General features: G+C 33.8%; 1 protein-coding gene across 1 annotated transcript; it reads right to left on the reverse strand.

Annotated features, from left to right (window-relative positions):
• Positions 1 to 33,829: 33,829 nt before the first annotated feature.
• LOC128990767 (inhibin beta chain-like) lies at positions 33,830 to 206,163 on the reverse strand. Its single transcript, XM_054413333.1, has 4 exons — positions 205,964 to 206,163; positions 153,283 to 153,603; positions 36,219 to 36,430; positions 33,830 to 35,722 (listed from the first exon to the last, which is right to left on the reverse strand). Exons 1-4 carry the CDS (start codon positions 206,148 to 206,150, stop codon positions 35,123 to 35,125), a joined length of 1,320 nt encoding a protein of 439 aa, XP_054269308.1. The 5' UTR covers positions 206,151 to 206,163; the 3' UTR covers positions 33,830 to 35,122.
• Positions 206,164 to 253,844: the final 47,681 nt, after the last annotated feature.

The raw sequence follows: 253,844 nt of genomic DNA on the forward strand, positions 1-253,844 counted from the left end.
TCTTTTTTACTCATGGTCGAATAAATGCCATCCTTCACTTGAGCTTACGTTTCATAATTATAGTTATATCAGATCAAGGGGCTTTAAACTCAGAGCAATAATTATTGCTAGTTGAGTTGCTGTATTGAACTAAACTTATAATTAGACCAATAAGATTATCTCGGCTCAATAGATTCGAACTATATAGAAGCTTGTTTGTATATGGTTTAATTTCGCTTCAAATTAATTAAAAAGGTAATAATCATGGCTACTAGGATGTACTCGTAATTTAATTTAAACCACTTGTGATACAATAAACTGTAAAATTACTTTTTATTGAAAAAAACAGCATATAATTAAGATAATATAATTTTAGGGTAACATGTCTCCTTGAACGTGAGGTGTTTGATCACTATAACTTACGAGAAAACGTATTAATAGGTTTTGACCTGAATTTGACATGGAATGCGAAAGTTTTTTACGTAATTTGACATAACATCACTTTAGTGTTAATAGCTGTAACCGCACTTTACAAACTTCTTTATTTATGTTATGTGAGACATACAACGGTGAGAATATGGTTGTATGTAAAAGGTGTTGCAATGATTAAGTAGGACATTTGACGCTCTTTTTATTGGTATAAGTTATAATGAAGTTCGTGTATTGGTTTGATTTCTATGCTCGTTTTAAAGCTACAGGTAATTTTAAAATTATGGGTGGGGTTGGAAATTTTTTGTTCTAAAGTTTTTGTTCCTTTTAGTAAGTATAATAACTGGTAAAAATTAACGAACTTGGTAGAAACTCACCCCTGTATTGCATTGTATACTTCATGTACTTCATGTACAAACGAATAAGAAATATTATTGAAGTTGTTTCATTCAAGAACGGCTCAAGTTTGTTTAGTACAATACACAAGACTATATAGTACAACTGTTTTTATAACAAAAGAGAATTGAAAAACGAGAAATAAAGTGGAAAAGAATTAAAAAACCATGTATCAAGTTAAAAACGTGGTTGCGTTTAAAAGTTAAAAAAACATCAAATCAAATCTTTATTCATAACAGTATTTATTGTACAGAGTCAAATCTTATAACTAATATAAGTAAAATATGATAAAAGTTACGTATACCAGAAAACAATTGTGTTGTATAACATAAAAAATAGAAAATAAAAAGAACATTTTTTTTAATTTCTTAAATTTAAAAATTCATGTAGGGAAAAATAAAATAATTGCTAACATACATTTTCAAAGACTAAACTTATCTTCGAAACTAATCTTAGGTTAATTATAAAGGAATTTATTGCCAATTAAACTAGTTTTATTTATTTTTTAATGCAATCTATGTGGTTGTAAAAATCTCTTATTTCTTGAGTTGTATCAGTGTGAGTTTTGACTTAAATTTTATTGGTTGGAGTTTTTACATGCAAAATTAATTCAAATATAAAAAGATCGTAAATAGTCAAAATGCCTAATTTAGAAAAATATGGTTTTGTTGATTGTCTTCTTTAAATTGTTGATAACTCTTGGCGATTTCTTCTGTTATTAAAAGTTTGTTCAATGGTTTGTCCCTCCACATTTTACTATGGCGAATGCCATATGCGAAAAGGCCACAGATAGATCAAGTTTTTAGAATGTCAATAATACATACCCGAGTTGTCACAGACCAAAATTGAAACTTGTCTCAATTATTGAAGTATATCTCAATATCGCCCAATACATGATCAACTTGCTTTTTCCCGACTTAAATTTTCGTTTAATATTAATCCAAGGAATTCAGTTTGACAATTTTGAGCCATACTAACATCCTAACATCCTAACATCTGGCTTGTTTAGAACTCAATTTAAAAAAATGGATTTATTCAAGTTGATCAAAAGATTTTCACTTTTTAAAATTTATTGATTTAAAAGAATTCAGAACAATTTAAGTTATTTTTCTTCTCAAGACTACCCTGTAACTAGGAAACGTGTATCAACAGCAAACAAGCATACAGAAGCCCCTGCATTTATAGCTCCTGGGAATCTCCTCATTTCACAAAGAAATGACAGAGGGTCTAGGACACATAGCTGAGGAAACAAGTATTTTGTTATTTCGTAATTTTAGTAAAAGTTTTAGCGAATCTCCCCTCGGTCCCGGGTTCTTTTTCGTTTTGAGGTCCCTAGAGGCCAAAAACACCATCCGTCCAAATTCATATATATATATGAGCAGTTAGCGCGATAACTCGAGCAAAAATCATCCGATTTTGATGAAATATTGTACAAACGTGTACACTTACGTTTATTCGAATGAGTTCTCGAACCAGCATGATCGGACCATGGGAACGGGGTTTTATGGGGTAAAAATAGGTTTCTCCTATTTTCACCCTAAAAGCTTAAAATTTAGCAATTTCTTTCCAAACCATTTTGTAGAGCTTAAAAAACAAATCATTTAGTATATTGAAGTGTTATTATGCACCTAATGGTTACGGAGAAAATTCCAAAAATTTTCGAATACAGTAAGTAAACTGTTGTAGTTTGCTTGTTTATGAGCATATTTTGATCAAATTTGGAAAATGCATCAATTTCATACTAAAATATACAAATTTTACAAAAAAAAAACACCTTTTTACCCTTTTTTACATCGAAGCGCTGTCATGCGCCTAATAGTTACGGAGAAAATTCCAAAAATTGTAAATTTAAAATTCCCATGTTGTTCTTATGGAGTATAAGAAAACTTGTTGTAGTTAGCCTGTTTATGAATATATTTTTATCAAATTTGGAAAACGCATTTGTTTCATACTAAACTATTTAAGATTTTACTAAAAACACTTTTTTACCCTCCCTGTCACAGCAAACCTAAGTAATAGTTAAACTAATGTTATTTAAATAGGGAGTAAATGCGACATTTTTAAGGAGACATTTTAGTGTAAATCCAATCAGGCAAATGGAAATTCGCTTAGTCTGCAGGTTTGCTGCGGCGGGGGTATTGAATATAATTATTGTATTTTTGATTTAGATGGTTGAGTTCATGTTGCATTTCACCACATAGTTGTCAAACCTTTAAATAAGAAGTAAACTACCTGTGCTCCTTATTGTTATCATTTAAACCAGAAAGAACATCAAGCCGCTTGTATTAGTCACACTATAGAATGCCCTGAAAAATTCAAGGATGATCCCAATTACCTTTTCATCTTTGTTGATTGAGTTTTATTAACTCTATCATTTTATATCTTGTTTCAAAGAGACCCCTCCTCCACCAGTTGAGGAAGAGTTTCTCCTACTCGACACTACGAGACATATTGCAGATGTGCTCACAGAAGACAGTTAATTTATGTTTTTTCCCTAAATTTTAATGTTTTGGTTTTTCTTTAAAAAATTAAGAATGGAAAAAGTTATATGAACAGGTACTAAATTACTTGAATCCTTTAAAGTATTATGTTTGCAAAATAACTTTTTAACATTTATATCATGACCCACAAAGCTTAGATCAATAGGGGCTTGATCCTTAGATAATAGTGGGTAAGAGTTGAGGTTTGGGTGTAGAATCCTTTTTATCCTTTCCTAATCTTAGCTGAAATATCTCGAATGATTACTTAATGTCTACAGTACATTATGTAAAAGAGATGGAATATAGTTTTATATTTCATAATTTCACGGCCTAATGGCTAGAAATAGTTGTAATATTGTTTAGTAAGAATATGGATAGTTTTAGTATGACAAGGGAATCTCAGGCCTGTAATTTTCAGCCTAATAGAGTATCAGCTTTTCCTAAGATCGTAAGTCCAGTAAATGTATACAAATTTCTCAAAAGTATCCTGTGTGAGGTGAGGGAGGCACAGCCATAAATTACCTTACCTCATTCTAACACTCATAAATAATTATTTGCACCATACAAATGGAATATTGAATCCTCCTAAAATATGTTACTTTTACAACGACAAAATTGAACCTTGTTTTATCTTTGTAAAAATATAATTTTAATTGCTTATTAATTGAGTATTAAATTTAATAAATTTACGAATTTAGAGATTTTAATGAATTTAATGATGATTGAAGTGTCTAATTGAATCGATAACCACTAACCTCTTAACATGTATTTACCGTCCTGGGATCTTTATTCAATAAACCCGCATTAATTATTGTAGATTCTCCTAGATTAAAACCAGGTTGCTTATTTTCAAACAACAGATTTGATTCTAAACTGTGTAAAAGTTGATTGTATAAAACCTTGTCCAAAATCTCCGAGAATACTTGGTTATAGTGCCTTGACCACGTAGATAAGGTTTGATGATACAGTACGTTTGGACTGATGCACAGATGACATACATACAAGAGTATTACAAAACTATAATGTGGGTAACCTTAAACATAATAGTTATATCTCTGATCACGATATCATGGGTATGGTTGCATGCGCTGACTTGACTAAAACTAGGCGATAGCTGTGTGAGGGAGGGAAATAGGTAAAGTTTGATAGCATACCCGACTAAAACTTGATGCATTTTCTCATTTACGTTATAAATATTAGGCTAACTCCAGTCTTCATATGCGTGAACATTGAATCAATCAATTATATAATCTAAATAAATTTTGACAATTGTTCTACTGTATTAAGTAGTAAATTAATATAGAGTGAAAATCAGTCTTCTTAATGACGAAAAAAGTTAAAACTTATTTAATGAAATTACAACACTACTTTAGTTCGGTATTGAAGTAAAAAGACTATAAAATCTACCATGTATGTAAATATAGGAGTGGAGCGAAGTGAAGCTCTTCGGGATCAAATTCAATGCAAACCTTCTAACACATAAACTCAATAACGGCTGAACATATTTTAGCCAAACTTACCATGGTTGTTTTGTCAAATGTTTGGATGGTTAAGACGTAACCGATTAAAATTTTTAATAATGCCTATATAATTTAAAAGTAACTCAACGTTTTTAAATTTTACACTAAGGGTTTCCATGATGGTTACAAAACAACGACGTAAATGTAAACAAAACAAAGAATCATAGCATATGTTAAAATCAAGCCACGACCTAAACACAGTACTAAAGAAATAATCGGATGATGACCACTGATAAAATAATACAGATAAAGTCTTAAGTTTAAATTTAAGTCGAAATCTGGGAACAACCACTGATCGAATATGTAAAGTCATAGATAAAAAGTACTCCCTTAGTTTACATTAAAATGTTAAATGGTTTCATTAAAGCTAAAAACAAAAAAAATCCAAAAAGTAAATTAGAAAATACAACAAAATCTGGCATTTATCAAATTCAGTGTAACAGTTGTGAGATTAAGTATGTTGGACCAGGTTGGACAAACAAAAAGAAATATTAAAACTAGATTCAAAGAACACACTTCTCACATAACACACAACAGACCTGAAAAATCAGCAATAGCAAAACATTGCTTAGAAACGGACCACACAATATCAATCAATAATACTAAATTACTAAAACATATAACAAAATCCAATGAACTAAATGCATGGGAATCATTATTTATAAATAAAATGGACAATTTGGTAAATAATGATAACGGTCCAATTCAAAATGTTACATTACTACATTTTAAATTTACAAAGTTATAAGTAAATTCTACTTTATATTTCATTTTTATACATATATTTTTGTAATTTTAGCTAAATGTACTTAACAGAATAGTTTTTATTTTTAACTACCCATATGTTACATTCTTTAAAATTTATAATTGTATTTTTTTAAACACAAACATAACCATGAGGCGAAAGGCCTCATGAAATTAAAAATTCAGAAATATTGGTGAAGTTGTTATTTCAAATTAATATTGTATTAATTGTTATTGTGTTTGCAACGACTTCTGGTATATTATTTTCCAAGAAGGATAAAGTAATTTTAGCGTTTTCGTTATATAAGAAAATATCTAATTCGCATAAGCGTGTCATATTAGGGAAAATTTAAAAATGCACTCTCAAAAACTACCTGACATTTGTAGAAAATGAAGACGAGCTGATAACTGATCAGTTTAATTAATTAATGAAATAGTTATATTTTGTATCATATCTAAAAGCATTTGATTTATTTATTGCTTTATAAAAAAACATAAAACGTGATCACTTCGTTCAGATGGCTTTCACTGCTGTGAAAGAAATCCTAGTATACAGGGTGTTTCCAAATTATCTGGTCATATTTTGTGGTCTTGTTCCTTGGGCTAAGACAAACATAAAATGCCATATAAGTATAGCAGCTAGTGGAATTTTATAAAAACATGACTGGTATGTTGGGAAGAATGACTGTAGAAGAATGAATATTATTGCAACTGGACTACAATCTCTACTCGGCTGTCTAGTTATATTATTGCTGTTTCAAGAGTCAAGGATTAATAATATGCAATACAACGCGGATGCTGATTTATATTACCTATGTGTTTCTCGCCCACTAGAAGCAATACTAATTTCCCTACAGACAAGGTACAAATATTGTGCATCGTATTCTGAACTTTGATTGGGCTTCTAGGAACTTTGTATTATAAGCATCGCTACAGCGGAATTTATTGAAAAAGTGACAATTATGTTTAAGCAATGAGTAATATATTAGCACATCTACTTTAAACATCTAAATATGAAATCTATCTTTTCAATTTTGATTAATAGAACTAAATTGTAGAATTTAAGAAACAAACATACTTTTTAAAACTCATGTTTTAGTCAATATCACGAATAGTGTGTTTATGTTTGTGTTAACGAACTATATTTAATGCGAGTTAGTCTAAAAAAGACGAAACTGAAATAGCATTATGGTGTTTCTTTAACTAGAATAAAAAACCTTGAATAGTTTAAATGATTTACCACTACGATACAGAGGTTTATTAAACAACAAAGCTATGGATGTATCCTTTAAGTTATTCTACTTTCAAATTCCAAAGTAAGTTGCGAACTAGTCTTTTGACTTTCAAAACCTCAATAAGATTTAAATGTTGCAATTTTGAACTACTACCGTTATTTGCAATCCAATGTCTGTTGGACACATCGATATATTATATCGATGGTTGGACATAATGGCAAAAGCCAGACGAGCCGCCGACATTTTACCACCAACCCTCTCACATTTTAAGCCAGATATTAAACTATCCAACCTCATTTTAAAGTCATACTTCTTTAAACCCCTTTGATGATTGTTCCCTAGTGCGAATTTCAAATTAAACTTTGCCAATTAATGAAAAACTCCACTGGGGACGAATATTAGACAAAGAAACTGCGGCAAGTTTCTAGTCATGCAGGTGTTCAGTCGTAGAGCTATTAAACTTTGCCTATTTCCTTTGCCCTCAGCACAACTAAGGCTTGTCATATAGGTCACATGCAAGTCTTAACCATCCCGCCACAGCAAACCTGCAGACTACGTGAATTCGCACTCGCCTGATAGAATTTTCATTAGAATATTTCCTTGGACATCGTAGGAATTAATATCTATTTAAATAACATAAGGTTTAACTAGTTTGCTGCTCCAAGGAAGGAAATTAAATGTGTTTTAGCAAAATGTTAATAACTTATTAGTTTGAAATCAACTGTTGACTAATTTTATGCAAATGAAATAAATACATTTGATTATTAAATTTGATAAAAATATACTCATAAACAAGCAAACCCTAAACGTTTACCGTGTTCTACATATAATAAAAATGTAAATTTTAAGCTTTTAATTTCTATATATGTAGGCCTATATATAACTAGCAGTTACCCGGCGTGCGTTGAGCTAAAAACTATTATTTTAAATGGTAATTTGCTCCTTACGATAAATAATAAAAATGTATACCAAAAACAAAAATATAATATTTATTTTACTTAATTATAAGTGGATAAAAAATGTTTTTAGTTTTTTTTTCATTATTAGTATAAATATTATAAGTTTTTAGGCGTACGTACCACCACGTAAGCACGCAACATACAGCTGTCCGTGTGAAAAGCATGCATTTTCTAAATTTAAACCAGCGATAGACAGGGATTGACCAAGTACCTCATAATGGTGATTGCGAAAGCAAGACACAAAGGAAATTGTAGTAGCTTGAATTTAAAGGGTAGTTCGGGTCAAATCATCGGTATTTTTGGGATTAAGACTATTTCTACTTTAAACTTTCCACTGATGATTGTTGCTTCGATCAAGTTTGGTGTCATTTTCAATCGTAAGTCTGGTTCCGATGCACAGTTTGGATGGATTTAAGTTTCGCATTAGTATTATTGGAGTCCCTTCTTTTAATTACAGTAATGTGTTGGGTTGATAACCAATTGGGAAGCATTTGAATACCTGAGATAATACCAACTGGCTCAGTTACTGAGATGGGGTTATGATTGATTTACTGTCACTATTATGTTTTTTCTATGTTATTTTAAGCATCGTTCGTAGACAATTTCCATAACGTAGGATTTGGTGTGAAGTTATACACAGTTTTAGTATTATGAATCCAACCGTATAAGAATAACCCCCTTGCGTCAACTTGCTCATCTTACAACTGTCACAAATGGAGAGGGTTCTTTAGCACAAACACAGACCATAAATATCCAACTCCCCCACTGTTGACAGTTCCTCTTTGTTTGTTGTCCCTTAAATATTTGTAATATTTGTATTTGATACGTTTACCTACAGCTCTTGTCAAATCAACCAAACTTATAGAGATTGTTTTGTAAAGGAAGAAAAAACACTTTAAAACATATAATAAAAATAAAGTACAAAGTATACGATGGTGTAAAGTTGACCAATATTGCTTTCCACGTAAAATATTTATATTTTAGGTATTTTCAAAATAGTAACTTGGAAGATAAAATATAGTAGTTTGTATTTGTCTCCTATTTAGTGATTGACTCTGATTCACCGATCCACTGATCCAAAAGGTTGGCATTTAATAATGGGTGTGGCGGAAAAGCAAAACTGCTCTTTCATTGGAATTTGATTTGAGTTGCAAGAAATCTTGTCTAAACCATACATAACAATATTTTATTTAGAGAGTATATCGATCTTTGAAGCTGTTATGTACATATAGGGCCATAATGATTTAAAAGCCCAAGATAAGCGTGTTTAAGAATGCCTGAGTTCTTATGGTTCGTAGTTTTTGAGATACAGTGATCAGTGAGTGGCATTTGACTTTTATAAGTACCTATAAATATCGGTATACATGGTACGATAATGATTAAGAAGCCCAAGATAGAAGCGTGTTTAAGACAAGTTTTATTTACCCATTTACCGATCACAATGGTCACAACAAGACTACAATATTGTTGTAAGGATGGAGCTGGGGTGAGCCGAGCCCCGCATATAAATCTACCGACCCTCCTTGTGATGTTTCAATCAGATACAGTTTGAGTGGGGAAGCAGTCCAAAAGTCATGAGGATTTACTATTCCACGTTCATAGTCATACTATATGAATACTAAGTACCAGTCAAAACTACATGTAATTAGTTAAAAAATATCTGTAACCACGTGTGTGACCTGTGGCAGTTATTTGGGATAAAATAGTTTTGGAATATAATAACAAAACATTTTAAACACGATATGAAAATGTAATAATAGTACTAATTGTTTGCAGAAAAATCTACTTCAAAATCCACAGCAGTAGCTTTTATTATACGGCATTTAAGTTCCGGAAAAGGACTGGTAACGGACTAGGTAATGGTTCTAGACTTCAAGCTATAAACATTTTTCACAAATTCAATTCAAATACCACAAATTCAAGATACAAAATTATCACTGGGACAAGTGAACGTTACGATATCCTGACCAAATACAAATACTTCAGAAACCACATTGGCTTTCAAAATTCAACGAAATAAATTCCCGTTGTCATTGGCATTTTGTATGACAATTAACAAAGCTCAAGGACATTAACCAATGTTTATTCGTGAATAACTTTAAGTCACAATTAGCAGGTAATGAAAGATATACTGGAATGAAGTCAAACACCGGGAAATACCTTCAGGCGGCAACTTTACAACAACAATAGTATATTGAATGGTTACAACCATGATTGTAAGAAAATGTGTGAACCATCCTTAACATGCTTAGATCAAAGGGATATCTTATATGATAAACTAAAATAGAAACAGACAAACGTTGCTGTTTGGGGAGAGAGAAGCTGTAGCGAAGTTGGCGCGTTACCCAGGCTACAGTCAGCGCCACATCTTAGAACGTCCTATTACTCTGTCTAGTGCACATTTAATGGCCGATATTAGCCAGAACATAAGTTAACAGTTCACTCGATTCCTCCTTATTCTTATTGCATCCCAGATCTTTGTGATAGATTAGGCGTAATAGCAATGAGATTTGGAGCGCCTTCTGCAAAACTAAAAAACATTTGTAGTCCAATGTTTATTATTATTTTGAATGTTATTATTTACTAACTTAGCACGGTCAATTTTACTCTTGATTGCGTTTTCAATTTCTTTTGTGTTTTAGAGTCTAATATTGTTTTTGTGTAAATGAGTAAACGATGGTTAATTTTGACACTTTATTGGATAACAGTAACAATCGTCGCCTTCTTATAAATCAAAAACGTATTCCGTTAGTATAAATTCTGAAATCTTCATCTATTATAACGCTTGCAATGGTCTAAAATTAAACTGTCGACAACCCACTACATATGAGCATTTGTCTAAATACACGTGTAATTGTCTAAATACACGTGTATTTGTCTCACTACACGTGTATTTGTCTCACTACACGTGTCTTTGTCTCACTACACGTGTCTTTGTCTCACTACACGTGTCTTTGTCTCACTACACGTGTATTTGTCTCACTACACGTATATTTGTCACACTACACGTGTATTTGTCTCACTACACGTGTCTTTGTCTCACTACACGTATATTTGTCTCACAACACGTGTATTTGTCTCACTACACGTGTCTTTGTCTCACTACACGTATATTTGTCTCACTACACGTGTATTTGTCTCACTACACGTGTCTTTGTCTCACTACACGTGTATTTGTCTCACTACACGTGTATTTGTCTCAGTACACGTGTCTTTGTCTCACTACACGTATATTTGTCTCACTACACGTGTATTTGTCTCACTACACGTGTCTTTGTCTCACTACACGTGTATTTGTCTCACTACACGTGTCTTTGTCTCACTACACGTATATTTGTCTCACAACACGTGTATTTGTCTCACTACACGTGTCTTTGTCTCACTACACGTATATTTGTCTCACTACACGTGTATTTGTCTCACTACACGTGTCTTTGTCTCAATACACGTGTATTTGTCTCACTACACGTGTATTTGTCTCAGTACACGTGTGTTTGTCTCACTACACGTGTGTTTGTCTCACTACACGTGTATTTGTCAAGGCACGCATGTTTTATCCGTGTTTGTCCACCGCATGTTTTGTTGTTCATCTCTAACGCACATCACGCATACACCTTTGTTTTGTTGATTTAATTTAAGATTTAAGTTTGTCACGTCCTATAGATTTAGGAGGACTTGTTTTGCATTTCCGTCAACACAATGACCAGGAAAACTCTCATTTAATCTTCTTGTTATTGTCAGTGCCTCTAGAGGCGTGATTTTATTTTAAAGTAGGTATTAAAAAAGTTGCAGGTGTTTTAAAATTATGTTTACGGTCACTTTTATGACGAGAGGGCCCCTTGGACAAATTGCTCAATTTTAGGGTTCAAATCTGAGGCAAAACTAATAATGCAATAATATCTTCATTTCTGTGGTGTTGCCTTCCGGAGTACTCAACGATTACTTATCTAGAGGTTAAATACCTTGTTGCCAACGTAATCCTTGGTAGTCTTAAATGGCTACAGGTTACGACACTCTTATGGGGTCATAACCACATGTATGTATGTGCACACATGTATGTGCTGTATGACATTATGTCATACAACCCCGTCTAGGCTTGGCAATGACACCAAAAGTGTGTCGAAACCCGTAGCCATTAAGACTACCAAGGATTACGTTGGCAACAAGAACATATAGATTAGATATGCAAAATCCTTTTACATTTCAAATATTGTATTTGTTTCACAGTTATTATGTGAACAAAACACTTTACAATTAATTGAATTTGTTGCTTTTAGATCTCCAACATGAAGAGTTGCCCACCAGACAATTTACCTACCTTAATCAGTTTACAGGTTATAGAAAAGTAGACTATTTAAAATCTACTAGTGTACATGTTGCTCGAAATCGAGCAATTTCAAATAAGTACATGAGGTGAGGAGTTACAAATAAACAAATTACTTGTTTAAAAACTAATAACAAATTTCCAAAATGAGGGTGTAGGCTACTTTAAACTCTACAGAACAGAGTTAGGCAAAAACTGGCAGATCTCTGAAATAGAGTTATTTATCATAGACATACTCATATGCCAAATCCTTAAAATAAAAATTCAATAATTAGTAACTTATGGAGTATGTATTATCTATGCTTATATCATTAAACACAAACCAACATCCAAAACTATACACATTTTTAATACAACATAGATAATTTACACATTGACTGTTTACAATTAACAACATGTGTTCTTCTTCAGGCATTTGACAGTTCTGGTTGTTTACATTTAAATGTCAAAGCAAATGTAATATTTAATTTCTGACAACAGCTGGAGTTTCAAAACAATATTTGTTTCCCATGTTAATCTTATGGAGAAATACGAAACTTTAAAGGGCCCCAGGGAATCACTCTCTAATTATTTACCTAAAAAGAAAGTTTCCTGCACAACTTCACGTTACGCTCTTTCCAATGACACCAAAAACATGTCAATCGGTTCAGTAGTTTCGGAGGAGTAATTGTGACAAAAATCATGCTTGCGTATTAAATATGTATAGATTTCATAAACAAACATTTTTACTCAGAAGTTGCTCAAAGGCTATATTCTGAAAAAACACCAGGACATTTTTAGAGAACTTCAATACTCCTTTTATGCTATCTTACAACAACTCCTTTTACTTGTTCGGCACAACTGAGACAGAAGTAATGCATGAAATTATGGGATTAAAATCTAATTCATCATTTTACTAGGACGTAAACTGCTGCTACGTTTTACTAGGACGAACTAGGACGTAAATTCAATACAATATTCCATCCTGATAAAAACCTACCTTCTATGTCAGCTACACGACTTTTTACTATTCACACTTCTTATCAGGTCTTGACTACAAAATAGAGTTTAGATGAACAAACTATCATGCAGACTTCCTTTCAAGATTCCCTATTGAAAAATATTCAAATGCCAGCATGGACCTGACTGATGTTTTCTATATGAACTAAATTGCAACGATCAACCTAAACCATAACCTAATTGCTCAAGAAACTAAAAGGATGAAAACATGCAACACTTGCTACTAGCTTTGGAAACTGGAAAATCTATGGAGCACTACGGTTATCATAACGGTGAGCTATGTATACATGATGGTTGTATCATGAAAGTCTGGAGGGTGATGATTCCTAGATCTTTGCAAAAACATGTCCTCGAAGAACTACATTTTGGTCATATGGGAATGGTAAAAACCAATGCCTTAGAACGAAGCTTTTGCTACTGGAAAGGTTTAGACAAAGATGTAGAAGATAGTATTTCAAAATACAGATGGTTCAGGGAAAACGAAATTTACCGACAAAAAAATTAACCATCCATGGGAGCCAGCAAGTGAACCATGGGAGCGGGTCCACATAGATTTTGCTGGGCCAACGGAAACTACTTTCTGTTGGTAGTATACGCATGCAGCAAGTGGGTTGAAGTCATACCTACGAAGAGTATTTATTACATCTTCATGGACAATCAGATAGCTGCGTAAAATATTCACCACCTTTGGACTACCAAGTGTTATAGTCTCTGATAATGGTCGTGTTCAGCTCTTCTGAATTTTGTAACTTTTTGAAGAAATGTGGAACTTTGCACAAAATTACAGCTCCTTAGTCCTTACCATCCTTCTTCGAACGGCCAAGTCGAACGCTTCGAACAAACGATAAATATACTGTGTAGAATTTTGTGAAATAAATGCTTTAGTCAGTTTGTCAACGTAAGTGTAAACATGATGAGTATCGTAATGGTTACTATAAAATCCAACCAATGTTTAATTTGAAAAACCTCACCTCAGATCTTTGAAATCTCGTGGGGCAGAGCCCAAGGTAATTATCGAAGTGGAAATAGTCTTTGGAGTGCATCCCATTAGTAGTCTACATCTACTACTACAACCATGAGTGAGTGGAATGCGTTACTTAAACACACTCGATACGAAATCAATATCTATATATATAGATTTTGAATTCAATGTTTGTTAATTTTAAGACGAAATTTCACATGCATAGCGGTTAGCATGTGGAAAACCTAAAAGAAAAATTTAAGTTAGGTGTGTTATTAGTCTAGTATTGTGAGTGGGATTGACAAAAGTATAGAGAGGAAGTAATAAATGTAACGTACCTTTGAAGGTACTTTCCTGAAAGAGAACATTCATGATTATCGACGATTTTTTCGATTAATTGATGTTTTATTTTCTTATTTTTTATTTTATCTGATTAATAGATTTTAATAAATTGAAACATAGGCTATTAGCTGAAAACTACGATAAATATTGTTCAGTATCAACAAACAATTCAGTAATTTCAGTGACAAAATGAATGAAATGTAACTGTTCCAAACTAACCTTACCTAACCAAACTTGCTGTAACATTTCTTTCCACACATACCGTTTATGTTATTAAACGAAATTTTGGAATGTTACAGCAAGTTTGGTTAGGTTAGTTTAGTTTAGAACAGTCATATTCAATATATATATATAAATATATTTTGCCTAAGTAATTAGCTTAATTTGTAATTTAGAGACATTTTTGTTATAGTCTACTACTTATCTTTTACAACATAAAGTGTTGATTCCTAATGTATGTTTTTAAAACAATTAAATACCTAGGCCTAAAATTAAATTAAAGAATCTTTGTTAAAGAAAAGACCTATTTCTTTTATCGAAGAAAAAACTACTTCACTACTTGAACCATACTGATCACCGATATATCAATTTAAGTTTATTAGTAACTTATCGATGTAAAAAAATATCGACAAATCGAAAAAGACCATCGAGAGTGTAAAGAGTGTTCCATTTTACAGGAAAGTCCCCAATTGAATAAAGGACTACGTTTAAACATCTCATCAAATGAGGAAATCCAAGATGCAAGAAGTAAATGTAATAATGAGGTAATTATGGCTGTGTTAAAATTTTTTTATTATTAAGTATTCTACCTTTGGATAAGGATCATCGTAAGCTATAATGTCAAGTGGTAGACTCAGGAACTAACTTTGCACTTACAAAACCACGAAACTGCATCGCAAATCAGTGTAACTACAAACGTGATTGTGCTCTAAATTTCTGGGAACAACGTTTCAAATAATTAAAGGTGTGGAAGTTTCTAACGTAGTTACCAAAAGCGTAATTGAAGAGCTGTTAGTCGGGGCAGAAAAGTGGACAAGGGTTTAGAACTATTTTGCGGCTCTAGTCGACCTACATAACTACTCACTTTTGTACATTCTAGCCACCCTGTCTGGTTAGAACTAGATCCTTCAATGAGTCCTAAATTGGACAGCTTGAGTTACAAGAGCTTCTTGGGGTTTTTCTACGGCAATAATTAAGATAAATTAAAAATGTTATACTTTTAGCGAATTTCCCATATATGGAATAAGCTATTATCGTAGGTTTCATGGCAAGACCTGGACCTAGGACCGATTTACTTTTTCGTTTTGAGTTCCCCAGAGGTCAAAAACATCATCTGTTCTAATTCATATATGTATGTGTGTGTGTGTCCGTTAGCACGACAAATCGAGCAAAAATTATCCGATTTTGATGAAATTTGGTATAAACGGGTAAATCTACATTTATTCAAATGAGTTCGCGAACCAGTATGATCGGACCATCGGAACGGAGTTTTATGGGGTAAAAATAATTAATCAAATTTTTGACCAATAAAACAAAAAGGTTTGCAATTTCTTTCTAAACCATTTTGTAGAGCTTAAAAAGAAAATAAATTTGTATATTGAAGCGCTGTTTACGGCAAACGGTCACGGACAAAATTAAAAAAGTGTAATTTAAAATTGCCATGTTATTTTTATGGAGAAAATGAAAACTTGCGTAACTGTTGTTAGCTTACTTGTTTATGGATATATGTTGATAAAATTTGGCAAATTTATTTATTTCATCCTATGCTATTGACGTATGGTCAAAAAAACTTTTTACCTTCCTAGTAGCAGCAAACCTAAGCACTCGTTAAATCTAGTGTTATTTAAATTGGGAATATATATGCCTTATTTATGGAAATATTTTATTAAAAATGTAATCAGACAAGCTGAAATTCGCTTAGTCTGCAGGTTTGCCGCGGCGGGGGTATTATCGATATTCTATAGCTATAACTGAACATACAGGGTGGCTGAAAAGTAACTTGCGCCCCCATAGACTATGTAGGTAACAAAGTAACAAAGTAACAAAAGTAACAAAATTACCCCCACTTAACTTTTCAACCATTTGATATATTTGAAATCGGTTTGCGGCAACCATCTTAGATATGAGGGGCTACAATAATTATGATCAATTTTGAAAATTTTGCCCTTAGGGGTAGTGGGGGTTGGGGGTAGCTCAAAATTTTCAAATGACAAGTATAGTCGAGTTTGGTATCATTTTACAGGTCTTGACGAAACATAACAAATAACATAAAGAAAACAAAATCGGCTCACTAATAACAAAATGGCGCCCTAAAACGTTTCAAATCCAAATTACCATGAGGGTGGCAAAAAATTAACTATAACTTTAAATTAACTTCCTCTTTAACTTTTTAACTATTTGAGATATTTGAAATCGGTTTGCGGAAACTTGTTTGGATATGAAGCGCTACAATAATTATGGTCAGTTTTGAAAATTTTGATTTTAAGGGTAGCGGGGGTAAGGGGTAGCTCAGAATTTTCAAATAGCAAGTATAGTCGAGTTTGGTATCATTTTACAGGTCTTGACGAAACATAACAACTAACAAAGAAAAAAGAAATCGGACCATTAATAACAAAATGGCAGCTAAAAATGATTGAGACAATGGTTATTTAAAGTAATTTTGAACTGCCATTTTGTTAATAATGGTCTGATTTCTATTTTCTTTATGTTAATTGTTATGTTTTGTCAAGACCTACAAAATGATACCAAACTCGACTATACTTGCTATTTGAAAATTTTGAGCTACCCCCTACCCCCGCTACCCCTAAGGGCAAAATTTTAAAAAATGACCATAATTATTGTAGCCCTTCATATCCAAACAAGTTGCCGCAAACCGATTTCAAATATCTCAAATAGTAACAAAGTTAAAGAGGGTGCAAGTTAATTTTTTTGCCACCCTCATGGTTATTTGGATTTGAAACGTTTTAGGGCGCCATTTTGTTATTAGTGAGCCGATTTTGGTTTTTGATATCATTTATTTGTAAAGAAAAAAAAGAAAAAAAGAAAAGGGTTTCCCCTTTCTACTACTTTTATATATTTAAATATTGTATTTAAATATATTTACTCCTTGCAATGCTCTTTAATGAATTCTTTACAAATGTTGGTTGCCCCTAGGTTGGAAGAACTCTAGAAAATAAAAATATCAGACAGAGCTTTTGGCAGTGGAAGCTTGATGTTATAAAAAATATGTGTGGGCCCTGCAAAATATAAATATTCCCCAAAGGTCCTTAGGGGACGCCCTTGGTACTGTTATGGTTCTTCCAAAAATGTAATACCTTTAATGAGAGCAATTTACCAGTCTTAATTCTACACTGAATTTACTTGCTCACTACTACACTAGTGTTTAGTGTTGCACTTAAAAGGTGAATCTTTTGTAGTGGCTTATGATTTACTGAATTACCTTTTGTTTACCAATTAGATACTATTGCATATACTGAATTACCAAGGTTATTGAGAACTAAAAAGTGAGTAACAATTTGATTTATTAAGCAGTATTTAAGATTTACAATGATTTCGGTTTGACAATTTCTGATTGTGTGATGTAATATAAAATATGACCGTGAGTGATACAATCAGACTGAATTGTTTTGTTTGAGAACGTTGAATGGATTTATCAAAGGGGAATATTTGGCGCGGTTTCACACCGATCTCGAAGGTGTCAACGGAGGAGTGGTTTTTAATTTAATTTGAGATGACCAGTGCCAAGCAAGTCCTGTTCGTTGGCCAACGATGTAAATATGAAGGTCGATTCTCGAAGGTCAACTGATTAAACAGTATTGCGTTTAATCGTAATAATATTTACTGGAACGTCGCTTATTGTTTTATGGCTAATTTGGCACTTTGGCGGTTCATCTATATGCAAACTGGCACAGCCTCCTATAACACTTCCGGATTCAGCCGAACCAGCTACCTAATCCCTCCTTTGATATTAATTGATTCCCCCAAATTTAAATACTGGTTGTGACACTCTTTGACGAATATTGTACCTTTAATAATGACTCTGTGCAAAATTCAAATACTATATAAAATATTACAAAGCAACTCTGAATTACCCTATAAAAACATTTTCATCTATTTATTCTTAATGCTATTGTATTACCAAAGTTTAATAAATAAAGAGGATTGTTACAATATGAATGGATATGAAAATCTGCGAATTGGGATCGAACCGGGGAACATGTGCTTATTCTACATGAATTAACAAAACAAGACAGGAAAATTTACAAAGTATGCGACTCACTGAAATTTAAATATATAACAAATAAATAACACAAATTACTTACAGTTTGGACGTTCACAAATATAACTCAAACAAAGGGATCAGGATGAGGAAATGTAACTAGTCGGTATTCTACAAGACGCGATCAATTGAAACTCGGGTGAACGTTTGAGAAATTTTCAAATGGCGGACCGCGTTTGGCCGGTAACGAACTTTTGCACTTTTTGACAACAACACAAATTCTAATTTCCGATCGCGAGGCAATTATATCCCTTAGGGATATAGGCTGAACGACTTTAAGGACATTTGAGATTGCCCGACCAAACGCGACGAGATGAATTTAATTTGCACAAACGAAAGTTTTACCGAACTAGTTACGTTGAGATTTGGAGAGGAACTGGGACTGCTGGAAGCAAATGACCATCCGACTAGACCTTATCCCCTCTACTCCTTTAGTGCGTGGTGCATTCTGGTCTATACTGATCTATTGTTCAAAACAGCTGACTGTTCTTCGCGTTAACTTGTATTGATTTGTTGCCTTTTGCAACAAAATCGGTACACTTTATGTCAATGTTCATGTTTCTTCAAGACCTGTAAAATGATACTAAACTCGACTATACTTGTCATTTGAAAATTTTGAGATACCCCCTACCCCCACTACCCCTAAGGGCAAAATTTTCAAAATTGACCATAATTATTGTAGCCCTTCATATCTAAGAAGGTTGCCGCAAACCGATTTCAAATATCTAAAATGGTTGAAAAGTTAAGTGGGGGTGCAAGTTACTTTTCAGCCACCCTGTATATGGCAATACGTATTTGAAAGATAAAACAGTCAGTACATTTGCCATGTAAAGCAAAGCTTCTGCCCTAAACGGAGCCAGTAAACTAGCGACAGTGTCAGTGTTAGTACCAGACTTACTATTAAGACTCGTATTACGTTAGGAAAGTCCGGCGAGGGGCGGGTCACTGGCGAATATAATATGTATCATGCCGTTGGAACCGTTCCACTGAACCACAGAGACAATATTTAAACTAAAATATTCCTAGAGATGAAGTTGCAGAGACCCCCCTCTCACTTACCACTACTTCACTGTACAACGAGTGCCTTGTACAACTCGTTATGTTAACTGGAAGATTCTCGATTTTACTATGGACATTGAACAGTGAAAATATACTTCTCATACAATTAAAACCCGAAGAATGGATTGAACCCACTCCATTTTAGATGTATCTCTCATGTATCCCTAATCTAAAGACAATTTAAAAGTTAGTCTCGCCCGGTTCAGGTAGAGGCAGCTAAATTTGCTATATTTACTTTAGTTTTAAGTTACTTTAAAGCTAATATTTGTAATTTAACAAATAATGCGAACTCTTGACATATATTTAAATGAGATTAATAGAGAAAATGTCTTTGGATTATACTCTGCGCCAAAGCTGGTGGCGGCTGAGAGATTAGGACGGCCAGGTAGGACTATATAGGTTGGACCTGCTCACCGACCGGTATCTAAGTTACTGTAGTCAATGCTAGTAGGTAAAATTTGTTATGCCTCATTTGTTCTGGGTAGCCTATAAAATCTAGTGCAGGGCGATAAAGTCTGATTTAGTTTTGAATTTGAAGACGAATTTAAATATTACAAATTGACTAGTCGTTACCCACGATCTTCACCTCGTTTGACTTCATAAGTATTAATAAAACTATTTATTGGTTAAGTTAAGCTGAAATAAACAAAACAGAATACAGTAATACAAACAAATAATCACACCTGATTTTAATAAAGTTATAAATTGTAAGAATAATAAACAAATACAGTAAGTACAGCTGAGGTATTTTTTTTACATTAGGTACATGGAAAGTTCCCTTTAGAAAGGAATTACGACTTTGAAGGGCAATTTATGAAATAATGGATAGTTTTGGGCAAGGTTTCTTGTCGTGACGAATGTTTTAAGTATATGGTTTATGGGGGTGTGACTTTTAGTTTTCTAAAAAGTTCTTTGGGATTTATATATGGATTCCATTTTAAATGTGTCATAATAGAATAGACCACAAATCAAGAAAATAGATTAGTAATTATAATATCTCTTATATATAATTAAGAGTCTTATATATAATTATAACTAAGCACCTCGTGCTTAGTGTCCCGTTACATCACAGAATTTAGATTTAACTAAATTTGGATTCCTCAATGCTTGAAATATTACATTTTTCTTCTATAAGCATGTCTATGTTGACCTAATTAAAAGCTATTGATTCGGATTTATCTTTCCAAATTGCAGCAAATAGGTTAGCATTCCCTGTCACATATAAATCTATGAGATCAATTAATTTACAAAGGTATTCTTGAGCAAGTCTTGAAGCATTGTTGTAGTGGGTTTCACACATATTTCAACATTTAGTTTGCTAACAAGCATATGTCATGATTCTTTGTTATTTCCAGGACAGAAAATGTAAATACAACAGTATTCTAGTTTAATGTACGACTACACCCGAAGATGGAGTAATCTCCGAAACGGCAGTAGTGTCATAACCAATAAGGTTTGCGAAGACAGTAAGTATATTTATCAAACAAATGATTTATCAACATCCAGTTCAATGGAATCCCCAAGCAGTAAAGTGTCTAACTACTACTCTCAGGGTGACTCAACCGATACCAGACATACTGTGTGCCCTAGTTGAGGAGTATTGGATTTATATAGGGCCTTTAGATAGAATTATGTGTTCTGTAGTAAAACAAATGGCAATGATAATCACATTAAACTTCGTTGGTTTGTCCACCTTTAACAATACTCAACTAGGACTATGACAAATATTTCTATCCTTTTCTTACAATACCACAACATTCCTTAAAATTAAATTGTTATTTTGACGATAGCACAAACTGTATACCCAATAATAGTGTTCAGGTATAACTTAAATCAGTTTTACATGCTGAACAATAATTATAAGGTAACTAGTATAGGGACTTAATTCCCTAAAAAGCTGAAATTTAAAACAAATTATTGTAATATTTAAACAAACTCAAAATCAAATTATCTATGTATCAGGATATCCATGTACACCATATCTTTTGTGTTAAAACAGTCTCGTTGTTTGCTTTTGTTTATGCTATTAAAAAAAAAAATAATTTGAATCATTCAAGAGGTTTAACTTTGCCAAAGTCAGCATAATTTTTTTTGAGTAAATGGTGGTTTACTTAATACTAATAATTTTTCTTTGAAATGGCGACCATACAAAGTAGGTATTTTAAGCCAAGTATGATGAGATGAGTGTAGGATGAGTGGTGCAATCTTGTAGTCTTGTTAGTGACTAAGGCCGGAATATTCCTTAGACACAGCTGTTAATTAATAGCCCATACAGCCAATGGTAAACCTAAAGCGACCTACAGTTTTATAGTGGAACCAAACTCATTTTTGCCTTGTCATTACGAATCGGTCTAATTATCAGGATAGTAGTGGTACTCGCTTTGGTATTGTTGTTAATGATAATAAAATAAACAGTATCAGCAATTTGACACGTATTTTCACTTTAGCTTGTCGACAACCTTTAACAAGCTTTTTTGGGTAAGCTGTAGGAGTATGATATTTTAAAGGGAAATCACAAAGCTTTAATTACCTTTTGGGCAGTAATTTTTATAGCATTGGGGGATTTTGAATAATTTTAAAGGAATTAACATACTAATTTGAATCAAAACCGGGTTTTTTAAAAAAAAACTTAGGTAGCCTAACTAATTGTTTACAGTCTGAGTTAACACAAACGTACTAATATCAAGTTAAGTAATACAGTTCAATTTCATTTCTAAATTAAATGGTAGTAGCGAAACCATTTTTTTAGCCATTTTCAAAGAACAGACAATGTCTTTTTTTCATACTGACCCCGTTATTATAGATAAAACGTGTTGGTTAGTCTATAGTGTTATGCAGTGACCACTAATTTTTCAAACCACAAAATAATGCAAATATTTTTGTTTCAATCAAATTAATACAACCAGCTGTTCACCCCTGATGGGATATCTTAAAAACGCTTCTTATTGCACATCTAGAGCCTAATTAGAATCTCCGCCAATTCCTGAGTTCTTATGGTTCGTAGGTTTTGATATAAACTAATCAGTGAGTCAGTGAATGGTATTTGACTTTTATAAGTAAAGATATAAGTTAATCTTTTACTGACATAAATAAACGTGTAATAAAATTTCTAAACATATAAAGTACTTTATGTTTTAGCAAATTTCCCTATAGGGAAGTAGCTATTACCTTAGGTGGCACGGTAAGACCTAGGCCCGGGACCGATTTACTTCTTCATTTTGATGTCCCCAGAGGCCAAATACACCAATAGTTCAAATTGGCATGCGTGTGTGTGTGTGTCCCTGAACGCTATAACGTGAGTAATCTTTGCCCGATTTTGATTAAATTTGTTTCAAAGGTGTAAGGCGGGATAAACTTGAATGAGTTCGTGAGCCAGCATGAACGGACCATGGGAACGGTGTTTTATGGGGTAAAAATTGGGTTTTCTCATTTTTGACCCTCAAAAACTCAACTTCAATTTTCAATTTATCATAGACCTCATTAAAGAGCTTAAATAAACAAATAATTTAATTTATCAAAGTGTTTTTGTACGGTTATTGGTAACGGAGAAAATTAAAAAAATTGTTAATTTAAAACTCTTGTGTTATTTTTATGGAGAATATTGAAAATGTTGTAGTTTTCTTGTTTATTGATACACTTTTATCAAACTTTCGCTTAGTTGGCAGGTTTGCTGCGGCGGGGGTATTTTAATATCGCATCAAGTTGCGTTGCAGTAAACAGTCAAACTCGTGTATCTAAACTTTTTGATCTACTATATGAGGAAGGGGCGCACATGAAAAGAGCCCAAAAACTCAGGCAGACGCTTGAAAAGCGCCCGGGCCTCAAAGGTCCCTCCCAGGACGGTGCGAAAAGAGCCCGGGCTCTTCCTAGAACTTTCACAACGAGTCTTCAAAGAAGAAAGAACCAAAAACACAGTTGAAATACATGAATTTATTTACAATATTAAAAGATACACTGTTAAAAGATAGACTTTATTAAAATGTACATTATTAAAAGATATTTACATTACTGAAAAATATAGTCTGTTAACCTAACCTATCCTAACCTAACCTAACTTAACCTAACCTAACCCAACCAAACACAACACTATTTCAGAACACGAGTCAGCGTCCTCCTCCTCCGGTACATGTGGAGACCCGGGCTCTTTCCATGCTTAAGATTAGTGAACCTTTTTGGGGATTAAAATTTCGGGCTCTTTTCATGTGCTCCGTGACGAAGACATGGCTGGGTCTAATCCCAAACAAAGGACTTTGGCAGGTAGAATCGTAGAATGTACAGTCAGGTCCAAAAACAAGAGACTTAGCTTAAGACAAAGTGTCCAGGGACCCTATTTTTGGAAAGGTTGAGTGTTAAGTCACTCACTTTCCAATCGTTTCGTATTTTTCAAACGACTTATCCATCCAAAACTACTCACCACCAATTGAGCTGTTGAGTAGAAGGCTGACTGTACTTTCTCCTTCCTCTCTTGGCAAGGGCGCGCTGATTTCAAGCACGAATCCTCAAAACGTGGTGAAATTGAGCATTGCACTGAAGCGGCATTACTGGGTTCCCTCAGGGCTAGAGATATACATATATATATGTATATACATATATATATATACATATATATATATATACATGTATATTTCTAGCCCTGGGGTTCCCTAATCCATTGGTGATTTCGAGCACTTGGTCTTCCTAGAACTTTAAGGATGATTAAACAGGGGAAGACGAGAAAAACCTTCAAATCAAACTACCACATTTATTTCCTGGCCTTGTGGCCTACACCTTTGACAAAAGTTAACAAACTAATTTCTGAGTCCCTCAGTTGTTTCATTTTCACACAAATAAACTTTTGCCGTACTAGGGTGTCCATCCTTTGCTTAGACCTTCTTTCCTTTACACGGGAAAGGTAATGTAGAAAGTTTTTTAGTAAAATACTAATAGCTTGAAATAACCAATTTTCCAAATGTGTTGAAATATACAGGGTGAAAAAAAGTCTGGAAACGGTTTAATATATTTTTAACTAAATTCGTTAGAAAATTCAAACCTTTTACATCAACTTATATGTATGAAAACTACTTTTTGCAATCATTGCCATTATTTGACCTTTCCCCGGGGGTCGGCCCACGAGGAGTAGGTACATAATCTTTAATGTAAGCATAGAATGATATGCACATTATTTTAAAGGTCTGGTCAAGTGGGGTTCATTGCCGGAAACCGCGTCAAAAAAGGTTCATCTGTTACAAAATGGCGGCAGTTCAAAGTTGTTGCGGAATATACCTGCAGAGGCCTTAGTATTGGTAAATACTCATAGTCAACATTAGCAGGGAAATCTGAAACCCGGTTAAATTTGTTTTGAAGATTGATACTATTATTCTATGAGCTAGTTGACTTTAAATACAGTTTAAGCTCTCAAACTAATCTATCTATATATATAATACGCTAAGCCGATTTTTGTGAACAGAACTCCTCCCTCAATTTTGGACCGATTTTGATGATTAAAGTGTCAAAAGTATTGCCCTGATCTGTAGTTTTGCAAAGTGTTTTTATTTATTTTTATATCTTTATTAGTTTGGGCAGGATCTCCCATCAAAGTTCAGTTTTCTCCCATAAGATTAACATGGGGGAATCTAAATATAGACTGGAAACTTTGTATCCACTACTTTGAGAAAACGGCAGGGCGTAGAAACTTGGTAGAGGTGTCCAAAGAAAGGTCTTGGTCTGTGGATGAGTTATCAAAAGAAAAACGAGGTAAATTCGCTTAGGGCTGTGCCCCAGAAGCCTTTAAAAATCCCTCCACAGATTTGTTTACATTTTGGTCATGTGGATAATATTTTTTAATAAAACAGCTGTTAATTTTAAAATTGTATTTTAAACAACACACATTTATTGGGAGTTACCATAGACAAAAAGAATTGTCTATGGAGTTACTGAATTGTCCAAAAGAAGTATTTGCAATGTTATTTTCTGATTTTAAAATTGATTTTCTTCTGTATCATGTCATGTGCTCCAATATAAAGTTCCATTAAGAAATCAGTGGAAATCCTTTTATCACAATAACTCTTACAATTATTTCTTATTGAACTATCTTATATCTATTTTACGGGTTTATGTCTGCCTTTTTGACACCTTTTCCCTATATTTTATAACATTTTTCTAGACGGATCATCATAGGTTTATGAGATTATTGTCATACTGTACATGCTTTCAATCATTGGAAATATCTTCGATTGTGTTAGACAATACAAAATAGTACAAGTACAGAAGGGCACGGTGCCAATTTGAGCCGTGTCCATATTTAAAAAAAATAATAGTGGTTTACAGCAACTGGATAAAACATTTTACAATATTTATGTAGAAATATGTGCATGATTTAGAAAGTCATTAAGATGGAAAACTACAATATACTGCAGACTTTTCAGAGAGGTTACTTCGATTACAGGTAACAACCAATTTACATTATTTTTTTCTTTATCAAAATGCCACATTACTATGTCATTCGTATTATTTTTTTCCAATGAAGCTGCACAACCATATAAATGAGGAGGTCCCTAACAGTTCAAGAATAAAAGCCTAACTGACTAACTGACATCCCCCATGTCAAGGAACTAGAGGGTTATTCATTGGCACAGAAGAACGATACGAACTGACGCGACGTGACGAAGGAAAAATCAAACTTACACTGTAACGGATATACCTCTCTTTAAAGTTAGAACATGTCTTCCGAACAAACAGATTTATTTTTCAAATAAAATCATAGATTAATCTGCATTACACTGATGAAATTACAGAAGTGTTTAAGTACAAAGATCCACCAATACGATTTTAATACTATTTTAAGGTTCTTCCAAAGGAAGAGATACCAGATAGCATACTAAAAACTCCGATTACGTACAGTATGGAAAATATTTTATTTATTGAATGTTCAACCATATTTGGTAACTAATGCAATTAACATCAATATCATTATTGTTTTAACACTTATTAATCTTTAAACAATGCTAAATGCTCAAAATATGTACAATTTCACTCAATTTATCGCAGTTAGATGGATTAGCGTAAGCCTTGAAAATAACCGTCGATTTCGACGGGTTTCACCTAGTTTAAAATATTATCTCAAAGTCGAAAGATTTGCAGTTTTAAAAGTTCCTAATCAAACCATGCATTAATTTATGATCAGCTTTCTTTTGTTTTAAAATAAACTGAATAGTAGTATAACGCCTTTTGTAATTTTTAGTTTTTGAATTCAGAATTAGTATTCATACTTTGAAATTTTGAAAGTGGTGGTATAGAGGAGGGATTTAGAGGTAGGGAGGAGGGGGGGGGGTGCGTAAAACGTCAGCCTACTGGCGACTAGACCCTTAATAAGGCCCTGACAATGTCCAAATATGTCAATAGTGCAATTTTCTAAAATTTTAAGGGGACATTTAAGTGAAATGTAATCAGGGAAATAGAAATTCATTTAGTTTGCAGTAGTTTGCAGGTTTGCTGCGACGGGGTTATTTAATGTTATTACTCTTTCCGCAAAAATATATCTTTCTCGTAAAACTCAGGATAACAGCGTAGGTTTACTACGGCAATGGTTATAGAATCCAACTGATTTAATCAATGACAGATAGATACCCTTCCAGACCTGGAGGTTCCATGCTCAAAATCACTACCGTACTTAGCGATCCCATTACTGCCGCTTCAGTGCTTGCTCGAAATCAGTGCGGGCCATGTCATACCTGCAGGTACACTGTCGAGAGTGTAGGAGTTTTGCCAACGGGTATCAGGTAGAAAGGGTCCCCATCCATGAATTCCACATACTGCGGAGTTTTGCCAACGGTTGTGGGTTGAGCGAGAGCGATTACACGTGACCGTGAGAGTGGCTTCCGCTAGGGGTGGACAAACCAGGCAGGATGCTGACTGTATTCAAAGTAATGGAGTTATGCACATCTGACTGTGAAAGGAAATGCATTGAATTTACCTAACCTAACCTAACCTAACCTAACCCACTGCGACAAGCGCATAACTTCCAAGCGTAGACAACCCTGACAATCGCTCTCCCTCCCTCCGTCACACTCTTTCTCCCACCACCACCGTTGGAAAATCTCCGCACCAAGAGGTGGCCGAAGGCATCCCCCCCCATCTACCTGACACCCGTTGGCAAAACTCCGGTTCCCCACTGTCGACCCGAATTAGTACGGCTCATTGATTTTCGTAGATGTCATGAACTTGGACATGACGACGATCTCGGTGGAGACCGGCTATGGAGTAGTTGGTGCAATTCAGGAATACCCGACTACCTGACTCAGGTAGGCGCAATTAATGCCCGCCGTGGGAAGACAACCACTCACGACATATTGGCAAAGAGGAAAGACACAATTAATATTATGCGACTACTGACTACTGCGAGAAGTGGTGGGATATCGATGTGTTGGTAGAGAGCCAAGAGTTGATGACGCCACCCTGACGGGTCTAACCAGGTCAGCGGCCAACCCCATCCCCCACCCCATCCACCACCACATCCCCCCACCCACACTACGTCGCGGCGCGCGGCGCATGAATGACTTACCTAGCTAAGGTGAAGCATGAATGGCATAAAGTAAACCAGGAAATAAAATACTGTTCAAAATGTGAAGCTACCCCACACGTGGGACATTGCGTTTTAGTATGGGAAAACTAAGTGGCAAACCCTCATTTTCGCCCCTAGGTACGAAATATACTAATAAGTAAGTAAGCGAACATCCGATTTTCGTCCATAGGGATGTAAAAACACTATCGGTCCCCAAAACGATGACAGCTGGCAAAGCCAGCAATACGTTGCTTTCGGCCTCCAATAAACGTTTGTAAAACAGCTAAAAATATCGGGGTGTGGTGAAATAGTTTATTTCGTACCTAGGGCTGAAAGTGAGGTTTTGCCGGGTCGAGGTAGTTTTTAAGTTCGAGACGAGCCGAGAACTTAAAACGATCGAGAGCTGCAAAACCATTTCGGTCCGTGGTACGAACGCTATTTTTCACCACACTATACCCTATTACCACTATTCACCACAATAATATAATGCACACTGATAGTGAACACAACTTTAACAACTACAACTTTTAGGTTATGTGAAGAAATAATTTGAGGAATCAGCACAAATAATAATAAATAGTTGCTAAGCAGCGGTGACAATCTATTATATTATTAAAGTGATACAATCAAATTTTATGTAAATGGTTAAGGCCATTTATCAAATAAAAATACATATAGGCATATGTTATATCAAAATGAAGCTTAGAGTGTGTAGATTTGCCGAAAAGTATTGATATGGACGAATTCCCTAAGGGCTCTGCCCCACGGGCTGATTTCCAAAGGGCTACGCCTTGCATGTTTTGGAAGTTAACGTTATTCGATTAATTAAGTGAACAACAGCTGACCAATGCAATTGACAATATAGTTGGTTTGTTTACATGTTTGTTTACTTATTTTATTATTTACTTTTATGTTCTTAAAAAAGGTGCCGTGAATGGTCAGTGAAGCTATTTTTAACTGTTTGATACAAGTGAGTGATTAAAGGTGTTCGAAACACGATGAATATGAGATTAACAAACCATAGGTCGTCATTTCATTGAAAAGTATTAAAGACGTAGACGTTGTGAAAGAGAGCGGTGAGTTCAGGTACAACCGTACCCACCTCGGCCACCTTAGGACGTAAGGTATGAGTTCCACTGCTTTTAACATCCTTTCAAATGACAATTTCTCGAACTTGGGCCCTTTAAATGAAAAGTCAAATTTGTAAATTAATTTAATGGTGGCTTCTGCACACCCGTGAATTCGCGGGTAGAACCTCTTGTAAACAATTATTATTATATTGCAATGATACTGATTGTGTATTTAATATGCATTTATGTTTTAAGAAAGTATGCGGGCAGCTGATTTTGCGGCCCTAGGGATGTCAAAACCTGCTCGGTCCCCAAACGACGATGACAGCTGGCATGGCCAGCAAAACGTAACTTTCAGCTACCAATTAACGTATGTAAAACAGCTAAATACATCATAGTGTGGTGAAAAATGCATTTCTCACGATCACCCGATTATTTAACGAGAGGTGATCTTTTGCGTAACAGCTCCTAAACAATTGTCACAAACTTCACGTTTGCCTATCTATATCTATAAAAGAGGAACTATGTATGTATGTATGTATGTGTGTGTGTGTGCGTGTGTGTGTATACGTTATGGACTCCGAAACCGCTCAACAGATTGTAATGAAACTTTCAGGCATTATTAAGCATCTTTCAAGGATGGTTCGAGTGAAGTTTGGTGCAGATCTGTCAAAAGGGCTCTGCCCCAGAGGGTTTTAAGTGGGCCAATGTCAGACTTTTTGATCTACAATGTTTACAAATAAATATAATTTAAAATCAGATGTTTACTTTCACCAACTGTTTTGTAGGTTTGAATAATCACAACATTCTGTATTAGCAATATTACTTAACAACGTTTAAATTCTCCAATGTTAAATATTAAAAAAAACCTTTATCAAAGTATTATAAACAATAAAAGGGATGACTTTTTTTTTAAATTATGACAACAGCTAATTTGCAACCAAAAGGTGAGTGAGCGTAGCGAACGAACATTAACCTGGAGGCGAGTAAGCGTAGCGAACGAGCTAACCTGAAAACAAGTGAGCGCAGCGAACGATTCCCAACCTGAAGGTGAGTGAGCGTAGCGAACGAACTTCAACCACGACGTGATTGAGCCATGCGAATACTTATGAAGTTAAGCGGGGCAAAGCCCGCGGGTACAGCTAGTTAAATATATAGATATAGTTTACGTATTAGAGAGAGAAATGCCTTTAGGTAAACGGGGTCCATAAAACGAAAACTAAAATAAGGGTCATACGGGACAAATAGATCTAACTGTTGTGGAGTTGAAAAATGATAGAACTGTTGGAAGAAATAAAGTTAATAAAAAAAAAACTGTTAAAATAAATTCTGTGTTCAATCATGTCTGTTTTTTCCGTTTAATCCGTGCCATACTCATGTCACAGAAAAGGTTATACAAAACCAATGTCATCAACACATTGCCTACGACTGTTTCTTAAAGTTAAGATATTAAAATTAAAAAGATGCACTTAACAGGATTTATTGTTTTACTTAACAACAGGAGTAACGGCCATGAGGTTCAAGGATTGGAAGAAAAATTGGAGTGGTGCAATTGTTGGTTGGTAAAATGAGTCGTTGCATCACTCTCAGTAGCAATGAGAGGTTATTTAAACGAAAATATAACCTCTCTTAGAAGTGATGAGTAGTGATTGTTAGTAATTTAAAAACGGTCATAGTTAAAGTAGTGTACGCAACTCGTAAATGTTTTAAAGGCATTCGCCAAGGCTCGTAATTAAAATTACTACTCATGCGGTTAACACTATCTTTTCGCGATCGATGCGTAAACTACTACATACAACGCGGAGTGCGGACTCCTCTTGTCTTAGGTAATTTAATGTTACTGTTTTCCTAGAAGCGCAGCGGAATGCCATGTTAATCACTTTTCCGCTCTCCGCCCTCCGCTCTCCACGCTCCTCTTCCGCGTCTAGGAAAACCTGGCTTAAATACTATAAATATACTCCTCTGAAGACGCAATACGCTATCGGCGTGCCTACAATCACATAAACATGCCTGATTCAGCTCAACGCACAGATAACCAACTTAAATTAGCAATACTCACCAAATTGACGTCTTGCATGGAAATAGATACTGCACAAGGAAATAAAATAACACCAATTCAGTCTTCATGATCATAGGAATTTAATTTTTTTTACTATTTTTGACAAATATTTCTTAGTACAAATGAAGGTCCTTCTAGGAAGTACTTAATCCGGTCGAAAGAAAGAGAATGCTGTCATTATACGATGGAATATCTGTTACTGACTGGGATGGTCGGCTTAGTGTCCACTTTGAGGTTGAAGGTAGGCAGTGATCTTTCGTAGTCAGTAAGCTACCTATGTAGGGTATTATACTGATCGTTAGTTTAGGTTAGGCCAAGACGCATTGACATGTGCTGCAAACTTTATTGGTCCAAGTCAACTGTTTGGACTTTACACAATGTGAAAGTAAAATTATTCGACCAGGCTATAAAAGTAAAGCCTCCGAATTAAAGGAAAACTATATATTGCTCATAAATATTGTTTTAAAAGAACAATAGTCCCTCAGTCTTAAACCACGCTACTCCTGTACAAATCTTTACTATATAACAATTGCCTATTCACAACCCTTCTAAAATAGTTGAGCTTAAAACTACGATTCGTTTATACATATATTCATTTTTCCCATTTCCTCGTATCGAAAACAATCTGATTGGCTATTTTTAATTGGACTAAAATATTAAGGAATTTCTTTAGATTTATTTTAAAAGATTTTACGTATTGCAGAGTGACACAGTTTACATGGCGATTCTATCATAAGTCTGTGCAATTAGTCTAGTAGATAAGTAGAATTTATTTATACATTCGGGAATGTGGAAGCTTCGCGTTAGTTCAATCTTAGACTAATCTCTTCCACCTCGGTAATCACAATAGTGTAACAATAAAAATAACAAAACTACATAATTACTATACAATTAAATCTACAATAAATCAAGTATAAAATAACTCTACAAAATGCTATACAAATCATACACAGTAAACGGAATGAAAATAATCACAGGCTTCTCAGCAAGGTGAAACAACTGTAAAATATGTAACACGATATCATTAATGTTACAAAACTGTAAAAGTTCAAATCAACCAGGAATGTAGGCATATCCCCTTTAATTATTATTGAATTCGGTACTCTCAATGCACCCGATAAACATTTAAGAGCGCAAAATAGTCAAAACACATTTATCACTATTACCCTTACAAAAATTATCTTAAATAATATAAATACCATGGCTGGATCTCGTTTTCAAAGCAAATACATCATTTAGGTTTAAACGCCGGCTAACAAATTAATAATGTACACTTTGCAGTACCGAATTACGATTCATGATAAATTCAAAAAATTTCATTATAAATGCTACAAACTGCTATGTTTACAAACAATGTTTTATCACTTATTTACACAATTCAATCGTTAAACATAAACAGAACACAAATTTCTCTGCACGTTATTTGCAGTCATACGTTTATTTGTTTGACATCACTTCGATTAGCTTTCTAATGCTCAAACTTGTCGATTGCTGGGTACATTATCACACATTTGCAGAGTTGATAGATTGTGGATGTATTAGTGCTACCCACTCCAAATGAGTATTTGTTACTGTGTTTAAGTCATATAAAAATAAGATAAAACAGATTGACCCGTTCCTAGAACAACTCAGCCCTGTCCGCAACTGGTCACAATACTCCGTGCCTAGATTAGTCAAATATAACTAAAACTACATAATTCTCTTTTACTTAAATATTAATTTATGTTTATTAATAAACGGGCTGAACACTGTGGTTTAGTTTATTGGTCCTTTAAGGTTGTAAAAACAGAGATAGAAATATTTGGAAAATAAATACGAACCAATAACGAATTAAGTTTTAGATTTAAAATACGAAAATGGAAATATAATAGGCCATTGTGAAAACTGAACAGCTTACGGACTAGCTGTACGGCAATAACAAAACATGTTACCAACTACATACAGTACAATTAAATATTTGGATACTGCACGTCAATAAATAAGTTTTTCATTAGTGTTCAGACCAAGTGGGTACAATAATGTCTCTTCCACTTGTCCACTGGATCCTGAACACAAATGAAGACTGAAGCGGGTTGTACAAATACATTACGTTGAGATGCATGTCTGATACACTAATCTTACGAGGAGACAACTTTCATTACAAATAATTAGGTTTGTGCTTCAGATTTCGAGAGAAACCAGAGACAAGAATCGTGTCATCAAAAGCTTCCAGGAGAAATAACAAGATTTCTAAACAAGATGTTTCATACAAGGAAATCTTTCAGGAAAAGTAAAAATTTTCAAAGTTGGAGAAACTTCCAGAAATAGTTCTTTATAATCAAAAGTACACTATTTGCGCTTTGAAACAATTGAGGCTTGAAAAAAACTTGCATAGCCAATAACACGATTCGTATTTCAAACTATGAATAGTATCAAAGGCTCGTATCGGTCTTCCACCAAGTTATCAACAGGAAATATATATGGAATTTATGAAACGAAACGTTTTAGAGATCCTTTGGAACTAACACAATTCATGCATCTGGAATGTCTTTGAATGATTTGAAGCACGAAAAGTAAAATGATTCGTGTTTCAGACAACTCTTGGATGCAGGAGTGGGATTCACACATGACACTCCACTGGGCTAGGGAATGCTACAGTGATATCGCCTATTGTACACCGGTGTAACAGAAACAAGCAACTGACTAGTCTACAATATACATAGCATCCTCTCCAGGTAACTGTACAATGTTCCAGACCTGCTGCCTCTAGAAAGATGTGAGTGATACGTTAGTTACTGTAAACAAAACAATTTAGACTCTACGTTTAAGTTTACCAGGAAATTTATTCGATCTAATATTTCAAAATTCGGTCTATGTGTTTACTAAGGACGAAAAAAATCCTGTTAAGTATCTAAGGCTGGAAGATTAGCTGCTCATGAATTTAATTTTCGGTAGATGTTGTTTTTAGTTTGGCACACTTAAGTGATTTGTATTTTGGCCAAGCCAAAGAAATGGAAAAAAAGGTTTAAACCCGAAATTTAAGATATGTTTTAAACAGTCTTGGCCTCTTTATACATATTCAAACTCAATTTTTGAAACAAAAGTTTCCTGAATTTTTTTGTATATTGTTTTGTTTTTTGATGTTTGAACATTTTTTTTAGTCAGTATTTAGGTGTACACTTATAATTTCTACTATAGAATTAACGTTGTAACAATAGTATTGGGGTCCTCGCAGCCAATGTGAAAAATTAGAGGACGGGCTAACACTCACAGTAGCTACTTATCCTAGACATATCGTCGTGTGGAACTACAGTATCACAAGGTATAGCTACTAGACACGAATGATATGAGTAAAGAACGATTGCTAATTTATAAACATCTCGACCCTGAAAGCGCGCTCACGAACATCTTTCTTTTACAAGTTTACACCTCCTACTGATTTATAATAAAATAGAGTATTATTTACACGATCGATTATCGTTACTACATCAGTCGTTATTCGCTATAACGTCTACAATATACAAGTTAAAACCCTTGGTCACTAGGTCGTCGGAGCGCGCACATCGTCCACTCTCGATATAAGAATATAAAAATTTCTTGTATAAGAAGGCAACCACAAATCTTAACAATCAGATCACAGTTCACAGTGTACAGCGATACTGGTAAGAGAACATGACGAAAAATACAAGGGGGAAGTTAACAAACTAAAAAGGTACCGGTAAATTCGATTCAGTTCAAATTGGTTGAAAGTCTCTACGCGGCCGATCGCTTATGGACAACCACACTCGTCCACCACCATCTTGGGAAGGTCCCTCTTAATGATGGTCATGTCGGGACCGAAATATATGAGCGACATGGAGGAGAACTTGAGTGGCGCACAGCAAGGTTGCATGCCGTTCAGCCGGTCCATCTTGCGGTACTCCTCTATGACGTGAGCGTGATGGCTGGCGATCATGTCGGGGGTTCGGACCCCTCCACCACCGCAGTCTCCGCGACAGTAGTTGGCGAAGTATCCACTAGGAGCGATGATCCAATCATCCCAGCCGAGCTCGCGGAAACTCACATAGAACCTCTCCTTGCAGCAGAGTGTGTTGTTACCCTGACAGTCGATGGCTCGCCGCCGCACTCTCCGCGTAGCGATACTCTCCGTGTGGACGACGAGGTAAGGTCTGTCCGACGACGCCCCTTGGAACAACACCGCCTCAACTAGGTTGGTACACCCGGAGCAGTCGACCAGCAGCCTCAGTCTCTGCTGGGAGGCGGCGTCGTACCACTGACGTACTGTGGAGGTCAGCTCGAACCTCTGCCAGCCTAGAGACGACAGAGTGACGGGCAGTGACGCCGACATCTCCGTGTGTTCGTCAAACTCCTGCGAACAAACGGCACACCTTGTATTAGAAACAATTGAAGTATCAAATCATAATTTATACTTCTAATACTCATCCATAGCATATATTACTGTACCTAAGTATCTGTTAGTGTATTATCTATTAGTTGATTATGTATTAGCATGTCATAAACTTTAAGCTTGTTGCTTTTATCTTAACGGAAATGCCAAAACGGAAGACCCATCTTCATTAACCAAAAGCTGGTCATCAAAAAACTGAAGCCGTTTCTAGTTCTGGAATTTCAGCGTGGAGCTGTAGCTCATAAATAAAATTAAAGTGCACAAAGATAAACTGACTCCAAGACCCCACGACGTAGAGAAAAGGATGAATAATGCTATCTTCCACATTCTCTTCTACATTCTAGGCTATTGTACACATCTGAACCAAAGTAAACTTTGCAATCATGACACAACCAGGATGCCTAGGTTTCTGTAATCCTTAAAGACATTTGATTCTTTCATCCTGAACCTGCCGTACCTTGCCGCTAAGGTAGGACGCGTTCCTCAGTCGGCTAGGTGCCACTCGGAAGATCCAGAGCGTCATGTTTAGAGCCCTGGCGTAGCCCTCGGAGTGGACTGGGCGGACTTTGACCCAGAGGGTGGCGGATTTGACCTTGAGCACGGACCCCTCGGCTTCTTGGGTCCGCGGGTGGGGGAACTCTAGCAGAGTCTGACCGTTCAACATGTGGCCTGAAATCAGAAGAACTTTGGTCAGTTGTTGAAACTATGCATTCATGTCCTTATAAAAAACAAAGTTGACGTTACATTTTTTCAACTTGTCCAGTCTTTCTTTAGGTTAGAGACTGCAGAAAAAATTGACCGTCAGAAACGTTTTACTGAGAAGAAAGAAATGATCTTAATTGTAACCTATAATTAAATGTAATTATTATCTTAACACGGTTGAGTATTCACGTCTGTCTTACACTCTCCCCTACGTAAAAGTTGATAAACTTTGAGAGGCTGCTATTTCAAAACTAATCATCCTTTTTCAGTCGGGTTTGAGGCAATGTGTTTCTCTAATAAACACCTTTACTTCCTCCACAGGTCGTCCCTCGAAAGCGAAAAAAATACCGTTTCAATGACCGAAAAGTCAGTAACTACATCGAGGACGTAGTTATAGAGTTTCATTGTTCTGCGTTAACGATTAAGAAAAATATTAACGTGTTACCAGACCTTTGAAAATCCCGGTATATTATATTAATAGTAGTAGTGTTCTAAAAAGTTGGCATATCTTATAGATTTGACTGTTAATACAACCAATGCTTATAGTAATGATGACTTTTATACACTAGTTTAATAGTTATATTTATAAATATATAAATAACACCCTATAGTATATCATACATGAACATAAGACATGATATTGTTAAGCGCAATATGCAACACATTAGTAAACATTTGGAATAGAAGCGATGCATTCAAACCTGAAACAACCAAACATTAAAACATCTTATATACAAATACAGGATTAGTTTTAAAATTGACTCAGGAAATATTATCAAGTAATGTATGAGGTCAATTTAAATAAATTAACTATTAAATATAGAAATAATCTTGGATTCTATAAAACAAAGTCGTAGATTATTTAAATTAATATTTGTTGGCAATTCTGTACAATAAAATCCGCCTGTCAAATAATCTATATAAAATAACTACAAACTAATAAAAACTAAAAAAAGTAGAAGAAAATACTTCTTAGAGCAGAATAAAGATTAATTGTTTATGAAGATAGTGGAAATATGACTATTTTAGTTTATTTGAATACAACATGTGTGCATATACAGCCAGTGAAAAATTTAAACAAACTATTTTAATATGGTAATAACAACGATCAAAAAGTTTTGAATATGCAGTAGACGTAGCTCTGTTGTTAAATAGTATAAGCTAATTTCAGAATCCTACGACCACTAATATAACATGGACAGTTTGATGATCAGTGAGGTAAGGCCCTTGATGATTTAATGATTTGACTTTGATTGATTTACAACGATTTTATGTATGATTTTATTTTGATTTTTATTATCAGAATTTTATCAAAATGTAATCAATTATGTGATGTGGTGTGATGAATGTGTCATAGTGCTTAAAACAAATACGATTTTGTTTTCAAACAGTAATTATAAATACCTATTAATTGTGTTTTTTTTATTGGTATTTTTTTGAAAATCAATCTCGTAAACAATTTTTAAAATTTATGATCAAATAAACTAACCAACTCAAGATGGGGTAGAGCATATAATAGAATTTGCAACACTATTTGAACTCAAGTCAATTTTATTCAAATCCTTAATGATTGGGTTTTTAAGTTCTTTTACAAGCTTGGAACTGGAGATTACATGGTAAGTTATTTTAATATAGGCATACAACAAAGAACAACACATGATGATTTGTTTACATAGAGATACAGATTATTAATACAATTTATCTTAGGCAGCTTATACAGGGTGACTGAAAAGTAACTTACACTCCCCTTTAACTTTTCAAATATTTAGGATGTTTGAAATCTGTTTTCGGCCTTTTTATATTTATGAAGAAGGGCTACAATAATTATGGTCAATTTTGAAAAAATTTTCCATAGGGGTAGTGGGGGTAGGGATTAGCTCAAAATGTTAAAATAACAAGTATAGTTGAGTTTGGTATCATTTTACAGGTCTTGAAGAAAAATAACAATTGACATAAATAAAACCAAAATCGGCCCACTAATAACAAAATGGTGCCCTAAAACTTTCAAATCCAAATAACCATGAGGGTGGCTGACAATTAATTTGCACCCCCTTTAACTTTTTAACTATTTGAGATATTTGACATCGGTTTGCAGCAACTTGTTTGGATATGGAGGGCTACAATAATTATGGTCAGTTTAAAAAATTTTGCGCTTAGGGGTAGCGGGGGTCGGGGGTAGCTCAAAATTTTCAAATAGCAAGTATAGACGAGTTTGGTATCATTTTAAAGGTCTTAACAAAACAAAACAATTAACACAAAGAAAAAATAAATCGGATGATCAATAACAAAATTGCTTTTGATAACCATCGTTTTAATCATTTTTAGCTGACATTTTGTTATTAACGGTCCGATTTATTTTTTCTTTATGTTAATTGTTTTTTTTCGTTAAGACCTTTAAAATGATACCAAAGTCGACTATACTTGCTATTTGAAAATTTTGATCCACCCCCTACTCCCGCTACCTAAGGGCTAAAATTTGAAAATTGACCATAATCACTCAAATAAGTCAAATAAGTTGCTGCAAACCGATTTAAAATATCTCAAATAGTAAAAAAGTTAAAGGGGGTGCAAGTTAATTTTCAGTCATCCTCGTGGTTATTTGGATTAGAACCGTTTTAGGGTGCCATTTTATTATTAGTGGGCCGATTTTGGTTTTCTTTATGTCAATTGATATGTTTTGTCAATATCCGTAAAATGATAGCAAACTTGACTTTACTTGTCATTTGAAAATTTTGAGCTACCCCCACTGCTTAGGGCAAAATTTTCAAAATTGAACGTAATTATTGTAGCCCCTCATATCTAAAAAGGTTGCCGCAAACGGATTTCAAATATCTCAAATGGTTGAAAAGTTAAGGGGGGTGTAAGTTACTTTTCAGTTAAGTAAATTAAACTTAGCTGTATACCAGGGAATACTAAACCAATAGAACTAATAGGAAACCAGCTTCCATAACATTAATCCAACGAAGATATGGAGCCATTAGATTGTGCAGGGCTTTATCTCTTGCGCTGAAACATCTTATATTTAAAATATGATAAGATTAATATCACAACACCACACAAGAAAAATAACACATCCATTGTACTCTGCTAAAGGCTATGACTATCTATACAACTACTAGACTCTCCATTCTCACTTTAAAATTGTACCCAGTACTAGAATAAAAATGAAGATGGTTGAATTCAGCCTCCAAAAAATTAAGCTGCTTTCGAGAAGTGAACATGTTGCCTGATAGGTACCTTATACTATACTGTAACATAATTTAAACTATAAAATATCACAGTATAAAACATTAATATACCTATGCACACTCTGAGCTAGTCAATGTAGCACGACATAAGATATTAACATGAAAACAAATACTGTTTTTAATATAGTATAAATTCACATAAAACCCTGAGGAGTACCTATATTTACACACTCTGGTTTCATCAAATGCTTTAGTAAAAATAATATAAGCGTTTTGTTAGATTATTTTTAAATACAACAACTTGTTTAAATATACATAAACCTGTGATTTATTCTAATTTAACCTACAGCTTCTAGAACTGAATGTGCCCCCCGCCATTTGGAACAATTAGTATGTAATATTAGATAGAACAATTGTATCTTCTTTTTGGTCCCCTTTGGAAAAATATTATTGTAGACGTAGAAATAAAATTAGCAATTAAATGACTTACAAAGGTTATTCCATTCAGTTATAAGTTTAATTTCATTATTATTCTGGGAACAATAAAATTATTTCGTATTTATACTCAAATAATTATTCAAAGTATTGCGACTTCAATACAAGTTTTGACTTAAAAAGTTATACTAAAAATAATAAAAAACGAAACAGTAAACATAAATCGTGTACATCAAAATGAACTTGCCTTCCAGTAAACACCAAAGATGACAATCGTTATATTTAAGGTTAAAAGTATCGATATATGCTAACGTTTTAACCTTGGAAAATGAGGTATTTTAAGTGCTATTTATTTAGAAAACGATGAAAATCTAGGTAAAGAATATTATATCTTAATATTCTTATTTTATTATAAACTGGGTAAAAGAGTGGTTAAATGCTCTTAATTCCAATGCTTAAAGTACAAAAAATGCCGATTTGATAGTGAGATGGATATAAATCATATATACATACATTTTATTCATATATATGATCTTAGACCGAGTTTTATTTTAAATATTAATTAATGTTTCGTATAATTAATTGTTTGATAAAACAATACAAAGTTTAATCACATCAGAGTTTGAACTGCTATCTAAAAAATGTAAAACTATTCCGTCAAACCAAAAGAAAACATCTCAGTACGTCACTAGTAATAATTGACAAGAAGGAGTTTTTAAATGGTTCAAAAACACAACATAAACTTAAGCACCACAATTCAGCAAAATAAAAAAGGAAATCACAGACGTTCTTTACAGGTCAAAATAGTTATTTTTCCTTTTTTTTATGTATGCGACTTCAATGTTGTTGAACCTCATTAAAATATTTTAAAAATAAAAAGTTTTTTAATGTTAATCATACACACCATGCAAGTGTTAAATAAATTATAAATTGCCACCGAATCAATAAATTCAATAAAGCCACCGAGTATATATCTTATAATAGGAAGTAACATACTTCCTTAACAACGTGAAATATTAAAACGAAAGCAGAACTCATTGTTGTTGAACAACTTCATTGTGAGTTTCTATTTTCCATTGAAGGTGGCGGAGCTAACAAGTCAAGTGAACTATTACACGGACACCGCCGTTTGACCCACATTTAGAGTTTTCCGCACCTCCACAGGCTTAATGATTTTGACAGCTATTCTCGTCTCGTTGCACCGACCACCAAATACATTTACTGCGAGTTTGAATTTGCCGGAAATTTGTATAATGTACATTGATTTTCAACGTAAAAATCATATTTTGATTTGGTTAGTTTAACGAAAAAGTTTGATTGCGAAATAGTTATTTGTGCAACTAGTGAGAAAAGTGAGCAATTGACTCACTCGAGAGAAATCCTTACTCACGAGCCGTAGGCGAGTGAGGAATGGTTTCTCGAGTGAGGCAATTGTACTTTGAACTCGAGTTGCACATTATACTTTTCTTACAGTTACCATAAAACAAATAAATTGGTGAAGAAACATAACCTATTTTTACACAGAAGTGAACTTTTAATATAACATTTAACGTGAAGTGACAAATACAACAGTACAACAGCTGACCAGCTGATTTACAGCCAGTGCTGCCAACGTATTTCGCGCGCATACGACGTTGCCTGCATGCTACGCGCTCACTATTTCGTGCCTTCACGTTGCAAATCTGGAGTGAGACAAAGTAATTAGAGTGAGACAATGTTAACATTGCCTCACTGATGAGCGAATTGGCCACTTTGCTTTCTCAAATCAGTGAGAGAACATGTACATTGTTAGGTAACTGTAGGAAAAGTTAGTTAAATGGTGACAATTTACGAATATTCAATAAACATATTTCTAGTTGATGAATTACATATACAGATCGTAAGACGAATCGCAATTCAAATTCAGTACGTGGTCCTCAGAGGAATATACAGTACATTGCAAAGAATAATGTAATAAAATATAACGGAAACCTTTGCAAGTTCAAAATTTTGGCTTTATTTACATCGTATGGTCATCAGGAAAAGACAAAGAGAACTATTGATAATGTAAAAGTTGTTAGCAATTACACGATCTGAAGGTGTAATATTAATTTAATGTTGTTACTCGGTTCCAGCACTCAAGGTATGCTTTGCAGAGTGCTTTTTGTACACAATTGACGTAATATTTTTGTTTCTGAACTATATATTTATTTGATTTGAATGCCGATGAGAAGTTCTCAAATTTTTTGGAGTAAAAGGACACCATTTTGCCCCGAATGTGTGACTAGGGAATAGTACCCCATCTTCAGAGATCTACCTTAAGTCTCTTTAGAACAACTTAGACAGTGCACAAGTGAAGACGCCTCTTTAAGTGCAACATTAGATTATTGTACCTTTGCAACTACATATTATCACAGACATCAGTGAGGTCTAAATTTTCCATACATAGCCATGCTGAGTGTTGAGTGTTTAGTCAAGTGGTTAGTGCACAAGTCAAGTGACTTTTCACAGGCAGGTTGAGTTAAGCTATCTTTTCTATTCTGTTACGTCATTCTAATCTCAAACATGACGTTGTTGACTGTTGAATGTTAAGTTAGTCAAGTGGTTAGTGCACAAGTCAAGTGACTTTTCACAGACAGGTTGAGTTAAGTTATCTTTCCTATTCTGTTACGTCACTGTAGCCTCAAACATGACATTGTTGAGTGTGTAGCTGAGTTAGTCAAGTGGTTAGTGCACAAGTCATGTGACTTTTCACAGACAGGTTGAGTTAAGTTATCTTTCCTATTCTGTTACGTCATTCTAACCTTAAACATGACGTTTTTGACTGTTGAATGATAAGCAAGTCAAGTGGTTAGTGCACAGGTCGAGTGACTTTTCACAGACAGGTTGAGTTAAGCTATCTTTCCTATTCTGTTACGTCATTCCAACCTCAGTCATGACGTTGATGACTGTTGAATGTTGAGCTAGTCAAGTGGTTATGTACATGTTAAGTGACTTTTCACAGACAGGTTGAGTTAAGCTATCTTTCCTATTCTGTTACGTCACTGCAACCTCAAACATGACGTTGTTGAGTGTGTAGCTGAGTTAGTCAAGTAGTTGGTGCACAAGTCAAGCGACTTTTCACAGACAGGTTGTGTTAAGCTATCTTCCCTATTCTGTTACGTCACTATAATCTCAAACATGACGTTGTTGAGTGTGTAGCTGAGTTAGTCAAGTAGTTGGTGCACAAGTCAAGCGACTTTTCACAGACAGGTTGAGTTAAGCTATCTTTCCTATTCTGTTACGTCACTATAGTTGTTGAGTGTGTAGATGAGTTAGTCAAGTGGTTGGTGCACAAGTCAAGTGACTTTTCACAGACAGTTTGAGTTAAGCTATCTTTCCTATTCTGTTACGTCACTATAGTTGTTGAGTGTGTAGCTGAGTTAGTCAAGTAGTTGGTGCAAAAGTCAAGTGACTTTTCACAGACAGGTTGAGTTAAGCTATCTTTCCTATTCTGTTACGTCACTATAGTTGTTGAGTGTGTAGCTGAGTTAGTCAAGTAGTTGGTGCACAAGTCAAGTGACTTTTCACAGACAGGTTGAGTTAAGCTATCTTTCCTATTCTGTTACGTCACTATAGTTGTTGAGTGTGTAGCTGAGTTAGTCAAGTAGTTGGTGCAAAAGTCAAGTGACTTTTCACAAAAAGGTTGAGTTAAGTTATCTTTCCTATTCTGTTACGTCACTATAGTTGTTGAGTGTGTAGCTGAGTTAGTCAAGTAGTTGGTGCAAAAGTCAAGTGACTTTTCACAAAAAGGTTGAGTTAAGTTATCTTTCCTATTCTGTTACGTCACTATAGTTGTTGAGTGTGTAGCTGAGTTAGTCAAGTAGTTGGTGCAAAAGTCGAGTGACTTTTCACAAAAAGGTTGAGTTAAGCTATCTTTCCTATTCTGTTACGTCACTCTAGCTGTTGAGTGTGTAGCTGAGTTAGTCAAGTAGTTGGTGCACAAGCCAAGTGACTTTTCACAGACAGGTTGAGTTAAGCTATCTTTCCTATTCTGTTACGTCACTCTAGTTGTTGAGTGTGTAGCTGAGTTAGTCAAGTAGTTGGTGCACAAGTCAAGTGACTTTTCACAGACAGGTTGAGTTAAGCTATCTTTCCTATTCTGTTACGTCACTCTAGTAGTTGAGTGTGTAGCTGAGTTAGTCAAGTTGGTGCACAAGTCAAGTGACTTTTCACAGACAGGTTGAGTTAAGCTATCTTTCCTATTCTGTTACGTCACTCTAGTTGTTGAGTGTGTAGCTGAGTTAGTCGAGTAGTTGGTGCACAAGTCAAGTGACTTTTCACAGACAGGTTGAGTTAAGCTATCTTTCCTATTCTGTTACGTCACTCTAGTAGTTGAGTGTGTAGCTGAGTTAGTCAAGTTGGTGCACAAGTCAAGTGACTTTTCACAGACAGGTTGAGTTAAGCTATCTTTCCTATTCTGTTACGTCACTCTAGTTGTTGAGTGTGTAGCTGAGTTAGTCGAGTAGTTAGTGCACAAGTCAAGTGACTTTTCACAGACAGGTTGAGTTAAGCTATCTTCGCTATTCTGTTGCGTTACTCTAATCTCAAACATGATGCTGTTGAGTGTGTAGCTGAGTTAGTCGAGTAGTCGGTGCACAAGTCAAGTGACTTTTCACAGACAGGTTGAGTTAAGCTATCTTTCCTATTCTGTTACGTCACTCTAGTCGTTGAGTGTGTAGCTGAGTTAGTCAAGTAGTTAGTGCACAAGTCAAGTGACTTTTCACAGACAGGTTGAGTTAAGCTAACTTTCCTATTCTGTTACGTCACTCTAGTTGTTGAGTGTGTAGCTGAGTTAGTCAAGTAGTTAGTGCACAAGTCAAGTGACTTTTCACAGACAGGTTGAGTTAAGTTATCTTTCCTATTCTGTTACGTCACTCTAGTTGTTGAGTGTGTAGCTGAGTTAGTCAAGTAGTCGGTGCACAAGTCAAGTGACTTTTCACAGACAGGTTGAGTTAAGCTATCTTCCCTATTCTGTTACGTCACTCTAGTTGTTGCGTGTGTAGCTGAGTTAGTCAAGTAGTTGGTGCACAAGTCAAGTGACTTTTCCACATACAGGGTGTAATTGACTTGACTCAAGGGTGGATTATCGACCTCCCCTGAACTCTCCGCTGTTGACCCAATAACTGCTGGGCCTTGACCTACCCCAGCCAAACCTTCCTTGCCGAAATAAGATTTCATTCTAACCTTTATTTCCCACATTTGATAAGACATTAAACTCTATTAAATGACATTAAATGCCAATAGAATATCTCAAATAAGTAATGTATTTTGTGGATAGGTCAGAAACATCACGAATCAGAATTATCTGGTGTACCTGTTGGTCGAAATGGAGCAATTGTCAAATATTATAAAATTTATTTCAAAACAAATAAAAGTAATAATTTTCGATGAGTTCAAGAGACTCAACTGAAAGCTTATGTAACTAATGGAAGTACTTACGCAATTCATTACAGTTTGATATAGTCAAAATTACTTGTAAATATATTTATCATATACAATATTTTTATTTCGTTTATAAAAATTAATATGAATATTAAAGTGTTGTTTTCAACAATGTTATCATAAATCTTCGAAATTCGTACATGTAAACCAAACGTCAGAAGTTATCAATCAATAATACAATTAGTTAATACGAACTAATACAACATAGATACATAGGTTATGAAATATATTTTGGGGTTTCAGAATTTTTGCTTCGTCCTTATTTGTTTGTTAACTATGTAAATTAACTTTTTCTTAAAAACAGCATAGGCAAAACAAATAAAAGCTTGGTTTGAAGGTGTCTCAGTTATGGAATTATTCATAATGCAAAGGCAACCAACATGTTTAGGGCTACTTGGCAACCCATAAGGCCAATGTTAAAATTTTACATTTTCAAATGAGTTTTGTAGTGAAATATGAATTTTGCTGAGGTAGTGGCTGTCGTCAATCACGTTTTTAGGCCAAAAATAATTATTTAAAACATTTGAAGGAAATCGTTGAAGTCATTTTCGAGATCTTTGTGCAAGCAAACATACAAACAAACATTGCTCTTATAAGAGTATAGGACAGATCAGTAATTTTGTTTATAAACTTAGATGTTATAGCTGATTTTCTGTTTAGAATTTTCTTGTTGTTTCATTTTATCAATGTTAACTGGAATTATGTTCTACAATTTATCGAAGGTTTTTCAAACTCTTATTTGAATCCATGGTTTAATGATCCTACATAACTTTATTTATGCTCCTCAAGAGAAAGGCCTACAATTAGGCTTTCAGAGAATAATTTGTTATTAAAAAAAAAAAAATACTAATTTGTTAATAAAAGATTTGATGTATAGTTAAAATCACTTATAATGAAACATACCAACAGCAACAATGTAATAGTTTGATGAGACTTAATTCGAATAAAATTAATTAATATCGTCAAATACTGGTCACTCATGACATAAAAACAGAAAATAGTATAATCATGAACAGTACCAACAATTTACAAACCATATAAGCTACATTTAAAGACCGGATAACTTATTTAAATTCAAAAAGTATAATTTTTTTCTAAATCATTGAATCCGAATGACACTAAAATTAACCATTTTAATTTGATTGTTTACCATCCAAGTTAAGCTCGAATATTAATTTAATCGATTTAGCTCATAGTTTGTCCTCGCTTGTCCAGATAGCAACAGATATGTTTATTCGTGTAATTGACTCAATTTAAGCTTCAAACAGAGGACGGTCGTGTTCTGTTTGTCACGAAATACGTATTAATGCGACAACATGACAAATACGTCATCGGTATGTGGTGACTGCGTATACTTGTTTATTCCCCCTGTCCCGCAGGTACTGCTCGTATTCCATCAGTTTTGTTGGTACACATAAAATATACATAATATTCATATTCCTATACGAAATAGAATTGAATTAATTTGGATTGTAGCAGTAGTTTAATTAATTTTCACAAGTATATGGTCTATATATTTTTCAACGGTTATAAAATGACAAATGCAGTTAATATATATTTTTAATGAGTATTATTAATGATTTAATAATCAATATTAAACTTTAAGAATACTGATTATTATATTGAACAAGCTACAACGTTTGAGGCCTAATTGAACTATTTTACATAACAATTTATTTGACTAACTATGTTGTGTTTTTTATGTTAATAAACTTGTGAAAGAATCAATTCAGGTAGGTAAGAGTTATAATAGCAAACAGGGAAAATGTTAACTAACCATTCAACGTGTTAATTGTACGAGTAACTTATGATGTTAATTGTAGAAATTAAAGGTAGTACATAGTGAAAAATTGAATATTTCATTTTGAATATATCATAATTTTTGTTCTTTTCCATTTCATACAGGCAATTATATTCTAGTGACATCAAAAGACGAAAACACAAGATGTAATAAACAATTTTTGACCGAATTGAGGTTTGTAAAAAGTTGTGAAATGGCTTACTGATATTCTCAGTTATATCATTATCTATATTATGTGTTTACAAAGTAAAAAAATATTTAATTTAATTTATAAACCGCGATGGGTTGTCGATATTGGCTGTACGAGTGGATACACAGCGCAGCGCCTTGATGCGGCAAAATACAAGGAGTAGCTGGATTGCGTTTGTAAATATGAAGGAACTGTGTAAGCGTTACAACCTGTATTAACGGCCTTCGTTTGTAGATAAAAACGGTTCAGATTGAAGCTTGAGTAAAAGCTATACTTTGATCTGTTCAACTATTTAATACGATTAACTAGAACGACAGGCTTTTTTAAGTACAATTTATCTTTAAGCTGAAAGTAGTTCTGCTTTAATATTGTTTTAGTGAAACTAGTTCATTTATGGCGTTGCCAACTCGATCTAAACGACCAATTTTATTTTAATTCAAACATAATATACGACATCGCAATAGAAATACTGGAGAGGGGAGGGCAGAGACAATGAAACAGGCGAGTGATAAGAAAATGCGTGTGATACCTGACCAGCTGAGTTTCCTACAGTCTAGACGCAACTTCCACATCATCAACACCAGGTTGCTCGTCGTTTTATTTTATCGGCCGTATGTGTGTGTGCGCTATGTTTGTTCGTATGTGTAAGTGTAAAAAACTGTTATCTGACGACCTTCATATGAAGTAATCATCCTTGTACGCACCTAATGATGAACTCTTAGAAGTTTGATACTAGTTGTGGAATACAACAATTGGATTGCCAGAAAAAGGTATTTAAACCACTATCATTAGTTATTATTCGCAATCCGGAGGCTACTCACACCACAATGGATCATTAAATGAGTTGGGAGGGTGACATGAACGGCTCAAGACGACTAAAGAGTATCCTTCAACAAATACAATGAAGAAAGTACATTTTATGGTACCAAAACTAGTTGGGTGAGCTTAGGAAAGCTTTCGCACGAAAAGAAGAGTCCGCATTACGTGATCCTCGCCAATTTCCAGACTTCTAACCATGAATCTGAATGAAATCTATATGAAGAACATGCTGACAAAGCTTACCAATATTGCACAGAACCCCGGTGATAAACACTTGAATTGAGGAAAATGTGAAGATCCTTTAATGTGGGGCAAGGCTGAAATATTAAGCAATACTGCTTTGGTAGGTTCCCTAAATGTGAAAAGGAGAAACTCGGAATGATTATAGATAACTGAATTTAATTGCGATTAAAACTGGCCAAAGAAAAATTAAGAATGAGGTAATATTAATTCCTCGGATATGTGATTTGAAAAGATGCCAAAGAAGCAGAAGAGTATGTTGGTTGTGATAGTTGACTTGATCTTGGAACTGCACCCCACGTACCTACAACAGAACATTATCTTCTGTAATATTTATCAACGGAATTTGCAAATAGGTCAAACATGTAACAGAGGAATTACTAAAACCCCATATAAAAACAGAATACAGTTGAAAACAACACTTTCATAGCTTAAGGAGGACAAAAAGTGTTGTTAAATCATTGTATAATACTTTGTAGCTTTATTTTACCCTTGCATTACATGTAAGCTATTATGTGTTAATTTATTAAGATATCGAATTTTCATTAACAGTTCAGAGACATAAAAAACCTTAATACTTTAAAATTAGTGGTTATTATGTGTAAAGTCCTTTGCTACAAAATTGATGGTTGACTGTGTGTTTTAAGAGCCATACAGTATATTTTACTAACATGAATGGCAAAGTTTGTATTCTATGTAATTTATCACAATGGAACGAATTTATTAAGATGTAATTATTGCAGCTGTTTAAAATTAATATTTTTACAAAGGAATAGGTGAGATTTTAGGAAGTTTCATTTGATACATTTTAAAGTTCTATGATCTTATTGCAATAAAGGCAATAAGTAACATTTAAAATATTGATTAATAACATTGGGATTTGATGTATTTAATAATAAAATAATAGCAAAAAATGACAGTTAAGCTCATGGACATAGTAACATACATTAAAGTTAAAACATATAATATGGTTAATATATTTGATGCACTCAGAAAGTATATAGTACATTACATAATCTTAATAATAAATATAATAATTACAAAACATATAAATCACAATAGAAAATAATTTAAATAAATATAAACAGAGTAATGCTTCTTGTAGAACCTGTAACAAAACAAAACATTAAAACTGTTTACATTAAAATCACAATACACCACAACACTTAGGTTGACTTATAATATCAAAACATCCTGAATAATGGAATATTACTTTTGACTAGATCATGTTTTCTAGCTTATTCCAAAGGTTTTCTACGTTTGATCTGGCTTGATCCTACATAGAGGCTCAATACTGTTTATACTAATTTCTTGGTAAATAAATCTATTTACTGCATTAAAACACAAAATATAAAAGTAAATATTAAACATAGGATTTTTTTCGAAAATGTGTAATACGTTAAGTATTACTATTATATTAGTTTGTATTATACAGGGTGGGGCAGGGAAGTATCCCTAATTTTAAAGGTCAATTAAAAGACAACAAAAAATGTTAGAACCAAACTTTTTATTGAGATTAAAAGGTTACATCTGGGAGTTTATTTTAATATAACTTTACTTGGTTTTAAACAGCATATCCTGCAAGTGGTGTCCATAATCCTAAATGCATTGCTGTATTCTGGTTCTGGAGTTCATAATAACTTTGTGAAGCATGTGTTGTGGAAAGAGGCAACATTCAAAGTGAATTGCATCCTTCAAGGCATCTAGGGTCTTCCCTTGAACTACCCTAGGCTTAGCATCACTCCAATAGAGCACATTATGCTTATTTACCCGCTCCAGGAATATGGAAGTGTGCCTCGTCACTAAACCAATCCCGAGCAGCATGAGGTAGTCCCGCAATTAAGATTTCACATGCCTGCATTCGTCGTTGCCAGTCCCGTTGTGTGAGTTCATGAGCAACTACCCTCTTGTATAGATGGAGGTGTAGGTCCTCATGGAGAATACGAGGCACAGTACGATTAGACAACGCCAGCGCGGATGCATGCTTACAAGCAGAACTTTGAGGAGACTGCAAAATCGATCTTCTGACAAGGTCAATGTTTTCAGGACTCCGGACGGTTCTTTGAGCTCCAAATATCCTTCGCAATACACCACCACATACACGAAAGTAATTCACCCACACCAATTTGTAACAGCTTTGTGACAGGCCACCCGATAACCCGACAGCCAATCGTAGTTGCACAGCAACAATAGACTGATTTTTGAAAAAAAAAATACATCTCGAGTGCAAAAGCACATTGCTCACTCGAACAAGCCATATCTACTACTGATAGTGATATCTTTAGAAATTCCCAAAACAAAAGCTTAATTTGAGCCTAACCCCATTCCTCCAGCACGCCCCCACTACTCACAGTGCCATCTTAAAAGTAGGGATATTTCCCTGCCCCACCCTGTACTATGTAATTAATTGGTATATATTTATAAGCTCACTTTTTTAGACTGTGGAGAATCACTTATAAATATATCAAAAAGACTAGTCTGAGTTTGCTTGAAAAATTGGTTTAATGCTGGTGCAGTTTTGTGATAAATAACAAATATAATTTTACTGAGGATGTGATTTATTTTGTATGTGATTAATAACGTAACATGTGTAGGCCTAACAGTAGATTGGCATCGTACTGGACCAGTCGTTGATCATGATTATTGTAATAAAACGAGTCCCCAGTGCACACATTGCACGTTATAATATTTTTTTTTACTCGTCTCTGAGGCATAAGAAATAATGCAAATCAATTTTACCTTAGATTACTTTAAAGCTGAAAAAATTTCACATTTAAGACAACCATTGTGATATAAAAATAGTATGTGAGTTTGTTCAAGACAAATACAAATAATTTACAAAACATAAACTATCTAGATTACAGCTTTATACCATAAAGATAGATTTACCTCAATCATGATATAATATTCCATGTATCCATACCGGGTGATTCAAAATGTAGCCGGGGGGGGGGGGGGGGATTAATCAGGATATACTGGAGGTGATGGTACATTGGTGGGAATTCGGGTAATCGGAGGGAATAAACAGGGTAACGCTAATATGTTAGGAATAGCTGTTTCTGGACTAAACTAAGTTTTAGCGTGCTGAATCTGCTACCAATAAAATTAGGAAGATTGCTGGGGACCAGAGGGACGGAGACCTTTCACCCAGATCAGAACACTTGCCTAGCCAGCTTTGATTTGCACTAATTTGACTAACTATTTAACTGTAGACCTATCGTCACAACAATGAATAGCCTGGTTTCAACGTTTTATAACTTTTATACTATTAAACTTACCGCTATGAAACACAGATCAAATTAAAAAGCAACTCAAAGAGTTTATGTCTTCCAAAGAGACATTATTTAACAAAATCAATCCAGTAAAACTGTAGATTTAATTGTTCAAAGTTTAAAAGTAATCTCCAACTTTTTTCACCACTAACAATTTGAGGTTTCTTAACGTTTTTGGGAATAGCTTTTAAATGGTAAGGAAATCGACCAAAGTGGAAGGAAATATTCCGAAAGAGAATAAAGTTTCCTACAATTTACTATTATGCATTTCTTGAAAATACTCAGTAAAGGCAGCCAAAAATTGCCAGAATGAAACAAAAATTGAAAAATCCCCGTTTTTATGTCTATTCTCTACATTGAAAAAGGAAATTTTTATTTTTATTTTGAGGCAATTTTCGGCTGCTTTTAAGGAGTATTTTCAAACTCATAAGGATAACGGTACAATATCGAAGGATTACTCTCTTCTTCAACCGATGTTTAAAGTTTTCCTTTGTATTCAGCTGTAAAAAATACTAAAAGAAAAATTAAAAAGTAATAATTAAAAGAAAATTAAATGAAGTACAGGTAATCAAAAATTACTTATTATAACCTACGTGGATCAATGACTTTTTTATAAATAAAATAATAAGTTACAAAAGTTTCCAACTAAACGGAACCACTACGCCCGTACACATTTTTTAAATAGACACTTATATTATTTAACGATAACTCATTCATTGAGGAAAAAAATTAGTGTAATAGATATTTTTGTAGTGTGATGATTCTTTATAGGGACATATCAGTAGGCCTTATGTTGCGCTATCTGACCACAGAAGATTCTCTTTGGATATATATACAACGAATCAATATCTTAAATTGAAATTTTGCAAATATTAAAATTTTCGATAAATTTATTTAATTAGGCTTTGTTGGTCTACATGTTTGAAACAAATCACTTCACTGCTGTTCTTCATTCTCATTATTGTAATTCTTGACTCTTGAAGATGATGTTTTGTTCTTGTTAACATATGTTTCTATTTCTTCTTTGCGTTTGTATACAGTATATTATAAAAGTGTATTGGGGTTGATTATATATCATTGAATATTGATTGGGCCTTAACTTATGTATATAAGCAATAAATTATGTTGTTTTTATAATGGTGAGAGATCTATACTATTATAAAGAAGAGGTGTTGACTATGTGTGTGTGTTTGTATGAGATAAACTGAAACATTGCTAAACTGCCTGGCTCAAATTTGACAAATTCAACTCCGAGGATACATACAACTATTCATGCTTCGATATTGGCCTAGGACCCTGCCCCATGGGTTTTCAAAGTTCTTAGGTGAGAGTTTTAAAAGTAAATATTGATTGGTATCTATGCAACAAAGAGCAAAAACTCATAATGTTTAAATGTTAACATGCAGAACTGTCAACTGCACTTTATTTCACAATTCCACACAGTTGGTAATTTTTTATCAGAATTTATTTTACAATCTGTTCATAAGAATATGAGAACAACAAGTAAAATATTTAACAAAACAATGGCAGGAAGCAAGCGCCTGTTCATCAAGTGAAATATGTAGCTCAGGTCCAACGCATGAACAACACTGTTTAGTCTGGTAATACACTGACTATTGTCCAGCAGAGTAACAGCAAGACTGTTCGGATGATATCCTAATTTGTCTTGGTACTTTTTGTTATGGTCTGCAATTTATTTTTCCACTGATTTAATTTTGAAGTCATTTCTAGTTGTGGTGTTGGATACGAACAAGGCTGAACCAACAATTTTTTTTCAGTGTCTTAGCCTGAAATCGTTGAAGAATTTCGATGTTGGATTTCCTCGAGGTCCCCCAAAGTTGAATACTGTATGTCCAAATTGGTTTGATCATAGGTTTATATGGTATAATTTTGTTAGCCAATGATAATTTTGAATTCGTATTTAGTAGCCTATTGAGTTTACGAATTTGTAATTCCATTTGCTGTCTCTTGCACCAGAAATGAGATTTCCAATTAAAGTTTTTGTCAAGAGTTAGACATAAATCAAATTTAATACTGAAATGTTATTTCATATGGAATAAGTCATTCATAAAATAAATTATTGAGTGGAGCAAGCGAAGTGAGCAAAGCTCTTTGAAGTCGGACCTTATGAAAAATACGTAATCAGATAAACCAATAACGACTGAACATATTAAAGCCAAACTTACCAGGGTTATTTCGACAAACAGCGAACATGTTGTTAACAAACAAATTTCAATTTGATCATACATGTACAAATCCAAACTAATCTAAAATTTTTGACATTGGTCTTATTAGTCCATGAGCCAAACCTAAAAATGACCTTATTGGTACCACCTTGGGTGGCAAATGCAGACCCAGTTTTTCTTTTATAGTTTTATGTTTGGATCAAGAATATATGTGATAGCGATGTATAAGTAGGCCTAGTAGCTTTATGTAAAAAAGTAGGTTTTTATATAACAAAATAACATTTTTTCTCAAAAAATTGAATTTTGTCTCATTTTATGTTTGTAAGAAGGTACCAGTCAAGGTGGCACGTGCTATCATTTTTTTTCTTGTATAGTTTTGTGTTTAGATTAAGTATATATGTGATAGCAATGCATAAGTAGTAGCTTTATGTAAAAAATAGGTTTTTATATTTTATAAATGATTTTTTTCTGATTGAAATTTTCTGATAAATTTTTAAAAAGGTCCCAGTCAAGGTGGCGGTGCCAACCATTTCCTTATATAGTTTTATGTGTAGATCAAGAATATATGTGATAGTAATGCATAAGTAGCAGCTTTATGTAAAAAAGTAGGGTTTTATATAACAAAATATATTTTTTTCTCAAAAAATTAAATTTTGTCTCATATATTTGTAAGAAGGAACCGATCAAGGTGGCAGGTGCTATCAATGTTTTTCTTGTATAGTTTCATGTGTAGATCAAGAATATATGTGATAACAATGCAATGTAGTAACTTTATGGAAAAAATAGGTTCTATAAAATAAGAATTTAATTTTTCATCATAAATTTGTAAAAAGGTACCATTCAAGAGGGCACGTGCTATCAATGTTTTTTATCGAGTTTTGTATGTATATCATAGATTTACATTATAGCATTATCTATATACTAGCTTTTTCGTAAAAAATAATTTTTAATTTGAAAATATCAAACTTTTTGTTTGAACAACATGTTTTTGGCAATAATATGAGACAAAATTCAATTTTTTGGGAAAAAAGGCAATTTTGTTGTATAAAAACATACTCTTTTTACATAAGGGTTCTACTTATGCATTGCTATGACATATATTCTTGATCTACACATAAAACTATACAAGAAAAACATTGATAGCACGTGCCACCACCTTGACTGGGATCTTTAAACAAATTTATCAGAAAACTTCAATTTTAGAGAAAACACCGATTTTAAAAATAAAGCTACTACTTATGCATTGCTATCACAAATATTCTTAATATACATAAGAATATTAGATTGTTAATATCTAGAACGACCCCTATATGAACCCTAAGCACGTTATAATTAGGGATTATTATGTATTTTTAATATCGGGTTTGCAATATTATACGAGAAACCTTATCCACTCAAATGATTTCTTTTTGATTTATAATATAAAAAAAAATTGGATTGGCTGCTGAATTTGTTGGGAATTACCAAGTTGGGTTCTTTAGCTGTACTGCTGTAGATATGGAAATTTTCGATGCAATTACGTTTGTGACTTTTAGTGCCAATATTTAATATTTCTAAACTGTTTAAGTCAAAATAATCATATATGTAAGAACCAAATATATTTTTATTATATTTTCACGCAATCTGCCACACTCAAGAATATATTTATTTGTATTTTGACAACTTTACAATTAAGATCAAATTTTGAAAATAGGTAGAGATTTGATCCTTTCATACGAAGCGTGTTGTTTTAAAATTAATATTTGGTTGGTTGTGCTTATATATAAAAGTTAATACATTTTGGATAATTCTGGAAACGAGACATGAATAAGCTAGTCAACTACTAAGATTTTCTGTTGTTGGTCAGATAACTTTTGTTTGTGGCAAAGTTGTAGATAATTAAATATATTTCACTATTTGTATTTAACTTTTTTACATCGTGCTTTGTTTTGTCAAAATTTTTGTTTGGACAGAGCGGCAAATCCTATACTATATAAATACAGTGATTTCCTAGGATTGTCCAGAGGTCCAGTTACATCTACAATAAGTGAATTAATACCTAGGTTTGTGTAGAAATCATCTTTTAACAAAGGTGTGGAAATAATTGTCTGGGCCTGTACAGAAGTACAGTTACGAACAATACATAGGCCTATTAGCCTAGACTGCTTGGTCTGTACAAAAGTCCAGTTATAACTAAACTTAGCCTACCTGTGATACGATATTCCTTCTATTACCCCGCAACTATAAGAATTGTTACAGCCAATAGATTTGCATGATGACATTTTTATGTTAACATTAGGTTAGTAATTGTCTACAATCCAATAGGTTGTAACTAACACAGTGCAGGCTCAACAACACAAATTGAATGCCGTAGCCTAATACAGACACGTCTTTTATAATTGGATTTAATCATTTTGTTGTAGTTTATTATGAATGTATATTATTTACTCATGTTGTAATTTATATGCTTAGACCTTAACCAGATCTTATCAACATCTTAACTAGATCCTTAAGCAGATCTTTAACCAGCCTTAACCAGATATTTATTTCAAAAGTTTATGTTGTGATACATCAATGTAATCTTTGGACTTCTGCAGGCATATATAATGGTAGCATAGGAACTTTAGCTGTTATTATATACAAATTTACCGAGACAGAAAATTACCTAGAAGATTTCCCTATTTGCACTTTAGTACAATTTAAAAAATAAATTTGACTTATATTGTACAACGGGTTGTTTGTTGCCTAACCCCCAGTAACTGCTTCTTTTAAATTGAATGGCGTAAAATGCTCTAAAAGGCAAATTTTGGTACATCGTAGTAAGTATTGTAGACCAGGCTGTGGTGGACCTAGGAAAGTCAGATTTGTTTACTTACGTCAAGAGTTAGAACCATCATGGGCTTGCTGATGATTGAGACGTTTTCTATATAGAGAGTCAAAAGCATAAATTAGTAATCCTATCCTACTAATATTATAAATGGGAAAGTATGGACGTTTGTGTGTACCTCTGAAGTTCTATCACGTAAAAAGAAAAAAAGATGGTAAAAAATGGTTTTTTTTTTTAAATATTAATGGTTTTTATTACACAGTCAATATTCCCACTAGAGTAACTGAAACAGGTGAATCAGCTATTGATAATTTTATCAATAACATAGATTACAAAAGTTATAAAGTAGAATGTTTTATCACTGCCTTATCTGATCACGATGGGCAACTTTTCAAGTGTTTAATACCTAAAGTTACTAGTTGTAAGAATTCAAAACTAACTATGGAGGGTAGAAAATATAGCCAGGAAAGTATGAAAATGTTTCTTGATGATCTTTCAAACGAAGATTGGTACCTGCTCAGTGTAAAATTTATTGAAAAATAAAATGTGTATAAGATATAAAATCCAAGTTGAGGCAGGTACAATATTCGGTTCCTCAAGGATCGGTTATTGGGCACATCCTATTCATATGTTATCTGGGAGGTATGCAGGAACATACAGGGTGTTTGGTAGTCAGTGTCAAATATTTTAAGGCATTGTTAAGCACCCAAATTGCGATAAAAATACGCAATTTGGATAGTTATATCTCACTCCTTTTTCACAGTCATTTTTAGATTTTTCAAAATTTCTTGACATTGCCTAATAAAATCTCATATTTCTCAACTTTTAACCTACATAATAATATTTTTAATTGCAGTTTTAGAATCCTCATTAAATTTATTGAAGTGATACAATAAATTTTTTTGTAAATGGTTACGGTCATTTACCAAATAAAAATATAGGCATATGGCACATCAAAATGAAGCTTAGAGTGTGTAGATTTGCCGAAAAGTATTGATATGGACGAATTTTCTAAGGGCTCTCTCTGCCCCACAGGCTGATTTCCAATGGGCTACGCCTGGCATGCTTCCAATGTTTAAATGATTGAATTTAATTTAGTTAATGAAACAGCTGGTCAGTGCAATGAACAGGTGTTTGTTTATTTACTCGAAAAAGATGTTTGGGACGCTTTATGTAGATTGAGGAGGGTTATGTTTTATTTTAAATTGAGGTTGTATACGTTTTGTGAGGTATTTCTCAAAGTTTCATTTTTTAATTTATATAGTAAGCTACATGTGAAGAGGCTTGACTAAAATTGAAGAATTCTGGTAAAACATGTCATTCATGAAGCATCAATTTGAAGCAATTGGTGTTATTGCTACACTAAGGTATGTTGTCAAATACTTATGGTTCTATTAACATCAAAAGCAGGGGTTTGAAAGTAAGTATGTTTACACCTTTAAATCAGTTTATATTTTTAAACCAAATCATAGAGTTGCTGTATTTTAAAACGCACATCAGCACCACTTTAATAATTCTCTAGGTCACATTTTCTCCCCGTTGCAAAGCACGGGTATAGCAGCTTGTATTTATCGAATGTATTACTCGACCATAATTCATACATTTGATTTATTTTAGAATTCTTACTTAAATTTAAGATGTATTTCACATAATATAATTATATAATCCTAAATATTTTGGTCCAATAACCTTCAGTGAAATACCGGCTTTCATTTAAGCTATTAGTTATTTAAATGGGACGAGTTTTAAGCAAACGCAAGGGGAACAACCGACTTAAAATTATTTGCATATGTTTTTCGACGATAAAAAATTGCTCCAGTATTCTTTATGTTTTTTATATGTTTTAAACTCAATATAAAGTATAGGCTTGAATTTGAGATATTAATTGTTCGAATCAGTTAAGTTCAAGATACTGTATTACTCTAAAAAAATCATAAATTTAATTTATCTCTGGAATATGATATTTATTTCAAGGCTGCAGAGCGTCATATTGTGTCGTCTACATATTAACTGTAGTTCATATTCAAAAGAATTTTTTTAAGATTTTGCCAGCTGTTTCAACTAAACAAGTTGGTTTTATGATAATAAAAAAGTTACAAGGTTTACCAACAAGGTGCAGCACAGTTTTAATTTTTTTAGCATTTACGACCAACTGATTTAAACTAAGCAGAATCAAAAAACTGTGATACACAATGAGAACTGTAAAAACAGGATTGTTTACAGTTATGTTAATGTTTTTAATTGGATAAATAATTTGGAATATTGTGAGAGTGTTTGATAACTTACTTTCTTATTTCAGTGGTAGAACATTATGGCTATGGTTATGGTTCCATAACCGTGTTTTTGCCAATTGCAAACACAGAGCAAAAGTATAACTGCAATAAGCATTTCATACTTATACGCCAACCCCTTACGAAGAACAGGTCCTCTACTAGTCCTACTAATATTATAAATGAGAAAGTTTGGATGTATGGATGTATGGATGTATGGATGTATGTTTGTGACAAGTGAACGCGAAAAATACTGGTCGGATTGGGCTGAAATTTGGCATGATGATAGCTCACATTCCCGATTAACATATAGGCATATTCTTATTTCCAAAATCCTTTTGGGCTCCGCCCCAGCGGCTCTGGAGTTTCCCATGTTAACCTTATGAGAAATGCAATTATTGAATCTTAACAGCTGTTTCAATTAAACAAGTTGGTTCTGTTCTATGATGTTCAACAGCATTAAAGTTACAAGGATTACCAACAGGGTGCAGCACTATTATTTCTTTTACATTTATGACAACAGCTAATTTGCAACCAAAAGGTGAGTGAGCGTAGCGAACGAACTTCATCCTGGAGGCGAGTTAGGGTATCGAACGAGCTAATGAAGGCAAGTGAGCGCAGCGAACGAGCTCCATCTAAAGGTGAGTGAGCGTAGCGAACGAACTTCAACCAGGACGTGATTGAGCCATGCGAACGAGATCATCTTGAAAATTAAGAAGTTAAAGTGGGCAAAGCCCGCGGGTTACAGCTAGTATTACATAAATATAAATACACACAGAATAAAACCCATAATCTCATAAAATATTGTAAATTTCCTATTCTAAAGTTTCATTTTTAGTTCTAGCTGTTACCACTTGCTAAAAAAAGCAAAATAGAAATTAGGTTTCGTAAAACAATTAATACAGGATGAAATTCAAGCAAACATCCGCACTCACCCGACTCCCAACAGACTTTGATAAAAAAAAAAAAAAATAATAATACAATCATAACAGCTCTGCTGACCATATGTTGTGTTTAAATTTTTGCTCTTGTCAAAACAAACTGTTCTGTCTATTAATCTTTGCGACATGAAGACAAATGCTTTTAAATACATCAGAGAACGTTATTTCACAAAACGTTAGATAGCCCATCCAACACTTTTCAATGAAGCTATGAAAAACTAAACTGAAGGCCTTCTATCGGTGAATTTGGTTTAAGGGTATCACAATAAGTGGAAGGAGATGGAAAATATAATTTTGGTAAAAAAAAACACTACCATTTTGTTCCAGAGAGTGTGTAGTCAAAGCTCTTGGTAGAAAGGCAGTCAATTTTAAAATGAAGAAGTTCTCCTTTAGTTTGACTTCATCAGTCCCGTATTTTTATTTAGCTTGGGTCCTTAATAGCTGTTACCGTACGGAAAATAAATGCAAACGGTTACGTTAGTCCGTAGTGACGTTACAACTTCCGCTGGTTAATAATAAAACCTAAAAGTATGTCGGGCGAAGCTAGGCACGGGTATAGTGGCTAGTAAATGCATATTTTAAGTATATTCCCCAAATAGGGAATAAGGGGTTACCGTAGGTATTACGAGACGACCTAGACCTAAGATGGATTTAATTTTTCGTTTTTATGTCCCAAGGCCAAAATTACGATCCGCCCAAAATCATATATTGGCGTTAACACGATAACTTAAGTAAAAATTATCCGATTTTGATTAAATTCGTCACAACCATTTAAACATAGCTACATTAATTATTGTTAGTTATATTAACCATATCAATTATGTACAATAAGTCAGCTCATACTCTCTTCACATTGGCTGGTGTGCGACCAGTTTCATGGCTTCCACCAATCTTATTGAGCGAAGCTCACTTTCCCTCACTTTGTAACTTATTTGTAAGAGCATCAGAATGTAATGGCTTGACCAATTGAAATGAAACTTGGCCAACAGCTAAAGAATACTGAGCACAATGTTTTGGTAAAACATATTTGCAAATTTCCTTCTGGATTTTATTTTACGGGTCACGTAATTTTAATGTAAGTTGAAAGAAAAATTATATTGACAAATGGGTTTATCTCGTTTCATTTAAATAAGATAAACATATGTTAATTGTTTGTACATTTTTTGTTTACATTTTAATGTTTACTTTCATCCTAGGTTAAAGTTTGAATGTAACAGTTTATCAATGGAAGTAACAGTTTTGCTACTTCCAAATACTTCTTGGAAGTATTTGTTTTGAGCATGCCTCAAAGGCCACGTCGTAATATTGGTCGTCGCACCAATACTGCAAATATTGTAAGAGAGTGGCGTCGTGAACAAGAAGAACCAGATGAAGCAGTGGCGGAAGAAGCTGATAATGATAGGCAGTTAGCTAATCAATTCCAACATGAATTAGATGCACAGAAATTTTACACTTGAACTAACTGTCATTGCCAACAACTAACAGCTTCAAACCAATCACCGATTTGTTCGCCTTGTCGTTCAAATGCAAATAAATTCATGGCGTTATCGGTCAAACAAACGGCGAATCTGTTGAAAGGGAACATATTGTAGGTTGTTAGCTGCTTTAGCCATATTGTTAATCTTTAAATAATGCTTCGCTCATTTATGCGTCTAAAGCGTAACGGCAGACCACCCTAGTTTTTATGTTGATGCATTTCTTCTAAATAATAATAATCAGTTATCAACCGTTAACCAACTCGGAACAGCCCCGTTTCGATCAATATTGAAATGCTTCCTAAACAGTTTCTGTGTTTTAATTCAATTATTATTATTTTTAAAGATTTTCCACAGCAAAAGCACGGTGTTCAGGATCCCCAAAACGCCAGGTTTAATAAAATTGTATAGTTCAATTTTGTTTATGATCACAGCTGTTCACTGATTGTTACAATATTTAACATCTAGTAGCTAAAATAAGTTTTATATTAACTATTATAGTTATTTGTGCAACTAGTGAGAAAAGTGAGCAATTGACTCACTCGAGAGAAATCCTTACTCACGAGCCGTAGAAGAGTGAGGAATGGTTTCTCGAGTGAGGCAATTGTACTTTGAACTCGAGTTGCACATTATACTTTTCCTACAGTTACCATAAAACAAATAAATTGGTGAAGAAACATAACCTATTTTTACACAGAAGTGAACTTTTAATATAACATTGAATGTGAAGTGACAAATACAACAGTACAACAGCTGACCAGCTGATTTACAGCCAGTGCTGCCAACGTATTTCGCGCGCATACGACGTTGCCTGCACGCGCTCACTATTTCGTGCATTCACGTTGCAAATCTGGATTGAGACAAAGTAATTAGAGTGAGACAATGTTAACATTGTCTCACTGATGAGCGAATTGGCCACTTTGCTTTCTCAAATCAGTGAGAGAATATGTACATTGTTAGGTAACTGTAGGAAAAATTTATTGTTCTCATTGCCTCAACCTGTGTTTTGATCAAATTTAGAAAATTTGTATTATTGACATAAAAACACACGTTATGGCAAGTGAAGGACTGTAGCATCCCTTAAGCATTCACTGTAGCAGCAAACTTAAGCACTCACTAAATTTGATCATTTTATGGGAATATTTTTTAAATATACAACCAAATTAATGGGCAATCCCCCATTAATCTGCATCTGATTAATCTGTACGTTTTGCTGTATTTATCTTTTATTATTTAGAAAGATTTATTGTACAGAAATCTTTCCTTAACCATGATTAGTTTGGCTGGGTAGCTGAGAAGTTATAGTGCCCACCTAACAATCAAAAGGTCACCGGTTCGATCCTGAGAAAAGCCTGTAGCTTTTTACAAGCGTCTACAGCCTGACTGATTACCTTATTGCAAACTAAAAAAACTGGCCACTAAAACAGAAGAACCTTCCTGGTTGATGACTGAGGCCTGTCGTCTGCTGCATCATAGAATAAACAGACGGAATCCCAATACCTCAAATTTCATGTATGCTTTTATAAAGGGATAATTCTAAGAGATAGGATTTTATAGAAAATATGGTTTTGGAATTGAGATGTTTTTCTCAGCCATGAGATGTTAGGGGTCCGTCAGGCCTAACGCTGGGTTTTCCTAGGCGCGGAAGCGGATAGTGGAGAGAGGAACGCGGAGGGCGGAAAAGAGATTAACATGGTGTTCCGCTCCGCTTCTAGGAAAACAGTAACATTAAATTACCTTAAGACAAGTGGAGTCCGCTCTCCGCGTTCCTCTCTCCGCTCTCCACTTCCGCGCCTAGGAAAACCCGGCTTAACCTAACTTTCGGGATGATTAATTTATGGCTGAACATTAAAAAATCATTAATCATTGAGAACCAAATGTAAAAATTGAGTACACATAAAACACTAAACGTGCAAAATAGAAATTACGATAGGATAAAAGTATAGTGATAGATTCTTATAAAGTTTAATACAAATTATATTTATTGATATAAATTGTTTGTTAATTTATACAGTAAATTGATGATAGACCTTTCGAGAATAATATTTGCAAAATACTTAAAAAAAATTTATATAACAGCAAAAAGTCAACAATATAGTTTTGCCATTGCCATTATTACCCAAATGACTATTATGGTTATGTTTCTTGACTTCTTTTTGAGATAGACAGTGAAGTTGTGCTTGTAACTATTCACAGCAGTGTGTTTACTACACTGTCCACAGCAGAAACCAAAGTCATTTCGATCCTTTTTTTTAATTTTCTACCAGACACATCATTAATACAACTAATTCAGACACAAGAAATTCAGAACTTCTATTTAAAAACAGACCAAGAAAAAAATACTAAAGAAAGATAAGCTAGGTCTAATCAAACAGCTAAGTGAACTGTTACATTTAATTCTACCTTAACCACTTACTTAAAGCCTGGTTTACACGGGTAGAGTTGTGGGTAGAGTAGAGTTTCTAGTAGAGTAACTCTACCCGTGTAAACACTCACTAGAGCCTAATAGCTAGTATGCGGTAGTAGTAGATAGTAGGTGGTAGAGTAGAGTTACTAGCAACATTTCGTATAGTAGCTCTACTCTACTTCCCCCCAATAGCAAAATTGTCACTCTCCTGCACACTATACTTGTGTAAATGTGATGTGTCAGTCCGTCGGTAGTAGAGCAGATTTTCTAGTTGAGTGACACTGGTTTTGAACACTCATTTTGGGAATGGAGGAGGAACACACAGTTCACAAACTATCATCAACACTCTACTATGTGTGAACATTCGCTTGCTTAAAATCGGTAGAGTGGACAAGAAAGTAGCTCTACTATAAACTCTACACTACCCACAACTATACCCGCTTAAACCAGGCTTAAGGCGGTTTTACAGGTTTTAAAGGTAATAAAATAGGTAATAAATAATAAAATGTCATAATTAATTAGAATGCGCAAATTTGGGCTAAAAAAAAACAACTGAGTAAAAAATAGCAGCCATTGAAAGATTGGTAGTTCAAGAAATCTTTAAACGGCTAGCATTTTTGTCTTGGTTGTCCGTTTGAGTTAAAATTTGCGGCGTTGTGTTGTAATAGTAATTGCATTTAACTATATTTCAAAACAACCTAAGCTTGTGTTGGAGATTGTCTTCTGACTCCTAGTGTCAAAGTTCTCCTAAAGGGGGTAGCTAGCGTATCACTGAATAATGTGTTAAAATAATTAAATGTCCAGTAACGTTGTGCCAAGATGGCTCCATCTTGATTATTTCTTATACATTTAACCGTACCGGGGCATTTTCCCAACCTGTATGTATACGTACTTGATAAATATAAAGTTTCGTCTAAAACCTTGTTTTAGCGAATTTCCCATATAGGGAATAAGCTATTACCGTAGTACTCATAGTAAGACCTGGACCCGGGACCGATTTGTTTTTTCGTTTTGAGGTCCCTAGAGGCCAAAAACACCATCCGTTCAAATTCATATACAGTAGACTCTTGATAATTCGAAATTGGTGGGCCAAGCATATAAATTTGAATTATCAAGAGTTTTGAATTATCAAGAGTTTGATTTATCGGGGGAAAAATTTAAACCATTCGAATTACAGAGAGTTAATTTGTTTAATACATACAAAGGTACAGCACGTTTCAATAAAACATCATACCGTATTTTAGTACACTTTTAAACAATCAACGGCTTATTTTTCAGTTACTGTAGTTGCAAAGAAATCTGTTATTTAGCGCTATATATTTCGCCAATAGCTGAACTATCAGCTGTCGACAACGACGTTTGTGCTCAAGGAGATGTCGCGCAATCTAGAGATCGGATTGCCAAATTAGAACAACAAGTCAGCGAACTAACTCAGACTACTGCTCTAACTAAACAAACATCAAAACGTCCAACACTAGCCTACCATGGGAACAGGATGTACTGTACTGTATAATTCTTGTTATAACACGAAGAGATCACTTCGAATTATAGAGTGTTTTGCCGACTAAACTTCGAATTACTGCGTGACTTTGATTTATAGAGTGTTTTTTCGACGAAACTTCGAATTACAGCATTACTTCGAATTATAGAGTGTTAACCGACAAAACTTCAAATTACTGAGTTACTTCGAATTATAGAGTGTTTTTCCGACGAAACTTCGAATTACTGCGTGTTACAAATTGACCTGCCCTCTATTTGGACTTTGAAATACCGAGTGTATCAAAATGCATGGTAAAAATTTGAAATATTGAGAGATTCTCTAGGGACTGAGCCTTCATTTTGAATTATCGAAAGTTTTGAATTATCAAGTGTTTGAATTACCAAGAGTGGACTGTATATATAAATTATATTTATTTACAAACAAACAATATAAACAACAGTTAAGTGTTTAGTATATTTTGAAGTTTGAAAATGGACTAATGTCCGAAACATGTCACTTCTTTTTATAAAATATAATATTCAGGGTGCTCAGTTGTACTTATTCACTTAAATATTTAATATATCAGCAGCCCTATTACGTGAACACCTAAATCAAAAAAAATATATATATATATATATATATATATATATATATATATATATATATATATATATATATATATATACTAGCTGACCCGGCGAACTTCGTATCGCCTAAGTTATAGGTTTCCCCTAAGACAGACCGATGGAAAGAACAACATGTTGTATGTGTATTATCGCTCAATCACGTCCTGGTTGAAGTTCGTTCGCTACGCTCACTCACCTTTGGGTTGGAGCTCGTTCGCTACGCTCACTCACCTTTAGGTTGGAGCTCGTTCGCTGCGCTCACTTGCCTTCAGGTTAGCTCGTTCGCTACGCTAACTCGCCTCCAGGTTGAAGTTCGTTCGCTACGCTCACTCACCTTTGGGTTGGAGCTCGTTCGCTACGTTCACTCACCTTTAGGTTGGAGCTCGTTCGCTGCGCTCACTTGCCTTCAGGTTAGCTCGTTCGCTACGCTAACTCGCCTCCAGGTTGAAGTTCGTTCGCTACGCTCACTCACCTTTTGGTTGCAAATTAGCTGTTGTCATAAATGTAAAAGAAATAATAGTGCTGCACCCTGTTGGTAATCCTTGTAACTTTAATGCTATTGAACATCATAGAACAGAACCAACTTGTTTAATTGAAACAGCTGTTAAGATTCATTAATTCCATTTCTCATAAGGTTAACATGGGAAACTCCAGAGCCACTGGGGCGGAGCCCTTTTAAGAATTTCGAAACGGGAAATAGTTTACGTCCGATTCGCATACCTACAGAATTTACACACCAAATTTCATAACGATCGGTGAAGTCGTTCCGGAGGAGTTTGCAGACAAACACTGTGACACGAGAATTTTATATATTAGAAGATATATATGTCCGTTAGCGCGATAACTCGAGCAAAAATGATCCGATTTTGATGAAATTTGGTACAAACGTGTAAACCTACGTTTATTCGAACGAGTTCGCGAACCAGTATGATCGGACCACGGGAACAGGGGTTTATGGGGGCTTTTATGGGGTAAAAATGGGTTTTTCCAATTTTTGACCCAAAAAACATAAAATTTTGCAATTTCTTTCCAAACTATTTTGTAGAACTTAAAAAAACAAATAATTTAGTATATTGAAGCGTTATAGTGCGCCTAATGGTTACGGAGAAAATTCAAAAAAATTGTTAATTTAAAATTCCCATGTTATTCTTATGGAGAATAAGTAAACTGTTGTAGTTTGCTTGTTTATTAACATATTTTGCCCAAATTCGGAAAATGTTTTAATTTCTTACTAACTATTAACATTTTACATAAAAAACACTTTTACCCTCCCTGTTGCAGCAAACCTAAGTATGTGTTAAACTGATTCTATTTAAATAGGGAATAAATGTGATATTTTTAAGGAGACATTTTAGTGTAAATCCAATCAGGCAAATGGAAATTCGCTTAGTCTGCAGGTTTGCTGCGGCGGGGGTAGCAGCAACCCTAGGTACTCACTAAAACTTATGTTATTTAAATAGATTTAATTGAAAATCAATTCAGACAAATGGAAATTCGCTTAGTCGGCAGGTTTGCTGCGGCGGGGGTATTTAGTTACTCTTATATCACGGATACTAGGATATTATATGTATGAAATGAATCATGAAAAAATTAATCAGATGGTTAATTTTAACGAGTTTCCCTATAGGGAAGTAGCTATTACCATAGGTGGCACGGTAAAACCTAGGCCCGGGACCGATTTACTTTTTCATTTCGATGTTTCAAGAGGCCAAGAACACATTTCGTCCAAAATTTTATATAGAGATTTATATAAATCTATATACATATTCCGTAAACGCGATAACTTTGGTTTAAAATTTGGTTAATAAGTGTGGTTAATAGGTAAGGTGGGATAAACTTGAATGAGTTCGCGAACCAGCATGATCGGACCATGGGAACGGGGCTTTAATAACTTCTGGGAATTGAATATGAACAAGGTAAACAACCCAGTAACGATTTATTTTCGTTTTGCTAACTACATTATTCCCCGAATAGGGTTTGTTTGGTAAGGCTGACCCTTGTATAATATCACGTTACGACCATACGTTGTGAGAGGTGCGATTTTCTACTGACCCCTGATAACAGGAATTATTGTATTAATTGTACTCAACAACAACTAAAAAGTGTATGCTACTATATTTGAGTTTAGTGTATTTTATGAAACTAGGTGAAACCCGTCGAAATCGACGGTTAGGGGCCTCCTCGTTTATATGGTCGTGTGGCTTCATTGGCAACAAATAATGCAAATGAATTAGCAATGTGGCATTTCCAAAGAGAAAAACATACTGTAAATTGGCTGTTACGTAAATATTGACCTTTACATGCATTGTTAATCAACGTTATAAAAGATAATGTGATCTAGTTTAAAAGGAATATGACCTTTCTGTCATGACAGTAGCTGCTTAAATAGTATTTACTCTTACAGCCAAAATATCGTGTCACTTTCTATAATGTTACCAACCCAGTGGGCCATGGTCCGTAATATAGGCCACTGCAAATAATTTGTCAAGATAGGTACCATTTAGACAAGGTTTTTGTGTTTGGATGTTATTAGACACGACAAGAGCACACTGAACTTCTTCTGCAGATGAATAAATAACCTGATGGAGAAATATAAGCCGATTCATAAATGTCACAATGCGAGTTAAAAGAGCATTTTGTAACTATATGAGGAAGTTACATAGTATTTTTTAGGCTGCTGCTCAGTGCATTTTAAGAATATATTTTTTGAGATAAATTAAATTGTTTTTGTTGCTGAGTAGCGCTAGTAAACATACACAACCCTTTTTTGTTAGCTTAATAACATTCAAAGGCTTTCTAAGAGTTCAAGAAAATAACATTGCAAATACTTCCTTTGGACATTTAAAAATTAACAGCTGTTTCATTAAAAATTATTATCCACATGGCCAAAATGTAAACAAATCTGTAGAGGGATCTTTAAAGGCTTCTGGGGCAGAGCCCTAAGGGAATTTACTTCGTTTTTCTTTTGATAACTCATCTACAAACCAAGACCTTTCTTTTGACACCCCTACCAAGTTTCTACGCCCAGCCGTTCTCTCTTATGGGAGAACATCCAACTTTGATGGAAGATCCTGCCCAAACTAATAAAGATATTAAAAAACGAAAAATACTTTGCAAAACTAAAGATCAAGGCAATTCTTTTGACACTTTAATCATCAAAATCGGTCCAAAAATGAGGGAGGAGTTCTGTTCACAAAAATCGGCTTAGCGTATTATATATATAGAATAGATGTTGATAATTTAGGTATACCTCTTTTCAGCTACTTACAATCCTTGGGGCAGTCCGATGAAGGTCCGGAATCATAATAACAAAACAGGAGCATGCAACTATGTATGCGACCGACTGCATAATCGAGGTGGCACGACAAGGACAAATTACGGTTAAAAGTGTGAGATAAACTAGCACTAACGGATGACCAGGTATTATATCTAGATTGTCTTAAAGCTGTCCATTCAACCATAAGCCTTCACTAGTTTAGTAATATTTTAAGTTCTGTTAGGTATTTAGGTACTTCAGAAGATATGCGAACGAGGTTTAAAAGACTAAGTATAGATTAAGGAAGATATGTACCAGGGTACATGACCCGCTTAAAAGTCAAAACCACGGCACAGCTTAGGGAAAATAGCAAAGTTTGCGAACCCTGATTGTGTAATAGTTTTAGACAGTTTATTGGCGACGTATCACGTGACACCTATATATACGTTATATATACGTATATATATACGTATGTATACGTTGGCTCTATCAGATCACTTGGAGGGTTAATGTTGTGATGTAAATCAAAGTAGTCAATTAAGTCCCTCGTTTAGTAGTTACTGACAGTTTACAGTTTAATAACCATACATTCGAGTGAGGAGGACCGTGTATCTATTGTATTTATGAAAAAAATAATACCTTTTTTCATTTAATTTCCTTATATACTAATTACATATTTTTAAATAAATATATTTTACAATAAAAATAATTGCTTTATTTTTTTAATTAACGTAACCAAATTTGAAGTAACTAAACTGTCCTTAAACCTTTAGTTGGCACAGTAAATTATATGCATTCGAAACTGGGACTTTTCTTATATAGATTGAAATGCTTGTGAATTGTATAGTTTAAATATAATGTTCACAGGAGTTAAACTTAAAATATGATAACCTAACCTTACCTAACCTAACCTCTAAGTGCTGTTACATAACCAAGAATGAATAATAAACTATTAGTACAGTACTGAAAATAAAATAAACTATATTTTTAAAAATACTTAAGTTACCAATATCATTGTGGTCAACATGAACAAACATCAATAATTTAGATTATTAATTTATGTATTATAGATATTAAATTATTTTTTGGGGGATTCCTCACAATTAACGACGAATAGAGCTACTGAATAACCAAACTGAATTGCGTTTAATACTGAACTAGTTAACCACCCAGCACCACGGGAATATTGTCAGCAATAAAAGGCATAATAATTAACAAATACTGTCCATCTTTATATTTTATTTAGGGGCTGCTTGATTTTTTTTAATGAAATACGACTGATAGTTGGCATGTATAAACTATTTATGTTAAATCAAACCGATATAGTTTAACCTAATGAATGTTTTACATGAAGTACCGGGGGACCAAGCTTTGCTCAGTTTGATCAGACACATTTTATCATTTACAAAATTAATTTGTTACAAAAAATGTAATAGCTGAAATAATATCAATCGTTTCATAGATCATAGAATTTAGATTATTTACAGTACCGTGACTTGAGTAATCACATTTAATTTTAATACTAACCACTGACATAACTGTACACTTATCCAGGGTGTCACAAAAAAGTGTAATGGGCTATACAGGACCTAATTCAACATGCAAAAATAAGTAAAAAATGAAGAATATTTTTTTTTTATTTCGGCTTAGCTTAGCCGTAATCCGCCATTTTGTTTTTGGGGAAAATATTTATTATTTCAAAATCCCTTTGAGATATTTTTACGAAACTTGGCGAAATTGTTTACATTAAAGTAAGTAACATTTATAAAAACATTTATTTTTTTAACAATCAAATTTCAAAATGGCGGCCATTTGAATATCTTAATGCCAAGTTTCATGAAAATCGGTACCTAAATCAAAATTTTGCAAGACACAAAATATTTAGTATTTGTTATGACAAATCCAACAAAACAAAAATGAATAAAATCGGTTCATAAATAAAAAAGCTGTGTTTATTTTAGTAATTTAGACTGAAATTATTAAAATTAAACTTTTTACGTAATAACTTATGCAACGTAGTCCGGCAAATTTACGCATTATCCTCTTTAATTTGAGACATAAATCTTGTAGATCGGTCCAGTAATGACTGAGAAACCAGACTTACAACTGTCTATTAAATATATAGATATGAATTAAACTAAAATATTTTAAATTTTGCCAGACTTGGAATTCGTATACTTGTTAAATGATTATCTTGTATGGAACCAACTGGTAAAAATATCTTCCTATATAAATAAATATAATATCGGACCTCATATGTACTGTTGTTAAAATTTAAATGTGAAATTGTACAATCCTTAATACAAAAACCAAGGATGAGGAAATTAGTAGGTTATACAGAAGTATAGGAATTTCTAAAATATCCTAAAAGTAAGTAGTGATACCAGACCTACAATGATTAAGAGGATTTATAAAAAAAAACCACAAAAACACCAGACAATTTTAGTTTAACATCCTTGATACATATTAGATCTTATTTGTAAATACACCCTTAAAATGTTTTCATTAACATCAAAAAATCTCAACAACAACATTTTTCAAAAAGGTTTATCTTATCAGGACCTATCTTTGTTTAGAATTATACTAAAAAATCATTTATCATTTTAAAATGTTAGCCATTTAAAATATTTGATGTCAAATGTCACGGAAACCGTTAACTTTACTAAAACATTGCACGAGACAACAAAGTTAGTAAATTTTATGTAGTTTTTAATGATACCTTATTAAATAATGGATAAATAACAGAGAAATGTCTTCTTTTCCAAATGCATGACCTCTCTTCTCCATTTAAACATTGCTAATACCTTTTACATTGTTTAAATATCTTTACAATAATCTGTTATACGTAAATCAGGTGTTTTAAAACATAACAGCTGATTCAATCATTTGTTTTTGTTAGTTATAAGTATAACTTGTTGTTTGTTTTAAGTAACATTAATTGTTCTTTAAATAAATTTAAAAAAACGTTTATAATGTTAACTTTTTTTTGTAATTATTAAATACAATTGGATAATACCTTATGGTACTTCTTTATCTACAAGAGGCCTCCTTTACTTACAACAAGGAATTATTTGGGATATGGCAGTGAATCTATCCACAAGTGTGACGTCATGGATCCTGCAGCATGGCCTGTTTCTCAAGTGGGGCCTTGGTTGGCCTTGGATAGTCGAGATTGATACGGAATGAAAGATTCGATCTCTGTGACACATGCATTGTTAGAGGTAGTAATTTTATGCAAACTTTTTTAACCCAGCGAGATACAAAATATTGTTTCTTATTAAAAATATTGAGCTTGGAATTCAGAAATAGTAGTGCATTATTCGTCCAGTTGCTTTGTACTTAATTTTCCAGCTTTCATGCTGGTTAGCAAAAATCATAGCTTTGAAATGGCTTAACAAATAATTCAACTCCATACAATAACAATACATTTCAAATCTGGACAATGTGATTTCTTTCAAAGTTTAAAACTACAAAACATTAGGTACTTTTACATTTACTTTTACTTTTACAAACGCTGGTTAAAACCATAGGTACTTTATTGTAAATTTCGTTCCATTTTTACAAATAATTAACACTTAAAACGTTATACTGTGATAACATAATTATTGTTTTTTGGGCTATTATAAACAGATTAGTCGGCCTTAGTCACTAACAAGACTAAAAGATCGCGCCACTCATCCTACACTCATCTTCATTCATACTTGACTTAAAATACCTACTTTGTATGGTCGCCATTTCATTGAAAAGTATTAAAGTATTTATTTTTATTTTCTAGATAGCAATAGGAAACTGTAGCCAGATTTGTGGGAACTAAATATTACATTACCCCAAAGCAATATAGGTTTATATTCCAATAAAGTTTAATGAATAGTTAACTATTACAATGTGTGATATTGCATTGTGTTTGTGAGTATGGTTTACATTATAATATCGCATTAGACTTTCTGTATGAAACAATAAAGTGCTATTATCTAAAGTCCTAACAGTTCGAAGTTTGAAAGTCTACACCAGCAATAAAAAGACTAATAAATTTTACAGTTGCTATTTAAAGTGGTATTAATAAAAAATGTTCAAACAATGGAACCAGCTTCCTTATGAAAAACATGTACTAGAGTTATTTTACTGACCATTTAATGCCATTAAAAGAATATCCAAGGCAAACTGTATAGCCTTACATGCGTGTTACATTGCCATTTTGTTAAAATTTTCCAGGCCTAATGCTTGACGCTCAAATAATGTGCAACAACTTACGGTTTTACTGCCTCAATCATTGGAACCTGAAACAAATTACATATTTAAGGATATTATATATTTATTAATAAATACTAGTTGCTCCACCCGTGCTTCGAAACGGGGTTACAATTCAGGATACACCCATCATTAAGCTCGATTGTACTAAACAAATCTCTGTGATTTGCATATTTATTTTGTAGTTATGTAGCAGAATCAAAACTAATAACTATTGCAATGTAAACATACAAATATATGATTAAAATCTTAATTTAACCTAAGGACAAAAGTAAACGAATGATTATAAGTTATATTAAAAAATGTAATTGCAACATCTAACCATCTATATTAATTCTATAAAAATCGGATGGTGTCTGTGTAAATGTGTATTACTCAATATCTAAAATACCCCGCCTTAGCAAACCTAAGCTATTACTAACCAAGCGAATTTCCACTTGCTTGAATTGATTTTAAATTAAATGCATTTTATTACATTAGGTTTTATGAGTACCTAGGCTTGCTGCTACAGGAAAGGTAAACAAGTGGGGTTTTTTATAAAATATTAATAACTTAGTATAAAACAAATAAATTTACCAAGTTTGATCAAAATATATCCGTAAGCAAGCAAACTACAACATTTTACAATATTCTACATAAGAATTACATGGGAATTTTTAAATAACAATTTTTAAATTTTCTCCGTAACCAATAATTGTACAAAAACACTTTGATATACTAAATTATTAGTTTTTTAAGCTCTTTAAAAAGGTCTAGAGAGAAATAAGGAAATTTTGTGTTTAAAGGGTCAACAATTAGAAAAACCAATTTTTACCCCCATTGAACCCCCAACCCCCCCATAAAACCCCGTTCCCATAGTACATATACAAAACAACATAGTACATAGCATATACAAAATTTAACGAATGGTGTTTTTGGCCTCTGGGGACATCAAAATGAAAAAGTAAATCGGTCCCGGGCCAAGGTCTTATCATGCCAACTACAGTAATAGCTACTTCCCTATAGGGAAATTCGCTAAAAACTATAAGACCGACAGGACTTAAACGTTACAAAATTAAAGCTACCATTACAAGAATCGTAATAGGACAATTCAAAGTTCAACACCGACCGTAGGCTTCGCCCCTTTGGCTTTAAAAACACTGAGGCGAGGATTTTAAAAAGTATTTATCAATTGGTCTCAAAGTTTACTGTGACGCTCATAGTTTGGTCTGTTTGCTATGATACAGCATTGATTTGTAATATTTAACCCAATACACTAGTACCCTGTGGTGAGATGGGCCTGAACTTCATTTAAATATTTTCTTGTCTTTATTTGTTTACATTAGATGGAAGTCTACTCTGTATAGTCAATGACAAAAGTGAACTTTATATTTCTAATGAAACTTTAATTTAATTTTAATTTTCAATGGTGTGTTTGCATCTCTGTGTATTAAAATGAACCATATTACTCTATTAAGGAAAATAAAACTAGTTGTTGTTCAAATTTATTTGATATCAATATCATGTTCTTCAAACCACTCCAGCAAAACACAAACCTAACTCATATGAAGTCAATCAGGGGTTTTTTACAATAAAATCAAAAGCTATCTTTTATAATACATAAAAGAACAAAGACAATTAAACTATTAATAATGCGAAAAAGTACGAATCTTACATTATCACTTATGACCTTTTTAGTCTCCATAGTATGCATTGGAGTAAAAAGGAAATACTAATGTACTTAATTACATAGTTTGAGATTTTGCTAGATACCCACAAAACTGATTAAACATATGACCCAATTTAAACTTCCTATAATTAGACCTTCATAGAAGAGTGACTGAAAACTGATGAGAAAGATTTGTTTAACCTACTTCAGATAAAAGTTGGATAAAATATCACAAAGATATCCAGACTTTGAAATAGTCTCATGATAGGACTCATGTTGTTAAAGTAGCAACAATAAATAAATTATATCCCTTGATTGATGCTCAACAAACGGACACTTTGATTGCTCTATGATCTGCCATCTGTATTATTGGTTACAAATACTCATTTATAAACTCGTTAATGTTATCAAATTTTACGTTTTACGAATAGTTGATGAAAAAAATGTTTTCTATTATTAAGTGATATTTTCGTTTACATACTGCTGGTTTCCTATGTTAAAATATGTTCCGCTAATTTCTTCTTTACTTAAATTCAACTATCTTAGGTATTAACATAGACGAGCTGTTGGCCCGTCCTACGTACGGGAATCGAGTAGTCCATTAAAACTGTATATAGTTATATCAATATTTATATTCCCAATTCAAGCATAGTTTAAGCAGTTCATAATGTATTGTAAAGAAAAATCTGGCAAGATGAATTAAAACATGTGATCATTGTTATTTCCCAACCTTTCTTTAAAAATTTTGGTAAGAAATATTTTCATAAGGTTTCTTTTGAAAGCTCTTGAGCTTCGATTCGAATACAGCAATGGTTATAGAATCTTACTTATTTCCTATAATCAATGACAAAATCACAGAGTAAATAAACTAACCTAGTTCAATAGAATTAGTGCAGTAAAAATAAGAGAAAAATTCCATAAACCTAAAAAAAAATTAGCACAACCGGGGAATTTGGTACAGATGTTGGGTGTACCTTCCTTTTGAACATACTAAAAGTCCCCTAAAATTGAAGCTGTGCTACGGCCGCCATATTGGAAAATGGCGGCATATTTCTGTATTTTTCGCTATAGTGACTTTATTATTAGAGATACAGAAAAAAGCTAAGTGTAAAAAATGTAGGTCATCTAAAAATACACATTTTTTGTGTTTACCATCTTTCTATAAACCCAACAGTTTTTGAGTTATTTGTTATTAAGTATATTAAGTTTTTTCTATTTATCAAAAATAGGCGAAACACATGGAAATTGACCGTTACTTTCAAGGATTATGATAATTTATCCCATTTAGTTAAATAGTGTGATACTATAAAATCTTAAAATTTAAGCTTATTTTATGAGTAAAACAACTCTGCCACAGCAAACCTGCAGACTCAGCAAATTTCCATTTGATTGGATGTTTTATTAATTGTATTTAAATAAAATTAGATTCAACAGGTACCTAGGTTTGCTGCTACAGGTCAGTTATTATAGTGTGTTTTTTTTTTTAGTAAAATATCAATTACTTAGTATAAAATAATTAATTTTCCAAGTTTGACCATAATCTATATATATAAAAGGCAAAGCCCTCACTGACTCACTCACTCAATCATCACTAATTATCCCACTTCCCATGTACCTAGGAAGCTGAAATTCGGTACACCGATTCTTTGGGCATTAAATAGGAAAACTAAGTAGTTTTTATTCTGATTGGGCTTTCGGGCTCCACCCCAGTGGCTCTGGAGTTTCCCATGTTAACCTTATGATTTTCCATATTTAAAAGGAATTAATGAATCTTAACAGCTGTTTCAATTAAACAAGTTGGTTCTGTTCTATGATGTTCAATAGCATTTAAGTTACAAGGAATACCAACAAGGTGCAGCACTATTTTTTTTTATTTATGACAATAGCTAATTTGCAACCAAAAGGTGAGTGAGCGTAGCGAACGAACTTCAACCTGGAGGCGAGTTAGCGTAGCGAACGAGCTAACCTGAAGGCAAGTGAGCGCAGCGAATGAGCTCCAACAGGTGAGTGAGCGTAGCGAAAGAACTTCAACCAGGACGTGATTGAGCCATGCAAACGAGCTCACTTATGAAGTTAAACGGGGCAAAGCCCGCGGGTACAGCTAGTAAATCTATAAACAAACAAACTGCAACAGTTAACTAATTCATAATAATAGCATGGTAGCTTAAGATTTACAATTTACAAATTTTAATATACAAATTTTGGTTGTGTTTACTAAAAATATGGCAATTATTCGTCACGATTCGAATACTAACCGAAGGGGTTTTCAAAAGGAGATGAAGCAAGTAATTTAAGTACTGTAATATTAATTCGTACCAAGTATCGGAAATATTGTATGCAGTGAGGAAATCAACCATATTTTGTAAACTACGCAATAGTCATATTAATATTTTATACTCGTTTTTACCCATTTAATAAATTAACATTTTAATATTTTGACGGCACTACCACTATCACTCTAATATCAACTAAGTGGGATGAATAATTGTCGTAAACCTTGAAAGTAACCGTCGATTGCGATGGGTTTCACCGATTTTTGATAAATAAAACTATACCATACTTAAATAAATACTATACCATACTTAATTAGTCACCAACATGAACTAGACACGAAAAACACCCTTCCAAATTTATAATGGGATGTCTTAGTTAGTGTGGTGGTGCCATTAAAATACTAAAATGTTAGCTATTAAATGGGGAAAAAATTAAGATAAAATATTAATGTGACTATTGCGTACATTACAAAATATGGTAGATTACCTTACTGCATACAATATTTTCGGTGCTTGGTACGAATTAATATTACTTAAATAACAGGCTCCGTCTCCTTTTGAAAACCCATTTAGTTAATATTCTAATCGTGACGAATAATCGCCATCTTTTTAGTAAACACAACCAAAATTTGTATATTCAAATTTGTTTATTGTAAATTTAAAACTCGCATGCTATTCTTATGAATTAGTTAACTGTTGCAGTTTGCTTGTTTATAGATTTATTGTGATCAAACTCGGAAAATTAGTTATTTTATAGTAAGGTATTGATAATTTACTTAAAAAAAAACACACTATGATAACCTACCTGTGGCAGCAAACCTAGGTACCTGTTGAACCTAATTTTATTTATATACATTTTTTAATAAAACATCCAATCAAATGGAAATTTGCTGAGTCTGCAGGTTTGCTGTGGCGGAGTTGTTTTACTCATAAAATAAGCTTACAATTTTAGATTTTATAGTATCACACTATTTAACTAAATAGGATAAATTATCATAATCCTTGAAAGTAACGGTCAATTTCCATGTGTTTCACCTATTTTTGATAAATAGAAAAAACTAAATATACTTAATAACAAATAACTCAAAAACTGTTGGGTTTAGAGAAAGATGGTAAATACAAAAAATGTGTATTTTTAGATGACCTACATTTTTTACACTTAGCTTTTTCCTGTATCTCTAATAATAAAGTCACTATTTTGAAAAATACAGAAATATGCCGCCATTTTCCAATATGGCGGCCGTAGCACAGCTTCAATTTTAGGGGACTTTTAGTATGTTCAAAAGGAAGGTACACCCAACATTTGTACCAAATTCCCTGGTTGTGCTAATTTTTTTTGGGTCAAAACATATTTATACTGTACTAAATATGGAATATTTTTATATTCAACCAGCTGTTAGTTCTAACAAATTATATTGCACTAAAACAAACTAAAGATTTTAAAGACTACTAAAAAAAATTAGATTATATGTAGTACAGTATTTTACAATTTATGTTTAAATAATCTGTCATCCTCTTACCGAATAAATGAACGTATCAATGATTATAGCAATACACATAGTATAAATAAGCCAACACTTCGTATGTAATTTTATTTTTATCCAAATGCTGAATATATGCTGCAAAGCTAAACTAGTCTAGAATATTTACGTCGGCTGCTAGACTTTTTAAAAATTCAAACTTAATTTTAAAAACTGGAACCCTAAACTAAAATTATGGCTTCGACATTCCCTAGTTCTCAAAATTATCTTTCTTTCAACACAAAAATCATGAAAATCCGTCAAGTGTTTGATACATAATCGTGAAATAAAAAAACCCTGTCACGTTTTAATATTATAGATAAACCCCTCTCCCACACTCCCTTAATAGATTTCTCATGCTTATAGAACAGCTGAAGACAATGTTATTGTTAGTTCTGTACGTTGCACTGTGTTATGTAGAGGTTGTGTTTAGTTTACAATGTGTTTCTTGTTATTTCAGTAATTTAAAACCTCCTTTAATCAAATAAAACGATAAAATCATAAACAATAACTGGACTCCTACTTATATAACCAAACAGTAAAGAAAAAAATCATGAAAATAACCCTAAAATAATAGAATCAAAATTTCTTCTACACTAGTGATCAGTGTCGACGAACATGAACTAGACACGAAAACGAGCTTCAAAATTTACAATGGGATGAGAAGTCTACTTGTATTAATCCTTGTATTTAAACCGATGCAGGATTGATGACAATTACAACAACCATTGCCACATACACCAAGACAATATATATTTATAGAGAGAGTATGTTCCCGGTTTCCTGCAAAGCGTCAAGGTTACGAAAAGTATTATACGTGACCCGCATGCTAGTTTGAGAAAGGGAGGCAGAATATCAAGTCGCTTTTAATCTAAAACTGGGTTTGCGGCCTAACCTACTCTGCGTTGCCAAGAGTTTCAATGGAGCGAAATAAAAATTGGCCCTGGAAAATATTGTTGACCCTGGTCCAAAGATTTAGAATTCGTTAACATATAAATATAACCTTTTTCAATTCTGTTATTTTATCCACTCTCTTTTGTACGCTGTTAGGTTACAAACACCCTAGCATTTATTTTATCCTACTGATACATTATCTCTTATTTTTATGTGGACTTTGCATTCAAAATATTTTAGTTGTTGCTACGCATATATTTATAACATTACTAAACAAATAGGTTTTATATTAACTAAATATAGAAAAAACAAATCTCCACTATTATCATGGTTTATATATATAATTTGATTAAAACTAATTTAAGTTTCCTTTTAAAGGAAGTATTTATTAGGAACAATATTTTACTGATCCTTTGTTCAATTCAGCTAAAACAATCATCGGTTTTGTATTGTATATCATTTCTTACTTATAATCTTTCATTTAATAAATGGGTTTTTACACTCTATTTGGGGTTTCATTAAAAGCCAAACAGATGACTAAATCTAAATCCGTTCTTTCTAAATTTCTATCCACGATTAATCAGTAACTTAATTATTTGCGATATAGCAAATTTTTCTTTTGGATCATAGAGATCATATATGTATTGGAACGCAGACATTTTTTTGAGAAATGCAGTCAGAAGTTTGCTCTATGAGCATGATTAACTAAAGAGACGTTGATTTAAATAAACCAATCAATAAAATCAACTACAACAATGAATCTTAGCCGATACGTAGATATTACGTTCAATATTCGTGTGTCAAGTAAGTACCTATAGTTAGCTTTGTGTAGTGTTATAGTATAGTAAGTACCTAGTGTCGTAAGTGTCTACATTTACTTCAGAGGGGTTTCTATTGAAGAAGTATAGATACATTATTCAGTAGATATTAGGTACTACCTTAATTTTCGCTCCAGCGTCAAATTCATAGTTTACGTAGCGTTGTTGTTAACTTAGCTAGTTTGTGGTGTTTTATTAGACGATTATTCCACTTAAAGTTCGGTGAATTTAGTAATTATATGATCTTCCTTAAGGCAAGATCCTACTTTAGTGGTAGTAGCAGAAAAACTGTTTTTTAACATAACGTTATTTACAGTATACGTTATTAGAAATGGGAAAAAGGTAAATTTCAGTTTTTAATAGTCATTATAGGATAAATGTTTAGCAAACAACCTGGAAATTCGTAAAGAGTATGAGTTTAATGCAACGAGATTATTTTTTATTCAGAGCCTTTCTATTATAATTATGATGGAGGTAATGTTAATAGAACCCTTAAATTTGCCATAAGTCGTGAAACCTAAATGTACAACTACTCCGGCCCTTTGTCATGGGCTATAGGACACCAACTCATACTGTAGTATGATTAGGCAAGGCTAGATAGCTTGAGAAAATATACTACAGAGGCAGGACACGGCTGCGGAAAAAAATGATTTGATAGGTTATTCATAGGATTGGTTATGTTGCATTATGTTTTGACTTTGTTAGGGTTTGGGAAAGTGTGGTTATTAGTTGAAGTATGTACTTTTTATTGTAATAAAATTAGAAATTTCCCACAAACAGTGGTAGGAAAATTGTTTTTTATAATCTTTAAAGTTTTAATTTTATAACTGCGATTTCGATGTGTTAATGATCAAGCCTGATAAATTTTAGTTACATTATTTAGCAACAATACTGAGCTATATATTACAATACAGTTTACTTTTTTCGTTACCTCTTTTTCAAAGTGTGTTGGATGTAATCAGTTTTATGGCCACTTTTAATGATTTTGCTACGTAACGATATACAAGGCATTTCATCCATTTCGTTCCTACCCTTAATTGGTTTGAACAACGCGACCTGGGGGTTCAGCCCCGCTTTTAATTTTTAGACCTACGTGGGTTTTTATCGCAACGTATCGTGACCAAACTCAATAATTGTAAGAGCCTTGCATAGATGTTATGTTATCCCTTTATGGCTTCGCTTCACCTTTTAGCGAATTTCCCATATAGGGAATAAGCTATTACCATAGGTCTCACGGTAAGACCTAGACCCATGACCATTTACTTTTTCGTTTTGAGGTACCCAGAGGCCAAAACATTATCCGTTCAAATTCATATATATATGTGATATGTGTTAGCGCGATAACTTGAGCAAAAGTTATCCGATTTTGATTAAACGTCCGATTTTGACGTTTATACGAACGAGTCCGCGAACCAGCATAATCGGACCATGGGAACAGGGGGGTCTTATGGGGTAAAAATTGGGTTTACCATTTTCCACACAAAAAAACGGTTACGGAGAAAACTGAAAAAAGTGTATATAAAAATCTTATGTTATTCTTACGGAGAAATGAAAACTGTTGTAGTTTACTTGTTTATGGTTATATAATAAAATTTCGCAAATTTATTTATTTAATCCTATACTAATTGACGTATGGTCAAAACACACTTTTTACCTTCCCCGTAGCAGCAAACCAAAGCACTTGTAATGTTATTTTAGGGAATAAATATGTCTTATTTATGGAAATATTTTAGTAAAAATTTAATCAGACAGTTTGAAATTCGCTTAGTCTGCAGGTCTGCTGCGGCGGGGGCATTCTAGGTGCTGTTCTCATGAGATTTATTATTCATCAGTCGCGGTGGAAAGGACACTGCTCTCGGTTGTAGGGCAAGGTCGCAGAGGTTAAAGGTCACGTATTCTACTCTCAGGCGCAATTAATAATGTGCACTCCCACCCCTTGCCTCCGACCCGTCTCGACAATCAATTGTTAACACAGTCCATTCTACTTTCTCTGCCCCACTTTCAGTTTTAACTAGGAGTTTAAAATAGTTCTTTTTCCAGACAGTTCTGCGAGAGAAGAAAACTTTGAACGACACTTGACTTTTTTACTGAAGCAAACTTTTAGGATATTATTAAATATATGACATAATCACGTTTCTGATTGATCTAATCTGATTGATTTAACTTTAAATTAGCCTTAATAAAATACTAGCATACAAACGTAGGCCTGTGTATTATTTAAATTGATTTAACAGCATGAATATCGAAATTGAAATTTACATCTCACTTTTATCTATGAAATTTATATCCTATGATGCTAGTTTGCAATCATGGTCTTACAAATTTTCGTGCTTACTAAGTTTTAGTAACCTAATGGCAGAAAGTAGGCCTAAGTGTCAGATTGCTGATACAGTTAGGGCTGGTATTGGTTTAGAGGTTAGAGTGTGATAACTGGACCCCTCGTTTGTTGATCCGGTACCATTTTAAGATGCATCTCCAACTATCTGGATACATCTCAGACGACGAAAGAACTGTCTCTACTTATATTATGAAATAGCTGTTTACTTTCCACACATTATATGAAGAAAGCATTGTTTTTGTAAAAGGTTTGGAATTTGAATTTAGGTGTACATTCTTTCTGGGAAAAAGTGGGTTTCAAAGTGAGCAGAGTGAAGTGAGATGTGAATGTGAGTGTGTGCGATCGTGTACAGAACTACATACACATGTGGACCGATTTTTATTGAATCTGGTATGTAAATACTGAACTAATCCATGGAATCTCCAAGTATTTTTAATTTCTAGTTTTATTGTTTTAAACATTTACTCAAAAAAATATTTCATAAAGGGAAATCTCATACCCTTTATTGCCATATAAAGTGTGTTTATATTTCTTATTACTTTGAACCTACCCTATGAATATAAACATGAACATTGATGAGATGATTTTGTTTTGGAATTATAAGATTGGTCAAGCCGGGATGTCAGCTTGATTTTGATGTCATTCCACAGGGACTGACGTGTGTGCGGCAGGCCTGTTTAATTTAATCGTTGTATTTCCGTTAAAAATTTAAAATGTTGTTCGTTTTGACAGTTTTGACTATGAAGACGCTACTTCAACTGAGTATTCCACGTATGATGGCATTATAACGCCAACACGGCCGCAACGCATGTTACAATAGAATTACATGTAACCCCCAAGATTATAGTGCAAACGTATTTGCAGCTATTGTTATTTGTCCCTATAAAATATCATAGTTAATCCCACCTCTTGTCCATGGTAAGTGTTATTGTTGTTCATAAGGTAAAGGGAGAAAGTAAGTGTCAGATTGCTAATACAGTTTATGTTTCCCTATTGCGGATAGTTTGTTTTAAGTATTTATTTTTATTTTTAATTAGCCCTTGGTTGTTTGGCAATAAAATTTCCTGTTTTAACTTTCTGCGAAAATTGTTTGCTACCATATTATGAGGTTATAATGCATTTGAGGCGTTACTGCAACAGTGTGAAACCTTTTGGTTATAGTTTTGAAAAACTATACAAAACCTTGTGATTAATTATAATTAATTACCTGATCGTTATAATATACTATTTGCATGAAGTAAGCCTTATAGTGTAGCAAGACATATCTTAGGAATTCATACAGCAGATTAAGCCATTCATACACTATAAATAATATGAGAAGTTTCATATTTGTAGAATGCGGCAGTTTGAAAAAAAAAACATTATTTAACCTCATAAACGCAATCTTGTAAAGCAAACACGAACGAAAGTGTTAAGTTGTTAACAAGAGCGAAAGTAGTTCTTGCGCGACAAAGAAATAATGAAATGAGATAGAGTCGGGAACCTTCAATGGACCGCTCGTCTGTTTGCGTTTAATTTGGATTAAGCGCTCGATTTAAATTATTAGGGAAAGCGAGGAACCTACCACTTTATTACAAGGTATCAATTAAGTATATTTTTAGATTTTAATATCCATTTTACTTTATGGAGAAATAAAGTTGGCGGATATCTGATTAACAAAGGGATTTTGGAAAACAATTATTCTTGATTTTCTCTTTATTTTGACTCAAGGAATCACTACGTAAATTATGTCCACCCTTTTTTGAACATGCTGTATATAAAATACCCCCGCCGCAGCAAACCTGCCGACTAAGCGAATTTCCATTTGTCTGAATTGATTTTCAGTTAAATATATTTTAATAACATTAGGTTTAACGAGTACCTAGGTTTGCTGCTACAAGGAAACTAATAAAGTGTGTTTTTGAGTAAAATATTTATAGCTTAGTACAAAATAAATAAATTTGCCAAGTTTGATCAAAATATATTCATAAACAAGCAAACTACAACATTTGACAATATTCTCCATAAGAATAACATGGGAATTTTAAATTTACAATTTTTTTAATTTTCTCCGTTACCAATCATCGAACAAAAATACTTTTATATACCAAATTATTTGTTTTTTTAAGCTCTTTAAAAAGGTCTAAAGATAAATTGGGAAATTTTGTGTTTTGAGGGTCAAAAGTGAGAAAAACCAATTTTTACCCCATAAAACCCCCCGTAAAGCCCCGTTCCCATGGTCCAATTGTGCTGGTTCGCGAACTCATTCAAGTTTATCCCGCTTTACACCTTTAAACCAAATTTCATCAAAATCGGACAAAAATTACTCAAGTTATCGCGTTCACGGACGTATATATATATATATATATTATTTTCTTGCATTTTTAGGGCTACTAATATAATAAAATTAAAACATATATAACAAAGTACCCTTTTCGTAATTATTTTATTTTTCATGACGACATGTTTCGGAACTAAGTCCATTGTCAAGTCATTTTTACCATAACCTCATTCTTTAAACTAACAAAATTAAAAATATAATCATATGTAAAAATAATAAAATATGTTAACTAAATCTTAATACATTTTGGTATTAATTTTTTCATTATACTATATGAATGTTTTTCTTTCTTTCCTTAGTTTTTCAATTTTATCGTAGATAGGTTGGTTTAATTTTGGAATCATTGTGTTGAGTATATTGTTGGGGTCCTTTTTGTTGTGTATATAAATATTTAGCTCTTCTTTTACATTAAGTTTCTCACGTTCTTTTTCAAATTCTAAAATTGTTAGATTTTCTTTCATGTTTTTATAACTGTGGTCTGTGTTCATTATATGGTCGGCGAAGTTCGACTTCATTGATGTTTGATTTTTTGATTTCAATGCTTGTAGATGTTCCTTGAATCTTGTTTTAAAACGTCGAGATGTTTGACCTATATAATAATTGCTACAGTCACTACAGTTTATCTTATAGATTCCTGATTTGTTGTACTTTTCGTCTTCATTATCTTCTGTGTGTTTGATTTTTTTATTGATTAATTGGAATATATTGTTCTTAGTTCTGTAACTTACCCTTATATCCGAATTTTTAAATGTATTTCTTACTGCTTTAGTCATATATTTGTTATAAGGTATACATATATATTTCTTTTTCTCTTCATTTTCCGTTGTTTTATTTTGCTTTTGTATTTTGTTTTTCAATTTCTTCTTTATCATATTGTCTATCATTTTTGCCCTGTAGCCATTTTTCTCTGCTAAGTATTTAATGGTATTTTTCTCTTTTTTGAAATTTTCTTTATTCAAGGGAATATTAATAAGTCTGTGGATAAGTGAATGGAAAGTAGCGATTTTATGACTCCAAGGATGATTAGAATAGTATGGAATAATGATGTCTGTGGTCGTAGGTTTTCTAAATATGTTAAATGTATGTCTGTTGTTATTTTTTGAGATTGTAATATCTAGAAAATTTATTTGTTCTTTTTGAATCTCTCCTGTAAATTGTATTTTTGGAGATATGTTATTAATATATTTTAGTAGATTATTAGCTTCATTTTCATTTCCTTTGAATAAACAAATTATATCGTCTACATATCTGTACCAGTATTGGATTTTATCTTTAAATGGGTTACAATCATTCATTATTTTGGTAGTTTCCATTTCTTTCATGAATATATCTGCCATTATTCCAGATAGAGGGGAACCCATTGGTACACCATCTTCTTGCAAATAGAAAGAGGAATTGTAGCTGAAATAGTTTTGTTTCAGTGTCAATTGTGTAAGCTGAATAATATCTTCAATTTCTTTTTTGTTTAATATGTTTTTCTCAATTAGTTCTTTTCTTAGAATATTTAATGTTTCCTTTGTTGGGATATTTGTGTACATGTTACAAACATCAAATGAGATCAGTAAAGAGTCCTCTGGAATGTCTATATCTTTTATTCTTTCAATGAAATCGTAAGTATTTTTAATATTATACCCATTATCCATATTGATACTATTTTTTATTTTGTTGTCCAAAAATTTTGATAGTTTATAGGAAGGAGCATTTTGAAAATTTACTACAGGTCGGATAGGTATATTAGTTTTGTGTGTTTTTGGTTGTCCTCTTAGTATTGGGGCTTTTGAGTTATTTGATTTCAGCATGTTTTGTTCTAGTTTCGTTAGACTTTTACATTTCATTATTTTACTATTAATTGTTTTTGAATATTCAATGGTTGGATCTTTGGTTAGGACTTTAAATTTGTTATCTTTCAAAAAAGTGTCTACTTTTGTTTCATAATCATTTCTGTTGATTATTACAACAGCATTACTTTTATCCGCTTTTGTTATCATTGAATTATCATCTTTTAATTTATTAGAAATAGATTTGATAAGATGTAAGTCTTTATTGGTTTCTTTTAGTGTATTTGGGTTAGTTATATTCTTTTTAGTTTTGTTTAATTCGTGTGTAAAACTAAATCTGATTGGATCTCTGATTTGCGTATCTGTTTTTCTTATGGCTACCTCCATATCAATTAGATCATTTTCTATGCTTTTGTTCTTATGATCTAAAGAAAGATTACATTTTAAAGACTTACCTAATAAATTAGTTTCTTCTTGTGTAAATTGAATGTTAGTGAGGTTTTGAACTGCATTGTTGAATTGGTTATCATGAATAAGGTTGATTTTTTTAAATTTACCTTTTTGAAGTTCAATAAGTTTATTGATCTTTTTCTTCTGTATTTCTTTTTTACTATCTATTAATGGTTTGATCCATTCTGATATGTAGTGATTCATTTCATCAATGCTTTCTTCATGGAACAAATTCTTAGCTTCTTCGTAAGATAATTTAATTGATTCATTAACTTGATGAAGTTTTGAATATAAGTAATTAATCTCTTCCTTAACCCATATTTTTCTTGCTGTTTCCAATGTTTTTCTTGCAGCTTGAGTGTTTGATTTGGTTTTCAATTGAACGTAATTTGGAATTATATTTTCGGAAATACAAATTTTGTTAAATGTGATGTCTTCTTTCAATTTTTCAGATTTGAGTTTGAGGTATTTAATGGTATGAATTATCTTTTGGTTGTTAGCCATTTCATTATTATTTTCTTGCATTTTTAGGGCTACTAATATAATAAAATTAAAACATATATAACAAAGTACCCTTTTCGTAATTATTTTATTTTTCATGACGACATGTTTCGGAACTAAGTCCATTGTCAAGTCATTTTTACCATAACCTCATTCTTTAAACTAACAAAATTAAAAATATAATCATATGTAAAAATAATAAAATATGTTAACTAAATCTTAATACATTTTGGTATTAATTTTTTCATTATACTATATGAATGTTTTTCTTTCTTTCCTTAGTTTTTCAATTTTATCGTAGATAGGTTGGTTTAATTTTGGAATCATTGTGTTGAGTATATTGTTGGGGTCCTTTTTGTTGTGTATATAAATATTTAGCTCTTCTTTTACATTAAGTTTCTCACGTTCTTTTTCAAATTCTAAAATTGTTAGATTTTCTTTCATGTTTTTATAACTGTGGTCTGTGTTCTGTGTTACATATATAAAAATTTGAACGAATAGTGTTTTTGGCCTCTGGGGACATCAAAATGAAAAAGAAAATCGGTCCCGGGTCTAGGTCTTACCGTGCCACCTACGGTAATAGCTACTTCCCTATAGGGAAATTCGCTAACAAAGTCGTGTTAGTTACACCACTTCTAACTAAAGCTGGTCCGATTTTAAATTTTAGTTTCGTTGGATTCGTCTTTGTCTCGATTAACAAATAGACATATTAAATTATGTATTTAATCTTAGGGCCTAGCCCCACTGACCTGAAAAGTTTGTTTGTTAAGCTTAATGAGCTATTAGAAGAATGTAAATAAACAAATATATTAATTAAAGTCAGCTGTAAATACTTTGACAGTTCAAAGAGCAGAGGTTAAGAGGTACAGGTTCTGCTTCAAAAAATTCTTAAGTTTTATAAGGATCGTTACAATGTATAAAAATGTTTTGTAATTATTTTAGTACCGGGATCTATTTGTTAACCAATTTGAACTGATTAACACGACATGTTTTGATTATAATTTTATCTAGATGGTTGTTTTTAAAACTAAATGAATACATTATTTTTATTTTAAAACATTTCGGTGACTATTATTTGTTTTAATTCAATTTACAAACAAAATTTTAATTATACTACAAATTTTTCCAAGTAACCCATAATTATATTTTCTTCTACTGTATTATTTACTTAGAATAGCCTACTAAAAATACTTGAAGTCTACTCTTTGTATGCTATTATAAAATCTAAAGCCGTTTTAACTGTATTTCCTAGTGGTTTCGATTGAGTGCCCTGGGGGTGAAATACTTCACATAAGTTGCACGTCACGTTACCGTAGTTTTTTTTCACATTTAGAGAAAAGGTGTTGTTGGTAAATATTTATAATTAATTTATAAATATTATAATTTATAATTTATAATTTATAATTTTTATTATTTTTATTTATAATTTATAATTAAATATTTATAACTACATTCCTACTCAATGTTTAGCGTGTAAATTAATACTCAAACTCAAATATTTTTTTGACAGTTGCTACAAACTTCATAATAGCGTCGAAAAAACTCCTCTTAAACAAATCAAAACAATATTTTCTTATGGATAAAATATAAAAACAAAAGATCATTGTTTTCTTAAAAAGTCTTCAACACTGTAATATCGGCGTGACAAAAGAAGACTCTTAACCCCTTTGCCAAATTCGTCCACACTATTTATCATCGTCAGGTTAGTGGGCAGTGCACTGAACAGTTGTATGCAATTTACTTCAATTAAATATTTATAACTACATTCCTACTCAATGTTTAGCGTGTAAATTAATACTCAAACTCAAATATTTTTTTGACAGTTGCTACAAACTTCATAATAGCGTCGAAAAAACTCCTCTTAAACAAATCAAAACAATATTTTCTTATGGATAAAATATAAAAACAAAAGATCATTGTTTTCTTAAAATGTCTTCAACACTGTAATATCGGCGTGACAAAAGAAGACTCTTAACCCCTTTGCCAAATTCGTCCACACTATTTATCATCGTCAGGTTAGTGGGCAGTGCACTGAACAGTTGAATGCTATTGTAAAATAAATGATTTAAAAAAAGTTTTATGTTTCGGAATGTCTAAATCGGACCGGCATCTCAAACCATAGGAGGTAGGGTGAGGCAGATTAAAAAAAGTCAATATTTTTCTTAACAAATGCAAGTCAGTTTAAGATATAGATTGACGGAAAAGTACGAATTTTCTAGTTAACAAAAAGTGTTTTACATAAAAATTTACTCTCTTAAACTTCTTAACTTCTTAAAAACTGTTATAATACAATAAAATATAAATACAATGAACTAAGGAACGAGTAAAAATAAGAACTGGTATGTATTATACGTTGTTGATTTCTTATTACACTTTTATTTTTATTACTCACTATTATTATTCTTATTATTATAATTTGTGTAGTACTATAATAATGATTAATAAAATATGTGCTCTGATTTACGGTAATAGGAGTTGGATTTCTTAAAATATGTAATACAAATTTTCCGTTATTTTATTTTTTCTTACTGTGATATTTATATATTTGACTGTAAGTAATGATTTACCAGCTTATAACACTGGTAACACTTTAGCTTTTAATGGGTGCCAGCTAGTATAGAAATGTTTTAAAACAAGTTTTTCAAATGTTTTAAAACAAGTTTTTCAACTGTTTTAAAACAAGTTTTTCAACTATTTTAAAACAAGTTTTTCAACTGTTTTATTAAGTTTTTCAAATGTTTTAAAACAAGTTTTTCGACTGTTTTAAAACAAGTTTTTCAACTGTTTTAAAACAAGTTGTTCAACTGTTTAAAAACAAGTTTTTCAACTTTTTAAAACAAGTTTTTCAACTGTTTTAAAACAAGTTTTTCAACTGTTTTAACACAAGTTTGCAACTGTTCTGAACAAGTTTACAACTGGTTTAAAACAACTGGAAATGTGTAATGTGAACTATGAAATGTGAAATGTGAAATGTGAAATGTGAAATGTGAAATGTGAAATGTGAAATGTGAAATGTGAAATATGAAATGTGAAATGTAAAATGAAAATGAAAATGAATATGAAAATGAAAATGAAATAAAAATAAAAATGAAAATGAAAATGAAAATTAAATTGAAAATGAAAATGAACTATTTGAATACAAGTTAACAACCGTTTTAAAATAAGTTTACAACTTTTTGAAACAATTTTACAACTGTTTTTATATAAGTTTACAACTGTTTTGAAACAAGTTTTTCAATTGTATTAAAACAAGTTTTTCAACTGTTTTAAAACAAGTTTTTCAACTGTTTTAAATCAAGTTTTACAATTGTTTTAAAACAAGTTGTTCAACTGTTTTAAAACAAGTTTTTCAACTGTTTTAAAACAAGTTTTTCAACTGTTTTAAAACAAGTTTTTTAACTGTTTTAAAACAAGTTTTTCAACTGTTTTAAAACAAGTTTTTCAACTGTTTTAAAACTAGTTTTTCAACTGTTTTAAAACAAGTTTTTCAACTGTTTTAAAACAAGTTTTTCAACTGTTTTAAAACAAGTTTTTCAACTGTTTTAAAACAAGTTTTTCAACTGTTTTAAAACAAGTTTTTAACCTTTTTTAAAACTAGTTTTTCAACTGTTTTAAAACAAGTTTTACAACTGTTTTGAAACAACTGGAATTGTGTAATGTGAAATGTGAAATGTGAAATGTAAAATGTAAAATGTGAAATGTGAAATATGAAATGTGAAATGTGAAATGTGAAATGTAAAATGAAAATGAAAATGAAAATGAAAATGAAAATGAAAATGAAAATGAAAATGAATATGAAAATGAAAATGAAATTAAAATAAAAATGAAAATGAAAATGAAAATTAAATTGAAAATGAAAATAAACTATTTGAATACAAGTTAACAACCGTTTTAAAATAAGTTTACAACTTTTTGAAACAATTTTACAACTGTTTTTATATAAGTTTACAACTGTTTTGAAACAAGTTTTTCCAATTGTTTTAAAACAAGTTTTTCAACTGTTTTAAAACAAGTTTTTCGACTGTTTTAAATCAAGTTTTACAATTGTTTTAAAACAAGTTTTTCAACTGTTTTAAAACAAGTTTTTCAACTGTTTTAAAAACAAGTTTTTCAACTGTTTTAAAACAAGTTTTTCAACTGTTTTAAAACTAGTTTTTCAACTGTTTTAAACAAGTTTTACAACTGTTTTGAAACAACTGGAATTGTGTAATGTGAAATGTGAAATGTGAAATGTGAAATGTGAAATGTGAAATGTGAAATGTGAAATGTGAAATGTAAAATGTAAAATGTAAAATGTGAAATGTGAAATGTGAAATGTGAAATGTGAAATGTAAAATGAAAATGAAAATGAAAATGAAAATGAATATGAAAATTAAAATGAAATTAAAATAAAAATGAAAATGAAAATGAAAATTAAATTGAAAATGAAAATGAACTATTTGAATACAAGTTAACAACCGTTTTAAAATAAGTTTACAACTTTTTGAAACAATTTTACAACTGTTTTTATATAAGTTTACAACTGTTTTGAAACAAGTTTTTCAATTGTTTTAAAACAAGTTTTTCAACTGTTTTAAAACAAGTTTTTCAACTGTTTTAAATCAAGTTTTACAATTGTTTTAAAACAAGTTGTTCAACTGTTTTAAAACAAGTTTTTCAACTGTTTTAAAACAAGTTTTTCAACTGTTTTAAAACAAGTTTTTTAACTGTTTTAAAACAAGTTTTTCAACTGTTTTAAAACAAGTTTTTCAACTGTTTTAAAACTAGTTTTTCAACTGTTTTAAAACAAGTTTTTCAACTGTTTTAAAACAAGTTTTTCAACTGTTTTAAAACAAGTTTTTAACCTTTTTTAAAACTAGTTTTTCAACTGTTTTAAAACAAGTTTTACAACTGTTTTGAAACAACTGGAATTGTGTAATGTGAAATGTGAAATGTGAAATGTAAAATGTAAAATGTGAAATATGAAATGTGAAATGTGAAATGTGAAATGTAAAATGAAAATGAAAATGAAAATGAAAATGAAAATGAATATGAAAATGAAAATGAAATTAAAATAAAAATGAAAATGAAAATGGAAATTAAATTGAAAATGAAAATGAACTATTTGAATACAAGTTAACAACCGTTGTAAAATAAGTTTACAACTTTTTGAAACAATTTTACAACTGTTTTTATATAAGTTTACAACTGTTTTGAAACAAGTTTTTCAATTGTTTTAAAACAAGTTTTTCGACTGTTTTAAATCAAGTTTTACAATTGTTTTAAAACAAGTTGTTCAACTGTTTTAAAACAAGTTTTTCAACTGTTTTAAAACAAGTTTTTCAACTGTTTTAAAACAAGTTTTTTAACTGTTTTAAAGCAAGTTTTTCAACTGTTTTAAAAACAAGTTTTTCAACTGTTTTAAAACTAGTTTTTCGATTGTTTTAAAACAAGTTTTACAACTGTTTTGAAACAACTGGAATTGTGTAATGTGAAATGTGAAATGTGAAATGTGAAATGTGAAATGTGAAATGTGAAATGTGAAATGTGAAATGTGAAATGTGAAATGTGAAATGAAATGAAAATGAAAATGAAAATGAAAATGAAAATGAAAATGAAAATGAAAATGAAAATGAAAATGAAAATGAAAATGAAAATGAAAATGAAAATGAAGATGAAGATGAAGATGAAGATGAAGATGAAGATGAAGATGAAGATGAAGATGAAGATGAAGATGAAGATGAAGATGAAGATGAAGATGAAGATGAAGATGAAGATGAAAATGAAAATGAAAATGAAAATGAAAATGAAAATGAAAATGAAAATGAAAATGAAAATGAAAATGAAAATGAAAATGAAAATGAAAATGAAAATGAAAATGAAAATGAAAATGAAAATGAAAATGAAAATGAAAATGAAAATGAAAATGAAAATGAAAATGAAAATGAAAATGAAAATGAAAATGAAAATGAAAATGAAAATGAAAATGAAAATGAAAATGAAAATGAAAATGAAAATGAAAATGAAAATGAAAATGAAAATGAAAATGAAAATGAAAATGAAAATGAAAATGAAAATGAAAATGAAAATGAAAATGAAAATGAAAATGAAAATGAAAATGAAAATGAAAATGAAAATGAAAATGAAAATGAAAATGAAAATGAAAATGAAAATGAAAATGAAAATGAAAATGAAAATGAAAATGAAAATGAAAATGAAAATGAAAATGAAAATGAAAATGAAAATGAAAATGAAAATGAAAATGAAAATGAAAATGAAAATGAAAATGAAAATGAAAATGAAAATGAAAATGAAAATGAAAATGAAAATGAAAATGAAAATGAAAATGAAAATGAAAATGAAATGAAAATGAAATGAAAATAAAAATGAAAATGAAAATGAAAATGAACTATTTTATTACAAGTTTACAACCGTTTTAAATAAGTTTACAATTTTTTGAAACAATTTTACAACTGTTTTTATATAAGTTTACAACTGTTTTAAAACAAGTTTTTCAACTGTTTTAAAACAAGTTTTTCAACTGTTTTAAAACAAGTTTTTCAACTGTTTTAAAACAAGTTTTTTCAACTGTTTAAAACAAGTTTTTCAACTGTTTTAAAACAAGTTTTTTAACTGTTTTAAAACAGGTTTTTCAACTGTTTTAAAACAAGTTTTTCAACTGTTTTAAAACAAGTTTTTCAACTGTTTTAAAACAAGTTTTTCAACTGTTTTAAAACAAGTTTTTCAACTGTTTTAAAACAAGTTTTTAACCTTTTTTAAAACTAGTTTTTCAACTGTTTTAAAACAAGTTTTTCAACTGTTTTAAAACAAGTTTTTCAACTGTTTTAAAACAAGTTTTTCAACTGTTTTAAAACAAGTTTTTCAACTGTTTTAAAACAAGTTTTTCAACTGTTTTAAAACAAGTTTTTTTAACTATTTAAAAAAAATGTTTTTCAACTGTTTTAATGCAAGTTTTTCAACAGTTTTAAAACAAGTTTTTTAACTGTTTTAAAACATGTAACAACACACTTATAACAGCTTATAACACCCATTATAACACTATACCAGCTTGGCAACCCATAAGGCCCATGTTAAATATTTTTTAATTTAAATTAATTTTTTGAGCTTATTTTAAAACGTATTTTAATTTCTAAAGGAATTCTGCACACCTACAGGAAAGTATCTTTCTAACGGTAAGTGTAGATTTTCCTTGCGTTTCACATGAGCCGAGAAAAAAGGTTGAAAAGAAACATGCTTCCCTATTAAAGATATATTTTTTCATGTTAAACACATATTACAACGTGGATTATTTAATTATGCAATTATTTTTGTACCTGCAATATTTGCCACTAAAGTAAATAAATAAAACAAACAAACACGCAAACTTTCACATTTATATTATTAGTATGAAGTATGATATCAATCTATATATTAATTTGAAACTGTTTTTCTTTGTGACAGCTATTTTGAGAGAACGGCTGGATGTAGAAACTCGTTAGGGGTCTCTAAAGAAAGGCCTTGGTCTGTAGATGAGCCATCATTAGAGAAACGTGGTAAATTCCCTTGGGGCTCTGCCCCAGTGGCCTTTAAATTCCCATCCCATGTTATTCTTATGGAGGAAAAACTGTCTTTTTTGTCACAGCTAATTACAGAGAACGGCTGGGCGTAGAAACTTGGTAGTGGTCTCTAAAGAAAGGTCCTAGTCTGTAGATGAGTTATCAAAAGAGAAACAAGGTAAATTCCCTTGGGGCTCTGCCCCAGAGGCCTTTAAAGTTCCCTCTTCAGATTTGTTTACATTACGACCATATGCATACATTTACACTACTTTTTAATGAAACAATATTTAAATTGTGATGTACTAAATTTGTCAAAATGAAGTATTTGCAATGGTTTTTTTCGGATTTAAAAATCGATTTTCTTCTGAGTCGTGCCATGTTTTGCAATATAATGTTCTATTACCAAATCAGTGGAAAATCCAAATATCACAGTAACTCTTAAAATTATTTCTTATGGAGTTAACTTATATCTATTGTATGGGTTGGTTTCTGCCTTTTTTACCACTTCTTGGAGATTGCACGTAGACGATATTCTTTGGCCTATTGCATCTGTAGTAGACGATACTTGGTTGGTGTAACTTTTCAAAATACAATGGAAAAAATGCGAGAAATCCTGGACAATTTGATATACTAAAAATAAAACTGAATTAACACTGTGCTACATTTCTTGAGCAATAATTGAAATAGCCGATTTGCAAACAATGGAAACAGGAAAGTCATAGAACACAACCAAGTACAGTAGAAGAAATAGAAATAATGTTTTTTTTTCATTTATAATCGTTGTTATAGACAACCTAATGCGGCTATGAGTTGGGAAAATTTGTAGAAAACACTAAAAAACAAGGTTAGCTTTTGAAAAAAGATATGAAAAAAGATAAGATATTTACAACAAATTTTGATTATATCTAACTGTTGTGTACATCTTGAGTATTTCCATAATCTTTGAGTCGACTCTTATAAAGTCATCGGAAATTAGTACTGTTATTCGTTTTAAAATAACGCCTGTAATGCTTTGCAATTGCTCGAATTCGAGCAACAGGTACACTAGTTAAAATTTAATTTGGATGATGTAGGGGCCGAATACGGCTACCTCCTACTTATTTCAGATAGCCATTTTAGAAATAGGAGTGGGATATAGGGGTTGTCCATGAACCCTTGCTATACAATAAATAAAAAGCAATCACGTTTATAAAATATGATACGGTTACGTTTAGATATGTGTATTTGGATTATAGTAATCTCGTATATTGGGTTCAACTATGACTCATGAGAGACTTATAAGATATCTAAAATGCCAAAGAGAGGAATCAAATCTAGTGATACTGCTCTACTTTGATCCAGCCCTTGAGCTTCTCTAAGGGTTTAGAGAAGGCAATTCCTTGAAATTCAAGCAAACTTCATTACGATGCAGCATATATTTTCAAGAAGCATAACAGCTATGTCAGTTGCCTAATTAACAAATATTTAAAAATGCGATATCCTTATTCATAACTTTCCTTTTATCTATTCGTAAATCTCGAATAAATGTTTATCGATTACCAAACCTTAACACCATTTGAAAGTGGTGTTGAGTGTCCGTAAGGTGATCGCGGTCGTACAAATTAGTTGCTGTCACACGTACAAGATTCTGGTCGTCGGGGGACGGGTGGGGGCAACCACAAGACGTCAGGCCTGTAACTCTATACGCCCTTGCGGAGCGGCGCCGATAGATACATCCTTGAACATTCCTATACACTGCAACATTATAGCACTCAAGGTCGTAGATCTTGAACATTCTTTCGTGTTGAAATATGTAAACCTTCGAAACAAATTTGTGTTGAACATCCCTCTTTATTGCATCATTCTAGCGCTCAACGTCGAAGGGGGTCATTTACCATTGTGAGGTTTACGTTTAAGGGTTCATGACCAAAAATACTTCAATTTTCCTGTACGCTGCGAAATTCTATCCATCATTGGAGAGGTTGAAAAAAATTCACAATTACAGTACTTATATGGGAGGCATTTAGAAATTAGAACAGATCATGAGGCACTTCTGGGTCTTTTCACTGTGGATAAACAAACACCAAACACACTGTCACCTCGAATGATTCGCTGGAGTATCCTTTTAAATGGATATGACTTTGATCTTGTATACAAACCGGGGATTTCTATTCCGAATGCTGATGGTTTGAGTCGTGTTCCATATTCCTCCAATGTTGTTGATCAAGAGATGAATGAAGTCTTGAATGATGTGCTATACATTGAATACGATGAGGTTAAAAAAATTACCGCTAATATAATGGTAAAAGAAACAGAAAAGGATTCATTTATGTCAAAAGTACCATAAGATTGGACTCAGCATGGTTGGTCAACTCATAACTGAGATTTCAACCTTACGCCTTTCATTTCTCGTTAAAACTCTATTTCTCAATACAAACAATGCTTACTTTGGGGAACTAGGATGATCATTCCATCCACTCTCAGGCAACAAGCTCTGAAGCTTCTACACATGGGACATGAGGGCATTGTTTGAACAAAGGCGTTGGCACGAAGCTATTTCTGGTGGCTAAAACTTGATCAAGACATTGAAAACATGGTGAGTTCTTGTCAAGCATGTCAACAAAGTCGTCACAACTCTCCAAGAGCAACAGTTCTTTCCTGGGAGAAAACGAAACAACCCTGGTCTCGTCTCCACATAGATTTCGCTGGGTTTTTCCAAAACAAGTTGTTTTTGATTGTTGTTGATTTTTTCAGTAAATGGTTAGAAGTAGTTTTGGTGCCTTCTTCAGATTCAAGATCGACTATAAAGGTTCTCAGAAGCCTTTTTGGAACACATGGTGTTCCAGACACAATAGTATCTGATAACGGGTCGGCTTTCACTTCACAAGAATTTCGATCATTTAATTAAAGCAATGGCATCCGCAACGTGGTGGTTACACCCATCATCGAATGGTCAGGCAAATACTTCAAGGAGATTGGAAAAAATGATTGGCACAGTTCCTAATATCATGTCATATAACGCCAAATTGTTCAACTAATATTTCACCGAGTGAACTGCTGTTCGGAAGGCGTATTACAACCATCTTAGACAGAATTTAGAAAATAGTAAAAATCAAAACCGGGGAGAACTCATCCCAAAATAGCCTTTAGCTGATCAATAAATCTAACACATCTCACGCGTTATTAATTCATGGTTTAATCGATACTTCAGTCTATGACTATAGTAAAACTGAACTCGAAGTAATCGTAAAGATAAGCAATAGAATATCACAATCACTCAATTTATTTTCAGTCAGTAACGAGTCTATCTGGCGTATGTTGTTGTAACTAATCGACCAGGCGATTGCGTGGCGCGGGATCAAAGAAATTGTTAAAATGATTGACATTAAAATGTTCGTGTCACGTAGGGAATGCAATGGGGGGGGGGGATAATGTCAGGTGAAGAAAGCCAGAGATTGGGTCTGCACACGCAACTGCATCTAGGGGTGTTTTAGTTAAACAATAAATCTTGATAAAAGCATGACCAAGACAAGTAATGACCACGATGCAAATCAGCGATCCGTTCTATGTTTAATGTATGACAACGGGTGAAAAAACACAACTGTGCCACCATTGGTAGCTCAGAAACTATAAATAGAGAATATGATCATCAACTATTTTTTACAACAGAAAAAAGTGAGAATTCCACTCTCATTGATATTTCTCATGAAACAACGTGAATTTATGATTGTTTTTTTTTATAGAAATGCGGTTTAATATCTTTTTATCTTTGCATTCTTTCCCTAAATCTACTCGTTCAGGAGTAACCTACAGCGTGTTATACCTAAGAACAAATGCCTTGCTGTGTACGTTCAGCATCATGTAGCTCATAAACGAGTAGGTTTGGAGAGGAAACGCAAAGAATAAATAGGTCTTCAAATGTTATATAAGTTACTTTCTAAAAACCATTAGCATAAATCCAGAATGTTCTACTTTTAAAGTTAGCAGTCATATTGGAAAATGAAGACATTTTTGAAACAATGTAATCAATATGTTTAATGTTTTTCTATCTTTTTTTTAGAATGTATATACAATTTTAAGACTTATTTGTGCTTTGCATTTCCTTTCAAACCTTACTCATTTATGAGCTAAAGTATGCAGAATCTACAAAGCAAAACAATCTTTCTTAGGTATAACATGCTTTAACTCCTGAGCAAGTAACTTTAGAGGGAAAGTGTCGATAAAAAATATTTTCATTACATGTCCATTCGAAAATAATCATGTTCCATAATAAAATTTGAAGTTAGACGCCATTCTGCAATATGGTAGCCATAAAAAAATGTATCTTTCAAGTGTACTGATGTAAGTAAAATGTTCATTAAATTTAAATTATTTTAATTTACAGGATATATAATGTATATCAAATGCATTTGATCAATGGTTTATTTGTTATACAAAATTACACTTTACCTTGTTGGCAGAACTGGAAAACAGCTGTGAATTAACTCAATCTAGTCTGTATTGTTCTGATTGTTTATTAGTTGGCTGATTCCTATTATGAAATGTACAAACTCGTGAAATAGTAAGTTGAAAACCTTTTAATTATGCGAAAACTGATTTATATGCTTTATGTTGTAAATAATATAGTTTGCCATAGAGAACGAACAAATTATATTGGTTTAAACATAATTCTTGATTTTATCTATGATTGTTTGTATGTAATCATTTAGTTGTCTGTCAGCTAATAGCCTTGTAATTTTCATATATTAAAGACTCAACTTTCATGTCTAATTTGGATGTAAAAATGTTCTCACAACGTTTTAAACATTTTAAAATCATATTTTAAAATCACATTTAATTAATCATGTTTGCTTCAATTAAACGTAAAAATAGTATTACTTTAGGGTACCTGTTATTATTTTTTTGTAATTGTTGCAGACGAGTTCAAGCATTAGGCCTTATTGGAACAAGTGATCGTCTATATCAATTGGGAATAAAGCCTATTCAAGCCAGTCACTGTCTTTTGGAGTATTACCAAGTAAGGCTATTGCCATATCTTATTTTATTGATGTAGCAAAGTACATGTTTACAGCTAAGGAAGGTTAAAAGGGCCTTTGATTTAGAAGAATCAATTATAATTTGTTATTAACATGAATTGGAATAATTTGTTCAGCATCCCACCATCTGAGGGAAAACACCATATGACAGGCTATTATATCAATCAGCATCTTAGCTGTCAGTGAAGTGTTGAAGAATAATAATCTAAATCAAATCTTTCCTATCTACTATCCGGTAATTGGCCTATTCAGGAGTACTGGGTAGAGTACAGAAGGAATACAAATAAAAAGATTTCAAAATACTGTAAAACTTGTCGGGTGACTACGGAAGTGATGTGCACTCTACCATTTTGTCATCAAAATACTCATTCACGGAATATTGGAAAATAAAGCTTTGATTTGATTTGATTAAGCCTTTTGAAGAAGCCCATCTCGTACAATCCTGGTTTCCCCCCGAAGACTGTTGATCTCTGGCGGGAGCTTGTAACACTTCCAAGAAAAAGGAGGGAAACGACGCGGAATCTAAGAATATCAATTTTGCTTCTGCTGCGTGTATTATAGCTATGAAATCCTCCTCTGGTCTTAAGTAGCTCAATGTGTGACCTGACATGTACCAAGGGAGGATATACTGCCCAATAACACAGTATGCACTTAGCCTTCTAAAGATTGGCTTACAATATCCCAAAGGAGTACTAGATGTTATGGCTCTCAAGGCAGATTTTTGTACCCTAAATACTTCATCACACCCTGAAAGATTGTCCCAGAGAAGTAGGCCATAGGCTAGGTGACTATGGAACAGTCCGTGGTAGATAGTTATAAGGAATGCTTCACTTAAGCTACTCGTCAATCTTCGCAACAGAAGTTACTGGTTATACTTTGACAATACACTTGTATCTGAAGCAACACATTTTTTTCGTAGCACTTGCAACACTTAGAGATTGTACTTTATTTGCTACAGAGGATAAAATGTTCTTATTTCACAGTTTATAATTATGTTTATTCAAGAGTACGGGGACACCTTCAACTGTTCTCTTAGCTGTTCCCTTAGCTGTTCCCGTAGCTTTTCTCTTAGCTGTTCCCTTAGCTGTTCCCGTAGCTTTTCTTTTAGCTGTTCCCTTAGCTGTTTCCGTAGCTTTTCTCTTAACTTTTCTCTTAGCTGTTCCCTTAGCTGTTCCCTTAGCTGTTTCCGTAGCTTTTCTTTTAGCTGTTCCCTTAGCTGTTTCCGTAGCTTTTCTTTTAGCTGTTCCCTTAGCTGTTTCCGTAGCTTTTCTCTTAACTTTTCTCTTAGCTGTTCCCTTAGCTGTTCCCTTAGCTGTTCCCGTAGCTTTTCTTTTAGCTGTTCCCTTAGCTGTTTCCGTAGCTTTTCTCTTAACTTTTCTCTTAGCTGTTCTCTTAGCTGTTCCCTTAGCTGTTTCCGTAGCTTTTCTCTTAACTTTTCTCTTAGCTGTTTCCGTAGCTTTTCTCTTAGCTTTTCTCTTAGCTGTTCCCTTAGCTGTTCCCGTAGCTTTTCTTTTAGCTGTTCCCTTAGCTGTTTCCGTAGCTTTTCTCTTAACTTTTCTCTTAGCTGTTCCCTTAGCTGTTCCCGTAGCTTTTATATTAGCTGTTCCCTTAGCTTTTACCTTAGCTGTTCCTTGAGCTGTCCCTTAAGTTGGTCCCCCACTCTTTTGGTATCCCCATTGTTTTTTACCTACTAGGACACTTACCGATAAACAAATAAAATATTTCAAAAGGTTCAATTAAAAATATCACCATATTTGTTACTACTTTAAGTTACTACACCATGTTTGGGTTATCCTAGGGCTCTCATTTGCTGACAACCGATGCCGACCTCCGGAGCATTCCTTAGAGCCTACCTCAGAGCCTACCACAGAGCCTACCTCAGAGCCTACCTCAGAACCTACCTCAGAGCCTTCCTCAGAGCCTACCTCAGAGCCTACATCAGAGCCTACCTCAGAGCCTACCTCAGAGCCTACCTCAGAGCCTACCTCAGAGCCTACCTCAGAGCCTATCTCAGAGCCTACCTCAGAGCCTACCTCAGAGCCTACCTCAGAGCCTACCTCAGAGCCTACCTCAGAGCCTACCTAGAGCCTACCTCAGAGCCTATCTCAGAGCCTACCTCAGAGCCTACCTCGGATCATACCTCGGAGTCTACCTCGGAGCCTAACTTGGAGCCTACCTTTGAGCCTACCTTCCAATAAGTCCTACTTTAATTAGCCTAATTTCACCACAACCATGCTCTCCATTTCGACGATTTAACTGAATACCGTCAGTATTTTACACTGGTAACAACAATAATTATTAGTGACATAGCGCTACCGGTATATAATTATTTTGGATCTATCTGCACCTTTTGCGTGACCGACAACAATTAGCGACAAGTCAACAATCACAATTGTCTGTTGTAAAGGCTTCGCGACTTTATCGTCATAAGTGAGGATCGAACTCGCCTATGGTTGTGTGTCTTCAAGCTTCATAACGAACTATTGAACTACAGGTTGAAGTACCTGGATAATAGTTAAGGTTGTAAATTATTGTTGAGTATATTAGTGTATCTATTTATGTTGTATGATCTTGTACTGAAGCAGTAATAAAAATATTAAGTGCAACGTGGCTTAGAAAAGCACAGTTATTCTATGTATGATTCCCATGACCTAAACATTGAGTGTTTCGAAAAAGAAAGAACATTAAGTTGAAAATAATAGTAAAAATCATGAATATAGTTGTCGTGTTTGATAATATTGTTGTTAAAATACAGACTTGTGGTTAAAACATATTTATTTACTTTTACAACCTTTTAAAAACTAGAGGTTATTGCGATTTTTACGAAGCTTGGGAGTGTAGATGTTATCGGCCTTGTCCTAAGTTCTGGTAGTTAAACACATATAAATTTTCCTAATCTAGGTGTCAATCAAGACAAAAATTATATGTGTATTATTGACTGTAATGACCAAGGATTCACCTTACCGTAAAAATGAGTCCGATGGATGTATTCGCGTGACTATTCATTTATTAGACAAAAGAAAATGCATCTCTTAAAACTGCAGTCTAATTTTGTCACCCCTTCTTTTGTAAACACTACACCCACAATGCTAGGGAGCACTAATGGCTTCTACTCCCTAAGGAAATTCGCTAAAATGTAAAACCATCAACAACAGATTACTGAATAACCTAGATCGCGTATTGTTGCACACCTGTTATACGCAACAAATGCATTGCAGTTGATACATGTGCCCGCATCAACCAATCCCGCAATTTTACCTAGCTACCTCCTGTTTTAATAAAAACCCTTTTACTCTTATTGAAACCCGCGGCTTGGTTCATACGCAACTTTCGCATATAGGCCAGCACCAGTGATGGCGAAGTTTAAAAAATCATTTGATAACAAAGTGCAATAAGGAAATCTAGCTCAAAATCCCGTTACGTATAATACGCATGGATAAACTAGAGAGGATTAGAATACGATTAGTTTCTGCTAAAGTAAACGTAATACATTTAATAAGTTTCCTAAGAAAAATTAGTACGTCAATGTTTTCCGTCATTATGTATGATCGGCTCTTTTTAGTAAAATATTGTTCTAACCACCATTGGGTTTTAGTGATCTTAAATATCTGGTATTGCTTTTAAGTTTATAATTAATAGTTATTTTTATCTTTTCAAGAAGTTCAGGGACATTAAAAAGTTAGGAAAGTGGGTAAAGCACAAAACTTCTGGGTTACTATGTGTTTATCCCACCAACTTTTAACTGGTAGTTTAAAATTGACTTAAGGATGAGTTGGAGACAACGAATAAAAAATACCCCCACGGCATTAAACCTACAGACTAAGCGAATTTCAATTTACCTAACTGGAGTTCTAATAAAATATTCCCTTTCTATTGTCAGATTGATTTCTTACTAGCAGAGTATCCGTCTTTCGTACGGGGTTGAAATTTAAGTATAAAATTTGTATTGCAGTTATACTTAAGCTTTGCTTTTTCAATAGAGGAGGACACAGTTTGATAACATTTGGTTCATTAAATTCACGGTATGCTATAGTATAACTCATCCAGCATACCACTGAACGTAATCAATAGAAAACAAATTATCAAACATTTGCACAATATGACAAATTATTCATTAAGTTCAAAATAAAAACATAACTCCTACTTTGGCAGTTCTCATTGCGTATCACCACTTTTTGTTGCTGCTTCGATCGAATTAGCTGTTGTCATAAATAAAAATAAACTGTATCAGCAATCTGACACACACTTTCTCCCATAAGCTTGTCAACAATCTTTATCATGGGTAAGCGGTGGGAGTGTAAGTAAGTAAGTAAGTAAGTGTGTGTGAGTAAGGGGGTGTTGTGACACATCATTTTGAATTACTTGTTTAAGCTTAACTCAATGCCACAATCCATTTTCTGTTATAAAAATTTCTTTATGAAATACTGTATTTTTTAAAATGTCAATATTTAAAAATCAAAATATGAAAATGAAAAACAGATCGTGGAATTGATTTCAGCTTAAAAAAGTAATTCGAATTGATGGGTCACAACACCCCCTTTATATTTAAAATAATTTATCACATTTCAAAATGGTGGATCCAAGATGGTGGCCGAAAAATTACATCCGTCATAGCCAAGTGAAAATAGGTCAAAAATGACTGGTGGTGTATACTTATCTTTATCCAGCACTCTTTTGAGATTATGGTCTTAGTTTGTAAATGCACAATGTTAAAACTGGGCTGAAAATAAAGCTATAAAAAGCCCTCATAACTTTGGAATGGATCGAGAGGTTTTAAAACCGGTTTGTAGCATTGTAATCATGGTAAAAATCTAGTTGGAAATAATGGGTCACAACCCCACCTTTACCTTTGAAAAAATATTTTGCATCCAATATGGCGAATCCAAGATGGCGGTCGGAAATGACCACCTTGTCAAAATGAAGTAATTCCTACCCAACAATGTTTGGAAGTGGTCTGGGATTGATATTTGAAAAAATGTAGAAAAAAGTGGCCGGGGGGGGGGACAATTAGGCCCAAAACTCACCCTGTATACATAGTATATGGAGAAAGTATTCTTTTCGTCAGCATTTTCGAGTTTGCGTTTTGAGTGGTTATTAATATGTTAATATGGAGATGTTTGCACCATATGATTTCTTAACACCACATGGTTTCTGTTATTGTTTTGAAATGCTTATGTTTATATTTTCATTCAGTGATGATAATAGTTTAATCAGTTATGAATCTTCTTATGTATTTTATACTATAATTTAAGGACGTGATATTTATATCCATTTTGAGTCCCTCTGAACCCAAAAAGTGGTTTTCTAAGTTATGTCTACCCGTGTGTGTAGGTGCCGTTAGCGCAATGACTCGAGCAAACATTATCAGATTTTTATTAAATTTAGCATAACCGTGTCAACCTACGTTTATTCTAACGAATTCGCGAACCATGGGGACGGGGTTTTATGGGGTAGAAATAGTGAATTCTCATATTTGAACCTTTGGACATAGAACAAAAGATGTAGAATTAATTTTGTATGGTTATTGTTATTGTTAGTATTGTAGTAGCCCAGAAGTCCAGTGGTAGATGTCTCAGAGTGCGGTATATCCTCAGACAGATCGATGTGCTTGGCTCCAGACTGTCCTCTCGTACTTCTCCCCCACACATCATACTACAGATGTATTAGCTCAGTATTATAGTAATCCAGAGGTCCAGTGGTAGATGTCTCAGGGTGCGGTACATCATCAGACAGATCGATGTGCTTGGCTCCAGACTGTCCTCTCGTACTTCTCCCCCACACATCATACTACAGATGTATTAGCTCAGTATTATAGTAATCCAGAGGTCCAGTGGTAGATGTCTCAGAGTGCGGTACATCCTCCGACTGTCCTCTCGTACTTCTACCGCACACACCATACTACAGATGTATCATCTCAGTATTGTAGTAGCCCAGAGGTCCAGTGGTAGATGTCTCAGGGTGCGGTACATCCTCCGACTGTCCTCTCGTACTTCTACCGCACACACCATACTACAGATGTATCATCTCAGTATTGTAGTAGCCCAGAGGTCCAGTGGTAGATGTCTCAAGGTGCGGTACATCATCAGACAGTTCGATGTACTTGGCTCCAGACTGTCATTTCGTACTTCTACCCCACACACCATACTACAGATGTATCAGGTCAGTATTGTAGTAACCCAGAGGTCCAGTGGTAGATGTCTCAGGGTGCGGTACATCATCAGACAGATCGATGTGCTTGGCTCCAGACTGTCCTCTCGTACTTCTACCCCATACACCATACTACAGATGTATCAGCTCAGTATTGTAGTAATCCAGAGGTCCAGTGGTAGATGTCTCAGAGTGCGGTACATCATCAGACAGATCGATGTGCTTGGCTCCAGACTGTCCTCTCGTACTTCTACCCCATACACCATACTACAGATGTATCAGCTCAGTATTGTAGTAATCCAGAGGTCCAGTGGTAGATGTCTCAGGGTGCGGTACATCATCAGACAGTTCGATGTGCTTGGCTCCAGACTGTCCTCTCGTACTTCTACCGCACACATCATACTACACATGTATCAGGTCAGTATTGTAGTAGCCCAGAGGTCCAGTGGTAGATGTCTCAGGGTGCGGTACATCATCAGACAGATCGATGTGCTTGGCTCCAGACTGTCCTCTCGTACTTCTACCCCATACACCATACTACAGATGTATCAGCTCAGTATTGTAGTAATCCAGAGGTCCAGTGGTAGATGTCTCAGAGTGCGGTACATCATCAGACAGATCGATGTACTTGGCTCCAGACTGTCATTTCGTACTTCTACCCCACACACCATACTACACATGTATCAGGTCAGTATTGTAGTAGCCCAGAGGTCCAGTGGTAGATGTCTCAGAGTGCGGTACATCATCAGACAGTTCGATGTACTTGGCTCCAGACTGTCATTTCGTACTTCTACCCCACACACCATACTACACATGTATCAGGTCAGTATTGTAGTAGCCCAGAGGTCCAGTGGTAGATGTCTCAGAGTGCGGTACATCATCAGACAGATCGATGTGCTTGGCTCCAGACTGTCCTCTCGTACTTCTACCCCATACACCATACTACAGATGTATCAGCTCAGTATTGTAGTAATCCAGAGGTCCAGTGGTAGATGTCTCAGGGTGCGGTACATCATCAGACAGTTCGATGTGCTTGGCTCCAGACTGTCCTCTCCTACTTCTACCGCACACATCATACTACACATGTATCAGGTCAGTATTGTAGTAGCCCAGAGGTCCAGTGGTAGATGTCTCAAGGTGCGGTACATCATCAGACAGTTCGATGTGCTTGGCTCCAGACTGTCCTCTCGTACTTCTACCCCACACATCATACTACAGATGTATTAGCTCAGTATTGTAGTAGCCCAGAGGTCCAGTGGTAGATGTCTCAAGGTGCGGTACATCATCAGACAGATCGATGTGCTTGGCTCCAGACTGTCCTCTCGTACTTCTACCCCACACATCATACTACAGATGTATTAGCTCAGTATTGTAGTAGCCCAGAGGTCCAGTGGTAGATGTCTCAAGGTGCGGTACATCATCAGACAGTTCGATGTACTTGGCTCCAGACTGTCATTTCGTACTTCTACCCCACACACCATACTACAGATGTATCAGGTCAGTATTGTAGTAACCCAGAGGTCCAGTGGTAGATGTCTCAAGGTGCGGTACATCATCAGACAGTTCGATGTGCTTGGCTCCAGACTGTCCTCTCGTACTTCTACCCCACACACCATACTACAGATGTATCAGGTCAGTATTGTAGTAATCCAGAGGTCCAGTGGTAGATGTCTCAGGGTGCGGTACATCATCAGACAGATCGATGTGCTTGGCTCCAGACTGTCCTCTCGTACTTCTACCCCACACACCAAAATCAAATCAAATCAAACATACTTTATTTCCAAAAATAATACTGAATATAAATTATAGCATAACTTCCCGTGGACAGACATCCTACTTGCTATTGCATAGATAAAAATACCTAATTAAATATAAAAATACATATAAACTTAAAAATAACAACAAAGAATGTAAGGTCTCAGAGAAGCCATGTTAAACATATACATTAAGGAAATAAGCCTACATGGGCTGGAAGCCTGTGCGTAGGCAATACTACACCATACTACAGATGTATCAGCTCAGTATTGTAGTAATCCAGAGGTCCAGTGGTAGATGTCTCAGGGTGCGGTACATCATCAGACAGTTCGATGTGCTTGGCTCCAGACTGTCCTCTCGTACTTCTACCCCACACACCATACTACAGATGTATCAGCTCAGTATTGTAGTAGCCCAGAGGTGCAGTGGTAGATGTCTCAGGGTGCGGTACATCCTCAGACAGATCGATGTGCTTGGCTCCAGACTGTCCTCTCGTACTTCTACCCCACACACCACACTACAGATGTATTAGCTCAGTATTGTAGTAGCCCAGAGATCCAGTGGTAGATGTCTCAGAGTGCGGTACATCATCAGACAGATCGATGTGCTTGGCTCCAGACTGTCCTCTCGTACTTCTACCCCACACACCATACTACAGATGTATCAGCTCAGTATTGTAGTAATCCAGAGGTCCAGTGGTAGATGTCTCAGGGTGCGGTACATCCTCAGACTGTCCTCTCGTACTTCTACCGCACACACCATACTACAGATGTATCAGGTCAGTATTGTAGTAGCCCAGAGGTCCAGTGGTAGATGTCTCAGGGTGCGGTACATCCTCAGACTGTCCTCTCGTACTTCTACCGCACACACCATACTACAGATGTATTAGCTCAGTATTGTAGTAATCCAGAGGTCCAGTGGTAGATGTCTCAGGGTGCGGTACATCCTCAGACTGTCCTCTCGTACTTCTACCCCACACACCATACTACAGATGTATCAGCTCAGTATTGTAGTAGCCCAGAGGTCCAGTCGTAGATGTCTCAAAGTGCGGTACATCCTCAGACTGTCCTCTCGTACTTCTACCGCACACACCATACTACAGATGTATCAGCTCAGTATTGTAGTAGCCCAGAGGTCCAGTGGTAGATGTCTCAGGGTGCGGTACATCCTCAGACTGTCCTCTCGTACTTCTACCGCACACATCATACTACAGATGTATTAGCTCAGTATTATAGTAGCCCAGAGGTCCAGTGATAGATGTCTCAGGGTGCGGTACATCCTCCGACTGTCCTCTCGTACTTCTACCGCACACATCATACTACAGATGTATTAGCTCAGTATTATAGTAGCCCAGAGGTCCAGTGATAGATGTCTCAGGGTGCGGTACATCCTCCGACTGTCCTCTCGTACTTCTACCGCACACATCATACTACAGATGTATTAGCTCAGTATTATAGTAGCCCAGAGGTCCAGTGATAGATGTCTCAGGGTGCGGTACATCCTCCGACTGTCCTCTCGTACTTCTACCGCACACATCATACTACAGATGTATTAGCTCAGTATTATAGTAGCCCAGAGGTCCAGTGATAGATGTCTCAGGGTGCGGTACATCCTCAGACTGTCCTCTCGTACTTCTACCGCACACATAATACTACAGATGTATTAGCTCAGTATTATAGTAGCCCAGAGGTCCAGTGATAGATGTCTCAGGGTGCGGTACATCCTCCGACTGTCCTCTCGTACTTCTACCGCACACATCATACTACAGATATATTAGCTCAGTATTGTAGTAGCCCAGAGGTCCAGTGATAGATGTCTCAGGGTGCGGTACATCCTCAGACTGTCCTCTCGTACTTCTACCGCACACATCATACTACAGATGTATTAGCTCAGTATTATAGTAGCCCAGAGGTCCAGTGGTAGATGTCTCAGGGTGCGGTACATCATCAGACAGATCGATGTGCTTAGCTCCAGACTGTCCTCTCGTACTTCTACCCTACACATCATACTACAGATGTATTAGCTCAGTATTGTAGTAGCCCAGAGGTCCAGTGGTAGATGTCTCAGGGTGCGGTACGTCATCAGACAGATCGATGTGCTTAGCTCCAGACTGTCCTCTCGTACTTCTACCCCACACATCATACTACAGATGTATTAGCTCAGTATTATAGTAGCCCAGAGGTCCAGTGATAGATGTCTCAGGGTGCGGTACATCCTCCGACTGTCCTCTCGTACTTCTACCGCACACATCATACTACAGATGTATTAGCTCAGTATTATAGTAGCCCAGAGGTCCAGTGGTAGATGTCTCAGGGTGCGGTACATCCTCAGACAGATCGATGTGCTTGGCTCCAGACTGTCCTCTCGTCGCTCTCCCCCACACACCACACTACAGACGTCTACAACGTGCCCGAGTTTTACTTTTAGTTTTGTCATCAATTTCTTTCCCCACTTCAATGAAATTTAACGTAAACTTTACTAACTTAACTTTTACGTAAACTTTTATCTAAGACATTCTTAAAATAGTCCTAATTTGTTTGAAGAAACTAATTGAAGAATTTTTGTTAAGTAATTTATTAACTCAGCGTTTTATTGCACGACGTGTACTCTGTATATTAGGTCTAACAGTTTGTCTTAATTAGGGTTATAGTAGGTTAAAATTATAATACTCAGATTTTTTAAGTGTGTATAAAATGAAATGTAAGTTAAGTTATGGTTTCTGTATAACAATTATATTATGAACTTAATACGCTTTTGAATGAATGGAAATTCAAGAAGAGTTACACATTTTAAATGTTTTTTGTCTCAGAAATTTTCCTAACTATTTTTAGGATGGTGTTGACGTAGAAATAAATATTATTTAAAATTACTCGTAGGTTTTTAGTAAATAATTTTAAGGGGTGACTGGGAAGATTTGGGTTTTGAATATTTTTGAATCTGTTTCCTTACCATAATTTAAACGAACCGCCTGTTCTTCAATTTATAGATATAAGAGGGGAGTTAGAAATAACAATTATAACTTGGTGTACTTACAATGTAGTTGTCTGCTTGAAACATCGAACGGAGCAAGACTATTATTCCAATAATTTTACAAAATCAATACTACGTCTTTTTTTGTAAATGGGATGTCTCCTGGGATGTCTGTACAGAACAGTATAAGGAATTATCTATTACCGTGGGAGGCAGGGTAATACAACCGGTCCCAAAAGGTCAAAACACAATGTATTTAAACCTTTACATCTATATATATAAAAGGCAAAGCCCTCACTGACTGACTGACTGACTCACTCACTCATCACTAATTCTCTTACTTCCCATTTACCTAGGAGGCTGAAATTTGGTACACTGATTCTTCAGACATTAAATAGGAAAACTAAGTTTTTTTATCCTGATCGGACTCTCGGGCTCTGCCCCAGTGGCTCTGGAGTTTCCCATGTTAACATTATGAGTACTCATATTTCAATGGAATTAATGAATCTTAACAGCTGTTTCAATTAAACAAGTTGGTTCTGTTCTATGATATTCAATAGCATTAAAGTTACAAGGATTACCAACAGGGTGCAGTACTATTATTTTTTTAATTTATGACAACGGCTAAATTGCAACCAAAAGGTGAGTGAGCGCAGCGAACGAACTTCAACCTGGAGGCGAGTTAGCGTAGCGAACGAGCTAACCTGAAGGCAAGTGAGCGCAGAGAACGAGCTCCAACCTAAAGGTGAGTGAGCGTAGCGAACGAACTTTAACCTGGACGTGATTGAGCCATGCGAACGAGCTCACTTATGAAGTTAAACGGGGCAAAGCCCGCGGGTACAGCTAGTATGTATCTATATAAATAAAATTAGAGTTTTGTCTGTACATTGCTCAGAATCATACATTTTTAGGTTATTTTTACGTTTTATACATTAAAGAAGCCGAAACAAGTCTCATCTAAATTTCTGTCTGTCTGTCTGACACACTCAAGATGGCATTTTACGCAATCTTCTCCAGGATAACGAGAGTACCTATCAAGACCCAATTCATTTTAATGTATTCACTGGATTGGCGAGAGTGTCTTTGGCCATTAAAATATGGTCTCACTACTTTGTAATTAAAATTACGGCCGTTCAAAAATGCAGTTTTGTGCGATTTTTGTCAAGTTTTCTTCCAATTTGTATCACATAATCATCTATGAAACAACGAACAGCTGTTCGGATCAAGATTATTTTTTCTAGCTGTCACTGAAATGTTTACAAATATTGTTTACAAACACCACAACCATTTCCGATCACGTTTTGAAGGCAAATCCCATCCAAGTGAGATTAAAAACGTTTTTATTACATAAAGGATTTAATTAATCGCAAGTGGAATAATATAGTGTAACCGTAAATTAAATAACTAGGCATCATCCAGGTCAGGAACCAGAAATATGTGTATAAAATTGTTTTGGAGTTTTGATAACCAGAAAGAAGACATTGAATCAAGATTGAATCAGTGTTGTATACAGCTGGGAAACTTAAATTTACTAATGACCGTCGCCAATAGCTTAGAAACAATGTTCCACTCATTGACGGCTCTTCAATGGCGGTTGTGTAAAGTGTAAGGCAAAAAATTACAACTGCAGTGGGTGATTGTAACAGAGGTTTACGGATGATGCTGAACTCGATTTTCCAATGTGTCACTTTCTGTTCCTACCATTGACTATATAAAATCAATAGTTCCTACTCACCGTGTGATGCAATCGCTGGACCATACAGCCAATAGGCCCATAGCCCTTCTCTTGGGTACGTGTGGTACGTATGCTTACCCAATTATTTATAACAACCCTTTCGACAACGATCCTTGATACCGGTACTTTTTCATAGAATACACGACCTACCTAGGTACTTAAGAAATAAAATTATAAACGTCCAAAAACCCAACGTTGTGTGATTTTTGTCACATTTCCTTATAATGTTAATATATATACCAGCAACCATTGTTTAGAGAATACGTAGGCTAATCTATTAAATAACAGCAAGTTATGTTGTATAAGGTTTTTTTTTCAAACTGACACCGATAAGTTTACATTAAGAGTTGTGTACAAATAAAGCAATTAATGGGAAATAACTTTGATTGCCGATAAATTTTTACGAGAAAATCCAAAACCAAGAGATCAATAACCTTGATTAACGCATATAATTGGTCGGCTGTACTACAGTTCTTAACTGTAAACGTTGGTTTTTGGTACGGTACTGGTTCTTTTCCTTTTAACCTTTAGTAGCAGCAAGAATCATTTTTACGTACCAACACATCACAGTAATTTACAAATTAGTTATCGTTGGTGTTGCACCTTATTTATTACAGGCGTAGGCCTATTCAATTTAATTGATGTCTTAACTGTATAATTTTTGCTTTTTCTGTCTGGATTCCAAAATGTTATGCTAAGAAAACTATAACGCATTTTAGTAAAACATTTATTCAGCAAACCATCATGAATTGTTCAAACACTTTGAACGTTGTTTATGTATCAATAGTTCGTGGCCTATTTTGGTAATTTTTATTACAAATTACCAATCTAAATCGTCTATAGTAGGCCTACTGTACTTCATTTCATATAGCAAACCGATTCAGATAGCATTTCGACAGAATTTCGAGTCATCTCCGGTCCAAGCAAATATAAATTGTTATGATCAAATTTTATGGCATTAACAAAGATTTCAAGTACTAATTTTATATGTACTTTTTTATGCTTAAAGCGTAGCAGATTCTGTTTGTGTGTATGTCTGTTGGTAACGCATTAATGTCCTTGTTTCTCAATGTTTCACGGAAAGGACAAGAGTGCCTTGATAATGAAAATGTCAACCCGAATAAAGTGTTAAATTAACAGGTTGAGGTAGTACCTTAAATACTTTTAACCATTATGTTATAGTCCTTTAAATTCTGAACAAAATTGTACAAATCCCATTTCCGTATATTTACTCTCACCACTTACACATGATAAAGGTTGTTGACAAACTTATGGGAGAAAGTATGTGTCAGAATGCTGATACCGTTTATTTAGTTTAATCATTGGATATAACATATGGACCAACAAGATCCGGGTGACATTTAATTGCGAAGCATTAGTTTTGGCTTGAAACTGTCAGATACTGTATTTGCGAAGGAATAGTTTTGTCAGCATATCTGAAAGTATGCAAACCAACTGCTGTGCTTTATATAAGAAGGTTTTAACTGACTATGATAAGATCCCCGTGCGTAGAACGGGCACACAGCTAGTATATTTATATACAAACAAATAATAGAAACTATTGTGTTTATGCACAGCCACCTCTAATACAGTATTAGAGGTGGCTGTGGTTTATGCCTACCACATTTATAATTGACACAATAGGTAAAAAATATAGGTACCCTTTTAATTGAAATGAGGATACTTGAGTTGAATTGAGCGGAGCGAAGCTCGTTGGGATAGACTTAGAATGCAAACCTTCTAACACAATAACTAAATAACGGTTGAAAATTTTTAACAAAACTTAACTTAAAAAACGTAACTTTTAATAATGCCCATATCATTTAAATTTTAAAAGTAACTCAAAGTTTTTAAGTTTTAAAATTGGCCTTATGGGTTGCCATTTGCCATTAAGGCTACAAAATAACGATATAAATGTAAACAACACAAAGAATCATAGCATATGTTAAAAATCAAGCCACGACCTATACACATTACAAAGTAAAGAATATTATCTTGTGTTATTGGAAATAAAAAAAAACTAAATGATTCTGCAGTTTTAAATAACTAGGTATTCTCAAATCAATATTTTTTTAAATCTAAATAGGCTATTATGAACATGCTTACTTATTATTTTTATTGAAAGTAGCAAAAAAAATGTTTATGTTTATTTAGGTTATTATCAACAAAACATGTGGTCTACCACTGAGTTTAAACAACGCGTTCTACTTCCCAACCTATTTTAAAATTTGAAAGATTTCTCATGGTGGCAACTATTTGTGCAATTCTTTCAAAGGGAGCAAGCATTTAAAAAGTTAAAAACAAAATGTTTTAAGTATAGTGTGCGGTGTGATTAATTGTAAGAGAGGTAAATCGAGGGTTTCGTGCTGTTCAAAAGAGGTAAAAAGATACTACAGTATTTTGTTTTCCCTAAACTGAATGAATACATCGAAGTAACCTCTCTAAAACCCTGCAGTAAATGAAATTTGCCAACTTAAATAATTAATGACTTTCTAAATAATACACATATTATTTCTACATAAAAATCATTAAAAAGTTTAATTCAGTTGCTCTAAACCGCTATTAATTTAACAAAATATGGACTCGGCTCGTACGGGCAACGTGCCCTTCTGCACATGTATTATTAGACAATTGGACATTTTCCCAATAATTGAAAACGTTATAACAATAATCTCATGAACCTATGATGATCTTTCTTGAATAATATGATAAAATATAGACAAACGTGGTCAAAAAGGCAGACACAAACCCGTACAATATAGGTATAGATATAAGATAATTCACTAAGAAATAATTTTAAGATGTACTGTGGTATTAAGATTGTCCACTGATTTCGTAATGGAACGTTATATTGCAAAACATGACATAATGCAGAAGAAAATATATTTAAAAATCAGAATATAGCATTGTAAACACTTCTTTTTGATTAATTCAGCAACTCCCTATCATTGTATACAATTAAGTACCAACAGCTGTTTCATTAAAAAGTAGTGAAAACTTATCCATATGGCCATAATGTAAAAAAATCTTGGGAGGGAACTTTAAAGGTCACTGGGGCAGAGCCCTAAGGGAAATTACTTTGTTTTTCTTTTGATTGCTCAGACTAGGACTGTTCTTTAGAAACCTCTACCAAGCTTCTATGCCCCATCGAGCCCAGCCGTTCTCTCAAATTAGTCTACACAATGTTTCCAATTAAATAAATAGAGTCATCCATGTTAACCTTATGGGAGAAAACCCAACTTTGATGGAAGATCCTGCCCAAACTAATAAAGAAAAAAAATGAACACATATTTAAGTTTGAAAACACTTTGACTAATGGTCTTGAATAAGGATCAGCTGTTCTGTAGCTTTGAGGAGCTAGTGTGTTAATGGAGTTCATTAAATAAATGAGATAATGGTTTTGAGTTTGAATTGCTTCTTTTGTTATTGGTTAGAGCTCAATTTCTTTTATCATTCGTACGTAGGCATCGGAAATTTAGGAATGTATTTTTCAGGTATGAAACGGGTCTTACGAGTACTAGTAGACTTGCAGCGTTTAGCAAAACGGTTTCCGAGGCAATTTAAGTCGTATACTACTTTGGTCATATCATTTTTACTCTAAAAACAGGGAAACTGTATATTGTATAACTTTTCCCACAGCAGCAAGACCTCTATCGAATGTTAGTTGTCTGGCGTCCGATCTGACTTTGGACATGGCCAGTTAGCCTCTTTTTTAACGCAGAAGCCGTTGTTCTAAAGTTAGTAGTCCACCGGAACCTCTTCTTCATGTTGATCTAATTTGAAGAATGCATGGAACTGCCGCTGAGTTTTAATGATTTGTTAATACGACTCAACAATAGCGTGAGGCAATGGAACCTCATTCGAATGTCAACAAATTTAAAGATTGACAGCAACCTGATAGCAAGATTTTGCAGAGGTTAATCAATTAGCACAGAAGTACAGGATAGACTGACAGGTTAACCGACCGTAATTAACAGGGTTTCAGTCTAGAACACATGCCTACACCCAGTATGATGGCCGACGTGGTAAGGGGAGATATCGAAATTGCACAGTATGAGATTAGACCCCCAGTAAGAATGTAACTGCTTTCTGGACAAGACAAACTCAAATTTTTATCAAATAAAAAAAATCTGCCTGATTATTGATGAAATGTCTATATTGTTTACAACCAATGATGGCAATTCACTGATAAGATCCAAATACGAGCTGAAGGTTTTATTAAGGATATGAAACCAGTTATCAGTAAATTATCTCCCTCTACCAGAACCCTTAATTTCATATCATCTCCTTTTCCCGTATGGTGAAATAAGCAACATGAACAACGCTCATGAACAAATAATTCAATTCAGCAAAACCTTTATGACCTGTTGCAGATGAAAGAACCGGAAATAGTGTACTCAACGAATTCATTAATGCCATTTCGTATAGTAGTTTGCTGAATTGGTGTGAAGCTTTAGGAAGAACCGTCAATTTCGACGGGTTTCACATAGTATTATTTGTAACCTAAGAGTGAAAAACAAATGGTGTTAAGCCATATTACTCTTTATTTTAAGTCAGTGACACTCACTAGGTGTGTATTCAAAAAAGTAATATGAACCATAAAAAGCTACGTATTTTCAAGATAAACATCAGCACACTTAAACGTCATCATAATGAAACGCGCAAACAGATAAGCTTCATATTATACAATATGATATGTCTACTTACACTATTTAAAGTCCATGATAAAACCTTCGGTCTAGAATTCCTGACTCACAATACCAGATGCTATCTCGGACCACCGCATGTGTCGGAGACGGGGCTCACTATTTACATATGTCTTGCAGTTCTGTAGTAATTTATGCTATGCATTTTTATAGTGTAAATTGCGGAAAACAAGGGCACGATCAAGAAGCCCGCCGCGCATGCGCAATCAATATGCATGGCTGCGCGAAACGCCGCGCCAGCGCACTTCATCAAATCATATGGCGCCGAGTTTAAATATCGGTCTCTTATGCAAAATGAAAGCCGCTTTCGGGACTGAGGCGCCGTCGCCCTCGGTAGCCGCTGATTGGCCGAGTTTTGATTTACCTCACGGCTTTTATAAAGACGTACAGGTGGTCTGGCGAGTTTATGGGCCCAGTTATTGATACTTTTTCAATGTTGCGGCTTGTTACCGGGCTCGCAGCATGTTAATGAAACGATTTCTGGTCGTAATGGTTACTAAATAACAAGTAAGGCGTTATATTTCATGTTGCGGCTGTCTGGTCTATCGTGCCTCGTTGAGGACTCATTTAGATCGGACTCGCTGCCGAATCGGTTTTGTATTTTGAACACATCAGAAGAAATAGTAAAACCCTACTACGAAGTTTTAGGATTTGGAAATTGCAAACTCTAGGGTGTTTTAAATCTCAATGATTGAGCGAAGTGAAGCGAAGCTTTTTGGGATCAACTTAAATGCAAACTTTCTAACTAACTCAATAACGGCTGATCATATTTTAGCCAAACTTTTTTTGACAAATATTTGGATTAATTTTTGATAATGCCTATGTAATGTAAAAGTAACTCAAAGTTTTTAAATTTCAACATTAGCCTTATAAGTTGCCATGGTGGTTACAAAATAACGACGTAAATGTAAACAAAACAAAGAATCATGGCATATGTAAAAACCAAGCCACGACCTGTGCCTAAACACAGTACAAAGGATCTACACTAAAAAGTTTCCTTAAAAATATCACATTTATTCTCTATTTAAATAGAATTGGTTTATGTAATGGAAGGGGTCAAATATTGTAAGGAGGAAGTTGGCAATATTGTGTGAGCAGGCTGGGAGTGTTGTTAAACAGTAATATGTTGTGCTGACCTACTGTAGGCCAGTGCATTTTATCAGGGGGGTTAGTTTTGGGTTAGTGGTGAGTGTGGTGCACCCGAGGACAGGGTCCTGTTGGGGGAGCTGGATCCCAAGGCCAAGACAATGTTAAGGGTGTTCAAAATTGGGGTTTCAGTTTATAACTAAATGATTTATACAGTTTCAGTCTACTCTACCTTTTTGTAGTTTTTAGCGAATTTCCCATATAGGGAATAAGCTATTACCGTAGGTCTCATGGTAAGACCTTGACCCGGGACCGATTTACTTTTTCGTTTTGAGGTCCCCAGAGGCCAAAAACACCATCCGTTCAAATTCATATATATATATATATTTATATATGTGTCCGTTAGCGCGATAACTCGAGCAAAATTGACCCGATTTCGATGAAATTTGGTACAAACGTGTAAACCTACATTTATTCGAACGAGTTCGCGAACCAGCATAATCGGACTATGGGATCAGGGGTTTATGGGGGGTTTTATGGGGTAAAAATGGGTTTTTCTCATTTTTGCCCCTAAAAACTTTAAATTTCTAAATTTCTCTCTAGACCATTTTGAAGAGCTTAAAAAAACAAATAATTTAGTATATTGAAGTTTTATTGAATGTTCATTGACTACGGAGAAAATTCAAAAAATTGTAAATTTAAAATTCCCATGTTATTCTTATAAATAATAAACTGTAATAAGCTGTTGTAAATAAACTGTTCTAGTTTGCTTGTTTATGGATATATTTTAAGTAATCAAATTTGGCAATTTGGCTTATTTCATACTAAGCTATCAATATTTCAATTGAAAAAACACATCTCAACATCTTCCCCGTAGCAGCAAACCTAACTACTCACTAAAATTAATGTTATTTAAATAGGATATAAATCTGTAAATTTTTAGGGAATATTTTAGTAGAAATCAAGCCGGGTAAATGGAAATTCGCTTAGTATGCAGGTTTGCTGCGACGGGGGTATTTATATTTGTGTTCATTGTTTTGTTTTAATTATTAATAAAGTTTGGTTTTGTAAGCGAGTGCTGAGTTTCTTTGAGTTACGTCACCCAAAGTAACAGTGGGTATTTCAAGGAGGGAAATACCAACCGATCTTGGTCAGTAACGACGCTCTCACCTCATTCATTAAACACCTATCTTTCACTCAGCTTTGCCTTGACGACACTGTACGATATTGTATAGCTAGGTAGGTGTGTTATACTATATTGTTCAGAAGTAATCCTAGTAATCAGTGGACTATTCTGGACCAAGCTGTCTAAAAAAGCTGCTGATCTTAGCTGTAACAAATCTATCATCCACAATACCACTTATCCTTCTCTCGTGTTGTGTCGGTGTTTAAAGTGCTACAATACAGAGTCAGTGAAGCGTAGATGTAGTACAAGGTATGCGGTATGATGTTACAGGACGCCAGTAGCCTAGAAGGGAAAGAATGCAGCAGTCGATGCATTAGGTTGTATAAGATATATCAACCGCAAGGTGTCCGATGTCTCACTTTTTGTTACTGCAATGCAGCCGTTTGCGCGAAAACCCGAAATATTCAATTACAAGGATGAGGGTTACCGTACGAGGCCGAGGCCTTCTCTGCACTCTAGCGGTTTTCCTTATGCAAAACCTATAAAAAACAGTTTTGCAAAGACGTTTGTTGGTAGCAAAGATCAAAAGAAGTATTTGAAACTTTTAAGATTTTCTAAGTCTAAAAAAACAGTTGATTTGTTCAAACGGTCCCTAAAAAGTGTTGGGAGCAGCAGTATATAATTGCAACTATTGCAGATAATGCAAAGAAGCTTTGCACTTACACACTTATAGGTACTTTGCTTGTACCTATAAATCTGTTTGAAGATATTATCAACTTTTCATCACGCCGGGGACGGTCCATGTGTCCTGAGCCGGGTATATGCTCGTGTCGCCCCTTACGTACCCCCGATTCATGTAATCTGTCAGTTGTTGCATATGTTTATTATAGTTGTGCTATTGGACTGTGTTTATTATATTTAAAACTTGACGACTTTCTTATGAAAATGGGATGCAGGATAAGCAAAACGGTGAGCACTTTTATCACCTCAAACTAGGTGACGAATGTCGAAACCGGAAAATGGATAATTTTACCGCTCGATTGCTTTGAAAATTTAAATTTAGTACATCGAGATACCGATAGTCCATTTCTCTTACTTTTATAATGGAAGACCATAAGAAAAGAACTTATTGTAACACCTAGACGAAATGTCAAGTTTTTAAGAGAGTATAAACGAACATGATTATCAGTAATTTAACCTTTCTTAGTAAATTTATCAGTACACAGTAATACGATCAAATTTAATCTCAACAGTTGAAACGCTTATTGCTAAGGTTATGTTCATTGACCAGAATTGGTTTTAAAACTGAATATTATCAAATGGAGGCCATTAATGTTGGAAACATTATTGTTAGTATTGAAATAAATGCCAAAATTCCTCCTTTTCATCCTCAGAGGGAGTGTAATTTACCCTTTTCGATAAGTTCTAACTCTTGAGACTTATTTTAAAGCTTAACTTTTTTATGAATAAAAGTTACAAAATTATGACCTCCCTCTCAGTTTTTGGTAAATTTATTTCTGATTCCTTCTTTATGTTCCTCTCTTTTCTTGGGATGGCTGGTACTGTCAACACATTGGGGACTTATGCCCATTTAAAATTACTGTATTTAGTAGCAATCTTCAAAATTTAAATAGGACTACTCCTATAATCAAAGATGAAAGGTATAATTTTTTTGTGTAAGCACTAGCTGCTATATCCGAGTTTCGCAACGAGAAGATGTACTATACTGCCTAATCCAAACATTTGTTAAGTTGCTCAAATTTATAAACAGAGAGCCACCAAATCTAAACAAAAATAATTACCTATATTATAGTTGTCCTACTGTTTACATTTAAATATATAACATAATTTTCTTTAATCGATGACATAAATAATCCTACCACATAGTTCTGTGTGTAAAATATTTTATTCAATTTGTTCGGATCAGCTGTCTGAAATTGTGAAATAAGAATTTACCAGTTCTGACTGTTTACATTACAATGTCAACGCAAAGGTAATAGTTATTTGTGCAACTAGTGAGAAAAGTGAGCAATTGACTCACTCGAGAGAAATCCTTACTCACGAGCCGTAGGCGAGTGAGGAATGGTTTCTCGAGTGAGGCAATTGTACTTTGAACTCGAGTTGCACATTATAATTTTCCTACAGTTACCATAAAACAAATAAATTGGTGAAAAAACATAACCTATATTTACACAGAAGTGAACTTTTAATATAACAATAATTAATGTGAAGTGACAAATACAACAGTACAACAGCTGACCAGCTGATTTACAGCCAGTGCTGCCAACGTATTTCGCGCGCATACGACGTTGCCTGCATGTTACGCGCTCACTATTTCGTGCCTTCACGTTGCAAATCTGGAGTGAGACAAAGTAATTAGAGTGAGACAATGTTAACATTGTCTCACTGATGAGCGAATTGGCCACTTTGCTTTCTCATATCAGTGAGAGAACATGTACATTGTTAGGTAACTGTAGGAAAACAAATATTGTGAATTATCTCATGCTTCCATGGAGACCGATTAACATTTACTTTTAAAAACCTCACCTCAAAACTTTGGACAACCAAGGAACGTAGCCCGAGAGGAACTCAGGGAAGTAAATAGGCCTATGACATTCCTAGATGTGTGGACTATCTTTGTGCTTAATTTGGGCTGTATCAGTTTTGTATTTTAGTCGTGGCAGCCGCAAAGACAGACAGACACCACCTCAATTTTATAATAGTATGGATAAAATATTGTATGAACACATTAAATTTTAAACGCTGTGTAAAACCAAAATAAACAAGAGGAGAAAAAGTAACTGTTGTTAATTCAAACTGAAGTGGGTCAATTAATTAATTGGCCTAATTAATTTATCTGTGACTGGACAAATTAAAAGAGGTACAATTCGGAGAAGTACGATTCCGATAACCCGATTCGATTACTCTAAAGCTATCGAGCGTTAAAAGTTTCGATTTTCCAGTTCCGACATTCGTCAACTAGTTTGAGGTGGAAAAGTGTTCACCGAGCAAAACTAGTTCCAGGGATGAAATTAATTTGTTATAACCTAACCTAATCAAACTTGCTTATTATAACAACGTTGAATGAAGGTTAACTAATAGAATCGATATTATGTTAGCCCAGTTAAGAAACTGTACCCCGTCTCCGTTATATTACACCCCGATACACCCCCGTCCACAAATACCCTCCCCCTGAATCACTCTTACGCTCTGAAGAATCAAACAGCACTCATACCTACCTACAGAATAGAACGGCACTCGCTCCGTTTCCCAAAATTTTACTTCAGTGAAAATAAATCTTAGTTGATTCCCTTGAAGAAACTGAAAAAGTAGTTTGTGAATGTAAACAGCAATCATAGTTTGTACATGGTCTGTTGCACATTTTACGCAGACAAGATTTTATCGCTTCAGTTTTAGTACTCCTACAGTCATATAACAACTCAAGTCGCGCCTAAACGAACTATAAAAACCTAAACTTATACGTTTGCTTTACTTGAAATCCGAAACAATAAAATATTTCCAAGCGTTAAAGATAAAATTCTAGCGGGTTTAAACTATAGACGGAAAAGTCTTAACTGTTACAGAGGGGTTTGAGAGGACATAAAATTGTGAACTAGCGTGAAACTAACACTGCAAAGGCTGTAAACGTTGGTCGTTTGGCTTTCTCAATTTTACTGTTTCCACGCGAATCTCAGAACCATGACCTTTACTTCTTGTAATGTACCTTGTGTTTAACTTTAAACTTAAAATTTTATTTAAACTTTTCTTAAATCTCGATTCCACCATAAAACATACTCCCTTAGTAGATTTATCATCCTTTAGAACAGTTGAAGCACAGAATGAAGCCAGTTTTATTGTTAGTTCTGTCCGGTGCACTGCTGAGGTCGTGTTTTGTTTACAATTTGCTTCTTGTTATTTCAGTCATTTAAAACCTCGTTTAACCAAATAAAATTATCTAATCACAAACAATAACTCATCCCAGGTTATATAACCAAACAGTTAAGCCCAAATGATGAAATTAAGCCAAAAATAATTAAAAAGTAAGTTGTTTTTACCCTGAAGAAGCAGGATTTTTTCCGTATTCTGCAAAACGTCGTACTTAATCTCCCGTGTGGTGTGTGTGTGTGAGCGTATGTAACTATCTAAGGTGAGTTAAGTCCACAGTTTTCAGAATAAATGGTCACCGATTCACATTAGTGAATGAAATGAGTCACATGAATGACGTATTTGTGCGCATTCGTAGACATGAATGACGCACTTTAGGCTACCTTGCCTAAAAGCTAGTCATTCAAAAATAGAACTTGCATTACCTACAATGCAATCCTTACATGTAATCAATTCTTCCAATACTTTTAGCGAATATCCGTATATTTAGCTATTACCGTTATAGGTCTCATGGTTAGACCTAGACCCAGGACCGATTTACCTTTTCATTTTGATGTCACCAGAGGTCAAAAACACTATTCCTAAAATGTGTAAATAAAGACGATAGCTTGAGTAATTTCTGTCCAATTCTGAAAACATTTGGTTTGAAGGTGTAAGGCGGGATAAACTTGAATGAGTTCGCAAACCAGTATGATCAAACCATGGAAACAGGGTTTAAGGGGGGTTTTATGAAGTAAAAATCGGGTTTTCTAATTTTTTACCCTTAAAACACCAAATTTATAAATTTTTCTCCAGACCTTTTTAAAGAGCATAAAAAACAAATAATTTAGTATTTGTGTACAAAGTGTTTTTGTATGGTTATTGGATACGGAGAAAAAATTTTAATTTAAAATTCCAATGTTATTCTTGTTGAGAATATTGTAAAATGTTGTAGTTGGCTTGTTTATGGACATATTTTGATCAAACTTGGCAGGTTTATTTATTTTATATTTAGCAATTATTATTTTAATAAAAAACACACTTTATTAGTTTCCTTGTAGCAGCAAACCTAGGTACTCGGTTAACCTGATGCAAATTTAATAGACTAGTTTAAATCAATCCAGCCAAATGGAAATTCGCTTAGTCGGCAGGTTTGCTGCATATACTAATACTAATTACTTTGTAATGGCGACCATACGAATGTAGGTATTTAAAGCGAAGTATGAATGGAGATAACTGTAGGATGATGGGTGCGATCTTGTAGTCGTGTTAGTTACTAAGGCCGACATAACCCTAATATGCCCAAAATAAGCCCCCCCCGTCCAGAAATAATTAAATTTGTATTTTTCTCGTACTTTAGGCATATATTTATTCTAATAAAAAACTCAGCTACTGCATAAAATTAAAGTTGAATTATTTAATGAAGAAAATTGTGTATTTGTGTATGCTCATCAAAGTGGAGTTTGAAACTGCAAGCATCACACAACGCTTTTATTCACCCCAGAAAGTCCAGGAACTTAGACAAAACAGCTAATGAATGTTGAACTGAAAAACACGACGAGCATGTTGTACAAGACTACAACATGAAATTTTGGGCAATAACCTTAATCTAAATCACTCGCGAGACAGAACAAGATCTGCGTCGCCATGCGCGATGCGTATCGCGTAGTACGCTTGCGTGTGGGCGTTCTGGGAAAGTGAGCCTGGCATTTACATACGGAATAATGATGTGTCGGTAATCGCTGGCGCTAGCGCTGGCGGCGAACACTAAACAAACTCAACTGTGGCCTCCAAAGAAGCCATCGATATTGATTTATGCCGGAGTCGGGAATTAAAGTGTGCAAAGTTGATTTACAATTCGGCGCCGCCCTCATAAATCTAGGGTGTCTGAGCCCTAGCGGGGACATGGGTAACTAGCAGGTGACGGACGACTTGGTAACACGGTGGGTGCAAATTTGTCAAGGTTTTAACACGGTGGTAACCTCCATCTGGCGCTTGATGACCTACATCATCATGTGATGTGAAATTTGGGACAGGCTTAAATAACTGGTAACGGACGACATAAGACGTTAGTCACCTACAACTGGTGCCCGGTACAGATATTGTCATGTAAAGTAAGGATTGGGACAGGATGACATGGTAAGACGCTGGTAACCTCCATCTAATTACTCGTGAACAACATCATCGTGTGATATGAAGATGGGGACAGAAACTACTAGTGGACAGATGGCATGGTAACACGGTAGTCACCTTCATCTGGTTACCGGTGCTACGTCATATGATGTCATGTGATCTCAATCGGTAAGTTGGTAAATACTTATCACTGCTTGGTAAATATTTCTTTATAAAAAAACAGTGTATATTTTATTGGGCTGTTGTTTTAGAAGTAAGTTAGAATTAATTGTATAAGGGGTCAGGTCTATAATTTAGTTATAGGCTCTTGGCCTATACTATGAAATCATTTTCAGAGGCTTTTGTTACGGATGGAAATCCCTCACTATTTAAAGTCGGAACTGTATTTACAAAGAAGGGTTCTTCAATAAAATCATTTCACCGCCTTAAATTCTATAGCATTTTGCCCTACAGGTAAATGCATTACATTTAAAATACCTTTAGCCATAATAGTTCAGTGGACTCATCAGCATTTAATTGAACAATTTATGAAAGCTTAATGTTTCACGGAGTTTAAGATTTGGCAAACTCCATTGAACGTACCTGTAATCTATATATTAATACGAAAGCAGTTTTCCTTCACAGACATAACTCGATAACAGCATGACGGATTTTAACGTTTGAGGTGTCAAATTAAAGGTATTTTCACGTAGATGTGCGAATACGTCTCATAAAATACTATAACATTTGTACAGTTAAGGGCTAAAGTTTGATAACGGCAGCGCTATCTGTTGACATTGGATTAAACTCAATCCCCTTTGTTTACAACTTAATATATGGACGTAGTTTGAAATTGTTTTAAGGTTAACCACAGACTGAAGGACTACTTCCAGAGCAAAGCCGAAATTTATTTTTTTATTTTAACATCTATTAACTAAGTCTGGTTCATAAATATAGAGTTTCCTAGCAAGACTTGACAAAATCTTGTTTTAATGGTTGAATGGATTTACCTTACATTATATCCTATTTTACCGAATTATCATGAAGTTATGGTTACAGTTCGGTGTCATAAAGTGCATGTTTAAAAGTGATTATTCACAGTGTAGTTACCTGTTACATTACCATATTATCATGTGATTTACAATGTGTATACAATGTGTATACAATGTGTGTACAATGTGGAGTGTTTTCTGTTGTTTGGTTAACTTTCGTATTTTATTTAAATTTTAAATTTAATGCCACCAGTAAGACTCTGAAGGGAACGCAAACGTGGCCGCTTGCATCAACCTCCAAATGGAACATTATTGGCAGCACCGCCGTGGTGATACATCTAAAATCGAAAAAATGAACGTTAAATGTTTATTGGTTATTAAATGTTATTGTGATGGGTTACATTTTTAGCAAGAAAAGACTGGCTAAGACAGTTAAATTTTTACTCTTTGTTGCCATAATTGAAAGGTTTGTTTTCCTCATTTGCGGAATTCACCATACTTTCAGAAACTTATTAGAAAAAACGTGCCATGGATCTTGAAATTGTAGATCCCTTGTGTGATCCTCTTGTATAAATGAACTTCAGAACTGACCATGGCAAAGGCAGAGTTGAATTCGCGAATTTTATACAAAATATTGCTGTAATTAAGTCTCACAATTATCTCACAATAATTAAGTCTGTTTTTAGATTGGGAGAACCACTGAGTTGGTCTTATAATTAATTAATTCCTCAAGGAAGGGCATGATCCTGAATACGCACAGATGTATAAGTGCCACGTTGGCACTGGAACCTAACAACGAATAAAACTTAATAAAAAAATTCAATAAAAAATTATGCGGAAAATAGGGTCACAGTCCTAACCCATTTACCCAATATTTTAAAACTATTTATAGGGTAAAAATGGCGTTTTTGCTCATTTTCCACCCTCCTTCAAAAACATCATGATTTCACCCAAAACAATATTGAAGAACTATAAAAACCAAATAGGTAAGTAACCTATATTAAAGTGTGTTAAACGGTTATTTGTTATAGCGAAATAAAAAAAAATGTAAATAAAATAATTCCCATGTTATTTTCAAGGAGAATAAGTTAACTGTTATAGTTTGCTTGTTTATTGATATTTGATCATACAAGGTGAATGAGATTTTTTTATACAAAGCTAAAAATATTTTACTATAAACACACTATTTTGTCATCCCTGTAGCAGCAAACCTAGGCTCTTGTTAAAGCTAATATAATTTAAATATATTTATTGAAAATCAAATCAGGCAAATGGAAATTCACTTAGTCTGCAGTGTACTATTTTTAACATAAACGATTTTGACATAAATAGGAGAGCCTAGATAGATCCACAAACCCTCATATCCAAATTGGAAAACCCGTATGGATTTATATTTTCAGACATAAAAGAAAACTAATATTTGAGGACATTTATAATTATCTCAATCATCGTTTAAGCAGCACCAGTCTCCTCGGCTTGGTGATAATCCTCACCCTTACTCGTATCGATAGGTAAAGCCGGGTAAAGCCGTCCAGTGATATTATTATATAATAACTTGAATGGATAGAATCTGTAATATATAATCAAACGAATATTATAAATAATCAAAAGGATAGCCGTCAAAAATTCTTTGTAGACTTATCTAACGAACATTCCCAGCTGCAGACGCAATAAAGGTGTCGTATACTGGGCGAGATTATTAGATTTCTTTCCCAATTTGACGTTTATTGTTGAACACCAATCCAGTACATACGTCCGAACTATAGAGTTATTGCTGATAGGGGGTCTGAATCAGGGTCTGATACCAGTACAGCGCAGACCCACGCTTTTATCTGCCCACTCTACATTTAAAATTAACTCTGATTATCGGTGGGTACACATTCAAGGTTGTTTTACATCTTTATTCAAATGTATTTTCATGTTTACTGAGATTGACTTGATCAACACTCGGTTCCAGATAGGGTGAAGAGTACGGGTGGGAGGGTTTATGAGTATTCGTTACATAATACTGTAGGATGTAAGATTAAGATGCCTCAATCTTATCTATGCCTATACGGTATAGTGTGAGGGAGTTTATATTTTCATACCTTGATAGATGAACCACCGAAACCACTACAGTGTTGTCGCCCAACTGACAGCCATTGGAGATTAACAGGGTCTCCAGTAACCACTAAACCAGCTAGTGTTATTGTATTTAGTTATTAAATGTATACAGGGTTAGGCAAAAGTCTGGAACCCCCCAGTTAACATTTTAACCCGTTGCAGTAGGAAAACCAAACTCGGCACATCTTTACAACATAAGAAATTGCACTTTTTTATCAAAGTTACAACTGTGCCCCAGCCCCCAAAACAGGATATTTTCCACATATCCTGTTGTCCGGCATATTCCTTAGAAACAGCTGTTAGTTAATAGCCCACTAGTAGAACCCCGTCGAAATCGACGGTTAATCTTGAGGTTTTATGTAATTCAGCTAACTGCGATAGATAGAGTAAAGTCATTAAAATCTTAGTTAAATGAAGGGAGGATAAACATAATAATGAGTATGACGATTGTGTTCCCTAAAAACGTGATTGATGAATTCGTTTAACACAATATTTCCTACCTTTTTATCGGCTTTAGGTTGCCCAAAAGGTTTTTTAGGAGTCTTATAATTGTTTGTTCATTAATTTGTTTCATGTCAAAGCCACTTTCACTATATGGGAGAATGAGTTCATATAATTAGTCTATAATGTTACGGAAAGAGTCAATATCTATTACTAACAACTAATCCAATCTGCTTTAGGAAAATCATTCAGATGGTATCCGGATTTATAAGTAAATCTTTATCTTTGGTCATAAAAATACAGAATTTCATCAGCATATTGAATCAGGGTTTTTTGTATTTGATAAAAATATCTGATTCTCTAGAAAGCAGTAAGATTCTTACTTCGATCTAAGCAATTTTAATTCCTTCTCTTGCCACATCGACCCATGTATTTAATCATCCTGTTCTTACTTGATAATTCATTAACTTATGGGATAGTTTCGCCTTGGCTAGATCGATAACATAAAGTTGTGTTTAGATGCGTTGTTACATGTGTACAGCAAAGTAAAAACCCTGTACACATTTTTTTAAATACCTGAATTGACATTAGTTCACCTACTTCACCAAAACCATAGATGAATTATACTCCGTAGTTAGTCTATTCCAAAACTTGAACACAGCTCTCATCCTCAACGTACTCATCTATGACACAATTTTTAACCCGATTGTCGAAAACTTTTATACCAATAAATGAATTTCTGGTGTTCTTTCTTGAATTCAAAAATAAATGGTAATTGAAAGTAGGCAAAACAGGCAAGTGCCAACCTTACAATATATAAGCTAACCCGATAAGGAATAATTATGTTCCTTTAAAATTGATATGTCACACTTATTTCATAATTTAAAATTTTCTAAGAGCAATAAAGCATATATTTTTGATCACAACATTTAAAACGTATCATAAATTCATCATTTTGTTGAAACTATAAAAAAACTTGCCATGCAGTGGAGAATCAATTTAAAATCATAAATAATAATGTAAACATTTAATTTTGACAGTTAAAGTCAGTAGACCTTTGAATACAATTTTAATATTAACAGCTGGTTTATTAAAAGTAGTGTAAAATTATCCATACGAGAGGTCGTCCAGTGGTCGAAACTCGACCAAAGATATGTAATGTAAACTTACTCACTTCTCTATTTTCACCCCACACTGTAAATAAAACATGTGATTGGAGTTTCTTCCATTTGTTTTGATTTTCTGTTTATATTTCGTTGTTATTTCGTCACCAGCATGGCAACGCATAAGATCAATGTTAATTTTTTCAAATTTTTAAACTCATTTTTTGTGCTTATCTTTGAGCCTATTTAAATTTATAAAGGGATTCTGCACACCTACAGGAAAATAGCTTTCTAACGGTATGCGTAGATTTACCCCACGATGCACACGAGCTGAGAAAAAAGGTTTTAAAGAAACATGCTTGCCTATTAATATATAGATAGATGGTCGTAATGTAAACAAAATTTCTGAGTGAACTTTAAAGGCCTCTGGGGCAGAGTCCCAAGGAAATTTACCTCGTTTCTCTGTTGAGGGCTCACCTACAGACCAATACCTTCCTTTAGACACCCCTACCAAGTTTCTACACCCAGCCGTTCTCTCAAATTAACTGTGACAAAAATCCCGTTTTCCTCCATAAGAATAACATGGGATGGGACTTTAAAGGCCACTGGGGCAGAGCCCCTAGGGAATTTACCACGTTTCTCTTTTGATGGCTCATCTACAGACCAAGACCTGTCTTTAGACACCCCTACCGAGTTTCTACGCCCAGCCGTTCTCTCAAAATAGCTATGACAAAGAAAAACAGTTTCAAATTAATATATAGAAGATACCACAGAAAACGTACTACTATAGTTCGGCCGCTTAGAAAGCGACCTCCTCCAGCATTGGTTTAGCATTAGCGCGCAGGTCGTTTTCTAAGCGGCCGAACTATAGTACGTTTTCTGTGCCCATACAGATAATGGCAACGAAGGGACCTACAGTTTATAGTGTAATCCTAACCAAATTTCTGCCTTGGTATTAGCAAATTGGTCTAATTATCAGGATAGTATTGCGGATAGTCGTAGTACTCGATAGTGCGGACGTTAATCCACACCAAGGACTATCGCATCCACAGTGTATGCCTATAAATTAATATCCACAACTCGTGACCTCCTTATAGCTGGATTACAGGACGACGCCACCTTCCCAGTCTAAAATGTATAAAAAGAAGGGCCATTCAATTCGGTCTCAATAAGTCACCCCCTAACCGCTACACTGTTAAGGGGGGTAAAACAATATTTTTGATGTAAAAATTTACGGAAAATGTGTTAATAATCAGGGTAAAGTGGCCCACAAACAGAATATTTCTATCTATTTAGGTTTAAAAATATACAGTTTTGTTTCTATAAGCAATTTACACACTGTATAAAATCTCGTTTTAGTGTAAAATATAGTAATATATTTAGCGTGCTGTACATTTACATGAATTGACAACAATATTTATTAGGGCATTATGATGCTCTTAGCAGATATTATCTCAGATTTTAGTGCTAAAGTAAAGGGTTTAGTCACCTATTAATCCCTGAAATAAATAGGGGGTTTACACAACTTTCCTGATCACGCAAACAGACGTTGACGCCGAAAAATAATGTCTACAATCGTATCCAACTCGATAATTGATCAATTTTGATGTTAAATTTTTACCGAAAGTGCACCATTTGATTTGACCTGATCTGGAGGTATCACTCTTTACTTGCCACATAAGACGTGGTCATAAGTAGTCAGGCTACTAGATTGTATTGTAAATAATGGAGGTAGACTAAGCAGAGAGAGAAAGAGAGAGTGATGAAACAAGGTATGTAAGAGAGGGAGAAGGATCTGAGATGAATAAATAATGATGTGTAGAGCAGCGAGCCGATCAAAGCTGTAGTTCCTTACAGTTTCACTTACACTGAAACGTTACGTGGTTAAAGCCGGTACCCATCAAAATACCAAACAGATCAATAATACCCCCGCCACAGCAAACCTGCCGACTAAGCGAATTTCCATTTTGTCTGAATTGATTTTCAGTTAAATATATTTTAATAACATTAGGTTTAACGAGTACCTAGGTTTGCTGCTACAAGGAAACTAATATAATGTGTTTTTGAGTAAAATATTGATAGCTTAGTACAAAATAAATAAATTTGCCAAGTTCGGTCAAAATATATCCATAAACAAGCAAACTACAACATTTGACAATATTCTCCATAAGAATAACATGGGAATTTTAAATTTACAATTTGTTTAATTTTCTCCGTTACTAATAACCAAACAAAAATACTTTTATATGCTAAATTATTTGTTTTTTTAAGCTCTTTAAAAAGGTCTATAGAGAAATTGGGAAATTTTGTGTTTTGAGGGTCAAAAGTGAGAAAACCCAATTTTTACCCCATAAAACCCCCCGTAAAGCCCCGTTTCCATGGTCCGATCGTGCTAAAAGTGTGGAGACCCCCTGTTATTTTTTTAACGACCCATACTAGAAAAACTAAACTCGGCACACTTTATGACATGTTATGAAGTACTTTTTGGGCATAACCGTCACTTGGTGGACATCCCCAAAATGGGGGATTTTGGGGGAAACTCAAAAATCTCAAACACAAAGACCCATCGAGTAACCCCTCATTTTGAAGGTCCTGGTAAAAGAAAACCAACAACGCAAACTAGAGGTCCTTATCTCAGTCCAGTAAAAAATGGCAGCCAATTGAAATTCTCAGAAGTTGAATTTAACTTACAGCTTTCCAAGTCTGGAGACCCCCTGTAAATTTTGTAGTGGCTCACACTGGGAAAACTAAACTCTACACACCTTTTTGGCATGTTATGAAGTACTTTTTAAGCCTAATAGACACTTGCTTACCAAACCCAAAATGAGGGATTTTGGGAGAAACTCAAAAATTTTAAATGATAAGCCCCATCGAATGACGCCTCAATTTGAAGGTCTTGGTAAAAGAAAACTAACAACGCAAACTAGAGGTTTCTATCTCCAATAAAAAATGAAAGCTGATTGAAATCCTTAGAAATCGGAAATAAATCGCAATTTTATTATCAATTGGCTGCCATATTTTTTACTGTGTTAAGATAGAGACCTATAGTTTGACTTGTTAGTTTTATTTTATTATGACCTTCAAAATGAGGGGTCACTCGATGGGGCTTATCGTTTAAAATTTTTGATTTTCCCCCAAAAACCCCGTTTTTAGGTTTGGGAACTTATGATAATTTCAATTGGCTGCCATTTTGTACTGAACTGAGATAGAGACCTCTAGTTTGCGTAGTTGGTTTTCTTTTAACAGGACCTTCAAAATGAGGGGTCACTCGATGGGTCTTTGTATTTGAAATGTTTTACTTTCCCCCAAAATCCCCCATTTTGGGGATGAACACCAAGTGACGGTTATGCCCAAAAAGTACTTCATAACATGCCATAATGGTGTGCCGAGTTTAGTTTTTCTATTATGGGCCGTTAAAAAAATAACAGGGGGTCTCCACACTTTTTACTAACCCTGTATATATATATATATATATATATATATATAAGTCTATATATATATACATATATAATTTTGGCCTCTGGGGACATCAAAATGAAAAAGTAAATCGGTCCCGGGTCTAGGTCTTACCGTGCCACCTACGGTAATAGCTACTTCCCTATAGGGAAATTCGCTAAAACGCCCAGAGGTACAAGAAGCACCGTTAAATCAACTCAGTATTTTCTCAAAAGAAGTTAAATTTCAGTTCCCATACACATTTGGTGAAAAAAAGCATAACCCATATTTTTTTGTAATGTGTGTATACCTACTGTTTTGTGTTAATACAGGTTCAGACCTATCGTAATTTCCTAAGCTACAAAAAAGCTGTAATTTAATTTCAGCCACCCGTTATAAGGTATTTAATACTTCATTTATACGCTCCGAAGTTACGTTACCTATAATGCCTGTTATAATTAAATATTTCGGCAATCATAAACAAATGGAAAACTTTATGCATTATCTTGAAACTGTTTAGTGGAAAGAAATCCAGAATTATTTCCAATATAATGTAGTAAAATAATAGAATCGTTAAATTAAAAAGGTCTAGAATATTTAAAAACAGAATTCGTTAATGAAATATGTTAAATTAAATATTTTCACTTAATAACTTCATTAATGGAATAAAATGATTACCTTATCCAACCACAGTTGTTGGTATAACGACTAGTTTCGCTCCTTCGAGCTTCGTCAGGTCATTCTGTATGCAACCATTATAACTTATTTAATTATTGTGATTGTCAAAGTCTTTTAAAGAATTTATTGACACACCACAATGTATTGATTATGTGGTTACATACGGAATGACCTGACGAAGTTCTAACGAAACTAGTCGTCATACTAACCGAGGTATTGTAAGGTAATCATTTTATTTTTTTAAATAATATATTCCAACCAAGTAACACAATGAAAAATAACAACCTCGCCAAGACTACGACGTGCACTGTTTAACTGAATATTAATGCAAGTGAGGTTAGAATGTAGTGATATTATGTTTTCAGCTTGGCTACTCATTAAAATATTTGGTTTCAAAGCCAGATTCATTTTTAGAGAGAGTCTCGGAGTTTAAGAAGAGCTGGGTCAAAATTTAAACTATCGACCTAAAAACCCTTAAGGTTTCAATTGTACTGTATGGATTAAAATCTGTAATATCTAGGACTGATATCTGCGATACAGACAAAAAGGACTTGATAAAGTGATAACAAATCTTTATCGTTTAGTTAATCATCTATGAATGATCAGAGTTGACCAAAACAGGCTTTAATCACGTTTTGCTTCTTTTCTTTCTCGTATCTACGCCAGTGGTATTTTTGTAATGAAGTCAAATTTTTTTAAGGGAAAGCGGTCCAAACCCATTAAAGTTTTGTGGATATGCCGGGGATTGAACCCGTCCCTCCCGCAACGAAGTACGAGACGCTAACTTAACATTTTGAAAAAAAAAAATGTAGACTCAAAATTAAAAACAAAACAGAACGTGTATTTTTATGATAGACATTAAATGTTAGAACAACTTTGTCACGTAAATTATTTTGTAAAATGTACTCTTTATTGTTTACTATTAGTTGAAATAACATTTATTAAAAATATCCTCCGAAAAGACATTCGTTGTATTCAACTTCATTACGTCCACAGATTAAGATAATGAGTATATCTTCTCCACATTCTTGTCACATATCGAGGACAAATCCGTCCAAAATATAAGAATACCTCAAGTTAAACAATTAACCTCTAAAATAAAACTTTGAAGCCAATCGTCCAGATCAAAACTGAGGGTTGACTTTTGAAAACCGAAAGGATTATTTTCAACTCTGAAGTCTCGGCGAATGCCTCGCTGGAGAAAGGGGGAGGCAGGAAAGTAGCATAAGTGGTGTAATCGTCGGAAAACAATGGTTCGGATGATACAAACAGATGCTCAGCTCCGTAAACTGCCGTTATAGCCACATAAATATACCATGTGCTGCCCCCTAACGCCGGCCACTCGAATTAACATTTTAATTTATCTCTGTTTGTTGGCATATTTAAGGCGAGAGGTTGGTAACGGTGCCGCCGTGGTCGCACGGCGGGGAGTACACAGCTATGCGCCTCTTGGAGGATTCTCTTCTATGGACGGTCTGACAATTGACTATGGAAGTAACATTCACAATATTCACGTTTTACTAGATTGATTACATAATCTTCTAGAAAAAATTATTCTGGTGTTTTCGCTTTATTAATTAATTTGCTTTGGGAAATTCCTACTGTATTTTATCGACTCGTTGCCCTCTTTGTTGAACTGAAATCAGAAAAAATATTGTTCCACTTTATACTAGAATTTAAAGAATATTGATCGAAGGTGTTATATTTTAGTTGCCCTAAGTAGCCTATTATATTTTTGCTAACCATGAAACTACAAATAGACACTCATAGATTAATCGTACTAATGTATTACCCGAAGATCATTTTAAAGTAGTATTCCGTTTATGTAGTAGTGTATTCTGATTTACTACCTATCATTACCTATATTCATTACCTATAATTTAAGCTAGCGTATAAGGAAATACCGTCTTGTGAGTAACAGTATAAGCGTAAATATATGTTTTAAGTGTTATAAGACGTATCGTTATTTACTTTCCGTAAATTTAATAACACGTACAATGCTGATCAAGAAGTAACTAAGGAACTGCTGATAAGGAAATGTAACAATTTGTTCTCTAATGTTAACAACAATAAAAAAATTTCGCAAAGATATATTAATGGTTGTATGGTATAAAATAAAATATTAAAATATTAAGTCTGCTTAGATTATTTTAAGTTATTGATTGAGCCGGTCTTAGGATAAAAATAAACTGTATCAGCAATCTGACACAAACTTTCTCCCATTAGCTTGTCAACTACCTTTATTAAATAATACCTAAGCAATGAGAGTTACTATGATATTTAATATGTAATAAAATCACAAAAGTTGCATTGTCTTTTGAGAACCATAATTTTTATGAGAATGGGGGTTACACTATTTTGTTTAGAAAGTACCATAACAGTCAAATTTCCATCAGAACAGTTTTTTTCTTTCGAAACAGTCAATTTTTTCAGTTTTTTAATGGGTTTTCATGGGAAAATAAGATAAGTTACAATAACTTTGGCACAGCAATTTTTACAGCAATGGGAGGTTGCACCATGTTTTTAAGGACCATCACATGCTAATTTTAATCAAAACTGTTTTTTTTTTCGAAAATCCGATTTTCTCTTATTTTATGTTTTTTTTTTATGGGAAAAACAACATAAGTTACGATAACTTTCAAACCGAAATTTTAACAGGAATGGGGGTTCTATAATATTTTTCTGAATTCAAAGGGCTATAATATTCCAAATTTTCATCAAAATCGTTCGGGCCATTTTTGAGAAAAAAAATTTTTTTTCGTTATTTTATGGGGAAATCGCCGTTAAAAATCTAAATTTCAACAAAATTTTAAAAAACCTAAGGATACTGTGGATAAGCACCTACATACCAAACGTCATCAAAATCGGACTGCAGTTGTGGTCTGTAGCTCTGTACACAATACACATCCACAAATACAGACAGACACACACACACGGACATACATCACTTCGAAAACCACTTTTTTGGGTCCATGGGGGCACAAAACGGATAGATCAACTCAAAACTCAAACTCTCAAATTTTTATGAAAACAATATTTTTTCGATGTACAGTAAGTACTATGTATAAAAGGGGAAAGTTTTTTTTATTTGATGCTATAAAACAAATCTATTCATACACATACTGTAGTTCCAAACGACGCGGATCTAAAATTACAGCTGCATGTAAACAATTTGATATTTTATATGTCCGCTGGATATAGTTGTAAGGAAATCTAAATCATACAATCGATTTTCATTTGTAGAATTAGCTCAATCAACCATGCATGTACTTTGTATGTAAAAAGTAGTTGTAATCTACGTATTATTTAAAATCCAAGGTAAATACTAAAATACCCTGTAAAAGGTACCTGATATGTATATTCATCAAATTAAATGTTTTTTATTGTTAATTTTTTGCTATTATCTTTCACATTTAACATCTCTGTAATGCATATATTGTAAGGTTAGTTTGACTGCAGTATATACAATCATCGTTCTATTTATACATTTATTTCTAAAACTGAACATCAAACAATGTACAATAAACTTTAAAACCCGATAACTTTCATATACAGGGTTGATCAAATAAATATGACGTTGAGAAGCAGTACGCAACGTAGTATGAATTAACCCTATTAAAAATGAAATTTTTAGTAAAAGACTAAATTATCCGGCAGGATATTAACTTAAATTCATTAGAATCACTTCAAAAAATGATATTTCTATTTAGTGAATTCATACAGCGTATCTTAAGTTGAAGAATCTGATTTCCATACCTTGATTTCTCTCTGAACCCCTCAGTTTTGTCTCCACTTCTTAATTTATGAACTGCATTGCCGCTATTTTCGAACCGCCGGAGTTTTATGAAAAATGGCTCCGAAGTTAAACTAATGCCCGAGCGCGCTATTTGTGCATTCCGTGGACCCTCTTTGCTTTATTGTCCCTGATTCTTCGCCAACGCAGTGATTTATATTCAAACACATCATAAATTCTTACTAACTCGAGTTGCCACAATTCGTTGTCTATAAATTAAAAAATGTCCATGAAGGGAAACATTTTAACTGATAATAGACGAGTATCTTCGGCAAGGTTCCTGTATTTTGGATATGTCAACATAGAGAATACTGGCTATAAACTAATTGGAAAGTGTGCAGTAATAATTGAGATGGCATCTGTTTTGTTCGACAAATTTTCAACAGGAAGAGGATTTTGCTGACAATTTTGGATTCAGCTTATTGGGTACAATAGATCGATTAACATTACGTAATTTTGCAAACTATCTCCATATAAATTGATTACTTTCAACAACAAAATCTGATGTTGTATATCATCGTCAGCATTTTTAGCGAATTTCCCATGGAGAATAAGCTATTTACCGTTTGTCTGTAAGACATAGTCCCGGAACCGCTTTACTTTTCGTTTCAATTGAAAATGTTGCAGTTTGCCTGTTTATGGATATATTTTGATCAAACTTGCCAAATTCATTTATTTTATACTAAGCTAATATTTAACTAAAACACACACTTTATTAGTTTCCTTGTCGCAGCAAACCAAAGTACTCGTTAAACCTATTTATTAGAAAATCAATTCAGACATATGGAAATTCGCTTAGTCGGCAGGTTTGCTGCGGCGGGAGTGTTTTATAACACTTTTCATATTGTGGACGGATTGATATCAAAAGTCTAAATTTTTGTGTGTGATTTGAGCCCCTGGCATTTTGCACGTTTATTGGAGGGTAAATTTTCCACCTAGGTGTTGTCACTAAATAATGTCGTTCATTTTGTTAATAACATATTGCATATGTACATGACAGCATAATCCCATATGATATATGAGTGCGAAATATTCTTAATGTATAATTGGACCATCAAACTATAGAGTTGAAGCTGAGAACTATAATCACTCGCTACCTAGTCCAACAAACATTTTCACGAATTTATGAACGATTAAATACTCTGGACTTTACACTTTACATAGAAAAAACGATAAAAAAGTATGAAGCTAACTTTTTTTCCAGTACTGGAGTAATTTGTAGAAAGAATTGTGATAACAAGATTTACGCTAAAGTTTTAGCAATTGCAAGACATGTTTTATTTCTTTTTGAAGTGTTTAAAGTAGAAGTTAGGTCGATAGCCGTGCTGTGTCGTGCCATCTCCTTTCTGTAGGTTCAAGGTCTTATTAAAAATCTGACTAATTAAACACACGAAATCTAAGTTTCACTCTGCAAACCTCCAAACTAATTTAAGTAAACTAAGTAGTGGTCCTGTCCTAAAATTCGTAAATAATGTACAATTAAAACTATTCTGTACTGTTTTTGAAGTCATAAAAATAAAAATAACTAGACGTTAAATTTTAAAACACAAAATTGATTGTGGCCCCCAAATTGTTGGAAGAATAGATTGTGTTTTAAATTGATTACGGTATTATCAAACTTTGAAAATAAATATTAATTGTAGTTTAACAATCATAGAATGTTTAAAACAGTCACTTGGTCAGAAAAATGGGTTTTTCGGAAGTTTAGAAATTTAAAATTGCCAAACGGATTTAATATACCATGTATGGACAAAACGTTTAAGTAATTATATATTTAACAATGGTTAATAATAATCAATGATTAACCTGTACAAGACCTATTGCCCCTAGTGGAGGTAGCATATAATAACATTACAAATTCAATAAATATTTGAACAGCTTCCATTTGTACTCGATTGCCCATTTGAGGTCCAGTTCGCAACATTCTTTTTAGTTCAAAAATATCTTTAATTTGATGCACATATCAACCAACCTATGCTTACCTTTAAGATTTTCAACTTACTCCCCATGGGCCGTCCCCCATAGGTGACATCAAATCACCTAGTACACAAATAAGTAGCTTACTAGAATTATCCGTGTAGGCTAAGAAACTCCTCTGCCAGTTTCGACCCTTTCAAAGGCACATTTAAGTGAACTTATCATTGATTGTATTCATCGGTCTTATTTCCATGTTGGACCTCGTAGTCTACAATTTGATACAAAGAATATCTATACAGGGTGTTTCAGTAAAGCGCAGTGGGTTAAGCATATTCAGACTCTACATTCAAAAATAAGCCGAAAATGTAAATTAACTTTTTTTCGATTTCGGCTTAGTTTAGCCGTAATCCCCCATTTTTTTTTTAATAATTAATATCTCAACAGCCCTTGGAGATATTTTTATAAAACTTTTTATACATTTTAAGTCTACAGATATAAACATTCTCCAAAAATATCTTTGATCAGGCTCATCAAATTTAAAAATGGCGGCCATTTAAAATGTTTAAAGTAAAATTCCATGAAAACCAGCCATTAAAACAAAATACAACACCTCGGCTAGTATTCAACCCCTGATCTTATAGTTCTACGGTGAATCCATTACCCATGACTTGGTACAACTGCTCAGATCCACTCTCTTACATCAACACTCACTGTTGTAAAACGCAGCATAACTCAACCTCACCTGTAGGAACTCTCTTCAGCACAATTCGGTGTCTATAAATCACTTTCTTGTTGACAATTCCAATTCCAACCCACCTCTCCTACTCCAAGTCCCGTTTGCGAGATATTCAGAGATTTACACTTCATCTGGTCGAGTTATGAAGACACGTCGACTACCTGTTGCTGCTTACGTAACATTGCCGGGAGCTTTGTTCCACAACACCCTGTAATATGTAGAGTGCACCTCCAAGATTAATCTGTTTTGGACATTGATGCATTTCGGTTCCTCCGATGACTGACAGGCTCGATTTGTTTGGACGTATTATACATTCAGCTTGAGGTCAACGCTTGACTCCGTACGCTCAGACCGCTTGTCCATCAGCTACAAACTGCAAGGTGTCGAATTGTAGTGACACGTTTGTAACTAATAATTATTGTGGTGTGGTGTAGATTTCTTGTATTATTAGACATGTTTAAATGTTAACTTATCTAAACTGTGGTATGAATATATAAAAGTCTTTAATTTGGGTCAAGTGATCACAATTGTAAAGTGATTTGAAGACGACAACCTGCGTTAATATACAAGAGTTAGAATAGATCCATCCTTCGACTCTAAACTAGAGGTCGTCCAGTGGTCGAAAACTCGACCAAATGTATGTAATGTACAGACTTCTTTATTTTCACCCTACGCTGTAAATAAAACATGTGATTGGAATTTCTTCAATTTGATATGATTTTCTGTTTATATTTCGTTGTTATTTCGTCACCATCATAGCAACCCATAAGACCCCTGTTAATTTTTTGAAATTTAAAAATAATTTTTCGTGCTTATTTTTTAGCCTATTTTAATTTGTAAAGGGATTCTGTACATCTACAAAAAAATATCTTTGTCCCAGTATGCGTAGATTTTCCCTGCGATGTACACGAGCTGAGAAAAAAGGTTTTAAAGAAACATGTTTGCCTATTTATATACAGGGTGTATATAAAGTCCCGCACGGGCTTAATATTTTTAAACGACAACAGATAAATCAATAAGATGCTTCTATTTATCCTTCCTGCCTGCTGTGGTTTCCTTCTGACTGCTTGCGGGACGTCCCCATGATATGACAGAAAATTCATAGTTCCTTGAAAAAATAGATTTTTAGGTGTGGTGTTGATGTACCAAATCTTATTGATTTATCTTTTGTCGTTTAGAAGATATTAAGCCCGTGCGGGACTTTATATACACCCTGTATAGATATCCGCTACTATACGAGTTCCATTTTGACATGGAATGTTTCAACTTGTCTAGAGGTACACTAACTGTTTACACCATTTTTATCCTAAACTCTCAAATTTATTTATATCCAGGCGTAATTAAGTTCTAGTAAAAAATACTGCTCTCACATATCCCTGCGTGAATAAGTTCAAATAAATAGCTTATGTTTTAACATGAACAAGAAGACAAGAAGAAAAGAGGGCTGTATCAGTTGATTTGGTTTTCTTTAATTCAACACAGTGTTCTGCGAAAAACAAACTAGATAAATAGGCTAAAATATAAAATATAAACGTTTCAATGTGAAGTTTAAGCCATAGGAGACTGGCAATGCATGTTTGAAAAAGTTTTATATTTAACATGTTAACATTAAATTAATAATATATGAACACGTGATGATTCTACTGATGATCATAATTAATGTGCCTGATTCAAGGAGATGGAAACAAGTGACAACTTTATGTGTGCTTCAGTTACACCCTTAAACTCTTATATTCCTACATGTCCTTACCAACATTTCTAATTCCGAAATGTATAAACTAACACCAGTTATGTTCCTAAATCTCTCATATACTCATGTTTAGGTCACTCGGTTCGTATACAAGTTTCATAATAAACTCTCATATTCGTCCTAATGCAGGTCACAGGTGTATGTTCTCACATTTATATGTCTAAATAAGTTCCTGGCCCAAACTCTTAAATTCCTTTATATCTAGGAGTAAGAATGTTCCATAGGATAGTATAGATACGGGATCTTTTTCTATTTACTTTTTAAAATTTAAACAACTTTAAAACTATTTTTTAAATATTTCAATATATTGCTTCTTCTCTAGGATTATATCCAAAACGTAGCGGACAACAAAATTTTAAACTTTTTCCTGAAAAAAAAGAAGTATTTCGTCGACACAAGCGCACTAAAACGTAGCCATCGCGAACAAAGGTCTTAGAAGGGCAATGATAGAATACGTGATAGTTTAGGCTTTATGCTCTGATTAAAAGTGGAAACCTAATAAAAAAGTAGTGATCCTCTAAAGAGTAAGAAAATAGGAAAGCGTGCCGCGTGTCGCAAGATGATTGGCACGCTAATAAAACAAAACGACAGCAGTAAAACAGGCGGAAGTCTCCAGAAGTTTATATGTTTACAATATTTGCCAGATGACTGTCTAGCCACGTGGTCTCAGTCTTCCTAAGATTCTCGATTGTTTAAATTCCTGTTGAGTATGTTTCTATTTTATTCCAATATTGTGATTTAATTGCTTGTAGATTGTTGAAATTACAGTATTTTAGATAATACATTTTAATGAGCATTTTATTCATTTCCACAACAAGTTGATTTATAAAATTGAATAGGCCTGAGCTTATATTTTCATGATAATTTTAAAGTTAGAATTATGTTTCTGATCACTTTTATGTTTCTCTTTGGCTTCAAAATATCTATACGTGAATTATACTGTAGGCTACACTTAAATAAATAAATTACGAAACCAAAGAACAAGGATCATATTCCATTTCAAAATTGACACCAAATAAGCAATTAGAGTAACTTTGATTAGGCAATCTTATATTTTACATATTTGGTAACAGTAGTTTACGCAACGATTGCGTAAAGATAGGGTTAACGACATGAGTAGAACATTATTTAAGTTAAGATCCCTTGCGAGTGCCTTAAAAACTTCTACGAGAAAAATCACTACTCATAACTGAGAAGTTATGTTTTCGTATATAGCCTCTAATTGCCACTGACAGTGATACAATGAAATCTTGTGCCAAACACTAATTGCACCACTCAACAATTAAATTGGCCTGAACAGCTGATTAGTTTAAGTTCAAATGATTACAATTTTACTTCTTCTCTCTCAATCCTTGAACTTCATTGGTTCGTTACCCGTGCTGTTAAGTAAAACTATGCTGCTATGAAAGCAAACAATGCTGTTACGTGAAACTTTTAAATTCTATGAACTCAAAACTGAAACGGCTAGCTTAAAACACGGTCGTAGGTAAAATCCTGTTGCAATTTAGTAAGCTTATTCAAATATCCATAAATATGGTTCAAAAAATAAAAAGGAACAGCCTACCACTGTAAAAAGAGTATACAGGGTGATTGATATAAGTGTGCCAGCTGTTTTATTCCAAAGTTATAAGATATATAAAACAATGTTAAATTGTAACTGCCTTGGATTTTTTATTTAAATAATTTTGGTCAAGTTGAAAAAATAGTTTTAGTCGCCATTTTTCCAAAATGGCCACTAACTTTGATTTTTCTTATGGAAGACACCATATTTTAAGATGTTTTTTTAGAAAGTAAATGCTATTTATACACTTTTTTATTCATTGGCATTTTTCTCTAAAGCTACTCATTTGAGAGTTTCAGAGTGTGAAAACTAAGAAAAAATGACTTGCAGGGTTCATTCTCCACCATGTAGCTCCTAAATGAGTAAGATTAGGGAGACAATTTTAAGAGTAAATAAGTCTTAAAATTGCATCTACATTTAAAACTACCATTAAATACCTAGTTTTCTCATTTTAAAATCCACTGCCACTTTGGAAAATGGCGGTCATTTTAGAAATAGTGGAATAAACATATTTTTTTAAATGTAGTTGCAATTTTAAGATTTATTTACTCCTAGCATTTGTATTCTAAGCTTACTCGTATAGGGGAGCTACGAAATGTACACCAGGCGCAGAATGTACACCGCAAGTCATTTTTTCTTAGTTTTAACACTCTATAACTCCTTATTTTCCTTCCACCATGTACTAAATGAGTAACTTTAGAGAAATAATGCCAATTATAAAAACGTGTTTAAATAGCATTTACTTTCTAAATAAATCATAAAATATGGTGTCTTCTTCCCTTCGAAAAATTAAAGTTGGCGTGTTTCAAAAAATGGCGGCTAAAATTACTTTTTCAACCTGACCAAATATTTTTAAATAAAAAATCCAAGGTTGTTACAAATTAACAATTTTTTATATCTCTTATAACTTTCGAATAAAACAGCTGGCTCACTTATTTCAATCACCCTGTATAAAACTTAATTTATTGTTTGCTTCACTACACAGTAGTGATCACAGCAACAGCTGTGACTAAGGAACATGTCGGCCTTAGTCACGAACAAGACTACAAGATCGCGCCACTCATCCTACACTCATCCTTCACTCATATTTGGGTTAAAATACGCACATAGTGGCGTCCCCATCTTAAATAATTGATAATTGATTGATAATTGAATTGATAATTGCACTATATTTGCAATATACTACAACAAAACTATGATGTAGACGGAGCTATACCTCCCCCAAGTATTATTTAGGTCGTGTCTATGCGCGCATACAATATTGTTGTTTACTGCAACAATGGAAATACTGAGTTTAGTCACCGAAAACATACGTTTAGTGTAAATCACTTCGTTTGACGAGCGCCAGCGTGAAGAGTGTTTTGATCAGTCGTTACTTAACCTTTAGTGGATGCATCGCAAAAGGGAATGCTATGAAGTTCAACATGATTATAAAAAGTCTAAATAAAATATATCAAATCTGATACATAATAAATCAAAAACTGGATTGAAATAATGTTTAGTATCCGTTTTATTATCTTAATTTCACTACTCTATATTGGCCTAATTTTTTATTCATTTATGTTTTGCTCCTTGTTATGGTTCTGATTGTTCTTTCCTTTTGGTCTATATAAACATGTTACATGTTACATGCACATGTTTACGATCGTGATTCATGAAATAAAGTAATGATGGCCGTCAAATGTAATGGTGAAATGAAATTCCATACGGCTTATGTAAAATTTTTGAAAGTTTGTACGTATATTATGGCGAAAATACGATTTTTCATGGCTATATCACTTGTCTAGACCTTATTTTTATGCACAATTTAGTTACACCGTAATTTTTAAACGTGTTTCTTGGTGCCAATTTCGAGTTTAAAGTGACAAGTGCTCAAACCTTACTCATATTACATACAGGATTATTCTGCTTAAAAACAAATGTTTACTAAACGAATACAAGTTTTGAGCAAATTGCTGGAGAAAACACAACAAAAAGGTTGCCAAGAAGCGAAATACGAGTCATTGTTTCTAAATAAAGAACTTCTCTTTCGATGCAGTATTTTTGGAAAACGGCTCTTTAAGCGGGGCCTTTTCCTGGGATAGAATTTATTACTACGGGGAATCTAGGAAATGTTGAATAGCCAAAAGATGTTGCAACATGGTTAAACACTGAAAGTAGCTTTCTTACGTTATATGATAAAATAAACAGCTCTCGGATTAAAGTACAGCTTGGTTTATGTTTCAGAGCTTTGACAGTATTTTCAAACTTTAAATACCCAAACGTCGATGTGTTCTTATGAAGATACCCGGTCAAAATTTGTACATGCACTACATGTTGCTAGAACATGGCCAATAGAAGTGTAGTTTAAACATTTTCCCTTTTTGTTAAGCAGTTGAAGAACATTTTCGTTATGTCCAGTGGTGTTTGACGATGTCAATGCATTTTAGTGAATTCCCCATATAGGGAATAAGCTATTACAGTACCTTCATTATAAAGTTATACCGTAGGTCTCATGGTAAGACTTGAACCCGCTTTATATTTTCGTGTTGAGGTCCCCAGAGGTCAAAAACACCATCCGTCAAGCATATGTATCATGTGTATAAATCCTTGTAAAAATATTGGGATTTTAATTACATTTTGTACAAACGTGTAAACCTACATAAATTCAAACGAGTTCAAGAAAAAGCGTGAACCGGAATATAGTGAAACGGAATTTCATGGGGTAAATATGGGGATTTCCTATTTTTTGGCCCTCACAACATAAAGTTTAGCAACTACTTGCTAAGTTAAATTTTAGAGCTTAATAAGAAAATAATTTTTGCATTAAAGTGTTTTATACGCCTAATAATTACGGATAGTGTTATAAAATACCCCCGCCGCAGCAAACCTGCCGACTAAGCGAATTTCCATTTGTCTGAATTGATTTTCAGTTAAATATACATATTTTAATAACATTAGGTTTAACGAGTACCTAGGTTTGCTGCTACAAGGAAACTAATAAAGTGTGTTTTTGAGTAAAATATTGATAGCTTAGTACAAAATAAATAAATTTGCCAAGTTTGATCAAAATATATTCATAAATAAGCAAACTACAACATTTGACAATATTCTCCATAAGAATAACATAGGAATTTTAAATTTACAATTTTTTTTAATTTTCTCCGTTACTAATAATCGAACAAAAGTACTTTTATATACTAAATTATTTGTTTTTTTAAGCTCTTTAAAAAGGTCTAAAGAGAAATTGGGAAATTTTGTGTTTTGAGGGTCAAAAGTGAGAAAAACCAATTTTTACCCCATAAAACCCCCCGTAAAGCCCCGTTCCCATGGTCCGATCGTGCTGGTTCGCGAACTCATTCAAGTTTATCCCGCTTTACACCTTTAAACCAAATTTCATCAAAATCGGACAAAAATTACTCAAGTTATCGCGTTCACGGACGTATATATATATATATATATATATATAAGTCTATATATATATACATATATACAAATTTGAACGAATAGTGTTTTTGGCCTCTGGGGACATCAAAATGAAAAAGTAAATCGGTCCCGGGTCTAGGTCTTACCGTGCCACCTACGGTAATAGCTACTTCCCTATAGGGAAATTCGCTAAAAAGGAAAATTTAAAATCCTATGTAAATATTATCGATAGTAAACAAACTGTTGTAATTTTCTTGTTTATGGATTTATTTTGATGGTACAAATATTTTGCTTACAATACGTCAAACAGTTTTAGATAATTGCAAAGCATAAAGCCGCCGTTAGAAATTCATTTATGGTATTTTAGTATGGGATTCGTGTTCAATAGTGTATTTATCTTACTGTACAAAATGCATACAGACATAGCCACTCATTATTAATACTCTTAGTATGTAAATATTAATTATATCAATGAGCTCTTTAAAAATTAACCACTACTTAACATTTCAGCTCACCTCGCAGCTAAATTCGAAAATGCAAATAACAGTAAGCGTTTACTTTTGACCTTTAAGTTTCAAGATGAGAAATATTTAAAGATAATATGTGGGTTTAAATTTACATATACCGTACTTAAATTTACCTGTGTATCTAATACTCCTGAAATACTACCCCACCCACCATATGATACTTCTCCTTTTCCCAAATAAATAGGTTAAATCCATAATTTGTGAAACCTCATATTATATTCCAAACGCGATGTTTGCCACTAAAAAACATATTCAGCCTAAACATACATATAATGTTCCGTGTACGATGGTAATACTAGAGTACGTAATACTGTTCACATACATTTAAGTGATAGTACTTATTTATTTCCAACGGCAGCAGCCAATTTACAAAGAAAAACATGATGGTAGAATACAACAAATAGGTACCTATACAAAATTTGATAATAAATATGTATAAATATGTATAATATGTATAATATGTATAATAAATAAGTACTGCTGATTGATGCCTTGTCCTATAATCTAATACGAGCTATGTTTGTCTGTCTGTCTGTTATATACAGGGTGACCCGTAAGTAAAAAGCCAAACTCCAGGAAATGGTTCTATGGGTCAAAATAAAGAGAAAAGCACGGATTCCAAAATCACCTCGTTAACCTGTTATCCGCCGTTTTGTATTTTCTACACATTTGTATTTTAAATTTTTTTTTCAAGTGATCCTTATAAAACATGGTATGTAGGTTAAGGTAAAAAATACCAATGTTATAAAAAAAATAATTTTGATATGAACTTAAAATTTCAAAATGGTTGCCATTTTAATTTTGTTGACATAAATGACTCCAAAAAAGCTAATTATATGAAAAAATTTCAATATAACTTTCATTAGGCATTTTTAATTCCCTATCAAACGATACAAAGTTTAAAAATATCGAATAAGAAATACCTGAAATATTACAACTTTAGCTGTAAAATGGGATAGAATAAGGCAGAAACTAGTCAGGTTTGCCCCATTTTACAACAAAAAATCGTAATATTTCAGGTATTTCTGATTCGATCTTTTTAAACTTTGTACCATTTGATAGGGAATAAAAAATTCTAAATGAAAGTTATCTTGACACTTTTTCATAAAATTAGCCGTTTTTGAGTAATTTAAGTTAAAAAATTAAAATGGCCACCATTTTGCAATTTTAAGTCGAATAAAGATGAATTGTTTTCTAACATTTTTCTTTTCTGCCTTAACCTACATACCAAGTTTTATAAAGATCGGTTGAAAAGATTCAAAAATAAAAATATTTATGTAAAAAATACAAAATGCTGGATATCTGGTTAACGACGCGATTTTGGAAAAAAATGTTCCTTTTGATTTTCTATTTATTTTGACCTATAGAACCATTTCCCGAAGTTTGGCTGTTTACTTACAGGACACCCTCTATATCTCGAAATCCATCGGAAGGATTTTGATTAAATTAGGAATTAGGGTCTTAAAGCTCTAAAAACGTTTAGTGACAGACACTACCTAAGGAAAAGATGTACTTCGCTGCACAGTTCATTTGAAATTTTGTAAATGTAAAGTGGCATTTTTTAGCCAAGTTACCATGTTGGTTGAACAAAAACACAAGGTAAAAGCAAACAAAAGACTTGTCCCATGTGTTTATAACCATACATCTACTACGGTATACTAGCAAATAAAGGAAATACATTAGTTGTTACTATTGAGCAAATATTACAATGAAAATTATTCGACAAAGGGGAAAATAGTTCTCATCAAATACAGATTATTTGACTTATTCCTCTCCCACCAAAACTTAATTCCTGAAGTACTGAGGCATTCAAAGTAAACTAATTACATCTTTAACTATTACCGTATGCTAAATCCAAATTAAAAACGGACAGAATCTCAATTTCTTTAGAAGTAGTGGTGAAAAAGCAAAACATCGCTATCACAGGCCATTTTGAAACTAATATAATTTTGTTTGTATCATACTGTATTTTTATCTGTTGTCATTGGTGAGCGAAAAAGTCGAACAACGTGTTTCAATGACTAGAGGGGAGAAATATTATGTGTGAGTAGCACTTAATTAAACTTAAGCAAGATCATAAAAGTTTGCCTTATTTTTGTTCATAGTTTTACATTACAAAGTTGTTATTTCAGCAATCAAATGTCTATGGTTTGTAATAAAAACTTTTTTTTTTAATTATAAAATTTGTGTTTACGATATTTTTTAACGATTAAACCCAATTAACCACAAACGAGCAAGACACTTCCTCCCGGAACTGTAGTATTTAACAGGGGTAAAATCCAACAATAATTTACATAGGTTAAACAGGTTCGACTTAATCGGTTTTTATACTTAGTCTTATATACTAGACCCATACAAATTTATTACTTAATTTGGGGCATTGTCATTGAGGCAGGGGTCTCTACTTTACGATTAACTTGGAGAAATTTAAAGAGGGAAAATATTCTATTACTAACTATACAGGGTGTCCCGTAACTCTCTGGAGACATATACGTTATTGTTTAGGTCAAGACAAACACATTTCACCATTGTAACATGGGTCTGCGGTGTCTAGTTTACAGACTGTCTGTATTTATGTGATTTTTACGAAAACATTAAGAACTCCTAAACGGTTTGGGGTACAGCGTTGATATTTTGCAAAATTGTTTACCTTATTAAGACTTATCTTTTTTTATCATACTAAAAAATAACTTACCGTTTCAAAATGGCAGCACTTTAAAATATCTGATGCCAAATTTCACGAAAACCGTTACCTTAACGAAAGCATTGCAAATTTTAACATTTAAACATAACCATTTAAACAATGCTAATACATTTACGTTGTTTAGCATTGTTTGAATGGAGAAAAGTACATTTCTCTGTTATTATTTACCCATTCTTAAATAAATAAGGTATCATTGAAATTTACTAACTTTTTTGTCTCTTGCAATGCTTTCGTTAAAGCAACGGTTTTCGTAAAATTTGGCGTCAACTATTTTAAAGTGCTACAATTTTGAAACGGTTAATGATTTTTTAGTATAATTTTCAACAAAGATAAGTCTTAATAAGGTAAACAGTTTTGCAACGTCTCAAAACTGTATCCCAAACCGTTTAGGAGTTATTAATGTTTTTGTAAAAAAACACATAGATACAGACAGTCGGTAAACTAGGCACCGCAGACCCATGTTCCTATGGTGAAATGTGTTTGTCTTGACCTAAGCAACAACGTACAGTGGCCAGAGAGTTACGGGACACCCTGTATAGTTAGTAACTTTTGTGAACTACTGGGAAACAACCACCTCATGACGTCAGTGTAGCTCTAGTTATGAAGACATGTCTTGGACCAGATCCAACCCCTGCCCTTGTTTTCTTCTCTACTGGTTCGTTCTGCTCTCAGATAATATTACTGTCGCTTTTATTTGTGTTTCACGAAGTTTCTGTCGAGTTATGATCTCCGTTAAAACCCGATCTGTGGCCTTAACTCGTCTCTAGTAGGATCTCTTGTAAGCGATTTCATCCAATTCGTTGCGCCCCTCTGTTACGCAATTAAAATAAAGATAATTCCCCCCTTTTCGGGTCGGTCTTGCCAATATTCTGTCACTTTGCCTTTCCGTTTGATTCTTGTAAGTGTATCTATCGAATAGCTCGGTTGTATCAAATAAATGTTCTCCATGTGCAAAAGAAAATCCTACAAAGTTTTCCCTTTTGTACATATGCTTGTTCATGCTTGTTTGTCAAAAGTATAGTAGGAAGGTTAGGCTTGTGTGTTCATACAATATATTAAAGACCTTCTCGTTACATGTTATAAATCATGTGTAATTTGTAAAATTGTCAATATGATTTTTTAGCATTTAAAAACATTTCTAATTACAAAGAAAACCTGTTTCTGTTATTTGGATACCCAGAAGAAATAGTTAGACTGCAATGAAATCACTTAATTTAAAATAAGAATTACGACTAAATATAATGTAAGGAGTTTACAACCAATTGAGCCAGTACCTGAGGATAAATTATGCTCCATACTGGTAAAACAATTTGAGTAAGTTAAGATATTTAAAAGACAATACAGCTAAAATAACCAATACTAAAATACTGTATAAGACAATTTTTATGAGCATTTATAGATGTAGTCTTCAGGAACGTGGGTGTGCTAATGATAATTACAACTTGTAGCGTACTCTATTTATATACTACAGTATCTCCCACGAATACTAGAAAAGACCGGGTATGGCTCATAAACATAAACAAATGACGTTGTTGGCCCGAATCCTATACTAATAGCATTAATATATGTTTTGGCAGTTCCATTTAAGCAATGCTAAATCATGTTTATTTTCGGGCCAAAAACGTCATTTGTTTGTTTATGATCCATACCGGTATTTTTTAGTAGCTATCTCCGAAGTAGTTTTGATCTAACGCTTCAGAGGAGGTTGCATCATTCACGCAAGTAGACAACTCTTGTATAACATAATTTTTTTTTCTGCCCCCTTAAATCTAAGCTAGAACCAAATGTTAACATAGCACAAATATCTGGGGACAATCTCCTAATTAAACTACGCTTACCTTCACGTTCCCTCTGAGGATGACTTCGCCCTCCGCACTCCGGACCCCCTCCGCACCTCCTCTGCGTCCCACCACCTCCACCTCACACTCCACCTAGCTGTAACTCACTTAGCCTGTAACTTAGCCTAGGTTGTCGTATTACCTGGCTCGGCGAACGTGATTATCTCCCTGGTGCGGCCGTAGAAGTCGTCAGGCTCGGAGGTCTCTTGCGGCAGTCGCGTGGTCGGCGGCGGCGTCTCCTCCTCCTGGCCCTCGACGGAGTCCGCCCTCTCTATCGTGTCCTGCACCACTTGCCGCGACACCGTCAGCGTCACGTTGGGCCGCGCCGCCAGCCCCAGCTTGGACAGTATCTGCGCCTTGATGGCCTCCAGACGTGGCGAGAGAGACACTCGCCGGTGGTGTTTGGCGCCGTGGTGCGAGTGTGGGTGGTGCGGCACACAGTTGGGGCACGTCTGGTCACTATCTGGAACAACCGGGGTTCAACGTTAATCTCGGATGAAATCGACATCAAGCTGTTCCCTGATGCATCATTTTATTACAGTTGCTATACATGAAATTATATCACAGTCGTACGAGAGGGTTTGAGATTAGCCGTATTATGCAGGGCATATTTCAGTACCTTTTTTCATTCACAGTAGGTGTAGAACTTTATGTGGATGGTAGACCATTGAAATATTGCTGGAACAGTGGCATGGATCGCACCAGATTTAAAGGTAAAATGGGATTATAAAATACGTCTATATGAATATTCTTCAAGATTTGCTAGCGTATGTCAGTTCAAAAAATTGTGTAAGGTTTCCTGATTGTAATACACTTTTTACATTTCCATAACATTTTGATATAAAATACTTTCGGAGTTGGTATACGAATATAATATTCACTACAGCCTCGTGTGTCAAATGTTAATTGTAACGTAATACCTATAAAAACAATATAAAAATAAAAATAAAATCCGTGAAATTATAACTACAAACAGGTATGAAAAATAAAAACTTAATACTATAAGTAAACATTTTTTCCTCGTTGGTAAGTTGTTTTAACGGAACAGTCTACTAGTCGTACGTATCAACCTAAATTGACGACAAAATGCCCGGACTAACTTTAACTACAAATTTTACTTCTATAAACCATCAAATCAAGTAGTTTCCAAATAAAGTTTTCAATTTCAGCCCCAAGTTTACACCTTTGACATTTAGTGAAGTGGCGCCGGTCCGTAACAGATGACGCGCACAGACCGACATTAAGCCTTGCCGGGTCCATTACCGACCTCGTACTAATCATCAATCATGTTCACGTTCATCTTCCGTTTTTACGTTGTGAATTTTCGTAAACTTTGGAATAAGGAAAAATCATTTGCTGCGATATTATCCGTAAGAATCGTTTAAAGGCAAAATCATGATTTTAACATAAATTACAAGTGTAAAAATGTATGTGTGTATGTAGGTCTATGACACAATATGAAGTTGAATACATCAGGTTACATGCAAGTAAATAAATGTATGGAAAATTGTCAGCTTTATGAGGAAGTTGTTAGAGGGTTACTACTGAAAAAGGAGTGGAATATTTAAAAATTCCAAAAACTAGATGGCGGGTTTGAGTTTTTGTATTACATGAAATTTGTTAAAGAGTAAACCATAAAGTGTTTGAGGCTAATTGCAGTTAAGGCTAGTACTCACTAGGACACCCGGTCGCTTATCAACCGGCGACCTGGTTGACGAGCGACTAAGTTGATGATTGAACGTTTTATTGCTGGGTGGTACACACTAGGATACCTAGCACTTTCAACCAAGCTGGAAATCAATCAAAATTTGGTGGGGATAGACAATTTGTTTTGTTCTGGTTCACGATTAAGCCTATCAAAGTGTGAACCTAAATGACAACACCATGCCCCCGACGAAGAGGAAATAGCTGCCGAAGTTTTGATTACATTTAAAACTGTGGGAAGTAGAGAAGAAGAAAGAAATTGTTTAGAAGATTTTGGGTTAAAGGGTGGCTTTAACGTAGAAATAGTTACAGCCACATGACACTCCTACGAGCTTTGCGACTTGAGAATCCTCAGGATTTTAAGAACTATTTACATATTTCAGATGACAGTTTCCGTCATACTAAGCAACCAGTGACACCCGTAACACCTCACATAGAAAAAAGGACGTCATATTGAGATTTTAGCATGGTTTTGTTTCGTCAGTTCATTTTTCGTTGTACTGCGCATGCGCTAGCCGTCTTTAGTTGATCAACTTGGTCGCTGAAGCGTACACACTCTAGTTTTTTGAGAAATCTGATTGCCCGGCGATAAAATGGTTGATCGGAAACCCCCAGGTTTTCGATACATGTCCGAAAACCAAAAAGTTGCCTGGCAACCTACAAATCGCCGTCAACCAAATTGACAGACACGTACACACACGGCGATATTTGTGCAATTTGGTCGCTCGTCAACCAGATCGCCGGTTGATAAGCGACCGGGTGTCCTAGTGAGTACTAGCCTTTAGGACAACCTTCAATACGATTATCCTAGTGGTGCTCGGCTGACCTGTCAGCTCTGTCTGCGTTGGGGTTGACGATGTAAACGTAGGGCAGTGCAGGGGGTGAGACGCCGATGTAGAGGAAGTTCCTGCGAGGTGGAGGAGAGAGTGAAAGTGACGCGAGAATAAGAGAAAGAGATAGAAAATTCAGTTATTTAGTAAGGAGCTAACTGATCAACAACTCACCCAATCATTGTGATTGTCATCTTATAATAAGTTTACAGGGTCTTCATTCATCCGTTGGGTCTGATGAGAGTGTGTTTTATCGAAATCGATAACCACTTACCACCTGTTACATGTACTGATGTTTACCGTCTTGCATGTTAACAGTAAAATAGTGTAAACAGCCTAAATTTTTCAATAGTGATATTAGATCTATTTGTATTTACGTTCTGTGCTTAACTTCATAATACATATAAATGTGACACTGTTCTAGTTCCTTTACAATTATTAAATTCATTGTTTAAGTACGCCAGTTTGCCTGTGTATGAACAAATGTTGATGAAATTTGGAAAATCGATTTAACGCATGATAAAATATGAATATATTTCACTAAAAAACACTTATTTATCTTCGTTGTCACAGCAAACCTAAGTACTCGTTAAACTAATTTTATTTAAGTAGTGAATGAATATGACATTCTAAAGAAGATCTTTTATTGAAAATCCAACCATAAAAATGGAAATTTCCCTTAGTTTGCAGGTTTGTTGCGGAGGGGGTAGTTAAATTATCTATTCGCTGTTTATGGGAAAATCCGTGATCTTAATAAAAATATATCCGATTGTGGCGCGTGTCTTTAATTGACACCGTTATATAATGTTAAGTTCAAATATAAATGTAGAGGTATGCAACTAAATACAAATACGGTCTGGTACTTTAACAGACGAAAAATATTATTTATAAAAAAAATAGAAGATTACTTCTACGTGGAGGGTACAATGTGGTTGAGATACTACACTATCATTTTTAGCGAATTTCCCATGTAGCAAATAAGCTATTACTGTAGGTCTCATAATAATACCTATAACCGGGACCGATTTACTTATTCGTTTTGAGATCTACAGAGGCCAAAAACACCCTCCGTTCAAATATATATCAAATATATGTCCGTTAGCACGATAACGCAAGCAATACCGCCGCCACAGCAAACCTGCCGACTAAGCGAATTTCCATTTGTCTTAATTGATTTTAAATGAAATCCTTTTAAATAACGTTAGGTTTAACGAGTACCCAGGTTTGCTGCACCAAAGAAACTAATAAAGTGTGTTTTTTGTAAAATATTAATAGCTTAGTAAATAAAAACAGTAGATAATAAATAAACTTGCCAAGTTTGATCCGATTTTAATGAAATTTGGTAGTAACGTGTAAACCTACGACTAATAGAACGAGTTCGCGAACCAGCATGATCGGACCATGGGAACGTGGAGTTTAATGGGGTAAACATTGGTTTTTGTAACAAAACACAAAATTTCCCAATATTTCTATAGACCTTTTAAAAGAGCGTAAAACAAATAATTTAGTATATTGAAGCATTGTTGTATGTCTGACGGTTCCGGAGAAAATTCTATAAAAGTTTAAATTAAAATGCCTATGTTATTCTTATGGAGGAAAATAACTTGTAGTTAAAGCTTTATTTAACTTGTTTTAAGCTCTTACTTCATAAAAATCACTAAACGTTATCAATCCGCTCAGCTGGCTTTAAATCTTGTTCTCAACTACATACCACGAAATAAACTAAATTAAAACGCAAGCTTTCCTTAGAATATTGAAAAATAATGTTTTAAGTTGTATAATTCTTGTTTTCAACAAAATCTTGATTTATTTTTTATATAATAACAGATTTTTACAAGTTTTAATTAGACTCCCAATAGACTTTATTACCAACCAGCCTATGCAGCAATAGAACGCCGTTACATTGGTTCTGTACACGTGCTGTTTACAATTGTAAGCGTGCAGTTTGAGTACATTCAATAAAACAGTATTTGCCAAACTAATAACTAGCCCAGTGCATCAATAAACTGATAAATACTTTCTATATAAACAGTTCGGATGCATACGCTGTTATAACGTTGTTATTAAATGTTGAAAATAAACCCGGGAAATATATTTTCCCCACACTATGATGTTTTTAGCTGTTTTACATACGTTAATTGGTGGCTGAAAGTTACGTTTTGCTGGCCATGCCAGCTGTTATCATCATTTGGGGACCGAGCAGGTTTTTACATCCCTAGGGCCGCAAATTCAGCTGCCCGCTTACTTTCTTAAAACATGAATGCATATTAAATACACAATCAGTATCCATACCATTGCAATAGAATTGTTTTATTGTCACCACTGCCTAGCAACTATTTATTATTATGTTTTCTGGTTCTTCAAACTATTTCTTCACATAACCTTAAAGTTGTAGTTGTGTTGACTATCATTGTACATTATTATTGTGGTGAATAGTAGTAATAGTGTATAGTGTGGTGAAAAATAGCGTTCGTACCACGGACCGAAATGGTTTTGCAGCTTCGACTTCGTCTCGAACTTAAAAACTATCTCGAGCTGGCAAAGCTTCATTTTCAGCCTTTGGTACGAAATATACTATTTCAGTCGATGTAGTAATACTTAGTCTTTCAATGCCCATGTCTAATCACATATGTAGACGTTCAAGCTCAAGTTAAAGTTGCATCCACTGTTAGGGAGTCAATCTTAGTTGGGTTGGTCAGCTGGTAGATAAAGCTGATATGAATACCGTTTTACTTCTTATAAACACAGTTATCAGTATTTAGTTGCTTGGCAAATGAATTGTTCAAATATATTGTTAATTTTACCAAACTGTAATTGGCATTTTGCAGAGGGGTACTTGATAGTCGCTAGTTTCTGTATAGATTTATATTATGTGTGTCCGTGAACACGATAACTTGAGTTTTTTTTTCGGATTTTGATGAAATTTGGTTTGAAAGTGTAAGGTGGAATAAAATTGATAAGTTCGCGAAATGGCATGATTGGGCCGTGGGAATGGCGTTTTATGGGGTAAAGGTTGGTTTTGCTAATTTTTTACCCTCACAACACAGAATTTCCCTATTTCTATCCCGACCATTTAAATAGCTTAAAAAACAAATCATATAGTATATTAAAATTAATTTGTACGGTTATCGGCAACGGAGAAAACAACAACAAGTTAAATTCCCTTGTTATTCTTATGGAGAATATTGTAAAGTGATTAAGTTTGTTTGTTTATGAATATATTTTTATCAAACTTGGCAGATTTATTTGTTTTATACTAAGCTATTAATATTTTACAAAAAAAAAACTGTATTAGTCTCCCTGTAGCAGAAACCCTAGGTACCGTACTCGTTAAGCCTAATGTTATTTAAATATTTTTATTTGAAAATTAATTGGAGGCATATGGAAATTTGCTTAGTCCGCAGGTTTGCTGCAGTTTTTTTTTTAAATTTTCTTTCTCGTATCTACGCCAGTGGCATTTTTGTAATGAAGTCAAACGCCTTAAGGGAAAGCGGTCCAAACCCATTAAAGTTGTGTGGATGTGCCGGGGATTGAACCCGGAAAAATTTTTGTGACTCTTACGTGTTATTCGTTTTTATGTTCGTATTCGTGTCCGTTTTTTGTGTTCTTGTAGTTTAAATGTGACGAATTCGTATGAATGGTAATTTTTGACTTCCTTTGACACCTGAAGAAAGCCCCCTGAGGGCTGAAACTGCAGTAGTGTAATACTACTCCAAGGATCACCTGACAGTTAAGGTATTTAAACAATTTATTAATTAGCTAAAGTGATTCGGAGGCTAACATCATGAAATTTGGCCAAAAGTATGTCATTGTTAACTGCAGCTTGTGTCGAAAATAGTCCCTTTAGACCCTTGCGATGAAATTAATTTCATTGTACTGCTCTATCTCTTTTTTTATAAGGTTTCCTGGTTTTCAGCTTTTTATCAAACTAAGGTATACTTTTCACATTTTTTTCGATTCCTAATTCTATTTCAATAAAAGAATGCTGAGTATCCTTTACAAAACGGAATCATCTTTCCAGTGTTTGGTTCACTCTTATTTCTTGTTGTAAATAGAGTAAATAAGAGCTTTTTACTAGGATATTCTTGAAGTGCTTGATCTGTTAAAAAATCATAATGGCAAAATTCCCCCACTCTGATTATAGTAAATTTAAGATCTGCTTAACTTTAATTTTAGGTTGCAAAAGATCGAGGCAGGTCTTTAATGTGTTTTATTAAAACCACAATGGCGATTGCAGCTTTCAAGTATACAGGTTTTAGACCTAACTCTGTACTCATGAGCACATAAAAGTTTAAATAACTTCAACTACACAGGTCAGTTTTACTGAAGCACCGGTAGTCGAGAACTTAAAACAATCGAGGGCTGCAAAACCTTTTTGGCCCGTGGCACGAACATATTTTCACCACACCAAAAAAAATCGAGAAAATATATACGATAAATGAATCAGAATCAGAAATATTTATTTGTCATTGGACATTACAAAAATGCATTGACAATTGTCATGTGTATAGCGTGGCTACAGTCAGACAAATAACATGTCCAATATGTTATTTTTTTAGGTGTCAGCTCCGTGGATTACCAACAGTATGGAATGTGATTTAACAATAAATACATTTTGTAAATAAATATGAAAATTTAACAAAGAATAAATTATATGAACCAACAACAAAATACAGATAAGACAATTAAGTTAAAAGATTACAACAATATAAACTAACCAATATTAACAACAATATAAACTAACCTACAGCACTGACAATGAGTCTAAAACTGAACTTCCTTTACGACCATGAAGTCGTCAATAGAAAAAAAGGGTTTCTTAAGAGCCAGTCATAAAATTTACTTAAAAATAAAGAATGTCTACCTGGATAAAATTGAACAGTCTCACTCAATTTATTGAATACCTTATCAGACATAACAACATGACTTTTCAATGTTTTACTCAGATGTTTACTTAAATGTTCTGTTTATCTGACAATTACTTCTTGTATTATATGTATGGACTTGATTGTTAAAAATTGAAGTTGGTAGATTCTTTATAGCATAAGACATAAGATCAAAAATGTACAAATTAACAACAGTTTGAATTTTTAACTCGAGGAATAAAGGTTTACTATGAGCGTCTTGGGTGAAACTTGCAATGCACACTAATAGTCAGCACAACTAAAACTCTTAAAGTTATGTGAAGAAATAATTAATGGAATCAGCAGACATAATAATGAACAAATAGTTGCAAGGCAGCAGTAACAATAAAACAATTATTCAATGTTTGTGTATTTAATGTACATTGATGTTGTAAGTAAATATGCGAACAGCTGATTTTCGGCCCTATGGACGTAAAAACCTGCTTAGCCCCCAAATGACGATGAAAACTGGTATGGACAGCAATGCGAAGCTTTCAGCCTCCAATTAACGTTTATAAAACAGCCAAAAACATGGTAGTGTGGTGAAAATAAATTATTTTTATTTAAAATAAATCAAGTGCATTGCATTTTAAAGCAATCAATTTTGCTGCTATAAATATCAAAAACTTATGTTTAGCCAACAATCAATTACATCATGCTATCGATCTTGAATATTTCGGTTTAAATAAAAACTAATACTATATAAATAATGCATTTTATTTTAGGGTAGATGCAACATAAAATGCAAAATCAGAAAAAAACTATGTTTCGTATACTATTACTGAGGAGGTAGAAACCAACTAAGCTTGAGTATATTGAATAATGGTGTACACATTTATATTTTGAAGTTATAAACTACTAACTTTATTTATTAAACAGAGACAACGAAATAACGTAAAATTTGATGCATGTGGATTTTTTTCCTTCGAGGAAGACTTTGTCGCATTGGCGTATTTTACTAACACTAACGAGATTGTCTGTGGCTGGTTGTCGTTGTCGGACTCGTTTGTTGTAGACGACGTTAGCATTAACAACGAGATAAATGACCACTCGCATTGTTACACACATTTACTTATCTAATTGGCATTTCATTCGATTACTGAAACTGTTGAACACTATATACTTCACTATAGTGAACGTATTGATTTTAACTAAAGGTCGTACAGTGGTCGAAAACTCGTCCAAAAATACGTCATTTACAGACTTTTTTTCACTCTACGCTGTAAATAAAACTTGATTGCAATTTCTTCTAATTTTTTTATTTTATGTCTTTATTGCGTTGTTATTTTGTTACCAACATGGCAAACCATATTGTCCATGTTAATTTTCTTAATTTTAAATTCAATTTTTGCGCTTATTTTTTGCCTATTTTATTAATAAAGGGATTCTGCACATCTATAGTAAAATATCTATCCAGTATGCGTAGATGTTTCCTGTGATGCACACAAGCCGAGAAAAAGGGTTATAAAGAAACATGATTGCCTTATAGATAATGAAGTGTACGTAGTTTTGCGCTTATGTGTTCTATCTCATTACTGTAAAATTTGTTTCAAATTCTTGTAAACATATGTATTTCCTTTATATTATTACCAGCAGAGTAACCGTTCTTCGTAGGGGACGACGTTTAGGGCATACGCGTAACGTATTTAATAAAGTGTGTTTTTATTGAAATGTTAGTAGTTTAGTATCAAACAAATAATTTTGCCAAATTTGATCAAAGTTTATCCAAAAACAACAAGTAACAATACTTTATTCACTATCGATAAAAATAACACGATGGTATTTTAAATTTATTTTTTTACCAATTTATCCAGAATCATTAGGCATATAAAAACACTTTAAAAAACACTAAATTATATCTTTTTGAGCTGTAAAAATTAGCTTAGGAAGTAATTGAAACATTTTATGTTTAGGGGTTCAAAATTCGTAACCCCTATTTTATAATATAATTAATATATTATAAAGTTTTATAATTTTTAAAACTCCGTTTATGCTGTTAGCCTACTTGAACTCATTTGAATAAATGTAGGTTTACACTTTGTACCGGATTTCATCAATCTCCGATCGTTTTTACTGGGATTTATACACATGAATTTGAACCGTAGGTGTTTTTCGCCTATGGGGACATCAAAACGAAAAAAAGTACAGAAGTCTAGGTCTTACCACAAAACCTACGGTAATAGTTTATTTTCTATTTTTCATTCCCTAAAAACTTAAATTTTAAGAAAACAGATTAAGTCAAGCCTATAACGAGTATTTTCAATTATTTTACCCCATTAAAAACTACTAACGTAAAAAATCTGCAGAAACATCACTCAAAAAAGTATGTGAACAGTATAATCTACCACCAGTATTACCATCCTACATAGTCCATTATTTGTATGTTTAGGCTGAATATGTTGTTCTGTGGCAAACATTGCCTTCGGAATAGAGTGAGGTTCCACAAATTATTGGTTTAACCTGTTTGTTTGGTAAACGTAGAAGTATTATATGATGGGGTGGGGGGAGGGGGGGGGTAGTATTTGAAGAGTCTAAGATTCGCCGAAAGGTAAGTTTAAGTAGATGTGTATTTAAACCCACATCTCTTATCTTGAAATATGTCTCATCATGAATCTCTAAGGTCAAACGCCAACGCTTCAGGAAAGAGGAGAGCTTAAACATTGAGTAATTATTTATCTTTGAAGAGCTTATTAATATAATTCGAGCTGCCTTACCCGTTCTTTGCAACAGAAAAAATTTACCTAGGAAGCCTTTACAGTGTATAAGTGATGTTAATGTGTGTTTAAAAATACAGCAACTCTATGATTTAATTTGAAAAGATAAACTGATTAAAAAGTGTAACCTTATTTACTTAAACCCCTACTGTTGATGTCATTAGATCAAAAAGAATTTGAGATACATTAGGCTTAGTGTAGCAATAACATCAATTACTTGATATTGTTGCTTCATGATATCACCATAATATTTCAGTTTCAGTCAAGCATCTTTGCATGTAGCTTACTATATACGTTTCAAATAACACTGTGAGCAATATTCTAGAAAACTTATAAAACTTAACCAAACATAACCCTGTTACTAAATAATGTACATTTTTTCTCAATCTAAAAAGCATCATAAACATCTTTTTCCTACAGTCACCCGATAAAGTTGGCTTCCTTGTACTGTTTATAGTACAGAAAGTTGCTATTTGCTGCATTTACTTACTTTTTCCGCACGCTTTTTTATTGCCGCACACCAGTATTCCAACACAAAACAGCATATTTTATTATGCACGTAATCCTGTACGCTTGAAAATAGGTTGGCAACAAAAGTACTACGACTACGATTAGCTGGTGCAGTTGTTTCCCATTTCGTTCAACGCTTGAATTTAACCTAACCTGAAACGTGTTGTTGCTTGAAAGACTGATTATTTCTATGCTTCATAGTAAGTTTAGGAAAAATATAATGTGTAACACGAGTGCAAAGTGCCTTTGCTGCACTCAAGAAACTTTCCACACTCGCCTGTGGCTCGTGCGTAAACATTTATCCCATGTGCAGCAAAGTTCTACTTCGCAAACTATATATACAAATAAGTATTTCGTCATACTGTCAGAAAAAAAACTGTATTTAGTTCATTAAATCACATTGAAAATCATCGTTTTAGAGTAACTTCAAATAGAGATTAGAAAAAACATATGGTAGATTTTTCGTTTCGCTAACCTCAAAAGTTTTTTATGACACGTTTTATGAAAACGCTGCTAATCACGCAATATTTTAAGTTTTGTTTAGCAGAAATGTAAACATTGATGAACTAGACAAAAAAAATGTTTGGTCGCAAAATGTAAACAAATAAAAAGAAGAAGAAGGTGGCTTCTTATGCTATTGAGCCGTATTAATAAAAAGAAGGATATGCTCAAAAGTAAAAGGTATGAAGCAAAAGCATTTGCTTCTAGTAAAAGGTAAAAGTAAAAGCATATCCTTCAAACCGTATTAATAATGATTACCTTTTACTTCCGAGCAAATCCTTCTGCTCGGAAGTAAATGGTTCTTTAGGAACATCACATGTTACACGTCTGATCCTGTCTATTTTTGTCTACTGATATCCCTCGAAGGCTGTGCCAACTCCGTGTAATGGTTTTGCATCCGGCTTTGAATTTAATCATCACAAACTAAATTATAAAATCTAGAGTGTGTGGGCCGGAATTTTTCCCCGGATTTTACCCCCAGAATCTTAACCCCTTTCTAGACATAGAATTTGGTTGATGATAATAGTTAGTCGGGTACATAAATTAGTTTATAGAAATCATGATATATGCTTTGTAGATAGCATGCAGTACTGTATAACCACAGGAACCCTCACCGCAGCTGCAGACTAAATAAATGTCCTTTTACCATAGATAAAAGGAGTATAGACATGCTTTTACCTGGCTGGATTTCTTCTAAAATATTCCCTGAAAATTGTCAGATTTATTTCCTATTTAAATTATATTAATTTTAATGAGTACCTAGGTTTGCTGATTCAAGGAAGGTATTGAGGTGTGTTTTTATTGAAATGTTGATAGCTTAGTAGGAGGTAAACAAAATACTCCCGCCACAGCAAACCTGGAGACTAAGTAAATTTCCATTTGCCTGATTGGATGTACACTAACATGTCTCCAATATCACATTCATTCCCTATTTAAAAAGCTTTAGTTTAACTGAGTACTTAGGTTTACTGCTACAGGGAGGGTAAAAAGGTGTTTTTTTTATGTAATAGTTTAGTACCTGAAATGAATGCAAATTTGATCAAAAATGCTCATAAACAAGAAAACTACAACAGTTTAAACATTTCTCCATAAAAATAACATGGAAATTTAAATTTACAAATTTTTTGAATTTTCTCCGTAGCCATTAGGCGCATAACATCGCTTCGATATACTAAATTAATAGTTTTTTTAAACTCTACAAAATGGCTTGGAAAGAAGTTGCTAAATTCTATGTTTTTAGGGTAAAAAATGTTAAAATCCAATTACCCCATAAAACAGTCCATAAACCCCCGTTTCCATATCCTATTATGCTGATTCGCGAATCCCTTAGAAAAAACGTAGGATTATACGTTTGCACCAAATTTAATCAAAATCGGATCACATTTGCTCGAGTTATCGTGCTAACGGGCACACATATATATGAATTTGAACGGAGGAGGTTTTTGGCCTCTGGGGACCTGAAAACGGAAAAGTAAATGGGTCATGGGTCTAGGTCTTACCATGAGACCTACGGTAATAGCTTTTCCCTATTTAGGAAATTCGCTAAAATTTACCACCACACTGTAAAACCACCACACACCTTTTACTTAAACGTATAATCTGCTACTGATCAGATGCATCATTTTTGAAGGATTTGCTTCAAAGAAAAAGTAAATGGTCAGTTTTATTAAAAACCATTTACTTAAGTCATGAGCAAAACCTCAACTTTCTATGGATTACCTTTTCCTTATAAAGTAAAAGGTTTTGCTTGAGTTTTTATTAATACAGATAGAAGGATTTCCTCTAATTTTCGCAAGTAAAAGGTTTACCTCTTCTTTATTAATACGGCTCATTCTTATGGGGCAAATTTAAAAATGTATTTTTTGGGTTTTATAATCACTACTGAGCGGAGTCGTCTTGACAATCTTCTAAAATCTAATTTAATCTATATCTAATTTAATTTAATCTAAATCTAATCCAATTAATATAATTAAATCTAATTTAATAGTATCTTCCCAGTGGTGTCATAAATTGACCGTGCAAAATTTATACGCTATTAGTTTGCCGGTTTTAAGTTTTACGCGAACACAGAGACCAGCGAGCAAGGAATACAATTCCTTGGTATTCCTTGCTCGCTGACACCCTGACACGGACAAGCGGACAACTAATCTCCGCGACCCAGCTATACATGATACCATTGACTACATATATAGTCAATGATGATACACAGATTTATTCACTTCGTTCACTCATGTATTAGCGGTACTGTGTATTTTTATAACATGACCTTTATCAATAACTGTTTACCTAATTCTGTTTAAAATATTCTGACAATATGGAATGGACGTTCAGCCCAATTTTTCAGTACATGTACAAAATATATACAAAATATACATGTATATTTTAAATTATGAAATTTTACAAAGTAAATTTATGTTGCATATTGAAGTTGTTCTTTAAAAAAATTAACAGTAAAATCCTAATTCGTGTTGACAATCTGAAATATGCCTGACTTATAGGTAAAACTTACTCAAGTCAATGGTATATTTGGTTTACATGATTGAAATGCCTTTTTGCAGTATCCAAAGTCAATGGTACATTTGGTTCACATAAATTAAATAGCTATTCAAAGTACCTAAAGTCAATGGCGCATTAGCCTAATTCTGGTGACCCTGATTAGTTATTCTTTTTCAGTAAATTAAGCTCAACGGTATTAATGCGATTGTTCTTCCCTTTTGTTCTGTAATTTTAATGTGCTAGTTTAGGTGATTTTGTTGACTAACCTACGCTACGAATATTTTAATTGTTTACCTTTTTATTATTATATTGCAAATAATGCCATGATGACCAATAAATACCCCTTACATGTTAAATTTCCAAAAGTTTAAATTCACGTATAATAGAAAAGCCTTTTAGTCCAATTTGTACAATTTTGGATTAATGCCTTCCCATAGTGGTTTACTATGGCTGTGCTAAATTTAATGTTTGCTGATAATATATAATTTCTTGGAACATCTATTTAGATACTCTTGTACATCTATTCATTGTCCTTTAAAGTCATACAAACCACAGCCACGTTTGCGTGTTGTTCCCCCTTCGCACTAGTTCACTTCACCATTGATTATTAACCTACAGAAGCTGGTTGTTCATGCGTTTATCGGTCGTCTTCATTTTCTACAAATATCAGGCAGTTTTTGAGAATGCATTCTGAGGTTTCCTTAACAAGGTGCATACGTATTTAGTAAGCATGTGTTTTATTCAGTTTAATTTAATATTAATTTTGGGTCAGCTGGTTATTGGTGTTGAAAATAAATTTATTAAAAAAGAACAGTGATAATTTATTGATCAGATTTTATTAAAATTAACTAACATTTTGGTGCCAAAACCCGTCGAATCGTTGAAATATGTCAAATAAAGAACCATTTTCTCGCATGACTACTAGATCTTTTGTACCAAAAAAGAAGAAAAAAAGGACTACCGGTATGCAGAATTTAAAAAAGTTGGCCTAGATGTTTATGAAAAAAGTGCACTTTCCATTCCTTCTTCTGATAGAAGATCCAATAAAAGTAAAAGTAGTAGCAAAAGGGACAGAGAGTTCGCTGATGTTTTTAATAAACTCATTAAGATTTAGGAAGGGGAAACAGATATCACAATAGCACGGTCAGAAGCTAATGCGGAGACAAAAATAGAAGAAGCTAAAAGAAAGGAGTTAGAATTGAAGAAAAAACTGATGGAAGAAAGACTATCAATTAATTCTAGATCGTCCTGAAGAGCTAGTACCACTTATAGACGTTATCTTATGTCAATTAAATAACCTAAACCAACAAAAGAAGCTGTTACCTTTTGGATGCAAGATGATGAAAATGAAATGATTCCTGGTTAACAAGCACAGAGGTTAGTCTTCTACACTAAGAGGGTAAGGGACGAGCCGGCTGATGACCATCTAGATGATCAGTCAAAGCCTAGGGTCAACAAGTCGGTGAACACATCCAAAATACCTAATACGAACGCTCAAGATGAATAGTTTAAGCATTGGGCAAAGAAACCAATAAGTATTTCTAAAATCATGCAGTATCAAAAACATTTTCCAGATCAATTTGAGCAGTTTGGTGTAAGGCTTTGAGATGTTAGATATGGAAAGCCTAGAGATGAAAATACCATAACGAATTTGCTCAATACAAATGGAAAAGAGCTACGTGCTAGGGTTTTGTCTGTTCTCCTAGATTTTAGTTAAGATCTCAGTCAGTGGCCGGCTTGGATTGCTTATGATTAGGTTTGCTGCTACAGAGAAGGCATTGAGGTGGTTTTTTTAATTATTGAAATGTTGATAGATAAGTATGAAATAAACAAAATTGCCAAAACATATCATTAAACAAGCAAACTGCAACAGTTTTTTTAACCGACTTCCCCACTACCAACAAAAGGAGGAGGTTCTCAATTTGTTTGTGGCGATGTTTTTTTTTTCTATGTATGTTCACCAATTTCTCTGTGATTCTTTTACCGATCAGTGTGGTTCCACCACCAAAATAACCAGGAGAGTTTCTATTTGGTACCTTATATATTATGTTTAAGTAAAAAATTTGTTTCGGTGAAAAATTCTGAAAACCTTAAATATTCAACATTTATTTTGTTTACATTTGTGCAGATTGTTTACATTTGTGCAGATAAGGCAATAAATAATAATAACATTCCTACAGCTGTTAGTTGAAACCATTTAAATGAAGCTACAGACAATTCTTCATGAAACAGTTGCTTCATATTGATCAATAAACTATTTCTTGCCATGGAGCCTAAATGAACTACATTGAGAAAAATGCATTTTGTTTTGGTTACTATAAAAATGTATTTTAACGTTTGACCTGATTTGTGTATACAGTAATTCTGTTTTTAGTATTGAATATTCTGACTTACAAAAACATATATGTTTCAGTGAATAGCTGTATGATATTGACAAATAAAGGTGTATTGTGAAAACCAAAGCATCCGTAAAACAGGTCTAAATATAAATTAAATGCAATTATTCCTTACACGACCTAAGAAGTGTGACAGTGCATAATCGTCAATTGTCTTAAAAGTGTTAAATATTTTATTTACCAAACATGCATTTGCAGATGTGGAATGTTTATTGATATTCTCTACCCAGTTACTATATCATATCAATACTATTATGCCTGCTTTGGAAAGACCTAGAGGAAGATGATTTGCAATTTCGACTAGGCTATATCTTGATCAAACAAAACCACCTACATGGCTTGCACCACTTTTAGCTGAACCAATCTTTCATATACATATTTCATTTGCAGATGTGGAATATTTATTAATATTCTCTACCCAGTTACTATAACATATCAATACTATTATGCCTGCTTCGGAAAGTCCTAGAGGAAGATGATTTGCAATTTCAACTAGGCTATATCTTGAGCAAACAAAACCCCCTACATGACCTACACCACTTTTAGCTGAACCAATCTTTCATATAATATTTTCCAAAGGTACTACTGTATACGTGTTAACGACCAATTTTCCACTTTTGAGAGATTTTTTAGTGCTGGTTGCTGAGGAATAACTTTCATATTGTTCCAAAAGGCTTGGGACGTTACTGTATTTCTTTTTATAATGTAGAAGTACACCGATTGCAGGAAACGATGATGTCTGACATTTCAATGTATCTAGAAAAGACAATTAGTTTTTCATTAGGCCTAATGTAATGGACAACTCTTTCTTTCTTAAGGAATATCTAAAAATGTTTATTTTCATACCCATTGATTATGTAACCTGAACAGGTGACTCAAGCAGTTTTAAAATAATGATTGTTCTGTGGAACTTTTGATTGTTTCAAACAGTTTTGCTTATCAAAAAACCTCAATTAAATAATATAAAAAAAATTATACAGTCACTAAAAATCATGAAATAATTTAATTTTGTAAAAAAATACAACCGACTTCAAACGCTCTAAAAAGAATGAAATAATTTTAATAAAGTAAACTTTTGTATTAGGCAAGCTCACGTATTTCAAGTCGGCGCGGCTCAAACTGCAAATATGATTGAAATTAAATATTGTGTGTGTATTTTGAAAATAAATAAAATGTAGCTGGATAACATAAATATATAAAAAACATACTGAACTGTTTTGTTTATATATTAAAGGAAATATTTTCTTGTATTTTATGTTTACTTCAGAATAAATGCATTATGAAAATAACACACACAAATGTTCTATATGAATAGGAAAATAATTTAGTTTGATATTATGATAGGGAAAAGAAGCTAGTTTAGTATTAAAACATTATTTTTCCAAGTTAGAAACATTTAAATGCGTTATAATCTTTTTAAAGATACTCGTTAATACCACTATAATGCCGATCTCTGATTACGGTAATAAAATAACACTTATCGCATAACTATGAAAAGGACATGCAGATTAACACCTTTAGTTATAGATAGTCACCTGCAATATGGACACCCTTTTCAATTTTGTATCAAAAATCATCATAGAGTCGCGCCGACTTGAAATACGTGAGCTTGCCTAATACAAAAGTTTACTTTATTAAAATTATTTCATTCTTTTTAGAGCGTTTGAAGTCGGTTGTATTTTTTTACAAAATTAAATTATTTCATGATTTTTCTATTCTTTATAAGAATAACATGAGAATTTTAAATTTTAAATTTTCTTATTATTTCCTTAACCGTTAGGCATACAACAACGCTTCAATATACAACATTATTTCTTTTTTGAGCTTTACAAAATGGTCTGGAAAGAAATAGTGAAATTTTGTGTTTTAGTGTCAAAAATTTTAAAAATCAGTTTTACCTCATTGAACCCCACATAAATCCCCGTTTCCACAGACCGATCATGCTGGTTCGCGAACTTGTTCGAATAAAAGTAGGTTTACATGTTCGTCCAAAATTTCATAAAAATCTTATCATTTTTGTTCGAGTTTTTGCACTAACGGACATTGAATAGGAACTTAGGGCGAGAGTGTACACTTAAAGTTTACCCCTAATAAATAGGTTGAATGATTAACAATTGAAACAAAACTAATAGTAAACATTCGTATGTTAGTTTGTAACCAAACACCATTTTTACCATTCATAAACATTTATTAAAATAATAATGTTACGAAAAGTTACATTTGCGTACTCTTGCCACATGGGTGGGACAAAAGCTCGCACATAATGGGGCAAAAGGACGCACATTTTTGAAAAAAGTATGCAAGACATATTGAAACAACTTTTATTACAAACAGATATTCACTTAAATGTTACAAAACAAAAATTAAAAAAATTAACAACACATATTCAATACTAATGTATGAGAAACGTGGTTATCTAAGATTAGTAGAACTGAGTTTGATTCACAAGAAACAACATGCTTTTGGACATATAAAACGGTACAGTTGGAGCCAAACTAAAAACACATCATAATTACTATACACACTGTCTGAGCAGAGCATCAGAGTGTTTGGAGGTGCTCAGTTTTTCAGTTCTGGTTTCACCCGTTTCCTGACAAAAATTATCACTGGAGGTACATAATTGCCATTGGAGCTCATGGTACAAATTATAGTAGAAGTTGCCCCTCTTTCAGCAGAAGAAACCTTTCCAACAAGTTTTTTCCCCTTGGACTGATACAGTCATTGGTGGTTTATTTGGTACAGTACTTGTGTTTGATTCACCCATGCTATAAATTCTAGAAGCTGGAAATTTGTACTTTTCCGTAAGGTTTCCTAAGTTCTTAAAAAAAAAACATTTACTTGGGCCTTGTTAAATCCAGACATTCTGGCTGGACTTTTTTTTAGATGGGGTTCTCCTACAAAATTTTCCCTTAAGAAGCCAACAGCCTAAGCTATCCCAGAAATTTTCTATTCTGCATTAAATGGGTGTGTTATCTTATTTTCTTCCGCAAAATTAAAGGCCAAGCTTCGGAGATTTTTAATACTCAGACCGTAAATACATTCTTCTAATTTCTTAATGTGTTCAGCAAGCTGAGATTCTTGAACTTCATTAAGAACTTGGTGAAAACGGCCTTGGCTGATTGCACCAGCACCCTTTAACAAAGCACAAGAGCTGCAGTCTTGCTCCAAATCTGTATTTGTGTTACAATAAAACTACCCCAAGCAAAAGGAAGTTTACCTTTAAAAGTGTTTTATATAGTAGCTTCAGATATTCCCAGCTGCTTGGTAGTTTTCCTCTTCGGCATCCCACCACGAGTAGCTGCTGAGCAGTCTGAAGCATCTCCTCTGTACATATATTCCAATCAGTATTCCTTTCATATCCTGAAAGTGACGGTAGACTATAATGTTAAACCTGTATTAAGCAAATTAGTACAAAATAGCATGGTAGTCTACTACTTAAAGAACATCTTTTATCGTTATCATAGTGTTAGAACAATGACTAACACGTATAACACAGAACTTATGTGTTAAAGCTATATTTTCATATACGAATAGCCTGCGTGAATAGTAATAATTCATAAAATTATGTAAACAATAAAGTAAAATGTTTGGGGTAAGAGTACGCATGGGAAATTTTGCCCCGACGGCAATGCGAACTCTTACTCCACACTCAAAATTTTTACTTGTAATAAGCTGCTGTTCGCTGTGGCCATTATTGAAACTAAACTAACATAGTAGAGCACTATAAGGCCATTCAAACTGTATAGGATTGAAACGGTTGAATTAGTAGTTCAAATAACTTATACTAATTCCTAAGTACTTAAAAACTAGATCAAAATGACGCTAAACAGAACTTACCTCATAGTGAGATTAATAAACAGAGTGGAACCATCAAACTACGGACCAATGGCATGGGCAACAATTAGCAACAATGATACTCAGTGGTACCAACTTAGCTCAAACGCAAAGTAAAAATTCCCGCTCTGCGTACCTTTACCCCATGCGCACTCTTGCCCCGTGTTTGTATATTACTTACTTAAAAGTCTTTGTTTAAAATAGTTTGTTTAACATATGTTGTCAATAATAATTAAGCAATGACATTGGATTGTAAATAGTTATAGAATAAAGAGAAACAACTTGAATGTTAAAAAATACTTTTTACTTTTTATAAAATTAAACATGGCGCAGTCGGTAAAGATTTGATTAAGAATAATATCAGAAGAATATACACAGAAATGGAATTTAACAAACCGGATATCCTAAGCCTTGAAGGCAACTTGGAGGAAAATTTTAGGACATTTAAAGAAGAAGTGGAGATATATTTTATAGCCACTGAAACCGAAAAGAAACCTAACTCTATACAAGCAGCAAGGCTTAAAAACCTACTAGGAAAAGAAGCATTGAAAATTTATAAAGATTTCAAACAAGATGAACCAGAAACAGTAAAAACGATATTAGAGACACTAGAGAAGTATTGCACGCCAAGAAGGAATGAAATCATGGATATTTATAAGTTTTTTAAAAGAAAGCAGCAACAAGATGAACCATTTAATAAATTCTATTCGGACCTAAAAAATTTAGTCAAACCATGTAAATTTGAAGAACAAGAGGAAAAACTGTTGAGAGCTCAGATAATACTGGGATTAAGTTCAAAAAATGTCCAAGAAAAACTTTTGAGAGAAGATCTAAAATTGGAAAAGGTAATAGAAACCTGCAAAACGATGGAGTTAACTGAACAAAATATGAATGAAATCAATGAGAAGAAAGAAGTACTTCAAATTACAAATATTCATGATGAGAAGAAAGAAGTTCATCAAGTAACTAACACCTTTGCTGGGACACGTAAGTTGGAGGAGAGGAATATGGACCAAACAGGTAAAAGATGTTTTAAATGTTACAGATGTGGTGGTAGTCATGGAAAACAACAATGTCCAGCTTGGGGTAAAATCTGTAGTAAATGCAAAAAGTCAAATCATTTTGCAAGTATGTGTAGGACAAACTTAAATATTCTTTCTAATGAGAAATGTAACGAAGTAACTGATCAAAGTAGTAGTTCTTTTGTGCCTAATTGCCAAGGCTATGAGATTAACACAGTTTGTGTAGTTGATTCCATTGGTAATCAAGAAAAAGCTTGGTATAAAAGTGTTAAAGTTGAAGGGTTCAATGTAAGAATGAAACTTGATACTGGGTCTGAAGTAGACATTGTCCCATATTCCTTTGTAAAACTAAATAAACTACAAAATAGGATGAAGAAAAACCTAAACAAACTAATTTCATTCGGGGGGTTTCAAATAAATCCAGTAGGATACATAGATGCACAGATTGAGACAGAAAATAAAATGGATGTTGTAAAGCTAGTAGTGGTCAGTGGAGAATGTACTCCAATCCTAGGGCTGAAATCTTGTCTAAGTTTAAATTTAATAAAGAAGGTAGATACTGTTGCTAATGGTTTATCAGTAAAAGAAGATGAAGAAAAATTAAAAATGTATAACAATTATAAAGATGTTTTTGATGGTGTGGGTTGTTTCCCTGACATTTGTAAGATAAAATTAAAGGAAGATGCAGTACCACAAGTAAGTTCTGCTAGAAGAATACCATACAAAATTAAAGATAAATTTGAAAAGGCATTAAATTCGCTGGTTGACAATGAAATTATTAAGCAAGTTGAAGAGCCGGTTGAATGGGTCAATAATATTGTAGTACTAGAAAAGCCAAATGGATCTTTACGAATCTGTATTGATCCTACACAACTTAATAAATATATCATAAGAGAGAGGTATTCAATTCCTTTGCTAGAGGACTTGGCTCCAAACTTAAGTAATAAGAAATACTTTACAATTTTAGATTTGAAAGACGGGTTTTATCATATAAAACTAGATGAAGAATCCAGTAAAATGTGTTCATTCAGCACAATCTTTGGAACTTACAGATTTTTGAGGGCACCTTTTGGCCTCTCTTGTGTACCTGAAATATTTCAAAGATTAGTACACAAATATTTCAAAGATATTAAAGGTCTTTCAATCTATTTCGATGATTTGTGCATTGCTACTGATACTAAAGAGGAAAATGATAAAATTATAAAGCAGGTAATGGAAAGAGCAAAACGGTATAATATTAGATTTAACTATAGTAAAATGCAATACTGTGTTAATAAGGTAAAGTATATTGGTGCTGTATTCAGTGAACAAGGGATGCAACCGGATCCTTCTAAAACTCCTACATCTAAGGTAGAATTACAAAGATTTTTAGGTATGGTAAATTACATCAGAAATTTCGTCCCTAATTTGGCTTCAATAGCATCACCTCTTAGAGATTTACTAAAAAAGAATGTTCCCTGGCAATGGTATGAACATCATTCAAATGCTCTTGAAAAAATCAAACAATCACTCTGTAGTAATCAGGTCTTAGGGAATTTTGATCCATCTCTTCCTATTGAAATACAATGTGATGCTTCACAGGATTCTGTAGGGTGTTGTTGCATGCAAAATGGCAGGCCTGTTAGTTACTTTTCTAGAAGTCTGACCACAGCAGAAGTTAATTATGCTCAAATTGAAAAAGAATTATTAGCTATTTGTTTTTCGTGCAAGAAATACCACAACTATATATATGGAAATGAAAATGTAACAATTTTTTCTGACCATTTACCTCTGTTATCAATTTTTAATAAGCCATTGTTTAAAATTGTCAATAACAGAATAAGAAGACTCAGACTTAAATTGATGATATACAGTTTTAAACTAAAATATTTGCCAGGAAAAAACATGCATATTGCAGATTTTTTATCTCGGAATGGTATTAAAGATGAGGTTGAATGGCATGAACCCTTAGATGGTATTGTGCATTGTATTGAATCTTCTGAAGTGAAGTTTAGTGATAGAAGACTCGAGGAATTTAAAGAGGAAACAAGAAATGATGATGTTTTAAACAAAGTTATACAATTTAGTAAAACCCAATGGCCAAAATCTGTTAATGATGGTGATCTAAAGACTTATTTCAATATGAGAAATGATGTAACTCATCAAGATGGATTACTCTATTTGAATGACAAACTTATAATACCAAGTAAACTGAGGAAATTTATGCTGTCACACCTGCATGAGACTCATCTGGGAACAACTAAAATATTGAAAACTGCCAATTTATTTTTTTACTGGCCAGGAATGTCATCAGACATAAGAAATACAGTATCTCAATGTTCTATATGTATGAAACACCAACGTTCAAAATTGAATGAACCTTTAAAAGTTCACAGTGTTCCTCAAATACCCTTCATCAAGATTGGAGCTGATATTGCTGAATATGCAGGTAAATACTATCTTGTAACTGTTGACTTTTATTCACGTTGGATTGATGTATTTAAGTTGAACAGTAAAAACAGTAATACAATAATTGGTAAATTCAAAGAGCTATTTAGTCGAAATGGGATCCCTATGTATTTGGTGGCTGATAATCAACCATTTAATAGCTATGAAATGAAACAGTTTTCTATAAATTGGAATTTTACAATAATCACATCAAGTCCTCACTATCCAAAAAGTAATGGACTAGCAGAAAAGGCTGTAGGAATTGTAAAGAAAATGTTACAGAAGAGTGCTGAAAGTAAACAGGATTTTGAACTCTTCTTATTAAATTATAGAAACTCACCTGTTGCAAACCTGGACTATTCACCTTCTCAGCTTTTAAACAGCAGACACATAAGATCAAAACTACCTATACCAAACAGTTATTTACAGCCTAAAACAGTTTCTTTTGAGGTACATGAAAGTATAAATGAAAGCAAAAGGTATCAAGAACAAATGTATAACAGATCAGCCTTGAAAAAAGAAGATGAATTCCAAGTTGGAGAAGAGGTTTTAGTACAGGATATTAAAACCAAATTTTGGAATCCTGGTGTGATTTTTAAAAAATTACCGGAACCTCGTTCTTATTTGGTAAAATTAGAAAGTAATATTGTTTTAAGAAGAAACACACACCATATAAGAAAAATTAAATCTATGTTAAAAAAGAAGGACAGTCAAGACGGCTAAAAAAGGGAGATGTTTGTATATTACTTACTTAAAAGTCTTTGTTTAAAATAGTTTGTTTAACATATGTTGTCAATAATAATTAAGCAATGACATTGGATTGTAAATAGTTATAGAATAAAGAGAAACAACTTGAATGTTAAAAAATACTTTTTACTTTTTATAAAATTAAACACCCCGAACTGCTCATGTATTCAAATAAATACGTGAAATAATAAAAACCAGAGTACCCAGGAATTCAATTTTATTAAACTTATACGTATTTCGAAACTAATGCCGTAATCACAGTAAAGGTTTAGCTTATTATATATACTAGCATATATACTAGCAGCTATACCTGTGCCCTGCAACGGGGTCAATATGCAAAAGAGCCAATGTTGGTTCTTTTAAAATGCCTTTAAAATGGTTTCACTTCTACCATTTCAACTAAAAACTAAACTGAACTGTATTTACTTAACTGGATAATAGTACGTTTTTGTTAACTTAGACTGTGAACACTTATTTGGGCTATTTAAAAAAAAACAATGATTGATTTTAAGGTATAATGAAATAACATGTTAAATGGTTTGTACTGTAAACGAAAATCTATCGCAATACTTCAAAATATATCAAAAGTGTAATTTTCTAACATATTTTATTGAAACTATATTCAGACAAATGGAAATCTGCATATTCCGCAGGTTTGCTGCGGAAGGGGCATTTTATTACTGTTTACCCAAAAATATATCTAAAAAATAATTTTCATAAATCTCAGGATAAGATAAGGTTTATACAGCAATTGATTATAGAATCTTAATTATTTCCTATATCCATGAATAATTTCTTTAACAATGACTTATTCCCTGTAGAATCTTATTACAGCATTTCACAAATATTATAATTGACTCAATAGATCATAAATATAAACAAATGAGGTAAATGAAAGTATCCTATACTAATGACCTTAACATATAATTTTACTTTACCATTTAAGTTATCTATACTAATATATAAATACCCCCGACGCAGCACACCTGCCGACTAAGCGAATTTCCATTTGTCTGCATTGATTTTCAATTAAGTCTATTTAAATAACATTAGGTTTAAGGAGTACCTAGGTTTGCTGCTACAAGGAAGCTAATAAAGCGTGTTTTATTTTGGTAAAATATCAATAGCTTAGTATAAAATAAATACATTATTGGGTTTTTTCCTTTTTACCCTCAAAACACCAAATTTTCCCAATTTCCATTTAGACCTTTTTTAAAAGCTTAAAAAAAAATAATTTACTATATCAAAGTGTTTTTGTACGGTTATCTATATATATAAAATCCAATGTATGTTTGTATATTTGTATGTTTGTATATTTGTATGTTTGTATATTTGTATGTTTGTCCTTTATGGACTCCAAAACCGCTCGACAGATTGTAATGAAACTTTCAGGCATTATTAAGCATTATTCAAGGATGGTTTGTGTGAAGTTTGGTGCAGATCCGTCAATAGGGCTCCGCCCCAGTGGCTCTGGAGTTTCCCATGTTAACCTTATGAGTACTCATATTTAAATGGAATTAAAGAATCTTAACAGCTGGTGCAACTAAACAATTTGATTCTGTGATGTTCAATAGCCATAAAAAGTTAATAGGTTTACCAACAGGGTGCAGCACTATATTTATTTTTAATTTATGAGAACAGCTAATTTGCAACCAAAAGGTGAGTGAGCGTAGCGAACGAACTTCAACCTGGAGGCGAGTTAGCGTAGCGAACGAGCTAACCTGAAGGCAAGTGAGCGCAGCGAACGAGCTCCAACCTAAAGGTGAGTGAGCGTAGCGAATGAACTTCAACCAGGACGTGATTGAGCCATGCGAACGAGCTCATCTTGAAAATGAACGAGCATGTGACATAAAACCACAATAGGACAGGACGACGTCTGTCGGGCCAGCTAGTTACTAATAATGGAGAAAATTTAAAAAATTGAAAATTTTTAATTCCCATGTTATTCTTCTGGAAAATATTGTAAAATCTTGTAGTTTGCTCGTTTGTATATATTTTGATCAAACTTGGCAAATGCATTTTTATATTAAGCTATTTATATTTTACTAAAAACACTCTTTATTAGTTTTCTTGTAGCAGCAAACATAGGTACTCATTAAATCTAATGTTAATTTTTAAAAAATAATTCGAAATCAATTAAGGCAAATGGAAATTCGCTCAGTCTGCAGGTTTGCTGCGGTGGGGGTATTTTTTATTATTTATTAGTTTATTTTTTGCTTATTATTGTGATTCATACAATATTTATCTGCAGGTAAAGATTGAACTTTGAAAATCTTGAAACTTTGTTAGTTAGGGTAAAAACATGTCAATTATATGTGAAATCAACAATTGTTTACTATATTGCCTTATGTTGTGCGATTATTTTTCCTTATTTACTTTATATGTACGTTTTTCAACGAAATGAATGTTTAAGTAAGCTTATCATTTGAAAATTTAATCTTATAGGTACATTTCCATACATGCATCAGCGCCTCATATCATTCGCACTAGGTAGCCTTATAAGTTAGCCTAGCCTAGCCTTTGATGCAACGACTTATTGTATAATCAGCTTATTTCATGTAATTACGTGTTTGTAAAAATTCGGTAACTAATAAGTTTCTTTTTCAGGGAATAGGTTCTGCTAGCAGCATTCTTACCCTAAATACTGTATCAGGTACAATTAGGGAAGTATTACATTTTTTTGACAACTGAATAATGTAGTGAAATTGAAACAGTTAATTTACAGTTAGATCTCAGCATCGAATATGTGGTCCACATCGAGTTGGGTGAAAAAGTGGTTTTCAAAATAGAGCAGAAGCACATTTTCATTTATCAATTTAACCTTATTTTGTTTAGTTTATTTATGGATTGCTGGTACATGTGTAATTTCATACCTTTGTTTCAATTTTGGTGGCAAAAGATTAGCACAAACAGTTTGTGCCCTCATTTCCATCTTGTCAACTTCACTTTCACTAACCGAAATTTTTTAATCAGTATAATATACCTTCCTTTAACTTCCACCAACTTAGGTTACGAATACGCGATTATCAACAGGTTCAAGTCAGATCAACAATCACAAGTATTGTCAACTGATCAGCTGATCAGCTGATTAGTTGACGTTCGAAGCATTACAGTTTCCCTTCTTTTTTATCTCAATCATTGAACCTCATTGGTCCGTTACCCGAGTTGTTATGAGAAAAACGATGTTATGACCGTTTTTAAGTAGCCATTTCAGTTCAGTTCTTAGAACTGAAAAGTTTCACATAACAGCTGTTTACTCATAACAGCATAGTTTCATTTCATAACAGCATAGTTTTTCTAAGCCTATACGCCACTATCTCCAACTTTTATTTAATTTTTTTTTATTTTAGTCAACCTAATTAGTTTATTTTGTTTATACTCGACTTAATTAGAAGATTTAAAGTTCAGACTCCAAAAATATTGAATTTATGACTTATTTACTAAATTTTTACGCGTTTTTAGTTTTTTTTCACCCAAAATTTTTGAGATTCGGTATTGAGTCTATTCGGCTACTGAACCGAATGACAAATTATTTTTATTTCCTGATTGAGGATAAAATAATGAGTCATTCTGTGTATAATCGTTATAGTAACATAAAAAACAAAATTTTTAAGACACTGTTGGTTAAAAATATAAAAAATACTAATAAAATTAAAAAAAAAATTAGCGTAAACATAAATATTTTTAGTAAATGTAATGCTATAGGGTTTATAGGGTTATTACACAATAAGCCGTTGCATCACTTTCAGTAGCAATGGCAATAAACGAAAACATAACTTCTCTAGGAAGCTATGAGTAGTTATTAGTAGTGATTGTTAGTAATTAAAAACGGTCGTAGGTAAAGTAGTGTACGCAACTCGCGTTAATAGTCTTTACGGCACTCTTAAGTTTGAGCCTTTACTCGTGTCGTAAAGACTAACTTAACGCAATCGTTGCGTAAACTACTGTTATTTGACAGCTCAAAACTTACGACGTAAAATTGCACGAATAAAAATAAGAGTTGAAAAGTCTATCTGATCTTATCTTATTTCGTATTGACTAAAGCAAACACGGTTCGTCATTGAAGCTTTTAACGACGATTCTGATTTCTGAGCTAATATAAGCAGACGGAATGAAATCATACTAACAAAAGCAATGAGAGAAAGAGAGAGGAAGAGAGAAGGAATGTTAAGCGTGGGCGGGCGTTTACAGCCTGTGAGTTGAGATAACATTCCTACCCTGTTTACTGGCGATCGAATTGACCTCTATATTCCTGGAATCACCCGACCCCTCAACTAAATGGACTCATTGTAAGCCCGACCCGCCTAATTTGTTTTACAGCTTTGTTTGTAGCAGGTTCGGTGTGTGGTGTGTGGTAATCGTTCCATCAAACGCTATGTATGGGTAGTTGTAGCTTGTATCAATCAAACCAAACATTTTCTTGGAGATGAATGTGTTGGAATTTTCTGTGGAAGCGTAATATCACTTTTCACACGTACGTCATTTTGCGCAATTTCCATTGAAGCTTGTAAAAAGATAGAATTAATAGTTTGACAATTGAACAACTAAAACTGCAGCCTTGTTGCACTTCCAGTTTTGTTTTACATGCCTTCATCAGATGAGCATCCATAGGGTAACTAACCTATTTGAATAGCACAGTAAATAGATGTCCCCGGTAATATTGGGTAATAAGCCATTGATGCTATAAGGACGCAAATCAACAATAAAAAAAACTATGGGATATTGAACATTGACCCTAAGTATTATGAGTTATGTGCCCTAAAGGAATATGTTCCGTAGTTATGAGGACAATTTTAGGGTCTAAAGTCTGTAGTAAATTTAATATTATCGTTCTATCTTAAAAAATAAGAAACAGTGATGGCGCTGGGTATGACATGCTTCCATCTATTCAATACCTGACAAATTTGCATAGCTCTTAATGCCTTTGCTAATTCCTTTGACTGAAAACATTCTTGTCTTAGGGAGTATCAAGAAATATACCGGTGATTGGAGCAGCATGTAGAATATAAGATACTGTATATATGCAATGTTTCAATGCACCATGTAGCATCTGCAATGTAACCATGTATCAAGTACCTAGCATTATGTAGTTATTGCATCAGGGATGTAGTATACTGTAGCTGTAGTATGTAGCATATCGTATTCAGTATGCATTTTTAGCCTGTGTCAAAAGCATGTACAAGTAACTATAAACTAAGCGTGAATCTAGCATCTAGCACCTGTAGCGGGTCGTATGAATTGCGTAGTTATGGATGTAGACTGTAGCTATATTATGTTGCATATCTTATTCAGTATGTGAATATTTATAGGCATGTACTGTGGATGCGATACTCCCTGGTGTGGATTAACGTCCGCACGGGTGAGTACTACGACTATCCGCAGTACTATCCTGATAATACCAATTCGTATATACCAAGAAAAAAAAGTGGTTCGGATTCCACTATAAACTGTAGGTCCCTTAGTCGCCATTAGCTGTATGGGCTATTAATTAACAGCAGTGTCTAAGGAATATGTCGGCCTTAGTGACTAACAAGACTACAAGATCGCGCCACTCATCATACACTCATCTCCATTCATACTTGGCTTAAAATACCTACTTTGTATGGTCGCCATTTCAAAGAAAAGTATTAAGTATGCATTTTTCGCTTGTATCAAAATCATGTACCAGTAGCATATAGACTAAGCGTGAATCTAGCACCTAGCACCTGTAGCGTATGAATTGCGTAGTTATGGATGTAGACTGTAGCTATAGTATATAGAATATCGTATTCAGTATGTAGTTATAGCCTGTAGCAGTAGCATGTACAAGTAGCATATAGACTAAGCGTGGATCTAGCACCTAGCACCTGTAGCGTATGAATTGCTTGGTTATGGATGTAGACTGTAGCTATAGTATATCGTATTCAGTATGTAGTTATAGCCTGTAGCAGTAGCATGTACAAGTACCATATATACTAAGCGTGAATCTAGCATCTAGCACCTAGCACCTGTAGCGTATGAATTGCTTAGTTATGGTTGTAGACTGTAGCTATAGTATTTACCATATCGTATTCAGTATGTAGTTAAGCCTGTAGCAGTAGCATGTACAAGTAGCATATATACTAAGCGTGAATCTAGCACCTAGCACCTATAGCGTATGAATTGCTTAGTTATGGATGTAGACTGTAGCTATAGTATATACCATATCGTATTCAGTATGCATTTATTGTCTGTGTCAAAAGCATGTACAAGTAGCATATAGACTAAGCGTGAATCTATAACCTAGCACCTTTAGCGTATGAATTGCTTAGTTATTGTTGTAGACTGTAGCTATAGCATATAGCATATCGTATTCAGTATGTAGTTAAGCCTGTAGCAGTAGCATGTACATTGTACAAGTAGCATATAGACTAAGCGTGAATCTAGCACCTAGCACCTGTAGCGTATGAATTGCTTAGTTATGGATGTAGACTGTAGCTATAGCATATAGCATATCGTATTCAGTATGTAGTTAAGCCTGTAGCAGTAGCATGTACAAGTAGCATATAGACTAGTATCAAGTGTGAATCTAGCACCTAGCACCTGTAGCGTATGAATTGCTTAGTTATGGATGCAGGCTGTAGCTGTAGTATATAGCATATCGTATTCAGTATGTAGTTAAGCCTGTAGCAGTAGCATGTACATTGTACAAGTAGCATATAGACTAAGCGTGAATCTAGCACCTAGCACCTGTAGCGTATGAATTGCTTAGTTATGGATGTAGACTGTAGCTATAGTATATAGCATATCGTATTCAGTATGTAGTTAAGCCTGTAGCAGTAGCATGTACAAGTAGCATATAGACTAGTATCGAGTGTGAATCTAGCACCTAGCACCTGTAGCGTATGAATTGCTTAGTTATGGATGTAGACTGTAGCTATAGCATATCGTATTCAGTATGTAGTTAAGCCTGTAGCAGTAGCATGTACAAGTAGCATATAGACTAAGCGTGAATCTAGCACCTAGCACCTGTAGCGTATGAATTGCTTAGTTATGGATGTAGACTGTAGCTATAGCATATACCATATCGTATTCAGTATGTAGTTAAGCCTGTAGCAGTAGCATGTACAAGTAGCATATAGACTAAGCGTGAATCTAGCACCTAGCACCTAGCACCTGTAGCGGGTCGTATGAATTGCTTAGTTATGGATGTAGACGGTAGCCATAGCATATACCATATCGTATTCAGTATGTAGTTATAGGCTGTAGCAGTAGCATGTACAAGTACTTTATAGACTAAGCGTGGATCTAGCACCTAGCACCTGTAGTGTATGAATTGCTTAGTTATGGATGTAGACTGTGTAGCTATAGTATATAGCATATCGTATTCAGTATGTAGTTAAGCCTGTAGCAGTAGCATGTAGCATGTAAAGTCGGATCGCGTGCCACGCCAGGTTGAATGACATGTATTGTAACGCGAGGCTTCCACAATCCACATACTACAGAGTACAGAGAAGCCCGCCAATCTGCCGTGTCATCCACCCGTTCATCCATTACAAATGTCAGCTGATCAGTTTATGAGCTACATAGCTATACATACCGATCATTGCCGTCCGCCTACAGTCCACACCCCCCTCTTCACCTCTCAGTTTAAGAAGTCCCCAGAGTTAGTCTATTGGAGGCCCCCTATTGGGTTTTTCTGACATATCATAAAAGGTGTATTTAAATGTAAATATGAACATCATCTACTGGTAAAAGATTTAAGGTAGGTGCCTACATAAAGAAATGGACCAAGAAGTTCTTCCCTATTCATATTTCGTTGAATGGAGAGTCTCATAGGTTGCAAATCACATGTTTTCAATTACAGTATAAGGACTTTTTAAATGATTTTGGCTATTGAGAAGCTAATAGCATGATAAATCTTAAGTCTAACCCATTAAAAAAGGTTTAATTTAATATTATGAAAATCCACATAATCTAATTTTAACATATGTCTATGTATGAAAAAGCCGTTTTTGAGCAAGATACCAAAATCAACGCTTCATTTTCCAAAGCGTATACGGTATGTGTGAAAGGATAGTCAAGTAGTTAAGACTAAAAACGCATTTTTTTTAACGTTTGAGTGAAGTAATCAATTAAAATCATTAAAGTGATGAAATCTAGGGGAGGAGTTGTCCTAAAAACATTTTAGAATATTCTAAAAGTATATTCCTTGAATATTAAGATCGTCAACTGATGGGCTACTAAGTTTGGGCGATGTCCCTACATGGCAATGAAAAATAAATTAAGCAATTAATTCTTCCCTATTCATGAATATTCCTACGTAAGTTATGGGGAGTCTTTCAAGTAAGTTTGGCTGCAAAGCTGGTTAGTTCGGAATGTTGCATGAGGTGAGATTAATATGATTGGCAAGTCTCATACTTTTAAGCAACTCTATGGCTATTGTTAACACGGTTTTATAGATTAAGATTACCTATTTATGTTCCCTAGAGTCCGTCCAGTGGTCGAAAACTCAACCAAAAATATGTATTGTACAGACTTCAACATTTTTTTTCACCCCAGGCTGTAAATAAAACATGTGATTGAAATTTCTTCTATTTGTTTTGATTATCTGTTTATATTTCGTTGTTATTTCGTTACCAGCATGGCAATCCATATAAGGTCCATGTTATTAATTAGAATTCATTTTTTGTGTTCTTTTTTTAGTCTATTATAATTTATAAAGGGATTCTGCACTTCTAAAGGAAAATATCTTTCCAACAGTATGAGTAGATTTTCCCTGTGATGCACACGAGCTGAGAAAAAATGTTTTAAAGAAACGTGCTTGCCTATAAATATATAGATTTCTATAAATATTTCTATAATATACAGGGTGGGGCAGGGAAGTATCCCTAATTTTAAAGGTAAATTAAAAGACAACCAAAAATGTTAGAGCCAAACTTTTTATTGAGATTAAAAGGTTACATCTGGGAGTTTATTTTAATATAACTTTACTTGGTTTTAAACAGCATATCCTGCAAGTTGTGTCCCCAATCTTAAATGCATTACTGTATTCTGGTTCTGGAGTTCATTATAACTTTGTGAAGCATTTGTTGTGGAAAGAGGCAACATTCAAGGTGAATTGCATCCTTCAAGGCATCTAGGGTCTTCCCTTGAACTATCCTAGGCTTAGCATCACTCCAATAGAGCACATTCTGCTTATTTACCCGCTCCAGGAAAATGGAAGTGTGCCTCGTCACTAAACAAAACCCGAGCACCATGAGGTAGTCCCGCAATTAAGATTTCACATGACTGCATTCGTTGTTGCCAGTCCCTTTGTGTGAGTTCATGACAACTACCCTCTTGTATAGATGGAGGTGTAAGTCCTCATGGAGAATACGAGGCACAGTACGATTAGACAACGCCAGCGCGGATGCATGCTCACAAGGAGAACTTTGAGGAGACTTCAAAATCGATCTTCTGACAAGGTCAATGTTTTCAGGACTCCGGACCGTTCTTTGAGTTCCAAATATCCTTCGTAATACACCACCACATACACGAAAGTAATTCACCCACACCAAATTGTAACAGCTTTGCGACAGGCCACCCGATAACCCGACAGCCAATGGTAGCTGCACAGCAACAATAGACAGAATTTTGAAAAAAATACATCTCGAGTGAAAAAGCACATTGGTCACTCGAACAAGCCATATCTACTACTGATAGTGATATTTTTAGAAATTCCCAAAACAAAAGCTTCATTTGAGCCTAACCCCATTCCTCCAGCACACCCCCACTACTCACAGTACCATCTTAAAAGTAGGGATATTTCCCTGCCCCACCCTGTACAATCAAATAAACAATTTATCCTACTCTTATATTTCAACGTTTGTTGTATACTCATATAAATAGTCTGCAGTTAATACTTACTAGTGTACATGTTACTCGAATTCGAGCAATTGAGAAAGGCGTTATTTTAAAACGAATAAAAATCATAATTTCCGTTGACTTTAAAAGAGTCGACTCAAAGATTATGGAATTACTCACGATGTACATAATAGTTCGACATAATCAACATTACTTGTAAATATCTTATCATTTTTTAGAAGCTCATCTTTTTTATAGTGTTTTCTACAGATGTTTCCCACTCATATAGCCACATTAGGTTGTCCGTAATAACGATTATAAATTCTAAAAAAGACAACATTATTTCTATTTCTTATACTTGGTGGTGTTCATTCATGTCTCATTGTTAAGAGCGTATCACGTAGAATTGTAAACTGATCTTACATATTTTTAAAGCCATTGGGCTCTGCCCCAGTGGCTTTTATATTTACCATGTTATCCTTGTGAAGAACATATTTTGTTTATATTATGACCATCTGGATAATTTAATTGCTGATAATATTTCAGTAGAATTTCAAGGAAGCGCATGTATACTCATTTACTGATTTGGTTGAAATTAAATATATACTATTTGAATTTGGGGTTGCGTACATATAGCAATAGAAAAGAACGAGAAAGCCTGGACAACTTTTACATACTTGACCAATAGGCCTAACGACAAATTAATTGACATATTACTGTATTTCTTGAGCAATCATTGAAAGCATCGAGTTGTAAACTATAGAAACATAGGGAAACCATAGCCACCAAGTAAAACAAATAAAGATAATGTTTTAAAAAGGAATTTATCGTCGTTATAATGAAGAACATCTACAGGATGAAGATTCCTACAAAACGAAGAACGAGGATGTTAACCGAATTGCTACCATTTTTAGTAGGAAACATAGATTTATGTGATCATTGCAGAAGAAACCCTTCTAAGGCTAAATAAAACTGGTAGGTAAAGCACATTAAATATATGTTTTCATAAGAGTCAAGTGATTTTAGAAGAATATGACAACATTTATGAAACCTTTACTAAAATTTTCATTGCAATTAGTATTCACTTCATAGCTAAGGGGGAAACCATCCGAACAACTTCAGTCCTTTTAACTCTGCATTCTCTCAGGTAAATAAAAATGGTTAAAATCTCGCCAGTATTGATTGTGCATGATTTAAAGGGAAAGCAACTACAGCAGGTATAAAATGCAAATATGTTTCTTATTATAAAGCCAAGACATTATCTATTATGAGAGCTGGTCAAAAATTTAGAAGTTTCTGCGTTACGTGTTACCATAGATAAAACATGGTCCCTTAGTGTAACTTTTAAGATGAAATTTGCAAAATTAATGTGAATTAAGGAACATTAATTACTCTATTTATAATAGAGTTCGTGGAGACAACAACTTGATGACGATTTTTTCATAAAAAAAACCTTCAAGTTAAATTTGCAATAGTAGAGTGAAGTAGGGAACATAAATATATTTTAGTTTATATAATTTGTGGATACATCAATTTGTTAGTCAAGTTACCATAATAATAAACTATTACCGTAGGACATAAATATCTTAGTGGTAAGACCAGGACACAGACACTATAAACCACGTGTTTGAAATCAAAATGTTGGACATTTATTTCTGAATTAATAACCTTTCACATAGTAGATCTACAAAACATAATCGTTCTGTTCCTGTTGCGAAGCGCGGGTATGGAGGTAAGGAATAGCCTTCAAATTCAGTAATTAGGGCTTATATAGGTATATAATATAGAGTATATATATATATATATAATATAATATATATATATAATATAATAATATAATATAATATTATAATATATAATATAATATATATATATAATATAATAATATAATATAATATTATAATATATAATATAATATAATATTATAATATATAATATAATATATATACATATATGTAGAGGTATATAGTATATAGAGCTTATATTATAGTAATATAATAGGTATAGTATAGTAATATAGTAATAACTATAATTATTCTGGGTAAAAGGAGATACGACCGGAATAGTATTTTGGTGAAAGATATTATGTATGTTTTTCCAGAGGGAATATCTTGGTAAAAGGACCGTTAGACAGTAGATTAATGCAAAAGGCAATTTTAGCATTCAACAGGTCCATAATATTAATAAAACACAAAACTATATTGGGCGAAGCCGACGGGTAACGGCTAGAATATTATATACTGTAAATTTAGGCCTATATTTGAACGAGTTCGCCAAACAACATGATCGGACAATAGGAACAAGATACTATGGTGGAGGGGGATATGGGGTAAAAATATATTTTTGAACCTCAATACATAGAATTCCATATTTTTTTAACCATTAAGCTTAAAAAAAACTATTAATTTGTACTGTTATTGGCTTCGCCGAAATTTCCAAACGTTTTAAATACAAATTCCAATGTTATTCTTACGGAGGATAGGCAAAATGTAGTTTTCTTGTTTGTGGACACACATTGATCATACTTGTCAAATTTATTTATTTTATAGTAAGATTTTACATTTTACTTTATTACTGTCCCTATTACATTAAACCTCGTTAAACCTAAAGTTATTTATATTATGAATAAATCCGACAATTATAAGGAAATATTTAAGTAAAAATCCAAAAAGGCAAATGGAAACTCGCCTTGGAACATGGACAACGTGAAATAAACCATAAAAATGTATACCTATTAACAAATCTATCTTAATAATTATCATCATTTACGACAAAACTGTTAAAGATCTCTTAATAATCCCCTAGAAAATCAACAATCACACTAACCTTAAAACACATGGTTTGGTGATAACATAATTTAAAAAAAGTATATTTTTAATGTTCATTTTCACTTTAATGAAACTCAAAACCGGGAGTATAGAACAGAGCAATAAATGTCGTAAGTGCCCTAAAGTTTATATAAGGGTGCGGATTGCACAGTGCAAGGTTTTATGCAGCCTTGCAGTTTACTGCCGACGGCGCCGTGCGCGCCTTTATGGGCCCCAACAATCGATCTCGTACTACATTTTCCCGCCAGAAATATTGACAGATTTACAAGCGTAATCGGATCACAGTCTTTCCAATGAATTGAGAAAAGTTAATCTCATTCTTGAGTTTTAATACTGGATTTTTACGTAGAAATGTTTTATGTTTGTCTGCAGTTGTTAAAAAGTCTCTTTAGGTATTTCACATCCTGAAATCCTCTACAAAATTTTTAATTTTTTAAAAAAATACAGTCATTTTAGATCAAGAGTTTGACTCTTATTTAAAATTTACTTAAATCCAAAAACATTTCACACAACGTTGGCTTTAGTTCAAAGGTTTTCCCTAAAATCATGTGTACGTATTAATTAGATACCTTAGTCATCTGATATAAAAAAACCCGACTCTCTTTCGAAAATGGTTTTCTAAATTCAATGTGACTAAAATGATTATAAATTTTGGCATCGTAATTTAAGTGATATATTAATGTTATTTCTTTTGGTAACTTACTGCAATTATTTTTTTTATACAATTAAATAACAAACCCTTAATCATTTCATCAGAATAGTTAAAACCTAGAAGTCCTGGTTGTGGTTTTAGCTCAAATAACGGGTCGCCGGAATTTTATCCCCCTGGAATTTTACCCCCTGGGCAAAGCTGACGTCACTATGACGTAGTAACCTGAGCGGCCAAAAGTTTGTTCGCGGCCGGAATTTTACCCCCGCGGATTTGGAAGTCTAATGAAAATAGTCAGAGCGTGATTAATTAGATTAGCGATGAAAACCGGAATTTTACCCCCTGTCCATATAACTAGCGTTTAGACAACTGAAGATGTACGGGCCGGATTTTTACCCCCGGAAATTTACCCCCGGATTTTTACCCCCCGGAATTTTACCCCCGGAATTTTACCCCCGGAATTTTACCCCCTGGAATTTTACCCCCTGTCCGATTTTAGAAATTGAATAATTGATTTTCTTATTTCTGTTTTTAATTAATTGTAAACATTTCATTATTTAGTAGCCAATTTTTATTTATTTTGTAATCTCAACTAAGTAAACACAATTCGCTGTTTTATTTTGATCATATTAACCAACAGTTGGCTTCAAAGATCGAATCCTGATACTCGAATCTCAAAATTAAAATTAAAAAGCCGTTCGATAGGTTAATGTTACAAATAAATTAAGATAGGCTACTTAATAATAAAATGTTTACTATTAAATTAAAACTGAATGAAGATAATTAATAATTTTCACTAATTTATATATCTGGCCAGGGGGTAAAATTCCGGGGGTAAAATTCCGGGGGTAAAAGTCTGGGGGGTAAAATTCCGAGGGTAAAAATCCGGGGGTAAAAATCCGGGGGGTAAAATTCCGAGGGTAAAATCCCGGGCCGTACATTCTAGGTTTTTATAATTTGATGTCTTCTGATTAAATTCACAACCGTGAAAATATATGTTTAATTCCGCGTTTAATCCATCGAGCTGATGTCGCGAAACTCAAAAGTTCGCGGCCGGAATTTTACCCCCTGGTTTGTGACGTCACGTTTGCCCAGGGGGTATAAAATTCAAGGGGGATAAAAATCCGCTACCCCCAAATAAGAAGTGTTGTTTGGATAACTCACAAAATACGTTTCACGTACATTGGTAAACAATCGAAAACTAACTTTCGGGACTCAAGGACAAATATTTACTAGTCATCATTTCCTTGAAGATGTGGTCTTAATGCACAACGTATTATTTTACATTTTATAGATAATACAACCAAGTTATTATGAACCTTAAAGAATTATGTAAAAATGTGACATACTTTAAAAAATATGATAAATTATGTATTAATACAAATAATAACAAGTACAACATTTTTTTTTAACTTCTGACTTACAAAATTGTCTACGTGACAGTCAACATGTAAAGCGTGAATTAAAGAGTGTTGTAAGGGCTGTAACAGTTCTGTAAATTCATTTCCTTCTAATTTACATTTTAAAGGATGTCACGACCTTGGCTGCAGAGGTCGATATTGACCAATCAATTGTCTGGAGGCTAGACAAGCTGTATGACGTAGTCTACCGTGTAGCCTCTATAGTGTAACAAAACTACCTACATTATGAAGGTTCCAATATTTTAGGGCATTGCTCCTGGGTAAGAAACATACCTAAATATCATATTTAAATCGTCCGGAAGTCCTTAGTTACTCACCCAGCTGCCATTTTGTTTTTTTCAGTTATTAATTTTTTTTGAAAGAATGGTTAAACATACGGAATGGAAACTTTGCACAAACATTTATGACAACTAGACAAAGCTACCAAAAAATTATGAAAATTTTTCAAATTCATAAAACAAAATGGTGGCCGTTTAAAATTTTTGTAAAATCAATGGTTTTCGAGTTGTTTAAGAAACAAAATTTTAAACGGCCGCCATTTCGTTTTATGAATTTGAAAAATCTTCAAAATTTTTTGGTAGCTTTGTCTAGTTGTCATAAATGTTTGTGCAAATTTTCAATTTCGTATGTTTAACCGTTCTTTCGAAAAAAATTAATAAAAAAAAATGGCGGCTGTGTGAGTAGCTAAGGACTTCCGGACAATTTAAATATGATATTTAGGTATGTTTCTTACCCGAGAGCAATGCCCTAAAATATTGGTAGAGAATTCCGGGACACCCTGTATAACCTACCTACAATTTTTAAACCAAATATGTAGCCTACCTACTTAACTTATCGGCCTCTAGTATGTAGCCTATCTACTTTGGTACTTTTAACTACTGTACCTAACCTTCCTGCAGTTATGAAACATAATTGACTATGTAGTCTACCTAAAGTAGAAGTTTTAGCTATCTAGCCTACCTACTTAACGGCCTCTCGTATGTAGCCTATCTACTTTGGTACTTTTAACTACTGTTAGCCTTCTTGCAGTTATGAAACATAATTGACTATGTAGTCTACCTAAAGTATAAGTTTTAGCTATGTAGCCTACCTACTTAACTTAACGGCCTCTCGTATGTAGCCTATCTACTTTGGTACTTTTAACTACTGTTAGCCTTCTTGCAGTTATGAATCATAATTGACTATGTAGTCTACCTAAAGCAGAACTTTTAGCTATGTACCCTAAGTTGTAAAACTTAGACCTCATATTTGTATCGGGCTAAAACTACTGTAATTTACAGTTGATTAAAACCTTTGACTTTGAATAAACGTACCTATAATCAATTTACACGTTGATACTGTAGCCAACTTAAGAATAAAAATGAATTTATATCTTTGATTTAAGTATGGGTCCTTACTTCAGTAACGTGGGTTTACATTTTAGATAATAAACTTTTCCAAAATAAAATGTTTAGTTATTTAAATTTTTTTATGTTTACAGGATCTTTCTCAACTATGTTTGAAGTAATAATATGGCAATAAACGATATTTGTGTTGATGGCTATGTTTTTACGTAGACATATTTTTCAATGAAAAAGCACGCCCTTGAAAAAGCCACAAAACAACCGAATGTAAAAAAAAAACGGAGTCTGACACGTACATCCTTCCTTAGTTAACCTCTGTCCATCTGCCTAATTTAAAATCATGGCAAAGGTAAATTTTACGGAAAATTCCTTCTTAGTCAGTTTAAAAGGATTACAAACAATTGCGTGGTATGACACGTTGATCGGAGACAGCCAACTTCGCTTTTATAGTGTAGTTGCCAAAGTGAGCTATAACCAATCTTGGACCCTAATAACCAAACAACATCCAATCACCATAATAATAGGGTGTTTGTTTTTTGTATTAGTTTATGAGGTGGCGAACCTAAAGGCTGAATGAGTTCAAAAACTCTAAAGGATACAACGGAGCGTTCTAACATTGACCATAGTCAATAGTTTTAAGTTTCTAATAAGGAACTGAATCAAAGTGAACTAAACCGCTTCCTGTCGTTAGCAAATTCGACACAACATAACCATTCATTGAAACCTGTAATAAATAAAAAAAAAGTGGTGACGTTTGAAGATGAGATTCTTAAATATACATGGAATGGTTGTTAAGGATGTCAAAATAAAGGCTGTGTCGTAGATGAAGAAATATAAAAGCTAATGAATCCATGCATATTTACCTTTGAGTTGTTCTTGTTTGGACTTCTTTAAAGTGAATCTCGTTTCATCTCCGGGTTTATTTATCATAGAAATCATAGACTTAGTATGTTGGTCGCCACTAGTCATGGATGAAGTAAACACAAATTACTCGGATTTCAGAAGTAAATTTTTGTTTGTTTTAATCCATTTAATGTTAATGTTAAAATGTTTAATTTTTCAGCTGATTCAATAACGTAAATAAACTTTCTCGTTACACCACTGTGAAATAACCTTTTTAAATTACTGGCGGATAATATAATATATATTTTTTGTAAAAACAGGACTGAACAATAAGTTAAAGTATTTTTATATATTTCCTTTTTAGTGGGTAAACAAGCTTTTAAATTACACCTCATTTATAGTAGTTGGTGAAGAATTAATAAAATTATGGACTAAGGACACAAAAGTCCTTTATAAATTTTAATAATATAGATATATATAGATATGTAGATTGAAGCATAAATAAGAAATATGTTTAAACATGTGTAGAGTGCAAAACAAAAGGATTAAATGTAATTTTAACAGTAACATGTGAGAGCCTCGATCATCTGATGTCCTATATTTCAGTGAAAAACATACTAAATTTAGGCAATATTTAGCATATATTGCACCAATAGCTGTGTAACAATAATTTTAAAAACACTCTTCAGAATGTTATTTTTTCATATACTTGGACAATATCCAATAGTATGCCAATGTGCAAACTTTACCAAACAAAGAAAATGTTTAAAGAAGATTTGCTCTATTGACAAAAATATACATTGAAGTTAGGCTTTAAAAGTCCAATTATATTAGCAATACTTCTTTACTTGAAAAGTTTTATTTTTAATTCCAAGCAACTCCTAATAAGATGCTTATATTTATTTTTAGCAAATACAGACTTTGATACATTGGAAAGTAAAAGTTAAAATTAATTCCATGTAACGAAAATTTATTTAAACATTAACATTATCATCTTTTTAGACATTCTTAAATCTTTAAGTATAGTTTTTTTTTATTTATTTTTTTTACGCTAGGCACGAGCCCGAAATTGGTTTTCACATTACTTTAGGCTAGACTTAGGGGTTGCAGCATTATCACTTAGATAAAATCCATTTGTGATTTGGCAGGATTTGAACCCGGGACCCCCGGAACAGGAGTTCTGCGTTCTAACCACTAGACCAGCTCACTCAGGAACCAAAGCAGCGATGCCTCGGGTTCGTTTCCCATAGTCGCCACTTAAAAGTGATCAGGACGGTTCAATCTTGTATTCTACGGACTCACACCTCGCTTAGCTTAGTACGTTCCACGCACAGGCTATGTTCATGTGGGTCGGAAAATGCAAGCGTAGAAGAGGCCGCGTCTTTGAAAATAAAATAATAATCGTTCAAGCCAAACGAAACGTTTTGAAAGCAAATATTCCAGGCACAGAAATAGTGCCATTTACCAACATAATGCTAAAATAATTCATTGACAACACAGTCCACAACACTCAACGAGAGGAATAAATAGAAGATTGAACTACGTAAATAAATATTCACTTATTCGTCAATAAAACTTGGATTATTGTAAACGCGACCGAACCTAACTGAATAGAAGTTAATGAAAGATGGACGATGTCGTTGGCGGGGGCGTAAACGTAAACAGGTTGCAAAGGAAACTAGAAGTTATGGAAATTTATGGATCAGAGTCACGCAGCCGTACACAGGGTCAATACAAGACTGTATAAAGGTAGGTCTACACTTGGCAGTGATGGTGTTGGTAAAAACCAGGTAGTCAAGTGCAATTTATTTTACTTATTGTATTTTGCAACTACTATTTTAGCTCAGGATGAACCTTAAACAGTTTGATAAGGCTGCCAAGGGAAATATTTTATATCTTTTATGTCATCATCAACAAGTATTTATATATATTATAATTTCTAAAGTACCTTTTTGTCGGTACACTATAACTTCCTTAATTCTTCACAAATTGTTATAAATTAGGTGTCATTTTAAAGCTTTTTTTACCCACTACGCTAGGAAAGTATATGAATCACCAATTTTTTGTTGTTTTTCGTAAAACGATCTATTTGATCAGTTTGCAGCTAATTTGAATTTGAAATGTTTATTTACGTTATTCGATCACCTAAAAGATATTAATTAAATTAATCAAAACAAACGAATATTTTTCTCCCAAATTTTAGTGTCAATAAGACTCAAACAAACATACTTAGTCTGTGCTTTCTACGATAAATAAACCCGTAGATAAAAATAGAATATTCACTATAAGAAGTCTAAACAAGAACAACTCAAAAGTAAGTACCGCATGGCATGAGTTCTTTAGCTTTTATATTTATATAAGTTTTGATACGGTTCTTTACCAAGGGACGTAGAACTCCTAGAGTTCCTTTAGAGTTGTATCCTTTAGAGTTGTTTAACTCATATAAGCCCTTTAGGTTCGTTACCACAAAAACCACGCTAAAAAGAACATTATTATATGTTAATGAGAACCCTAAATAGGGTCCAAGATTGTTTGTAGCTCACTTGAGCATCTACTCAATCAAAGCTAAGTTGACTGACTCCGGTCAAACTGTCACTACGCAAAAGTTCATAATCCTTTCAAACTAAGAAGGAATTTCCCTTAAAAGTTAACCCTCCTCTTATGCCTTTCCCTTGACTGAAATAATGCATACTAGACATTTCAGTGTAAATCAAATCAGTCAAAAGGAAATTCGCTTAGTCTGCAGGTTTGCTGCAGCGGGGGTATTAAACTTGTGTTATATTATTTCTTTATCAGCAAGTTTGGTTAGTTCGGTTAGGTTATGATAGTTTAATTTTATAATTAAAAAATAATAAAATTGAATTTGAGACATTTATAATTTTATTTTATGAACAGAACTATTTTTGCGATTAGTAAACCTTCATTGCCAAAGTGCTCTCTACTACAGCGCTGTTCACGGAGGAATTTTGAACTAAATGCCTCATTCGTACCTCCCCTAAGTCAGACCCTAAATAAATGTACTCAATGCGTTTCATTGAATTGAAAAATAACAGCAATTAAATTATACAGCTGATCAAAATGTAAACAATTATGTTCTCCATAAGGATTACATGGGAACTTTCAAAGCCACTGGGGCAGAGCCCAAGGGACTTTTTCAAAAATGTAAGGCCAGTTTGCAAATCTACGCGACACGCTCTTTCCAATGAGACGTCAATGGATAAAATCTGTTAAGAAATGGCGGAGGAGTTCAACCGACAAAGTTTCATGTAGCGTATTAATTATATAGATGTACAGACGCTAACGAAGGAAAGATTGCACGTACTTAGGTTTGCTGCAACAGGGAGGGTAAAAGTTCTTTTGTAAAATGTTTATTTTAGTTATAAATAAATGCATTTTCCAAATTCGATTAAAGTATGTTCTTAAACAAGCAAGCTACATCAGTTTACTTTACAATTTTTTTGAATTTTCTCCGTAGCCAGGTAGCCTGCTCGGCGCAAGGGAAACGGAATCGTTCGTTTAGACCTGACCCCCACTTTAACTAGTCCAGAAAAAGGGTTAAACAAAATTATGTTGCCTTAAACAATTTGTCTTCAATAATTGTCTTATTTTGAACAGATTTAACTAATTTCGTCACTTGTGTGTATGTTAACGATAACGTTTTAAATTATTTTACATTTGACTTTAGTTTCGAATGCAGTCTTAATGTAGGTAAATTAAAAGCCTGAGCAATCGACGAGCCCGCTGCTATCTGGGGATGAGTGGAAGTTGGTGACAACAGCCAGTGCTGACAACGTAACATCTACTTTAGTCTTTTTTACGATGGTCACACAGACATCACCATTTCACGAGTTTGTGTATACAGTTTAGGAATCCTTCAACTTAGATTTTTTAAATATTAGATTGTTGTTTTAGAACAATTAATCCGAAAACTCGATACAACGTTTTCAAAAACACGTTTAAACTAAATATAAATTTATGTGAAGGAGGGAAGGATTTTTGATTATAAGTTAAGTAAATTATGCACCTATACTTTTTTACCCTATAAACGTTTTTTATTTGTTGTGCGACCGCGCTACTAATCTTCAAGATGTTACTAAGAACTAGTTAATCAAGTTATGTTGAGTTTTTAATGATTTTAAAAAATATATAGACTTAAATACTTGTAATATAGGATCTAGGCAATTACAATATTTATTTACTGTTGAATTAATAGTGGGCATTATCAACACAATGATCACACAATATTTAGTATTCTCAATACGACCTTTGCCTTCTAACATCACGTATTTAAAAGTAAAACTATTCCTTTATATATTTTGGGAATGGTAAGGAATGGAGTCGTGTTCTCGGTATTCAGATAGTTACTGATTGGAAAACCTTGATAAGTTAGTGATTTTGTTTTTTAATTTTTTTATTCAATTTAGTTTAGTTCAATTTTTTCTTCTCAAAGAAATTTCTTATAATTTTTCATAATCTCATACGTTATGAAAGCAATTTTGTTTATTAATTCAACACACACCAAAACTACAAATTACCAGCTTTACTTAATACATTACTAAAAATTCGTTTTATGGTTACTTCGTCTTCTTGAGAAGATAGTAACCATACATGCAAATTTCAAGAAAACTAAACCAGCAAAAATAATGATCTGTACATTTTTAAATTATATTGTAAACATCATTGTTGAAAGGATCACTCTATTCCGGTTATCTATTATATTTACCTTTGCATTTTAGTACTAATTACGTTATGGTCTTATTTTGTACTTGATACTACGATATGTATAGAAAGTTATTAGTATAAAAAACTTATTAAGATAAAATTACTATACAAATTATGAGCATAGGGGCCTTTGGAACAGTTAAACTTTTAATAATTCTATAAAATATTAATCGTTGAAACATAGTAAGATTTAATTACCAAGCAAAAGCTAAAATCTATACAAAAAACAAGTAGGCCTACTTGGCTGTTGCCAATTTTCGAGACTTAAAATTCATATGCCATAAACTAAAGGATATTATTTCTGGATTTGGATATTGCTAGGCCGATATATTCTTGGTTTGGCGAAGGTTTCTATTCCAGTTCAATACTTTATTCTTTTGTATTATAAATAAACTTTGAGTGGGTAGCATTGGAATTGTTTCGAACATGGTTGGTTTGTTGTAACACTTAATTGATATGCTACCCACCAAGTATAACGATTAGTTGTTACATTTTTATGTAAAATTCGAATGTTCAAAATTAAAACTCCAATGTAATAATATTATATTGTACTAGCTGTTTGGCCCACACTTCCCTCGAGCAATTCTTTTGTAAAACCAGCATTTTATATAGTGTATTGCATTTAAAATATATGCAAAAGTCTAATTTATTAACCACACGCTACTAAGATACAAACCTTCTTTATGTTTTGTTAGTAAACAAATAAAAAAAAATTATTCTTTAACGAACTTTATGGTGTTAAATCCTTCTCCATGTGTGTACCAAGTTTTGTGGCCATCGGTCCAGCGGTGTCTGAGTTTATCTCTGCCAAATATACAAACCAACACCTTCTTGTATACTTATAAATTGCTATTTTTACTTATACTTTGGGGTTTTATACTCACACCCATCTTCTTGATCAGTTGATGGATAGATATTATTTTGCATTTATATTAAGGAATTGTATAGCTATATAAGATAATCATGTTGGTTTATAATAAACTAGCCACTATGCCCGTGCCTTGCAACGGGTCAATATGCAAATTTTAGTTTTTACTGGAAACGAAAAACTATCACAATACAGGTAGTTCTAATCCTGTCAATAGTGTAATTTTCTAACATTTTATAAGGAAACATATTAGTGAAATTGCTTATTCCCTATATGGGAAATTTGCTAAAAGATCAGGTAAATGGTAATTCACTTAATCTGCAGGTTTGCTGCTGTGGCGGTATTTTATTACTGTTTCCACAAAAATATATCTACAAAATAATTCTCATAAAACTCAGAATAAAAGCAGAGTCTGATACGGCAATGATGATATAATCTAACTTATATCATCAATGAATAATTTCTTGTATCAATAACTTATTCTATATGAAATATTCTTTCAGGCATCAGGGTTTTTTTTAACCAACTACGTGGAATTGTGAAAACAAGTGAATTTGACAGTTCTGTATGTTTACATTTAAACATTGAAGCTCTTGCTCTTTGTTGCCATGTATGCAAATCAATGCACTTTCAAAACTCTCATCTAGGAGCTTTGAAAGCCCAGGGAGCAGAGCCCTAGGTCAATATCGAAGCGGAAATAGTTCTAGGCATCCTCAGAGCGGTAGCTTTATTGTTGTCAAAATTTAGCCCAGGTGGTTCAGTGGTTTTGGGTTTAGCTCATACAAACACACAGACAGACACTACCTCTTCTTTTTTTGTAAGATAGATAGATAGACCAAATTTTGTAACCTAATAGTTAATTTTCAGTCTTGACTCATAACAGCAACACCAGGCGTCCGTAATCAATAATGATTTAGTTTGTGTAAATGCGTGTCTTTGAAAACTCTCCACAGTTTCAGGGGTCACTAATAACATCAAGTATGATATTCCATTTGAAAATTAAGTTAAAGGGGCCGAATTATGTTTAATCCAACCAAAAGCGAGATATACTGTTATTCACAATCTATAATGTACCCATTTGCTTTTCCTACCCACGAAATATCAAAAACTAACTATCAATGTATTGGCGAATTTCCCATATAGGGAATAAGATATTACCGTAGTACTCATGGTAAGACATGGACCCGGGACCGATTTACTTTTTCATTTTGAGGTCCCTAGAGACCAAAAACACCATCCGTTCAAATTCATATATGTGTCCGTTAGCGCGATAACTCGAGCAAAAATCATCCGATTTTGATGAAATTTGGTACAAACGTGTAAACCTACGTTTATTTGAACGAGTTCGCGAACCAGCGTGATTGGATATGGGAACAGGGGTCTATACACAGGAATATGTGAACAGGGGGGTTTTATGGGGTAAAAATTGGGTTTTCCCACTTTGACCCTAAAAACTTAAAATTTAGCAATTTCTTTCCAAAACAATTTGTAGAGCTTAAAAAAACAAATAATTTAGTATATTGAAGCGTTATTATGCGCCTAATGGTTAAGGAGAAAATTCCAAAAACTGTAAATTTAAAATTCTTATGTTATTCTTATGGAGAATAAATAAACTGTTAGTAGTTTGCTTGTTTATGAACATATTTTGAAAAAAATTGGAAAATGCATTCATTTCATACTAAACTATTAACATTTTACAAAAAAAAAACCTTTTTACTCTCCCTGTTGCAGCAAACCTAAGTACTCGTTAAACTAATGCAATTTAAATAGGGAATAAATGTGATATTTTTAAGGAGACATTTTAGTGTAAATCCAATCAGGCTAATGGAAATTCGCTTAGTCCGCAGGTTTGCTGCGGCGGGGGTATTTTAATTTACGTTTGATAATAATATTATTTTGTACTATTAATAAACACTGTTCGCCGACCAAAAAATCATTCAAGTGTGATGTAATGAGTTGCAGTGAGTAGTAGAGGCAGAGGGCAAAAAGCCGCATTGAAATGGCCATAAAATCAATGAGTAAGAGGAGACGCCGAGCCTGACTAGACGTCTGCCCTGCGGTTAAGTTTTATCTCAATCTTATTCATATTTACTTTTTAAAATTCGATAAAATGTTTGATTGAAATTTGCATTTGGTACCTATTTGATACCTGATCTAACTCTTCAGTTGAGTACAACTTTTCGCGGTGTGTCTTTGCATTCTGATACCAATGGCTGTTACACATTTACGGAAATGTATTTTGTACAAATAATTGCTTGGTTACCGATAGATCTTAAACTATACTACCATGAAATTCAATTTCCGTAAAATATGTAAGTAAGTAGTAAAAAACGTGTATACATAATGTTTTTTTTCCTAACCGAATGAGTAAATGAATGAAGGAAAAGGAGGTTTTAAATACAGAAGTAATAAACAAGAATTTTCATTGTTAAACATATTTTAAACTTTAACTGTTGAATATTAAATGGATGTTTCAGTTATTAGCACTAAATACAACATATTGTAAGTATGGCACCGGAGGGTCGAGCCATGGCTCGGTATAGTTTATTTCGATTTTAAGCAATATAGACGAAACTCACAGTTTATTATCAACTAATTTTGCCTTTGATTATTTAAGTTTCAGTAGAATTTCAATTTATTATGATGGTAATTTTAACCTGGCAAGTATTTAGGGACAAAATGGTACCGATTTGGGTTCCCATACCCTTACAATAGCAGACAAATTAATATTTTTCGTAATATTTGTATTTGATTTCAAAATATTGCCATTAGTGCACTAACCATTGTATTTATTTCAAATGTATTTTAATTTTTTGAATCCTCCGTAAATTCCCAATAGTATAGAGTCATTGAGATAGAACATCTGCATAAGCCCTTATTCTGAAATGGAAGTTTGAATTTGTGATTTTGAAAAAAAAATGCAATAACTTTTACGTAAGTTTTCTACGACATACTGGACTGTAGATAGCTTCAAGTATTACTAAAAACTTCTTAAACTAACAACCTTTAAAATTATGTATAAACTTACTGTTTCTTTGATTTGTTAATCTTTAATTTAAGAGTTTCTCTAGAAAAACACGGAACGGCTAGAATTTATTTCCCTGTATAAAAACATGTATTTGCTTAGATAATATGGCAACAGCTGTACAAAAAGTTTTGAATAGGTTTTTTTATTGAGTGGAGCGAAGCGAAGCTCTTTAGGATTGTATTCAATGCAAACTTTCTAACACTATAATTTAAAAACTGCTGAACATATTTTAGCCAAACTTACCAAGGTTGTTTCGACAAATGTTTGAAAGGTTTAGAATGAAAAAATTTCAATTCTTGAATTATCAAGAATTTAAATTGTTATGAAAATTATATGGGCATTAGCCCATATAATTTTAAAGTAACTCAAAGTCTTTTAAACAAATTTAACGTTGTTAACTTTAAACACTAGTTTGAAGTTTTATCACAAACTATACGTGTATATGGAAGTTAATCCTAATAAACCTTTAATATTCTTACAAAAAATCTCACAAGGATTACAATAAACCTTATTCAAACATAATTTTTGATACAGCTATTGCTGTTGCCGTTTTATTTGAGCAAATACGTGTTATTTTAAAGGGATATGATTTTGGCCATTCCGTGTTTTCGAGAGAAATTCTTTAATTTAAGAATACAAATTAAAAGAAACAGTAGGTTTACATACATTATTTTTAAGGTTACTAACTGAAAAGTTTTTTTATTAATCGCTGACACTCTACAGTCCAATGTAGTATAAAACAACTTTGACAAAAGTGATTACAATTTCCTCAAAAATCACATATTCAAAATGTTCGTTGCAGTATAAGGACTGAAAAATCAGATTTTTTATTTAAATTACTATGTAGGCTACTATTAATATTGGTAATATTGGAAATTCAACGATTATTCAAAAAATGACAATAAATTAGAAATAAAACAATATTTAGTACACTTATGGCCAATTTATGTCAACAAATACAAATATTTTGAAAAAATCTTAATTTGTCTGTTATTTCCTACCTGTGAGGATAAGGAAATCTAAATTGGTGCTATTTTGTAAAAAAATACTAAGTAATTTAACACAAAAAATTGTTTAACACTAACCTCATTCTACCCTGTATTACAGACATTCAGACATAGCTCGAATTAGAGTATAGGATCTATTTATTAGCGGGCTATATTTAGTGATGAGTCAATATTTACCAATGCATAGCTTGTTTATATATAGGTTTAATATTCGTAATAATTATCGTAGTCTTCTTATCTACTATTAAAAGTGACTACTCGAACTACTGTATACTTCGAAAATGTTTTTTTAGCCAATTGAAAGAAGTGACTAAAAGTGTTATGCATGATAAGTAAAATTGTATGTTCACTGTTGTATGTCTGAGATCATTGATTGATTGTGAAATAATTTGGCGTCACTTTCGTACAAATTTTACTTTAAACACTTTGAATTACCAAGGGTAATAACTCCGATGAACTTTAATCGGAGAACTTTATGGACCACGAAATAGAGGTTAATGGAACTGTTAATTCTTTTTAATTATAGCTAAGCTAGTTTTAGTTTTCATTTAGATTTTAGAACTCAATGACTCTTGGTTTATGTATATATATGTATTTATACTTGTTTTTATTCTGATGTAGCTTGACAATGCCTATTCCTTCTGGACATGGTCAATGGTAATAAACTATTCTTATTCATTTATTAGTTAAATTATTACGATACATTATTACACCCTTTGATTACAATGTTAATTACCATGACTCACTTAAGCTATCCCATTGATCAAGAAAGACTTACAATGCTATGTAAATTGGTTGGTCTTTGATACTTTTCTTGAATAACTAAGAAACTAACCTCCAAATACTCTTTTGTATATTTATGAATACATTAAGAATATGTTTTAAATGAACTTTTCCGTTAGCAAATCTTTTGAATATAATTCCATAAATAATTTAATTCAGCCATAAGCGGATTGTACTGTAACCGATTTGGACTGTAGTCCTCACTTCAACCGTACAAACGCGTAACTATTCGTTTAATGGCATTTGGGTTAAATGTGTCAATTTTTTTCACGATCTCATATAGTATACATATTGCTTGCATATCATTAGCTACGCCAGATTTTAATTTCTTTGCCTAAGCAATACAGAATATACGTAATAGGTTTGATTTTTGATTATCGATTAATCAATCATCAATGAAAGATTTAAGGACTTAACCATTTTTCTTTCCTTATATGGTTAAAATCGTATGTATATTATTCTTACTATTTCAAGCTAAAAATAGTATTAATTTATAGTCCACATTAATTAACTACCTTATCGCTCTGGCAATACAGGTTTTACTACATAAATGCATTAATCTTTGGTGTACATTCCGAATAGCTAAGGTACGGATTAATTGTTCGATTAATACTTAAATGTTTAGGATAGTTTCATTCACGTATTATTTCCAAATGCACAGCTTATCAGTTAAACAAACAAAATACTAGATAATCGGTTAGGCCTAGTCTTAGCTGTTCACGCCGAATAGATAATGCTTTAGTAATAGATAACTTAGTAAATATAGTATTTAGATAAATTCACAGTTTCATCTTTGATTTCAACTCCCAGCTAAGGTACGATCTAATAACCTTTCGTAGTGGGTTAAATGTTATAATAGGTTTTTTATTTGTTTATAAAACTCATGAATGTTTATATTAAATTCCAATGTGAGTTACATAGAATGCAATTAATTTAATGCAAGTTTGGGATGAATTCTCATTTCACACGTAGTTCATATATAGTTCTCTACGTACTACCTTTGACTATTAATACAACAACTAGACAATCCATCCCTATGTTAAAGTTGTAGCCAAGTTTTTAATACAATTTGTCTTAGTTGATGTGAGCCACCTACACATTGCGCTGATCTAAATTACTGATTTCTGCCGATTACATGATGGTTTTTACCAAGTCAAACTGATGGAATGACTTATTATGAGCTATAGCAACTGTTCTGTATCCAATAGTCAATGGTACTACCAAAATCTGATTCCACTAGTAATACGTATCCCATTCTTCTTCAGAACTCGGTCCTAATTTTGATCCGACTTTATATCCACCCCTACATAATTTTACCTCTTCACTCAAGATACTAATGTACTTCTCCGCACTATCCCGACATGTTAAACTACATGTGATCGCATACTACTTTAGACTCTTGGTTATGTTACCTGTACACTCAATATAGGTGCTTGTCTTACCTTTGATAGAAGCAGACCTCCTATCGTCCGTGACGGCGGCGCTGCTGAGGGGTGCTCGCTCTAGCTGTGGACCCGAGACCAATGTGTGGTGATGGTGATGGTGGTGGTGATCTACCCCGGTGGTCGCCGGTACTCCCGCCTCTATGCCGATAGCTACCCAACACATCACGAGCACACAATCCCACATGGCTTACGACAGTGTCTCTGTCATGCTGGGGGGTCGGCGGTTCGACGGGCACTGTGCATGGTCCGACTGAAGAGCGCCTCGCTCGCACGCGCACGCGCCCCACCATTGTTGCTGGGATTGTTGCGGTATCACCTGTGAGCGCCCCCCTCCACCCAGTGGGGGCTACTCATGGGGCTTTTACCGTATTAATAGAGATCGATGGCTTTTACACGGCAATAGATGTGTTGCTGATAAAAATGAACTATTGTCAACGCGTTCACAAAAATATTCTAGTAACTCCTCGACGATTAAAAAACTACTTCTACGTACAGGTTTTGGAGTGAGACAGTTTATTTATTATACTTACGTCAAATTTTTATAATAAATGTTTTGCTATCGCTTTCAAATAAAATATATGTTAAATATACCACTACAACAGCTTGCTTCCCGTCATGCTGTTGTAGTGGTTAGTCCCTGAGGTCCCGGGTTCAAATCCCGCCAAGTCACCAATGGATTTTATTTAAGTGATAATGCCGCAACACCTAGGTCTAGCCTGAAATAATATGAAAAACAATCCCGGGCTCGTTTCTAGCGTCCTAGGACAAAAAATATATACGTAATGTTTTAAAAGCCTGAAATCTTAATATTGAACTTATGAACTAACCACCGATTGTTTCGTTGACCTACAGATGTACAGGCAACTTATTAATCAAAAGTTACTGTGTACATTGGAATATGTTTGTCGTTATGAAAAAAAGAAACTAATATAATACATTATTTAACATACAATGTGTTCAAAAGGTCTGGAACTCCCTTCGTTACTAATCCATGGTATCTCCATGTGTTTTCTCTTTTTTGTGACATTTGGATTTTTAATGGTGATTTTCCCATTGAAGACCTATAAAATAACGGAAACTTAAATTTTCTTTTCAACCTGCTAGATCTATTTTTATTAAAATTTAGTATGTTGTGGTCCTTATGATTCCAAACAAAATGGACAACCCCCATATTCCTGTAAAAAGTAGGGTTCAAGGTTATTGTAACTTTTGTGATTTTCCCCGTGAATTATCATAGGTTTACTCCCACCACTTAACCTTATAAAGTTTGATGACATGGAAATCAATGAAAACAATAACCATTATAGCTCGGTGATACTTACACACTTTAAAAATACCCTACAGAAGACGCAGTTGACGCCGAAAACAATTGCATTCTAACGACATGGGTTTAGAAACTTTCTTACATGAATATAATTACGATAAAGCATTCAGACATTTTTAAAATCGCTATGAAGAAAATTTACAAATGTTTTAGTAATCAACCATAACAAATCAAATACCGGTAATATACTAACAGTCTAAAATAGTTATATATCATTATAACAACTCTTGGAAGATAAACCAGTAAAATGGTCACTTGAGCTTTAATTTAATACAAAACCGAACAAAGGTTAGGTAAGGCTAGGCTAGGTCAAAAGGTAGTTGCCGATTTTTGTAAAATATGTGCCTACCACTCATCTTATAAATTCATTACCCGACCGACAGTTATAATAATCCATATTTTCTAGCCTCTGAGCTGGTTCTATATCTAAATTGAAATATTACCTTCGTCAGCCTGCTCCTGTATACCAATGTTACTGCCGTTTCAGCATCACTGTGCCATCATCATACTGTTCAACCAAAAGGCGTCGTTATAACGTAAAAACACGAAATTCTGTAAGTATTCTCGTTAGCTTTAATTACAAAAAGTTAATCGTTACATGAATAATTAATCAAACTAATAACATCAATAAAAAAAATACATAAACTACTTTAAAGAGTTTAAAGGGTCTTAAAATACTATTTAAATTTAAAATGTGTACTGTATTCATTACTATATGTTTCTAGGCATTTGTTGAAATAATTTAACATGTTGAGAATTAAATTTAGTATTCATTTTTGAAATGTTTTAAAATAATTTTAAACTTTAAAATAAAAAATTATGTCTTTTATTTCCTCAAAACTTACTACTTACAAAATGGGCATTATAAGCTATTTTGTATCATGAATTAATTGGCAAAATAGTGGCTAAGACAAAATCATTATTTTGCGTTTATTTAAAACTATAGTCTAGATAAAACAAGAATTATGAAAATTTTTAATTAGTGCAAGACGAAATTAGACTTATTATACATATATATATATTTATTAAAACAAATACAAAGAGTATACCACGAGCGAAGATCAATGACCAGAATATCAAAGATGTTATTACCCTTGTTCACATTATGCTGAGATCATGGAAACTTTGTTACAACTTTGTTCACAAATAACAACCAACACCAACCCTACTTCCTTTTAATCTTTTTCTGAACTGTCTTTAAGAATAAGTTATTGCAATGTAAAATTTGACAGATTTTGTTAGTGTATTCAATTGATCAATTCTCAAATAGCTATATTATAATCTTACTAATTTTATTATATTATTTATATTGATTTACAATGTCCGTCTAGTTGAATTATATTTCACTCAAGTGGTTACTAAATATTATCATATATTATTTACTAGCTGCTGTACCCGTGCTTTGCAACGGCTGACACTGAAGAGAAAATATTGATGTTTAAATCTGTTGTATAAAATAGTTACATATTTAACTTTGATGTCAGGAAATAATTTCATCGGACCTCTTAGTTTGAAAAAAAATATCTTTCTTTCAAGCTTTACCAACTTATATGGCTTCCTAGTAAAAAGTAGACGCTGATGCATGTATGAAAATACTATAACATACGATTAAATTTTCTTATTTTACGCTTACTTAAAAGTTTACTTAGTTGAAAAAACTTACATATTATGAAAAAATGATGGGTAAAAAGGAATTGCACAACATAGGGTACTGTATAAAACGTAATTGATTACACATAAAATATATAGGCTTATATAGTACCCTACCTACTGAAACTTTTTCAGGAATCATTACCTGCATCTCATTATGTAAATATCACAGCAATCAAAAATAAAACGACGGAAAACTTCTATTACATTATGTTGAAAAGCCATTCCCTATTATCGTAAATCGGAGCACAAATTTTATCAATTTGTATGACACTGTACACATTATAATATTAAGAATAATAAGTAATAATAAGAAATGAAAAAGTATGATAAGAAATCAACAATATAATACGTACCAGTTCTTATATTTACTCGTTCGTTAGTTCATTGCATTTACAATAATTAACACGAAACTAATCGAAATCACTGATGAAATACAGTTCAAAAAGGCTTTATATTTTACAATAGCATACAAAGGGTAGGCTTCAAGTATGTTTAGTAAATTAGGCCTAAGTAAATAGTAAAAGAAATATAAGTAGTAGTTACCTGGAAAAAATTGTAGTATAATTAAAATTCAGTTCGTAAATTAAAAAAAACAAATAATAGTGTAAATAGTCACCTATAAGTTTAAAAATAAACCAATCTGTTCACACGTCACGTTTGAATTAACATTTTTAATTAAGAAATGACGTGTTGATCAGTTCAGATTTGTTAACAAATAGCTACCGGTACCAAAATAATAACAAAACATTCATATATCTCAATGATCCTTCTGTTTCCATAAAAATATACCAATAAAACTACTGTACAGTATTCTCATAATCAACTTAAGAATCTTGGGAACAGAACCTGTACCTCTTAACCTCTGCTCTTTGAACTATCAAATTAAAGTATTTATTTAAAAATCATTATAATCTGTTTAGCCCGCTAATAACATCAGTTGTTATATTGAGCAAAAATTACACTGAAGATGACTCAGGATAGGTGTATATAGTTCACACCAATTATTGATTTAATTATTTTACTTGGCTCTCTCCTGCCTAAACTTAATTCCATAAGTAAAGAAGCAATTTTTAGGAAATTTTGGTTTGAAAGTGAAATCTATATTTCATAATTTTATACTTATTTTATGTAAATTAAAATTTAAATAAAGATTTCCAACCAGCTGTTTGAATCAAAACAAACCTTAAAAACAATGTTTGCGCAAGTATAGTCTAATATGAACGGGTGATTTTTACCATCGATTGTAAAATAAATTTCATGGATTGCCAGGTTAAAATTTCCATCCATAATAAATTGGAATTCCACCGAAACTTATAAAAGCTTAGTACCTGGGGACCGAGCTTTGCTCGGAGAAAATCATTAGTTCACTCTGAAAGCAGTCTTAGTATCGGAGATACATAAATCTGTTCCCAAACTCCACACGGCTCGCCTTTACAACGTCCTACACCATTTCCTACGTCATGGACCTGTTTCCCTCCATTCCCATAGCACTTTAAGATTGTAGATACCTTAATCTAATCGTTATTAACAGTTCCCACACTCCGGACAGCTCGCCTTGACTACTTCCTTCACCACTTCCAACGTAGCGGACCTGTTTTTCTCCCTTCCCATAGCATTTCAGAATTGCAGATACGTTAATCTAATCGTCATAAACAGTTCCCACACTCCATACTAATCGCCTTTACTACTTCCTTCACCACTTCCTACGTCGCAAACATGTTTCCCTCCCTTCCCATTGCATTTAAAGATTGCAGATACATTAATCTAATCGTCATAAACAGTTCCCACACTCCGGACAGCTCGCCTTGACTACTTCCTTTACCACATCCTACGTCGCGGACCTGTTTCCCTCCCTTCCCATTGCATTTAAAGATTGCAGATACATTAATCTAATCGTCATAAACAGTTCCCACACTCCGGACAACTCGCCTTGACTACTTCCGTCACCACTTCCTACGTCGCGGACCTGTTTCCCTCCCTTCCCATAGCATTTTAGGATAGCCCATACCCTTATCTAATCGTCATAAACAGTTCCCACACTCCGGACAGCTCACCTTGACTACTTCCTTCATCACATCCTACGTCACGGACCTGTTTCCCTCCCTTCCCATAGCATTTTAGGATTGCAGATACCCTAATCTTATCGTCATAAACAGTCCCCACACTCCGGACTGCTCGCATTTACTACTTCCTTCATCACTTCCTACGTCACGGACCTGTTTCCCTCTATTCCCATAGCATTTTATGATTGCCTTTACTACTTCCTTCACTACTTCCTACGTCACGGACCTGTTTCCTTCCCTTCCCATAGCATTTTAGGATTGCAGATACCTTAATGTATTCGTCATAAACAGATCCTAGACTTCGCACTGCTACCCTTGACTACAATGTCTCGAGTAATCTTAAGTATAATCTTTGCTCAATATTAACAAGTGATGTTTTTCCTTTTGTACTGTATTTGTAATTTCCTAGTATACTGTGGGTAGTTGGTTTATTATGAACACGTGCTACAACTTCAAGTCTTTTGTTTACCTTTTCCTTGTTATTTAATTCAACCAACATGGTTACTTAGCAACCCATAAGACTAATGTTAAAAAAATGTGACTTTCAGTTTCGTTTTTCTACGTAATTAGATTTTTGTTGGCAGTTCTAACTGCATGAAACTTGTTTTTAGGCCAAAAATAAACTATTTACAAGATTTGAAGAAAATCGTCGGAGCCGTTTTCGAGATCTTTCTGCAAGCAAGCAAGCATACATACAAGCAAACATTGCTCGTATTAGAGTATAGGAGTACCTGGGGACCGAGCCATGGCTCGATGTAGTTTATTTCAACAAGTATAGGATAAATATTTTACTGAAAATAATAAAAGCAAAAATTAGTAGTGAATAAAACGTCAGTTTCCTTTATATTGTTGAAATAAACTACATCGAGCCATGGCTCGGTCCCCAGGTACTATTTTTAAAACAGCTAGATCATGGTTATAGTGGAAATGCAAATGAAACCGTTGGCATTTCTGAATTTGAAATTACAGTATGTATATGTAAACAAATGGTTTCTGCGTTTCTTTCGAGTTTTATGGCTTGAATCAAAATCTAAAGCCAGTTGGCAAATCTGTACACCCAGACGCGTGTTTTTGATGAATAATACACGGGGGTCTTAGAACATAGAAACTTTAACGGAAAATGAATTTGACTGGATTTTGGCCTCTGAGGACCTCGAAACGAAAACATATATTGGTCCTGGGTCCAGGTCTTACCATGAAACCTATGGTAATAACTTATTCGCAATATGAAAAATTTACCTAAATTTTTTTCTCATTGGGCCTCAAAGTACAATGAAACGTATTAAGACAGGATAAGCCAATTTAGTGCAAGAATAATTAACGATACATATAAATATCAAGTAATGCCTGGACGCAAAGACAAAAAATCGTTTTCGTTCTCAGTCCGTCACACTATCAACTGATTTCTGAACCACCGACTCATCGAGTATATCACCTAGTATGGGATTACAAATCAGACTTGCCCCTTCTTCAGCTTCCGCCTGTCATTACTGCTTAATTAATTGAATGCTAATTGACTGATTAGACTACTTTTGTTACCTGAGAAACTCAACAATGCTACGGGACTGAGTGAACGTCTTGGGAAAATATTGCCGTGATTCCCAGCTATACATCTGACAATTGCGAAACTACGCCAATAAAATCAACCAAACTGTCAAATTCCCCCGACATTTGTTTAACACTTCAATACTAATGCAATTTTCAGAGTCATACTGTTCAATACTGTTCAATGAAATGGCGACCATGCAAAGTAGGTATTTTAAGCCAAGTATGAATGGAGATGAGTGTAGGATGAGTGGCGCGATCTTGTAGTCTTGTTAGTGACTAAGGCCGACATTCCTTAGACACAGCTGTTAATTAATAGCCCATACAGCTAATGGCAACTAGGGACCTACAGTTTATAGTGGAATCCAAACCACATTTTTGCCTTGGTATATACGAATTGGTCTAATTATCAGGATAGTTTTGCGGATAGTCGTAGTACTCACTCGTGCGGACGTGTATCACATCCACAGTGTATGCCTATAAATATCCCCAATTCGTGACCTTGTAATAGCTGGATTACAGGACGCCACCCGTCCCAGTAATATAACTCACCACAACATAAATATAATATAATTCATACAGTTTATGGACTGACTACATTGTACTCTACATTACATCACTGGTTGTTTTAGTACTGTGTCAGCCACTTTTCAGCACAGTGTGATTATGCACGCCGATGTCCGCATTTGTAGTTGCCATGTATACACTGTGGGCGACGCGCCTAGGGCTGGCTCTGTTGGCGCCCAGAACCTTGTTCTCACTTTAATGGCGCCATTAAATTAGCCATCGACTGCTCATGCCTTGATAACCGCGACCGCGCACTTTGTCATCTTAGAATAACAAATTAGACACGAGTTGTTATTCACAGACGTAGTGTTGTCTGTTCTTCGCGGCTAGCTGGACGATTTCAGTTGTCTAGGATTTTCTACAAAATTATTTGTTTGAGTGTTTCTGTCTTTTAGCCACAAAAAACATATTTGACAAAATTAGCTGAAATTTCACAAAAAATGAAGCTTCTTTGAAGAGGAACATTCTTTTAGTAAGCTAAACGAGATTAAAGATTTCTTGCAGAAAATGACTGCATTTAAATAGCTGGGTAACAGAGTGAATGGTGCTCGCCTGGTGTGAAAGGGGGCCTGTTCGGTCCAGAGAAAAGTCGGTAGATTTTTGATGATCCAAAACTTGGTCCAGCTATTCTTGATCAATTGACATTGGCAAAAAACACAGCTCGTCTTCGCAGACTATTATTACTTACCTTGCATTCATCTTCACCTTAAAATACCCACTGCTGTCTTAAAGTATTGCTTAATTTATGTTATGCTAATTCTTTACAAGGGACACTCCATTGTGGTAAATACAATGCTTTTGTTCATAATACAAAGTATATTTATATGAATTATTTATCTTCTGGAAAATATGTTCTCTGAGATTGAAAAGCTATTTTATTTCTTTTTAAACAACATAGTCAAGCAACATACCTTACTCAGTAGGCATATGCTGTATTGTAATTTGTTTACGGTAAGGTAATTTTATGTTATGTATCCTTAACTTCACTAACTAGCGTCTTTGTAAAATCACATTAGCTGGTCATACGTAGCTTCGCTAGAGACCACACCTATCTTCTGTCGCTTAACACATTACTCACTCCACATATCGTCACAAGTTTTTTTCGTTGATAGTCTGAATTGGAGATTGTTGAATGATCTTTCAATACACATTGGTCAACTTTACACCCGATAATATACAAATAAATGCCTATAGAACTATATCCTCCAAACACATATCCGAGTGTGAAACATAAATTAAACTGTTCATATCAACTCGTTAAATCAAAGTTAAATGTTCGGCCCAATCTACAACACATGCCGATGTTGAACAACAATAGCAGCACATCATCCCAGTGAAGAGACTAATAATGGCGAGATGCAGATGTAGGTTAAAATGTGGCTGGAATGTGAGAGTGGGTAGATACGTCTGTTGTAAACATACACACTCACAGACAATGAAGCACACACTCACACACACGCACGTACCAGCTGCGCCGCATACCTCAGCACCTGTCACTCTCACACCAATCGATGTCCATCTTGAATATTTGGGAATGAAGGGTCATGAAGCGTTTTAAGGTCATGCAGTTACACGGTCACCATTTTGAAAAAAATTGGAAAGAGAGATCATGATGCTTTCATTGAATTTCTTCGGGCCCGTACAGTTAGACTGTTGAGATGAACGACTACGGTCTATGAAGTTGTCTTTCTTTCAGATCGTGCAGCCTTTGCTACAGATAAGTCATTCTCAAGTTATTGTGATCCGAACGATGCTTTTCGTACCAGTATGAGAATTATTCAATTTGTTCATTCAATAAATGAGTGATATATACCATCGACTGTAAAATAAATTAATGTGTTGTGGATTGCTAATATTTCCGTCATAATATATCCCCCGGTACCTCTGAAAATGAATCAAATATATTATTATTAGGGTTAATAGGGTAAATAACTGCAGCAACAGAGCAAATATGTGTTGGGTAATAGCTGTCACTAGTATCAATAGTCAATGGTGATAGTGAGAAACATATATTGATTATTGAACTCTTATTGCTTTAAAACCGTTGAAGCAATTATGTAAAATAAAACTATGAAATAATTTACATTCAATCGCAATATACAGTTTAACAAGGTAGATTGTCAAGTCAAAGGATGATACACGTAGGTACATTAGGATACAAAAGGGATTTCAGTGAGAATATGTCACATAGACTGCATTCCAAACCACCTAAAATTACCTATACTCTATTTTGTTGCACAAACTCAATTCCACTACTGTTTAGTATTCCGAAGTCATAATGTGCGGATTGAAGTGGTTTTTGTTTACTACGAGTTCGACCCACGCCAAGAAATTAAATGGAAATGTCTAAGTCTAACCAACATGTTTGCGCACTGAACTATAGTTTAAATGACAAACGTGTCTTGTTTTCCATTTCGCGTTGGTGTGAAAACTCAATCACAACTTTAATTTTGTGTTCAGTATTTGGTTGCTTTTGCTAAAGTAGATATCTTGTTTAACCTGAAAGTAGTTTTGCGATCCTTAAAAAGGATTATTTTAGGCTTGGATTTGACGAAGTAAGGACAGGGCTGGTCTTAGCAATCTGTTTTACAAAGGTTTTCCTAATTTGGTTTTGAATATCTTCCCATGTGACGTAGTAAAATATATTGTGCAATACGTAAATGTAGGGTGGTTCAAATACAACGTAAATAGTAGTTTACTAATGTTTACTAATATCGAATTACTAGAAGACGGGCTCGCTAACAACTATTTACTATTTACTAAAACTGGACAGTTGTAAGGATAAATTGTGAAGTATTAGGTATGTATATCCGTTCCTTAGAAATCGTAAGAAATATTTCAATAATTGAATAAAACCAATTAATAGTAAGGTCTTACCTTAGCAATTCTATTTTGTTGATCCGAAATTAATTTCGGACCCGAGATCCGTTATCAAAATTTCTATAGTAGAATCCACCCGTTGGGTTTCGTGGAACATTTCATAACATTTAAAACAATACATTATAGACGACACGAAAATAACGCAACAATTTGAAACCATGGTTTTTGAAGTGTGGGATAACCTCACTTTAGTTAGGGAACACGTTGCCAGCAAATGACAACATAATCGGGATTGTAAGTTATACCTAGACTCTGACTGATGATGGACCTTCGGGTCCGAAATTAATTTCGGATCAACAAAATAGGACTGCTAAGATAAGACCTAACTTACTATCGATTAATTATATAAAAGCAATCCAGAGGCTAAAATGTTTGATTAAAACCAATTTGTCTCTGTCTGCGATGCGATTCGTAGCGTACGATGTGTAAGACCATGACACAATTATTTACGAATTATTCATGGGTGAGGGTAAAAGGGAATTGTCTTTTTTCCCGAAACATCTTTGTCATTTTAGGGTCTGTACATGACATGTATAATATAACAAATATTTGTTCTTCAAATAATTACATATTTTTCGCCTCTTATATGAAAGTAAAATATACTACAAACGGTGCCCCATCAGTACCTCTAGTTTAAGATTTGCTATTCCACCTACCTGTTTAGTACTTATTCACACCTTGTTATAAAAGAGCTTCTTTAAATAGATATTGCTGAATACCAGACGTGAAAGAGCACTAAATATTTGTAGCTTTAAAGAAGGGATTTTAATTTTTTTACAAATCGGTTTTCGATTTTTTCAATCTTGTGAAAAAAATATTCAAACTAATCATTTGTGATATAGTATATTTCGTACCTAGGGCCAAAAATGAGGTTTCACCGGCTCGAGACAGTTTTTAAGTTCAAGACGAAGACGAGAACATAAAACGATCGAAAGCTGCAAAACCGTTTCGAATTGTTTTCCTTTTACGTTACAAAATTGTCAGAAAATTTTTTATTGGCATATTTTGCAGAACAATCAACTTGTTTATTCTGTTTATACTGATTATTACTGTTTATACTTGTACCAAGCTTGTACACTTGTAAATAAGTAACCTAACCGAAAAACGTGTTGTATAGTGTTTGAAAGACTAATTATTTATACAGTATGCTTTTTAGTGACTATAGGAAAAATATAATGTGTAACACAAGATCAAATGTCCTTTGCTGCACTCAAGATACATTCGGCACTCGCCTGCGGCTCATGCGTAAACAATTCTCTCGTGTGCAGCAAAGTGCCACTTTGCTCACTAGTTACAAATAACTATTTCTACTGTTTATTTTTTACAGGTTTTCTTTAAGCAGCATTTTTATGTCCTTCAAATACATATTGGTTCTACATAATTAAATGTTTTACTAAGTGTGTTTTAAAATATAAATAAATAACTTTAACATATTTGAAAACATACTAATTTACTAAACATAAGACACATAGCCTACATGTAGAAAACAGCTGGACTACTTCCATAGGGCTTTATTACTGTATTTTATTTTCGACATAGAGTCAATATAACATGATGAATTTGTTTTCTAAATGCACATGTTATTTTCCTGCATGGGTTAACTAGTCAAAGATAATATCACAAATTGAATTGGTTGGTTAAATACAACGTAGAAGAGTAAACTAACAGGTGCGTGTGCCGAGTTGCAGCCACGTAAATGTTGTGCACATACACACATACACACACACACACACACACATACGTAACGCACAGCGATGTTTGGCTAACAAAGTGTGCGATGTTGAATTGGAAATGTTAGTTTACCGATAGTCAGCCGCTGCCGATATCTACTGATTCAATTCTCTCTGTACGTTCACCTGTACGAATACTCTGACTGCGTTTTACATAATGTTTTACTTTAGTTGTATGTTTATTTTAGCATGTTTTACAAAACTTTATTCATTTACTTTATTCATCGCAGCCATTTCTAAAGTACAAGAAAAAATAGCAATAAAACAAATTCTAGAACATGTAGAAAAAGAACAAATACTTCCTAAACTGCAGTCAGGGTTTAGAAGAAACCATAGTACCTGCACTGCGCTGGTAAATATGTTTGCAGACTTGTTTGAGGCAAGGGATCGGGGCAGGTGTAGCTCTGTAGTGATGCTTGACTATTCTCAGGCGTTTGACTCCATAAGCCATAGTTTGCTTCTCGCTAAATTAAGACATCTTGGATTTATGGATAATGCAATTGCTTGGGTGCAGTCGTACTTGGAGAGAAGAGAACAGGTGACTAGAGTGGGAGCTGATGTCTCACTTCCTCTTGACAAAGTCAGGGGGGTGCCGCAGGGGAGCTGTCTGGGTCCCATTTTATTCACCTTGTACACTGCAGACCTTTCCAGTAGCGTGCACTTTTGCAATGTGCACGCCTATGCTGATGACTGTCAGTTGCGTTTATCCTATGATGTCAATTCAATTGACCAGGCTGTTGCGAGGGTAAACTCAGATTTGGCGAACGTCAGTGAGTGGTCAATGAGACATGGTCTCAAGTTAAATGGAGAAAAATGCAGAGTTCTCCACATTGCTCCACCCAATGTTGTCCAAAGGATAATTGATGGAGACGTGCAGGTTAAACTTGATCAGAGGGATTTGAAGGTGAGCCACACTGCTAAGACTTTGGGTGTGATTCTGGACAGTGGTCTTAGTTTTTCTGATCACATCACTCATGTTTCCCAGCTGGCGTTGGGTAGACTGCGGGGTCTGTACAAATGCCGAACCATCCTACCTGAGTCAGCTAAGATTCAGTTGATTTAATCCATTGTATTGTCAGTTCTGTACTATTGTTTTCCTGCATACGGCAATAGTATCACAAAGGAGGACATGGACAGGCTCCAAAGACTGCAGAACACCGCAGTGAGATTTGTATATGGTCTTCGGAAACGAGACCATATTTCTCAATTTGAAAGAACTGCTGGTCTCTTGTCCTCAACTGCTGTGTGCAGGAGGCAAACCTGCACTCTGGTACACAGGGTACTGACCGAAGAGGAACCAGCGTACCTCATTGAAAGACTGGTCACCCGCGATCGGGTGTCTCAGCGCAATACCCGACAAGACAAAAAGCTTCATTTCCCGAAGGTGAGGTTGGAAGTAGGAAAGAGAGGTTTTTCGTTCTTTGGGCCTAAAATGTACAATGACCTCCCCTGTGACCTGAAGATGCTGGGTGTCCCAGCTTTTAGATCTAGGCCAAAGAAAATGTATTTTTGTAAATAGCTAAAATCTTGTTAATAGGGGGATCAGTATTTTTGTTTTGTCTTTAGTTTTAAGTTAGGATTAGTTACTTGACAAGAGTCATCCTGTAAAACAGTTTGTACTGAGGAGCGCTTGCTAATAAAAGGCATTTTTATTTATTTATTTATTTAAACATCTATGGTCGGTTTTACCATTGACTATTGTTAGTCAAAGGTGTTATCCAATATATTTATGGTTGTAACTACCATTATGATTTTGTTACCTGAACGGTAGTAGATTAAAATAAAATTGACTTTTAAGTTAGAATTAAACAATATCTCAGATGATTTTCATATGCGGAGATGTTAGAAAGTAAACATCGTTTCATAGTTGCGAAGAGAAACAATTACTGTAATTTGGTGTCGTAATCACTCCTAAAATTCAAAACATCTATTTGTCTGTAAGCAAATCAGTTTCTGTTCAACCCAACGATCAAATTTTCCTAAAAGTGTGATTTGTGAATTTGGAATCGAGTTTACAGTAAAAACCAAACATTCAAACCAACAATTGTTAAGCAACCTACAATGTTTTCCTCATACTTAGAGCTTAGTAGTGTAAAATATGTTCCTAAAAAGGAAAGTATAATCCAATTACATCGAAAATAATAGAAAAAACAACTTATCTATTGTTGTCCAACTATCGAACCTGGTGAGTTGAAAACATCTAAATTGTGACATATCTTGTGAAAGACGGTTTTAATTAGTACTAAGCTAATTGATAGTTATGTCTGTTTGTTTTGTAACAATGAAATTCAGTTCTAGTTATGTTTTTATTTAAGAAGAAAAGTTATTTGAAGTAAAACTTATATTTCCTACAGTCACCCGACAAAGTTGGCTTCCTTGTACTGTTTATAGTACAGAAAGCTGCTAATTGCTGTATATTTATACTTTGTCGTACGGTTATACTTTGGCGCACATGAGGATTCCAACGAAACAACACAAAAAAGCGTGGTTCTATTATGCACGTAATCCGTGTACGCTTGGAAATAGGTTGGCAACACTTAAAGATAATAATACTATGAGCAGCTGATTGACTATTATAACTACGATTTAACCTGTCATTTCGTGTTTTAGTCGGAGAAATATAGGATATGACCTTAAAAAAATTGCAAGAAAACGTTTTATGGTTTTATTTTGTAGAGTTGGGTTTGTAGATTGACATACTAAAAGTTGCCAAAAATCGGTGCACGAGAAAACCACTAAAATCAGAATTTAAAATGGCGGCTTTTTCCAACATTGGACAAACTAAAAAAACATATTTCACATGCATTTGTTATGCACATTTTTCGAGATATTGACTTGGGACCACCGCCTGTATTTATTGGGTGGTTAGTACTTCATTTTGATAGGGAACATGTTTTTGGCCGCCATCTTGGATCCGCCATATTGGACATAGATAATTTTTTTTCAATGTAATGATAGTGTTGTGACACATCATTTCCAACTACATTTTTACACTGATTTCAATACCGAAATCAGTTTTTAAATATCTTTATTCATTTAGAAGATATATCCAAACGAAAACTCTCCACCATACATTTCTTATGGACGTTTCGTAGTTTGATAATTTTTTTAAAACTATTTTTCTTATATCTCCAGTTCTTATTGACGCTTGTAGTTCGTTCTAGGCTTAAAATATTCAGTAATGTAAGGGCTTTCATTTGAGCTCTTGATCATTAAAATCAGACGAGTTAAAGACCAGCTACGAACCTCAGAACAACATTAAATTTAACTTTTTAGAAATATTTTTTTATTAAAAGATTTATAACTCGGGTTGTTAATACGTCACAAAGTTATTTCTGGTCTCAAATTACTCAGTAAATGTTTAGCTTTAATTTTATTGATCATTAAACAAAATCTGACAATTTTAAAATGAGTCATGGACCATAATTTAACATTAAAATGTATTTATTTAGAAATTTGTCTTTAGGTAAAGACGTATATTCCCAATTCTAAATAACTCCCAAAACTCTTTATAGTCTCAAATGATTCGCCAAATTATTGACTTTTATTTTAGGTATGGATTACTTTCCGGGAGTTATTAGGGTTTGGGATATATGTCCTTAACTAAAGACAAATTTCAAAATAAATACATTTTAATGTTAAATTATGGTCCATGACTCATTTTAAAATTGTCAGATTTTGTTTAATGATCAATAAAATTAAAGCTAAACATTTACTGAGTAATTTGAGACCAGAAATAACTTTGTGACGTATTAACAACCCGAGTTATAAATCTTTTAATAAAAAAATATTTCTAAAAAGTTAAATTTAATGTTGTTCTGAGGTTCGTAGCTGGTCTTTAACTCGCCTGATTTTAATGATCAAGAGCTCAAATGAAAGCCCTTACATTACTGAATATTTTAAGCCTAGAACGAACTACAAGCGTCAATAAGAACTGGAGATATAAGAAAAATAGTTTTAAAAAAATTATCAAACTACGAAACGTCCATAAGAAATGTATGGTGGAGAGTTTTCGTTTGGATATATCTTCTAAATGAATAAAGATATTTAAAAACTGATTTCGGTATTGAAATCAGTGTAAAAATGTAGTTGGAAATGATGTGTCACAACACTATCATTACATTGAAAAAAAATTATCTATGTCCAATATGGCGGATCCAAGATGGCGGCCAAAAACATGTTCCCTATCAAAATGAAGTACTAACCACCCAATAAATACAGGCGGTGGTCCCAAGTCAATATCTCGAAAAATGTGCATAACAAATGCATGTGAAATATGTTTTTTTAGTTTGTCCAATGTTGGAAAAAGCCGCCATTTTAAATTCTGATTTTAGTGGTTTTCTCGTGCACCGATTTTTGGCAACTTTTAGTATGTCACTCTGCAAACCCAACTCTACAAAATAAAACCATAAAACATTTTCTTGCAATTTTTTTAACGATCCCTATGTAAGTTTGTTTAGTTTGCCTGGACTATTTATAGTTTCGGTATTTCTAAACTTTCTAGACTTTTCTTTTAAACGTTTTTAAACATTCCTACGATCTTAATAAACAAGAAAATGCCTTTAAGGCATTTTTTTAGGCGCGGAAACGACTTCAAATTACAAAAGCATACGGAACTATTTTCTCAAGTCACGGAGCACATTTCTTGCCGAGGAAAATTTAGCGGAGTGATACAGACCCGGGTACTACTTTCTCTAGGGCACCTATTTGTGTTGCCAGTTGAACCTAAAAACATGTTGTAGTGTTTGGAAGACTAATTATTTATATGCTTTTTAGTGACTGTAGGAAAAATATAATGTGTAACACGAGTGCAAAAGGCCTTTGCTGCACTCGAGATCATTCCGTAAACATTGCTCGTGTGCAGCAAAGTGCCACTTTGCCCACTAGTTACACAAATAACTATTTCATCAATCTGTATTCGAAAGTAGCCCATTTCCATACGGCCGAGATCTTCAAAAATCTTAAATTTCTATACACAAAAAACAAATAGTGATGAGCTGATTTTTCCTTATAGAAACATTACTTTCGCTACACAAACAATACTTGGTCTGTCATCAACAAAATTTCAACTGTTTCCGGTAAGCTTAAAAGTTTTTTTTTAGTTTAATGAAATGGTTTTTTTTCATCGTGATAAAAAGTATCGTTCAATTATCGTCACGAAAGTCCCATAGTGTTTTACATGTGAGTCGAGTAGTCGAATATACTATTTCACCACACCACGATGTTTTTAGCCCGTTTGGTAAAGTTTGGTACTGCTTAATGTCAAACAATGTACTTGAGTAATATAAATGTTAAATTACCTAATGTTAGTATGTTTCCCACACATTAGCAATTTTCTGTACAACTTGTAAGCAGATTTCCCCATGATGCCTGTAGAGAATAAATTATATTTATTGGAACAAACAGTTTCCGTTCCCTATTATGGGTAATATTTCACGTTCCATACTGAAAACTTAAACTCAATTAGCACTTTCCTTCAAATCAGATCGCAGGAAAACTAATATATTATTCGAAAATATAAAATTTACACACAAACATAGGCTACAAATAATGTTTAAATACATTTAAAATAACACATTGTGTTATAAAAAGTTAACGAATACATTTTTCCTTGTTCGAAATCGTGAGTTATAAACAGGAACTCCTAGATTAATAATGACATACTGAGTGAGGTTATAAAAGTAATAACAAATGTCTGACAAACATTCAATAGCTGACGAATAATGTATAAACTGTGTATTATATTCTTTAATATGAATGGTATTGACTCGACCTTTTAAGGGCTGTAGGACGTAGCCCTTAGAAAAAGCGTAAATTCTAAGGAAGTTCGGCAAATCTACGCAATATCTCCTTAATTTGAGACATAAATCTTGTAGATCGGTCGAGTAATGACTGTAAAAACTTACTTACAACTGTGTATTAAATATATAGATTTCTTAAGATAAATTCAGTATTCAAATACTTGAGCTTAATGAAAATTCATTTAGCTCTCGATAACAATAGATCAAAGAAAGTATATGCAAACGTCGTAAGTGGGTGCGTGCGTTAGGCTGATTTACATACCGCTTGTACCTCACTATTTACACAGACTGTAAGTTACTGACGTCTCAACTATACACGTAACTACTGCATGCATTACATGGATCAACATTTCATGTTGTATTGACTCTGGAGCGAACTAATTGTTACGTTTGTTGTTAGATTGTGTTTGGTATCAGTAAATTTACAGGTGAACTCTATTGATGTTGAATTGAATGCGATTTTACTCGAAATTCTAATTAGTTATGGTTATCCAATTTTATTCTCATGGCAACATTTCATTTTATAAAAATAATGTTATTTGGACGTATTTATATTGTTGATATATTGAACATATTTTGAAACGTTTTGACTACAGTTGTGCATGACGAAAGACAACTTCGATACAGTAATATTGTAGGCATTGTATTTATTTCAGTACTAACTCAAAAATGTAAGTGCAGTTTAAATATTTTGACCTGTAGAATTTATTTTAAAATATAGAAAAATCTCCCCGGATTGGAATTAAAATAATTTTAACACATAGGTGATACACTATCTCCTCCAGGGGTGGCGTGCTAGAAGTCGGAAGAAAATCATAAATGTAAGTATAGGTCGATATGCACATCAAATTAAAAGACTTTATTTGTAGAATACAATGCCACAAAATTGAGTTCAAAAGAGCGACTGAGTAAAAAGTGGCAGCAGTTCAAAGATTAAAAATGACAGATTCAAAAATATTTGATCGGCTGCTGTGTATGACTTGATTGTCCGTTTGCGTTCAAATTTACGGCATTGTATTTTACTAGTACCTTGATTTACATATTGACCTACGCTTACAATCAAGATTTTCTTTTGACTCCTAGCGGGCCGATCCCCAGAGGGGGGTAGCGAACCGCCGATTATTGTGTTAAAATGATTTTCATGCCCGATGTGTCCATGAAGATACAAACGCATTTTACAATATACAGGGTGTCCATAAAAAACGTCTCAGGACTTTGGGAAATGGATCCCCATACTAGAAGGAAGAAAAAAGTTTATGGGAAGGTATGTCCGAAAATGCATATTTACCCAGATATCCGCCATTTTGTTTTTTATACAAAAATATTTTTATCTGTGAAGTTTTTTATTCGATGATTATGAAACTTGGTAAACATGTTACCATACACAAGACCTATTATAGAAAAAATAATAAAGTTGTTCCGATTGTAAATTTCAAAATGGCGGCCGTTTTAATTTTTCTAACTTAAATAACTCGAAAACGGCTAATTCTATGAAAAAATGTCAAGAATACTTTTTTTTAGCATTTTTAATTGCCTATCAAACAATACCAACATCAAAAAGATCGGACAAAAGATAACTGAAATATTACGTTTTTCCTGTAAAAATAAGGCCTTATTTTTACAGAAAAAACGTAATATTTCAGTTATCTTTTGTCCGATCTTTTTGATCTTGGTATTGTTTGATAGGCAATGAAAAATGCTAAAAAAAAGTATTCTTGACCTTTTTCCATAGAATTAGCCGTTTTCGAGTTATTTAAGTTAGAAAAATTTAAACGGCCGCCATTTTGAAATTTACAATCGGAACAAATTTATTATTTTTTATATAATAGGTCTTGTGTATGGTAACATGTTTACCAAGTTTCATAATCATCGAATAAAAAACTTCACAGATAAAAATATTTTTGTATAAAAAACAAAATGGTGGATATCTGGGTAAATATGCATTTTCGGACATACCTTCCCATAAACTGTTTTCTTCCTTCTAGTATGGGGATCCATTTCCCAAACTCCTGAAACGTTTTTTATGGACACCCTGTATACAAGGTTCTTCTGTGACTAGTTTTAAGGTCAATCGGTCTATATGTGTTTTTTATAGGTTAGCGTATTTTATAAATATAGATTTATTTTTGATCAAACACTTCAAGAAAGACAATTCAAATTTAGTGTTCTTATTTATGTGAACCAAATGGACCATTGACTTTGGATACTACAAGTAGATTTCTTACTTATGTTAAGCAGGAGTACCATTGATTTAGGATTCTGCAAGTAGACAATTCATTTACGTGAACCAGACTTGTAATTGACTTGACTGAATACTGCAAGTATTTGATCTCATTTACGTGAAACGAATGTAAGCATTGACTTTAGAAAATTATTGGATTAATATGCTGGTTCCGCTCAATATAACAAGCGGGCAACTGCATTGTACACCTATTCTAATGGAGATTTAACATGGAACTAATCCTTATAATACTTGAAGGCGATTTCTATGAAACACCACTCCTCCGGCAACACTGTACGGATTTATAGTTTTTAATAGCTAAAGACATTGTCAACAATGTTTTCAATACTCGTAAATAACTTAAATTCCGATCGATACTCTCGTTTTTTTAGAAGGCAGTGAAAATGCCTTCTGTGCCGTGACAGACAGACAAACATACAGATACTGAAATTGAGATAAGACTTGTTTTGGCTTCTTTCATGTATAAAACGTAAAAGTAACAAAATAGTAGTTTACGCAACGATTGCGTTAAGTGAGTCTTTACGACACGAGTAGAAAATTTCTAACTTCGAGTAGAAATTTCTAACGAGTAGAAAACTTCTACGAGTGTCGTAAAGACTATTAACGCGAGTTGCGTACACTATTTTACCTACGACCGTTTTTTAATTACTATCAATCAATTACTATCAATAACCGCAGGGGGCTCACGCTTGCGTGGGTTCGTGGCCTGGGCGACCACGCGGACCCTAGCTCTCCCAGAGGGGAGGTAACTGCCCGGTGTCAGACCCGGCACTTCAGGTAGACCACAGTTATGGACGACTGGTAAGCGCCAGCCCCTTAGGGGGAGCCTCCAGTGACATTCCCTCCATTCAGGGTGGGGGGGGTGTTTAGCTCTCAGTGACGCCGTTAATTCCGCCTCTCCTCATCTACCTGTAACTGTGGTTGTGACTGAGTCCTACCTGTTGTGTTCGACTGACATTTTGTGAGGCATATCCTCGACTTTGGAAGTAGCCTCGTCCTGGGAGGTGAAATACCTAGCCCCCAGAGGGGAGGTAAATGCTCCGTGTTGGTATCGGCATTTTCAAGTTGGCCACAGACATGGTCGACTGGGCATCGGGTCCCAGTGACATTCCTTTATCCAGGATGGAGGGGTGTTTAGCTCTAGGAGAGATGGAAGTACATCATAATCTCTAACCTACCTGTGTCTGTGGTACTTTGGGCTTCGGCCTGCTTGTGGTGTGCGACCAGCATTCTGTGGGCAAATCCTCGACTTTGGAAGTAACCTTTCCTGGAGGTGAAAACGGGCAAGTACCCGCAGCTCACGGGGACACTCAAGGGCAACGTAACTTTCCGCAGTGTGAGGGCAACGGTTTGTAGGTACTTATGCAAACCTATCCCTGTCTCTGAGCACGGACGGTATGGTTATCTTGAGGGTGGGGGGTTCTTCCCGGAACCTCAATTGAGTCAAGGGTGTCGCCACCTCTGGTGGATAGGTTCATCCGGGTGGGTCCCACTTCTATACCTGCCTCCTTTTGGGAAACCCTGATGGCCTGGCAGTGATGTTGGGTCTGACGGGCAAACGAAGTAGATCGGGTGCTGGGTCCGAGCCCGCCAGGGGTATCTGGGGATCTATCGCTCTGGATATCTCTGGTTCCCAGCAATGGGTCAGGCCTCGATCGGGCAGCGGTGTAAATGGGAGGTTGGGGTTCCCCCTGTCAGCGTGCTGATGGTCCCCTTCCTCCTGGCTATTGATGGCGGGTTCTGCCTGTCAGGGATGAGATAGGTCCCGAGTGTTGCTTGCACTAAATGCGTCGGGGCGCTCTACTATGGACCTCTAGGTTCCGACCTAGTGGAACCCAGGTGGAGTGACGCTTAAACAAGCAGCCGGAATCCCTGGTTAGGATTGAGGGGCAACCCTCTTTCCGAAGGGTCTGCTTCGGCAGCCGGCGAGCCTGATGACCTTAAGTCATCCGCCCATGATGTGCTAAAGGTTGATGCGTAAGCTTCGGCCTACATCATGGGGCCCGGGTATGTCCTGAAGGATAGGTACCGGGTAAGCAGTCAGGGGGCTTCGGCTCTCATGACAACAAATGTAAATGTAATGTAAATGTAAATGTAACTATCAATCTGGATTTAATTACTAACAATAACCACTGATAACTTTTTAGAGAGGTTATGTTTTCGTGTATTGTCATTGCCACTGAAAGTGATGCAACGACTTGTTGTATAATCAGCTGATTTCCTGTAATTACGTGTTTGTTAAACTTCGTTAAATATTACATTGCTAGCAGCATTCTTACCATAAATAATATTGTATCAGGTACAATTCGGCAAATATTTAATTTATTTTGGACTTCCACCAACTTAATTAAGAATACGCGAGTATCGACATGAACAAGTCGGATCAACAATTAAATTGGTCAACTGATCAGCTGATCAGCTGATTAGTTGACGTTCGAAGCATTACAATTTTAATTCTTTTCTCTCAATACTTGAACCTCATTGGTCCGTTACCTGTGTGGATATGAGAAAACTATGCGGATATGAAATGAAACTATGCGGATATGAAAGTAAACAGCTGTAAAGTGAAACTTTTCAATTCTAAGAACTGGACTGAAATGGCTACTTTAAAAAATGGTCGTAGGTAAAAAATATATTCAGTATAATTGACCTTTTTCGATAGCCTTATTCAACAGTATAGTTCTGCAGTACACTTTTCGTGTCAATTACGACATATTTTCAGCTGCGTAGTATTTAATGACGTTCTGGGAATGACTCGACGAATGAAGTTGTTGTTGTTATTGTGCCATAATGAAGGCTACCCACCCACACATATAACATGCAGGAATGCTTCAATGCAAATGTCTAGCGTTAATTTAGTCATTTAGGGGTATATTCAGAAAAGAGGTAATTGATGCTGTGAATTTCATTGATACTCCGGTCTCGTCAAAACCAAGCATGAAATAGGCTTATCTACCGTAAATATATAAAAATATGTAATTCCTTATTTTTTTATGCGGTTAATGCAGACATTTTTCCCAATCTTGAGTCCTAGGTTCAAATACCGCCGATCACAAATGTATTCTCTGTTGTATTTGTTGGTTAGGAGCCCGTTTATAACAGTGGGTCCACCCATATCAAAGAAAAAAGCCGTTGCCCATGAATATAGCGTTTAATTTTAGAAAAATTAAAAACTATTTTTTATATAAGGTTGGCTTTTATTTTATTCATAACTATTTACAATTCAAATTCTAACTTTATTATTATTTACAACATAGTCAAAAAACATATGTTTAATAAACTATATTAACCAAAGACTCGTAAATTAATATTTAACAAAGTCATATAGAAACATATAGGGTGGGCATTAATTGCGCCAACTGACCTGAGTCAGGTAGTAGTGTATTGACGAATTGCGCCAACTACTCCATGAAGCCATCCGATAAATTCATTAACTGCACCAATACAAGTGGCGGCCCTCTTTGAATTTATAATTGAGTAGGTTATGTTAGGATAGGTTTGGCTGGGATAGGTTAGGATGACACGTAAACAAGAGCATTATCTTCTGGTGGCAACTCATCCCTACCTGGCTTGGGCTTGGCGCAACTAAGGAACATTTTTGCAACCCTTTGAGGGCTTGGCGCAGTTAGGGGACTTTTTGGTGCAATTAATGCTCGACCTTAAATTCAGTTAAATTGAGCTACTGACAGAGGATGCTCGAGTTTATTACTGATTTCTGTGAAAAAAGCAAATATTTCAACCAAGCTGAACCGAAAGAAAATCTATAAAAAACTGTATAACATCTTTCATGTCTTATCAGTGACAAAAACCAAGGATGGAAATAGAACTTATTACAGCACACTGTGATTTGCCCGTTGTACTATGATCAATTATAATAATTAGCAACATCTGGTGCATTTAGATTGGATGTCTAAGTTTACTTAAGTATCTAAATACAATGATAAAGCTTAATCTAACAAAAAACCACTAAGTGGTAACACTTCCCCCGCCAAGTCAGCAACCCAAAAAAGACAATAAATCACCACTTTTCCGCCAAGTAAAACAATGTAATGTATGTAAGTTTGGCAACTTGGCGGCAGACTTTTTCTTGTTTTTTTTTTCAATAAAGTTACGTTGGTGGATAATTTCACAAATCAACTTCTCTAATTAATTAGTCCAACTAAGTATAATAATTTTGAGGTAATCAGTAAATATAAAACCATCACTATTATGATTTTATGAAATGTGACACAAATAAGGTCAAATTTTGTAAAATAAGCTCTCATCTAGCAATGTACTATTGGGAGAGATACTTGCTCAATGAAACTAATTTTATGGTATTTTTTAAAGTGATCAAGCAAAAGTCTGCCGCCAAGTGGCCAAACTTACATACATTACATTGTTTTACTTGGCGGAAAAGTGGTGATTTATTGTCTTTTTTGGGTTGCTGACTTGGCGGGGGAAGTGTTACCACTTAGTGGTTTTTTGTTAGATTGTATTTATTTTTGTAGAAAATTAACAGTTAAAATAAAAATCCTCTTTTCTCTTATATATAGACCAGGGCACAACTACACATAAAATGCATTGGTGTTACATAAGTGTTCCGATAATTAAACCCGTATATCTAAAGACTAGTGTAAATTGAGCCCTTATTAGAGAAGTAAAAATGTAGGCTAATCAAACAGATTAGGTTTGTTAGAAATAGCATAAGGCAAAACAAATATTGAAAAACTCATTTTTATCCTAAATTTACATATAACTTTTTACATTCACTTTTTTGCTTGTTTAACATACGTAGACGGATTTTCCCGATTGTTTTATTTGTTTTAGTGTATCAAAACATAAAACTAACCTTATTTAGTTAAATAAATTTTGGCAATATTATGAAGAAACAATGTTAAAACTAACCTTAGTACTAGTACTAAGTTTCAAGTTCCTAGGTTTCATATGTTTTGATAAGTAGTATTAAACTGTTAAAAATGACGAGCTGCTGTACCAGTGTACCATCGGTACACTGCATTTTTCAGTGGAAAGTATCGGGGAATATCACTGCTCTAAGTAATTTTATATAGTAAGTAGCTCAAATCATTCGGTATACCTGAAAAAAATACTTTATAAAAGTTTTAAAATAATTTTTCAGCTGATCCTATGAATTTCTCTAACATTTTAAATTAGTTGAGATTTAATCGCAGCTGATCCTTCTTTTGTTTTGATTTTAATCCCATGTTATTTAAATGGGCCAAAATCGTACTTTGAGGGCTTGCCAAGGGTTTATGGGTCAACGCACCGACTTGTGACCCTCAAAAGGCACATCTACACGCTAAGGGCTTTCAAACAACATAAAAAACATTAAAATTGAGCCAGTGGTTTGGGCTGTAGGTCCGTCAACATTTAAGGAGAAGAAGGAGAACACGGAAAATTTGTGAATTTTCAAACTAGTTTTTCTTGGCTCAAACACAACCTTTTTTTAAATTCTTTTTTTTATTTTGCCAAGAATGATTGCCCCTATCCAGTGGATGAACAATTATTTTAATAGCTTTTGTTTCTTCAGAGCTATAGACGAGTAAAAAAGCCACTTTGTCACGTCATGTATATATACACTGCAGCAGCTGTGTACCGCTGGGGGACTTGGCGGGGCGGAACGCTGCCGCGTTCCTTAATATAGCTACAGTATAGTGAAATACGACCAACTTACTACAACTAATGCTGGGTGACTGATGAGATAGGTTACGGTTCGATCCTGAGAAAAGCTATTATCTTTTTGGTGGTTAGAAACTAGACACATTTGTCCCTGATCATTGGCTGATCCGTCTGCAGGATGAACCGCACGATAACAATAAATACCCCCGCCACAGCAAACAAGCGGGCTAAGCGAATTTCCATATACCTGGATTTATACTACAATACAGCATTTCCTTAAAATTGACATAATTCCTATATTTAAATAACATTAATTTTAATGAGTTCTTAGTTTGGCCGCTACAGGGAAGGAGATGTGTTTTTTTTTATTGAAATGTTGATAGTTAACTATGGAAAAAACAAAATTGCAGTTTGATTAAAATATATCAATAAACAAGCAAACTACAACAGTTTATTTATTAATAGAAATAACATGGAAATTTCAAACCTATTTTTTAAAATTTAATTATTAGACATGAAACAACGCTAAAATATACTAAATCATTTCTTTTCTTCAGTTCTATAAAGAGTTCGGAAAGAAATTGTGAAATTTTATGTTTTTAGGTTCAAAAATGTGAAAAACACATTTTTATCCCATAAACCCTCAAGTAAACCCCCGTTCCCATGGTCTAAACATGCTACCCTCTCTAACTCGACGGAGTAAACGTAGCTTTACATGTTTGAATCAAATGTAAATTCGCTAAATGTGTAAATGTGTACCTCGATCGCAAAAAAAACTTAACTAGAAAATAATTTTGTTGAGCTTAGGAAAGCATTGAAAAACAGTAGAGTAGAATAGCATAAAGAAAATATGAGATATTTTAGATGAACTTTTACTGGCGTTTTACAGTAAAAACTGGTTAGGGGTGAAATGGTTAAAAGGTTAAAAAAAAATCACATCAAGAAATGGCTTTCTAAGATGGTTATTTATTAATATGTCTACTAACATGCTTAATACTATTGAGCTGTTAAGTTCCTCTTGCAGATTTATCATGACCGCTGCTTGTACACTGTTATGATGTACAACCGTTTTCCCTCTCATTATTATTTATACAATTTATTTCTTCACAAATTTGACGTCAGTAATTCTTTTGAACAAATAATCAGTGTGTGAACCTTTATTCATTGTCAACATTGATAAACTAAGCTTATTTTTACTGACATAATACTAAGGTTTTTTTTAACAATATAACTGTTAAGGAAAATAATACTCTATAAATAAAATGGTCCATGCTAATTATTATATTTGCCCCCGATATGGGATGGGGATGAATTGAGTATAGAGGACTGCAGTATTGTGCCTTAATGAGTGGTCTAGACTACAGACCAAAGATACCCCGCTGTCAGTCTCCTACCCTTGCATAAACTGTCTGCTACAGCTTCAACTAGACACTTACTTTACCGCACACATATGTGCTCAATACGTAATATACAATAAGAATATCGTTTTAAAAGAGGTTTCACATTTTTGTCTTTCCACCACTTTTCTTTATAAATTGTGGCCAAGTCGCAACATTCGTGCCTTCCGTGACAGTCGAGTTTTTTTGTGCTACAGCTCACTGGGCAATATATTGTCCAGGCGGATCCAAAGTGATTAGTACAGTCAATCAATTCAAGGTTATATCATTCATTCAGGTTTGTTCACTTTTTCAAATTTTAACAATTCAATAAACTTAGTTTTTTTTACAGCAACGCGTGCTTTTTATTTATACAGTCTACGACAAACAATTAGTACCTCTATTTTAATTTGCTTAAGGTAACACAGTAGTCAAAAATAAAAAATAAAAAAAATTATAATTAATTCTAGTTTTAAATTTTATCCCGAATCCATAGATACCAAATATGTTATATAATAAAATTTATTTGATAGATTTTTTGTCATTTATTATAAATCTTGCACAGCCGTTTCAGTGATCGCATGACAGCGCCTAAGGCTTTATATGCAAAAATTAAAAAAAAATAAATTATAATTAATTCTAGTTTAAAATTTTTTTCTGAATCCAAAGATACCAAATATGTTGTATAATAAAATGTATTTGATAGATTTTGTGTCATTTATTATAAATCTTGCACAGCTGTTTCAGTGATCGCATGACAGCGACTAAGGCTTTATATGCGATTTACAGAAAATTTCATGTTTTCTTCGTCCGGTACATTTTTTTGACACATTTATGAACCGATTTTAATGAAATTTTTTACAGACCTTCTGTGTATATTAACAAATAATAATAGAAAGTGAAATTACAAAATTATTGATACAACCCAAGTTTTAATTATTTTTTAATTAAAAAACGCGATAAAATATTTATGTAAAAAAAAAATTATTTTTGACTTTAGAACAAAAGTGGTTCCTATTATCGTTGAGAAAGGTGTGTAAGACAATGTATAAACATTTCAGGTTGCTAGGATACTTTTTAAAGAAGTTAAGTGTACCTAAAAATGGTGAAATTAACATGGACGGGATAGGGACTACTGTGTTACCTAGTACGCCGTACGTCAAACAAATATAAACTTTTACACCCTGAATGAAAAGCCTCATTCATCATCATGGTTGTGTGCGATATCAAGTCTCTCCGGGCTAATTACGGCAATAGTATTTTCCCTGAAGAATCGCTAAAAACCTTTGTAGATAAAATGCTTACTATCTACATCAGAGATATTCTTTATAAAATAATTATACTATACATACTGTATTTTAGTATAGGCTAACCGTATTTCTACTAAAAGTTAACAATATCTTGATAAAGCTGTTGATAACAATTCGATGAAAAACATGATATTAATGATTTACAACACTAACCTTACTGAATGCGTTTCATTCTGGAATAAAACTAATATTACTTCAATTCTGAGAGGAATGTGATTGACAGTTACATTGACAAAGCTTTTCGGAATTCGTGTGTACGCCTTCAAGTAAGATCTGGCAGTTCCTGCTGTACAGTAATGCGTCGCAAGCTGCTAGTTGGTTTCACGAAGTAGGATAATGTCAGTATTTATTTGCATACATTTTGTAACTATGCGTATGCATGAATGGTGATTTGTAATTTAATGTTAAATGAATTTACAATGCATCACCAACTACTTGACAAAAAATTAATAGGAAACAGTTAAAATCTTCAGAAACGTTAACATTTGATGTTTAATTAGTATTGTATTTTGCCAACTCAATAAATTATCCTTAATTAATAATTGAATTTAATCATACATTTACAACGGCAAATAAATAAAAAAAATAGTTTGCTTCGACAAGGATACTTTTTATACAACAACAACAACGATTTCAATGTGTATTAAAGCAAATAACATTTGGCTTCATAAAGGCCCCACTAAAAAACTTAAAACACTTTGAACATTGTTTTGTTGTTACCTAACATAACTGTGATCCGTCTGAACGAAAAGGGTTAAAATTAATTAGAACCATATAGCAAACCTATAATTAAAAGATGCACATTTGGGTTGTAACACTAGAATAGCCTATTTTGAATGGAATATTCGTGTATTCTAAGCTGTATTTTTATATGCGTTTAGTGCACTTTTATAAATATTGTATTACTCATTGCTAATTTTCAATCACATCGATACTGTTATTGAAAAGGTAAAAGGTTTACCTATTAGATAAATACGTTAATTAATTGTGCAATACAATAATTCATAAAGGTGCACTAAACGCATGGGCAAACAATACAACTAAGAATAAACGAACATTCAATTCACTTTTTTGAGCGAAGTAATTCCCCATGACTCCTATTGAGCGCGACAATAAAGTGTGCAACAATGCAGTTAGTTCCCATTCTCGCCGTCAGCAGCACCTCTCTAAACCCTACACAGTGCTGCCTTCCTCCGAGATTTTACTCAACTACATAAACCCTTGTTTTCAATGTGTTATTTTGATGTTGATGTATTTGTAGACTTAAAAGTAATTGTTTGTTAGGCTGATTGCTATTTTCTATGTATATGAATAATGTTTAAATGCTTAGTATGTATTTCCGAAATAACTCACTGATTGAAATTACTCGTTGGAGTTTTGTATCCTATATTATTCTATAATACGAGCTATGTTTGTCTTTCTGTCTGTCTGTAGTATATACAATTGTATTCATTGGTATATATCTCGAAATCCAGCGGAAGGACTTATGGTTTGCCTTGGCCACCACCATTGGTTGGTTGGTTACTTGTAACTATGTTGTTTGAATAAAATAACAAGGATAAAGTAAACAAAATACTTGTCACGTGTGTTTATAACAAGCCATCCACAGTATACTAGCAAATTACAAAATCCCTAGTAGCACAAATATGTATTTTATACATATTTTATATATTTAAAGTTGTATTTGATAGAGCCTCGAAAAAAATATATATAAAATATATCTTTAATAATAGTTTGATATATTCAAATATATATTTAAAATATTACCAAAAAGCAATGCAAAATATAAATTAAATATAAGTTTTGAATATATAAAATAGATTCATAATATATATTGATAAAACAAGTATAGAACCTATAATATACATATTTTATATGTATATTTTTCCTATTTAATATTTAAAAAAAATTATGTGTTGAGAATATTTTAAATATATATATAAAATATTTTTGAAACTATAATATATTTAAATGATTTATAAATATATTTTGAAACACGTCAGATATTTTTATTAATAAAATAATATTATATTTGTAAAATATATAGCCTATAATCTTTTATAATTAGCAAATAAATAATTTGCATCTTTTTGTTTTTTATAGTGTCTATCAATTTATACATGCATTTTTGTATGATAATTGCTATTGTGAAAGCGTTAAAATTAAGTTAATACTAATACGTACTCTGAATGGTGTCACTCTATCATACACGTAAAAAAAATAGCATATAGTTAAGAGGCAGTATACATGTTCGACAGCTACATTTGGGTCAAACGAAAAAAAGTGTTGATGGGTTTTATTTTTTTAATTGCAATATGTGACAATGAATGTGATCATAGAAATCTCGAATGATTGGCTAGAAAAGGGTGCTAGTGACTGGCGACCTTTTAAGAAACTAATTACGGTTGTATATGATGTTCTAAAAATAATTATTTGATTTACATATGCCATAAATTACATAATATTTGTCATAGTATTTAAATTAATTTTTGTAGTTTACTGTATTTGTATTCGTGGAGACTACTCACTATTCACTACAGCACTATTCAACTCAACTACTTGATGCCAAAACAGATTAACAGAATCATATTATACTGTAGTATCAAAAATATTTCAAGTATTGCAACCATTGCAACTGAGGGCTACTCTTTCACCATTTGAAAACTATTGCTAACAACAGCTATATAGTCAATGACAACAGTCACAAGTAGCTCAGAGGTAAGATGGGAGGCTCATAAGTCGAAGGACCCAGGTTCGAGACCCACCTGGGCTGAAAAAATTTTATCCAGTAATTTTTTCAAAATTTGTTTTTATGAACTATTTAATCAATTTACTCAACTGATAATTGTGTTTTTCATACTAAATCATTATTATTTTGTGTTTTTATGTTTAGGCCCCATGTGATGTTTGGAAGAGATATTAAATACATTTTTTATTTAAATATTATTAACTAAAATATATTATTGGAACATATTTTTTTAATATTTAATAGATTCAAAAACATATTTTTTATATATTTAATATATTTTAAATATTATATAAAATTGACATTAATACACACTTGAGATATATAAAATAGATTTAAAATATATTTATTCATATGTATTTAATATATATTTGTGCTACTAGGGATACAGTACAAAGGGGAAAAAAACATTAGTGGTAACTATTGAGCAAAGATTACACTGAAGACTACTCGTTATTGCGGACAATAGTGTCGATCTAATACTGATTGTTTTACTTAGTCCTCTCCCACCTAAACTTATTCCCCGAAGTATTAAGGCGTTCCAAGTAAACTTATTGCAATTGGGGACTTAAGTGGCACTATTACCGTATTCTAAATCCCGATGAAAAAAGACAGAATTTCAATTCATTCCTTTTGAAGTAGTACCGAAAAAGCGAAAAATCGTCGTCTCAAGCCATTTTCCAATAAATTATTTTGTTTGTATCATATTTTTATCTGCTGTTTTTGGTGAGCGTAAAAGTCGAACAACAGGTTTTAAATGACTAGGGGGGAGGGGAACATTATGTGCGAGTGGCACTTAACTTAAGCAAGATCATTAAATTATATGTTATTATTGTTTAATTGTATACTTTTACATTACAGAGTTGTTAATTGTTATTAATGCAGCGATTAAATGTCTATGGTTTGTAATAAAAATGTTAGTTCGTAAATTATAAAAAATGTTTTTTACGATATTGTTTTAACTATTAAACCCAATTTACCGCAACCGAGTATTGCTTGGTCCCTCAGTACTGAAAATACTAAATATACACCATTTGCACTTGTACCTTTGCAAGAGGCAGTCTACGAATAGGTCTAATGAAGGCCTGGTTTTCTGATAAAAATGTATCACAGTAATATCTTTAAATATGTTTCGTCTTAAAATTTTCCCAGTATAAGTGCGAATAAGTGTTAAAACACATTTTATTGGACATGTTTGCAAAATTAAAATTGTTTTATTGTCAGAGTTTTGGAATCAAATTCTTTACAAATTATTATCCTTATTTCACTGCATCATACTAATATTATAAATGTGAAAGTTTGTGTGTGTGTTTGTTTGTTTATTTGTTTGTTTGTTTGTTTGAAGTTCAATCACACATTAACTACTGGTCGGCTTGGGCTGAAATTTGGTATGATGATAGCTCACATTCCCGATTAACATATAGACATATTATTTTCTCAAAAATCCCTTCGGGCTCTGCCCCAGTAGAGTTTTCCATGTTAACCTTATGAGTTTTCATATTTAAAAGGAATTTAAAGCATTTTGTCAGCTGTTTAAACTATACAAGTTGGTTCTATGGTATTCAATAGCATCAAAAATGTATAAGGTTTACCAACAGGGTGCAGCACTATTAATCTTTTTTGCATTTAGCACAACAGCTAATTTGAACCATACCAAGCAGCAACAAAAAACTGTTATACACAAAAAGAACTTTACTTTTTTCTATTGTTTAGGTGAAGTGGAAGAACATTATGGCTATGGTAGATGTGTCACACTATGGTATACTGTAAAATAACCTAATTTTCTTAAGCCGTGTCCTCTCCAATTGCAAACGCAAAGCACGAGTATAACTGCAATAAGCATTTTATACTTATGCGTCTACCCCGCACGAATGACTGGTACTCTGCTAGTTATTATATAAATACACAGTTTGAACTAGGCTATCATTGATATACATAAGAATATTGAGAGTGGATGATTTTAGCTTTGTCGTCAAGCAACTCGCACACGACAACACGGAAACGCGGATCACCTGTACAAGAAAGAGTCAGCTACGACACAACGTTTAGTATTCCTTTTTAGGTAAATTCTTTTATTGTTATTTGTGGTTTGCAGGCTTACTTCAAACAAATATATCCAACAGTTCTGTAGGTTACTCACAATTCCATTAACATATTGGATATATCCAACAGAGTGGATAAATTGTTGCCAAGCATTCACAGTTGGTAATAAAAAGGTCGCCACTTCATGCCTGAGAAAAGTCATCAGCTTTTTAGTTGGCAGAACCCAACAGTCTTTGATCATTGGGCTTTTAATAAATAATGATCCTGGCTAGATCTTAGTCAGTAACAGAGCTGTCATCTCATATATTTAATAATTAAAATCTCATGCTTTACTCATTTTCTAAATCACGAAACCCTGTGTGTATGCGTTGTATGGATACTGACTAATCCCATTTAATAAAACAATTCGGCTAAATGAATACAGAGAGGAAACTCTAGACTAGAGAAAACTAAAATTATTGCTTAATCTATTAGTACCTGGGGACCGAGCTTTGCTCGGGTAAAATCATTAGTTTACTATGAAAGCAGTCTTAGTATTGCAGATACATTAATCCATTCCTTAACTCCACTGCTCCCCTTTACTACTTCCTTCACCACTGCCTACGTCGCAGACCTGTCTCCCTCCCTTCCCATAGCATTTTAGGATTGCAGATACCTTAATCTAATCGTCATAAACAGTTCCCACACTCCGGACTACTCGCCTTTACTACTTTCTTCACCACTTCCTACGTCGCGGACCTGTTACCCTCCCTTCCCATAGCACTTTAAGATTGCAGATACCGTAATTCAATCGTCATAAACAGATCCCACACTCCACACTGCTACCCTTGACTACAATGTATCGAGTAATCTTCAGTATTATCTTTGCTCAATAGTAACAACTGATGTTTTTCCTTTTGTACTGTATTTCATTTTGCTAGTATACTGTGGATAGACAACTTACAAGTCTTTTGTTTACTTTTTCCTTGTTATTTAATTCCGCCGAGATGGTTACTTATCAACCCATAAGACTAGTGTTAAAAAAAATGTGACTTTCAGTTTCATTTTTCTACGTAGGTAATTAGATTTTTGTTGGGGGTTCTAACTGTAGTAAACTCGTTTTTTGACCAGGAATAAACTATTTTCAAGATTTGAAGAAAATCGGCGGAGCCGTTTTCGAGATCTTTCTGCAAGCAAGCAAGCATACATACAAGCAAACTTTGCTCGTATTAGAATATAGGATATTATTAAAGTGATACAATCAAATTTTATGTAAACGGTTAAGGCCATATATCATATAAAAATTTAGGCATATGGCACATCAAAATGAAGCTTAGAGTATGTATATTTGCCTAAAAGTATTGATATGGATGAATTTCCTAAGGGCTCTGCCCCACAGGCTTATTTCCAAAGGGCTACGCCTGCCATGCTTCTAAAGTTTAGATGATTTCATTTAATTTAGTTAATGAAACAGCTGGTCAGTACAATGAATGAAGTTCGTTTATTTACTCGAAAAATATGTTATTGGCGCTTTATGTAGATTGAAGAAGGTTAAGTTTGGATTTAAAAAAGGTTGTATACGTTTTGTAAAGTATTGCTCAAAGTTTCATTTTGAAATTTATATAGCAAGCTACGTATAAAGAGGCTTGACTAGAATTGAAGAGTTATGGTAAAACATGTCATTCATGAAGCATCAATATAAAGCAATTGATGCTATTGCTACACTAAGGTATGTTGTCATATTCTTTTGGATCCAATAACATTTAAAGTAGAGGTTTGAAAATAAGTAGGTTTACACTTTATAGTTCAGTTTATATTTTCATACTAAATTATAGAGTTGCTGTATTTTAAAACACACATCAGCACCACTGCACATTTTCTTCCCGTTGCAAAGCACGGGTATAGCAGCTTGTACTTACTTATTCTTCTTCTTCCTTGAAAATACAGTTATAACCATAAATTAACAACAGAGTTTAACAATCGTGAAATACACCCGCAATAATTTATCAAAACGGTAAATAGGTTTCCAAACTTTACCCGCTTCGTCAAGTGTTGTATGATAATAGATGGTAAGGCGTAGGCGGGGGGCGGAGCAGATGTAAGTTTGGAGAAAGTGCATGGCGTGCAAGATAGGAAGTGCAAGTTGCATGTAAGGTACGGACTGTGGCATGTTTCCTTATCTCGGACCTCACGCACATCCTCATGCCACTCACTGCAATCAGTTGGAGCTTCTGTGTCTAATGTATATTTGGATGAAGCTTATTTTTAAAACTGTAGTTTTTAAATAGAAAGTTGTGTGCAGACAATAAATTTTAATTTCCTGCTCGAAATCAATTAAAACTGCAACTTGTAATGAAAGAATGAAGAATGAAAACATACACAGCTAGACGACAATTAAAGAGTCAATCTAAAGTTAATTCAAGACTTACTATAAAAGTATAAGGCTATGTTTTGAACAGTTATATAACCAATGTTTAAATTTTAAATAAAAAAACAAACACTATTTTACCAAAGGATAAAATAAAAACACTCCTATGACGATTTGTGACATTTTATAAACCGTCTTAAATATGCATTATTTATTAAAAAAATTTACGACAGGAGTTCCCGGTACACAATACTTTTTTTGTAAATACCAGTTCGGTGATTTTAAACTTTCCTTGTTCCCTTGTATCTAAAATGTATATCAACGCCAGCGAAAGATTGCGCTCTGCTCACAGCATAGCTGGCCGTGATTATAATAGTGGTTATAGTACTCGCTTTATAATTTAAAGTCACTGGTCTGATCATGAGAATAGTCAGGAGCCTTTTTGGTTCCAAACTAAACCCAGATCACAACATGTATCTGACCATTCGACTTTGGATAAAAAATATCACGTCAGCTAAATGTGCAACTAATATATACCTGACTCAGGTCAGATGGCGCAATTAATGCCCACCCAATCCAGCACTAGCGTACAATGTTGTTTGCATCCGCAATAAAAGGTCCTCCACATCTATCCTGGTGTGGTGCAAAACAAACGAGACTTTGTAGTGGGACTTGGTGATATCGCAGCTAAGTCAGCCACTAAACAAAATCCAAACAACCATTAGAAAATGTAACTCAGACGTAATAAGATCAGTGCTATACATAAAATATGCATCTCAAAGTAAATGGTTATAACAGAACAAAATATGAGGGTGTCAGTTGGATTCGCTGAATGATTAATCTGACGTTGTGCTCTAAAATACCCACATTCTAGATTGATGTGAAATAATTGTCTGTAGACAACAAATGGGTGGTGAAATGACACTGAGTATGTCGAGTATGACTTGAATTGCCTGCTTTTGGATGGATATTGTTTTTGTTTTTATAATGGATTAAATCACTTTCAGTACCATTGTTTGTATTTCAAAAATTGTTTTGTAAATGAGTTCCTCTCCAGAAAAAGTCCTCTACACCTGAGATCCTTACGTGTTTTTGCTTTCTGGATTAGTGGACCTACAGCTTAGCATGGCTTTTAAATCACCCATGGCATTATCAAATTACTGAAATCCATTAGTGATTGTTTGGGCTTGAACCCGGATCACTAAGGTGGAGACCCTTTGCTCTGATTATTATCCCAGACGTGCCCTTGGATTCCATATAAATATTTCACTTCTGGTGAAAGGCGTTTAAAATATATGTTATCAGAACGAAATAAATTGTTAATATAAACACACTAGTTAAAAACAGTAAACCAGGAAAGCGGCACGTCAGGGCTGTTAGGATGAAAATCTGTAGGAAATATCGCTACAATTGAGGTTTAGTTTGGTCCCCGTGTTTCTCGAGGTTTCGTAGTGTGTGTAGGCCATCCTCAGGAATCGCCGCTCCTTTGTCACATTCGCATCGCTATCTGGGTCAAGTCTGGCGTCATTAGCGCCGAATTGGAGCCCAGACAGCGCAAGGTCGCGCTGTGACACCCGGTTATTAAAAAATTCGCAACCTCGGCGCTTGGTCTGCCCGTGCACGGATCACAAGAGGCCACATTGATGTCGAGCTATTATATCGTACAGGCTTTTATCATTGGCTATAGACAGTGGTAGACATCATATGCCCTTGTTTAATTGACTCTTGGATATCGTAGTAGAAATCCCTTTATAAAAACGTGGTGACAGCCACTACCTCAGGCTAGTTCGTATTTCGCAACAAAACTAATTTGAAAATTTAAAAAAAATTAACATTGGCCTTATGGGTTGCTAAGTAGCTATTTTGGATAACAAAATAACAAGGAAAAGGTAAACATAATTGTAATATGTGTTCATAACAAACCCACCACAGTATACTAGCAAATTACAAAATACAGTACAGAGGGAAAACATCAGTTGTAAACTATATAGGAAACCCCAAGAACTTCCTGTAGTTTTGACGATAGGCCACCAGAAAAGGCGCGATTTTTTATGATCCCGCGGATTATAAAATAGAAAAGATATGGATCATAAGCAAACAAATGACCCGAAAACAAATATGTTTGTGTGACTATTTCAATTCAACTGTCAAAATCTTTTGAAACACATGTAAAGATAATTTGTATTAGATTCCATCCAGTGACGTGATTCTTATTTGTGCATACCGGTGCCGTCTCTGTTCTAATATCCGTAGACGATTCCATTGTTGTGACGATCCACGATCCAATCACATGTGGCAACCAGAGAGCGCATAGTATTCCCAACTTGCAACGATGGTGTTGATAATATTTATCATCTCAGCTGTTGAGCTGAGTTGCTAAATAATATCACGAGTTTTATAGTGAACTTTATTGTAGATATTTTCAGTATTGATTGTTCGTATGGAAATGATTGTTAATTAAATTAAGAATGAAGATTGAACGTCTCCCTAAGAAAATTTGGTTTTACAACGTAATTAACGAGGACAAATTTAAACTAAAGATAATTTACACGTAACACAAATAAGGTATATCTTTAGGTTAACTAGAGTTGAAATTTAAGTTTAAGTTAATTTTAACATGATTGTTTTATTTAAAAATATTTTAAACACTCGTATAAATATGGCATATCCGCAAGAGCATGATTTTTTTTCTCCCGCAAACCCTCAAAATCAGACTTTGACAACACATTATACAGCAGAAGCCACATCTTAGCTTAGAGGATTTGGATTGTTTATTTGCAGTTTTTCTGTTTACACTTTAAATTATTTCTAAGAGTATATTCCTCGGGGTAGTTCATTAATTATTAAAATTAAAAATATTTTCTTAGGCCTACCACAAAACTGTACGGTGGGTCTAAAGGTAATTAATTAATCAATTAATTAAAGTCAGTTGATTGGTAGAGGAATCACAATGTCAAATATGAGACCTAATTACTTACAAATACTTATCAACCTAGATGTTCCTCAACGTCTAATGTACTCGCATTAGAATTGGCAATATATCATACTGACCTACTCACTTACAACCTCTATTCAACCTAGGTGTGCCTCAACGTCCAATGTGCTCGGGTAAGAATTGACAATATATCATACTGACCTACTCACTTACAACCTCTATTCAACCTAGGTGTGCCTCAACGTCCAATGTGCTCGTGTAAGAATTGACAATATATCATACTGACCTACTCACTTACAACCTCTATTCAACCTAGGTGTGCCTCAACGTCCAATGTGCTCGGGTAAGAATTGACAATGTATGATACTGACCTACTCACTTACAACTTCTATTTAACCTAGGTGTGCCTCAACGTCCAATGTGCTCGTGTAAGAATTGACAATGTATCATACTGACCTACTCACTTACAACTTCTATTCAACCTAGGTGTGCCTCAACGTCCAATGTGCTCGTGTAAGAATTGACAATGTATCATACTGTCCTACTCACATACAACTACTATTCAACCTAGGTGTGCCTCAACGTCCAATGTGCTCGTGTAAGAATTGACAATGTATGATACTGACCTACTCACTTACAACTTCTATTCAACCTAGGTGTGCCTCAACGTCCAATGTGCTCACGTAAGAATTGACAATGCATCATACTGACCTACTCACTTACAACTTCTATTCAACCTAGGTGTGCCTCGACGTCCAATGTGCTCGTGTAAGAATTTACAATGTATCATACTGACCTACTCACTTACAACTTCTATTCAACCTAGGTGTGCCTCAACGTCCAATGTGCTCGTGTAAGAATTGACAATATATCATACTGACCTACTCACTTACAACTTCTATTCAACCTAGGTGTGCCTCAACGTCCAATGTGCTCGCGTAAGAATTTACAATATATCATACTGACCTACTCACTTACAACTTCTATTCAACCTAGGTGTGCCTCAACGTCCAATGTGCTCGTGTAAGAATTGACAATATATCATACTGACCTACTCACTTACAACTTCTATTCAACCTAGGTGTGCCTAAGAATTGACAATATATCATACTGACCTACTCACTTACAACTTCTATTCAACCTAGGTGTGCCTCAACGTCCAATGTGCTGGTGTAAGAATTGACAATATATCATACTGTCCTACTCACTTAAAACTTCTATTCAACCTAGGAGTGCCTCAACGTCCAGTGTGCTCGTGGAAGAATTGACAATATATCATACTGTCCTACTCACATACAACTTCTATTCAACCTAGGAGTGCCTCAACGTCCAATGTGCTGGTGTAAGAATTGACAATATATCATACTGTCCTACTCACTTACAACCTCTATTCAACCTAGGAGTGCCTCAACGTCCAATGTGCTGGTGTAAGAATTGACAATATATCATACTGTCTTACTCACTTACAACTTCCATTCAACCTAGGAGTGCCTCAACGTCCAGTGTGCTCGTGGAAGAATTGACAATATATCATACTGTCCTACTCACATGAACTTCCATTCAACCTAGGTGTGCCCCAACGTCCAATGTGCTCACGTAAGAATTGACAATGTATCATACTGACCTACTCACTTACAACTTCTATTCAACATATGAGTGCCTCGACGTCCAATGTGCTCGTGTAAGAATTGACAATGTATCATACTGACCTACTCACTTACAACTTCTATTCAACCTAGGTGTGCCTCGGCGTCCAATGTGCTGGTGTAAGAATTGACAATGTATCATACTGACCTACTCACTTACAACTTCTATTCAACATAGGAGTGCCTCAACGTCCAATGTGCTCGTGTAAGAATTGACAATGCATCATACTGACCTACTCACTTACAACTTCTATTCAACCTAGGTGTGCCTCGGCGTCCAATGTGCTCGTGTAAGAATTGACAATATATCATACTGACCTACTCACTTACAACTTCTATTCAACCTAGGTGTGCCTCAACGTCCAATGTGCTGGTGTAAGAATTGACAATATATCATACTGTCCTACTCACTTACAACTTCTATTCAACCTAGGAGTGCCTCAACGTCCAGTGTGCTCGTGGAAGAATTGACAATATATCATACTGTCCTACTCACATACAACTTCTATTCAACCTAGGAGTGCCTCAACGTCCAATGTGCTGGTGTAAGAATTGACAATATATCATACTGTCCTACTCACTTACAACTTCTATTCAACCTAGGAGTGCCTCAACGTCCAGTGTGCTCGTGGAAGAATTGACAATATATCATACTGACCTACTCACTTACAACTTCTATTCAACCTAGGTGTGCCTCAACGTCCAATGTGCTGGTGTAAGAATTGACAATATATCATACTGTCCTACTCACTTACAACTTCTATTCAACCTAGGAGTGCCTCAACGTCCAGTGTGCTCGTGGAAGAATTGACAATATATCATACTGACCTACTCACTTACAACTTCTATTCAACATAGGAGTGCCTCAACGTCCAATGTGCTCGTGTAAGAATTGACAATATATCATACTGACCTACTCACTTACAACTTCTATTCAACCTAGGTGTGCCTCAACGTCCAATGTGCTGGTGTAAGAATTGACAATATATCATACTGTCCTACTCACTTACAACTTCTATTCAACCTAGGAGTGCCTCAACGTCCAGTGTGCTCGTGGAAGAATTGACAATATATCATACTGTCCTACTCACATACAACTTCTATTCAACCTAGGAGTGCCTCAACGTCCAATGTGCTGGTGTAAGAATTGACAATATATCATACTGTCCTACTCACTTACAACTTCTATTCAACCTAGGAGTGCCTCAACGTCCAATGTGCTGGTGTAAGAATTGACAATATATCATACTGTCCTACTTACTTACAACTTCCATTCAACCTAGGAGTGCCTCAACGTCCAGTGTGCTCGTGGAAGAATTGACAATATATCATACTGTCCTACTCACATACAACTTCCATTCAACCTAGGTGTGCCCCAACGTCCAATGTGCTCACGTAAGAATTGACAATGTATCATACTGACCTACTCACATACAACCTCTATTCAACCTAGGTGTGCCTCAACGTCCAATGTCCTGGTGTAAGAATTGACAATATATCATACTGTCCTACTCACATACAACTACTATTCAACCTAGGTGTGCCCCAACGTCCAATGTGCTCACGTAAGAATTGACAATATATCATACTGACCTACTCACATACAACCTCTATTCAACCTAGGTGTGCCTCAACGTCCAATGTGCTAGCATAAGAATTGACAATGTATCATAGTGACCTACTCACTTACAACTTCCATTCAACCTAGGAGTGCCTCAACGTCCAATGTGCTAGCATAAGAATTGACAATGTATCATAATGACCTACTCACTTACAACTTCCATTCAACCTAGGAGTGCCTCAACGTCCAATGTGCTAGCATAAGAATTGACAATGTATCATAATGACCTACTCACATACAACTTCCATTCAACCTAGGTGTGCCTCAACGTTCAATGTGCTAGCATAAGAATTGACAATGTATCATAATGACCTACTCACATACAACTTCCATTCAACCTAGGTGTGCCTCAACGTTCAATGTGCTAGCATAAGAATTGACAATGTATCATAATGACCTACTCACATACAACTTCCATTCAACCTAGGAGTGCCTCAACGTCCAATGTGCTAGCATAAGAATTGACAATGTATCATAATGACCTACTCACTTACAACTTCTATTCAACCTAGGAGTGCCTCAACGTCCAATGTGCTAGCATAAGAATTGACAATGCATCATACTGACCTACTCACTTACAAACTCTATTCAACCTAGGTGTGCCTCAACGTCCAATGTGCTAGCATAAGAATTGACAATGTATCATAATGACCTACTCACTTACAACTTCCATTCAACCTAGGAGTGCCTCAACGTCCAATGTGCTAGCATAAGAATTGACAATGCATCATACTGACCTACTCACTTACGACTCCTATTCAACCTAGGTGTACCTCAACGTCCAATGTGCTCGTGTAAGAATTGACAATGTATCATACTGACCTACTCACTTACAACTTCTATTCAACCTAGGAGTGCTGCAATGTCCAATGTGCTCGTGTAAGAATTAACAATGCATCATAATGACCTACTCACACACACACACACATATATATTGGATCAAGAGGCAAAATTCCTCAACAAGTTGAGATATTTTGGAAGAAATTGAATTTGGATAATCAAGTGCTATATTTAATATCTTTAACAGCCATAACATTTTCTATTAATATTACTGTATAAGCAACTACCTATATAACAATTATCATAATTAGGTTTAAACAAACTTGAAAAATTTCATGTCATATTATTCTTTTTTCTGCAGCAGACTACAATGCGTAGTAAGATTTCAATTTTGTAAATAAATTTGAATTTATATATAGAACCAGGGGACCGAGCATTGCTCGGGTTGTTTGATTTGTTTTAGAGGTTAAAATAAAACATTATGCCTACATTAATATAATTTTCACTATAGGCTATAAATCATTTTGCTCCTAACTTCGTCATCTTAAGTCATTGAAGATCATCGTATATAAATAAGCAACTTTACTGAGACAGTATAAAAACCAAAATAAATATAGAATCAAAGGCTGAATTAAGGGGTTTGCGTAAGAAAAAATGTCATTGCCGTTTACTTTGCTCTTGAGTCTTGAGCATACGAGTGTGAAGAGGTTCGTTTTCATACTGAATCACATTTTAGAATAAGTTTAAACAAAACAATCATGTTAAAGTTAAAATATTCCCATATTTTATTTTACCTGATAATGGGCCTAATCATCTTCATTTTCAATTTTGCCACGTTTAATAAAATTGTAAAGCTAATTTATCTTCGGTAGACGGCTCTTCATCCTTAATTTAACTAACAATCATTTCAATACAGAGACATACGAACAACCTATATTGAACATATCTACAAAAATGTTCAATAACAAACTCGTGATAGTATTTATCATCAGCTGTTGACCAGCATTGTTGCGAGTTGCGAATATTATGCGCTCTCTGGTTGCGACATGTTAGTCATTGGATCGAGGAACGTCGCAACAATGGGATCCTCTACGGAATTAAGTCACTGGATGGAATCTAATACTTATAATCTTCACATGAGATTTTGGAGGTTTTTTGACAGTTACATTGAAATAATAATTCAAACATGTTTAGATTCGGGTAATTTGTGTGTGTTTATGATCTAAATAATTTATATTTTAAAATCTGTGGGATCGTAAAACAACGCACCAATTCCGATGGTGGGTCATCGTCGAAAACTAAAGGACGTCCTGGTTTCTTTCAAGACTTTTAGTTCAGCTTTAGTGTATAATCATTTGTCCTAAATATCCCACAGCTTAATGAAACACCCATTTATTATTATTATTATTATTATTATTATTACCACCGTTTCAGTGGAAGGTGCCACTTATGTGCGTATTTTGAGTAAAGGATGAATGTAGTTAGAATGGAGTGCGTTGCCACGTGCTGCTTTGTTTCATTGGTCAGGACCATTTTATCGAAAGCCCAATTGACACCTGGGTCTAGTTTGGAAACATCAAAAAAACTACACAGTACACACTCCTCGCTTGATGATAATGTTCTTTCTTAAACAGTAACCATGAAGAACCAAGAAAGCCAAACCTCTGGAAAAATGTTTAGGTTTAAAATAATAAATCGATTAACGCCTATGAAGGTAATAATCTATTTTACTCGTATATCATTTAATTTTTATTTATTGGTTAACATTTATAAATTTTTAACTAAAATTATCAGTTTGATTTAAAAGTCGATTCCAGAGGTGATTACCCTAGATCTTAGTCAGGAAAAATACTATCAATTAATTAATTCTTTCTATACTCATCCTTCCCATGAGTCCCTTCATGTAGGCATCCTAGCCTAATAATACAATTTTCGGATCAGCCTATAACATCAAGCGAACCAGAGAACATTCCCTTTTCAAGAGAATATGAGTATGTAAACAAAACCAGCCTCCATAAAGATTATCCTTGGCACCAGTGATACAATTAATCAAAAGCAACAATTACTTGTTATTGCTAGTAACACTAGGTTCGGTTTTCCTTGTCGTTAGTTTACTAAGGGGAAAGTTTAAGCGCTTGCATGTATACGAGTGCATTGCGTGCATATAAGTCTACTTAAACATGGGTGTACTCTCACACATACACTCTCACATACACAAATATTAAATGTATTTTAAGTTCAACTTTGGAGACATATCTGTTAATATAATTGTTTATTTGTAGTTTGAGGTTTTTGTTTTGTAAAAATCTTGAATGTGTCTGAATTGGGCTGAATAATAACAAAAACGTCAAACAAATATTTGAAAAAAGTAAAATTGAATCAAATAATGTTAGATTGCGTAAACGATCCCATTGCCATTACATACAAAATCGTTTGGTCACAAAGCCCAGTGCAATGTAAAGCGAAAAGATTTAAAACATTATATTAAGTGTGTTACTACTCGCAACGTGAAAAGTGAGCTGGTCTTGTGGTAGAGTGCGAGGCTTCGGATCCCAAGCTCTCGGGTTCAAACCATGCCAATCACCTGTCTATGTACATCTATGTACCCCTACAACAAGTTTCTAGTCGTGAAATCTTACCAAGGTAGATCCCAACGCCCTTTATTGTGAATATTCATTTACAAATGTAAGGTATTTCTTGTTATTTGGTATAGTTTTTATCTATAGGTATCTTTGTTGTTGTTGGTGAGTTGGTGGCTCAGTTGGTAACGCCACAGACTTCGAGTACAAGACAGCGATGTCGTGGGCTCGGTTCCTGGTCACTGGTGCAAACATTTTATCAGTACATTTCACCTTTGTACTGTACCGGCTCACCCTTTCCTTTGCTGGACACGTTCCATGCACGGGCAGTTAGTCTATGTAGACGGGTAACTGCAAGGTTAAAAGAGGTCGCTAGCCCCTTAAAGAAAATAATTTCTTTTTCGGACAGTTTAAATTGTATCAACCTAAGACATAACTTAATTCTACTAATGGTCAAAACAACACATTCAAAAGTTTAACAAAGTAATTGATGTAATTCCTCAAGTAAGAAATAATGTTTTTGAGTGTCACAACGTCGAACTTGCAAAAGGATACATTCGTTGTGGAAAGTGAGGTTGTGTTATAGTCCTTACAAATGTGTAACGTTATTAAAATGTTTTGTGTATGTGATGAGGCGATATACAGGGTGGCTGAAATGTAACTTACTCCCCCCCCTCTTAACTTTTCAACCATTTGATATATTTCAAATCTGTTTTTGGCAACCTTCTTAGATATGAGAAGCTACAATAATTATGGCCAATTTTGAAATTTTCGGCCTTACGGGTAGTGGGGGTAGAGGGTAGCACAAAAGATTCAAATAGCAAGTATAGTCGAGTTTGGTATCATTTTACAGGTCCTGACGAAAAACAACAACTGACATTAAGAAAACCAAAATCGACACTAATAACAAAATGGCACCCTGAAACGTTTCAAATCCAAATCACCATGATGATGGTTGAAAATTAACTTCCACCCCCTTTAACTTTTTAACTATTTGAGATAGCCTATTTGAAATCGGTTTGCGGCAACTTGTTTGGATATAAAGGGCTACAATAATTATGGTGAGTTTTTATAAGGGGTAGGGGTAGCTTAAAATTTTCAAACAGCAAGTATAGTCGAGTTTGGTATCATTTTGCAGGTCTTGACGAAACATAACAATTAACATAAAGAGAATAGAAATCAGACCATTAATAACAAAATGACAGTTCAAAATTACTTTTAATACTCATTTTCTTAATCGTTTTCAGCTGCCATTTTTTAATTATTAGTCCGATTTCTATTTTCTTTATGTTAACTGTTATGTTTCGTCAAGATCTGTAAAATGATACCAAACTCGACTATACTTGCTATTTGAACATTTTGAGCTATACCCTACCCCCACTACTCATAAGGGCGAAATTTTCAAAACTGACCATACTCAAAGCTCCTTTTTAGCTCCTTATACCCAAGAAGGTTGCCACAAACAGATTTGAAATATCTCAAACGGTTTAAAAGCTAAGGGGGGGGGGGTTGTAAGTTACTTTTGAGCCACCCTGTATGCCTAGTAATCTTTACTACGTGGTTTGATAACGAAACCATACATGTGACATCTTTGATTTGAATTTCGAATTTTAAATAGACTTCTTCACTTTAAGCCGTCTAAAACTGTTTTGGATTTGGATAAAATGTTAACTTTTCTTTGACCAAGATATCTTTCAGTAAATATTAAACTTAATAAAAAAGTACATTACACATATTCAGATTTATAATGGACTAAACACAATTATGTACACAAAACACAAAACTACTTTTGTTTATTTAAACAATTTATTAGACAACATGAAAAACTAACTCGTATTGTAAATTAGCATATTCTAAAAATAAGACAATTATCTAAATCACATACTTTAATTTAAAACAGTTACATGAACAACTAATGATGGCTTTTAAATTCAGCCTTTTTGATTTTTTTTAACAAACATAAAATTACGTGAATGGAAGTGTTTTATATTTACAAAAGAGAATGACAGGACATGAATACCATTTTTAGTGAAGGGCTTATTAACCTTAAAGTAAGATAAGCCTAAATATTGATTATGTACAGTTAATCTAAATATATCGTATATTACAAATTTAATTTAATTTTATGTGCACGAAAAGTGGGTAAAAGTTTAGCATCTACGGACTGAACACAATGCGTTTACTATTTTACAAGTTTGAACTGTAGGAAAAGAACAGCTTTTCTATGAAACTTGTTTTCACAAATTGATTAAAGTAACAAAGACGTATTCTATCGTGTTTGTTAAAATCGTGTCTACATGTTTTACATGAAATTCTGCTTCGTTAAACACAGAAATCCCTTATGTTAACACCTGATTATACTACATAAAATGTCAAACATAACACAAACATAAATCCTGATTTCTAAGTACAGCTAAATAAATAACAGTCCTACTCGTATAAAGCTTATACAAAATCAAACTATCATAGATGCAATTACGGGAAATTTTATTGGTACTGTTGGCAACAATGAAGTCCTAACGATAAACAGGGATATTCCACTCATAAACAACCCTATAACAACACTGCAAGTTGCCCATTCATAGAACTTAGTTCATGCACCTCTACATTACTAATGCAAATGAAGAAGTAAACATTACACAATCGTTAAAGTTTATTTAAATTTTTTCCATAAGTATTTTTTTATTTATTATATACCAAATAAATGTCCTCAATTATTTAAATTCACATTGTAAATGCACTTTTATTTTGCATCTCCTAATTAATTTCTAGAAACATTGCTATTACTATAGATATATACCATACACAGTTTGTTTATACAATTGGTTTTACCACCTTAAATCAAATACACGTTAAAGCTGTTACACGAAAAATAACTCAAATGTAGACTTCCTCTTTCATGACATATCCTAATAATTGATATTTCATGTTATTTTTTGAGCTAGGATTCCGCTTGAAGAAACAATAATTTAGGTGTCAAAAAATAGTTTACTAATATACCAAACAAGTTTGTGAAAAACAAGTAATAACTCAAAGGTGTATTTTTTCCTATAAAAATAATAATCATTGAC

Source organism: Macrosteles quadrilineatus, unplaced genomic scaffold (assembly GCF_028750875.1).
Source record: "Macrosteles quadrilineatus isolate MER2022 unplaced genomic scaffold, UCM_ALF_1.0 Scaffold_3__2_contigs__length_128488019, whole genome shotgun sequence".
NCBI lineage: Eukaryota > Metazoa > Arthropoda > Insecta > Hemiptera > Cicadellidae > Macrosteles > Macrosteles quadrilineatus.

Bases quoted from the DNA above. Each gene is read 5' to 3' on its own strand.
- LOC128990767 (XM_054413333.1), bottom strand. From the start codon at position 206,150: ATGTGGGATTGTGTGCTCGTGATGTGTTGGGTAGCTATCGGCATAGAG. The intron at 36,431-153,282 runs GTAATACGACAA...TTCTGATTTCAG, and splicing joins AATCACGTTCGCCGAGCCAG to GCCACATGTTGAACGGTCAG. The intron at 35,723-36,218 runs GTACGGCAGGTT...GTTTGTTCGCAG, and splicing joins CGTCCTACCTTAGCGGCAAG to GAGTTTGACGAACACACGGA.